At 47.7% G+C, this 202,500-nt stretch overlaps 3 protein-coding genes across 11 annotated transcripts; 1 reads left to right on the top strand and 2 right to left on the bottom strand.

Annotated features, from left to right (window-relative positions):
- Positions 1-2,021: 2,021 nt before the first annotated feature.
- Positions 2,022-38,170, top strand: SLC44A3 (solute carrier family 44 member 3). Of its 6 annotated transcripts, XR_008880414.1 has the most exons (5): positions 3,321-3,477; positions 12,120-12,437; positions 15,428-15,565; positions 28,117-28,353; positions 37,212-38,170. XR_008880414.1 is itself a non-coding variant. In XM_056554132.1 (4 exons), exons 1-4 carry the CDS (start codon positions 2,526-2,528, stop codon positions 37,326-37,328), a joined length of 789 nt encoding a protein of 262 aa, XP_056410107.1. In that variant the 5' UTR covers positions 2,022-2,525; the 3' UTR covers positions 37,329-38,169. The 6 variants fall into 6 exon arrangements, 3 of the variants coding, with proteins under 3 accessions (XP_056410107.1, XP_056410109.1, XP_056410108.1); XM_056554132.1 differs by lacking the exons at positions 3,321-3,477; positions 12,120-12,437 and adding an exon at positions 2,022-2,822 and having other exon boundaries at positions 37,212-38,169; XR_008880412.1 differs by lacking the exons at positions 3,321-3,477; positions 12,120-12,437 and adding an exon at positions 2,040-2,754 and having other exon boundaries at positions 37,212-38,165.
- Positions 38,171-59,619: 21,449 nt separating this feature from the next.
- On the bottom strand, positions 59,620-196,056 carry CNN3 (calponin 3). 4 transcript variants are annotated; one of them, XM_056554138.1, is made up of 7 exons: positions 195,917-196,056; positions 63,677-63,798; positions 63,368-63,434; positions 63,137-63,274; positions 62,379-62,495; positions 61,270-61,416; positions 59,620-61,127 (listed from the first exon to the last, which is right to left on the bottom strand). In XM_056554138.1, exons 2-7 carry the CDS (start codon positions 63,730-63,732, stop codon positions 60,780-60,782), a joined length of 873 nt encoding a protein of 290 aa, XP_056410113.1. In that variant the 5' UTR covers positions 63,733-63,798; positions 195,917-196,056; the 3' UTR covers positions 59,620-60,779. The 4 variants fall into 4 exon arrangements, with proteins under 4 accessions (XP_056410113.1, XP_056410111.1, XP_056410112.1 ...); XM_056554136.1 differs by lacking the exon at positions 195,917-196,056 and adding an exon at positions 192,088-192,196; XM_056554137.1 differs by lacking the exon at positions 195,917-196,056 and adding an exon at positions 85,177-85,601.
- A 2,839-nt stretch (positions 196,057-198,895) lies between these two features.
- ALG14 (ALG14 UDP-N-acetylglucosaminyltransferase subunit) lies at positions 198,896-200,252 on the bottom strand (the record flags this gene model as incomplete). The annotated part of the gene is given in 1 exon segment (XM_056554135.1): positions 198,896-200,252. A coding segment is annotated over 1 exon segment (232 nt), but the record flags the coding sequence as incomplete, so codon positions are not given.
- Between the last annotated feature and the right edge of the window lie 2,248 nt (positions 200,253-202,500).

Genomic DNA, 202,500 nt, shown 5'->3' with positions numbered 1-202,500 from the left:
AATGTATATATATATATATCACCACCCTGTATATAATGTATATATATCACCACCCTGTATATAATGTATATATATCATCCCCCTGTATATAATGTATATATATCACCACCCTGTATATAATGTATATATATATATATATATATATATATATATATCACCACCCTGTGTATAATGTGTATATATCACCACCCTGTGTATATATATATATATCACCACCCTGTATATAATGTGTATATATCACCACCCTGTGTATATATATATATATATATCACCACCCTGTATATATATATATATATATATATATATATCACCACCCTGTATATAATGTATATATATATATATATATATCTCACCACCCTGTATATAATGTATATATCACCACCCTGTATATATTGTATATATATCACCACCCTGTATATAATGTATATATATATCACCACCCTGTATATAATGTATATATATCACCACCCTGTATATATTGTATATATATCACCACCCTGTATATAATGTGTATATATATATATATATATATCACCACCCTGTATATAATGTATATATATATATATCACCACCCTGTATATAATGTATATATATATCACCACCCTGTATATAATGTATATATATATCACCACCCTGTATATAATGTATATATATATCACCACCCTGTATATAATGTATATATATATCACCACCCTGTATATAATGTATATATATATCACCACCCTGTATATATTGTATATATATCACCACCCTGTATATATATATATATATATCACCACCCTGTATATAATGTATATATATATATATATATCACCACCCTGTATATATTGTATATATATCACCACCCTGTATATAATGTATATATATATCACCACCCTGTATATAATGTATATATATATCACCACCCTGTATATAATGTATATATATATCACCACCCTGTATATATTGTATATATATCACCACCCTGTATATAATGTATATATATATATATATATATATATATATATCACCACCCTGTATATAATGTATATATATATATATCACCACCCTGTATATATTGTATATATATCACCACCCTGTATATAATGTATATATATCACCACCCTGTATATAATGTATATATATATCACCACCCTGTATATAATGTATATATATATATATATATCTATCACCACCCTGTATATAATGTATATATATATATCACCACCCTGTATATAATGTATATATATATATATATATATCACCACCCTGTATATAATGTATATATATATATATCACCACCCTGTATATAATGTATATATATATATATATATATCACCACCCTGTATATATTGTATATATATCACCACCCTGTATATAATGTATATATATATATATATATCACCACCCTGTATATAATGTATATATATATATATATATATATATCACCACCCTGTATATATTGTATATATATATCACCACCCTGTATATAATGTATATATATCACCACCCTGTATATATTGTATATATATCACCACCCTGTATATAATGTATATATATATATATATATATCACCACCCTGTATATAATGTATATATATATATCATCCCCCTGTATATAATATATATATATCATCCCCCTGTATATAATGTATATATATCACCACCCTGTATATAATGTATATATATCACCACCCTGTATATATTGTATATATATCTATCACCACCCTGTATATATTGTATATCTATCTATCACCACCCTGTATATAATGTATATATATATCACCACCCTGTATATATTGTATATATATCACCACCCTGTATATAATGTATATATATATATCACCACCCTGTATATGAACATTTACAGGATCGGTTACTGGTTTTGCACCCAACAAAGGGCGCTCTGCCGATGTGCGATATTCTAACGTCTGATTTGGTTATTTTTGGGGCAGACAGACGCCATCTTTACACTTATTTTTCTTAGGCCTTAAATATCCTGAACGTCCTTAGTTGTGGATGTTGCAGTGAATCTCCATTTAGGGGTTAAACAGCAGGGTCCCCCCAGTATCTCAGCCAGCGGGCGCGGTTTAGGCGGGAGCACAGCCGGCGCTGTATTTCTGCGCCCCATTGGTTGTTTTCGGGCCGGCGTTTCCATGGCTCCCGCTTTCTTCTGTGATTTATATTGTTACAGTCGGGTCTGCGCCGGATTCAGCTGTCACACAAAGGCGCAATTATTCAGGACTGCGACCGCATCCAAAAACCAGAAAGCTCCACTGGGAGGTGTTGGCGTCCTGCCCGTGAGCCGTCAGCATTTCCCAAACTTCTGACATTTAATCAGTTGTAATGTCAGGGAGACAATGGCGTCGCGCTAATCTGCACTTCTGTTCAGTCTGTGAAGAGAGAAGAAAGAGCGAGGAATGTTACCGAGCGCCATCAATACTTGGCAGCGGGAACGGCTTCTCAATTAAAGGGACAGAGCGGAGGATGGAAACTAATAATGGAGTCCATCGTGTGGGGGATGGAGCCGCACTATAGGAAAACGACATGAAACCCCCGAAACCTGTGTCCTACAAATTACAGTTTAAACAGATTATGAAGCTTGGGGCCCCTCATATCGTACGCGGCTACACAGGGGTCTCCACCACCTTTGTGTATCCTGGTAATAGGGGCTCAGGGGGTCCAAATCCATTGGTGGTGAGAACTTTCCAGAAAGGGTGTCTGCCAACCAGGAAGAGGCGAGCAAACAGCAGGGCCCCCCGGTCCGGGGACGCAGGTATGGCGGCACGTCCCCTCCAGGAGAAGCTTATGGGGATAGTGCGAGAACAGATCGGCATAAGAGGGGTAGGGAACCATTGGCATGGCCCAGTGCCAGGGTCCAGGAAAGGAGGTCGGGGCAGTAACCATAGTGACCCTGGAGGTACGCCGGCTATCCGTATGGGCAGATAACCTCGGGAGACGGAGGCATCCGGGCCTGCAAGAGAGAACATCTGAGGGGAACACAAACCCACCAGGACCAAGGGATTGTTTGGTTATTGAATTACAGGAAAGTGGAATTAGGCTTTGACCATGAGGGCCGCCACCAAACCCGACCATACCAACAATCCGCCGGGGAGCTGCCGTCTGTATATAGGGCACAGTGATCCACAGCGCACACAGGTGACCCCATTGTATCGCGATGTTTTCTTGTGGGAATATTGTTTAGTGTAGAAATGTTTTCGTGGTTGTGGTGACAAAGCTCTGACGTCTTTATTTAACCCATTTATTTCCCATAGTAACAAGACAACATGTCCCCGGGTTTGTTTCTGTGCGGAGGGACGGCCATTTATAGATCCCTCAGGTGCAGAACGTGTTATTACTGAAGGCGCCGTCTACAATGGGCGCAGGTCACGGGCACTACATACGATGGTATCCCCTACGTATCTCAGCCCTGGATCCTGAGACCCTTCCAGGTCACAATGCGGAGGCTCTGGCTGTTTTGTGGTTATTTCCCTTAGAGGTAAAAGGCTGAAATGCGCCATCGGTCACAACAACTATTTTCAGCATCATAACCTTCGATTTGCTCCATTGTTTGGTCACATGTCCATTTTCTTTACCCATAGAAAGAAACTTAAATAATTACAAGTTCAGTATAAGAAAAACAAATGTCAGTATGGTATTAAAACCCGCACCATAACCGCACCCAGGGCTGCACCATAACCGCACCATGGCTGCACCATAACCGCACCATAACCGCACCATGGCTGCACCATAACCGCACCCAGGGATACACCATAACCGCACCATAACCGCACCATAACCGCACCATGGCTGCACCATAACCGCACCATGGCTGCACCATAACCGCACCCAGCGCTGCACCATAACTGCACCATGGCTGCACCATAACCGCACCCAGGGATACACCATAACCGCACCATAACCGCACCCAGGGCTACACCATAACCGCACCATGGCTGCACCATAACCGCACCATGGCTGCACCATAACCGCACCATAACCGCACCATGGCTGCACCATAACCGCACCATGGCTGCACCATAACCGCACCATGGCTGCACCATAACCGCACCATGGCTGCACCATAACCGCACCCAGGGCTGCACCATAACCGCACCATGGCTGCACCATAACCGCACCCAGGGATACACCATAACCGCACCATGGCTGCACCATAACCGCACCATAACCGCACCCAGGGCTACACCATAACCGCACCATGGCTGCACCATAACCGCACCATGGCTGCACCATAACCGCACCCAGGGATACACCATAACCGCACCATGGCTGCACCATAACCGCACCATGGCTGCACCATAACCGCACCCAGGGATACACCATAACCGCACCATGGCTGCACCATAACCGCACCATAACCGCACCCAGGGCTACACCATAATCGCACCATGGCTGCACCATAACCGCACCATAACCGCACCATGGCTGCACCATAACCGCACCCAGGGATACACCATAACCGCACCATAACCGCACCATAACCGCACCATGGCTGCACCATAACCGCACCCAGGGCTGCACCATAACCGCACCATGGCTGCACCATAACCGCACCCAGGGATACACCATAACCGCACCATAACCGCACCCAGGGCTACACCATAACCGCACCATGGCTGCACCATAACCGCACCATGGCTGCACCATAACCGCACCATGGCTCCACCATAACCGCACCCAGGGATACACCATAACCGCACCATAACCGCACCATGGCTGCACCATAACCGCACCATGGCTGCACCATAACCGCACCATGGCTGCACCATAACCGCACCATGGCTGCACCATAACCGCACCATGGCTGCACCATAACCGCACCCAGGGCTGCACCATAACCGCACCATGGCTGCACCATAACCGCACCCAGGGATACACCATAACCGCACCATGGCTGCACCATAACCGCACCATAACCGCACCCAGGGCTACACCATAACCGCACCATGGCTGCACCATAACCGCACCATGGCTGCACCATAACCGCACCATAACCGCACCATGGCTGCACCATAACCGCACCCAGGGATACACCATAACCGCACCATGGCTGCACCATAACCGCACCATGGCTGCACCATAACCGCACCCAGGGATACACCATAACCGCACCATGGCTGCACCATAACCGCACCATAACCGCACCCAGGGCTACACCATAACCGCACCATGGCTGCACCATAACCGCACCATGGCTGCACCATAACCGCACCATAACCGCACCATGGCTGCACCATAACCGCACCCAGGGATACACCATAACCGCACCATGGCTACACCATAACCGCACCCAGGGATACACCATAACCGCACCATGGCTGCACCATAACCGCACCATGGCTGCACCATAACCGCACCCAGGGATACACCATAACCGCACCATGGCTGCACCATAACCGCACCATAACCGCACCATGGCTACACCATAACCGCACCATGGCTGCACCATAACCGCACCATGGCTGCACCATAACCGCACCATGGCTGCACAATAACCGCACCCAGGGCTACACCATACCCGCACCATGGCTGCACCATAACCGCACCATGGCTGCACCATAACCGCACCATAACCGCACCCAGGGCTGCACCATAACCGCACCCAGGGCTACACCATAACCGCACCATGGCTACACCATAACCGCACCATGGCTGCACCATAACCGCACCCAGGGCTGCACCATAACCGCACCATGGCTGCACCATAACCGCACCCAGGGATACACCATAACCGCACCATGGCTGCACCATAACCGCACCATAACCGCACCCAGGGCTACACCATAACCGCACCATGGCTGCACCATAACCGCACCATGGCTGCACCATAACCGCACCATAACCGCACCATGGCTGCACCATAACCGCACCCAGGGATACACCATAACCGCACCATGGCTGCACCATAACCGCACCATGGCTGCACCATAACCGCACCCAGGGATACACCATAACCGCACCATGGCTGCACCATAACCGCACCATAACCGCACCCAGGGCTACACCATAATCGCACCATGGCTGCACCATAACCGCACCATGGCTGCACCATAACCGCACCATAACCGCACCATGGCTGCACCATAACCGCACCCAGGGATACACCATAACCGCACCATAACCGCACCATGGCTGCACCATAACCGCACCATGGCTGCACCATAACCGCACCATGGCTGCACCATAACCGCACCCAGGGCTGTACCATAACCGCACCCAGGGCTGCACCATAACCGCACCATGGCTGCACCATAACCGCACCCAGGGATACACCATAACCGCACCCAGGGCTACACCATAACCGCACCATGGCTGCACCATAACCGCACCATGGCTGCACCATAACCGCACCATAACCGCACCCAGGGCTACACCATAATCGCACCATGGCTGCACCATAACCGCACCATGGCTGCACCATAACCGCACCATAACCGCACCATGGCTGCACCATAACCGCACCCAGGGATACACCATAACCGCACCATAACCGCACCATGGCTGCACCATAACCGCACCATGGCTGCACCATAACCGCACCATGGCTGCACCATAACCGCACCCAGGGCTGCACCATAACCGCACCCAGGGCTGCACCATAACCGCACCATGGCTGCACCATAACCGCACCCAGGGATACACCATAACCGCACCATAACCGCACCCAGGGCTACACCATAACCGCACCATGGCTGCACCATAACCGCACCATGGCTGCACCATAACCGCACCATGGCTCCACCATAACCGCACCCAGGGATACACCATAACCGCACCATAACCGCACCATGGCTGCACCATAACCGCACCATGGCTGCACCATAACCGCACCATGGCTGCACCATAACCGCACCATGGCTGCACCATAACCGCACCCAGGGCTGCACCATAACCGCACCATGGCTGCACCATAACCGCACCCAGGGATACACCATAACCGCACCATGGCTGCACCATAACCGCACCATAACCGCACCCAGGGCTACACCATAACCGCACCATGGCTGCACCATAACCGCACCATGGCTGCACCATAACCGCACCATAACCGCACCATGGCTGCACCATAACCGCACCCAGGGATACACCATAACCGCACCATGGCTGCACCATAACCGCACCATGGCTGCACCATAACCGCACCCAGGGATACACCATAACCGCACCATGGCTGCACCATAACCGCACCATAACCGCACCCAGGGCTACACCATAACCGCACCATGGCTGCACCATAACCGCACCATGGCTGCACCATAACCGCACCATAACCGCACCATGGCTGCACCATAACCGCACCCAGGGATACACCATAACCGCACCATGGCTGCACCATAACCGCACCATGGCTGCACCATAACCGCACCCAGGGATACACCATAACCGCACCATGGCTGCACCATAACCGCACCATAACCGCACCATGGCTACACCATAACCGCACCATGGCTGCACCATAACCGCACCATAACCGCACCATGGCTACACCATAACCGCACCATGGCTGCACCATAACCGCACCATGGCTGCACCATAACCGCACCATGGCTGCACCATAACCGCACCATGGCTGCACAATAACCGCACCCAGGGCTACACCATACCCGCACCATGGCTGCACCATAACCGCACCCAGGGCTGCACCATAACCGCACCCAGGGCTACACCATAACCGCACCATGGCTACACCATAACCACACCTAGGTTTTTTGCTTGTGTCCATATTTAGCCTGTGCGGTGAAGGTGAAGCCTTACCGATCATCTATTCTGCACCTATTCATGGATTTTGTGGTGTTGCTGGTGATATAACCGCGTATCTTATAACCAGACTCTATACATGTCCATTAGAAATGTATTCCATGGTAACCTCCTCACCAGATCACTGTGTGGTTAGAGGTTATTTCACCATATTTTTTTCTCCTGTCTCCGAGGTGTTGGGAACGATTGTGATTGTATAGCCACTATGGATGCAGCCAGTATTAGGGGAGGTATAAGAGATGCCCCTTAAAGGAGTCCAGGGACAGAATTTATTTGGTTGACGTCCCAATTTAAATTAATAAAACTGTCCTGTAAACCTGATTACACCCGCCTCGCAGGCCAGATGCCACAATTGTTCTGATATGCCCAAAGGTTCTCCCTATATCGGTGTCAGTGCTGTGCTCTCGAATGCGCTCGGTGATGGGCTCGATCGTGTGCTCTGTCATGTGCTCTGGTGCGTTTGTGCTCGGTGATGTGCTCGGTGATTGCCTTGGTGATGTGCTTAGTGATGCTCTCTGTGATTGGCTAGGTAGTGTGCTCGGTGATGGGCTTGGTGGTGCGTTCAGTGATTTGCTCGGTGATGGGCTCGGTGATGTGTTCTGTGGTGGGCTCAGTGGTGGGCTTGGTGATTTGTGTTCTGTGGTGTGCTCAGTGGTGGGCTTGGTGATTTGTGTTCTGTGGTGTGCTCAGTGGTGGGCTTGATGTGTTCTGTGGTGTGCTCAGTGGTGGGCTTGGTGATTTGTGTTCTGTGGTGTGCTCAGTGGTGGGCTTGATGTGTTCTGTGGTGTGCTCAGTGGTGGGCTTGGTGATTTGTGTTCTGTGGTGTGCTCAGTGGTGGGCTTGGTGATTTGTGTTTTGTGGTGTGCTCAGTGGTGGGCTCGGTCATGTGTTCTGTGGTGTGCTCAGTGGTGGGCTCGGTGATGTGTTCTGTGGTGTGCTCAGTGGTGGGCTCGGTGATGTGTTCTGTGGTGTGCTCAGTGGTGGGCTCGGTCATGTGTTCTGTGGTGTGCTCAGTGGTGGGCTCGGTGATGTGTTCTGTGGTGTGCTCAGTGGTGGGCTTGGTGATGTGTTCTGTGGTGTGCTCGGTGATGTGCTCTGTTCTGTGGTGGGCTCAGTGATGTGTTCTGTGGTGTGCTCAGTGGTGGGCTCGGTGATGTGTTCTGTGGTGTGCTCAGTGGTGGGCTTGGTGATGTGTTCTGTGGTGGGCTTGGTGATGTGTTCTGTGGTGTGCTCGGTGATGTGTTCAGTGATTGTGTTCTGTTCTGTGATGTGCTCAGTGGTGGGCTTGGTGATTTGTGTTCTGTGGTGTGCTCGATGGTGGGCTCGGTGATTGTGTTCTGTGGTGGACTCAGTGGTGGGCTTGGTGATGTGTTCTGTGGTGTGCTCGGTGATTTTGTTCTGTGGTGTGTTCTGTGGTGTGCTCAGTGGTGTGCTCAGTGGTGGGCTTGGTGATGTGTTCTGTGGTGTGCTCAGTGGTGTGCTTGGTGATGTGTTCCGTGGTGGGCTTGGTGATGTGTTCTGTGATGTGTTCTGTGATGTGTTCTGTGGTGTGCTCAGTGGTGGGCTCGGTGATTTTGTTCTGTGGTGGGCTCGGTGATTTTGTTCTGTGGTGTGTTCTGTGGTGTGCTTGGTGATGTGTTCTGTGGTGTGCTCGGTGATTTTGTTCTGTGGTGTGCTCAGTGATGTGTTCTGTGGTGTGCTCGGTGATTTTGTTCTGTGGTGGGCTCGGTGATGTGTTCTGTGGTGGGCTTGGTGATGTGTTCTGTGATGTGTTCTGTGGTGTGTTCTGTGGAGGGCTTGGTGATGTGTTCTGTGGTGGACTCGGTGATGTGTTCTCTGGTGGGCTCGGTGATGTGTTCTGTGGTGGGCTCGGTGATGTGTTCTGTGGTGGGCTTGGTGATGTGTTCTGTGGTGGGCTTGGTGATGTGTTCTGTGGTGTGCTCAGTGATGGGCTTGGTGATGTGTTCTGTGGTGTGCTCAGTGGTGGGCTCGGTCATGTGCTCAGTGGTGGGCTCGGTGATGTGTTCTGTGGTGTGCTCAGTGGTGGGCTTGGTCATGTGTTCTGTGGTGTGCTCGGTGATTTTGTTCTGTGGTGGGCTCGGTGATGTGTTCTGTGGTGGGCTTGGTGATGTGTTCTGTGATGTGTTCTGTGGTGTGCTCAGTGGTGGGCTCGGTGATGTGTTCTGTGGTGTGCTCAGTGGTGGGCTCGGTGATTTTGTTCTGTGGTGGGCTCGGTGATTTTGTTCTGTGGTGTGTTCTGTGGTGTGCTCGGTGATTTTGTTCTGTGGTGTGCTCGGTGATGTGTTCTGTGGTGTGCTCGGTGATTTTGTTCTGTGGTGGGCTCGGTGATGTGTTCTGTGGTGGGCTCGGTGATTTTGTTCTGTGGTGGGCTCGGTGATGTGTTCTGTGGTGGGCTTGGTGATGTGTTCTGTGATGTGTTCTGTGGTGTGTTCTGTGGAGGGCTTGGTGATGTGTTCTGTGGTGGACTCGGTGATGTGTTCTCTGGTGGGCTCGGTGATGTGTTCTGTGGTGGGCTCGGTGATGTGTTCTGTGGTGGGCTTGGTGATGTGTTCTGTGGTGGGCTTGGTGATGTGTTCTGTGGTGGGCTTGGTGATGTGTTCTGTGGTGTGCTCAGTGATGGGCTTGGTGATGTGTTCTGTGGTGTGCTCAGTGGTGGGCTCGGTGATTTTGTTCTGTGGTGTGCTCAGTGGTGGGCTCGGTCATGTGCTCAGTGGTGGGCTCGGTGATGTGTTCTGTGGTGTGCTCAGTGGTGGGCTTGGTCATGTGTTCTGTGGTGTGCTCGGTGATTTTGTTCTGTGGTGGGCTCGGTGATGTGTTCTGTGGTGGGCTTGGTGATGTGTTCTGTGATGTGTTCTGTGGTGTGCTCAGTGGTGGGCTCGGTGATGTGTTCTGTGGTGTGCTCGGTGATGTGTTCTGTGGTGGGCTTGGTGATGTGTTCTGTGGTGGGCTCGGTGATGTGTTCTGTGGTGGGCTTGGTGATGTGTTCTGTGGTGTGTTCTGTGGTGTGCTCAGTGGTGGGCTCGGTGATGTGTTCTGTGGTGGGCTTGGTGATGTGTTCTGTGGTGTGCTCAGTGATGGGCTTGGTGATGTGTTCTGTGGTGTGCTCAGTGGTGGGCTCGGTGATTTTGTTCTGTGGTGTGCTCAGTGGTGGGCTCGGTGATTTTGTTCTGTGGTGTGCTCAGTGGTGGGCTCGGTCATGTGTTCTGTGGTGGGCTCGGTCATGTGTTCTGTGGTGGACTCGGTGATGTGTTCTGTGGTGTGCTCAGTGGTGGGCTCGGTGATTTTGTTCTGTGGTGTGCTCAGTGGTGGGCTCGGTCATGTGTTCTGTGGTGGACTCGGTGATGTGTTCTGTGGTGGGCTCGGTGATGTGTTCTGTGGTGGGCTTGGTGATGTGTTCTGTGGTGTGTTCTGTGGTGTGCTCAGTGGTGGGCTCGGTGATGTGTTCTGTGGTGGGCTTGGTGATGTGTTCTGTGGTGTGCTCAGTGATGGGCTTGGTGATGTGTTCTGTGGTGTGCTCAGTGGTGGGCTCGGTGATTTTGTTCTGTGGTGTGCTCAGTGGTGGGCTCGGTGATTTTGTTCTGTGGTGTGCTCAGTGGTGGGCTTGGTCATGTGTTCTGTGGTGGGCTCGGTCATGTGTTCTGTGGTGGACTCGGTGATGTGTTCTGTGGTGTGCTCAGTGGTGGGCTCGGTCATGTGTTCTGTGGTGTGCTCAGTGGTGGGCTCGGTCATGTGTTCTGTGGTGGGCTCGGTGATGTGTTCTGTGGTGGGCTCGGTGATGTGTTCTGTGGTGGGCTCGGTGATGTGTTCTGTGGTGTGCTCAGTGGTGGGCTTGGTGTTATGCTTGCTTGTCTGTATGGTTCAGATTATTAGCTAAGTCAGTTGCCCCTCCTCTATCTATGCATCAGCTTTGATGGGAGTCCATGTCACAAGAAAGTGGAGGGGCCGGCACCTCAAGTCTGGAGCTGGGACATCGGGCAGTATTGAGAATTACAGGACATTGTCTTCATTGTATATGGTGGAGGGGCTACGGTCTGTGCCATTACCTGACACTACTTTAGGTATTGGAACATGTTCATACGGGAGCCTCTGTGCTCAAACCAAATCCTGATGATCCCCTGTGAAGACCTGACAATATAACTAAAGAGCGGCACCCGCCATGTGAAGAACTTTCTCTTTATTAAACTTTCATGTTTTATCCAGTGCGATCTCTGAGGACGTTACGTGGGGACCTGGGGGACGCACCATATTCTGATCGGGAACTCTACAGATGCCGGATTCTTCTGCTGTTGTGTTGTATGAGATAGAAGTGAAGAGTTAATGTGTCTGTTCTGTTTTTTGGAGGTGATCACACGTCGGCCATGTTTGTCCAGGGTCTCGGAGAACACTCGTTGTACTCTGCCGCCTCCTGGGAAATGGGTAGATTTCAGGGAGATTTATTATGTGATCAGAGCCAACGCCGTCCGATCATCCAGAACTATAAACATCCGCCTGCGTTACCGTCTCTTCTTCCACCCAGGAGATATCACACACAATCTGTAACCGCCAATAACCATCCCCCGCTCTGCGGCGGCCGACCATCTGAGGGGTCTCAGCACCCGACCCCCCACACAACGTAATGAGACGTAAGAGGATAAATCACCAGAAAATAAAGGAATCTAGGTAGGAATGAGAAGTTATACTGGGAGTTGTAGTTCTGTATCATGTGGCGGGACCAGGTCAGGATATTGAGGGTTTTCTGTATTTAGTGATTTACATTTATTGGTGACCTTTGACCCATTAGTTAGAAGAGTATTCCAGCCCCTGACGTCTTCACTACAGACATTGTGACCGTCAGATACAAACCACGAGTGACATTGAGGGTTAATGTTCCTTCTTTCCCACGTCCCTCACTGACCTGTGCCCCATCCTATTCTGGATTCAGATAAACAGATTCACCATCACAGCGGGTGCCATAAACATCTTGGGACCCCCTCAATGAGGCAGAATGGAGAGCCGATCTGTAGCAGTGCCCCCCCCCCCCCCCCCGCTGTGGTGGACCGGCTCCTTGATCCAGAGCGGTGATGGAGGCCGAGGGGCATGGAACCCGGTGATCCTGTAAGGTTTCTGGTTATAAAGGGGCCGCCTCGTGGCCTTTATAAATGTCTTGTGTTGTTATTGCATTTAAAGGACAATATTCTCAGATTAGTTATCGAACATACCGCACGTCTGCCACAAAGAGTTCCGTAACTTCACTGCCACTGCTCTGACATATAACACTATCCTACGGCCCCCTACCCTGGAGACAGTTAGTAGAAGAAGGTGGTAAGTGGTGATGGATAAAGAGGACTTGTGGCCTCTTCTGACCTGTAGCCTGTCCTGACTTGTGGCCCGTCCTGACGTGGTCGCTTCTGATCTGTGGCCCGTCCCACCTTGTGGTCTGTCTTGATCCGTGGCCTTTCCTGACCTGTAGCCCATCCTGACTTGTGGCCTCCTCTGACCTGTAGCCTGTCCTGACTTGTGGCCTCTCCTCACCTGTAGCCCGTCCTGACTTGTGGCCTCTCCTCACCTGTAGCCCGTCCTGACTTGTGGCCTCTCCTCACCTGTAGCCTGTCCTGACTTGTGGCCTCTCCTCACCTGTAGCCTGTCCTGACTTGTGGCCTCTCCTCACCTGTAGCCCGTCCTGACTTGTGGCCTCTCCTCACCTGTAGCCCGTCCTGACTTGTGGCCTCCTCTGACCTGTAGCTCGTCCTGACTTGTGGCCTCCTCTGATCTGTAGCCCGTCCTGACTTGTGGCCTCTCCTCACCTGTGGCCTCTCCTCACCTGTGGCTTGTCCTCACCTGTGGCCTCTCCTCATCTGTGGCTTGTCCTGACTTGTGGCCTTTCCTGACCTGTAGCCCGTCCTGAATTGTGGCCTGTCCTGACTTGTGGTCTCTTCTGATCTGTGGCCCGTCCCGACTTGTGGTCTGTCTTGATCCGTGGCCTCTCCTGACCTGTAGCCCGTCCTGACTTGTGGCCTCTCCTGACCTTTAGCCTGTCCTGACTTGTGGCCTCTCCTGATCTGTGGCCATTCTGAATTGTGGTCTCTCCTGATCCGTGACCTTTCCTGACTTGTGGCCTTTCCTGACCTGTGGCCTCTCCTCACCTGTGGCTTGTCCTGACCTGTGGCCTCTCCTCACCTGTGGCCTCTCCTCACCTGTGGCTTGTCCTGACTTGTGACCTCACCTGTAGCCCGTACTGACCTGTGGCTTGTCCTGACCTGTGGCCTCTCCTCACCTATGGCTTTTTCCTCACCTGTGGCTTGTCCTGACCTGTGGCCTCTCTTCACCTGTGGCTTGTCCTGACCTGTGGCCTCTCCTCACCTGTGGCTTGTCCTGACCTGTGGCCTCTCCTCACCTGTGACTTGTCCTGACCTGTGGCTTATCCTCACCTGTGGCCTCTCCTCACCTGTGGCTTATCCTGACCTGTGGCCTCTCCTCACCTGTGGCTTGACCTGACTTGTGGCCTCTCCTCACCTGTGGCTTATCCTCACCTGTGGCCTCTCCTCAACCGTGGCTTATCCTGACCTGTGGCCTCTCCTCACCTGTGGCCTCTCCTCACCTGTGGCCTCCCCTGACCTGTGGCCTCCCCTGACCTGTGGCCTCTCCTCACCTGTGGCCTCTCCTCACCTGTGGCTTGTCCTGACCTGTGGCTTGTCCTGACCTGTGGCTTGTCCTGACCTGTGGCTTGTCCTGACCTGTGGCCTGTCCTGACTTGTGGCCTCTCCTCACCTGTGGCTTATCCTGACCTGTGGCCTCTCCTCACCTGTGGCTTATCTTGACCTGTGGCCTCTCCTCACCAGTGGCTTGTCCTGACCTGTGGCTTGTCCTGACCTGTGGCCTCCCCTGACCTGTGGCCTCTCCTCACCTGTGGCCTGTCCTGACCTGTGGCCTCTCCTCACCTGTGGCCTCTCCTCACCTGTGGCCTCTCCTCACCTGTGGCTTGTCCTGACGTGTGGCTTGTCCTGACCTGTGGCTTGTCCTGACCTGTGGCTTGTCCTGACCTGTGGCTTGTCCTGACCTGTGGCTTGTCCTGACCTGTGGCTTGTCCTGACTTGTGGCCTCTCCTGACTTGTGGCCTCTCCTCACCTGTGGCCTCTGCTGACTTGTGGCCTCTCCTCACCTGTGGCCTCTCCTGACTTGTGGCCTCTCCTGATCTATTTCAATAAATACAATCTTAGAAATCTATGATAAATTGACAACTGGGTGTTACCACTAGTGGGCATGTCACTAATCAGTGCTGTCTGTTCGTGGACACGCCTAGTTGTCAATATATTCATACATTTCCAGGAGGAGTAATAGAACACAAGATGCTCCAGAATTGCTATTTTATGGTCAGGAGAGCAGACAGCTCTTTATTGTTGAGGCCATTGAAATGACCGTAATCCACGATACTCCTTGGGGTGGGTGGTTGTGTATAGGGGGCTCCTGCAACCGGTGATGTTACTCTGAGGGTCGGTGACCTCTGACCCCTGAAAATGGTCAGAACTGGGGGAAAAAAATTGTGCATTTGCTTTTACCCCTAATATGTGCAGAACGTGGAATGATGGATGTGTCAGATATGGGAGGCGAGGGTTAATTCTGAGGACATGTCCGCCATGTTTACCTTCCCTCCTGCTCTCTCCCACTCGTAGGACGCTTACACCGCGACCCTGATCAATGGGACGTCTCTATGTACATCTGCACGAGAGGCCTACGCTGTCCTGGAGAAGACCCCCCCGGCTGTGGCCGTACTGAGGTCCTCGGGGGTGTTCCTGATCTTTCTAGGGAAGGTAATAATTATATTATACATCAGAACGCTGTGATTGGCCGGTATTACCGCTGAGTGTCCCAGCCCGATCGTGGGTCTATAGGTTGTGGTCTGGCTCTAGTAATGTTCTTTTACAACTTCCACTTCCTCATGTAAACTAATGGGAGTTGTAGTTCCTGGCTCTTATACTGCAAAAGTGTCAGCAAATTATTAATTATTAATTTGTGTGTATGGGGGCATCCTGACTAAATCCTGTGTGTATGGGGGCGTCCTGACTAAATCCTGTGTGTATGGGGGCGTCCTGACTAAATCCTGTGTGTATGGGGGCATCCTGACTAAATCCTGTGTGTATGGGGGCGTCCTGACTAAATCCTGTGTGTATGGGGGCGTCCTGAATAAATCCTGTGTGTATGGGGGCGTCCTGAATAAATCCTGTGTGTATGGGGGCGTCCTGACTAAATCCTGTGTGTATGGGGGCATCCTGACTAAATCCTGTGTGTATGGGGGCATCCTGACTAAATCCTGTGTGTATGGGGGCATCCTGACTAAATCCTGTGTGTATGGGGGCATCCTGACTAAATCCTGTGTGTATGGGGGCGTCCTGACTAAATCCTGTGTGTATGGGGGCATCCTGACTAAATCCTGTGTGTATGGGGGCGTCCTGACTAAATCCTGTGTGTATGGGGGCGTCCTGACTAAATCCTGTGTGTATGGGGGCGTCCTGACTAAATCCTGTGTGTATGGGGGCGTCCTGACTAAATCCTGTGTGTATGGGGGCATCCTGACTAAATCCTGTGTGTATGGGGGCGTCCTGACTAAATCCTGTGTGTATGGGGGCGTCCTGAATAAATCCTGTGTGTATGGGGGCGTCCTGAATAAATCCTGTGTGTATGGGGGCGTCCTGACTAAATCCTGTGTGTATGGGGGCATCCTGACTAAATCCTGTGTGTATGGGGGCATCCTGACTAAATCCTGTGTGTATGGGGGCATCCTGACTAAATCCTGTGTGTATGGGGGCATCCTGACTAAATCCTGTGTGTATGGGGGCGTCCTGACTAAATCCTGTGTGTATGGGGGCGTCCTGACTAAATCCTGTGTGTATGGGGGCGTCCTGACTAAATCCTTTGTGTATGGGGGCGTCCTGACTAAATCCTGTGTGTATGGGGGCGTCCTGACTAAATCCTGTGTGTATGGGGGCGTCCTGACTAAATCCTGTGTGTATGGGGGCGTCCTGACTAAATCCTGTGTGTATGGGGGCGTCCTGACTAAATCCTGTGTGTATGGGGGCGTCCTGACTAAATCCTGTGTGTATGGGGGCGTCCTGACTAAATCCTGTGTGTATGGGGGCGTCCTGACTAAATCCTGTGTGTATGGGGGCGTCCTGACTAAATCCTGTGTGTATGGGGGCGTCCTGACTAAATCCTGTGTGTATGGGGGTGTCCTGACTAAATCCTGTGTGTATGGGGGCGTCCTGACTAAATCCTGTGTGTATGGGGGCGTCCTGATTAAATCCTGTGTGTATGGGGGCGTCCTGACTAAATCCTGTGTGTATGGGGGCGTCCTGACTAAATCCTGTGTGTATGGGGGCGCCCTGACTAAATCCTGTGTGTATGGGGGCGTCCTGACTAAATCCTGTGTGTATGGGGGCGTCCTGACTAAATCCTGTGTGTATGGGGGCGTCCTGACTAAATCCTGTGTGTATGGGGGCGTCCTGACTAAATCCTGTGTGTATGGGGGCGTCCTGACTAAATCCTGTGTGTATGGGGGCGTCCTGACTAAATCCTGTGTGTATGGGGGCGTCCTGACTAAATCCTGTGTGTATGGGGGCGTCCTGACTAAATCCTGTGTGTATGGGGGCGTCCTGACTAAATCCTGTGTGTATGGGGGCGTCCTGACTAAATCCTGTGTGTATGGGGGCGTCCTGACTAAATCCTGTGTGTATGGGGGCGTCCTGACTAAATCCTGTGTGTATGGGGGCGTCCTGACTAAATCCTGTGTGTATGGGGGCGTCCTGACTAAATCCTGTGTGTATGGGGGCGTCCTGACTAAATCCTGTGTGTATGGGGGCGTCCTGACGAAATCCTGTGTGTATGGGGGCGTCCTGACTAAATCCTGTGTGTATGGGGGCGTCCTGACTAAATCCTGTGTGTATGGGGGCGTCCTGACTAAATCCTGTGTGTATGGGGGCGTCCTGACTAAATCCTGTGTGTATGGGGGCGTCCTGACTAAATCCTGTGTGTATGGGGGCGTCCTGACTAAATCCTGTGTGTATGGGGGCGTCCTGACTAAATCCTGTGTGTATGGGGGCGTCCTGACTAAATCCTGTGTGTATGGGGGCGTCCTGACTAAATCCTGTGTGTATGGGGGCGTCCTGACTAAATCCTGTGTGTATGGGGGCGTCCTGACTAAATCCTGTGTGTATGGGGGCGTCCTGACTAAATCCTGTGTGTATGGGGGCGTCCTGACTAAATCCTGTGTGTATGGGGGCGTCCTGACTAAATCCTGTGTGTATGGGGGCGTCCTGACTAAATCCTGTGTGTATGGGGGCGTCCTGACTAAATCCTGTGTGTATGGGGGCGTCCTGACTAAATCCTGTGTGTATGGGGGCGTCCTGACTAAATCCTGTGTGTATGGGGGCGTCCTGACTAAATCCTGTGTGTATGGGGGCGTCCTGACTAAATCCTGTGTGTATGGGGGCGTCCTGACTAAATCCTGTGTGTATGGGGGCGTCCTGACTAAATCCTGTGTGTATGGGGGCGTCCTGACTAAATCCTGTGTGTATGGGGGCGTCCTGACTAAATCCTGTGTGTATGGGGGCGTCCTGACTAAATCCTGTGTGTATGGGGGCGTCCTGACTAAATCCTGTGTGTATGGGGGCGTCCTGACTAAATCCTGTGTGTATGGGGGCGTCCTGACTAAATCCTGTGTGTATGGGGGCGTCCTGACTAAATCCTGTGTGTATGGGGGCGTCCTGACTAAATCCTGTGTGTATGGGGGCGTCCTGACTAAATCCTGTGTGTATGGGGGCGTCCTGACTAAATCCTGTGTGTATGGGGGCGTCCTGACTAAATCCTGTGTGTATGGGGGCGTCCTGACTAAATCCTGTGTGTATGGGGGCGTCCTGACTAGATCCTGTGTGTATGGGGGCGTCCTGACTAAATCCTGTGTGTATGGGGGCGTCCTGACTAAATCCTGTGTGTATGGGGGCAGCCTGACTAAATTTTGTGTGTATGGGGGCGTCCTGACTAGATCCTGTGTGTATGGGGGCGTCCTGACTAAATCCTGTGTGTATGGGGGCATCCTGACTAAATCCTGTGTGTATGGGGGCAGCCTGACTAAATTTTGTGTGTATGAGGGCGTCCTGACTAAATCCTGTGTGTATGGGGGCATCCTGACTAGATCCTGTGTGTATGGGGGCGTCCTGACTAAATCCTGTGTGTATGGGGGCAGCCTGACTAAATTTTGTGTGTATGGGGGCGTCCTGACTAGATCCTGTGTGTATGGGGGCGTCCTGACTAAATCCTGTGTGTATGGGGGCATCCTGACTAAATCCTGTGTTCTCTCTGGAGATAAACTAGAAACAGAGGAGTCTGGAGGAGGACAGAGGAGTCTGGAGGAGGACAGAGGAGTCTGGAGGAGGACAGAGGGGTCTGGAGGAGGACAGAGGGGTCTGGAGGAGGACAGAGGGGTCTGGAGGAGGAGGACAGAGGGGAACAGAGGAGTCTGGAGGAGGTAAACAGGGGTTTAGAGGATGAAGGAGGAGAACAGAAGATGAGGAGGAGTCTGGAGGAGGAGGACAGGGGACTGGAGGAGGACAGGAATGTGGAGGGAGGAGGAGGACAGAGGGGTCTGGAGGGAGGACAGAGGGGTCTGGAGGGAGGACAGAGGGGTCTGGAGGGAGGACAGAGGGGTCTGGAGGGAGGACAGAGGGGTCTGGAGGGAGGACAGAGGGGTCTGGAGGGAGGAGGAGGAGGACAGAGGAGAACAGAGGAGTCAGGAGGAGAACAGAGGAGTCAGGAGGAGAACAGAGGAGTCAGGAGGAGAACAGAGGAGTCAGGAGGAGAACAGAGGAGTCAGGAGGAGAACAGAGGAGTCAGGAGGAGAACAGAGGAGTCAGGAGGAGAACAGAGGAGTCAGGAGGAGAACAGAGGAGTCAGGAGGAGGACAGAGGAGTCAGGAGGAGGACAGAGGAGTCAGGAGGAGGACAGAGGAGTCAGGAGGAGGACAGAGGAGTCAGGAGGAGGACAGAGGAGTCAGGAGGAGGACAGAGGAGTCAGGAGGAGGACAGAGGAGTCAGGAGGAGGACAGAGGAGTCAGGAGGAGGACAGAGGAGCCAGGAGGAGGACAGAGGAGCCAGGAGGAGGACAGAGGAGCCAGGAGGAGGACAGAGGAGCCAGGAGGAGGACAGAGGAGCCAGGAGGAGGACAGAGGAGCCAGGAGGAGGACAGAGGAGCCAGGAGGAGGACAGAGGAGCCAGGAGGAGGACAGAGGAGCCAGGAGGAGGACAGAGGGGTCCGGAGGAGGACAGAGGGGTCCGGAGGAGGACAGAGGGGTCCGGAGGAGGACAGAGGGGTCCGGAGGAGGACAGAGGGGTCCGGAGGAGGACAGAGGGGTCCGGAGGAGGACAGAGGAGTCCGGAGGAGGAGGAGGACAGAGGGGTCCGGAGGAGGACAGAGGGGTCCGGAGGAGGAGGAGGAGGACAGAGGGGTCTGGAGGAGGAGGAGGACAGAGGAGTCTGGAGGAGGAGGAGGACAGAGGAGTCTGGAGGAGGAGGAGGACAGAGGGGTCCGGAGGAGGACAGAGGGGTCCGGAGGAGGAGGAGGAGGACAGAGGGGTCTGGAGGAGGAGGACAGAGGGGTCTGGAGGAGGAGGAGGACAGTGGAGTCTGGAGGAGGAGGAGGACAGTGGAGTCTGGAGGAGGACGACAGGGGTCTGGAGGAGGACGACAGGGGGGTCTGGAGGAGGACGACAGAGGGGTCTGGAGGAGGACGACAGAGGGGTCTGGAGGAGGACGACAGAGGGGTCTGGAGGAGGACGACAGAGGGGTCTGGAGGAGGAGGAGGAGGACAGAGGGGTCCGGAGGAGGAGGAGGACAGAGGGGTCCGGAGGAGGAGGAGGACAGAGGGGTCCGGAGGAGGAGGAGGACAGAGGGGTCCGGAGGAGGAGGAGGACAGAGGGGTCCGGAGGAGGAGGAGGACAGAGGGGTCCGGAGGAGGAGGAGGACAGAGGGGTCCGGAGGAGGAGGAGGACAGAGGGGTCCGGAGGAGGAGGAGGACAGAGGGGTCCGGAGGAGGAGGAGGAGGACAGAGGGGTCCGGAGGAGGAGGAGGAGGACAGAGGGGTCCGGAGGAGGAGGAGGAGGACAGAGGGGTCCGGAGGAGGAGGAGGAGGACAGAGGGGTCCGGAGGAGGAGGAGGAGGACAGAGGGGTCCGGAGGAGGAGGAGGAGGACAGAGGGGTCCGGAGGAGGAGGACAGAGGGGTCCGGAGGAGGAGGAGGAGGACAGAGGGGTCTGGAGGAGGAGGAGGACAGTGGAGTCTGGAGGAGGAGGAGGAGGACAGAGGGGTCTGTAGGAGGACAGAGGGGTCTGGAGGAGGAGGAGGAGGACAGAGGGGTCTGGAGGAGGAGGAGGAGGACAGAGGGGTCTGGAGGAGGAGGAGGACAGAGGAGTCTGGAGGAGGAGGAGGACAGAGGAGTCTGGAGGAGGAGGAGGACAGAGGAGTCTGGAGGAGGAGGACAGAGGAGTCTGGAGGAGGAGGAGGACAGAGGAGTCTGGAGGAGGACGACAGAGGAGTCTGGAGGAGGACGACAGAAGAGTCTGGAGGAGGAGGACAGAGGGGTCTGGAGGAGGAGTCTGGAGGAGGAGGACAGAGGGGTCTGGAGGAGGAGGACAGAGGAGTCTGGAGGAGGAGGACAGAGGGGTCTGGAGGAGGAGGACAGAGGGGTCTGGAGGAGGAGGGGGAGGACAGAGGGGTCTGTAGGAGGAGGAGGAGGACAGAGGGGTCTGGAGGAGGAGGAGGAGGACAGAGGGGTCTGGAGGAGGAGGAGGACAGAGGGGTCTGGAGGAGGAGGAGGAGGACAGAGGAAACTGGAGGAGGAGGACAGAGGAGTCTGGAGGAGGAGGATAGAGGGGTCTGGAGGAGGAGGATAGAGGGGTCTGGAGGAGGAGGAAGACAGGAGTCTGGAGGAGGACAGAGGAGTCTGGAGGAGGAGGACGGAGGGGTCTGAAGGATGAAGGAGAACAGAGGAGCCTGGAGGAGGAGGAGTCTGGAGGAGGAGGAGGAGAACAGAGGAGTCTGGAGGAGGAGGAGGACAGAGGGGTCTGGAGGAGGAGGAGGAGAAGGAGGAGGAGGAGAACAGAGGGGTCTGAAGGAGGACAGAGGAGTCTGGAGGAAGAGGAGTCTGGAGGAAGAGAACAGGGGAGACTGGAGGAGGAGAACAGGGGAGTCTGGAGGAGGAGAACAGGGGAGTTCTGAGGAGGAGAACAGGGGAGTCTGGAGGAGGAGAACAGGGGAGTCTGGAGGAGGAGAACAGAGGAGTCTGGAGGAGGAGGACAGAGGGGTCTGGAGGAGGAGGAGGAGGACAGGAGTCTGGAGGAGGAGGACAGAGGGGTCCGGAGGAGGAGGAGGACAGAGGAGTCTGGAGGAGGACGACAGAGGGGTCTGGAGGAGGACGACAGAGGGGTCTGGAGGAGGACGACAGAGGGGTCTGGAGGAGGACGACAGAGGGGTCTGGAGGAGGACAGAGGGGTCTGGAGGAGGAGGAGGAGGACAGAGGGGTCTGGAGGAGGAGGAGGAGGACAGAGGGGTCTGGAGGAGGAGGAGGACAGAGGGGTCTGGAGGAGGAGGAGGACAGAGGAGTCTGGAGGAGGAGGACAGTGGAGTCTGGAGGAGGAGGACGACAGAGGAGTCTGGAGGAGGACGACAGAGGAGTCTGGAGGAGGACGACAGAGGAGTCTGGAGGAGGACGACAGAGGAGTCTGGAGGAGGACGACAGAGGAGTCTGGAGGAGGACGACAGAGGAGTCTGGAGGAGGACGACAGAGGAGTCTGGAGGAGGACGACAGAGGAGTCTGGAGGAGGACGACAGAGGGGTCTGGAGGAGGAGGACAGAGGGGTCTGGAGGAGGAGTCTGGAGGAGGAGGACAGAGGAGTCTGGAGGAGGAGGACAGAGGGGTCTGGAGGAGGAGGACAGAGGGGTCTGGAGGAGGAGGGGGAGGACAGAGGGGTCTGTAGGAGGAGGAGGAGGACAGAGGGGTCTGGAGGAGGAGGAGGAGGACAGAGGGGTCTGGAGGAGGAGGAGGAGGACAGGGGGGTCTGGAGGAGGAGGAGGACAGAGGGGTCTGGAGGAGGAGGAGGAGGACAGAGGAGTCTGGAGGAGGAGAACAGAGGAGTCTGGAGGAGGAGAACAGAGGGGTCTGGAGGAGGAGGATAGAGGGGTCTGGAGGAGGAGGACGGAGGGGTCTGGAGGATGAAGGAGAACAGAGGAGCCTGGAGGAGGAGGAGAACAGAGGAGTCTGGAGGAGGAGGAGGACAGAGGGGTCTGGAGGAGGAGGAGGAGGAGAACAGAGGGGTCTGAAGGAGGACAGAGGAGTCTGGAGGAAGAGGAGTCTGGAGGAAGAGAACAGGGGAGACTGGAGGAGGAGAACAGGGGAGTCTGGAGGAGGAGAACAGGGGAGTCTGGAGGAGGAGAACAGGGGAGTTCTGAGGAGGAGAACAGGGGAGTCTGGAGGAGGAGAACAGGGGAGTCTGGAGGAGGAGAACAGAGGAGTCTGGAGGAGGAGGACAGGAGTCTGGAGTACGAGGACAGAGGGGTCTGGAGGAGGAGGAGGACAGAGGGGTCTGGAGGAGGAGGACAGAGGGGTCCGGAGGAGGAGGAGTCTGAAGGAGGAGAACGGTGGAGTCTGGAGGAGGAGAACGGAGGAGGAGGAGGACAAAGGGGTCCGGAGGAGGAGGACAGAGGGGTCTGGAGGAGGAGGACAGAGGACTCTGGAGGAGGAGGAGGACAGGAGTCTGGAGGAGGAGGACAGAGGGGTCTGGAGGAGGAGGAGGACAGAGGGGTCTAGAGGAGGAGGAGGACAGAGAGGTCTGGAGGAGGAGGAGGACAGAGGGGTCCGGAGGAGGAGGAGTCTGAAGGAGGAGAACGGAGGAGTCTGGAGGAGGAGAACGGAGGAGGAGGAGGACAGGGGTCCGGAGGAGGAGGAGGACAGGAGTCTGGAGGAGGAGGACAGAGGGGTCTGGAGGAGGAGGAGGACAGGAGTCTGGAGGAGGAGGACAGAGGGGTCTGGAGGAGGAGGAGGACAGGAGTCTGGAGGAGGAGGACAGAGGGGTCTGGAGGAGGAGGACAGAGGAGTCTGGAGGAGGAGGACAGAGGGGTCTGGAGGAGGAGGAGGACAGGAGTCTGGAGGAGGAGGACAGAGGGGTCTGGAGGAGGAGGACAGAGGGGTCCGGAGGAGGACAGAGGGGTCCGGAGGAGGAGGAGGAGGACAGAGGGGTCTGGAGGAGGAGGAGGACAGAGGGGTCCGGAGGAGGACAGAGGGGTCCGGAGGAGGACAGAGGGGTCCGGAGGAGGAGGAGGAGGACAGAGGGGTCTGGAGGAGGAGGACAGAGGGGTCTGGAGGAGGAGGAGGACAGAGGAGTCTGGAGGAGGAGGAGGACAGTGGAGTCTGGAGGAGGAGGAGGACAGTGGAGTCTGGAGGAGGACGACAGGGGTCTGGAGGAGGACGACAGGGGGGTCTGGAGGAGGACGACAGAGGGGTCTGGAGGAGGACGACAGAGGGGTCTGGAGGAGGACGACAGAGGGGTCTGGAGGAGGACGACAGAGGGGTCTGGAGGAGGAGGAGGAGGACAGAGGGGTCTGGAGGAGGAGGAGGACAGAGGGGTCCGGAGGAGGAGGAGGACAGAGGGGTCCGGAGGAGGAGGAGGACAGAGGGGTCCGGAGGAGGAGGAGGACAGAGGGGTCCGGAGGAGGAGGAGGACAGAGGGGTCCGGAGGAGGAGGAGGACAGAGGGGTCCGGAGGAGGAGGAGGACAGAGGGGTCCGGAGGAGGAGGAGGAGGACAGAGGGGTCCGGAGGAGGAGGAGGACAGTGGAGTCTGGAGGAGGAGGAGGAGGACAGAGGGGTCTGTAGGAGGACAGAGGGGTCTGGAGGAGGAGGAGGAGGACAGAGGGGTCTGGAGGAGGAGGAGGAGGACAGAGGGGTCTGGAGGAGGAGGAGGACAGAGGAGTCTGGAGGAGGAGGAGGACAGAGGAGTCTGGAGGAGGAGGAGGACAGAGGAGTCTGGAGGAGGAGGACAGAGGAGTCTGGAGGAGGAGGAGGACAGAGGAGTCTGGAGGAGGACGACAGAGGAGTCTGGAGGAGGACGACAGAGGAGTCTGGAGGAGGAGGACAGAGGGGTCTGGAGGAGGAGTCTGGAGGAGGAGGACAGAGGGGTCTGGAGGAGGAGGACAGAGGAGTCTGGAGGAGGAGGACAGAGGGGTCTGGAGGAGGAGGACAGAGGGGTCTGGAGGAGGAGGGGGAGGACAGAGGGGTCTGTAGGAGGAGGAGGAGGACAGAGGGGTCTGGAGGAGGAGGAGGAGGACAGAGGGGTCTGGAGGAGGAGGAGGACAGAGGGGTCTGGAGGAGGAGGAGGAGGACAGAGGAAACTGGAGGAGGAGGACAGAGGAGTCTGGAGGAGGAGGATAGAGGGGTCTGGAGGAGGAGAAAGACAGGAGTCTGGAGGAGGACAGAGGAGTCTGGAGGAGGAGGACGGAGGGGTCTGAAGGATGAAGGAGAACAGAGGAGCCTGGAGGAGGAGGAGTCTGGAGGAGGAGGAGGAGAACAGAGGAGTCTGGAGGAGGAGGAGGACAGAGGGGTCTGGAGGAGGAGGAGGAGAAGGAGGAGGAGGAGAACAGAGGGGTCTGAAGGAGGAGGAGGAGGAGAACAGAGGGGTCTGAAGGAGGACAGAGGAGTCTGGAGGAAGAGGAGTCTGGAGGAAGAGAACAGGGGAGACTGGAGGAGGAGAACAGGGGAGTCTGGAGGAGGAGAACAGGGGAGTTCTGAGGAGGAGAACAGGGGAGTCTGGAGGAGGAGAACAGGGGAGTCTGGAGGAGGAGAACAGAGGAGTCTGGAGGAGGAGGACAGAGGGGTCTGGAGGAGGAGGAGGAGGACAGGAGTCTGGAGGAGGAGGACAGAGGGGTCTGGAGGAGGAGGAGGAGGACAGGAGTCTGGAGGAGGAGGACAGAGGGGTCCGGAGGAGGAGGAGGACAGAGGAGTCTGGAGGAGGACGACAGAGGGGTCTGGAGGAGGACGACAGAGGGGTCTGGAGGAGGACGACAGAGGGGTCTGGAGGAGGATGACAGAGGGGTCTGGAGGAGGACAGAGGGGTCTGGAGGAGGAGGAGGAGGACAGAGGGGTCTGGAGGAGGAGGAGGAGGACAGAGGGGTCTGGAGGAGGAGGAGGACAGAGGGGTCTGGAGGAGGAGGAGGACAGAGGAGTCTGGAGGAGGAGGACAGTGGAGTCTGGAGGAGGAGGACGACAGAGGAGTCTGGAGGAGGACGACAGAGGAGTCTGGAGGAGGACGACAGAGGAGTCTGGAGGAGGACGACAGAGGAGTCTGGAGGAGGACGACAGAGGAGTCTGGAGGAGGAGGACAGAGGAGTCTGGAGGAGGAGGACAGAGGAGTCTGGAGGAGGAGGACAGAGGGGTCTGGAGGAGGAGTCTGGAGGAGGAGGACAGAGGGGTCTGGAGGAGGAGGACAGAGGAGTCTGGAGGAGGAGGACAGAGGGGTCTGGAGGAGGAGGACAGAGGGGTCTGGAGGAGGAGGACAGAGGGGTCTGGAGGAGGAGGGGGAGGACAGAGGGGTCTGTAGGAGGAGGAGGAGGACAGAGGGGTCTGTAGGAGGAGGAGGAGGACAGGGGGGTCTGGAGGAGGAGGAGGAGGACAGGGGGGTCTGGAGGAGGAGGAGGACAGAGGGGTCTGGAGGAGGAGGAGGAGGACAGAGGAGTCTGGAGGAGGAGAACAGAGGGGTCTGGAGGAGGAGGATGGAGGGGTCTGGAGGAGGAGGACGGAGGGGTCTGGAGGATGAAGGAGAACAGAGGAGCCTGGAGGAGGAGGAGAACAGAGGAGTCTGGAGGAGGAGGAGGACAGAGGGGTCTGGAGGAGGAGGAGGAGGAGAACAGAGGGGTCTGAAGGAGGACAGAGGAGTCTGGAGGAAGAGGAGTCTGGAGGAAGAGAACAGGGGAGACTGGAGGAGGAGAACAGGGGAGTCTGGAGGAGGAGAACAGGGGAGTTCTGAGGAGGAGAACAGGGGAGTCTGGAGGAGGAGAACAGGGGAGTCTGGAGGAGGAGAACAGAGGAGTCTGGAGGAGGAGGACAGGAGTCTGGAGTACGAGGACAGAGGGGTCTGGAGGAGGAGGAGGACAGAGGGGTCTGGAGGAGGAGGACAGAGGGGTCCGGAGGAGGAGGAGTCTGAAGGAGGAGAACGGTGGAGTCTGGAGGAGGAGAACGGAGGAGGAGGAGGACAGAGGGGTCCGGAGGAGGAGGACAGAGGGGTCTGGAGGAGGAGGACAGAGGACTCTGGAGGAGGAGGACAGAGGGGTCTGGAGGAGGAGGAGGACAGGAGTCTGGAGGAGGAGGACAGAGGGGTCTGGAGGAGGAGGAGGACAGAGGGGTCTAGAGGAGGAGGAGGACAGAGAGGTCTGGAGGAGGAGGAGGACAGAGGGGTCCGGAGGAGGAGGAGTCTGAAGGAGGAGAACGGAGGAGTCTGGAGGAGGAGAACGGAGGAGGAGGAGGACAGGGGTCCGGAGGAGGAGGAGGACAGGAGTCTGGAGGAGGAGGACAGAGGGGTCTGGAGGAGGAGGACAGAGGAGTCTGGAGGAGGAGGACAGAGGGGTCTGGAGGAGGAGGAGGACAGGAGTCTGGAGGAGGAGGACAGAGGGGTCTGGAGGAGGAGGACAGAGGAGTCTGGAGGAGGAGGACAGAGGGGTCTGGAGGAGGAGGAGGACAGGAGTCTGGAGGAGGAGGACAGAGGGGTCTGGAGGAGGAGGACAGAGGGGTCTGGAGGAGGAGGACAGAGGGGTCTGGAGGAGGAGGAGGAGGACAGAGGGGTCTGGAGGAGGAGGAGGACAGAGGAGTCTGGAGGAGGAGGAGGACAGAGGAGTCTGGAGGAGGAGGACAGAGGGGTCTGGAGGAGGAGGAGGACAGAGGGGTCTGGAGGAGGAGGAAGAGGGGTCTGGAGGAGGAGGACAGAGGGGTCTCGAGGAGGAGGACAGAGGGGTCTGGAGGAGGAGGACAGAGGGGTCTGGAGGAGGAGGAGGACAGGAGTCTGGAGGAGGAGGACAGAGGGGTCTGGAGGAGGAGGACAGAGGGGTCTGGAGGAGGAGGACAGAGGGGTCTGGAGGAGGAGGACAGAGGAGTCTGGAGGAGGAGGACAGAGGGGTCTGGAGGAGGAGGAGGACAGAGGGGTCTGGAGGAGGAGGACGTTGTATATGGGCAGATAAGTTGACCCCACAATCCAGCACAGTGGCGCCCCCCTCATACTTGGCCCCTTGTCGTGTAGTCATCCTCTGACCGATCCTATATGTCCCTTTCTCTCCAGGTTTTGGTCGTGTGTTTCACGCTGTTTGGTGGCCTCATGGCTTTTAACTATCGCCGTGAATTACACGTGTGGGCCATCCCCCTGCTCCTGGTCGCCTTCTTTGCCTATCTGGTCGCCCACAGCTTCCTGTCGGTGTTTGAGGCGGTCATGCGCAGTCTGCTCCTGTGTTACGCCATAGACGTGGAGACCAATGACGGCTCCTCTGAGAAACCGTATCTGATGGATGAAGACCTCATGGTGAGCGCCGGGAGTCATTCCCACAGGATCCCACGCTTTGTGTTGGATGTGGTGACTGCTGTAGCGGTATATAATGCCTCATACATATATCTTAGCACTAGCCGTATACCGGTATATAATGCCTCATACATAAATCTTAGCACTAGCCGTATAGCGGTATATAATGCCTCATACATATATCTTAGCACTAGCCGTATAGCGGTATATAATGCCTCATACATATATCTTAGCACTAGCCGTATAGCAGTATATAATGCCTCATACATATATCTTAGCACTAGCCGTATACCAGTATATAATGCCTCATACATATATCTTAGCACTAGCCGTATACCAGTATATAATGCCTCATACATATATCTTAGCACTAGCCGTATAGCAGTATATAATGCCTCATACATATATCTTAGCACTAGCCGTATACCGGTATATAATGCCTCATACATATATCTTAGCACTAGCCATATAGCGGTATATAATGCCTCATACATATATCTTAGCACTAGCCGTATAGCGGTATATAATGCCTCATACATATATCTTAGCACTAGCCGTATAGCGGTATATAATGCCTCATACATATATCTTAGCACTAGCCGTATAGCGGTATATAATGCCTCATACATATATCTTAGCACTAGCCGTATACCGGTATATAATGCCTCATACATATATCTTAGCACTAGCCATATAGCGGTATATAATGCCTCATACATATATCTTAGCACTAGCTGTATACCAGTATATAATGCCTCATACATATATCTTAGCACTAGCCGTATACCAGTATATAATGCCTCATACATATATCTTAGCACTAGCCGTATACCGGTATATAATGCCTCATACATATATCTTAGCACTAGCCGTATAGCGGTATATAATGCCTCATACATATATCTTAGCACTAGCTGTATACCAGTATATAATGCCTCATACATATATCTTAGCACTAGCTGTATACCAGTATATAATGCCTCATACATATATCTTAGCACTAGCCGTATACCAGTATATAATGCCTCATACATATATCTTAGCACTAGCTGTATACCAGTATATAATGCCTCATACATATATCTTAGCACTAGCCGTATACCGGTATATAATGCCTCATACATATATCTTAGCACTAGCCGTATACCGGTATATAATGCCTCATACATATATCTTAGCACTAGCCGTATACCGGTATATAATGCCTCATACATATATCTTAGCACTAGCCGTATACCAGTATATAATGCCTCATACATATATCTTAGCACTAGCCGTATAGCGGTATATAATGCCTCATACATATATCTTAGCACTAGCCGTATACCAGTATATAATGCCTCATACATATATCTTAGCACTAGCCGTATAGCGGTATATAATGCCTCATACATATATCTTAGCACTAGCCGTATACCAGTATATAATGCCTCATACATATATCTTAGCACTAGCCGTATAGCGGTATATAATGCCTCATACATATATCTTAGCACTAGCTGTATACCAGTATATAATGCCTCATACATATATCTTAGCACTAGCCGTATACCAGTATATAATGCCTCATACATATATCTTAGCACTAGCCGTATAGCAGTATATAATGCCTCATACATATATCTTAGCACTAGCCGTATACCAGTATATAATGCCTCATACATATATCTTAGCACTAGCCGTATACCAGTATATAATGCCTCATACATATATCTTAGCACTAGCCGTATAGCGGTATATAATGCCTCATACATATATCTTAGCACTAGCCGTATACCAGTATATAATGCCTCATACATATATCTTAGCACTAGCCGTATACCGGTATATAATGCCTCATACATAAATCTTAGCACTAGCCGTATAGCGGTATATAATGCCTCATACATATATCTTAGCACTAGCCGTATAGCGGTATATAATGCCTCATACATATATCTTAGCACTAGCCGTATAGCAGTATATAATGCCTCATACATATATCTTAGCACTAGCTGTATACCAGTATATAATGCCTCATACATATATCTTAGCACTAGCCGTATACCAGTATATAATGCCTCATACATATATCTTAGCACTAGCCGTATAGCAGTATATAATGCCTCATACATATATCTTAGCACTAGCCGTATACCGGTATATAATGCCTCATACATATATCTTAGCACTAGCCATATAGCGGTATATAATGCCTCATACATATATCTTAGCACTAGCCGTATAGCGGTATATAATGCCTCATACATATATCTTAGCACTAGCCGTATAGCGGTATATAATGCCTCATACATATATCTTAGCACTAGCTGTATACCAGTATATAATGCCTCATACATATATCTTAGCACTAGCCGTATACCAGTATATAATGCCTCATACATATATCTTAGCACTAGCCGTATAGCAGTATATAATGCCTCATACATATATCTTAGCACTAGCCGTATACCAGTATATAATGCCTCATACATATATCTTAGCACTAGCCGTATACCAGTATATAATGCCTCATACATATATCTTAGCACTAGCCGTATAGCGGTATATAATGCCTCATACATATATCTTAGCACTAGCCGTATACCAGTATATAATGCCTCATACATATATCTTAGCACTAGCCGTATACCAGTATATAATGCCTCATACATATATCTTAGCACTAGCCGTATAGCGGTATATAATGCCTCATACATATATCTTAGCACTAGCCGTATACCAGTATATAATGCCTCATACAAATATCTTAGCACTAGCCGTATAGCAGTATATAATGCCTCATACATATATCTTAGCACTAGCCGTATACCAGTATATAATGCCTCATACATATATCTTAGCACTAGCCGTATACCAGTATATAATGCCTCATACATATATCTTAGCACTAGCCGTATAGCGGTATATAATGCCTCATACATATATCTTAGCACTAGCCGTATACCAGTATATAATGCCTCATACATATATCTTAGCACTAGCCGTATACCGGTATATAATGCCTCATACATATATCTTAGCACTAGCCGTATAGCGGTATATAATGCCTCATACATATATCTTAGCACTAGCCGTATACCTGTATATAATGCCTCATACATATATCTTAGCACTAGCTGTATACCAGTATATAATGCCTCATACATATATCTTAGCACTAGCCGTATAGCGGTATATAATGCCTCATACATATATCTTAGCACTAGCCGTATAGCAGTATATAATGCCTCATACATATATCTTAGCACTAGCTGTATACCGGTATATAATGCCTCATACATATATCTTAGCACTAGCCGTATACCGGTATATAATGCCTCATACATATATCTTAGCACTAGCCGTATAGCGGTATATAATGCCTCATACATATATCTTAGCACTAGCCGTATACCGGTATATAATGCCTCATACAAATATCTTAGCACTAGCCGTATACCGGTATATAATGCCTCATACAAATATCTTAGCACTAGCCGTATACCGGTATATAATGCCTCATACATATATCTTAGCACTAGCCGTATACCGGTATATAATGCCTCATACATATATCTTAGCACTAGCCGTATACCGGTATATAATGCCTCATACATATATCTTAGCACTAGCCGTATACCGGTATATAATGCCTCATACATATATCTTAGCACTAGCCGTATACCAGTATATAATGCCTCATACATATATCTTAGCACTAGCCGTATAGCGGTATATAATGCCTCATACATATATCTTAGCACTAGCCGTATACCAGTATATAATGCCTCATACATATATCTTAGCACTAGCCGTATAGCGGTATATAATGCCTCATACATATATCTTAGCACTAGCCGTATACCAGTATATAATGCCTCATACATATATCTTAGCACTAGCCGTATAGCGGTATATAATGCCTCATACATATATCTTAGCACTAGCCGTATACCAGTATATAATGCCTCATACATATATCTTAGCACTAGCCATATACCAGTATATAATGCCTCATACATATATCTTAGCACTAGCCGTATAGCGGTATATAATGCCTCATACATATATCTTAGCACTAGCCGTATACCAGTATATAATGCCTCATACAAATATCTTAGCACTAGCCGTATACCGGTATATAATGCCTCATACAAATATCTTAGCACTAGCCGTATACCGGTATATAATGCCTCATACATATATCTTAGCACTAGCCGTATAGCAGTATATAATGCCTCATACATATATCTTAGCACTAGCCGTATACCAGTATATAATGCCTCATACATATATCTTAGCACTAGCCGTATAGCGGTATATAATGCCTCATACATATATCTTAGCACTAGCCGTATAGCGGTATATAATGCCTCATACATATATCTTAGCACTAGCCGTATAGCGGTATATAATGCCTCATACATATATCTTAGCACTAGCCGTATACCAGTATATAATGCCTCATACATATATCTTAGCACTAGCCGTATAGCGGTATATAATGCCTCATACATATATCTTAGCACTAGCCGTATACCAGTATATAATGCCTCATACATATATCTTAGCACTAGCCGTATACCAGTATATAATGCCTCATACATATATCTTAGCACTAGCCGTATAGCGGTATATAATGCCTCATACATATATCTTAGCACTAGCCGTATACCAGTATATAATGCCTCATACATATATCTTAGCACTAGCCATATACCAGTATATAATGCCTCATACATATATCTTAGCACTAGCCGTATAGCGGTATATAATGCCTCATACATATATCTTAGCACTAGCCGTATAGCAGTATATAATGCCTCATACATATATCTTAGCACTAGCCGTATACCGGTATATAATGCCTCATACATATATCTTAGCACTAGCCGTATACCGGTATATAATGCCTCATACATATATCTTAGCACTAGCCGTATACCGGTATATAATGCCTCATACATATATCTTAGCACTAGCCGTATACCGGTATATAATGCCTCATACATATATCTTAGCACTAGCCATATACCAGTATATAATGCCTCATACATAAATCTTAGCACTAGCCGTATACCAGTATATAATGCCTCATACATATATCTTAGCACTAGCTGTATACCAGTATATAATGCCTCATACATATATCTTAGCACTAGCCGTATAGCAGTATATAATGCCTCATACATATATCTTAGCACTAGCCGTATAGCAGTATATAATGCCTCATACATATATCTTAGCACTAGCCGTATACCAGTATATAATGCCTCATACATATATCTTAACACTAGCCGTATACCAGTATATAATGCCTCATACATATATCTTAGCACTAGCCGTATACCAGTATATAATGCCTCATACATATATCTTGGCACTAGCCGTATACCAGTATATAATGCCTCATACATATATCTTAGCACTAGCCGTATACCAGTTTATGTGTCCTGTATAGTCATGTGATGTCTCCTGTATAGTCGTGTGATGTCTCCTGTATAGTCATGTGATGTCTCCTGTATAGTCATGTGATGTCCTGTATAGTCATGTGATGTCTCCTGTATAGTCATGTGATGTCTCCTGTATAGTCATGTGATGTCTCCTGTATAGTCATGTGATGTCTCCTGTATAGTCATGTGATGTCTCCTGTATAGTCGTGTGATGTCTCCTGTATAGTCATGTGATGTCTCCTGTATAGTCATGTGATGTCTCCTGTATAGTCGTGTGATGTCTCCTGTATAGTCATGTGATGTCTCCTGTATAGTCATGTGATGTCTCCTGTATAGTCATGTGATGTCTCCTGTATAGTCGTGTGATGTCTCCTGTATAGTCATGTGATGTCCTGTATAGTCGTGTGATGTCTCCTGTATAGTCATGTGATGTGTCGTGTGATGTCTCCTGTATAGTCGTGTGATGTCTCCTGTATAGTCGTGTGATGTCTCCTGTATAGTCATGTGATGTCTCCTGTATAGTCGTGTGATGTCTCCTGTATAGTCGTGTGATGTCTCCTGTATAGTCGTGTGATGTCTCCTGTATAGTCGTGTGATGTCTCCTGTATAGTAGTGTGATGTCTCCTGTATAGTCATGTGATGTCCTGTATAGTCGTGTGATGTCTCCTGTATAGTCGTGTGATGTCTCCTGTATAGTCATGTGATGTCCTGTATAGTCGTGTGATGTCTCCTGTATAGTCATGTGATGTCTCCTGTATAGTCGTGTGATGTCTCCTGTATAGTCGTGTGATGTCTCCTGTATAGTCGTGTGATGTCTCCTGTATAGTCGTGTGATGTCTCCTGTATAGTCGTGTGATGTCTCCTGTATAGTCGTGTGATGTCTCCTGTATAGTCGTGTGATGTCTCCTGTATAGTCGTGTGATGTCTCCTGTATAGTCATGTGATGTCTCCTGTATAGTCATGTGATGTCTCCTGTATAGTCGTGTGATGTCTCCTGTATAGTCGTGTGATGTCTCCTGTATAGTCGTGTGATGTCTCCTGTATAGTCGTGTGATGTCTCCTGTATAGTCGTGTGATGTCTCCTGTATAGTCGTGTGATGTCTCCTGTATAGTCGTGTGATGTCTCCTGTATAGTCGTGTGATGTCTCCTGTATAGTCGTGTGATGTCTCCTGTATAGTCGTGTGATGTCCTGTATAGTCGTGTGATGTCCTGTATAGTCATGTGATGTCTCCTGTATAGTCATGTGATGTCTCCTGTATAGTCGTGTGATGTCTCCTGTATAGTCGTGTGATGTCCTGTATAGTCATGTGATGTCTCCTGTATAGTCGTGTGATGTCCTGTATAGTCGTGTGATGTCTCATGTATAGTCGTGTGATGTCTCCTGTATAGTCGTGTGATGTCTCCTGTATAGTCATGTGATGTCTCCTGTATAGTCATGTGATGTCTCCTGTATAGTCGTGTGATGTCTCCTGTATAGTCATGTGATGTCTCCTGTATAGTCATGTGATGTCTCCTGTATAGTCATGTGATGTCTCCTGTATAGTCATGTGATGTCTCCTGTATAGTCGTGTGATGTCTCCTGTATAGTCATGTGATGTCTCCTGTATAGTCATGTGATGTCTCCTGTATAGTCGTGTGATGTCTCCTGTATAGTCGTGTGATGTCTCCTGTATAGTCGTGTGATGTCTCCTGTATAGTCGTGTGATGTCTCCTGTATAGTCGTGTGATGTCCTGTATAGTCATGTGATGTCTCCTGTATAGTCGTGTGATGTCCTGTATAGTCGTGTGATGTCTCCTGTATAGTCGTGTGATGTCTCCTGTATAGTCGTGTGATGTCTCCTGTATAGTCATGTGATGTCTCCTGTATAGTCGTGTGATGTCTCCTGTATAGTCGTGTGATGTCTCCTGTATAGTCGTGTGATGTCTCCTGTATAGTCGTGTGATGTCTCCTGTATAGTCGTGTGATGTCTCCTGTATAGTCGTGTGATGTCTCCTGTATAGTCGTGTGATGTCTCCTGTATAGTCGTGTGATGTCTCCTGTATAGTCGTGTGATGTCTCCTGTATAGTCGTGTGATGTCTCCTGTATAGTCGTGTGATGTCTCCTGTATAGTCGTGTGATGTCTCCTGTATAGTCGTGTGATGTCTCCTGTATAGTCGTGTGATGTCTCCTGTATAGTCGTGTGATGTCTCCTGTATAGTCATGTGATGTCTCCTGTATAGTCATGTGATGTCTCCTGTATAGTCATGTGATGTCCTGTATAGTCGTGTGATGTCTCCTGTATAGTCGTGTGATGTCTCCTGTATAGTCGTGTGATGTCTCCTGTATAGTCGTGTGATGTCTCCTGTATAGTCATGTGATGTCCTGTATAGTCATGTGATGTCCTGTATAGTCATGTGATGTCTCCTGTATAGTCGTGTGATGTCTCCTGTATAGTCGTGTGATGTCTCCTGTATAGTCGTGTGATGTCTCCTGTATAGTCGTGTGATGTCTCCTGTATAGTCGTGTGATGTCTCCTGTATAGTCGTGTGATGTCTCCTGTATAGTCGTGTGATGTCTCCTGTATAGTCGTGTGATGTCTCCTGTATAGTCGTGTGATGTCTCATGTATAGTCGTGTGATGTCTCATGTATAGTCGTGTGATGTCTCCTGTATAGTCGTGTGATGTCTCCTGTATAGTCGTGTGATGTCTCATGTATAGTCGTGTGATGTCTCCTGTATAGTCGTGTGATGTCTCCTGTATAGTCGTGTGATGTCTCCTGTATAGTCGTGTGATGTCTCCTGTATAGTCGTGTGATGTCTCCTGTATAGTCATGTGATGTCTCCTGTATAGTCATGTGATGTCTCCTGTATAGTCATGTGATGTCTCCTGTATAGTCGTGTGATGTCTCCTGTATAGTCGTGTGATGTCTCCTGTATAGTCGTGTGATGTCTCCTGTATAGTCGTGTGATGTCTCCTGTATAGTTGTGTGATGTCTCCTGTATAGTCGTGTGATGTCTCCTGTATAGTCGTGTGATGTCTCCTGTATAGTCGTGTGATGTCCTGTATAGTCATGTGATGTCTCCTGTATAGTCGTGTGATGTCTCCTGTATAGTCGTGTGATGTCTCCTGTATAGTCGTGTGATGTCTCCTGTATAGTCGTGTGATGTCTCATGTATAGTCGTGTGATGTCTCCTGTATAGTCGTGTGATGTCTCCTGTATAGTCGTGTGATGTCTCCTGTATAGTCGTGTGATGTCCTGTATAGTCATGTGATGTCTCCTGTATAGTCATGTGATGTCTCCTGTATAGTCATGTGATGTCTCCTGTATAGTCATGTGATGTCTCCTGTATAGTCATGTGATGTCTCCTGTATAGTCATGTGATGTCTCCTGTATAGTCATGTGATGTCTCCTGTATAGTCATGTGATGTGTTTCTATCCCACAGACATTAATAAACCAAAGCAGCTGTGACCGGGAGATGGTAAAGAATTGTCGACTGCAGAACGGGGAGGATGGAACAGAACTGCGGCCAATAGCGAGAGTGGAGAGCGCCCGCTGCTAGATGATCCCCGGCCCAGAACATGGAGCATTTTGGGTCACCAAGGGGTTAATGATTTTCTACTTCTTCACATGAGATGAGAAGATTTCCTGTTGTATAGAGAGCGGCGTCCAGCGCACATTTCACCGCCGGCGCTCTACAATCCACATGGGACACATTTTTTATAAAGAATTGTATTTTGTAAAGTTCCCTTCTAGTCGTAGAGTCCTGCAGGACGGTGATATGATGTAAGTATGTGACCCCCTGCAGTTATCGCCTTCGGTGGACGTTGTCCTTATGATGTGGCCTCTGTGCAGCCGTTCGGCTCCGTTCACAATTACAAATGTAAAATGAAATTCCACATCAGCTGCAAAATGAAGATCCGGGACTTGTTTGGGGCCTCCCTGTCTATGGAATGGTTTTTGGCATATTTTTGGGTCTGTCAGCATTTACATAGTAAAAAAGTCCATCATGTTCACCCTATAACCCTAATGAGTCCCTACTGATCCAGAAGAGGCAAAACCCCTCATACTAGAGGTAAAAACTCCTTCCCGACTCCAAATATCAGAATAAATCCCTGGATCAGCGTTCTGTCCCTATAAATCTATTATACATAACCAGAATGTTATTATTCTCCAAAAATATATCCAGACCCTTTATATTCTATTACAGAGGTCACCATGACACCTCCTCCGGGAGAGAACCCCACAGTCTCACTGCTCTTACAGTAAAGAACCCCTGTGCTGGTGTAGAAACCTTCTTTCCTCTAGACATAGAGGATGCCCCCATGTTATATATACAGTCCTGATATATTATATATATTATTAGGTCCCCTCCTTGTTATATATACAGTCCTGATATATTATATATATTATTAGGTCACCTCCTTGTTATATATACAGTCCTGATATATTATATATATTATTAGGTCACCTCCTTGTTATATATACAGTCCTGATATATTATATATATTATTAGGTCACCTCCTTGTTATATATACAGTCCTGATATATTATATATATTATTAGGTCACCTCCTTGTTATATATACAGTCCTGGGTATAAACAGATCATGGAGAGATCTCTGTACTGTCCTGATATATTATATATATTATTAGGTCTCCTCCTTGTTGTATATACAGTCCTGGGTATAAATAGATCATGGAGAGATCTCTGTACTGTCCTGATATATTATATATATTATTAGGTCACCTCCTTGTTATATATACAGTCCTGGGTATAAATAGATCATGGAGAGATCTCTGTACTGTCCTGATATATTATATATATTATTAGGTCACCTCCTTGTTATATATACAGTCCTGGGTATAAATAGATCATGGAGAGATCTCTGTACTGTCCTGATATATTATATATATTATTAGGTCACCTCCTTGTTATATATACAGCCCTGGGTATAAATAGATCATGGAGAGATCTCTGTACTGTCCTGATATATTATATATATTATTAGGTCACCTCCTTGTTATATATACAGTCCTGGGTATAAATACATCATGGAGAGATCTCTGTACTGTCCTGATATATTATATATATTATTAGGTCTCCTCCTTGTTATATATACAGTCCTGGGTATAAATAGATCATGGAGAGATCTCTGTACTGTCCTGATATATTATATATATTATTAGGTCACCTCCTTGTTGTATATACAGTCCTGGGTATAAATAGATCATGGAGAGATCTCTGTACTGCCCCTGATATATTATATATATATTATTAGGTCACCTCCTTGTTATATATACAGTCCTGGGTATAAAGAGATCATGGAGAGATCTCTGTACTGTCCTGATATATTATATATATTATTAGGTCACCTTGTTATATATACAGTCCTGGGTATAAATAAATCATGGAGAGATCTCTGTACTGTCCTGATATATTATATATATTATTAGTTCACCTCCTTGTTATATATACAGTCCTGGGTATAAATAGATCATGGGGAGATCTCTGTACTGTCCCTGATATATTATATATATTAGGTCTCCTCCTTGTTATATATACAGTCCTGGGTATAAATAGATCATGGAGAGATCTCTGTACTGTCCTGATATATTATATATATTATTAGGTCACCTCCTTGTTATATATACAGTCCTGGGTATAAATATATCATGGAGAGATCTCTGTACTGTCCTGATATATTATATGTATTATTAGGTCACCTCCTTGTTATATATACAGTCCTGGGTATAAATAGATCACGGAGAGATCTCTGTACTGTCCTGATATATTATATATATTATTAGGTCACCTCCTTGTTATATATACAGTCCTGGGTATAAATAGATCATGGGGAGATCTCTGTACTGTCCTGATATATTATATATATTATTAGGTCACCTCCTTGTTATATATACAGTCCTGGGTATAAATAGATCATGGAGAGATCTCTGTACTGTCCTGATATACAGTCCTCTGTCACCTCTGTACACTCCTCTACACCCCTCTGTCACCCATGTACACTCCTCTACACCCCTCTGTCACCCATGTACACTCCTCTACACCCCTCTGTCACCCATATACACTCCTCTACACCCCCTCTGTCACCTCTGTACACTCCTCTACACCCCTCTGTCACCCATGTACACTCCTCTACACCCCTCTGTCACCTCTGTACACTCCTCTACACCCCTCTGTCACCTCTGTACACTCCTCTACACCCCTCTGTCACCTCTGTACACTCCTCTACACCCCTCTGTCACCTCTGTACACTCCTCTACACCCCTCTGTCACCCATGTACACTCCTCTACACCCCTCTGTCACCCATGTACACTCCTCTACACCCCTCTGTCACCTCTGTACACTCCTCTACACCCCTCTGTCACCTCTGTACACTCCTCTACACCCCTCTGTCACCCATGTACACTCCTCTACACCCCTCTGTCACCCATGTACACTCCTCTACACCCCTCTGTACACTCCTCTACACCCCTCTGTACACTCCTCTACACCCCTCTGTCACCTCTGTACACTCCTCTACACCCCTCTGTCACCCATGTACACTCCTCTACACCCCTCTGTCACTCATGTACACTCCTCTACACCCCTCTGTCACCCATGTACACTCCTCTACACCCCTCTGTCACTCATGTACACTCCTCTACACCCCTCTGTCACCCATGTACACTCCTCTACACCCCTCTGCCACCCATGTACACTCCTCTACACCCCTCTGTCACCCATGTACACTCCTCTACACCCCTCTGTCACTCATGTACACTCCTCTACACCCCTCTGTCACCCATGTACACTCCTCTACACCCCTCTGTCACCCATGTACACTCCTCTACACCCCTCTGCCACCCATGTACACTCCTCTACAACCCCTCTGTCACCCATGTACACTCCTCTACACCCCTCTATCACCCATGTACACTCCTCTACACCTCTGTCACCCATGTACACTCCTCTACACCCCTCTGTCACCCATGTACACTCCTCTACACCCCTCTGTCACCCATGTACACTCCTCTACACCCCTCTGTCACCCATGTACACTCCTCTACACCCCTCTGTCACCCATGTACACTCCTCTACACCCCTCTGTCACCCATGTACACCCCTCTGTCACCCATGTACACTCCTCTACACCCCTCTGTCACCCATTTACACTCCTCTACACCCCTCTGTCACCCATGTACACTCCTCTACACCCCTCTGTCACTCATGTACACTCCTCTACACCCCCTCTGTCATCCATGTCCACCCCCCCTGTCACCCATGTACACTCCTCTACACCCCTCTGTCACCCATGTACACTCCTCTACACCCCCTCTGTCACCCATGTACACTCCTCTATACCCCTCTGTCACCCATGTCCACCCCCCCTGTCACCCATGTCCACCCCCCCCTGTCACCCATGTCCACCCCCCCTGTCACCCATGTCCACCCCCCCTGTCACCCATGTCCACCCCCCCCTGTCACCCATGTCCACCCCCCCCCCGTCACCCATGTCCACCCCCCCCCCGTCACCCATGTCCACCCCCCCCCCTGTCACCCATGTCCACCCCCCCGTCACCCATGTCCACCCCCCCCCTGTCACCCATGTCCACCCCCCGTCACCCATGTCCACGCCCCGTCACCCAGTCCACCCCTCTGTCATCCCCTATGCCCCCGTCACCCATTTACACTCCTCTACACCCCTCTGTCACCCATGTACACTCCTCTACACCCCTCTGTCACCCATGTACACTCCTCTACACCCCTCTGTCACCCATGTACACTCCTCTACACCCCTCTGCCACCCATGTACACTACTCTATACCCCTCTGTCACCCATGTACACTCCTCTATACCCCTCTGTCACCCATGTACACTCCTCTACACCTCTGTCACCCATGTAGACCCCTCTGTCACCCATGTACACTCCTCTACACCCCTCTGTCACTCATGTACACTCCTCTACACCCCTCTGTCGCCCATGTACACTCCTCTACACCCCTCTGTCACCCATGTACACTCCTCTACACCCCTCTGTCACCCATGTAGACCCCTCTGTCACCCATGTACACTCCTCTACACCCCTCTGTCACTCATGTACACTCCTCTACACCCCTCTGCCACCCATGTACACTCCTCTACACCCCTCTGTCACCCATGTACACTCCTCTACACCTCTGTCACCCATGTACACTCCTCTACACCTCTGTCACCCATGTACACTCCTCTACACCCCTCTGTCACCCATGTACACTCCTCTACACCCCTCTGTCACCCATGTACACTCCTCTACACCCCTCTGTCACCCATGTACACTCCTCTACACCCCTCTGTCACCCATGTACACTCCTCTACACCCCTCTGTCACCCATGTACACTCCTCTACACCCCTCTGTCACCCATGTACACTCCTCTACACCTCTGTCACCCATGTACACTACTCTACACCCCTCTGTCACCCATGTACACTCCTCTACACCCCTCTGTCACCCATGTACACTCCTCTACACCCCTCTGTCACCCATGTACACTCCTCTACACCCCTCTGTCACCCATGTACACTCCTCTACACCCCTCTGTCACCCATGTACACTCCTCTACACCCCTCTGTCACCCATGTACACTCCTCTACACCCCTCTGTCACCCATTTACACTCCTCTACACCCCTCTGTCACCCATGTACACTCCTCTACACCCCTCTGTCACCCATGTACACCCCTCTGTCACCCATGTACACTCCTCTACACCCCTCTGTCACCCATGTACACCCCTCTGTCACCCATGTACACTCCTCTACACCCCTCTGTCACCCATGTACACTCCTCTACACCCCCTCTGTCACTCATGTACACTCCTCTACACCCCTCTGTCACCCATGTACACTCCTCTACACCCCTCTGTCACCCATGTACACTCCTCTACACCCCTCTGTCACTCATGTACACTCCTCTACACCCCTCTGTCATCCATGTCCACCCCCCCTGTCACCCATGTACACTCCTCTACACCCCTCTGTCACCCATGTACACTCCTCTATACCCCTCTGTCATCCATGTCCACCCCCCCTGTCACCCATGTCCACCCCCCCCTGTCACCCATGTCCACCCCCCCCTGTCACCCATGTCCACCCCCCCCGTCACCCATGTCCACCCCCCCCTGTCACCCATGTCCACCCCCCCCTGTCACCCATGTCCACCCCCCCGTCACCCATGTCCACCCCCCCGTCACCCATGTCCACCCCCCCCCCCCGTCACCCATGTCCACCCCCCCGTCACCCATGTCCACCCCCCCGTCACCCATGTCCACCCCCCCCTGTCACCCATGTCCACCCCCCCTGTCACCCATGTCCACGCCCCGTCACCCAGTCCACCCCTCTGTCATCCCCTATGCCCCCCGTCACCCATTTACACTCCTCTACACCCCTCTGTCACCCATGTACACTCCTCTACACCCCTCTGTCACCAATGTACACCCCTCTGTCACCCATGTACACTCCTCTACACCCCCTCTGGCACCCATGTACACTCCTCTACACCCCTCTGTCACCCATGTACACTCCTCTACACCCCTCTGTCACCCATGTACACTCCTCTACACCCCTCTGTCACCCATGTACACTCCTCTACACCCCTCTGTCACCCATATACACTCCTCTACACCCCCTCTGTCACCCATGTACACTCCTCTACACCCCTCTGTCACCCATATACACTCCTCTACACCCCTCTGTCACCCATGTACACTCCTCTACACCCCTCTGTCACCCATGTACACTCCTCTACACCCCTCTGTCACCCATGTACACTCCTCTACACCCCTCTGACACCCATGTACACTACTCTATACCCCTCTGTCACCCATGTACACTCCTCTACACCTCTGTCACCCATGTAGACCCCTCTGTCACCCATGTACACTCCTCTACACCCCTCTGTCACCCATGTACACTCCTCTACACCCCTCTGTCACCCATGTACACTCCTCTACACCCCTCTATCACCCATGTACACCCCCCCCCCCGGTCACCCATGTCCACCACCCTCTCCATCCCTTTCACCCATGTCCACCACCCTCTCCATCCCTGTCACCCATGTCCACCTCCCTCTCCATTCCTTTCACCCATGTCTACACCCCCTCTCCATCCCTGTCACCCATGTCCACCCCCCTCTCCATCCCTGTCACCCATGTCCACCACCCTCTCCATCCCTGTCACCCATGTCCACCCCCCCCATCACCCATGTCCACCACCCTCTCCATCCCTGTCACCCATGTCCACCCCCCCGTCACCCATGTCCACCACCCTCTCCATCCCTGTCACCCATGTCCACCCCCCCCCATCACCCATGTCCACCACCCTCTCCATCCCTGTCACCCATGTCCACCCCCCCCCCATCACCCATGTCCACCACCCTCTCCATCCCTGTCACCCACGTTCACCCCCCCGTCACCCATGTCCACCACCCTCTCCATCCCTGTCACCCATGTCCACCCCCCCCGTCACCCATGTCCACCACCCTCTCCATCCCTGTCACCCATGTCCACCCCCCCCCATCACCCATGTCCACCACCCTCTCCATCCCTGTCACCCATGTCCACCCCTCCCCCTGTCACCCATGTCCACCCTCTCGTCACCCATGTCCACCCCCCCCCTCTCACCCATGTCAGCCTTGTCCATCCCTGTCACTCATGTTTACCCCCGTAGTCTACCCTGTCACCCAGTCCACCCCTCTGTCACCCCCTATGCCCCATCACCCATGTACACCCCTCTATAAACTCCTCTACACCCCTGTCACCCATGTACACTCCACTACACCCCTCTGTCACCCATGTACACTCCACTACACCCCTCTGTCACTCATGTCCACTCCTCTACACCCCTCTGTCACCCATGTACACTCCTCTACACCCCTCTGTCACCCATGTACACTCCTCTACACCTCTGTCACCCATGTACACTCCTCTACACCTCTGTCACCCATGTACACTCCTCTACACCCCTCTGTCACCCATGTACACTCCTCTACACCCCTCTGTCACCCATGTACACTCCTCTACACCCCTCTGTCACCCATGTACACTCCTCTACACCCCTCTGCCACCCATGTACACTCCTCTACACCCCTCTGTCACCCATGTACACTCCTCTACACCTCTGTCACCCATGTACACTCCTCTACACCTCTGTCACCCATGTACACTCCTCTACACCCCTCTGTCACCCATGTACACTCCTCTACACCCCTCTGTCACCCATGTACACTCCTCTACACCCCTCTGTCACCCATGTACACTCCTCTACACCCCTCTGTCACCCATGTACACTCCTCTACACCCCTCTGTCACCCATGTACACTCCTCTACACCCCTCTGTCACCCATGTACACTCCTCTACACCCCTCTGTCACCCATGTACACTCCTCTACACCCCTCTATCACCTATGTACACCCCCCCCCCCGGTCACCCATGTCCACCACCCTCTCCATCCCTGTCACCCATGTCCACCCCCCCCCCCCATCACCCATGTCCACCACCCTCTCCATCCCTGTCACCCATGTCCACCACCCCCATCACCCATGTCCACCACCCTCTCCATCCCTTTCACCCATGTCCACCACCCTCTCCATCCCTGTCACCCATGTCCACCTCCCTCTCCATTCCTTTCACCCATGTCTACCCCCCTCTCCATCCCTGTCACCCATGTCCACCCCCCCTGTCACCCATGTCCACCACCCTCTCCATCCCTGTCACCCATGTCCACCACCCTCTCCATCCCTGTCACCCATGTCCACCCCCCCCATCACCCATGTCCACCCCCCTCTCCATCCCTGTCACCCATGTCCACCACCCTCTCCATCCCTGTCACCCATGTCCACCACCCTCTCCATCCCTGTCACCCATGTCCACCCCCCCGTCACCCATGTCCACCACCCTCTCCATCCCTGTCACCCACGTCCACCCCCCCGTCACCCATGTCCACCACCCCTCTCCATCCCTGTCACCCATGTCCACCCCCCCCCGTCACCCATGTCCACCACCCTCTCCATCCCTGTCACCCATGTCCACCCCCCCCATCACCCATGTCCACCACCCTCTCCATCCTTGTCACCCATGTCCACCCCTCCCCCTGTCACCCATGTCCACCCTCTCGTCACCCATGTCCACCCCCCCCCTCTCACCCATGTCAGCCTTGTCCATCCCTGTCACTCATGTTTACCCCCGTAGTCTACCCTGTCACCCAGTCCACCCCTCTGTCACCCCCTATGCCCCATCACCCATGTACACCCCTCTATACACTCCTCTACACCCCTGTCACCCATGTACACTCCACTACACCCCTCTGTCACTCATGTCCACTCCTCTACACCCCTCTGTCACCCATATACACTCCTCTTCACCCCTCTGTCACCCATGTACACTCCTCTACAGCCTTCTGTCACCCATGTACACTCCTCTACACCCCTCTGTCACCCATGTACACTCCTCTACATCCCTCTGTCACCCATGTACACTCCTCTACACCCCTCTGTCACCCATATACACTCCTCTTCACCCCTCTGTCACCCATGTACACTCCTCTACACCCCTCTGTCACCCATGTACACTCCTCTACACCCCTCTGTCACCCATGTACACTCCTCTACACCCCTCCTGTTCACTAGGATGGTTCCTCCATGTATGCAATGCAGGAGGGTACCAAAACCCTTGGTCCAATGGAACTTAATCACAGTGGCGCGCCGGCGCTCTAGAGGTTCTTCACCCTCTCAGAGGTAGTCCAACTTCGTTATATATAGGGCCTCCAACTTTTTGGTTTCATGCTGCTGCTCTTCCCTCACTTCATAGGGGAGATACTTTGGCCCATAACGCTCCCTGTGCTCAGCTCTCAATTTTTCCATGATGTCATTAATTTCAGCCTCCCTGTGGGCCATTTCCCTCTGCGCTGTGGGGACCGGTGGATGGGACTTCCCTGGCAGGGGAAAAACATGGTCCCACATATCCTCAATCAGTTCCGTCTCATCATCGAACACCCATTTCGGGAGAGGGGGTGAGCGCGGTTGTGCACTCGGCAAGGTGACTTGGGACAAGGGAATCTCTGGATGAAGAGGAAAACGCGGCTTCCGCCAGACTACTCGCATCTGATTCCTGTTGGGATTTCTGCCCAGGACCCCCATATCCGGTGGTGAGGGGGACAGTTTCACCCGTGTACCAGGTGATCCCCCTTTTGGGGTAGCCGGTCACTCATCGTCCTCAGGCAGCGGTGGTAGGTCGCAGATCCCTTCGGTGCTGATGGACAACTGCTGCAAGCAGTCGGCCAAGTCTTGAAAGAGTTGCGCTGCGGCAACTTTTCGCTGTTCGGGCGCCATCTTGATACTCTCCTCACGTGTAGCACTGTGTTCCTTGCTTCCATCTTCAGCCTGAAGAGGTCGTGCTGAAGTGCTTCTTTTATATGAGGCTCCAACAAAATGGCCGCCCGATGGAAAGAAGTAATCTGTGTAGCTCCGACTTCCTGTTGCCCGGCAAACACCAGCAAAGAATCAGAGTTCCACTTCGGCTTCGACACGTGTACTTGATGTCCTCGCCCCGGGGCGGGTGGTGGAGCTGCACGGGACTTTTTCGCGTGTTTTTCAGGCAAGTAGTTAACCCTTTCAGGCGTGAATGGCACTGAGGATTGCAGCATGGCTTCGCTGCGGATTTTACACATTTTCACAGCGAACAAATCTTCGCCTCCCCCCCTTACTTTTTCCTGCGCACCAGTCAAGCACAATCTCAATAGCAAAGTCCCGTACACTTTTGTGCGCACTTATTATCGCAACATGCGAAATTTCGGGCAGCCCATATAACAAATTTCTTGATAGGGGGAGGACTATTGCTTTAGTCAGGGTAGCAAAGTTCTTTAAGGCACACACCCGAATCCTGTTTGTGATGCCAATAGAGTTTGTGCCGGGGTGGAAGGATGCAATGGGGTGTTGCGGAGTGGTAGTGTAGGGTATTGGTATTAACCCTTTGTTGTCATGACGCCAGGGTGCGATTTCCTTAGGGTAATGGTCCTACCGCCAACCGTCCCACAAACAGTAGGGAAAAATACAGTGGGGATCAAAAGTTTGGGCACCCCAGGTAAAAATATGTATTAATGTGCATAAAGAAGCCAAGGAAAGATGGAAAATCTCCAAATGGCATCAAATTACAGATTAGACATTATTATAATATGTCAACAAAAGTTACATTTTATTTCCATCATTTACACTTTCAAAATAACAGAAAAAAGAATGGTGTAATCAAAAGTTTGTGCCCCCTGCAGAGTTAATATTTTGTACTGCCCCCTTTGGCAAGTATCACAGCTTGTAAACGCTTTTTGTAGCAGCCAAGAGTCTTTCAATTCTTGTTTGAGGTATCTTTGCCCATTCTTCCTTACAAAAGTCTTCCAGTTCTTTGAGATTTCTGGGCTGTCCGTCACGCACTGCTCTTTTAAGGTCTATCCATAGATTTTTAATTATGTTGAGGTCAGGAGATTGTGAAGGCCATGGCAAAATCTTCAGTGTACGCCTCTTCATGTAATACACCGTGGATTTTGAGGTGTGTTTAGGATCATTATCCATTTGTAGAAGCCATCCTCGCTTCAACTTCAGCTTTTTCACAGATGGCATCAAGTTAGCATCCAAAAATTTTATTGAATCTATTTTTCCTTCTACTCGTGAGATGTTCCTTGTGCCACTGGCTGCAATACAGCCCCAAAGCATGATTGATCCACCCCCATGCTTAACAGTTGGACAGAGGTTCTTTTCATTAACCCCTTAACGACCACGGACGTAAATGTACGTCCTGGTTTGGCGGGACTTCCTGCAACGGACGTACATTTATGTCCTGTGTATGACAGCGAGCATCGGAAGGGTGCTCGCATCATACACGGCAGGTTCCGGCTGCTAGCAGCAGCCGGGGACCCGCCCGTAATGGCTGACATCCGCAATCGCGCGGATGTCCGCCATTAACCCCTCCGATGCCGTGATCAATACAGATCGCGGCATTGCGGCACTTTGATTGGATGATCGGATCGCCCGCAGCGCTGCCGCGGGCATCCGATCATCCAGCATGACAGCTGGAGGTCCCCTTACCTAGCTCCGGCCGTCTCCCGGGGTCTTCTGCTCTGGTCTGCGATCGAGCAGACCAGAGCAGAAGATCACCGATAATACTGAGCAGTGCTGTGTCCTATGCATAGCTCTGAACAGTATTAGCAATCAAAACGATTGCTATAGATAGTCCCCTATGGGGCATAAAAAGTGTAAAAAAATAAAATAAGAAAAAAAATTTTAATTAAAAAAAAAAAAGGGAAAAAAAAGGGAAAAATACCCTCCCCCACTAAAAATTTTAATTGTCCGTTTTTCCCATTTTACCCCCAAAAAGCATAATTTTTTTTTTTAATAAACATATTTGGTATCACCGCGTGCATAAATGTCCGAACTATCAAAATATGTTAATGATCCCATACGGTGAATGGTGTAAACGTAAAAAATTTAAAAAGTCCAAAAATGCTGTTTTGTCACATTTTATTTAAAAAAATTAATAAAAAAAAGATCTAAAAGTTTTATATATATTCGTGTTTCTTCGAAAATAAGACCGGGTCTTATATTAATTTTAGTTCCAAAAAATACACTAGGGCTTATTTTCTGGGTAGGGCTTATTTATTTACGGTATGTACCTTGAACAACATGGGGGGCTGTAGCAGTGTGGAGGATGGGGGGCTGTAGCAGTGTGGAGGATGCCGCACCACCCCCATCTTCCACACTGCTACAGCCCCCCCCATCCTCCCACAGCCCCCCATCCTCCACACTGCTACAGCCCCCCATCCTCCACACTCCTACAGCCCCCCATCCTCTCCTTCCCCCGTCGCCCTCCACGGTGTCTGCGGGAATTACTGGCGGCTGCGGTCCGGATCTGGACCATGGTCCGCCAGTTGATTACTCCTGGCCTAGGTCTTATTTTCGGGGTAGGGCTTATATTGCAGCCCACCCTGATAATCCTGCTAGGGCTTACTTTCGGGGTAGGGTTTATTTTCGGGGAAACAGCAATAGATGACTGATTTTGTACAAAAAGTTTTAGATTTTTTAAGCGGTACAAAAATATAAAAGTATCTAGCCATGGGTATCATTTTAATCGCGTTAACCCACAGAATAAAGAACACATGTCATTTTTACCATAAAGTGTACAGTGTGAAAACAAAACCCTCCAAAATGTGCAAAATTTAGATTTTCATTTAAATTTCCTCCCTAAAAATGTTGCACATTTTGGGTTCCCCATACATTTTATGGTAAAATGAGAGGTTTCATTACAAAGTACAATTGGTCACGCAAAAAACAAGCCCTTATATGGGTCTGTAGATGGAAATATAAAAGAGTTATGGATTTTAGAAGGCGAGGAGAAAAAAATGAAAACGGGCTTGGTCATTAAGGGGTTAAATTCTGTTCTCCTTCTTCTCCAAACGTACCTTTGCTCATTCTGGCCAAAAAGTAAAATTTTAACCTCATCGGTCCACAGAACTTGTTTCCAAAATGCATCAGGCTTGTCTATATGTTAATTTGCAAAGTTCAAACGCTGATTTTTGTAGTGAGGACGTAGAAGAGGTTTTCTTCTGATGACTCTTCCATGAAGACCATATTTGTACAAGTATCTCTTTATAGTGGAATAGTGTACCACAACTCGTGTCTGCCAAATCTATCTGGAGGGATTGTGCAGTCAAACGTGGGTTTTGAATTGTTTTTCACACAATCCTGCGAGCTGTTCTGTCTGATATTTTTCATGGTCTTCCAGATCTTGCTTTAACTTCCACTGTTCCTGATGACTGCCATTTCTTAATTACATTCCGAACAGAGGATATTGACATCTGAAAACGTTTTGCTATCTTCTTATATCCTTCTCCAGTCTCAGATTTCTAGACAACTGCTTAGAAGAACCCGTGGTGCTGATTGTTGGGGTAAGGTCAGATGAGTCTGGGCATTTATAACCTTTGAGATTGACATCACGTGGTCTTCCCAGATGATGATTGAGAACAATCCATAACACTGGCAGGTCTCAGCTCTGTAAAGGGGGCAGTGCATGCTATAAATTCTGCAGGGTGCACAAACTTTTGCAGACGCCATTTTTTTGTTTTCTGTTACTTTGAAAGTGTAAATGATGGAAATAAAATGTAACTTTTGGTGACATATTATAAGAAGGTCTAATCTGTAATTTGATGCCTTTTGGAGATTTTTCCATCTTTCCTTGGCTTCTTTATGCACATTAATACACATTTTTACCTGGGGGGCCCAAACTTTTCATCCCCACTGTAAAGAAATGTCCACAGCAGATATTGATGAAAACCGGAATAAACTTTACTGCATATTTTATGCAACTGCAGGAAACAAAACAGTCTCTGTATAGAGAACCGTAGTTCAGGTTCCCCACAGGTTTGCTGGGACTTCTGAGAACAATGAGCCCCTGTACTACTGGATTTATGATAATTGAGTTGCAGTAGTCACACAGGATTTTGTTTGGAGCTGATAACTCACGGTTTAGTGGCTGCGGAAGATAAGGCTTCAGGCCTCGCTTGAATTGATGAGATATGAGATTAATGCTGCTTGATAGTCCGGAACTAAGAAGGTATATATTATATATTATGGGGGTGGAACAAAGCTCATTGGATAGCCAAACTTGTCAGTCCTGACCCATGGAACTCTGGGTATATCACATGACCCATATGTCCTTAAACAATAGCATGACATAAATCAAAGGCACGTGACCTCTAAGGTCCTATACAGAGGTATCCTAGATTAATTAAATATACACATTAAATATTACAATATTAAGAGGCGACTAGGGGTTAGCCCTTCAGGAGAGTCCATTAGCATAGAGGGACTCTCGCTGAGGGGACTCCAGACAAAGGGACAGGACCAAGTCCTGTACTGGGACACCACATATATGCACTGCAGGGGGAATATTATAAATGCGCTGGGGGGCTAGATATATATGCTATATGTCTGCCCCCCCCCCCTGCAGCACTATATATCTTGTCCCCACAGCGCTTTTAATATACATATGGCCCCCTGCTACTCACAATGTTCATTTTTAAATCTCCTGCTGAGAGCCCTGAATGGCTCCTCAGTACCGGCCAATCAGGGCTCCCCGCGGGGAATTTAAAAATGAAAGTAAAATCTTAAACAACAGGATACATTGCAGGGTTGCGGAGCATGCCACACGCTCCCCTGCTTAATAACTTCTGATCGGATGGGGTCTCAGAAGCGAAACCCGGTGCGATCAATCCCTCAGCCCCTGTACTACAACCCCCATCATGTAACAGACTCTGTTCCATGATGGAAGTAGTAGTACAAACATTAATGTAGCCTCCCCAGCCACCGGCAGACTCCCACAGCCAGGAACTACTACTCCCATCATGGAAACAAGTCTGTTCCATGATGGGAGTAGTAGTACTCCCGGCTGTGGGAGTCTGTAGGCAGAGGTGTTATGACCGTACATGAGGGATGTTATAACGGGTCTTAACAGACGAATATTTATTCATCCGTTATTATACATCCGTTTTCACACAGTTAAATAACGGATGAATGCTCATAGTGTGAAAGCAGCCTTATAAGGTCACCTCCTTGTTATATATACAGTCCTGATATATTATATATATTATTAGGTCACCTCCTTGTTATATATACAGTCCTGATATATTATTATTAGGTCACCTCCTTGTTATATATACAGTCCTGGGTATAAATAGATCATGGAGAGATCTCTGTACAGTCCTGATATATTATATATATTATTAGGTCCCCTCCTTGTTATATATACAGTCCTGGGTATAAATAGATCATGGAGAGATCTCTGTACTGTCCTGATATATTATATATATTATTAGGTCACCTCCTTGTTATATATACAGTCCTGGGTATAAATAGATCATGGAGAGATCTCTGTACTGTCCTGATATATTATATATATTATTAGGTCACCTCCTTGTTATATATACAGTCCTGGGTATAAATAGATCATGGAGAGATCTCTGTACTGTCCTGATATATTATATATATTATTAGGTCACCTCCTTGTTATATATACAGTCCTGGTTATAAATAGATCATGGAGAGATCTCTGTACTGTCCTGATATATTATATATATTATTAGATCACCTCCTTGTCATATATACAGTCCTGGGTATAAATAGATCATGGAGAGATCTCTGTACTGTCCTGATATATTATATATATTATTAGGTCACCTCCTTGTTATATATACAGTCCTGGGTATAAATAGATCATGGAGAGATCTCTGTACTGTCCTGATATATTATATATATTATTAGGTCCCCTCCTTGTTATATATACAGTCCTGGGTATAAATAGATCATGGAGAGATCTCTGTACTGTCCTGATATATTATATATATTATTAGGTCACCTCCTTGTTATATATACAGTCCTGGGTATAAATAGATCATGGAGAGATCTCTGTACTGTCCTGATATATTATATATATTATTAGGTCACCTCCTTGTTATATATACAGTCCTGGGTATAAATAGATCATGGAGAGATCTCTGTACTGTCCTGATATATTATATGTATTATTAGGTCACCTCCTTGTTATATATACAGTCCTGGGTATAAATAGATCATGGAGAGATCTCTGTACTGTCCTGATATATTATATATATTATTAGGTCTCCTCCTTGTTATATATACAGTCCTGGGTATAAATAGATCATGGGGAGATCTCTGTACTGTCCTGATATATTATATATATTATTAGGTCACCTCCTTGTTATAGATACAGTCCTGGGTATAAACAGATCATGGAGAGATCTCTGTACTGTCCTGATATATTATATATATTATTAGGTCACCTCCTTGTTATAGATACAGTCCTGGGTATAAATAGATCATGGAGAGATCTCTGTACTGTCCTGATATATTATATATATTATTAGGTCACCTCCTTGTTATATATACAGTCCTGGGTATAAATAGATCATGGAGAGATCTCTGTACTGTCCTGATATATTATATATATTATTAGGTCACCTCCTTGTTATATATACAGTCCTGGGTATAAATAGATCATGGAGAGATCTCTGTACTGTCCTGATATTATATATATTATTAGGTCTCCTCCTTGTTATATATACAGTCCTGGGTATAAACAGATCATGGAGAGATCTCAGTACTGTCCTGATATATTATATCTATATATATATATTATTAGGTCACCTCCTTGTTATATATACAGTCCTGGGTATAAACAGATCATGGAGAGATCTCTGTACTGTCCTGATATATTATATATATTATTAGGTCACCTCCTTGTTATATATACAGTCCTGGGTATAAACAGATCATGGAGAGATCTCTGTACTGTCCTGATATATTATATATATTATTAGGTCACCTCCTTGTTATATATACAGTCCTGGGTATAAATAGATCATAGAGAGATCTCTGTACTGTCCTGATATATTATATATATTATTAAGTCGCCTCCTTGTTATATATACAGTCCTGGGTATAAATAGATCATGGAGAGATCTCTGTACTGTCCTGATATATTATATATATTATTAGGTCTCCTTCTTGTTATATATACAGTCCTGGGTATAAATAGATCATGGAGAGATCTCTGTACTGTCCTGATATATTATATATATATTATTAGGTCACCTCCTTGTTATATATACAGTCCCGGGTATAAATAGATCATGGAGAGATCTCTGTACTGTCCTGATATATTATATATATTATTAGGTCACCTCCTTGTTATATATACAGTCCTGGGTATAAATAGATCATGGAGAGATCTCTGTACTGTCCTGATATATATATTATTAGGTCCCCTCCTTGTTATATATACAGTCCCGGGTATAAATAGATCATGGAGAGATCGCTGTATGTCCATGTAAGGCGGGGGGGGGGGGGGCCGAGAAAAGATCAGCAGATCCCAACACACCACATCCTTACTCCAGACCAGACGTCATCTTATATTCTAATATACTTCTAGAAGGATGGCAATGATTATCATGGCGCACTGCCAGGAGACCCATTCAGTTTATTGGCCTGAGCGTCGTCAGCTAATTCATATGTTCAGTCCATTTTTTTTTTTATTTTTTTTTACAGAACGCAACTGTTTTCTGGATTCTTGGCACAAAAATGTTGTCTTGTGATTTAAAAAAAATATTTTGTAGTGTTTTTTATGTCCTTGTGGACTCGAGTTCTGTTTTCTATGTCCTTTCCAGTTTTCTCGTACAAATGTGGCACGAATGTGTGGCTTTGGCTTAATGTGGTGCCTCTCGTGGTTTATTAGGCCATGGCCTCCCGCAGCCTCACAGATATACATTAATTTATGCCACAATTGGGGAGGATTATGGCTGATAATGTCTTTAGCGCCTAGATGTCAATATAAAGACGCATGGACCCCAAAGCTGCCTCTTACTCCAGCACAGTTGTGGTCTTAGAACATTTCCCCCATAGTGTCTTTTGCCAATCTAGGCTTTTAGGGGTCGATTTATCAAAAAGTTGCTTAGTTGCCCATAGCAACCAATCAGCTCGCTTCTTTCATTTTTGAAAAATGCTATCTGATTGGTTGCTATGGGCAACTGCACCACTCTTCCTCTACAAAAAGTTTGATAACCCCCCCCCCTAGTGTCCTCACTAGTCACAGTGGAGTAGAAATAACCATAACCCCCATCATTTTGCTAGGTATCAGACTGGAGGCTGCTCTGGAGTATTAGGTCTCTATGAAGGCTCCTTAAAGGGGTAGTCCAGTGGTGAAAAACGTATCTCCTATCCTAAGGATAGGGGATAAGTTTGAGATCGCGGGGGGGGGGGGGGGGGGGGGGGGGTCCGACTGCTGGGGCCCCCTGCGATCTCTCTGTACGGGGCCATGCTCTCCGGCCAGATAGCGGGTGTCGACCTCCGCACGAAGCGGCGGCCGACATGCCCCCTCAGCCCCCAGCGGTCGGACCCCCCGCGATCTCAAACTTATCCCCTATCCTAGGGGATAAGTTGTTCACCACTGGACTACTCCTTTAATGTATGAGAGGCCTCTGCTCATGATCTCTCCAGCTGGACAGGAAAACGTGAAGAATGGCGAGGTGTTTAACATGTAGAATCTCTCCTGTAGTGGGTGGGAGACCTAAAAGTCTGTCACAGAGGGGTTGGTGCACACAATCTGGTAGATTTAGCGAGCCTATTAAAGGGGTATTCCACTGGCAACAGTGCTCTCTGCTTGTCTCAGGAACTGCACAGATTAAAGCATTGGTACGGCCTCACCTGGAATATGCTGTTCAGTTTTGGGCACCTGTCCATAAAAGGGACACTGCGGAGCTGGAAAGGGTGCAGAGACGCGCGACTAAACTAATATGGGGCCTGGAACATCTTAGCTATGAGGAGCGATTAAAGGAGTTACAATTGTTTAGTCTTGAGAAGAGACGTTTAAGGGGGGATATGATAAACGTATATAAGTATATAAATGGCCCATACAAAAAATATGGAGAAAAACTGTTCCAGGTTAAACCCCCCAAAGGACGAGGGGGCACTCCCTCCGTCTGGAGAAGAAAAGGTTTAGTCTAAAGGGGCGACACGCCTTCTTTACCGTGAGGACTGTGAATTTATGGAACGATCTACCTCAGGAACTGGTCACAGCAGGAACAATTAACAGCTTTAAAACAGGATTAGATACATTCCTGGAACAAAATAACATTAATGCTTATGCAGAATTATAAAACTACATCCCTTCCCCTTATCCCCTTACACCCTGCACTTCAATTCCCTGGTTGGACTTGATGGACGTAGGTCTTTTTTTCAACCATACTAACTACTACTACTAGGTTTGCTATGGGGATTTGCTTCTAAACTGGGCGGTTCCAGGTGTCATCAGAGAGCACTTAGACAGAAAAGAACAACTCAACTTCAGAAGCTCACAAGTACTGAAAGGATGAAGATTTTTTTTAATAGAAGTAATTTACAAATATGTTTAACTGGCTCCAGAAAGTTGATATATATAAAAAAAAGTTTTTCCCTGGATAACCCCTTTAAATGGCTTGACTATTGCACCAGGTGGGCCACATGAACAATCCAGCCATCAATTGTTAGACGCACAATGTTCAGCTGATGATTAATAGTATTTTGGACCAGATAAAACTAAGCAATCGGCCAATAAATAAGTGTTTGCTTGTTTGTCAGGTGATCACTGTCCCGTTCAGACAATCATTCCATGTTATCAGGCCCATATAAAAGACTACAGTCACATTTGCCATTTTTGTGGCTGTTTATAGTTTGTCCTTATTATCCACTTCTGTCTCAGCTGGAAAGGGGGCGCTCCCTAGTGTGGTATCTCCAGGATAAAAGGGGCAAAAAATAAAAGGACCTCACCACACCTATAGTGTCGTACTGACCTTTTGCAGTTGTGCAATTAAGTAGGCACAACTCTACCGTGCGTTTTGGGGCTGTAATGGATGTTACACAGTCTGCTGCTCAACACCCTCCTTCCATTTCCCTATGTACTACCCAGTATATATAATATATACTGGGTAGTACATAGTACTAAAAACGATGCATATATATGAAAAATGATAATCTATAAAAAAATCATTCAATATAAGGATAGGTCCTGTGTACATGCTGGTGTATTGATGTTTTTTTTTTTTGGAATTACAACACCATTCACTCGCACAATAGACCCTCTGTTCTTTTGCTAACCTCTGCCCAGTATTCTGACTCATATAAAACCTGCCACGATAACTGCACGTGACTTCAGCCCTACACCTACCACCATATAACAACCGGCCTCCACCCAGACAGGGCTCCAGCTCTAGAATTGAGATAACAATTTTCTACATTTATGGTGTAACCACATGGGAGTGCATCCGAATTTGATGCTGCGGATGCGCTGCCAGCACACACACAGAGCTACGGCGGCAGCAGGGAGATTGCTCTGCTGTAACTGTGTGTCCGCTTGGATCTGTGGAATTCCTGCCGGCAGGCACGAGCTGACACACAGAGCTACAGCAGCAGCAGGGAGATTGCTCTGCTGTAACTGTGTGTCCGCTTGTATCTGTGGAATTCCTGCCGGCAGGCACGAGCTGACACACAGAGCTACAGCAGCAGCAGGGAGATTGCTCTGCTGTAACTGTGTGTCCGCTTGTATCTGTGGAATTCCTGCCGGCAGGCACGAGCTGACACACAGAGCTACGGCGGCAGCAGGGAGATTGCTCTGCAGTAACTGTGTGTGCCAACAGCGCATCTGCAGCATCAAGTACGCTGCAGATGCGCTCCCACGTGAATACACCCTTAGATGGAGACTTTTCACCGACACATGATGCTGCCAAAATTGACACCAATTGATGGTTTTACCATAAATCAAAGTTTGGCATGTAATATTCTGTGCACCAGGAACACAGGAAGATTGTCATGTGATATTCTGTGCATCGGGGACACAGGGAGGTTGCAGCTCACACAATACACTTGGTCAATTTTATTTTAAGTGAATACCAAAAGAAATGAAATCCCAAAAAGAAAAACCTCGGCCTCTCCGGATCTAACCAAATCTTAGTGGTAGCAGGTAGAGTGCCACATCAGGAGCCAAATACAGGTGATTAATGCAGTCCATATAGGAGTAATGTTCTCTCACAGGCTCAGATCTGTAAATGTTACAGACTCTCTACCAGGCGGATAGTAAAACTCTCCCCAGCGCTGGATGATTAAGAGACAACAGAGATGGGTTTGTGCTCCTCTTAGGGATTAAAGTTGTGGTTTCTGTTTCATTTGATGCAGAGAAAAGAATAAACAACAAACAAAACAAAAAACTGAAATAAGACATTTAATTTCAGGAGAAAAAAAAAATATCAAAATTTATTTATAAAAAAATACATTGGGATCAGTTGATGCTGAGAAATGCGACAATAAATACATAAAAAGAAAAGCTCCATCTATGTGGGTGCGATATGGCACAGACCAGATTGGAACGCCCGGACCCTGTTCCGGGGAGACGTCTGCCGCGCAGAGATTTCTGAGGACACGTCTTTACAGACAGGTTAGACATCACAGAGCAGATTAGGCAGCGCAGGATTATTTTTTGCCATCTCTGACCGCAGCATCAGGGGGAATTCCCCCCCCTCACCGTGCAACAACCTTCAATCATCCAACCTAAACCTGGAACACCAGTCGCCATTCTGGAATGTCATGTGTCACCGGAAGCTGGTGGCGAGACGTCCATCACTCCGCAGTTATACTGTACACGTATTCGGTCTCAAACAGCCACTGTTTTACGAGCTGCACACATGCACTCTAAAGCAACGGTTAAGCAAGGCACAAGATGGCCGTGACCGCTCCGCCATGCCATCATTTCTGGACCACAGAATCTACAACAATAGTAACCTGCGCACTATGTGAACACTGGGCTCGCTGTAGAGCTACCACAATATTATTGAAGGAGGAGGATGATGGCGGCTGCCAATGTCACAGGGTACAGACGAGAATGATTATGGGGGAGTATTCCCGGAGTTAAGACATTAGGTTGAGCTCTGGTCCTTCCGCTTGAACAGGAATGTAGCTATAATTTATAGGATCTGGTCAGGTGACCGCCGACAGTTAATACCAGAATATTTCTATTCAGTAACTCAGTAATAAAAACGCCAGAATATCCAGCACAAGAGATTCAGACCGGACCGGGCTGAGACCTGGGAGCATCCACACGGCCGGAACCTTCTTAGTGTTAGAGATGGAACTGAACTGGGAAATACGCAACGCAGGACATCCTCATACCCAAGGGACTGTATAGTGTTTGTGGTAAGGAGAAGACACAGATTCCTTTTGTTGGGGGGGGGGGGGGGGGGGGTTGCCGGGTTGGCCACATATTTTTACATTTTGTCGATGTGTCCCCCATTCTGAAGGTATAGGTGGGCTTATCAGGACTGGGGGTGATTAACTTGCTTCCCTCACTTCCTTCTGATGTAATCGATCTGGTGAGATTCTTTGTCTATGTCATAAGAGGAGCATGTACTGCAGGGATATGTTATCCACCCCTGCCCAAATAAGCCCACCCATACCTCCCAGTGCATCAGAACTTTGTACACCCATGTGACGGATTAAAAAATCTGTCAGATGGAAATAAAACACCCCATAACTCTGGAACAAGGGGGGGGGGGGGGGGGAGAGAAAACATATCAATTAATTGTAAAAAGGAATCTTTACATACCAGTACATAGTGATTTTAGAAATAACCACTGATCCTCTATAAAGCCTAACATCATCACAAACACTGAAGTCTCTTCCATATGGGAATATTTCTTCAGAGCATCCAGTAAAACAGACAGAACCGGCTACAGTCACCCATCTAACAACCGTATACCGGAGCACAGTCATAATACGGGATCTTCTGTGTCCTACACCATCCCAGGCGCTATACATGCTCTGAAGAGGACTAATCCCACATGTGGGAGGGGTCATAATATAGGATGTAATACACTAAGGTATATATAGAGTGAGGCACCGCCCACATGGCACTTTCTGACCCGACACAGCTCCGATCTACATCCAGCTGATGGCTCCACAGCCCTGACAGACAACAGAGCTAGAAGACCTAAAAATTATTATTATTTTTTTTTAAAGGGGGGGGGGGGGGGGGGTAAAGAGTGAAATTTGGCCAACAGTAACTGCAGTTTGGTTTATCAATAAGCATCAAACACAAAGTGGAAGCATGGCGAAAGGCCAGATCCTTGGGTAAAACACTCGATCCCAATAGAACTGTCCAGTCTCCCTCCATTATTCACAGTTTCCTTTATACTTCATACACAATTCCTGGTGACGCTGCAGAATGAGCGTCGTCTCAGCTCTAGAAGGCAACTAAGGGCAACAAGAGGCGAAAACAATGGACATAAGGCAGATTTCCGTATTAAAGCAGAGAAGTGTCAGAAGGAAGACATAAGATTACACAAGGCTAGCTCGGTCTCAATTGAATAAAATAAGGATCTAATACTGAAGACTCTCTAGTAATCAATGCCTTGGTCACTGTACTGGCCGTGGTAATCTCTGGGGTAGTCGTCAGGATACTCCCCTGGGTACTCGTCCGGGTACTCAGCCTGGTAGTCGCTGTCGCTGATTTCTGAGCCATTGGTCCCAGTCCCTTGGCTGCCGTTGTGTATAATGGGTTCTGTGGGGGCTGCGCAGTATTTGGGGTCATACACCTGCCGCCCGAGGCCATACACACTCATCCCTTTCTGAGATGCCACTTTATTGGTTCCCATTTGTAATGAAATGGTGGAGTTGTCCAATGGCTGAAGAATTACTTTCTGGTCATAGATGTCTCTTCTTGTTCCTGGTGCGGGCATGCCGGCCTGAGAAACGACAAGTCTGGTTACTAGAGGCCCTGACAGGGCGCAGCTGGTGACTACATTCATTTCTCTACAGGTGTGTGTGGTCATTTTATGTACCCCCCCCCCTATCCAAGAGCTCTGAGCCCTACAGAGGATCACTGACCTGACTGGCTCCCTTGTTTGTCCCCATCTGTAAGCTGATGGTCGTCTGGTCGAATGGTTTGTCCGTCTGCATCTTCGGGTCGTACAGATGTCTCCTGGTACCGTAGGCCGTCATACCCGCTTGACTGGCACATTTATTGGTTCCCATCTGGAAGAAAAACCATTAAAGACTAATCAGAAACAATATCTACATCCAGATCAGACACTAAAAGTTCTAACAAATGCCACATCCTGGAGGCTACAAGACCTAGAACAATCATGAAATCTGCACTGAGGAGCCTCGGATGTAGAGGACAATGCAAGGCAGACAACATGAAGGATAAGGCCATTGAGACGGCAGGATTACCACGAAAATGTTCAGAGAGAACAGATACCTGGCCCCACAATATACTTTAGGTTCATGAAATGCGTTCTAGGAATTACTTAAATGGGCACTGTCAGATTCAAGAGCTCTTTGTATGTTGCACATCTTGGCAAAACATTAACCTTTCTAATATACTTCATTAAATTTATCTCCTTTTAAAGAAATCATGGCTTATAAAAAAAAAATGCCACTATGGGTCCCCATACATTTCAGAACACAATCCTGTCCGGCTGCAGCATCATCTTTGTCCCAACTGAAGCACAGGCATAGACAAAGTCCAGGAAGTGAGGGCAGGACTACCACTCCTCTGTGCTCACTCCTGTCCTATCAGACTGCAGCATGAAAAGGGGGAGAGGGGTTACAGAGCAGCCTGCAGTGATTGGATAAAGAGACCCAGCACAGCAGTCTCAGGGAGTAAGATAAGTCATGCAGAATGAGGACATGTAATGGATATCTGACCCCTTACCTTCTGTGCACAGCAAACTGCAGCTGCCCCATTCATCCAGTATCTGGGATTTATTGGGCAATATAGATGGTTCTTATCTGACGACACATTCTAGGTTTCTATGTATCGGGTGACTAAGCGCAGCACTAGATGGGAGCTCCAGCCACGTCACCTTCAGGACTAATCAGGGCCAGTGCTGCGCCATTGCTATATACTATGCAAACACCAATCCTGTGAGGACAGGACAGACCCCCACCGAAAACCACCATGTGAGGACAGACAGCACCCACTGTGGTCCCACCTGTAGACCGATGACGCTCTGCCCGGCCTTCATCTTCTCGTCATCAAACTGTCTCCTCTGCTTCTCTGCGTACTTCACCCCGATGTCCACCACAGTGTGAAAGCCTTTGGTTTTGGCCTAAAAAAGATAAAGAGAATAAGACGATTAGTATAAGCAAAGAAGGTATAGAAGACGGCACTCACCAACTAGAGAGTAGCTTAATTCGGTCAGAAGAAGCATTACAGGCACAGGTATGGCAAACTAAGGTGGAGACAACCGGAACAGACCGTTTTGTGCACATAAGTTACGTCATACGCACTAAAAGGTCTGTTCAGTTTGCCTACGCCTCATTTTGCCTTACCCGCCTGTGCCTGTAATGCTTCTTTTGACCAAATAAAGCTACTCCCTGGTTGGTGAGTGCCATCTTCTATACTTTCTTTGATTATACTCCTGCTTGCTGTGTTTGGACTGTGCACCACCGCTTCCAGTTTTTACGGGTCATTCAGTTCTCTGTGCCCCCTACTGAACGATTTAGTTTCTAGGGCCGGACCTGCTTTTCTTCCTTGTATAGAATATACAGTCACAACTTAGTTTGTGTGCAACAGGATGGCTCCTTCTAGATTCAATCTTGAGGTTCTGCAGCGGATGAGACAACAATACATACCACAGCCTCTGCAAAACCTCCTAATACACACCCCAGCAGCGCCTCTATGATACACCATACCTCCTAGTTCACCGCAGTTGATTGGTTAGCCCTATACCATAATAAATAGACTCACCAGCCCGGCGAGGGACACCAGCGAGATCTGGACCTGGGTCATGTTTCCATTCTCAAACAGATCGTTGGCTTCAAAGATGTCGTGCGGCTTCATCCCGTAATCCTGCATGGCCTTAATGAAGTTCCCGATGTTCTCCAGCTGCAGAAGTGCACAACATCACCCACATTTATATGGTAATACCCGACATCACCCACATTTATACGGTAATACGAGACATGAGCTTGACCGTACCTTGTGCCAGTTTATTTTGGCTTCATTGATTTTCCTCACTGATCCCGGCTGTAGCTTATTGATGAGGCTGGAGGAGGAAAGAGGCAAAGATCAGACACTTCGCCCAAGAACCATTGCACTCCAGAACCACCACCCACTGTTCCAGAACCATTGTGCCCCAGAACCACCACACACTGCACTCTATCCCAAAACCAGAGATGCCTGCTAACACCCCCCACCCCAACCACTGTGGTCCATCCTCCCAACTCCCACAAAGCCCTGAAGCACATTGGTCACTCCATAACCACTACAGAGTTACAAGACACTTACTGGCAGAGAATGACACCATCTCGAAGTCCGAGCTGGAAGTTTTCCCCGATCCTCATGCTGGTGACCTCCTCGATCCAAAGACGCAGCTCCTCCTCCACCTGGGGGTCATATTTCTGGGCGATCTGAAAGAGAAAAGGTTGAAAGTTTGTTAACAACCAGATCCATCGTATACCTTGTGCCATTACTACAGGAGGAGGATCTACAACAACAGACGTCACACCTAATATGCTCCCCTCAAGGACCGGACAATCAATAAATATATATTTTATATATAAAACTCAACAGTCTGTGTGGATATCCACTGAAACAACTCACGTTTGTCTCTGCACACCTTATTAAATCTTTGAATAGAGATCGGAAGCTTTTAAAGTAATGAAACCAATAACAATTCTGCTGAGGCTGCACAGTCAGTCACATGGCTACAATTGATCAGTCAGGGGGCGGTCAGTGAGACAGAGGACTAACTGACTCGGCACATGACAGAGTGTACGGCAGCTGAGGATGTAAGACGGCGTCAATCTAACTTGCATGGCATTCACTGCAGGAGGCAATACATATACGATGCACTAAACTGAGGAGGACATCAGCAGCTTAATATTCCTCTCTCCATCTACTACTGAGGACATATTAATCTTACCCTTGTACCCCTAGGTTCCTGACCGACCATCCATATGACCTGCCGCCTTACATTGTTACTCATATCAACAACATACTCTGCAGTTTGTACAATCATTCAGCCCGATTCTTATAGAGCTCACAACCTAATGTCCACTATGTCAGGTGCACACTGGAGCCAATTAACTGATCCGTAAAGACACCATAAAAACAAATTCAATCAAAGGAATCAAGCGTAGGGAGAGTTTGTTAATGACCGATCATTTTATCCAACAATGATAGACCATCATCTGGAAAGAAGTCGGCCATGTTCTCAGAAAAATGGTTCATCCTTATCCAGGTGTCAAACATCATACAGTACGTACAATTCAGACAGTAGCTGCTCAGCCATCAGCCTTTTTATATCTAATGTGAACGGCACCTTCAAAGTGCGAGACTAAATCGGAGACCTGAAGGACCCCAGAAAATTTGTGCAGTGATCCAGAGCCACCACAGCTGTACGTGATCTACGATAATCACAGACTTCAGCACCAAATCCATCATCTTCAGTGGCCCAGAAATAAAAATGTAAATACAGGAAGAAGCTGCAAAAAGGGATTGTGGGTAGGGACTAATCAGTGTCCGGCTAATAGAGTAGTAAAGGGTTAACCATCAGCTGTGAAGGTTCACGCGGTGGCACTGTCACAGTCTCATTGATCGCTTCCCTCTAAATCTTTGCATGAAGTAACCAGAATGAGAACTTTCGCATGAGCTCAGTAAAGAAAAATCTGCTTCAAATTTCCGCGCCAGTGTTGGCCACGTGCCAGAAATTATAAACTTCCTGCACGGTTGTATGTCTGGGAACATTGCCATATAAGGCTGCGTCACCGTATGAGAGCGCCATCCACGTACTGGGGCCAGAGTCTGCACAGGTCATAAAGGGCCTAACAGGTCACCAGTAATCCACTGTTCCAACGTCTTGTGCCCCTCACTGATATGTAATTTCTACACATGGGTCCTACATTGAGGAGCAGTGCCCTATATGGGTTCTCACTAGTGATGAGCGAATTGAAGTTGACGAACCCGAATTAGTTACGACTGTGTGTGTGAATAGCTCATACCACAGCGTTACACTGCAACTGCTAGTCACATCAGCATTAGGGAAAGGCAGGAGTGCAGAGTGCTGTGCTGTTACTCTGAGAAGGATCATTGATTGCTAAACCTCCTATTCACGTTATAGAGCATTGCAGCAGAGAGGGGCAGATAGCTGTCAGCTGCCTCATACACATCTCCAAGCTGCCTCAACTTTATCCACCATCTCATCTCCTCATTTTTCAGCTCTATTGAGTTTTTTTTTTTGCTCCACAAATCTTCTGCTGCTCAGAATTGTGTGACAGAGTGCAATTTAGGGTTTAATCCCTGGATTTTTTAGTTTTTTTGTGGTGCTGCACTTTTGGGTCCTGCTGCTGTTCAGAAATATGTGATTGTTCAGTGGACTGTAGTGCATTTACACCATTTTGTACCTGTTAATCTGTCAAGGGGCTACATACTGTGCAAGTCCAAACAATACTAATCACCGGCTGTTTTTTTTTTTTTTTTTGAGTTTTTTCTGCGTATTGTTGCGCATATTACTGCCCTCATTAGTGCATACCGCATAGGTACATCCAAGTATTGTACCACTTAGTACCTATTAAGCTGTCAAGGTGCTCCATACCGTCAAAGTCCAAACAATAGTATACACCCGCTGGTGTTTTACAAAAATACAGAGTTTTTTCTGCGTATAGTTGGCATATTACTGCCCTCATCAGTGCATACCGCATACGTACATCCAAGTAATGTACCATCTTGTACCTGTTAATCTGTAAAGGGCCTACATTCTGTGAAAGGACAGCCGTAAGTAATCACCTGCTGCTGCTCTAGACAAATACTGTTTAAAGAGTAGTGTAGCGTATTGTAATACCCTCATAAACGCACTAAGTATGTCAGGCAGAGAAGTGCCAGGACGTACACAGAGGAGTGGCAGAGGCCTAAATACTTCAGGCAGAGTTGGCAGCAGACCTGGGGCGAGTGACAGCAGGAGTCACAGCGAGAGGCCTGAGCTCCAATTATCAGCCAGCGGTCGTGTCTCCACCAGCAACCCATCTGCCGTCGTCGATTGGTTAACACGCTCATCCACATCATCACAAGTGACATCTGACACCCCCAGTCAACAGTCGGTGGGTTCCTCACACACAACCCTCAGTTGGCATGGCCCGGGAGCAGTCCCTGTCCTCCCATTGACTTTGTCCTATGCTGTTCCCTCTCCTAGAGAAGTATCTTATGCTGTGGGTTCAGCTCCACTATTTACTGAGGACGATCTAATGGAGGACAGTCAGCAGCTACTGGACAGTCAAGAAGGGGAGGAGACATGCGCTGCTTGCTCCGCTAGGCGGCCAAGTAGTGATGCGGAGAGTGATGTGGGAGGCGGTGTTGCAAGTGTTCAGGGTCCTGAAGCAGACACTGTTGGGGAACCTGAGGAGGACATCAGTGACATGCACACCTGTTGATGATGATGAAGCCGATCGCAATTGGGAGCCGGGTGCAGAAGGGGCTTCATCATCATCATCATCAGGAGAAGAGAGTTGCAGGTTGCCCTTGAGGCAGCAAGGCGGTAGCACAGTTGGCAGTTAGCTTGGTGGCAGGAGTGGAAATTCAGGAGCCAAACATACCTGGGGGAGACCACCTGCTTCGCGGCAGCCTACCTTTCCGGGAGGTAGTGGAACAGGGGTTCCTGGAGACGGCACCAGTAGCAGTCAATTAGTGCGGACTGCAGGTGGGAAAATAAGCTACTCGGCGGGGTGGAAGATTTTCATAAGGCATCCGGAGGAGGTTCACGTAGCCACATGCAAGATCTGCCATAAAGCGGCCTGGGAGAACCGTGGCTCCGATGTAGTGGTCCAGCCTGCTGCATCACCCAGTGGCCATCCGCTCCCTCCTTCATCCAGCCAAGGCTCCACCACCTCAGCCGAAGGGAGCCGTGTGTCAAACCCTCCTTCTGTCGCTCCTGCTTCTCCCGCTTTTAGTCAGCCATTCCGCCAACAATCCATCGGCGAAGCCATGTCCAAGAGACAACAGTATGCGCCCACTCATCCAACGGCGCATAGGTTGAATGTGCTCCTGTCCAAATTGCTGGTATTGCAGTCACTCCCTTTTCAAGTGGTGGACTCTGCACCTTTCAGAGAATTGATGGCTTGTGCCGAGCCGAGGTGGAGAGTCCCAAGCCGTCATTTCTTTGCAAAGAAGGCAGTACCAGCCCTGCATAAGTTTGTGGGCCAGTCCTTGAGATTGTCGGTGTGTTCAAAAGTGCACGGCAGCGTCGATGTGTGGAGCTGTAACTATGGGCAGGGACAATACTTGTTTTTTACGGCCCACTGGGTAAATGTGGTTCCTGCACAGCCACAACAGCAACTTGGACAGGTCACACTGCATCCTCCTCCACGCTCTTGCTCCCAGGCAGTTGGTCCTGTTACAGTATGCAACACCGCCTCCTCATCCTCCACCGTGTCCTCGGCCTCCACTGCACGTACAAATCTTGGTGGCCCTTCATCGTACCATATGTGTAGGGCACGGAGGTGTCAAGCTGTTCTTCACATGGTTTGCATTGGCGAACGGAGTCACACAGGAGAGGAACTGCTAAAGTTCATTCGTAAAGAAATCCGAGTATGGCTTACTCCACAAAATCTGGAAATGGGAACCATGGTGATCGACAATGGGAAGAACATCGTGTCCGTGCTGCGACAAGGAAGTGTGAAACATGCGCCCTGCATGGCACACGTGTTGAATCTGGTTGTCAAGCACTTCCTCAAGTCTTCACCCCATTTGCAAAACATCCTGAAAATGGCAAGGAAACTGTGCATGCACTTCAGCCACTCTTACACCGCCAAGCACACCTTCCTTGAGCTGCAGCGTCAGAACGGTATCCCACAACATAGTCTTATTTGCGACGTTGCCACATGTTGGAATTCCACCCTCCATATGTTGGAAAGACTATACAAAGAAAATCCATCACCGATTTCTTGATGATCCAAGCAGATAGAAGTACTCCCCTGTGTAAGGCTGGGTTCACACCACGATTTCTTAAATACGGTTCCCGTATACGGTTTGGAGGAGGGGGCGGGGCTTAATTGCGGCGCCCGCACTCAGCCGTATTCGGGAACCGTATTTAATACAAGTCTATGAGCCGACCGGAGTGAACCGCAGCCTCCGGTCGGCTTCGTTTTCGGCCGTATGCGGTTTCCCGACCGCAGGCAAAAACGTGGTCGACCACGTTTTTGCCTGCGGTCGGGAAACCGCATACGGCTGAAAACGAAGTCGACCGGAGGCTGCGGTTCACTCCGGTCGGCTCATAGACTTGTATTAAATACGGTTCCCGAATACGGCTGAGTGCGGGCGCCGCAATTAAGCCCCGCCCCCCTCCTCCAAACCGTATACGAGAACCGTATTTAAGAAATCGTGGTGTGAACCCAGCCTAACTTCAATGTGAACCGGTGGCAGCTCATACGTGACACCTGCCGTTTGCAGAGGCCCTTTGAGGAAGCCACATTATTTGTAAGTTGCTTGGATTACGCCATGAACTACGTAATTCCACTCCTACATTTCCTACAACAAATGATTGAAACCATGGCTGGTCACGGCAATGGAGACGCTGCGCCTACATCTCAAGGCTACATGAGCCCTGTGGGGGCTGAACTGGAGGAGGAGGATGATGAGGGGCAGAGCGGAGCACAGTTTAGTTTGGATGAGATGGCCAGTGTTTCTAGTCATCGGACTGGAGAGGAGAAGCAGGAGCAGCCAGAGGACTCGGAGGGTTGAGTAAGGCGAGACACAGGACCCAGACACACCGTGGCAGTATGCAGTGGAGATGGAGGCAGGTAGTCCCTCCAAGTCACTGGCGCAAATGGCACGATGCATGCTCAGTTGCTTGCGTAGTGACCCCCGAATTGTCAAAATTCGTCAGCGGGATGACTTCTGGATCTCCACCTTATTAGACCCTCGCTACCGTCCCAGAATGGGGGCCTTTTTTACACCCACTGAGAGGGAGGACAAACTGACCTACTACAGAGAGATTCTATGTAGTCAGTTGGCCGATGCCTATCAGCCACATGGTCCATCCACTCGCAGGTCTGACTCGGGGGGCCCTCTGCGCTCACCTTCCACTGCCATGGCTGCTGGGGAGGGGAGGGGTGGCAGGAGCAGTACCAGCTCAATCAGCAGCAGCCTGAGTCTACAGTCGCTGGTGAGTAGCTTTCTTCACCCGCATAGTGAATCAACTCATCAGCAGCAGGTAGACATGGAGCAGGACCTGAACCAGCAGGTGGTGGCATACCTTGACATGACCATGCCAACAACCATTGAAGATCCGCTGGACTTCTGGACAGCCAAACTTGATTTATGGCCGCAACTAGCAGAGTTTGCCCTGGAAAAGCTGTCCTGCCCGGCCAGTAGTGTGCCATCAGAGCGGGTGTTTAGTACGGCCGGGGCCATAGTCACCCCAAGGAGAACTCGTCTGTCCACTAAAAATGTGGAGAGACTGACGTTTGTCAAGATAAATAAGGGATGGATCAGCCAGGATTTCCAGCCACCAATGCCAGATGCCTCAGAGTAGGTTGACCATGCTGCTACACCAACACTTCCCAATTATGGTTATGAAACCCTCTTGGGTTATCAATTAGGGTTATGAAACCCTCTTTGGTACTGCGATTGCCTGCTCCCGGATCATCCTGTGTCTTTCAGGAACTACTTGCCTCACTGATGCTTCTGGCCTTTTGCCTTTAATTTTTGGATGTTTAGTAGTAGCTAAATACATGCTTAATGCAAATGTCAACATTGACCTTTAAATGTAAGGGGTTATGAAACCCTCTTGGGTACTGCAATTGCCTGCTCCTGACTCATCCTGTGTCTTTCAGGAACTACTTGCCTCACTGACACTTCTGGCTTTGGGCCTTTAATTTTTGGAAGTTTAGCAGTAGCTAATACATGCTTAATGCAAATTTCAAGAATGATCTTTAAATTCTTGGCGCTCTGACAGGGCTTTCTCCTACCCCGCCGGGGCCGATACAAGGACCTCACTAAACCATTCAATCGGTAGTAGAGACATGCGGTGTGTACAAAGGGCAGGGACTTAATGAACCCGAGCTTATGACCCGCACTTAGTTGTGATTCTTCTTTCCTGGCAAATAATTGCAATCCCTGATCCCTATCGCGAACGGGGTTCAGCGGGTTACCCGTACCTGTCGGTGAAAGACACACGCTGGTCCATTCAGTGTAGCGCGCGTGCAGCCCGGACATTGAGGGCATAACACACCTGTTATTGCTCGATCTCGCGATTGATGCTGCAATGTAATGGGTTATTAAAGCCTCTTGGGTACTGCTGATGCATACTCCTGACTGCTTCTGTGTCTTCCAGGAACTACTTGACTTCATGATGCTTCTGGGCTTGGGCCTTTAATTTTAGGATTTTTGAAATACATACATACATGCTTAATTTAAATTTCAACATTTATGGTGCAATGTATGGGGTTATTAAACACTCTTGGGTAGTGTTTTTTCAAATTTTCTCATAATTATCACTGTAATAAACTTGAATTTTCCAGAATAATAACCATTACACTATTGAACGCTTGTTGCGTCTGATTTTTTAAGTAAAATTTTCCCAAAAAATACGGAGAGGGATGAACTCTGTCTCTTTATTTCATAAAAAAATTATTTTATGGAAGAATGTCTTTTGGTGGTCCACCGTCCTGCATTATAGAGTCTTCTGGACTCTCAGATATGCGCTTGTTCTTAAACAAATATACAAAAACCAAAAATGGCTGGTCAGGGCTATGGAGACGTTGCGCCTACATCTTACAGCCACATGAGCCCTGTGGGTGCTTGTGAGATTAGGTCATTTGTACCCACACGGCGGGGTCCGGGACACAAATTTTTATTTCAAATTTTAAAAAATCACACATTTCAATGGTCTCCTCATGCTGCCGCCAACTCCAGGCTGCGTCATTCTGGTAATATATATAGAGCACTCGCTGTCCTAAATTTTCATAAAAATTTTTCGTAAAAAATGTTTGTCTTTTTTATTAGGGATTGTGAAGCTTTGGTGCATACTCATGCATCAGCCAACTCCAGCCTGTGTCATTCAGGCAATATATATATGGTTTACTGATGGCACTGCTGGGTCTGGGTCTGGGAATTTCAAATTTTCTCATAGGTAGCACCTGCTATCCAAAAGTCTTCTTCAGAAATTTCTACAATTGTTGTGTTTTTTGGGGGGGGGGATTGTGAAGCCCTAGTGTGTACTCATGCATCAGCCAACTCCAGACTGTGTCATTCAGCCAATATATGGGTTACTGATGCCGCTGTGGGGCCTGGGTCTGGGAATTAAACATTTTCTCATAGGTAGCACCCGCTATCCAAAATCTTCGGTTTAAATTTCTTAATTCATCTTTTAATCTTAGGGATTGTGAAGGCCTAGTGCCTACTCAAGCTGCTGGCAACTCCGGGCTGTGCCATTCATCCACTATATGGTCTCCTCATGCTGCCAACACCTCCACGCTGTGTCATTTAGCCACTATATGGTGTCCTCATGCTGCCAACACCTCCACGCTGTGTCATTCATCCACTATATGGTCTCCTCATGCTGCCAACACCTCCACGCTGTGTCATTCAGCCACTATATGGTGTCCTCATGCTTCAGCCTCATCCAAGCTGTGTCATTCAGCCACTATATGGTGTCCTCATGCTACCAACACCTCCACGCTATGTCATTCAGTCACTATATGTTCTCCTGACACTGATGCCACCACCAGGCTCTGTCATTGTGCTGCTGTGCAGCAGTGATTCGAAAAGTGATGCCGGTAATCTGCATGTTATTCTGAATAACAGTATTATTTCACTACCCCAGCACACTCCATATGCGTTTTAGAACACAGCAAAGTGTTCTATACCCCTATAGAGGCTGTATGTAGGCTAGAAATAAGCCTTTTTTAACCCCTTAAGGACGCAGGACGTAAATGTACGTCCTGGTGCAGTGGTACTTAACGCACCAGGACGTACATTTATGTCCTGTGCATAACCGCGGGCATCGGAGCGATGCCCGTGTCATGCGCGGCTGATCCCGTCTGCTGATCGCAGCCAGGGACCCGCCGGCAATGGCCGACGCCCGCGATCTCGCGGGCGTCCGCCATTAACCCCTCGGGTGTCGGGATCAATACAGATCCCGGCATCTGCGGCAGTGCGCGATTTCAATGAATGATCGGATCGCCCGCAGCGCTGCTGCGGGGATCCGATCATTCAGAACGCCGCACGGAGGTCCCCTCACCTTCCTCCTTCCGTCTCGCAGCGTCTTCTGCTCTGGTCTGAGATCGAGCAGACAGATCATAGAACAGATCAGTATTAGCAATCATGATATTGCTATGAATAGTCCCCTATGGGGACTATTCAAGTGTAAAAAAAAAATGTAAAAAAATTTAAAAGTAAAAGTAAAAAAAAAAAAGTGAAACATCCCCTCCCCAATAAAAGCGTAAAAAATAAATTTAATAGACATATTTGGTATCGCCGCGTGCGTAAATATTAAAATAAAATGTTAATGATCCCGTACGGTGAACGACGTGAACGTAAAAAAAAAAAAGTCCTAAATTGCTACTTTTTTAATACATTTTATAAAAAAATAAATAAAAATGTATTAAAAGTTTTTTATATGCAAATGTGGCATAAAAAAAAGTACAGATCATTGCGCAAAAAATGAGCCCTCATACCACCGCTTATATGGAAAAATAAAAAAGTTAGAGGTCATCAAAATAAAGGGATTATAAACATACTAATTTGGTTAAAAAGTTTGTGATTTTTTTTGAGCGCAACAATAATAGAAAAGTATGTAATAATGGGTATCATTTTAATCGTACTGAACCTCAGAATAAAGAACACACATTATTTTTACCGTAAATTGTACGGCGTGAAAACGAAACCTTCCAAAATTAGCAAAATTGCATTTTTCTTTTTAATTTCCCCACAAAAATAGTGTTTTTTGGTTGCGCCATACATTTTATGATATAATGAGTTATGTCATTACAAAGGACAACTGGTCGCGCAAAAAACAAGCCCTCATACTAGTCTGTGGATGAAAATATAAAAAAGAGTTATGATTTTTAGACGGCGAGGAGGAAAAAATGAAAACGTAAAAATTAAATTGTCTGAGTCCTTAAGGCCAAAATGGGCTGAGTCCTTAAGGGGTTAATATAGATCCGCCGCGAAAAAATTCGGATTGAAGCGAACTTTTTCGGAAAATTCGGCGAATCGGCCGAATCGAGTTTTTGAAAAGTTCGCTCATCTCTAGTTCTCACCTCTGGCCTTATAGGTTTGTGGTTTGTAGCATTTCAGTGATTAAAGTGAAATCTAATGACAAACTAGAGACCCCACACACTGTGCCAGACACTCCTCTACAGGACAAAACCAAGAAGAATAAAGGTAAAAGGAAACAGCGTTAGGCCTTTTATCTAAAGGAATTAGAATTTTCCTAGTTACGGATGTGAATTCTCTTGCTTCAACATCGCTGCTGGAGTGTGCGTGGTGGTAGTGGAGTAATACTCAAGAGTAACAATGATGCAGAAAAACACTGTAGATTACGGATCCTCACATTACAATCATTAAAAGTCCTATAATCCAGCACCTGATGGTCAGGAAACCCTTTCCACCCAAACAGGCATATACAGGTGATAAACAAGGCACGGAAAAACGATAGGCCTTTTATGCTCTGGTAGAAGAATACCAAACAACCAGAAATGTCTTTAAAGAGCCGAGGCACGTGCTATCACCCAAGTGCAAGAAAAAAAGTGCAAATGTGTCACACCAAAAAAAAAAAAAAAAAAAATGCGGTCGTTTGTAAGTCCTACTTTGAAAGGAGAGAGGCCCCCCAACAAACCTACCCTTTCCCATTGAATGTCTTTTTTTTTAGCCAAAGCTACGAAGGGACTGCAAGTGCTCCTGGCATCAACCTAGAGGTCAGCCAGAGAGCGGTATACTGATAGCATCTCAGCCAAAGCAGAAATGCCCAGAGTTGCAGGGAGGTGAGGAACCAGAAGGCCACACACACTTGCCCTAGACACCCAGAAGGGCCACTGCACCCTGACCATCCTAGTGAACATAAACACGACAAACGTGGCATAGTGAAAAAAGGGACATACAAATAAGTGGATGATGCAGTGAATTACTGCCCAGTCATCCGGCCGGATCTATAAAAATTTCTCTGATCCTAGCCAGAAGGCCAGGACTCAAGAGGTGAATCCCAAAAGTGTACAGGTTGGTGCCAGTGAGTCAACTCTGAAGTGCCAAAACTCACTGGGAGGATAGGCTCACTGAGTCACCACTCCCGAGACACAAAAGTAACTTGGCTTCAGTCTCTCCTAGCCTCTTGGCAAGATCCGAGGGTACAGTAGGCCTTACTGCAACAAGAGGCAAATCCATTTTGAAGGCCATTTAGTGAGAGTATGAAGAATCCAGGTTTTAGGGGATTATGTCCTTCCTCGGGGTGAAATCCAGGTGCTGTAGAGTCTTATAAGCCAGACAATGATCTCCTCCAGAAGGGCGAAAGCAGGCTCTCTGAAACGCCAATCTATGGCTGGTGACTGGTCCTTCAGGGGAGATTCAGATTTGAAGGCTCTTTTAGAAGGTAGGTGAAGCACTGACTTATAGGGATGGTACCACCTATAGAAAGACAACTCTTTACAGTATGCAAAGTAGCCTCCTTCAGAAGGTAGAGTCCCCTGTAATATATCCATATCTGCCTCCAACACACGACACATGAAATCCATAACACTATGGAAAACCTGGCAATGGTTCTAGAACTGGTCTTAAAGCAAGACATCCCCTCCCCTAAATGACAATCAAGCCTTCACCTACCCATCACTCTCTAGTCCTGCCTGTCCCGATGATTCTCCATTGCAGAGACAAATCCAAACAATTCCAACCATCCTTTAAGACAACACCAGGTGTCAGAAAATCTGGAATTTTCAGTCCCCACCCTAAGAAATGATGATATCAAATATCCAGCTTGTGTTTCCTCCATATGTTTAGCTTATTTTAGGATCTCAAACAGACGTTCCATAGTGAAACCGCAAACCAACGTGAGGATGTGAACAACTCCCCGAAATGAACTGTAGATCTCACTATATTCTGCTCATTTCTATCAGTTTCCTTACGTATAACATTCACATATATGCTGCTCGTCTCCACGAATTATCAGGGATCAGCTGAGGGTTGTGAAGGTGAAGATCATCGGCTAAAGACAGTCAGCAGAGACTAAAGCCCCGAGGCCGCAGATTACGAGGCCTGAAAAACTGGTAACTAAAATGGAAAGTGATGGAGATGGTGTCGGCAGAGAGATGAGGAGAAGCTGCAGGACGTCTGATTGGAACTGTCAGGCCCCTCCTTCTATGAGAGCAAAATGAGCTCCAGGCAGCAGAAGAACAATATGGAAAAATCTGCTGCACTTCAGATCGCACACAGCGGCCTGTGCGGCTCCACGTACAATGGTCTACATTCAGTACACAGCAAGTTATGACTATAAATCTCAGAATATTCTAAAACCTCAGACAGGTATAGTCATAAGGGAAAAGATGGGATTAGGGCTCACAATGACCCATGATGTGGGGTGTGGAGGGAGAGGATGGGATTAGGGCTCACAAAGATCCTAGATGTGGAATGGGAAGGGAGAGGATGGGATTAGGGCTCACAATGACCATCGATGTGGGGTGTGGATGGAGAGGATGGGATTAGGGCTCACAATGACCAGAGATGGTGGGTGTGGAGGGAGAGGATGGGATTAGGTCTCACAATTACTAGAGATGGTGGGTGTGGAGAGAGAGGATGAGATTAGGGCTCACAATGACCAGTGATGTGGGGTGTGAAGGGAGAGGATTGTTTGTTGTCTATGTAACGTTTTTCCATCTTCCTTTAGACAGTGGAGTCATAGGGTTGTCTTCCTTAGTTTGCAGCACATGGTACAGGACCATCATTTCAGATGTCTCAAACTCAGCCTTAAATTCTGAATGTTGTATCTTCAATATGGTCCTCTCAGCTCCTCTCTCCACCATGTCCTGGAAGGTTCTGGACCCTTCCATGAGAAGAAACTTCTAGATATCATTTGGATCTGTTGAGGCCGGGATGTCCTGTAGATGTCTTATCCACGGTGATAACCACATTTCTGATCAGATAGCTCTCTGCCTTTATCATTGTGAATAAGGAACAGGGAATGAGACTCTTTCATAGGCTGATGAGAGTCATGTGACACAGAGGGTGGGGCTCATCTGTCATCCATCACAGGTAAGTCTGATCTTGTCCTTTTTCATTGGTTTGCATGTTGTCTTGTGCTATCCAGGTTTTTATTGTTCTTTTTCCGTTTTACACTTTTCTCGATAAGACATACAAGTTGTAGCAGCAGGTCACATGAACACTTTCTGCTTTATAGGAGAATACCTCCTACGATAATGTTCCAGCTCCCCGGGGCCACACAGGAGGATGTTGGGGGTTGTGCTTCTCTGCACTGAGAGCAAATGCAAATCCATCGTCATGAAAATTCTCATGTTATTGATCACAGGCAATTTATATACAGGGCAAAAAAAAAGCACAAAAGAGGAAGAGAATCGGAGGAGGTAGTCACTGTTGGGGGCCCCAGGGAGGTGGACTGCAGGAGGGGGTAGTCCCTGTTGGGGGCCCCAGAGAGGTGGACTGCAGGAGGAGGTAGTCCCTGTTGGGGGCCCCGGGAGGTGAACTGCAGGAGGGGGTAGTCATTGTTAGGGGCCAAAGAAAAGTGCGCTGCAGGAAAGGATAGTCACTGTTGGGGGCCACCAATGGAAGTTCTGGAGCTTGGTGTTTGGTGCTGTCACAGACCACAACCCACAAACTTATTTATGACCCCAAACGGCAGCTCATTGACTTTGGAGATCCCCATTACTGGCTGGTACAGACCAGCAGATCAAGGAAGAGGAACCACAATGATCTAAGGAATCCAGGTGAAATGTTCAGAAAGAAAATAATACAAGATGCACAAAGAGCAAAACAAGAAAGACAAGTTCCCAGGAGAATGTAACGTCACCGAGAAGAACTCGACCAGAGAGGAAAACATCGGCCCCAGTACAACTACTCCCAACGTGAAAGAATTCTGCAGGAGCTGTCGTGGTGAATGACCGACTGACCATCTATCACTTCCTGGAAACTGACTTTGGGGGGGGGGGGGGGTCTTCGATGAGATAAGCCCATACTCCCCGCCCCCGTCATCACCGCCCCCCCATAAACGCTACCACATCATCCACTATTATCACCACAACCTCACCCCCATCACCCCTCATGATCCTCACCGCCTCCCGCATCCCTCGGGGGACCCTGCCCTGTGGCTCCGTCAGTTCCTCTGATGGTAGAGTGCTTTTTTCATCTCAATTTGTTAAAGGGTAGCTCCCACCATCCTATTTTTTTTGTTTTGCTAGCCCGTTTACCCCCCCCCCCCCCCCGCTACGGCACTAGCCCGTTCAGCCCCCCCCCCCTCGCCCCGCATACCCCGTTTGCTCATTACACTTGCAGTTACTGCAGAGTCCGGCAGCGGGCGTGCAGGGGCAGCGGCGATGTGCGGGAGGAGTGGCCTCCCAGCCAGTGGCCGGGGAGCCAATGCGCTCGCTCCCGCCTGTCTGATTGACAGGCAGGGAGTGAGTGCACCCTAACTGTAAAAGGACTGATTGCCACTCCAAAATCAGTCCCTTTTCAGTGGCCGGTTTTTAAATGTAAATTAAAACTTTTTAATGAAAAAAAAAATAATAAAAGCATATTAGAGATATGTTGTAGTACATAAGTACTACAAAAATATAAAAAAATAAAGTTGGTGACAGTGCCCATTTAAAGGAAAAGTCACAGATTGGCCCCATTTGACTTTCTGCAACACTTTATTTGGATGGTTTAAGTTTCCTGATCATAAAATGATCTTATTTAGAGCACTTTGTGCAGTGGACACTAATTTATCATGTGTGACTTTTTGTGAAATGTCGCAAAAAAGTTGCATGGGGCCAGATTTAGACGTTTTCACAGGGCAGGTCAGCCTTGGCCTATATCAATATAGCTCTATGCGACAATTGTATTAAAAAAGTCTGTGCGAAATTTGATACAATTGTCGCATAGCCGCCCCTTCTCCACAACATTTGTGCTTTAAACAAGTTGATAATTCACACCAGTCTTTGTCCCTCAGGGTGTACAGTGTGAGCAGTGGATGCCACCAGTGACGCTGATCTCACCTCCTGGAAACCTTACAGCGCAGATCACATGGAGTTTTTAGGTTTCCACTGCTGAACCGGTTTCTTTGGTTCCATCTATGGATGTGCAGTAAACGGAAAGAACATTTTCCTGAACACCCCGAGGATACGTGAACAAATAGACTCCGCCACGCACACCAGGAGACCTCTACTCTACACCTCATCCATCCTACCAATAACACGTCCTTGACACACTGCAGATTTGATGGAGATATTTGATTTGTATCCTACATTGGAAATGTACAACAAAACCTGGGTCAAACAAATTTTTGTTTTGGATTTCTTGCACTGCAAAGGCTTAAATCAGTTTCCAGTGCGTCCACAAACTGGTCCAGAGAAATATGTGCCTGCCCTGGATGTCCCGTTCTGTATGCCCGCTGGGGTCTGCAGAGGAGAAGAGAAGCGGAGGCTGGAAGTGCACCTAGAAATCTGAAGATGGTTCTTCACTGTTTTTTTTTTTTTTAGAGTGATCCAACCACCTAGAGAGGTAAAGGAATTACTGAGTGCACAGCAGCTCATATTACATGCGACACCAAAAACTGGGAGAGGGAAATAGGAGATGGTAAAACCAGAACAGGAAACACTGACATCATAAGGGCTCCAGCTCCCACAAAGGGCAGACGATTCTGGTTGGGTCAATGACATGGACATCATGGATGCCTGCAATCTATGATGACACCAAGATCCACAGAGAACCCCAATACAGAGGAGACACCACTTACATCTACAGAATATTCTCCCTCAAAAACCGGAGATCACTGTAATCGTTATCAGCATCATCCTCCAAACCTCAACCCCCCCCCCCAGATCATCAGCACCATCCTCCAAACCTCATCAACCCCCTGAGATGACCAGCATCCTCCTCCAAACCTCATCACCCCCCCCCCCCAGATGACCAGCATCCTCCTCCAAACCTCATCACCCCCCCCCCCCCAGATGACCAGCATCCTCCTCCAAACCTCACCCCCCCAGATCACCAGCATCCTCCTCCAAACTTGATCACCCCTCCCCCAAATCACCAGCATCATCCTCCAAACCTCATCATCACCCCCCCCCCTCAACAGTGGACCAGGAGCACTGTTACCAAAATGCTCCCCACTATCTGACCATTTCTAATGGAGCCATTAGAGCCCATATCATCTAAAAATCAGATGGTTAATCGCACACTGTTTTTAAATGTGTGTTTTTCATCTTTATTTTTGGACACTAAGTGCACCAGTTATAATTATTTCAGTTGGACCCTATTAATAAAGTCCTGTAAATATTTGATGGTTGGGAACCTTAGGGTATTATTGGACCACATCTGGTGGTCTACTGGTTTTTCAGAGAAGGTACCTGCCCAGAGAGGAAAGAGGCATCACAAGAGAAAGGACCTTACCCCAAGAGGACAGAGACATCTTCAGGGAAAGTATCTGACCCCAAGAGGACAGAGATGGCACAAGGTAAAGGATCAAACCCTAAAAGGACAGAGAGGTCATCAGGGGGTAAGTACCTGACCCTGAGAGGACCGACACATCTTCAGGGAAAGTACCTGACCCCAAGAGGACAGAGACGGCACAAGGTAAAGGATCAAACCCTAAAAGGACAGAGAGGTCATCAGGGGGTAAGTACCTGACCCTGAGAGGACAGACACATCTTCAGGGAAAGTACCTGACCCCAAGAGGACAGAGACATCTTCAGGGAAAGAACCATGACCCCTAGAGGACAGAGACGGCACAAGGGAAAGGATCCAACCCTGAGAGGACAGAGACGTCATGAGGGAAAGTACCTGACCCTGAGAGGACAGACGTTCCTGCAGATAAGGAGACCGCTCCAGAATGATCTGTACAGTACGTGATGCGGGGAACAGAGATGGTGGCTTAGTGTAAATACAGATATAACTGAGGGGATTAAAGCAAAATGAAGACCAATTACTGTTTTCACGCACGGCAACTGATCAGGTGACCACCAGATGCCTATAAGAATGAAAGGTGCCACCTGATTGGTTGCCAGGAGCAACACCTCCACATTGTACCAGATTGGATTCCCCAATTGATGATTTCTGTGAACCAATGCCCCCCCCCCCCTCTAGTTGGATCACATGATCACACGCAGGAGATCGGATGGATCCAGGGAAGTTGCCTCTGTTCTGGGGATGTGAAGCCGGCAGCGTCTTTGTGCTTCTGGCTGAGGAGACAATGGGATCAGTGTGCGGGGCCGCGGCGTGGGACGGCTCCACTACCCAGAAGCCATGAGGTAATGCCCCAGGAATGTGCGGGGGGGGGAAGGGACGGGGGAGGAGTAGGATTCCCCCTGAAATTTCCTAGACTATGGATGAGGAGGATGATGGAGGTGATTGATGAGGAGGATAGGTATGATTGATCAGGATGATGGGGGTAACAAGCAGGAAACACCCCCGGACCTCAACATGATATAAACGGGCTCTGCTACATGGAAATGCTGTGACCTGGACACTGAAGGGTTACACTGATCCCGGTGTATACGTTATCTATAGATCAAGGGCCGCGGTCACCTGACAGATTGGGGTGCCAGGAGCTTTATGTCCTGATGACATTACAGAGTAACGGGGCACCACAGAGCGCAGACCACCACTGGCCCCCACAGAGAGAGAGAGCGCAGACCACCACGGGCCCCCACAGAGTGAGAAGAACGCAGACCACCACAAGCCCCCACAGAGTGAGAAGAGAGCACAGACCACCACAAGCCCCCACAGAGTGAGAAGAGAGCACAGACCACCAGAAGCCCCCACAGAGAGCGCAGACCACCACAGAGAGAGTAGAGACCACCACAGAGAGCGCAGACCACCACAGAGAGAGTAGAGACTACCACAGAGAAAGTAGAGACCACCACAGGCCCCCACAGAGAGCGCAGACCACCACGGGCCCCCACAGAGCGAGTAGAGAGCACAAACCACCACAGGCCCCCACAGAGAGAGCGCAGACCACCACAAAGAGCGAGAGCGCAAACCACCACAGGCCCCCACAGAGAGCGCAGACCACCACGGGCCCCCACAGAGCGAGTAGAGAGCACAAACCACCACAGGCCCCCACAGAGAGAGCGCAGACCACCACAAAGAGCGAGAGCACAAACCACCACAGGCCCCCACAGAGAGAGCGCAGACCACCACAAAGAGCGAGAGCGCAAACCACCACAGGCCCCCACAGAGAGAGCGCAGACCACCACAAAGAGCGAGAGCGCAAACCACCACAAGCCCCCACAGAGTGAGAAGAGAGCACAGACCATCACAAGCCCCCACAGAGTGAGAAGAGAGCACAGACCACCAGAAGCCCCCACAGAGAGCGCAGACCACCACAGAGAGAGTAGAGACCACCACAGAGAGCCCAGACCACCACAGAGAGAGTAGAGACTACCACAGAGAAAGTAGAGACCACCACAGGCCCCCACAGAGAGCGCAGACCACCACGGGCCCCCACAGAGCGAGTAGAGAGCACAAACCACCACAGGCCCCCACAGAGAGAGCGCAGACCACCACAAAGAGCGAGAGCACAAACCACCACAGGCCCCCACAGAGAGAGCGCAGACCACCACAAAGAGCGAGAGCGCAAACCACCACAGGCCCCCACAGAGAGAGCGCAGACCACCACAAAGAGCGAGAGCGCAAACCACCACAAGCCCCCACAGAGTGAGAAGAGAGCACAGACCATCACAAGCCCCCACAGAGTGAGAAGAGAGCACAGACCACCAGAAGCCCCCACAGAGAGCGCAGACCACCACAGAGAGAGTAGAGACCACCACAGAGAGCCCAGACCACCACAGAGAGAGTAGAGACTACCACAGAGAAAGTAGAGACCACCACAGGCCCCCACAGAGAGCGCAGACCACCACGGGCCCCCACAGAGCGAGTAGAGAGCACAAACCACCACAGGCCCCCACAGAGAGAGCGCAGACCACCACAAAGAGCGAGAGCGCAAACCACCACAGGCCCCCACAGAGAGAGCGCTGGTGACTACAGGCCCCCACAGAGAGAGTGCTGGTGACTACAGGCCCCCACAGAGAGAGTGCTGGTGACTACAGGCTCCCACACAGAGAGAGAGAAGAACCACCTGGGCCCACCCCACCCCGATTCATAGAGATCAGCATAACAATAGCCACCATCCTCCTCCCGAGGACAATACACAGATTTCTACAGGGGAGATCAGCGGCGCCTCTTGTCACCTCCACAATCACCACATGCAAAATGTAATGTGTAATGCCATGTGACCGGACAAAGTCCACAAATACATAGTAACGATATATGACTCCATCATCAACACATCTGGCCTGTTTTTGATAGAGACCACCCCCACCATACAGAACAAAAACACCCCCAAGGTACAGGACAACAAACACCCCCAGGACAACCGCCCCCACTGTACAGGACGACCACCCCCACCGTACAGGACGACCACCCCCACCGTACAGGACAACAACCACCCCCAGGACAACCACCCCCACTGTACAGGACGACCACCCCCACCGTACAGGACGACCACCCCCACCGTACAGGACAACAACCACCCCCACCGTACAGGACAACAACCACCCCCACCGTACAGGACAACAACCACCCCCACCGTACAGGACAACAAACACCCCCAGGACAACCGCCCCCACTGTATAGGACGACCACCCACACCGTACAGGACAACCACCCCCAAGGTACAGGACAACAACCGCCCCCGCCGTACAGGACAACAACCACCCCCAAGGTACAGGACAACAACCGCCTCCACCGTACAGGACAACAACCGCCTCCACCGTACAGGACAACAACCGCCTCCACCGTACAGGACAACAACCGCCTCCACCGTACAGGACAACCGCCCCCACCATACAGGACAACCGCCCCCAAGGTACAGGACAACAACCGCCCCCGCCGTACAGGACAACAACCGCCCCCGCCGTACAGGACAACAACCGCCCCCGCCGTACAGGACAACAACCGCCCCCAAGGTACAGGACGACCACCCCCCACTGTACAGGACAACCACCCCCAAGGTATAGGACAACCTCCCCCAAGGTACAGGACAACAACCGCCTCCACCGTACAGGACAACAACCGCCTCCACCGTACAGGACAACCGCCCCCACCGTACAGGACAACCGCCCCCACCGTACAGGACAACCGCCCCCACCATACAGGACAACCGCCCACAAGGTACAGGACAACAACTGCCCCCGCCGTACAGGACAACAACCGCCCCCAAGGTACAGGACAACAACCGCCCCCGCCGTACAGGACAACAACCGCCCCCAAGGTACAGGACGACCACCCCCCACTGTACAGGACAACCACCCCCAAGGTATAGGACAACCTCCCCCAAGGTACAGGACAACAACCGCCTCCACCGTACAGGACAACAACCGCCCCCACCGTACAGGACAACAACCGCCTCCACCGTACAGGACAACCGCCCCCACCGTACAGGACAACCGCCCCCACCGTACAGGACAACCGCCTCCACCGTACAGGACAACCGCCTCCACCGTACAGGACAACCGCCCCCACCGTACAGGAAAACAACCACCCCCACCGTACAGGACAACAACCACCCCCACCGTACAGGACAACAAACACCCCCAGGACAACCGCCCCCACTGTATAGGACGACCACCCACACCGTACAGGACAACCACCCCCAAGGTACAGGACAACAACCGCCCCCGCCGTACAGGACAACAACCACCCCCAAGGTACAGGACAACAACCGCCTCCACCGTACAGGACAACAACCGCCTCCACCGTACAGGACAACAACCGCCTCCACCGTACAGGACAACAACCGCCTCCACCGTACAGGACAACCGCCCCCACCGTACAGGACAACCGCCCCCACCATACAGGACAACCGCCCCCGCCGTACAGGACAACAACCGCCCCCGCCGTACAGGACAACAACCGCCCCCGCCGTACAGGACAACAACCGCCCCCAAGGTACAGGACGACCACCCCCCACTGTACAGGACAACCACCCCCAAGGTATAGGACAACCTCCCCCAAGGTACAGGACAACAACCGCCTCCACCGTACAGGACAACAACCGCCTCCACCGTACAGGACAACAACCGCCTCCACCGTACAGGACAACAACCGCCCCCACCGTACAGGACAACCGCCCCCACCGTACAGGACAACCGCCCACAAGGTACAGGACAACAACTGCCCCCGCCGTACAGGACAACAACCGCCCCCAAGGTACAGGACAACAACCGCCCCCGCCGTACAGGACAACAACCGCCCCCAAGGTACAGGACGACCACCCCCCACTGTACAGGACAACCACCCCCAAGGTATAGGACAACCTCCCCCAAGGTACAGGACAACAACCGCCTCCACCGTACAGGACAACAACCGCCTCCACCGTACAGGACAACAACCGCCTCCACCGTACAGGACAACCGCCCCCACCGTACAGGACAACCGCCCCCACCGTACAGGACAACCGCCTCCACCGTACAGGACAACCGCCTCCACCGTACAGGACAACAACCACCCCCAGGACAACCACCCCCCCAAACAAGACAAAGGGCAGGGAGAACAACAACTCTGAGCAACCCCTTCCGCCCCATTATAGGACTCACCTTGTTCTTGACCTCAGCGGAGAGCCCGTAGGCCGGTCCGCGGTTGAAGTTGGCCATGTCTCCGGTGTATCTCAGCTATCTCCGGTGTATCTCAGCTATCTCCGGTGTATCTTAGTTGTTTCCCTGCAGTTTATTCCCGCTGTATCTTCTGGTATCTCCTGGTCTCTGTATCGCAGCTGTGTATCTCCTGGTCTCTGTATCGCAGCTGTGTATCTCCTGGTCTCTGTATCGCAGCTGTGTATCTCCTGGTCTCTGTATCGCAGCTGTGTATCTCCTGGTCTCTGTATCGCAGCTGTGTATCTCCTGGTCTCTGTATCGCAGCTGTGTATCTCCGCTGTATCTCCCGTTGTCTTCGCTCCCGATGACTCCTCAGAATCTTCTAGTCTCTGCTCCGACCAGGGATGGAGGGGGAGTGTCTTCCTGAAACGGGGCGGGAAATTTAGATGAGCCTCCGCCAATAGAGGGCGGGGACAAAGTGAAAGCGGCTTCTGATTGGCTGACGCCTCGCAGAGATATGTGGATTGTTTGTTGGAAAATACTTTACATCATTAACCCCTGCGCGGCCGGAGCCGAGAGAGGGCGGGGCTGACGGAGCGAATTTATACAATGTTATCCAGTGCGGCAGAATGTGATCCAGTGCGGCAGAATGTGATCCAGCGCAGCAGTGTGATCCAGCGTGGCAGAATGTGATCCAGCGTGGCAGAATGTGATCCAGTGTGGCAGAATGTGATCCAGTGCGGCAGAATGTGATCCAGTGTGGCACAGTGTGATCCAGTGCGGCAGAATGTGATCCAGTGCGGCAGTGTGATCCAGTGTGGCACAGTGTGATCCAGTGCGGCAGAATGTGATCCAGTGCTGCACAGTGTGATCCAGTGTGGCACAGTGTGATCCAGTGCGGCACAGTGTGATCCAGTGCGGCAGAATGTGATCCAGTGCGGCACAGTGTGATCCAGTGCGGCACAGTGTGATCCAGTGCGGCAGAGTGTGATCCAGTGCAGCAGAATGTGATCCAGTGCAGCAGAATGTGATCCAGTGTGGCACAGTGTGATCCAGTGCAGCAGTGTGATCCAGTGCGGCAGAATGTGATCCAGTGCGGCAGAATGTGATCCAGTGCAGCAGTGTGATCCAGTGTGGCAGAATGTGATCCAGTGCGGCAGAATGTGATCCAGTGTGGCACAGTGTGATCCAGTGCGGCAGAATGTGATCCAGTGCTGCACAGTGTGATCCAGTGCGGCAGAATGTGATCCAGTGTGGCACAGTGTGATCCAGTGCGGCAGAATATGATCCAGTGCGGCAGAATGTGATCCAGTGTGGCACAGTGTGATCCAGTGCGGCAGAATGTGATCCAGTTCGGCAGAATGTGATCCAGTGCGGCACAGTGTGATACAGTGCGGAACAGTGTGATCCAGTGCGGCACAGTGTTGTCCAGTGCGGCACAATGTGATACAGTGCGGTACAATGTGATCCAGTGTGGCAGAATGTGATCCAGTGCAGCAGTGTGATCCAGTGTGGCAGAATGTGATCCAGTGCGGCAGAATGTGATCCAGTGTGGCAGAATGTGATCCAGTGCAGCAGAATGTGATCCAGTGCGGCAGTGTGATCCAGTGTGATCCAGTGCGGCAGAATGTGATCCAGTGTGGCAGAATGTGATCCAGTGCGGCAGAATGTGATCCAGTGCAGCAGTGTGATCCAGTGTGGCAGAATGTGATCCAGTGCGGCAGAATGTGATCCAGTGTGGCACAGTGTGATCCAGTGCGGCAGAATGTGATCCAGTGCGGTAGTGTGATCCAGTGTGGCACAGTGTGATCCAGTGCGGCAGAATGTGATCCAGTGCCGCACAGTGTGATCCAGTGTGGCACAGTGTGATCCAGTGCGGCACAGTGTGATCCAGTGTGGCAGAATGTGATCCAGTGCGGCACAGTGTGATCCAGTGCGGCAGAATGTGATCCAGTGCGGCACAGTGTGATCCAGTGCAGCAGAATGTGATCCAGTGTGGCACAGTGTGATCCAGTGCAGCAGTGTGATCCAGTGCGGCAGAATGTGATCCAGTGCGGCAGAATGTGATCCAGTGCAGCAGTGTGATCCAGTGCAGCAGTGTGATCCAGTGTGGCAGAATGTGATCCAGTGCGGCAGAATGTGATCCAGTGTGGCACAGTGTGATCCAGTGCGGCAGAATGTGATCCAGTGTGGCACAGTGTGATCCAGTGTGGCAGAATGTGATCCAGTGCTGCACAGTGTGATCCAGTGCGGCAGAATGTGATCCAGTGTGGCACAGTGTGATCCAGTGCGGCAGAATATGATCCAGTGCGGCAGAATGTGATCCAGTGTGGCACAGTGTGATCCAGTGCGGCAGAATGTGATCCAGTGCGGCAGAATGTGATCCAGTGCGGCACAGTGTGATCCAGTGCGGAACAGTGTGATCCAGTGCGGCACAGTGTCGTCCAGTGCGGCACAATGTGATACAGTGCGGTACAATGTGATCCAGTGCGGCAGAATGTGATCCAGTGCGGCAGAATGTGATCCAGTGTGGCAGAATGTGATCCAGTGCAGCAGTGTGATCCAGTGTGGCAGAATGTGATCCAGTGTGGCACAGTGTGATCCAGTGCGGCAGAATGTGATCCAGTGCGGCACAGTGTGATCCAGTGCGGCAGAATGTGATCCAGTGCTGCAGTGTGATCCAGTGCGGCAGAATGTGATCCAGTGTGGCACAGTGTGATCCAGTGCGGCAGAATGTGATCCAGTGCGGCAGAATGTGATCCAGTGCGGCACAGTGTGATCCAGTGCGGAACAGTGTGATCCAGTGTGGCACAGTGTGATCCAGTGCGGAACAGTGTGATCCAGTGCGGCACAGTGTCGTCCAGTGCGGCACAATGTGATCCAGTGCGGTACAATGTGATCCAGTGCGGCAGAATGTGATCCAGTGCGGCACAGTGTGATCCAGTGCGGAACAGTGTGATCCAGTGTGGCAGAATGTGATCCAGTGCGGCACAGTGTGATCCAGTGCGGCAGAATGTGATCCAGTGCTGCAGTGTGATCCAGTGCGGCAGAATGTGATCCAGTGTGATCCAGTGCGGCAGAATGTGATCCAGTGCGGCACAGTGTGATCCAGTACGTCAGAATGTGATCCAGTGCTGCACAGTGTGATCCAGTGTGGCAGAATGTGATCCAGTGTGGCACAGGGTGATCCAGTGCGGCAGAATGTGATCCAGTGCGGCACAGTGTGATCCAGTGCGGCAGAATGTGATCCAGTGCTGCACAGTGTGATCCAGTGCGGCACAGTGTGATCCAGTGCTGCACAGTGTGATCCAGTGCGGCAGAATGTGATCCAGTGCGGCAGAATGTGATCCAGTGCGGCACAGTGTGATCCAGTGCGGCAGAATGTGATCCAGTGCGGCAGAATGTGATCCAGTGCGGCACAGTGTGATCCAGTGCGGAACAGTGTGATCCAGTGCGGCACAGTGTCGTCCAGTGCGGCACAATGTGATACAGTGCGGTACAATGTGATACAGTGCGGCAGAATGTGATCCAGTGCGGCAGAATGTGATCCAGTGCGGCAGAATGTGATCCAGTGCGGCACAGTGTGATCCAGTGCGGAACAGTGTGATCCAGTGCGGCACAGTGTCATCCAGTGCGGCACAATGTGATACAGTGCGGTACAATGTGATACAGTGCGGCACAGTGTCATCCAGTGCGGCACAGAGTCATCCAGTGCGGTACAGTGTGATCCAGTGCGGTAGAATGTGATCCAGTGCGGTAGAATGTGATACAGTGCGGCAGAATGTGATCCAGTGCTGCACAGTGTGATCCAGTGCGGCAGAATGTGATCCAGTGCGGCAGAATGTGATCCAGTGCGGCAGAATGTGATCCAGTGCGGCAGAATGTGATCCAGTGCTGCACAGTGTGATCCAGTGCGGCACAGTGTGATCCAGTGAGGAACAGTGTCGTCCAATGCGGCACAATGTGATACAGTGCGGTACAATGTGATACAGTGCGGCACAGAGTCATCCAGTGCGGTACAGTGTGATCCAGTGCGGTAGAATGTGATCCAGTGCGGTAAAATGTGATCCAGTGCGGTAGAATGTGATACAGTGCGGTACTATGTGATACATTGCGGTAGAATGTGATACAGTGCGGTACTATGTGAACCAGTGCGGTAGAATGTGATACAGTGCGATACAATGCGGTACTATGTGATACTTTTCGGTACTATGTGATACAGTGCGGTGCTATGTGACACGGTGCGGTACTATGTGATACAGTGCAGTACTATGTGATACGGTGTGGTACTATGTGATACGGTGCGGTACTATGTGATACATTGCGGTACTATGTGATACGGTGCGGTACTATGTGATACGGTGCGGTACTATGTGATACATTGCTGTGCTATGTGATACGGTGCGGTACTATGTGATACATTGCTGTGCTATGTGATACGGTGCGGTACTATGTGATACATTTCGGTACTATGTGATACAGTGCGGTGCTATGTGACACGGTGCGGTACTATGTGACACAGTGCAGTACTATGTGATACGGTGTGGTACTATGTGATACGGTGCGGTACTATGTGATACATTGCGGTACTATGTGATACGGTGCGGTACTATGTGATACGGTGCGGTACTATGTGATACATTGCGGTACTATGTGATACAGTCCGGTGCTATGTGACACGGTGCGGTACTATGTGATACAGTGCAGTACTATGTGATACGGTGTGATACTATGTGATATGGTGCGGTACTATGTGATACAGTCCGGTGCTATGTGACACGGTGCGGTACTATGTGATACATTGCGGTACTATGTGATACATTGCGGTACTATGTGATACATTGCGGTACTATATGATACGGTGCAGTACTATGTGATACGGTGCGGTACTATGTGATACAGTGCAGTACTATGTGATACATTGCGGTACTATGTGATATGGTGCGGTACTATGTGATATGGTGCGGTACTATGTGATACAGTGCGGTACTATGTGATATGGTGCGGTACTATGTGATACAGTGCGGTACTATGTGATACGGTGCGGTACTATGTGATACATTGCGGTACTATGTGATACGGTGCAGTACTATGTGATACGGTGCGGTACTATGTGATACATTGCGGTACTATGTGATAGAGTGCTTTAAGAGTTATACCTTGTGATATGTCATGTTATTGTTACCCAGGAGGTACCAGTGACCAGGTGACCCCAAGAGTGACCTATGGGCTCCCTGCTAGTCTCCCCATATAAGCCCTGGGTGGAGCTTCTCTCTTTGAGCTCTGCTATTCTGCTGAGGTCCAGTGCAGTTGCCTAGTGTGTGTGTCCAGAGTGTTGGAGACCTCAAAGTTCAGTCCTGCAGCCGCCATCATTTCAAGTAAGATAAAGTCACAGCTTTATGAGTCAAGTCAGTCCCTGTCATCTGTCAAGTCAGCGTGGCCTGCATTCAATTGTCCAGTCCTACTACAAGTCCCAGCAAGCCCTTAAGGTCTCTGCATCACTGGTCACCTCCGTGGGCCCTGGCTGAACTGTATAGACTTTACCAACTGTCTACCCTCAGTAAAGTTACCGTTGTCCATAACTTGGTGTCGGAGTCTTTATTGCCCCCGTGCCTAGTCCAGGATCCAACGGTATACCTTAGAGTGGTTATAGGCTAAACCACGCCCTGGCATCACAAATACAAGGGGTTAATGCCATCTGCCCCTAGGGTAACAACATCTGCCCTCATCACACCCCGCTACCACAACTTTTGGCATCATACGAAAAGGATACGGGTGTGTGCCTTATGCCACAAATCCTCCCCTAGTCTGAACTGTGTCCAATATTGTCTGCACAAACCGCATGCCGATGCGATTTAAGTCTGTGCCAGAAAGCACTGGGACTTTGCAAATGAAAAGTGGTTTACCTGAGGCGCTTGTGAAATAGAGGGGGTGGTGAAGAAAAGTTTGTTGCCTGCTATTTGGAACAGGATGGAAGTCGTGAAAACCATGTGCAAGATCAGATCAGAAACTATGTTACATTGCCAAGTATTGCCTGTACCTGCAAGGGTTAAAGATGTGCCGGAGAAGCGCGCAAAAATGTCCCACGCTGGTCAGCGCCCCGCCCCTGGGCGTGGAAACCATGTTGTTGTATCGATGCCGAATTGGAACTGTGAAGATCCGCCCTTTGTTCCCAGGGAAGCAGAGGTCAGCACTGCACCGCTGACGCACTTCCAGCTGGCAGCCATTTTCCCGAAGCCCTGCATAAAAGGAGCAGCGACGCCGGAACCTCCGAGTTTGCCAGAAGTCAATAAGAGGAGCAGCATGGCGGAACAGGCAAGCACATGTGCAGAGAGTCCCAAGATGGAGCTGGAGGCACGGAAAGTTGCCGCGGCCACGGATCAAATGTTTCAGGAGCTGGTAGATCGTCTATGGCACATCTCCATCGGGGCCAAAGAGGCCTTCTACCATGTCCCGCTGCCCGAGGACGATGGAGACTGGCAACCAACCCCAGAGGAGGGAACGCCAGCATCTTCTAGTGCATCATCGCCGGTGAGGCTGTCCTCTCACCACCGGACCTGGGGGTCCTGGACCGAAATTCACACCGAGGAGTCAGAAGTGAGTACACCGGGCTGAGGCCATGTTCTCTACCCCTCCTTCTACCCCTAGCCCAGAGCAAACCCCCCAAACCCAGAAGTTTGTCACCCGTCCCCAGGCACCACCATTACCTAAGTGGTTGTTTGGCGATGAGCCTGGACTGATCCGATACATGAGGGACCACCTTCTTCCCCTGCCAGGGAAGTCCCATCCCCCAGTCCTTCCGGCCCAGTCCGAGAGGGCTAGAAGAGAGGCTCAGGTGGCCGAGATCGTAGAGGGACTGAGGGCACAGAGAGTTGAGAGATATGGGCCAAAGCTGCTGCCATATGAGGTGCGACAGGCGCAGCAACAGGACACCAAAGCATTAGAGGCCCTATACATCAGAAAATTGGAACAAATCCCGAGAGGGAGAGCCACCCTTGGAACACCGCCACGTTACGGTGGTGAAATTTGACAAAGTGCAGGGGTTTGACTCCCTCATGGACTGTCGTCATGGAGAGACCATTCTGGTCAATCATCGGGCAGTGCAGAGAGACTATCTTCCCCCGTCCATGCATTCTCTAGAAAGCGGGGAGATCGTGGAGAATACTCCTGTACAGAGCTTGAGAGGAGAGTGGGCTACTGCGGTGATCTGGCCGAAGAATCCAACCCAGATTCCGTTTGCCTACTTCCCATCGGACGATTGGGACGCCGATCGCTTTGGGTTGCTGCCGCCTAAAGTCAGAGGTACCATCCAGGAGGAGGAGGTCTACATGCTAGAAGTGTCTGTCATGACACCAAAGTATCTACCACAGTCATCTGTGAATGTGTCCAGGCCTACTCCTGTGGTCAAGGAGGTTTGGCCTTACTAGCGGGCAAGAAACTGAAGTGCCTCGGCCTACTCCCACAGAGGAGGTTTGGTCGGACCAACAAGGACCAACCGTTGTTCCCCCAGTGGCATGAGCTGCTGTGGTTCAAATGGTGGTTACCATAAGCCCCACCATTACAGAGTCCACCTTGTCCCGGGAGAACTGGAACACCCGAGTGAGTCCATTAGAGGGGGCATAGTCCCATGGACCACGTTACATGTCTCAGAAGCAGTCTGACCAGCGAAGCTGGGATGGCAAGCTCCCGAGTTAGGGAAGTCTACCCGTGATAATTCTGATATATATCATTGACTTTCTTTGTGAAGTACTTTTGTTCTCCACAGGTTATGCAACGTTTAAGAAGAGTGCCTGTCGAATTTGTCAAGAAGTTTATTTGTAACCAATTGTGTAAGTGTATGTGCCCGGCTTCTAGCCGTGATTCTTTACTAAGAACTCTAAAATGTACTAGGACTGTGGAGCGGTACAATGAAAATATGTATATACCGTTAGAGTAATATATTTTTACTCATTACCTTTGCACAAGTAAATACTTATATTGGTGTATTATAATGGTTATGGTGTACTGTAATAAAATGTGTATAATGTTTGTACAGGGATGTTTAAGGGTATAGTGTCATTTATTCATGGCGATCTATATGGGAGGTATCTTGACCCAGTCAGGAGAAGCGTAGCCCCTACCTCACCGCCATGACAAATTCCCGCCAGGTACAAAGATTAACTCATAATGTAAAATTATGTACCACACATAGTCAGTCCACATATGGTAAAAGTAGTCCACACATATGCAAATAGTTAAGATAGGACTGTAACATTATTTGTCGTCCCAGTCCACAAGTTCTAAATATATACAGTTGTGTATCTAATATTTCTCACCTGTCCACGTGTACAGGGTACTCTACTGGCCAGAGGGTTCACCTGATATCTAAATAATGCACGTAGAGTGTTCTTTTCTTTATAGGCCTCATTCCATTTTTGGTAAACAGTAGAATGATGGGCTTTACCAAAATGCTCTATCTTGGTCTCATCTGTCCACAAGACATTTTCCCAGAAGGATTTTGGTTACTCAAGTTAATTTTGGTAAAATGTAGACTTGCTTTTTTAATTCTCTGTGTCAGATGTGGGGTCCTCCTGGGTCTGCTGCCATAGCGTTTAATTTCATTTAAATGATGACGGATAGTTTGCGCTGACACAGATGCTCCCTTAGCCTGCAGGACAGCTTGAGTATCTATGGAACTTGTTTGGGGCTGCTTATCCACCATCCGGACTATCCTGCGTTGACACCTTTCACCATCCACACCCAGGGAGATTATCTACAGTGCCATGGGTTGTAAACTTCTTGATAATGTTGTGCACTGTGGACAAAGGCAAATCTAGATCTCTGGAGATGGACTTGTAACTTTAAGATTGTTCATATTTTTCCACAATTGTAGTTCTCAAGTTCTCAGACAGTTCTCTTTCTGCTGTCCACGCAGACACACAATGCAAAGAATAAGTGAACTTCTCTCCTTTTTATCTGCTTTCAGGTGTGATTTTTTTTTTATATTGTCCACATCAGTTACTTGCCCAAGGTGAGTATAAAGGAACATCACATGCTTGAAACAATCTTATTTTTCCACAATTTTATAAGGGGCCAATGATTTTGTCCAGCCCATTTTTGGAGTTTGGTGACATTATGTCCAATTAGTTTTTTTCCTCCTTTTTTGGTTTAGTTCCAATACACACAAAGGGAATAAACATGTGTAGAGCAAAGCATGTGTTACTGCAATCCTTTTCTGTAGGAAATACTTCATTTTCTAGAAACATTTCAGGGGGGCCAACATTTACGGCCATGACTGTATATGCGTTGATCATTTTCCCCCCTTAAACATCTCTTCTCAAGACTAAACAAATGTAATTCTTCTAATCTTCCCTCATAGATAAGATGTTCCGTCCCCTTATTAGTTTAGTCTCTGTACCATTCCAGCTCCACAACGTCCCTTATATGAACCGATGCCCAAAACTGAACAGCATATTCCAGGGGAGGCCATACCAATGCTTTATAAAGGGGGAGTTTTATAGACTATAGACTGTACCAATGCCTTATAAAGGGGTAGTATTATAGACTGTACCAATGCTTTATAAAAGGGGTAGTATTATGTCCCTGTCCCTCCAGTCCAGGCCACTTCTGATACAGGACAATATCCTACGGCCTTTGAAGCAGCTGCCTGACATTTAGCTGTTCTGTAGTCTATGATCTATAAGTCACCAGATCCTTCTCTACCAGTGACACTCTCCCAATTTCACCCCACCTAAGACATATAAAGCTGCAGGTTATTACAAACCCCCCCCCCCCAAAGACATGTGATGTTGCAGGTTATTCAGGTTATTACCCCCCCCCCCCCCCCCAAGACATATGATTCTGCAGGTTATTATTCCCGCCCGACACTGGATACGGGGCAAAAATTAGCTGACCGGAGTCACTATCTGACTCCGGTTGGCTCATTCAAATGAATGAGATACGGGCCGGGTCCGGATGCGGGAGCGCCCGGTTTTCCCATCTTCCAGCCATCTTCAGGTCCCCGTATGTGATAAACTTAGTGTGTACCCACCCTAATGCAATAAGGTACAATATGATACAGTGCGGTACTGTGATACAGTGTGATACCCTATGAAACAATGTGATACAGTACTGTACAATGATACAATGTGATAAAATGTGATACAGTGTGATAAAGTGTGATACAGTGCAATACAATGTGATACCCTATGATACATTGTGATACCCTATGATACAATGTGATACTGTGCAGTACAATATGTAGAATTACTCCAGCAAGTCACTTTTTTCCTTAGCCGGATGACCGTTTCTTTAACCCCTTAAAGACACAGCCCATTTTGACCTTAAGGACACACCCAATTTTATTTTTGCGTTTTTTCCTCCTCGCCTTCTAAAATCCATAACTCTTTTATATTTCCATTCACAGAGCCATGAGATCAGGCATTTTAAATGCCGCACTGCCGCAGATGCCGTGATCTGTATTGATCATGGCATCTGAGGGGTTAATGGCAGACATCAGCGCGATCACTGATGTCCGCCATTACCGGCGGGTCCACGGCTGCTAAAAGCCGCTGGAACCCGCCGCGAATGAAGCGAATGCGCTCGCATCACAGCCGCGCCGGAAATGTACAGCGCTGTGCGCTAAGTAGTGCCGTACATTTACGTAGCATGTCCTTAACCCCTTCAGGACGGAGCCCATTTTGGCCTTAAGGACCGGAGCGTTTTTTGCACATCTGACCACTGTCACTTTAAACATTAATAACTCTGATGCTTTTAGTTATCATTCTGATTCCGAGATTGTTTTTTCGTGACATATTCTACTTTAACATAGTGGTAAATTTTTGTCGATACTTGCATCCTTTCTTGGTGAAAAATCCGTAAATTTGATGAAAAATTTGAAAATTTTGCATTTTTCTAACTTTGAAGCTCTCTGCTTGTAAGGAAAATGGATATTACGAATACATTTTTTTTTGGTTCACATATACAATATGTCTACTTTATGTTTGCATCATAAAATTGATGAGTTTTTACTTTTGGAAGACACCAGAGGGCTTCAACGGTCAGCAGCAATTTTCCGATTTTTCACAAAATTTTCAAACTCAGTATTTTTCAGGGACCAGTTCAGGTTTGAAGTGGATTTGAAGGGTCTTCATATTAGAAATACCCCATAAATGACCCCATTATAAAAACTACACCCCCAAAGTATTCAAAATTACATTCAGTAAGTGTTTTAACCCTTTAGGTGTTTCACACGAATAGCAGCAAAGTGAAAAATGAGAAAATTCACAATCTTCATTTTTTACACTTACATGTTCTTGTAGACCCAATTTTTGAATTTTTACAAGGGGTAAAAGGACAACATTTTTACTTGTATTTGTAGCCCAATTTCTCTCGAGTAAGCACATACCTCATATGTCTATGTAAAGTGTTCGGCAGGCGCAGTAGAGGGCTCAGAAGGGAAGGAACGACAATGGGATTTTGGAGAGTACGTTTTTCTGAAATGGTTTTTGGGGGGCATGTTACCTTTAGGAAGCCCTTATGGTGCCAGAACAGCAAAAAAAAAACACATGGCATACCATTTTGGAAACTAGACCCCTCGGGGAATGTAACATGGGATAAAGTGAACCTTAATACCCCACAGGTGTTTCATGACTTTTGCAAATGTAAAAAAAAATAAAAAAATTTTAACTAAAATGCTTGTTTTCCCAAAATTTTTTAATTTTTAAAAAGGGTAATAGCAGAAAATACCCCTAAAAATTTGAAGCCCAATTTCTACCGATTCAGAAAACACCCCATATGGGGGTGAAAAGTGCTCTGCTGGCGCACTACAGGTCTCGGAAGAGAAGGAGTCACATTTGGCTTTTTGAAAGCAAATTTTTCTCTGGGGGCATGCCGCATTTAGGAAGCCCCTATGGTGCCAGGACAGCAAAAAAAAAACACATGGCATACCATTTTGGAAACTAGACCCCTCGGGGAACGTAACAAGGGGTTAAGTGAACCTTTATACCCCACAGGTGTTTCACGACTTTTGCATATGTAAAAAAAAAAAATTTTTTTTACCTAAAATGCTTGTTTTCCCAAAAATTTTACATTTTTAAAAAGGGTAAAAGCAGAAAATACCCCCCCAAAATTTGTAACACAATTTCTCCCGAGTACGGCGATACCCCATATGTGGCCCTAAACTGTTGCCTTGAAATACGACAGGGCTCCAAAGTGAGAGCGCAATGCGCATTTGAGGCCTAAATTAGGGACTTGCATAGGGGTGGACATAGGGGTATTCTACGCCAGTGATTCCCAAACAGGGGGCCTCCAGCTGTTGCAAAACTCCCAGCATGCCTGGACAGTCAACGGCTGTCCGACAATACTGGGAGTTGTTTTGCAACAGCGGGAGGCTCCATTTTGGAAACAGTGGCGTACCAGACGTTTTTCCTTTTTATTGGGGAGGGGAGGGGAGGGGGGCTGTATAGGGGTATGTGTATATGTAGTGTTTTTTACTTTTTATTTTATTTTTTGTGTTAGTGTAGTGTAGTGTTTTTAGGGTACAGTCACACGCGCGGGGGTTCACAGTAGTTTCTCGCTGGCAGTTTGAGCTGCAGCAGAAAGTTTGCGGCAGCTCAAACTTGCAGCCAGATACTTACTGTAATCCTCCGCCCATGTGAGTGTACCCTGTACGTTCACATTGGGGGGAACATCCAGCTGTTGCATAACTACAACTCCCAGCATGCCCGTTGGCTGTCGGTGACTGCTGAGAGTTGTAGTTTTGCAACAACTGTAGGCACACTGGTTATGTATCACTGAGTTTGTGACCTAACTCAGTGTTTCACAACCAGTGTGCCTCCAGCTGTTGCAAAACTACAACTCCCAGCATGTACGGTGCATGGTGTACGGTGACTGCTGAGAGTTGTAGTTTGCAACAGCTGGAGGCACACCGGTCGTGAAACACTGAGTTAGGTAAAAAAAAACTCTGAGTTTCACAACCAGTGTGCCTTCAGCTGTTGCAAAACTACAACTCTCAGCAGTCACCGACAGCCAACGGGCATGCTGGGAGTTGTAGTTATGCAACCAGCAGATGTGCACCACTACAACTCCCAGCATGCACTTTAGCTGTTTGTGCAAGCTGGGAGTTGTAGTTATACAACAGCTGAAGGTACACTTTTCCATAGAAAGAATGTGCCTCCAGCTGTTGCAAAACCATAAGTCCCAGCATGCCCATAAGGGAATGCTGGGAGTTGTGGTGGTCTGCCTCCTGCTGTTGCATAACTACAGCTCCCAGCATGCCCTTTTTGCATGCTGGGAGCTGTTGCTAAGCAACAGCAGGAGGCTGTCACTCACCTCCAACGATCCAGACGCATGAGGTCAGTCCCGCCGCCGCCGCTGCTCCTGGGGCCCCGATCCCAACATTAACGCCGGGGATCGGGGTCCCCAGCACCCGGGGTGCACGTCCCGCACCCGCTCACGTCCTCCGGAAGAGGGGTGGAGCGGGTGCGGGAGTGACACCCGCAGCAGGCGCCCTGATTGGTCGGCCGGTAATCCGGCCGACGAATCAGGGCGATCGTGAGGTGACACCAGTGCCACCTCACCCCTGCAGGCTCTGGCTGTTCGGGGCCATCAGAGACGGCCCCGAACAGCCAGTAATTTCGGGTCATCGGGTCACTGGAGACCCGATTGACCCGGAATCGCCGCAGATCGCTGGATCGCTGGACATGGGGCATAATGACCCCCCTGGGCGATATGCCGGGATGCCTGCTGAACGATTTCAGCAGGCATCCGGCACCGGTCCCCAACCGGCTAGCGGTGGGGGCCGAAATTCCCACGGGCGTATGGATACGCCCTCGGTCCTTAAGGACTCGGGATGCAGGGCGTATCCATACGCCCTATGTCCTGAAGAGGTTAAGGGGTTAATATGCTATATTAAATGTTAAGTTTAATTTTGTAACTTTTTCTGGAAGCTGGAATCACCATTCTCTTTTCAAGTTCTACACTATGTACAATGTTTATTTTATTTCCTTAAGGCTTAATTATTTCTATTTATTCGTATAGCGCCAACATATGGTGCAGCACTGTACAATTCTGAGGAACATGTACAGATCATCACGCACAGGTTGTTGTATAGCTCCCTGTACATGTTGGCGGTGTCACCTGTTGCAGATATAGTCAGACACTATGTAGACTGCGGCCGTGACTCAGCACACCTTGACCCTCCCACCCCCTCCCCACAGGTTCACTGTCTGGGTTATTTCAGATTCTTAGACCTTCAGAGGAGCTCCTGTCTGTCATGTAATGGGAAGGAATGTTCTACAGAAGTCTCATCACTGATCCCTGGAGGCGCTGACATATCTCACACATCAACTGCCAGGTGTAAGGATAAACATGGAGGCTCCTCATATGCTCCTCTTCCAAACCAGAAGGTGACAGGGTCAGAAGATACATGAAGGCTACTCATCTGCTTCTTCATCCAAACCAGAAGGTAACATGGTCAGGAGGTACATGGAGGCTCCTCATCTGCTTCTTCATCCAAACCAGAAGGTGACAGGGTCAGAAGATACATGGAGGCTCCTCATCTGCTTTTTCATCCAAACCAGAAGGTGACAGAGTCAGGAGATGCATGGAGACTTCTCATCTGCTTCTTCATCCAAACCAGAAGGTAACAAGTTCAGGAGATACATGGAGGCTCCTCATCTGCTTCTTCATCCAAACCAGAAGGTGACAGGGTCAGGAGATACATGGAGGCTCCTCATCTGCTTCTTCATCCAAACCAGAAGGTAACAGGGTCAGGAGATACATGGAGGCTCCTCATCTGCTTCTTCATCCAAACCAGAAGGTAACAGGGTCAGGAGATACATGGAGACTTCTCAACTGCTTCTTCATCCAAGCCAGAAGGTGACAGGGTCAGGAGATACATGGAGGCTCCTCATCTGCTCCTCTTCCAAACCAAAAGGTGACAGGGTCAGGAGATACATGGAGGCTCCTCATCTGCTTCATCATCCAAGCCATAAGGTACAGGGTCAGGAGATACATGGCGGCTCCTCATCTGCTCCTCTTCCAACCAGAAGGTGACAGAGTCAGGAGATACATGGAGGCTCCTCATCTGCTTCTTTATCCAAGCCAGAAGGTGACAGGGTCAGGAGATACATGGAGGCTCCTCATTTGCTTCTTCATCCAAGCCAGAAGGTGACAGGGTCAGGAGATACATGGAGGCTCCTCATCTGCTTCTTTATCCAAGCCAGAAGGTGACAGGGTCAGGAGATACATGGATGCTTCTCATCTGCTTCTTCATTAAAGCCACAAGGTGACAGGGTTAGGAGATACAGTGATCCCCCAACCTACAATGGCCCCGACATACGATAATCCGGCAGCGCCAAATGCTTAAGCTGCTGCCGGATAGCAGCTTAATGTTCCCCCTTAATGTTCCCACTTACCCCTCAACGATGCTCCGGGGTGCCCTCCGGGTCCAGCGCTGGTCTTCCGGTGTCATCTCGGCCCTCTCCGATGACGTCAATACGCTGCTGAGCACGCCATCCAATAGGAATGGCGTACGCAGCGGCGTAATGGCGTCGCTACGCAGGCCCACTAAGGCCTTGCGGAAGACAGAAGAGGACCAGAGAAGACAGAAGAGGACCGGAGAAGACAGCAGAGGACCAGAGAAGACAGCGGAGAGCCCAGCGGTGGCCCGGGATCACCATCGGGAGCGGCGGGGACACCATCTCGAGCGGCGGGGACAGGTGAGTACAGCTTCCTATACTTTACATTGCACGAATCCCTCAACATACGATGGATTCGACAAACGATGGCTCGTTTGGAATGCATTACCATGGTATGTTGAGGGACCACTGTACACAAAACGCTTTCACTGGCACAAGGCAACAAGATCCGGCAAGGACAGGAAGGGGAAGTGGGTTTAAATAAGCCTGGACACAGGTGCAGGTACTGATTGGGCCAGGCGCCAATCAATGGCGCACTGGCCCTTTTAATCTCAGAGAGCCGGCGCGCGCCCTAGGGAGCGGGGCCGTGCACGCCGGGACTGAGCGGACGGAGGACTGGGCAGGTGAGGAGACTGGGATGCGAGCCGCGGGCGGGCGCATCCCCGCCGGAGACAGTAGTGCAGCGCTCCCGGTCAGTGAACGGAGGTGAACGCCGCAAGCGCTCCGGGGAGGAGCAGGGACACGGAGCGCTCGGCGTAACACTGATCCTATAACCTTCTGTTTTGGATGGAGGCTCCTCATTTGCTCCTCTTCCAAACCAGAAGGTGACAGGGTCAGGAGATACATGGAGGCTCCTCATCTGATTCTTCATCCAAGCCAGAAGGTGACAGGGTCAGAAGATACATGGAGACTTCTCATCTGCTTCTTCATCCAAGCAAGAAGGTGACCGGGTCAGGAGATACATGGAGGCTCCTCATCCAAGCCACAAGGTGACATGGTCAGGAGATACATGGAGGTTCCTCATCTGCTTCTTCATCCAAGCCAGAAGGTGACAGGGTCAGGAGATACATGGAGGCTCCTCATCTGCTTCTTCATCCAAGCCATAATGTACAGGGTCAAGAGATACATGGAGGCTCCTCTTCCAAACCAGAAGGTGACAGAGTCAGGAGATACATGGAGACTCCTTATCTGCTCCTCTTCCAAACCAGAAGGTTACAGGGTTAGAAGATACATGGAGGCTCCTCATCTGCTCCTCTTCCAACCAGAAGGTGACAGGGTCAGGAGATACATGGAGGATCCTCATCTACTTCTTTATCCAAGCCAGAAGGTTACAGGGTCAGGAGTTACATGGAGGCTCCTCATCTGCTCCTCTTCCAAACCAGAAGGTGACAGGGTCAGGAGATACATGGAGGCTCCTCATCTGCTTCTTCATCCAAGCCCGAAGGTGACAGGGTCAGGAGATACATGGAGGCTCCTCATCTGCTTCTTCATCCAAGCCGGAAGGTTACAGGGTCAGGAGATACTTGGAGGCTTCTCATCTGCTTCTTCATCCAAGCCAGAAGGTGACAGGATCAGGAGATACATGGAGGCTTCTCATCTGCTTCTTCATGCAAGCCAGAAGCTAACAGGTCAGGAGATACATGGAGGCTCCTCATCCAAGCCACAAGGTGACAGGGTCAGGAGATACATGGAGGCTCCTCATCTGCTTTTTCATCCAAGCCAGAAGGTGACAGGGTCAGGAGATACATGGAGGCTTCTCATCTGCTTCTTCATGCAAGCCAGAAGCTAACAGGTCAGGAGATACATGGAGGCTCCTCATCCAAGCCACAAGGTGACAGAGTCAGGGGATACATGGAGGCTCCTCATCTGCTTCTTCATCCAAGCCCGAAGGTGACAGGGTCAGGAGATACATGGAGGCTCCTCATCTGCTTCTTCATCCAAGCCGGAAGGTTACAGGGTCAGGAGATACTTGGAGGCTTCTCATCTGCTTCTTCATCCAAGCCAGAAGGTGACAGGATCAGGAGATACATGGAGGCTTCTCATCTGCTTCTTCATGCAAGCCAGAAGCTAACAGGTCAGGAGATACATGGAGGCTCCTCATCCAAGCCAGAAGGTGACAGGGTCAGGAGATACATGGAGGCTCCTCATCCAAGCCACAAGGTGACAGGGTCAGGAGATACATGGAGGCTCCTCATCTGCTTCTTCATCCAAGCCAGAAGGTGACCGGGCCAGGAGATACATGGAGGCTTCTCATCTGCTTCTTCATGCAAGCCAGAAGCTAACAGGTCAGGAGATACATGGAGGCTCCTCATTCAAGCCACAAGGTGACAGGGTCAGGAGATACATGGAGGCTCCTCATCTGCTTCTTCATCCAAGCCAGAAGGTGACAGGGTCAGGAGATACATGGAGGCTTCTCATCTGCTTCATCATGCAAGCCAGAAGCTAACAGGTCAGGAGATACATGGAGGCTCCTCATCCAAGCCACAAGGTGACAGAGTCAGGGGATACATGGAGGCTCCTCATCTGCTTCTTCATCCAAGCCATAAGGTACAGGGTCAAGAGATACATGGAGGCTCCTCTTCCAAACCAGAAGGTGACTGAGTCAGGAGATACATGGAGACTCCTTATCTGCTCCTCTTCCAAACCAGAAGGTTACAGGGTTAGAAGATACATGGAGGTTACTCATCTGCTTCTCTTCCAACCAGAAGGTGACAGGGTCAGGAGATACATGGAGGATCCTCATCTGCTTCTTTATCCAAGCCAGAAGGTTACAGGGTCAGGAGTTACATGGAGGCTCCTCATCTGCTCCTCTTCCAAACCAGAAGGTGACAGGGTCAGGAGATACATGGAGGCTCCTCATCTGCTTCTTCATCCAAGCCCGAAGGTGACAGGGTCAGGAGATACATGGAGGCTCCTCATCTGCTTCTTCATCCAAGCCGGAAGGTGACAGGGTCAGGAGATACATGGAGGCTTCTCATCTTCTTCTTCATGCAAGCCAGAAGCTAACAGGTGAGGAGATACATGGAGGCTCCTCATACAAGCCAGAAGGTTACAGGGTCAACCTTCTGGCTTGGATGTAGAAGCAGATGAGGAGCCTTCATGTATTTCCTAAAATAAAAGCACAAACAAAAGGCTCTTCACTGTGTGAATCCTTACCAAATAATGGGTGTGGCTCAGGAGTCAAAGACTGACTCACCTGGATGAATTGTGGAAATTCAGCACAACTCAAATTCGGCCGTAGTATACAACGACTGCTGCTCCTTCCTCCAATGCTCCAAGGTGTAAATAGCTCATATAAAACTCGAAACCACACTCCCCTGAAGGGTCTCAGGGCACTGCCAGTAAGTAGGGTCAGACCGACCGAAGTTTTAAAAACATTTCTTAAAAGGACAACATACAACGCGTTTCCAAACCAGTCCGGTTTCTTCCTCAGGTATGAGACAATGAATAAAACCAAGAATATAAATACCCGTTCATTCAATCACATGACCGGAAGTGGGATAACACCCAATTTGTACAAATAAATGAAACACCAATACCAATGCATATACATGTACAAACAAATATACATAACAAAATATCAAGGTCCATTCTATCACCTCATTAAGCCCTTCCGGATATAAAGTATTAAATTTAAAAATCCAAAAGGATTTTCTGTTGATGAAAAATTGAAATCTATTAAGAACATGATCCGGTATACACTCAATAATAGACAGATGTAAAACTTTTACATTGCCTCCATGTCTAAAACATACATGGTGGGATACACTATGGTTCATAAAAAAATTATGGATGTTAGCCCTTTGTATATTTATCCTCGAATGCACCGTTTGGATGCTGCATCCGATATATTGTGCTCCACAGTAACAGGTAAGTAAATAAACTACATATTGAGATCCACTATTGAAAGATTCCCTCACCATAAAAGACTCCCCTGTAGAGTGCAGAGTTTGTTCTCCCAGCTCCAGTATCCACACACAGCACGAGCTGCGGCTGGCACCACAACGAAAGATGCCTGGCTGTAGATCACATGATCAGAGTAAATTCTTAGTCTCCTTTTGTTCATCGCTATTCTGGACATCCAAACGTTAACTACTTGGCGCAGGGAAAATCTTTAGATTCCTGGCTCTACGAAAGGTAATCCCAGGATGATTGGGGATTTGTTTTCTTAAAATTGGATCTAATTTGAGGATCAGCCAATGATTCATTACAATCTTTTTTTTATCTTAGAGCTGTGACTGTTAAAATTAGTAATAAAATTAAAACAAGAATTCTGATTCATATTCTTATTTTGACTGCATTTTTTCCTGACATCTACTTCATGTGGAGGAAGTAATTCAGACAGTTATAAAAATTGTGTTTTTGAAAGGCAGATTTAAAAGACCTTGGGAATAACCCTAAAACCCTGAAATCGTTTCTGTAAAATTTTTGATTGTGCAATAAAATCGCTATCTAATGTGCAATTTTTGCGAACTCTCCGGTATTTACCGTAAGGGATATTAAAAATCTATTTGTGAAAATGACAGCTCCTGGAATCCAGGAGACTGTTCACGTCAACCTTTTTAAAGTGTGTCCGTGTCTGAATACCACCCAGGGGATTGAAAAAATTTCCAAATCAAGAAAAAGAATACTAGTATCCGAAATATTGGGTTTTAAAACCAAACCCCAGGAATTATTATTAAGGTGCTGTGTAAAGTTAAATGCCTCAGCCTCTGTGCCCATACAAATAAAAAAATCATCTATAAAACGCTTATAGATAATAAAATCGCCAGACCACGGCAACCCCACGACATACAGGGACTCGAAAAGTTCCATGTACAAATTTGCATACCAAGGGCAAACCAAGTCCTCATTGCGCAGCCGCGGGTCTGGTGATACAAATTACCATTAAAAGTGAATACATTATGATTTAAAATATACTTAATATCATCCAGTAAAATAGTTTTTTGCAGAGTAGGAAAAGAAGGATCCCCACCCATCCCATCTAATACTTTTTTCCTCTAAAATATTAGAATACAATGAACTAATGTCTAAAGTGAGAAATAAAAATTATTTGGAAGCAAAATATAATTTAATTAATTTTTTTTTTGTGTAGAGTCTTTTAACCCCTTAACGACTACGGACGTATATTTACGTCCATGTCCGGCTCCCGTTCTGTGAAGCGCGCTAAGAAGCTGAGCGCGCTTCGTATCTGCAGGGACACGGTTGTTTTCAGCAACCGGGATTCGCGGCTAATAACGGGCATCGCCGATCGGTCTGATGTCCGGTATTAACCCTTTAGACACCGCGATCAAAATTGATCACGGTGTCTAAAATGGGAGAAATCCATGCCGGCTAGCTCAGCGGAGCTGTTTGGGACCGCCGCGGTGAAATAGAGGCGTCCCGAACAGCTGAGTGGACAGCGGGAGGCTCCCTACCTGGCTCCACGCTGTCTGATCGGTGTTTGATTGCTCCAAGCCTGAGATCCAGGCTTATGCAATCAAGCGCAGATAACACCGATTAATGCTATGCTGGGCATTACATTGATCAGTGCCTGCAATCAGTGTAATGCATGTTATAGTCCCCTATATAGTCCCCATTGCAAAAAAAAGTGTAAATAAAGAGTTAATAAATGTGATTTAACTCCTTCCCTAGGAAAAGTTTGAATCACCCCCCTTTTCCCATAAAAAAAAAAAAAAATAAACATACATATGTGGCATCACAGCGTGCATAAATGTCGGAACTATAAAAATATATCGTTAATTAACGTACACGCAAAAAAATTCCAAAGTCAAAAATAGCATATTTTTGGTCACATATTATACCATAAAAAATGAATAAAAACCGATCAAAAAGTCAGATCAAAACAAAAATGGTACCGATAAAAACTTCAGATTACGACGCATAATTTGAGCACTCATACCACCCCCTATGTGGAAAAATAAAAAAAGGTATAGGGGTCAGAAGATGACAATTTTAAACGTATTTATTTTCGTGCATGTAGTTATGATTTTTTCCAGAAGTACGACAAAATCAAACCTATATAAGTAGGGGATTATTTTAATCATATGGACCTACAGAATAAAGAGGTGTCATTTTTTTCTACCGAAAAATGTACTGCGTAGAAACGGAAGCCCCCAAAAATGGTAGTCCCCAAAAATGATTTTCTTTTCCGTTTCGACGTAGATTTTTGGGTAAAATGACTGATATCATTACAAAGTAGAATTGGTGGCGCAAAAAATAAGCCATCATATGGGTTTTTAGGTGCAAAGTTGAAAGGGTTATGATTTTAAAAAGATAAGGAGGAAAAACGGAAAGTGCAATAACGGAAAAACGCTTGGTCCTTAATGGGTTAAAAAAAGTAGGTAAAGTGCAAGCATAACATTGGAGAAACAAATCAAGAAAGTGAGGTAAATGTGAAGAAATAGAATTTACACTACCTGGGGGGTTAATCTCAGACTTTACAGAATTTACAGTGATTCGACTGGTCACGTACTTCATGGTTCGGCGGTTGCTGACTTTATCCTGCATAAATTAGTTCAACTTTCAGGTGCTCCGGTGGCTGGAAAAGGTGGATACAGTCCTAGGAGAGTCTTCAGCCTCCGGAGCATCTGAAAGCTGAACTAATTCATGCAGGATAAAGTCAGCAACCACCGAGCCACGAAGTTTGTGACAAATCGAATCATTGTAACTGCAAACCCCCCCCCCCCCATACCATTATTATCCTGATCCTGAAATCCCCCCCCCATACCATTATTATCCTGATCCTGTAATCCCCCCCCCCATACCATTATTATTCTGGTCCTGTAATCCCCCCCCCCCCATACCATTATTATCCTGATCCTGTAATCACCCCCCATACCATTATTATCCTGGTCCTGTAATTCCCCCCCCCATACCATTATTATCCTGATCCTGTAATCCCCCCCATACCATTATTATCCTGGTCCTGTAATCCCCCCCCCCATACCATTATTATCCTGGTCCTGTAATCCCCCCGATACCATTATTATCCTGGTCCTGTAATCCCCCCCCCCATACCATTATTATCCTGGTCCTGTAATCCCCCCCCCCCATACCATTATTATCCTGATCCTGTAATCCCCCCCCATACCATTATTATCCTGGTCCTGTAACCCCCCCCCATACCATTATTATCCTGGTCCTGTAATTCCCCCCCCCCATACCATTATTATCCTGGTCCTGTAATCCCCCCCCATACCATTATTATCCTGTCCTGTAATCCCCCCCATACCATTATTATCCTGATCCTGTAATCCCCCCCCATACCATTATTATCCTGATCCTGTAATCCCCCCATACCATTATTATCCTGATCCTGTAATCCCCCCCCCATACCATTATTATCCTGGTCCTGTATTCCCCCCCCCCATACCATTATTGTCCTGTCCTGTAATCCCCCCCATACCATTATTATCCTGGTCCTGTAATCCCCCCCCCCATACCATTATTATCCTGATCCTGTAATCCCCCCATACCATTATTATCCTGATCCTGTAATCCCCCCCATACCATTATTATCCTGGTCCTGTATTCCCCCCCCCCATACCATTATTGTCCTGTCCTGTAATCCCCCCCCCCCCCATACCATTATTATCCTGATCCTGTGATCCCCCCCATATCATTATTATCCTGATCCTGTAATCCCCCCCTTGCCATTATTATCCTGATCCTGTAATCCCCCCCCCCCATACCATTATTATCCTGGTCCTGTAACCCCCCCCCCCCCCATACCATTATTATCCTGATCCTGTGATCCCCCCCATATCATTATTATCCTGATCCTGTAATCCCCCCCTTGCCATTATTATCCTGATCCTGTAATCCCCCCCCATACTATTATTATCATGGTTCTGTAATCCCCCTCCCTCCATACCATTATTATCCTGGTCCTGTAACCCCCCCCCCCATACCATTATTATCCTGGTCCTGTAATCCCCCCGATACCATTATTATCCTGGTCCTGTAATCCCCCCCCATACCATTATTATCCTGATCCTGTAATCCCCCCCATACCATTATTATCCTGGTCCTGTAATTCCCCCCCCCATACCATTATTATCCTGGTCCTGTAATCCCCCCCATACCATTATTATCCTGTCCTGTAATCCCCCCCATACCATTATTATCCTGATCCTGTAATCCCCCCCATACCATTATTATCCTGATCCTGTAATCCCCCCATACCATTATTATCCTGATCCTGTAATCCCCCCCCCCCATACCATTATTATCCTGGTCCTGTATTCCCCCCCCCCCCCATACCATTATTGTCCTGTCCTGTAATCCCCCCCATACCATTATTATCCTGGTCCTGTAATCCCCCCCCCATACCATTATTATCCTGATCCTGTAATCCCCCCATACCATTATTATCCTGATCCTGTAACCCCCCCCCCCCCCATACCATTATTATCCTGGTCCTGTATTCCCCCCCCCCCCATACCATTATTGTCCTGTCCTGTAATCCCCCCCATACCATTATTATCCTGGTCCTGTAACCCCCCCCCCCCATACCATTATTATCCTGATCCTGTGATCCCCCCCCATATCATTATTATCCTGATCCTGTAATCCCCCCCTTGCCATTATTATCCTGATCCTGTAATCCCCCCCCATACTATTATTATCATGGTTCTGTAATCCCCCTCCCTCCATACCATTATTATCCTGGTCCTGTAATCCCCCCGATACCATTATTATCTTGGTCCTGTAATCCCCCCCCCATACCATTATTATCCTGATCCTGTAATCCCCCCATACCATTATTATCCTGATCCTGTAATCCCCCCCATACCATTATTATCCTGATCCTGTAATCCCCCCATACCATTATTATCCTGGTCCTGTATCCCCCCCCCCATACCATTATTGTCCTGTCCTGTAATCCCCCCCCCCATACCATTATTATCCTGGTCCTGTAATCCCCCCCCATACCATTATTATCCTGATCCTGTAATCCCCCCATACCATTATTATCCTGATCCTGTAATCCCCCCATACCATTATTATCCTGATCCTGTAATCCCCCCATACCATTATTATCCTGATCCTGTAATCCCCCCATACCATTATTATCCTGATCCTGTAATACCCCCCCATACCATTATTATCCTGATCCTGTGATCCCCCCCATATCATTATTATCCTGATCCTGTAATACCCCCCTTGCCATTATTATCCTGATCCTGTAATCCCCCCCCATACCATTATTATCATGGTTCTGTAATCCCCCCTCATACCATTATTATCCTGATCCTGTAATCCCCCCCCCCCATACCATTATTATCCTGATCCTGTAATCCCCCCATACCATTTTTATCCTGGTCCTGTAACCCCCCCCCCCATACCATTATTATCCTGATCCTGTGATCCCCCCCATATCATTATTATCCTGATCCTGTAATCCCCCCCTTGCCATTATTATCCTGATCCTGTAATCCCCCCCCCCATACCATTATTATCATGGTTCTGTAATCCCCCTCCCTCCATACCATTATTATCCTGGTCCTGTAATCCCCCCGATACCATTATTATCCTGGTCCTGTAATCCCCCCCCCCCATACCATTATTATCCTGATCCTGTAATCCCCCCATACCATTATTATCCTGATCCTGTAATCCCCCCCATACCATTATTATCCTGGTCCTGTATTCCCCCCCATACCATTATTGTCCTGTCCTGTAATCCCCCCCATACCATTATTATCCTGGTCCTGTAATCCCCCCCCCCATACCATTATTATCCTGATCCTGTAATCCCCCCAATACCATTATTATCCTGATCCTGTAATCCCCCCATACCATTATTATCCTGATCCTGTAATACCCCCCCCCATACCATTACTATCCTGATCCTGTGATCCCCCCCATATCATTATTATCCTGATCCTGTAATACCCCCCTTGCCATTATTATCCTGATCCTGTAATCCCCCCACATACCATTATTATCATGGTTCTGTAATCCCCCCCCATACCATTATTATCCTGATCCTGTAATCCCCCCCCCCCATACCATTATTATCCTGATCCTGTAATCCCCCCATACCATTTTTATCCTGGTCCTGTAACCCCCCCCCCATACCATTATTATCCTGATCCTGTGATCCCCCCCATATCATTATTATCCTGATCCTGTAATCCCCCCCTTGCCATTATTATCCTGATCCTGTAATCCCCCCCCATACCATTATTATCCTGATCCTGTGATCCCCCCCATATCATTATTATCCTGATCCTGTAATCCCCCCCTTGCCATTATTATCCTGATCCTGTAATCCCCCCCCATACCATTATTATCATGGTTCTGTAATCCCCCCCCCCATACCATTATTATCCTGATCCTGTAATCCCCCCCCCCATACCATTATTATCCTGATCCTGTAATCCCCCCATACCATTTTTATCCTTGTCCTGTAACCCCCCCCCATACCATTATTATCCTGATCCTGTAATCCCCCCCCCCATACCATTATTATCCTGATATCCCCCTTATACCATTATCCTGATCCTGTAATCCCCCCCATACCATTATTATCCTGATCCTGTAATCCCCCCCCCATACCATTATTATCCTGGTCCCGTAATCCCCCCCATACCATTATTATCCTGATCCTGTAATCCCCTCCATACAATTATTATCCTGGTCCTGTAATCCCCCCCCCCATACCATTATTATCCTGATCCTGTAATCCCCCCCCCGTACCATTATTATCCTGGTCCTGTAATCCCCCCCCCCATACCATTATTATCCTGATCATGTAATTCCCCCCCCCCCCCATACCATTATTATCATGGTCCTGTAATCCCCCCCCCCATACCATTATTATCCTGATCCTGTAATCCCCCCCCCCCCATACCATTATTATCCTGGTCCTGTAACCCCCCCCCCCATACCATTATTATCCTGGTCCCGTAATCCCCCCCATACCATTATTATCCTGATCCTGTAATCCCCTCCATACAATTATTATCCTGGTCCTGTAATCCCCCCCCCCCATACCATTATTATCCTGATCCTGTAATCCCCCCCCCCCGTACCATTATTATCCTGGTCCTGTAATCCCCCCCCCCCCATACCATTATTATCCTGATCATGTAATTCCCCCCCCCCCATACCATTATTATCATGGTCCTGTAATCCCCCCCCCATACCATTATTATCCTGATCCTGTAATCCCCCCCCCATACCATTATTATCCTGGTCCTGTAACCCCCCCCCCCATACCATTATTATCCTGATCCTGTAATCCCCCCCATACCATTATTATCCTGATCCTGTAATCCCCCCCATACCATTATTATCCTGTCCTGTAATCCCCCCCCATACCATTATTATCCTGATCCTGTAATCCCCCCCAATACCATTATTATCCTGATCCTGTAATCCCCCCCATACCATTATTATCCTGATCCTGTGATCCCCCCCCCATACCATTATTATCTTGTCCTGTAATCCCCCCCCCCCTTACCATTACTATCCTGGTCCTGTAATCCCCCCCCCATACCATTATTATCCTGATCCTGTAATCCCCCCCATACCATTATTATCCTGATCCTGTAATCCCCCCCATACCATTATTATCCTGATCCTGTAATCCCCCCCCATACCATTATTATCCTGATCCTGTAATCCCCCCCATACCATTATTATCCTGATCCTGTAATCCTCCCCCATACCATTATTATCCTGATCCTGTAATCCCCCCCCCATACCATTATTATCCTGATCCTGCAATCCCCCCCCCCAATACCATTATTATCCTTGTCAACTCTTCTGCACCCTCTCCATTTTAACTATGTCTTTCTTATATACAGGTGCTCAGTGCTGTACAAAAAAAATTAAAATAAACACATTTATCCACATAAAATTTTATTTGCCATGTCTGTGCCCCCCGCCTTCAGCTTCCTCAGATTCCTCTGTAATATTATATAATCCTCTGTAATATATCATCCTCCTCTGTAATATTATGTTATCTTCCTCTTTATTATTATATCGTCTCCTTCTGTAATAATTATGTCACCTTCCTCAACCTTCGGGTTGTTAGTCTATGTTGCTTTCTTACCCGATTGCTTTTTTCCCCTGGTATTTATTATTATGTCGCATCCTGTTTGTCGCACGTTCGTCTTTTTTGGCTTGGTTTCCAAATCCACAACAATTCAACAAATTTGGGTTGGAAAGCTTTATAAATACGTGGGAAAGCACAGAAATGTCGGGTTACGCCCCTTTTTCGGGGTTGGGAGAACCCACATTGGTTCAGTCGGGAAAAAATGTTGCATCGTGTCGCAGACTGGTGCACAAAGATGCGACAAAAAAACCTGACAAAACAAGTCGGGTTTAGAATAGTAAATGAGGGCCATTATGTTATCCTCCTCTGTAATATTATATAATCCTCTGTAATATTATATAATCCTCTGTAATATTGGGTTATCCTCCACTGTAATATTGGGTTATCCTCCTCTGTAATATTATGTTATCCTCCTCTGTAATATTATATAATCCTCTGTAATATATCATCCTCCTCTGTAATATTATGTTATCCTCCTCTGTGGAGATCACCTACCCAATTTAGTGTCATCTGCAAATAGAGATTCAAAACAGAGGGAATTCAGACTTCAAGGTGTAAACTTATTAATTATTAACCCCTTAAGGACCAAGGACGTATGAGTACGTCCTTGGTTCCTCTCCCGTGATGTAACGTGGGGTCCCACGGTGACATAGTGACATAGTGAAGCCGGGACCCGCCTCTAATAGCGCGCGGCACTGATCACGGTGCCGCGCGCTATTAACCCTTGAGCCACGCGGCTAAAAGTGAAAGTAAAAGTGCCCGGCTAGCTCAAGGAGCTGTTCGGGATCACCGCGGTATAATCGTGGCATCCCGAACAGCTGTACTACAGGAGGAAGGTCTCTTACCTTCCTTCCTGCAGTCCAATCGCTGATTGAATGCTTCAAGCCTGAGATCCAGGCTTGAGCAATCAATCGCCAAAAACACTGATCATTGCATCTCTATGGAGATGCATTGAACAGTGTTAAAGATCAGTAAATGCAATGTTGCAAAAAAAAAAAAGTGTAAAAAAATCATTAACCCTTTGAATTATCCCTTCCCCTAATAAAAGTTTGAATCACCCGGCATTTCCAATAATAAAAAAAAACAGTGTAAATGAAAACAAAAATAAACATATGTGGTATAGCCGCATGCGGAAATGTCCAAATAAAAAAAAATCGCTAATTAAACCGCACGGTCAATGGCGTACGCACAAAAAATTCCAAAGTACAAAATAGCGTATTTTGGGTCACTTTTTATATCATGAAAAGATGAATAAAAAGTGATCAAAAAGTCAGATCAATGCAATAATGGTACTGACAAAAACTTCAGATCACGGCGCAAAAAATAAACCCTCATAGCGCCCTGAACACGGAAAAATAAAAAAGTTATAGGGGTCAGAAGATGACAATTTTAAACGTATACATTTTCCTGCATGTAGTTATGATTTTTTTCTGAAGTAATACAAAATCAAACCTATATAAGTAGGGGATCATTTTAACCGTATGGACCTAGAGAATAAAAATAAGGTGTCATTTTTACCAAAAAATGTACTACGTAGAAACAGAAGTCCCCAAATGTTACAAAATGGCTGTATTTTTTCAATTTTGTCGCCATGTTTTTTTTCCTGTTTCGCCATAGATTTTTGGGTAAAATGACTGATATCTTTACAAAGTAGAATTGGTGGCGCAAAAAAATAAGCCATAATACAGATTTTTAGGTGCAAAATTTAAAGAGTTATGATTTTTTAAAGGTAAGGAGGAAAAAAACGAAAGAGCAAAAACGGAAAAACACCCGGTGGTCCTTAAGGGGTTAAAGTAACAATCATGGAAATGCAGAGAAATAAGATGTAGCTGGTTTAACCCCTTCCAGAATGTCATATATAAACGCTGGGTTGTGCAGTGTGTTTGCGCATTCTGACGTTTATAAATGACATTCAGTTAACCAGCAGAAGTCCCGCTGTTTCCAGCAGGAGACAACTTCTGCTTCACCCCCCAGGACCATCCATTGATGGTCCTGGTCAGCGATCACTGTGATTGGTCCCTGTGGACCAAGCACAGTGACCTGGGGTAAAAGTTCAGATCCCCCGCACTGCCCGCCCCTGGAAGTCGGGCAGAACGTCGGAAGATGGCAGGGACCTGTGGCATAGGGGGGGAACACGCGGGGACCAGCGGCCTTACCTGGAGCAGCGGCGGGACCGGCCACGTGGAGGAGCATCGGCGGGACCGGTAGGTAAGTACATGGTCCTCAGAGGCAGCAGTGAAGATTTTCACTGCTGCTTCTAGGAGTCTGAAAACTACAACTACCAGCATGCCCAGACAGCCTTTGGCTGTCTGGGCATGCTGGGAGTTGTAGTTTAGCAACATCTGGAGGGCCCCAGTTTGGAGACCATTGTATAATGGTCTCCAATCTGTGCTCTTCAAGCTGTTGCAAAACTACAACTCCCAGCATGCACTGACTGTCCAGGCATGCTGGGAGTTTTAGTTCAGCAACATCTGGCCCTTCAGATGTTGCCGAACTACAACTCCCAGCATGCCTGGACAGTCAGTGCATGTTGAGAGTTTTAGTTTTGCAACAGCTGGAAGAGCACAGATTGGAGACCATTATACAAACAGATTGGAGACCATTGCAAAACTACAACTCCCAGCATGCCCTTCAGCTGTCTGGGCATGCTGGGAGTTGTAGTTTTGCAACAACTGGAGACACACAGGTTGGGAAACATTGTCTGTTTCTAACTCAGTGTTTCCTAACCTGTGTGCCTCCAGCTGTTGCAAAACTATAACTCCCAGCATGCACTAACAGACCATGCATGCTGGGAGTTGTGGTTTTGCAACAGCTGGTGCACCCCCCCCCCCCCCCTGTGAATGTACAGGGTACATTCACATGGGCGAGGATTTTACAGCCCATGTTTGAGATGCAGCAAATTTTGCGCTGGGAAACTCGCTGTAATCCCCCGCCCGTGTGACTGTACCCTAAAAACACTACACTACACTATCACAAAATAAAATAAAATGTTAAATACACTACATATACACATACCCCTACACAGTACCCCCCCCCCCCCCCCCAATAAGAACGTCCGGTACGCCACTGTTTCCAAAGCGGAGCCTCCAGCTGTTGCAAAACAGCAACTCCCAGTATTGCCGGACAGCCATTAACTGTCCAAGCATGCTGGGAGTTTTGCAACAGCTGGAGACACCCTGTTTGGGAATCACTGGCGTAAAATACCCCTATGTCCACCCCTATGCCAGTCCCTAAGTTAGGCCTCAAATGCGCATGGCGCTCTTACTTTGGAGCCCTGTCGTATTTCAAGTCAACAGTTCAGGGCCACATATGGGGTATCGCCGTACTCGGGAGAAATTGCATTACAAGGTTAGGGGGGCTATTTCTCCTTTAACCCTTCATGAAAAGGAAATGTTGGGGTCTACAACAGAATGTTAGTGTAAAAAAAATTAAATTTTTTACACTAACATGCTGGTGTTGCCCCATACTTTACATTTTCACAAGAGGTAAAAGGGAAAAAAAGCCCCCCAAAATTTGTAACGCAATTTCTCCTGAGTACGGAGATACCCCATATGTGGGCACAAAGTGCTCTGGGGGCGCACAACAAGGCCCAGAAGGGAGAGTGCACCATGTACATTTGAGGTGATTTGCACAGGGGTGGCTGATTGTTACAGCGGTTTTGACAAACGCAAAAAAAAAAAAAAAACGACATGTGACCCCATTTCGGAAACTACACCCCTCACGGAATGTAATGAGGGGTGCAGTGAGAATTTACACCCCACTGGTGTCTGACAGATCTTTGGAACAGGGGTCCGTGAAAATGAAAAATGTTGTACAGCCCACTGTTCCAAAGATCTGACAGACACCAGTGGGGGTAAATGCTCACTGTACCCCTTGTTACGTTCCTAGAGGGGTCTAGTTTCCAAAATAGTATGCCATGTGTTTTTTTTTGTTGCTGTCCTGGCACCATAGGGGCTTCCTAAATGCGACATGCCCCCCGAGCAAAATTTGCTCTCAAAAAGCCAAATATGACTCCTTCTCTTCTGAGCATTGTAGTTCGCCCGCAGTGCACTTCAGGTCAACTTTTGGGGTACCTCCATACTCAGAAGAGATGGGGTTACAAATTTTGGGGGGTATTTTCTGCTATTAACCCTTGCAAAAATGTGAAATTTGGGGGGGAAACACACATTTTTGTGATTTTTTTTTTTTTTTTTACATATGCAAAAGTCGTGAAACACCTGAGGGGTATTAAGGCTTACTTAATTCCTTGTTACGTTCCTCAAGGGGTCTAGTTTCCAAAATGGTATGCCATATGTTTTTTTTTTGCTGTCCTGGCACCATAGGGGCTTCCTAAATGCGACATGCCCCCCGAGCAAAATTTGCTCTCAAGAAGCCAAATATGACTCCTTCTCTTCTGAGCATTGTAGTTCACCCGTAGTGCACTTCAGGTCAACTTATGGTGTACCTCCATACTCAGAAGAGATGGGGTTACACATTTTGGGGTGTATTTTCTGCTATTAACCCTTGCAAAAACGTGAAATTTTGGGGGAAACACACATTTTAGTGAAAAAAAAATATTTTTTTTACATATGCAAAAGTTGTGAAACACCTCTGGGGTATTAAGGCTCACTTAATTCCACGGCACTGCATCCGGCTTGCTGTATCAGAATATGGGCAGGCAGGAACGATGAGTGCAGGCCTTGTCAGCGGCATCCTCGTGTGGCAGTCAGAGGCTTTCAAGCGTGTAGTAAACTTTGCAGTGGTCTCCAGATTTGGGGACACCAGAGCTTGCAAGGGATTAGAGTACAAATGTGCAATAGCTATATGCAATAGCGATTGGTGGCAGTACTGGACTGTGTGCTGTGATGGGGAGGCCAGACGCGTTTGGGGGTCCCCCTTTCTCAATGGCTTAGTATGAGCCATTGAGAAAGGGGGACCCCCAAAAATTTTGCATCATCCAGCGCTCACATTGCAACTCTGCTTAGTTTAATTACTGGCCCACAGGATAATTTTTTGCATAGACTACATCATTGGATCTAATCATATGTGTCTATAAGGATCTATAACGGACACAATACAAAGGCGCATACTGTGAAAATTTAATTGCTGTAATGATTTTTACAAATACTGGCATTGATAATATGTTTTAATGTTATTTTAACATTAGCAAGGGCCGTGCACAGATACCAGACTAAGTGTATATTATGGATATTTATTTAATAAATCACATATTTTATTTAAACCACCTACATCTTATTTCTCTGCATTTCCATAATTGGAAGGTTACATTTTAATAAGTAATAAGTTTACACCTTGAGGTCTGAATTCCCTCTGTTTTGGTTATTATTTATTTTTTGGCACTTTTGGGTATAGTGCAACTCAGTACCTCGGTGAAGACTCAACATATTTATATTAGTGTGCAGCCACCCAATTCATATTTTTCCTCTTAATATAGAGATTCTACTCTTTAATCCCTCTAAAAGGTCATTTATAAAGATATTGAAAATGAGTGGCCCCAATACTGCCCCCTGTGGTCCCCACTAGTAACTAGTCACCCAACCAGAGTAAGTTCCATGGATCCCCAACCCTCTGTTTCCTGTCACTGATCAGTTATATTCCATTTACATATATCCTCCTCCAGTCCCAGCTTCTCATTTTATGTACTAACCTTCTGTGCAGCTCAAGATCAACCGCCTTAGAAAAGTCCAGGTATACAACATCCACAGCTTCACCCTGGTACAATCTATACTGGACCTCCTCATAGATGATCAGATTAGTCTGACCGATCCCTCCATACACACCTCACTCCGGTCCAATCTATACCTGACCTCCTCATAGATGATCAGATTAGTCTGACTGATCTCACATACACAGACTCACCCCAATCCAGTCTATACTGAACCTTCTCATAGATGATCAGATTAGTCTGACCGATCCCTCATACACATCTCACCCCGGTCCAATCTATACCTGACCTCCTCATAGATGATCAAATTAGTCTGACTGATCCCTCATACACCTCACCCCGGTCCAATCTATACCTGACCTCTTCATAGATGATCAGATTAGTCTGACAGGACCGAGCCCCCCATAAACCCATGTTGGTGCTGTGTTATTAGGTTATTTTCATTAATATGCTCCAGAATAGCATCTCTCAGAAAACCCTTGTAAATATTTCCCACAACAGATGTTACACTTACAGGCCTGTAGTTCCCAGGATCCCTTTTTGAATATTGGTACCACATTTGCTAAGCACCAGTCCTGTGTAACAATCCCTGTTATCTTTAAATATAAGGAATTCTTAATGGGGCGTGGCCTGCAATGGGATTTGAGCAAACGTGCTGCTGCCGAGCTCCCGCTTACCCTGGGACTTATGCTGTAATATTTTCCCCCTGACCCTCAGTTTTGCTTACCGGAGGGTGCCTCCAGATTCGGGGGATCCTGGTGACTCCGGCGGTGTGGCTTGTGACCCTGCTCTGGTGCCGGTGGTGGGGTTTGCTGCGCGAGAGGAACGGGCTGCTGTGGAGAGTGAGCGGTGGTAGTTCCGGGACGTAGGCGACCTCTGCAGCGGAGCGGGGAGGCTTGGAGGTGACGCTGTGTTGCCCTGGGGTATCCTGCTGGTCCCAGGGGCTCCCTCAGTGTTTACGGACTCAAGGCCCACCATTACAGGCCTTTGTGGGCGGGGCCTGGGCAACCCCGCTCTCTGTGCTGCTGGAGTGAGACCTCTGCACCCTGACCTTCTCTGGGCTGCCTATTCCACAGGGTAGCTGAACACTGGCACATTATGCAACTGGGTCTGTGAGTACCTACCTCTGACCCTGGGACTGAGCATCTATATATCTCTTCAGGCTGGATAGGACTTGTAGTGGGCTGCAGGTTGGCACATTAGCGTTGCTGCTGCTCTTTTAACTCCTTCTGTGCTGGACTGTATTCCTGATCTGAAGGTGGTGCTGCCCCTGGAGGTTTCAATACTGTTGCTACCTTCCTTGTGGTGGGACTTTCTGCTATCTTACGGGGAGCGGTGTGCTCTCAGGGCTATGGCTTTGCTTATCCCCTCTGGTGCCTTGCTTTGCTCATACTCATCCGGTGGGTGTCTGTGTCCAAACATGGGAGGCTCCAGGGGCAAATCCAAGCGCAACAAGTCGGGAGTTGGAGTGTTTCTTCCTGCTATGGATGATGATGCTTCTTCACATGGAGGCCACTCTGAGGCTAGTGGCTACTCCCTGCGGGACTCTGGGGCGCAGACTCCGCTATCCACTAAAGTGGCGACTAATGCAGCTAAGTCATTGAGTCAGTTTTCCAGATCTGTGGAGCCATCGGGCAGCGCCTTGCCTCACCACACTGGGTTGGGGGCTGATGGGCCCTCGGATCTGCCACTCCGTCCTTCTCTTGATCTGCTACAGTATGATGGGTCTCTCATGGACCTTCGCTTTCCTGAAATTCTGTCCACTATCACCTCCTGTCATACTTCCATGGTCACTAAAGTGGATGAGCTGCAATAGGAATTCGTTATTCTCCGCCATGAGACTCAAAAGCTAAGAGAACGCACCACGGAGGTGGAGAACAGAGTCTCCATGGTTGAGGATACACTACGCCCTATCCCTCAGCAGATTTCTGAGTTGCAGCGGCAGTTTCGGGGCATGGTGGATAGAGCTGCCGACTTTGAAAACCGCCTGAGGCGCAACAACGTTCGGCCTGTTGGCCTTCCTGAAAAAGCGGAGGGCACTAACCCGGTGGCATCCTTAGTATCCTGGCTGAGGGAGCTGCTGCCTGCTGATACCTTCTCTCCCTTCTTCTCTAGGGAGCGGGCCCGTAGGGTCCCTGCCAGACCTCCTGTGTCCGGGGGGCCTCCTCAGCCGTTTCTAGCAAGGATGCTTCACTTTAAGGACAGAGAAGCTATCCTGAGAGCGGTGAGAATTAAGGGAGAGGTGCTCTTTGGCAACAACAGGGTCTCCTTCTATCCGGACTTCTCCGTGGAATTGAGGAAACAGCGAACCCAGTTTACAGAAGTCAGAGCCAAACTCCGCTCCAAGGGGTATCGCTATGCCATGTTGTACCCAGCTCGGCTGAGGGTGGTGGATGGCTGCACTACTAAATTCTTCAACTCACCTGCGGAGGCGATGCAGTGGGTGGAGGCCGCCGGACTGATGCTCCTGATGGACTGCCTGCTTTCTTATGGAGAGTTCACACGGAGTAAATTTACGGATGGAAAAAAAATATTATTTTCGCAGGAAATTCGCATGCAATTTGCGCGGAATTAAGCGCGGACATGGTGGAGAAAGAAGTGAAGGGTTTTTCAGTCATTTCCGCGCAAATTGCGAGCGAATTCTGCACTAATTGCCCGCGAATTCCTCGCGAAAACGATGTCGGACGGAATTTTTTTTTTACCATTGACTTCGATTGATTTCTGCTAGCGGATTCCGCTTGAAGAATGAACATGTTCTTTCTTCAAGCGGAACGGAATTCAGCGTCGGAATTCTGCTAGCAGAATTTCCGCAGTGTGAACAGGACAGCAGAAATAACATTAAAGTCAATGGGCACAGGAGATGAGCATTAATTTGAAGCGGAGAATTCAAGAAGAATTACTCGAGTAAATTCCTCTTGAATCACTCCGTGCGAACGCACCCTTAGTGGGTCATGGGATATTGCCCTTAGTTTACTTGGGGGGGGGGGGGGGGGGGCGGGAGGTGGTGGATTATACGTAGCCCCTGCACTCGCCTGTTAAGATTTTCTCGTTTGGGGTACAGGTCTGCACTGGTTTAGTTAGTGTGAGACAGGGAGTTGTTTTGGGGATGTTTTACTGTTCTTATTGTTTGGTGGTGTTCTGTCTTTGTCGTCTGTCCGTGTTATCTGTTTGTCTGTGGCGTGCATGGGAGCTCCTATCGTTGCTAGGTACTTGTCCAATGGGGTAGGCCCGATTAGCATTATGCCTTGGTTTCATGATGGGGTCCCTTAGGATACTGAGTTGGAATGTCTGTGGCCTGAATTCCAAGTTTAAGAGGGCGCTGTGCCTAGATTTTGTTAAGAGACATTCCCCGCATATTATTTGTCTGCAGGAAACCCACCTCACAGGTCAAAAGGTCCTGGCCCTAAAGAGGGCGTGGGTTGCAAAGGGTTACCACTCTTCCTACTCATCTTTGGCTAGGGGGGGGTCCCAGTCCTTGTCTATAAGTCCCTCCCGTTGATAATCTCCCAGGTTTCCTGTGACCACTTTGGTAGGTATGTGATTTTGCATTGTGCGTTGTCCTCTCTTTGCTTTACTCTAGTTTCTTTGTACGTGCCTCCTCCCTTTCATGTGACCCTCTTGGACTCGATAGTGGATAAGTTGACTTCCTTCCCTACTGACCCTGTTCTTTTTATAAAAAAAAGACAAAACACCAAGAGAACGGAGTCATTTAAATAGAGTTAAAACATGATTGCTTTTATTAGTTCCATAAAAACATAGAAAAGGGGAAAGAACAAACTAACTGTGGGAGGTTAGACAAAAAGGGGCGACACTACCTGCTCATGTGCATAATACTATAATACAATAAAGGTGCATGGTGCATTGGATGAAGTGCATACATCAAAGGGTCAGGAAAAGACCTCTATAAAGTGCACATAGTTAAAAATACAAACATGCAGAGGGGGCGTGTCTGGTCATGGCCGCGTGAAGTCGCACTTTTCGGAGCTCCTGCCTGCCGCTGTTATATTTGCACCTGCCCTGCTGGCATTCATGGGGAAAACTCACCGCCGGGGGAAGAAATCTGCCTCGACATCACTGACCCCCCAGATGGATCTGGAAAGTTACTTCACTCGCTCCCAGACCCTCCGCTCAGGGCCCTCGCTCCGGACGGCCTTGCCGGGCGCCATCTTGGAGGGGCCTGCACAGGAGAACCGCCAGCCTGCTCGCCAGACCCTGGCCTCCGCTCCCCTGCCGAAAGCTGCTGCTCCTGGAGTCCCGGAGGGATCGGCACTGTCATCGCCGACGGAGGTCCGGGCCGGGATAGAGGAGACACGACCGACTGCGCAGCACTCCCGCCAGCCAGCTCCTACAGCACCGCAGTCGGAGCGCACCGCGACCGGAGGGGTGAGTCAGCAGGGAAGGAGCCCGCAGCCCCTCTGTTTGCTCTCAGACTCCCCACGGCTCTCTCCCGGGCTGGTACCGCAGGAATCCACCCCAGTGAGACCCCCTCTTCTGGACCTGCTAACGGGGGACTGTGCGTTAACCCCTTCTGAGCCGCGTCTGCAGTCTCCTATGGGGCCTTCCCCTCCCCCTCAGCAGCGCTCTGGCCACCATCCCTCCCCGGCTGCTGAGACACAGATGGGCTCACCTGACGTGCATAGAGCCCTGAGGCCACCCTCACCGGCCTCGGTCCGGGCCCCAGTCCCATCCCCAAACTGGGCCTCGGGGTCACCTTGGTTTGAAGCCCCAGCATCATCTCCTGAAGGGGAGGCCTGCCACCTCTCCCTAATGGACCCTGGGTCCCCTCCTAGGGCAACTGAGAGTCTCCTCCCTGGGGGTTTAGTGCACCTGACGGCTCCGTCTTCTCTCCCACCTGCTGGCAGCTTGGATTCAACCCCCCCAATGTTTCACCTCAGTTATGCTCCATCTCCTATACCTGGTCCTCCTCCTGGGGTCCCGCAATGCCACTTGCCTGGTGTCTATGGCACTCAACCTCCCTCCACACCCATCACACTGGCGGATTTACAATCCTTGGTACATGCCCTTCCTACCAAGGTGGACATTTCCAATCTTGCTCAACAAATTTTCAATGAATGCAAACAAGAATTTGCGCAATTACGCTCAGAACTATCTACTCTTGAAAATAGGTTCTCGGTGGTGGAAACCTCCCATGAGTCTACCTCCAGTTCTGTTCAAGCTCTGCAATCGGTGTTGAATAGTCAGAAAGAACAACTGTTCTCCATACATCAACACCTGGACGACCTTGAAAACCGTAGCCGCAGGAATAATATCCGAGTCCGGGGTCTTCCGGAAGCAGTCTCATCTGGTGAACTTTGGGATGCCCTTACATCTATATTCAACGACCTACTAGGTCGTCCACTGGATACATACATTGAGATGGACAGAGCTAACAGAGCCTTGAGACCCCGAGCACTGATGATAATAACCCTCGAGATGTAATCTGCCGTGTTCATTTCTATGGACTAAAGGAGGATATTCTGCATAGCGCCAGACGGCGCCAAAGGCTCTTCTATAAGGAAGCGCCCATACAGCTATACCAGGATCTTTCTCGCCATACACTGGCGCAACGAGCTGCTCTTAAGCCTCTGCTGTCTGCCTTACGTGAGAGGGGGACTCAATATCGCTGGGGCTTCCCCTTCTCTCTTAACGTGAAACACAAAGGTCGCTTTATTACCCTGAGGTCACCGGATGACCTACCCAGCTTTCTTCAGGAACTTGACCTCCCTGATCTGTCCCTGCCGGACTGGCCTCTGCCACAGACTTTCTCTACCAAACGTCCCTTGCAACGTACTTCTCAGGGGTTGGTCTCCCCCCCTGCAAAGACTCCTAGAGCGGGTCTCCCACCAAGGGACCCCTCCCGCAAAGGTCCACGTACAGCTCTGCAAATGCCTCCTGCTGGCTCCTCTCAGTAGCCTACCTAGTCTCGGTGGTTGCTATTGTGGTGATTGCTTTGTGACGACGCAGCGGGTGTAGCTACTGCGATGAAGATATGTGATGGAGATATTAGTGTACTTGATGCAATGTGCCTATGTTATTTCTGTTTTTCTTTTTTCATACCGAAGGTGCCCTGGATCATTGGTGTGTGTTCTTGCATGGTCATATTGTGTCATTTGCTCTTCTCCCTACCCTGTTTCCTGCCTCTGCTCCCTACCCTGTTTCCTGCCTCTGCTCCGGTCCTTCCCGGTGGCGGGAGTTGTTCCTTAATGTTACTGTCCTAAGTTAGCGGTGGCAGGAGTCTCCCTCTCCATGTTTCTGTGGCCTGACATTCTTCACCCCCTCGTAGGTAGCGAGTACCGGGGTTTGACACCCTTAGGTCCTTGTTGTTTTCTTCCTCTTAGATACAGCAGCAGTAGAATCTTCCCTGTCCTCTACTGCCTTTTGGGTTTCCTCTTTTTTCTACATTATGTATTTTAGTCTAATTTCTTTTTCCGCTTTCTTGTCTAGTTTTCCTCTGCTTTCTCTTGGCCTCCTTGGTATTTTCTAACAGTCTCCTTTTTTTGGTTTTGTTTGGTTTTCTCCCCACCCTCACCTATCTGACGTCCTCTTTCCGTGTGTCTCCATTCCTCCTGTGTCCTCCCCAATCCTCGTTTGTGTCCCCCCTTCCACACCCCCCTATCCTCAGGGAAGTCTCCCTCTCTCACTTAATAGTGCCTCATAACTGGTGTGGTCCTTGACTAATTGTTGTTCATCTCTTCCAATATGGCTGGGGCGGATCTTAAGATTGCTACGTACAATGCAAAGGGACTGAATAAGCCTGAAAAACGCTCACAGGTACTTCACCATTTCCATAAGCAAAAGGTACAGTTGGTATGTCTGCAAGAAACTCATTTTAAGGTAGGCCATGCTCCTTCCCTTCAACATCCACACTATACATCCTGGTACTGCGCAGACAACCCTCACTCCAGGTCCTGTGGGACGGCGATTGCAGTCCACAAATCCCTCCCTCATCAGGTCCTGAACTGCAGGTTTGATCCGGAGTCTAGATACGTCCTCCTTTCTCTTATGGTGGGGGGTCAGGAACTTACATTACTTAATGTTTATGCCCCTAATGTGAATCAAATAGCGTTTTTGGGGAGCCTGGTGGAAGAGGTTATGCCGCTTCTGCGGGGTACCCTCATCCTGTGTGGGGACCTTAATCTGACCCTCGACCCGGTCTTGGATAACTCGTCAGGGCGCTCATCCATTTCGTACACTGCCATTAAACGCCTTAAGCGTACACTGAGCCTCCTGCAACTATGCGATGTCTGGCGCTTGCTTCACCCTTCGGATAGGGATTTTAGTTTTTACTCACCCTCTCATAACTCCTATAGCAGGATAGACTATATCTTATTGCAACATAGTGCCCTCCCCTGGGTTACCTCCTCTAGTATGGGGAATATCCTATGGTCCGATCATGCACCCGTCCTATGCACGCTGCGCTTGCCTTCATTGATCAGGGGGGAGTGGACCTGGCGGTTGAACGATTCGCTCCTGCTAGACCCTGTCTGTGCGACCGATGTGGAAAGGTCGATTGCTAATTTCCTCCTGGATCATGCTCGGGACTCCACATCCCCCTTGATGAAATGGGAAGCTGTTAAATGCGTGATCCATGGGGTATTTATTAAGCATGGCACCAGGTTAAAAAGGGAAAAAGCCCATGCTCTGCAGCGTGCTCTTAGGAAGGTGGCAGACCTTGAACTGGCTAACAAACGGGCTCTCTCATCCTCTGTCTTAGGTGACTTGATGTTGGCGCGCCAGGAAGCTAGACGTCTTTTGGATGCCTCTTCCAAACGGGCCTTACACTTATGCCGCAGTAAATTCTATGAATTTGGCAATAAAAGTGGCCGGATGCTTGCTAGAGCACTAAGAGAACGCAGGGTGTCTTCCCATATTCCTTGTATTAAACAGAGTTCAGGTACACGGGTCCATACAACCTCTGAAATAGCCACGGAATTTTGTCAATATTACAGTGACCTTTATAACCTTCCTGCCGTTACTCGTCCTGGCCCTGCTTCTTTCCCCATACCTGACCTCCCCAGGCTTTCTGCTACAGTGTCTGGGGAGCTGGATACCCCGTTTACAGCGGAACAGCTTCTTGGAGTTATTTCCTCGCTGCCGGGGGGGAAGAGTCCAGGCCCGGATGGCTACACCGCGGCTTTCTATAAGAAATTTGGGGAACAACTAGCTCCCTTGATGATAGCTTCCTTTAATGCAGTGGGTCCGGAGTGCCCATTTCCTCCTCAATCTACTATGGCTCACGTTGCTGTGCTTCCCAAACCGGGCAAAGACCCACAAATATGTGCCAGCTATAGGCCCATTTCGCTGCTAAATGTGGACACTAAGCTGTTTTCTAAATTGATCGCAATTCGGCTGGGAGCCCATTTGCCTAAGCTTGTTCATCCTGATCAGGTGGGCTTTGTACCGGGAAGGGAAGCACGTGATAAAAACCCTGGATATTGTTCATCATGCCCAATCGAGACAAATCCCCCTCATGATTCTATCCCTAGATGCCGAAAAAGCGTTTGATCGCATTTCGTGGTCGTCCTTGAGGGAGGTGCTGGGAGTTATAGGGTTGGGTCCGGTTCTTACGGCTAAAATTATGTCCTTATACCATAACCCCTCCGCTAGGTTAAGGATTAATGGTTCCCTATCCCCCCCTTTTCTGTTCATAACGGCACTCGCCAGGGTTGCCCCTTATCCCCCCTGCTTTATGTGCTTGTTATGGAACACCTTCTGGCAGCAATCCGTGAGAATCCGGACATTACGGGGATTAGGATTGGTGAAGTAGACTATAAATGCTCTGCATTTGCGGATGACCTTTTGGTTTATATCACTAACCCCCTTGTGTCACTCCCCACCTTGATGTCTGTGGTGTCCGGATTTGGGACTTGGTCCAATTTTAAAATTAATGTATCCAAATCCGAGGCTCTAAATGTTTCACTCCCCCTCCCAATGGTTGACGTGCTTAAATCCAATTTTCCCTTCTCCTGGCCCAATCAGGGAATTAAGTATCTAGGTATTGTGGTCCCCTCAGACTTATCCCTCTTATACCAGCGTAATTTTGCCCCTCTCCTTTCACACTTCACGTCCTACCTAGAGAACTGGCAGACCAAGACTCTTTCTTGGTTTGGGAGGGTCCATGCCCTGAAAATGACTCTTCTACCCAAGCTGTTGTACCTTTTACAAACAATCCCCATACCCTTGCCAGCCTCTTATTGGCGTACTATGCACGGGAGGTTTGGGTTATTTGTGTGGAAGGGTGGAAGACCGCGGATTAGCCGTAGGGTCTTATTCCGTCCAAAGCAGGAGGGGGGCTTGGGCCTTCCGGACTGTCGTTCATACTATCTGGCAGCTATGCATGCTAGACTGTTGGATTTGTTGCATAACGCTGAATCGAAACTCTGGGTACGGATGTCCCATGTCTTATACCCTGGTGTGTTGGCTGGACTGCCCTGGACATGGCCCCCTCCCCCCTGTCCTTGCTGACCTTCACTTCCCAACGGACATTGTCCATTTTATGTGGCCAGAAGTTAATTGATTCCTTAATAGACCCTACCGGTCCCATGCTCCCTGTCACTGGCAATCCTGCTTTTCCTCCTGGGCTAACCCCTGGGTGCCTATTGCAGATTCCGACATTACCCCCTGCTCGTCTCTGCCATATGCTTTACGCTACTGACCTGTTGCCCATGGCTTCTCTTATGCGGGAAGTTGTCTCTATACCTATGCGCAACTTCACCATTTTTATGCAGCTACCAAACGACGATCGAAACTGCATATGGGAGCTGACCGCATTTGAGAAACTGTGTCTTCTGCCCCCAGTGCCCTCACACACGATAAGCTTTCTGTACCGCTTGTTGCTTTCCCGTTACAATACGGCTCTCCCGTCTTACTGTGCAGCATGGGAACAAGAGCTGGGTATATCATTATCTCCAGCCCAGTGGGCTAAGTGCTTTAGGCTCCGTCATAAATCAGCGATGGCCTGTAAGGCCCAAGAGACGAATTATAAGGTGCTCACTCGTTGGTACCGTACACCTGCTCAACTTTGGCATTGGTTTCCAATGGTTCCTGACGCTTGTTGGCGATGTGGGCAGTCAGTAGGCACTATGACCCACATATAGTGGTCTTGCCCTAGTCTCACATCTTTCTGGTCTACGGTACTCAAAGTGACACGGGAGGTGACGAAGGTGGACATTCCTCATTCACCGGACGCTGTTCTTCTTTCTCATCTACCTATGTCGGCCAACTCGGTCCAGAAGTCCTTCCTTAGTCATATGCTCCAGGCGGCGCGAACGGTCATTCCACGTAGGTGGAAGTCCCCTGATCCCCCCACTGTTGGGGAGTGGTTAACTGAAATTATGCTTACCCAGAGTATGGAGGAGCTAGTGGCCCTTTCTCCCGCGGAGAATGACCGTTACATGAAAACTTGGTTTGATTGGCTGACATTTCAATCCTCCCCTGGGTATAGGGATCTGTTTGGCCCTCCCCCCGCCCCTTAGCAGCCTACTAGAGTTTGCACCTCCTCTCCTGGTCCCTCTCATGTTCCCTACCTCTGCCCTTCCTCCATTCGACTGTCTTTTGTGTCCCCTATTCCTATTGTTTCTGGTTGTCTCCCTATATCCGTTTGTAGTCTTTATTGCTCTTATGCTCTTCTGTTTTTCTTCTCCCCATTCCTTCCCCCCCCCCCTTTTCTTTTCTTATTTTGGGTCTATTTCGCTGCCTCGTCTATCCTGATTTCTTGTCTGTCTTTTCTTCTTCTTCCTCATTGTTGGACTCACCTATTTTTCTAAACAAGAGTCATTCTCGAATATTGTTATGGTTTTCCCCTATGTGGAACACAGCCTACCCCACCCTCCTTGTTGGGTGGTTCTTGCAATGCCTGTTATTTGCTAAATTGTTTCCATAATTGCCTTAGCATTGTTTTGAGTTCAGTATGGACCTTGCAGTCCTAAACAAACCTTAGAGGTAGCCACTACCATTCTATCGACGGATATGCCTATTTGTATGCTTTTTCCTATGCCATAATCTTTCTATTGTATTCTGTTTTATTGTTTGAAAATAAAAAAACCTTCAAATAAAATTGAAAAATACAAACATGCATACCACTCGTAAGATGTGATTAATAATACCAGCAGCAGAGCAGGAGTGACGCCACCCCTACGATCGTTTTGGCGAACCTTCGTCCTGGGGGTGGCGTCCTCTAGGAACAGTGCATTATTTATACATAGACAGAGCCAATAGGAAACTTTCGTATTACCCTTTACACCTGAGGAATAAGTGGACTGCCAGAGCCCCGAGCCGCTGCGACACTTCTTTTTATAGTACAGGAGCAGGTTGCGGGAGATCCCACACGGGGATTTATCCCAGAAAAACCTCGGCGTGTGAAAGCGCTTCTCCGTTGCAAAAAATAAGGTTGCTGGAAACTTCTTGGATAAGAAGGGGGGATTTATTGACGGTTGGGTTTACAGAAATAAAGAACACAAAAAGTAAAAAATAGAAAAAAATATATAAAGCATAATGCAAACAGGATTGGACAACGCGTTTCAAAAGGGTATCCCTTTCTTCTTCAGGTCTGCTGGCTTAATGTAACAAGTGTGCTTATATACACAGTGTGAGGGGTGTTACAGTTTCAAATTTGGGTGGTTCTTTTGGTCACAGGGGGCTGGGCTGTGACGTCCGTCCCTCCAGGCTTCTGGGGGAGTGTCTGGAGACTAGAGACTGACAAGCAAGAACATCAGCTAGCAGATCCAGCAGTCAGCGGCCCCTGAACCTTGCCGCATACCAGCCTATACGCATCGCAGAGTTGTGCCTGTTATGCAGCACAACTCTGAAAGGTGAGCAGAAAATCTCCCTATCCTTCCCCGCTAAATCCCCCCCCCCCCCTTACCTCCTATAACTAGAAAGGTAAAGGCACCATCAAGGCGCCACTTCTGTGTTTTTTCTCTCCACATATTTTACTGCTCTTTTTATAGGAGACTTCAATATGGTTCCTGATCCCCGGCTCAATCGCACCAGTGCTGTGGACCCCGGATCCTCTGCATTCGCTTCTTGGTGTCTGGGGTTGGGCCTTACTGATCTTTGGAGGTGGAAATACCCGGATGGCTCAGCCTTCTCTTACTACTCCTCGGTGCATAGGACCTTCTCCAGAAATCGACCTCGCTTTTGCTTCGGCTGACAGCAGTGAGTTGAGCTATACTAGTAGAGGGATCTCAGATCATTCTGTCTTAATAGTTACCTTGTCCCTAGGCCCTCCTCATGTTTGTGGAGAATGCATCCTGGGTGGCTTCAGACAGTAGAAATGTATTCTACCTTGGAGACTGCTCATTATGACTACTGCACCCATAATGCCTCTCATCCGGATGTCCTCATACAATGGGATGCTTATAAAGCCACGGTTAGGGGGACATTTATGGTGGGGGTAGCGGGCAGGAGGGTGCTATTGGGAGCCCAGGAGAGGGCGCTGCATTCGGAAATAGGGGTTCTTGAAGAAGCGGTGGTAAGGGACCCTACTCCGGAGGCCGAAAGGCAGTGGGCCAGGGCTCAGAGGGCTCTTTTGATTGTCCAGAAAGATCGAGTTCATTTGAAACTAGCTGCGAGGGAGGCAGCCATATTTGAGTTTGGGGATAAGAACGGTAAACTTTTGGCCTACCTGTCTAGGGAAAGTCACCCTGTGGCTTCTATACCCTGTGTACGCGCTGGGGATGGGTCCCTTAGCTCTGACCCGTCAGTCATTAATAAGATCTTCCACTCCTTCTATAGCTCCTTGTATTCCTCCTCTTCTGGGGGGGCCTCTGAGACTATACTAGCCTTCCTGAGAGAACTTCCCCTTGTCCCGCTGACCTTGCTCCAGTCCTCTGGTCTGGATCACCCGCTGACGGCTGAAGAAGTGTCCAGGGTTATTAAAGACTTACCCTCTGGGAAGACTCCGGGACTTGATTGATTGGTGGGGGACTGGTACATGCTGAATGAGGAGAAATTGATCCCCATCTTACTTAATCTGTATACAACGGTTTTCGAGTCTGGGGCCCTGCCTAACTCTATGAGAGAGGCTCTGACTGTAGTACTGCCTAAGCCTGGTAAAGATCCGACCTTGCCAGACTCTTATCGCCCCATTTCTCTCCTCAATGTAGATATCAAAATTTTAGCAAAGATCCTGGCAAACAGGCTCCGGGAGTCATTTCCTCTGTAGTTCACCCTGACCAGACTGGGTTCATGCCCGAGAGGGCGACTGATATAAATGTTAAAAGACTCCAGCTTAACATTTCTGCAGCGGAGGAGAGTATGTCCCCTGGCTATGTGGTTAGCCTTGATGTTTATAAGGCCTTTGATTCAGTTGAGTGGCATTATATTTGGTGACTGTTGCGTATCCTCCGCTTCGGACCTGTTTTTTGGAAATGGGTTTGGTTGCTGTATTTGGAGATCTCTGAGTCGTTCCAGTTAGGCTGGAACTAGGCACTAGGCAAGGGTGCCTTCTATCACCCATTCTGTTTGCCTTGGCTGTAGGGCCCCTGGCGATGGCAGTTCGCTCCTCTACCTCGATTAAGGGGATCACTAGGGGTTCCCTGACTGAGAAGATATCCCTGTATGCAGAAAATACCTTAGTGTACTTGGCTGACGTTGGGCACTCCCTGGACGCTTTATTTTGTCTGCTGGAGAGGTTTGGGGAAGTCTTGGGTTGGCGGGTTAACTGGGCTAAATCATCCATAATATCCCTGTCCCGTGCAGGGGTTTTGCCCTCTATACTTCCTAATGGGTTGCAGGCAGTGTCACGCTTTAAGTATCTGGGTGTGGAGGTGTCCCCTAACAACTCTGAGTTTATGGCCCTTAATTTGGATGCCCTACTTAATAATACATTTACTCGTTTGCAGGCGTGGGACTCTTTGCCCTTGTCAAGTAGGGTTAACATTTTTAAAATGATCTTCCTCCCCAAGTTCCTCTACCTCTTTCACTTATCCCGTTATTCCTCCCAAGGGTTTTTTGTTAAACTTAAGCGGACTCTGAGATCCTTCTACTGGCAAAATAAAACTCTGAGGTTGGGACAGGCTATGCTCCAGGCGCCTAAGCAGCGGGGGGGGGGGGGGGGGGGGGGACTAGCGGCCCCTAATATGCATAATTACTCTCTAGCCTCACAACTGGTGTACGCGGCCTGGTGGATCGACCTGGACCTCTCCAATGCCTTCACGTCTTTGCCGGCAGCTCTCCTGGGTTCTTATGAGACGCTGACTAATACTTTATACAGGTATGTTCCTTCTCTATCCCTCCCGTTCCCTATCAAGACGGTGGCTGCGGTGTGGTTGGTGGTTACCGGACGCTTCCCTCAGCCGGTTGTTTCTCCGAGAGCACATCTGTGGGGTAATCCACATTTGGAACACCTACGGGAGTTGGAGGCAGCCGGATTTTGGAGCTCCCAGGGAATCAGATTTGCCATGCACCTGTTTGGAGATGACTGTGTCTTTCCTTCATTTGCAGAGGTTAGAGAACGTTTTAATGTCCCTCGGGATGCCCACTTCCGGTATCTTCAGTTGCGGCATGTGGTCTCTGCGCAGTTTGGTTCCCTGGCCAAGCCTCTCACCCAGAGTTATGCTTTAGTGCAGTCAGTGGGTCCGGACCCATTTGCAGTGGTCCAGTTGAAGTGGGTGGAGGATGTTCCCAGGATATGTGGAAGGAGGTTGTTAAGACGTATTATTCCACAGTAGTTAGTGCTCAGGATATGCTTGTTCAGTCCAGGTTTGTCCTCCGTTTGTACTATACTCCAGTGAGACTGTATCGGATGGGAGTCTCGGGATCAGAAGTCTGTTTTAGGTGTGGAAGTGAGAGGGGCACCTTTTTCCATGCGGTTTGGACTTGCTCCTGCGTAATGCCCTTTTGGAGGAAGGTAGTGACGTTGTCGGATCACTTGGAATTTCCCTTTGTTTTAACGCCAGAGGTATGTTTGCTGGGGGTTATTAATGGAATGGTGACTGGCTCCTATAGACGCATTTTGATCAGTTTCCTCTTGTTTTGAGCGCGCAAAGTTGTAGTGATGGCATGGAAGGATGTATCATCGCCCCCTCTGGCCCAGTGGATAGCCCTAGTCAACAAGTATGTCCCCTTGTACCATGCACTTTATGTCAGTAGGAAATGTAAAAAAAATTGACAAAGTCTGGGTACCATGGTTGTTGTTGGACGTCTCTACTGATCCCCCAGTTCGGGGAGCCTCCTAGAAATAGGATGGCTGGATGGGAATAGGAGCTCCTAGGGTGTGTCTGGCTGTGTGTGTGTGTGAATGGACTTGTCTGTAGTGTGTTTTTTTTTTTGTGTTGTTGTGGGTGGACCTACCCCTTCCCTGAATATTCATATTCATTTTAATTTTATGCAGCTGTTCCCTTGATTGTTGTTTTGTCGAATTGGAAAAAATTAATAAAAATATTAAAAAAATATATATAAGGAATTCTTTATTTCTTTTAACCTTATCCTCCTCCACCATTACACCCAGTTTATTTACTATTACACCCCATGGATGATTGATGAATGATGGATACCATTACACCCTATGGATGATGGATGGATACCATTATACCCTATGGATGATGGATACCATGGTGTATATGTTAATCAGATTCCTGTTATGCCCTTGGGTGTTATACTGGGCACTGTTCTGTTGATGGCACTGCCCAACTATGGAGCCTATGACTTACCACACATCAAGAGCTTTCCTGACATTACAAACTACAGAGAGGGGAGAAACCTAACGTGAACACACTTTAGTTTTATCCCATCTGACAAATTTGTATGCTTTGCCTGTGGCTATTGTGTTTGGCATTGAAGCTTCTACCAAAGCTGAGGGTAGACCACCTGGTGTCCTCAGGCCCCGGCGCTGCCTCAAAAAATCCATAAAATCACATTGTATGATTTTTGAAGAAAATATTTGCAAATTATGGTGGAAAATAAGTATTTGGTCAACAAGAAAAGTTCATCTCAATACTTTGTTATATTCCCTTTGTTGGCAATGACAGAGGTCAAACGTTTTCTGTAAGTCTTCACAAGGTTTTCACACACTGTTGCTGGTATTTTGGCCCATTCCTCCATGCTTATCTCCTCTAGAACAGTGATGTTTTAGGGCTGTCGCTGGGCAACACGGGCTTTCAACTCCATCCAAAGCTTTTCTATGGGGTTGAGATCTGGAGACTGGCTAGGCCACTCCAGGACCTTGAAATACTTCTTACAAAGTCACTCCTTTGTTGCGCAGGCGGTGTGTTTGGGATCATTTTCATGCTGAAGGACCCAGCCACATTTCATCTTCAATGCCCTTGCTGATGGAAGGAGGTTTTCACTCAAAATCTCACAATACATGGCCCCATTCATTCTTTCCACGCATCAGTCGTCCTGGTCCCTTAGCAGAAAAACAGCCCTAAAGCATGATGTTTCCACCCCCATGCTTTACAGTAGGTATAGTGTTCTTTAGATTCAACTCAGCATTCTTTCTCCTTCAAACACGACGAGTTGAGGTTTTTATCAAAAAGTTCTACTTTGGTTTCATCTGACCATATGACATTCTCCCAATCATCTTCTGGATCATCCAAATGATCTCTAGCAAACTTCAGACGGGCCCAGACATGTACTGGCTTAAGCAGGGAGACATGTCTGGCACTGCATGATTTGAGTCCCTGGTGGCGTAGTGTGTTACTGATGGTAGCCTTTGTTACTTTGGTCCCAGCTCTCTGCAGGTTATTCACTAGGTCCCCCCCCCCCCCCCCCCCGTGTGGTTTTGGGATTTTTGCTCTCTGTTCTTGTGATCATTTTGACACCACAGCGTGAGATCTTGTGTGGAGCCCCAGATCGAGGGAGATTATCAGTGGTCTTGTATGTCTTCCATTTTCTAATAATTGCTCCCACATTTGATTTCTTCACACCAAGCTGCTTGCCTATTGTAGATTCAGTCTTCCCAGCCTGGTGCAGGTCTACAATTTTGTTTCTGGTGTCCTTTGACCGCTCTTTGGTCTTGGCCATAGTGGAGTTTGGAGTGTGACTGTTTGAGGTTGTGGTCAGGTGTCTTTTATACTGATAACAAGTTCAAACAGGAGCCATTAATACAGGTAACGAGTGGAGGAAAGAGGAGACTCTTAAAGAAGAAGAAGTTACAGGTGCATGAGAGCCAGAAATCTTGCTTGTTTGTAGGTGACCAAATACTTATTTTCCACCATAATTTGCAAATAAATTCTTTAAAAATCAGACAATGTGATTTTAGGAATTTTTTTTTCTCAGTATGTCTCTCATAGTTGAGGTATACCTATGATATATACCAATAATTACAGGCCTCTTTCATCTTTTTAAGTGGGAGAACTTGCACAGTTGGTGACTAAATACTTTTTTGCCCCAATGTATGTGTGGGCTATGGGGCCCCTGATAGTTGAATCTGCAGGAAAAGTAATGTTACAATAGGATCCAAAGTGATTACATGAAATCTGGTACTATTCATACTGCAGTGTTACGTGCAGCATTGTCCTGTCCTGCTGGGGCCATCGTTTTACTGGAGCCAAAGGGACGAGCGTGGGTTCTCATTCCCATATAACCAATTCCATCCTTTGTGAATGAAACCTTCAAAGTATCTTACTTTGGTTCTGTCACTCTATAACAGCTCTGTCAATATGCTTGTAGCTCATTATAAAGAACAAAGGAGAACGTCCCATAAAATACCTGGTAAACACCCGGTGATCACAGAACATGTCCTCTGAAGTCAGACAATGAAGAGTAAAAGGTTCCAGGCATTTCAGCTTAATCGTCAGATAAATGCAGACACTGCCATTTCCTAAGGTAAGATGAGACGGACAGACCTGCTCCACCACAGATCTGTTCTACCACAGACTGGCGGACCTGTTCTACTGCAGTTTAGCGGCTGTGTAACAGCCAGTGCTACTCCTTCTTCCATCAGAGTACATTCTATTAAGTTTCATGTGTGGTAGCACAGTCAGTGTACTCCTCAGCTCAGGGGTTGACATGCAAGTGCTATAAGAACTGTATAGGAAGCCATTTTTGTACTGATATGGATGCGCCCTTCATGTAAGATAGGGAGAGGTGTAAGGCTATCCTGCATATACATTAGGGAGAGGCATAAGGCTATCCTGCATATAAGATAGGGATAGTCATAAGGCTATCCTTCATATAAGATAGGGATAAACATACAGTGAGTGGAGAGCGGGCGAATTCTAGCTGAATGTGAGTTTGCTGGGTGAGGAATAATGGTTATGACCACTGCCTCACAGCTTGGGTTTTGTTCCCTTGTGCTAGTAAAAGTTACAGTGTAATCAAAATATCTCAGCCTGACAATGATAAAGCCTAAAGCAAAGACCAAAAAACTGTTTTCTAAAGAAGCCAAGAAAGCCAGAAAGCAAACACCTTGGGATGGTCTTATAGTTCAGCATCTGAGCCCGACTAATAGACAACCCTACCAGAGAATCCACACCAGAGAACTCAGAGGATCTGCTCCGGACACAGGCTCCATTCCCACCAGAGAACCTCACCCCATCCTAGACCAGGCTCCATCCCCACCAGAGAATCCCACCCCATCCCAGGCTCCATCCGCACCAGAGAACCAGAGGATCCGCTTCGGACCCAGGCTCCTTCCTTATCCATCCCCATCAGAGAACCAGAGAATCCCCCTAAGACCCAGGCTCCATCCCCACCAGAAGATCCCCCCCAAAACCGTCTCCATCCCCACCAGAGAACCGGAGGATCTCTTTGGACTTAGGCTTCATCCTCATGTTCCACTCATACACAGGCTCCATCCTCACCAGAGAACCATAGGATTCCTCTCTGATCCAGGCTCTATCCCCATCAGAGAACCAGACAATTCCCACCATAGGATCCCTTCCGGACCCAGGCACTATCCCCACCAGAGGATTCAACCTGGACCCAGGCTCCATCCTCACCAGAGTATCCTACGGGACCCAAGCTTTATCCTCACTAGAGAACCAGAGGATTCCACTCAGACCTAGGCTTAATCCCCACCAGAGGATTCCTCCCAGACTCAAGCTCCATCACCACCAGAGAACCAGAGGAGCCCATCCAGACCCAGTCTCTATCCCCAGAGTATTCCCCCCCCCCCCTGAACTCAGGCTCCATTCCTACCAGAGAATCTTACAAGAGACCTAGAAGGTCCCAGGCTTCATCCCCACCAGAGGATCCACCAACTGGCCCCAATACAAGGTCCAGTAGAGCTGAATAGGCAGAAAAAAAAATACATTTAAAACCTTATCTTCATCCATAGGAAATCACTGAGCCCTCATTCCCTGGCAAACAAATAGGAGTATACAGGGAAACATATGGGATAAGACATGGGAGTATAGAGGGGAAGATATGAGAGTATAAGGGGGAACATATAGGAATATACAGGGGGAACATATAGGAGTATACAGAGGGAACATATAGGAGTATATGGTGAACAAGTAAGTCTCCTGCAGAATAAGGCAAATGTAGCCCATAAAAGTGCAATTTTAGGTTTACTGCCGATCTGCGTAATGGGGGGAGATTTATCAAAACCTGTGCAAACGAAATTTTGCCCAGTTGCCCATAGCAACCAATCAGATTGCGTCTTTCATTTTTCAGAGGCCTTGTTAAAACTAAAAGAAGTGATCTGATTGGTTGCTATAGGCAACTGGGCAACTTTTTCTCTGGACAGTTTTTGATAAAATGTTATATTTATTTTATTCATAGAAATTTATGAATTATAGATTAGGGAGAAGAGGTAATTGCCAATGCATGTGGCAGATCCTTTATATCCACAGGATATGTGCAGAGCAATAAAGGTGCACGTCTCCTGAGGCAACTTTGTCTGACCACTCCGCACCCGACTCCTTACCTACAACCAGTTCAAGCTAGTGGTGATCGCCGTGTAGGGTCCAAATCAACCACAGGAGCATTCCCCATCTGTGCCCCAACGTGGACTCCATACGGGTTTATGGGAATTGTAAAGTGGATTCTGCTGCCACTATTGACTGTTGCATCTAAGGCCATGATCACACGATGGAATTTCTGTGCTGAATTCCGCTGCAGCAGAGCCCCATTGTTTTTAATGGAGTGTGTGTGTTCTGCACGGATTCAGTTTCACAAATGTTAGCGCCGGAGTGCCCCTTTAAGCTTTTTGCTCTCTGCAGGATCTGTACATTTTAAAGGAAAACTGTCAGCTTTCTTCCTCTACACTAACCAGTGGCACTGGCTGGTAGTGCGGAGGACGCTGATCAGTTTGATCCTTACCGTGCCCGGATCCGCCGCGCCGTTCAGCCGTAATCTTCTATTTTTGCTATATGCAAATGAGGTGCTAACTTGCACCGGCCGGGCTAACTGGCACTCTGACGTCAGTGCGGCTGGCCGCAGCGCCGCCCAGCTCATCAATATTACATAGTAACATAGTAATATAGTTCATGAGGTTGAAAAAAGAGCAGAGTCCATCAAGTTCAACCTATTTCACTAATAAGTCTCTACTGAGTTAATCCAGAGGAGGCAAAAAAAACCTCATACTAGAGGTAAAAATTCCTTCCCGACTCCAAATATCAGAATAAATCCCTGGATCAACGTTCTGTCCCTATAAATCTAGTATATATAACCAGCGATGTTATTACTCTCCAAGAATGCATCCAGACCCATTTTGAACTCTTTTACAGAGTTCACCATGACACCTCCTCCGGGAGAGAATTCCACAGTCTCACTGCTCTCACAGTAAAGAATCCCCGTCTGTGCTGGTGTAGAAACCTTCTTTCCTCTAGACGTAGAGGATGCCCCCTTGTTATATATACAGTCCTGGGTATAAATAGATCATGGGAGAGATCTCTGTATGGCCCCCTGATATATTTATACATAGTTATTAGGTCGCCCCTAAGACTTCTTTTTTCTAAACTAAATAACCCTAATTCTGATAATCTTTCTGGGTACTGTAGTCCTCCCATTCCCTGTATTACTCTGGTTGCCCGTCTTTGAACCCTCTCCAGCTCTACTACATCTTTCTTGTACACTGGTGCCACAGTATTCCAGGTGTGGTCTGACCAGTACTGTACACAGTATTCCATGTGTGTTCTGACTAGTGATTTGTACAGCGGTAGAATTATTTCCTTGTCGTGGGCATCTATGCCCCTATTGATGCACCCCATGAATTTATTAGCCTTGGCATGGCAGCAGCTGCCCGACACTGGTCACTACTGCTATATTTACTGTTAACTATGACTCCTAAGTCCTTTTCCATGTCAGTTGTCCCAAGCATTCTCCCATTTAATACATAATCCCAGCCCGGATTTTTCTTCTGTGCATTACCTTACATTTATCAGTGTTGAACCTCATTTGCCCCTTCACAGCCCAAACCTCAAACCTATCCAGATACATTTGTAACAGTGCACTGTCCTCTATAGTGTTTACCGCTTTACAGAGTTTAGTATCATCTGCAAAGATTGTTACTTTACTATTCAACCCCTCTACAAGGTTATTAATAAATATATTAAACAGAACAGGACCCAAGACGGATCCCTGTGGTACCCCACTAGTAACAGTCACCCAATCAGGATAAGTACCATTAGTAACCCCCCTCTGTTTCCTATCACTGAGCCAGTTACTTACCCACTTACACACATTCTCCCCCCAGCCCCATCCTTCTCATTTTATGCACCAACCTTTTATGAGGCACCGGATCAAATGCTTTGGAAAAATCCAGATATACAACAACCAGCGATTGCCCCATGTCCAGTCTGGAGCTCACCTCCTCATAAAAGCTGATCAGGTGACAGGACCGATCCCTCATAAAGCCATGCTGATATGGGGTCATACTTTTATTTTTATAAAGATACTCCAAAATTATTTATTTTATTTATTTATATAGCGCCTACAGATTCTGCAGCACTTACATTTATGGGGTACAAACAAAGACAAGTATCAGACATAATATTACCCAATAACTATTCAAACAAGAGGTGTGGGGATATGTTGAGGCCAATTAGAGAATTTTATAGGCCTGTCTGAAGAGATGTGTTTTTAGGCTACGTTTGAAACTATGGATGTTGTTGTTGAGTCTGAGGGATTGAGGGATAGCATTCCAGAGAACCGGTGCAACACGAGTGAAGTCTTGGAGACAGGAGTGAGAAGTTCGGATTATAGAAGATGTTAGTGTGAGATCATTAGCAAATTGGAAAGAACGTGTAGGATGGTAGACGGAGATGAGAGAGGAGATGTAGGGAGGTGCAGCATTGTGGAGAGCTTTGTGTGTGAGACTGAGGATTTTGTACTGTATTCTGGACTGAATTGGTAACCAGTGTAGTGACTGGCACAGGGAGGAGGCGTCGGTGTAGCGGCTGGAGAGGAAGATGAGTCTGGCTGCGGCATTAAGGATGGACTGGAGAGGAGAGAGTTTAGAGAAAGGAAGGCCTATTAGTAAAGAGTTACAGTAGTCGAGGCGGGAGGGAATCAAAGCAATAATGAGAGTTTTAGCAGTTTCAGTAGTGAGAAACGGGTGGATTCTGGAAATGTTTTTGAGATGCAGGTGACAAGAACGTGAAAGGGACTGAATATGGGGAGTGAAAGACAGATCAGAGTCAAGTATAACTCCAAGACAGCGAGCCTGCTGCCCGGGAGTAATGGTAGTACCACATACCGAGATGGAAATGTCAGGGTTAGGTACAGTATCAGTTGATTGAGAAAAAACAAGAAGTTCTGTTTTACAAAGATTTAGTTTCAAATATAAAGAGGACATGATGTCTGAGACAGCAGAGAGACAGTCACTGGTATTCTGTAGGAGTGCAGGGGTGATGTTGGAGGAAGAGGTATAGAGTTGGGTGTCATCAGCATAGAGGTGGTACTGGAAACCAAATCTACTGATTGTTTTTCCAATGGGGGATGTGTAGAGTGAAAAGAGTAGAGGACCCAGGACCGATCCCTGGGGAACCCAGACAGCAAGGGGAAGAGGAGAAGTAGAGCCAGAAAACGAGATGCTAAAGAAGCGGCCAGAGAGATAGGAGGAAAACCAGGCGAGAGCAGAGTCCTTGAGACCGATGGAGCGGAGACTACTGAGGAGTTGGTGATCCACAGTGTCAAAAGCCGCAGACAGGTCCAAGAGAATCAGTAAAGAGAAATTGCTTTGTCCATTCTTTCTACTTCAACATCTGACTGGTCCCTTACTCCTAATATATCCCTACACTTCCCCCTGACATGTCAATGTCACCAGATAATTCATGTTATCCAAAGTATAAAAGTGTGTGTGTGTGTGTGTGGGGGGAGGGACTTTTCATTCAGGGAGTTTAATTAAAATTTTTACTTCTGTTTTTGACTGTTTATGTGTGCAATCCCCAAAATCAAGATGTCCTCCATGTTGGAAAAATGCAGTCTAGTGTATATCTTGCATGATGTATACAATCCTTGAACAGCAGTGCGAGGGGCATATTGCTGTGCAAGATGGGTGCGAGTTGTTCATTTGGAAGCTCAGATCCTGGATCTAGAAGAGCAACTGGCAACACAGACACATTGACAACTTGGAGAGGAGTCTCCAGCTCACTGATGGGGGTAGAGGTGGGGGAGGAGAATGGGATGGAGGTGCAGGATAGTCAGGCAGCTAGCTGTTAGAAAATGGGGGGGGAGGGGGGTGTCAGGGACGCTAGTCCTGAACTGGGACACCCCAACAAGTTTGACCAGTTGGCAGATAAGGGGGAAGTTAATTAAAAGCTAGCAGTACTGCAGCAAGACGCTGCCTTAGACCACCAGGGGGGTGTCTGCTCCAGTAAGGAGGAGCACAGGGCAGGCCAGACAGGTACTGGTTGTGGGGGACTCTATTATTAGGGGAACAGACAAAGACAGATATCGCCGAACAGTGTGTTGTCTTCTAGACTTGTGCACTTAAAAAAATTTCGTTTAATTTCGTTTCGTTTTTTCGTTTTGGAAAAAAATTTCGGTTCGGCAATATTTTCGGTTTAGATTTTTCGGATACATTCGGTATTCGGGTATTCGTGTTGTTTTTTTTCGGATACATTCGGTATTCGGGTACATTCGGTAAATCTTTAGTTTTTTTGGACTTTAGCGATCCTAATAAATAATGGAGATACCTTTTTTATTAAAATGTCGCAGGGTATCATAAAAAAATCATAATAAAAAAGATACAGTGGTGATGGAAAAAATTGTATCTAACGAAATGTATCATTTTTATTATGAAATGTTTATTCATTTTTAAACAGGGATCAATTTATGTGAGCGGGTAAAGCACAAAAAATGTAGCCGACAATAATAAAAATGTAGTGTGTGCTGTTTTTCACTTTTTTTAAAAACATTTTTTAGGTAGTACTACTACTCCCAGCATGGAACACACTGTTCCATGATGGGAGTAGTAGTTACCTGTACTAATTGACAGATTGCAGGGATCCCTTGCGATCATCTTGTATAATGTATAGATGCGCCGGCTGCTCTTCTATGGTCCCCTGCACTCACGTATATATACACATATTCATATTTCCCGCAGAGCTGTGATTGGCCAGATGGTTACAGCCAATCACAGCTCTCTGTGAGAAATAGGAATATGTGTATATATACGGCCGTGCAGGGGTCCATAGGAGAGCGGCCGCCGCATTCATACATTATACAGGAGGATCGCAGCGGGTGTCAGGAGTGATACCTGCAGTGATCTTTCCTTTACAGTACTACCACTCCCAACATGGAGTACACTCTGCTCCATGTTGGGAGCTGTAGTACCTGCATTATTAGACAGATCGCAGCGGGTGTCAGAAGTTACACTCGCTGCCATATGTCTATTAATGCAGGTACTACAGCTCCCAGCATGGAGCAGAGTGTGCTCCATGTTGGGAGTATTAGTACCTGCAGTAAGGGACAGATCCCAGGGATGTCACTCCTCCTGACACCCGCTGCGATCCTCCTGATGTGAATGTCGGGATCAGCTGTTCTCAGGGCTACAGAGCCGGGAGAACAGCTGACGCTGAGCCGTAGGTATACATGGTATATATATACTGCCCAGCAAGAACTTACAGTGAGCCTGCAATGTGTATATACAGTATACACATTGCTGGCTCACTTAACCCCTTGCTGAGCTGTGCGCTATGCGCAAGCCCAGCAAGGGAAGAGTTAACTTACACTGCTGGACAGTGTAGGTTAACCCTTTGGGCGGTATACACTTTATACAGTTATCTATAGATAGCTGTATACAGTGTATACAGAAGACGAAGTCCAGCTTACATCCCTCGAGTCCCGGGCAGGGTTCGTGTAGCTCCGCCCCTAGTGATGACGTCATTAGGGGGCGGAGCTACATAAGGGAACAAGGCTAGTTAATCTGAAGCTCTGTTCACATTGTACGTTTTGTATAATGTGAACAGACCCTTCTGGCAGTGTCTACCCAGACAGGGAGACTCCAGCTGTTGCAAAACTACAACTCCCAGCATGCCCAGACAGCCTTTGGCTGTCTGGGCATGCTGGGAGTTGTAGTTTTGCACCAATTGGTTGCTCCCTGTTTGGGTAGACATTGCATCATGGGTGCTCTCCCCAGCGGACAGCGCCAAAAATGTCATAACCAATTTTTTGTGTTTTTTTTCTCTTCTCTTTTCAGATCCGTGTATGCAGAGGATTACTGTGGATTCGATGGATTACGGCGGATTATTTATTTTTTCCTTTAATAAAATGGTTAACGAGGGCTGTGGGGGAGTGTTTTTTTAAATAAAATAATTTTTCCAATGTGTTGTGTTTTTTTTATTTTTATTGAATTTTCAGGGCTAGTAGCGGAAGCTGTCTTATTGACGGAATCCATTACTAGGCCAGGGCTTAGTGCTAGCCCCAAAAACAGCTAGCGCTAACCCCCAATTATTACCCCGGTACCCACCGCCACAGGGGTGCCGGGAAGAGCCGGTACCAACAGGTCCGGAGCGTCAAAAATGGCGCTCCTGGACCTAGGCGGTAACAGGCTGGCGTTATTTAGGCTGGGGAGGGCCAGTAACAATGGTCCTCGCCCACCCTGGTAACGTCAGGCTGTTGCTGTTTGGTTGGTATTGTGCTGAGAATGAAAATACGGGGAACCCTATGCGTTTTTTTTTTTTTAATTTAAATAAAAAAATAAAATAAAAAAACGCATAGGGTTCCCCGTATTTTCATTCTCAGCACAATACCAACCAAACAGCAACAGCCTGACGTTACCAGGGTGGGCGAGGACCATTGTTACTGGCCCTCCCCAGCCTAAATAACGCCAGCCTGTTACCGCCTAGGCCCAGGAGCGCCATTTTGACGCTCCGGGCCTGTTGGTACCGGCTCTTCCCGGCACCCCTGTGGCGGTGGGTACCGGGGTAATAATTGGGGGTTAGCGCTAGCTGTTTTTGGGGCTAGCACTAAGCCCTGGCCTAGTAATGGATTCCGTCAATAAGACAGCTTCCACTACTAACCCTGAAAATTCAATAAAAAAAAAAAAACACACAACACATTGGAAAAATTATTTTATTTAAAAAAACACTCCCCCACAGCCCTCGTTAACCATTTTATTAAAGGAAAAAATAAATAATCCGCCGTAATCCATCGAATCCGCAGTAATCCTCTGCATACACGGATCTGAAACGAGAAGAAAAAAACACAAAAAATTGGTTATGACATTTTTGGCGCAGTCCGCTGGGGAGAGCACCCATGATGCAATGTCTACCCAAACAGGGAGCCACCAATTGGTGCAAAACTACAACTCCCAGCATGCCCAGACAGCCAAAGGCTGTCTGGGCATGCTGGAAGTTGTAGTTTAGCAACAGCTGGAGTCTCCCTGTCTGGGTAGACACTGCCAGAAGGGTCTGTTCACATTATACAAAACGTACAATGTGAACAGAGCTTCAGATAAACTAGCCTTGTTCCCTTCTGTAGCTCCGCCCCCTAATGACGTCATCACTAGGGGGCGGAGCTACACGAACCCGGCCCGGGACTCAGGGAAGTAAGCTGGACTTCATCTTCTGTATACACTGTATACAGCTATCTATAGATAGCTGTATATAGTGTATACCGCCCAAAGGGTTAACTTACACTGTCCAGCAGTGTAAGTTAACTCTTCCCTTGCTGGGCTTGCGCATAGCGCACAGCTCAGCAAGGGGTTAAGTGAGCCAGCAATGTGTATACTGTATACACATTGCAGGCTCACTGTAAGTTCTTGCTGGGCAGTAGATATACGATGTATACCTACGGCTCAGCGTCAGCTGTTCTCCCGGCTCTGTAGCCCTGAGAACAGCTGATCCCGACAGTCACATCAGGAGGATCGCAGCAGGTGTCAGGAGGAGTGACATCCCTGGGATCTGTCCCTTACTGCAGGTACTAATACTCCCAACATGGAGCACACTCTGCTCCATGCTGGGAGCTGTAGTACCTGCATTAATAGACATATGGCAGCGAGTGTAACTTCTGACACCCGCTGCGATCTGTCTATTAATACAGGTACTACAGCTCCCAGCATGGAGCAGAGTGTACTCCATGTTGGGAGTGGTAGTACTTGTAGTAAAGGGAATATCACTGCGGGTATCACTCCTGACACCCGCTGCGATCCTCCTGTATAATGTATGAATGCAGCGGCCGCTCTCCTATGGTCCCCTGCACGGCCGTATATATACACATATTCCTATTTCTCAAAGAGAGCTGTGATTGGCTGTAACCATCTGGCCAATCACAGCTCTGCGGGAAATATGAATATGTGTATATATACGTGAGTGCAGGGGACCATAGAAGAGCAGCCGGCGCATCTATACATTATACAAGATGATCGCAAGGGATCCCTGCGATCTGTCAATTAGTACAGGTAACTACTACTCCCATCATGGAACAGTGTGTTCCATGCTGGGAGTAGTAGTACTACCTAAAAAATGTTTTTAAAAAAAGTGAAAAACACGCACACACTACATTTTTACTATTGTCGGCTCCATTTTTAGTGCTTTACCCGCTCACATAAATTGATCCCTGTTTAAAAATTAATAAACATTTCATAATAAAAATCATACATTTCATTAGATACAATTTTTTCCATCACCACTGTATCTTTTTTATTATGATTTTTTTATGATACCCTACGAAATTTTAATAAAAAAGGTATCTCCATAACTTTTTAGGATCGCTAAAGTCCAAAAAAAGAATAAAGATTTACCGAATGTACCCGAATAGCGAATGTATCCGAAAAATCAAACTATCTGTATCCTTTTTATTAACCTTGTTATCCGAATTAATTCTTCACGTCGTTTATGGATAACGAATGCATTTGTTATATACATGTCGGGAAATAACGAATGTATTCGTTACTTTGCTATTCGTATTATCGTGGCTATTCGGGAATGTTCAAAATATGTTTTCGTGCATTCGGATGGGTCCGAATGCACGAAAACGGTAAAATTCGTTAATTTAGACATTCGTGCCGAACCGAATTGCACATGTCTATTGTCTTCCCAGAGCTCAATTTCGGCACATCGTGTATCTGGTTGACAGATTACTGGGAGGGGCTGGAGAAGATCCAGCATTCATGGTACACATTGGCACCAATGACAAAGTATTAAAAATTATTTCAGGGACTTAGGCAGCAAGCTTAAAGGGGTACTCCGGTGTTTACACATCTTATCCCCTATCCAAAGGATGGGGATAAGATGCCTGATTGCGGGAGTCCCGCAGCTGGGGACGCCCGTGATCATGCACAGGATCAGGATTAGTAAAAAAAAAAAAAAGTCAAAACCAACAACAGTTAAAGACCTAATGTTCAAACACAAACATTGAATTTTATCTTTGGAGATCAGAAATCACAACCAAACAAAACTAATAGTGACACAAAGATATATATATTAGGGGTGTGAATCGCCAAGAATTTGGCGATTCGATTCGAATCACGATACCAGTGTGGCGATTCGATATATCCCGATACCGTCTAGGTGACGATACATCGCGATATATCCCGATTCTGTCTAAAAAAACAATGTCTTTTACACTTTTATTAAAACTTTATTTTTATTTTATTTTTTTTATACACTTTATTAGTCTTTTAGGAATCATTAGATTCCTCAGACAGATGAATAGAGTTCTATTGAACTCCATTTATCTGCGATCCATTGATAGAGCCTGGTCCAGCCAGGATCTATCAATGACAGAGCGGGACAGCAGGGAACAGAGGTAAGCCCTCCGGCTACCTCCATAGTGGATCGCCCCCCTGCGATCGTGCTGCGGGGGGGGGGCGATCCACCCTACTAGCCCACCAGGGAGCATTCACATGTCCCTTTAGACGCCGCTGTCAGCTTTGACAGCGGCGATCTAAAGGGTTAATAGCCAGCCGTGGCGATCGCCGCATGCTGGCTATTAGCGGCAGCCCCCGGCTACTGAGAACAGCCGGGGGCTGCACAGTATGGAGCGGGCACAAGTCGGGAGCCCGCTCCATACACAATGCAGAGCACCGCATGCTGGATATTAGCGGCGGTGATGCATCAGCGGCCCCCGGATACTGAAATCAGCCGGGGGCAGCAGAGTATGGAGCGGGCACGAGTCGGAGCCCGCTCCATACACCCAGAGCGCCGCCGCATCAGTTCCGGCTGACAAAATGTGGAACTTGTATCTTGTGATGCCCGGGACATGCTGTTCCGGGGATCAGGAGATACAAATTCCACATCACTAAAAGAATCGATTCAAAAATATTTTGAATCGATTCAGTATCGGCAAGTGAAAAATCGCGATAATCGCGGGAATAGATTTTTTCTCACATCCCTAATATATATATATATATATATATATATATATATATATATATATAGCAGTCAAGTAGAAGCAGTGGCACTCCAAGCTGGTGAAATAAAGTGATGTCTTTATTTACTCCAAAGTGAGCTACGTTTCGGCAGCCTCTCGCTGCCTTTGTCAAGCAACAAAATGGTGGAGAAGGAGGGTACTTATAGGTCACGCAGGACCGCCCTCATAATTAGAGTTGACATGTAAACAAATCCATGTGGTATGCAATAACAGCGATCAAAATCAAATAACAGTGCATTATACATGTGTACGTGGAGAAGACGCACAGATAGTCCATAGAACAAATGATGTGACAATGAAATGCTGTGGCAGTTCTACAATCTAGATGCACAAGTGGGTGGGGGGCCGCGGTCACTCACCGGCGAGGCAGCATGACGTGAAGGCAAAGACCAAGGCATTTCCGGCATGTACGGGAGCTTCATGCGGAAGTGACGAATGTCAACAAACACCATGTGGGCTGTTCTGTGCACTGGATCCTGGAGACCGGAGCGTCCTGTGCGGTGCATGCGCACACTGGGAAGGAGCGAGGACAGTGCCATCTTGAAAGTGGTATGTGTGGGCTCCGGTGTTTCACGGCAATCTCCTGGTGAGTGATTTCTGCACAAGGTAAAGACCCGAGTGTCGCGGGAACTGCAGCTCTCTAGTTGTCCTGTGGGGCAACTCCGGTGGCCACTATAGGCAGTCAGCACAGAGTGCCTGTGTGCCAACCATCACTGGAGAAGTGACAGCACCTGGTTGGAGTCACAAATGGGTGGGATGTCCAAGGAGGGGGTGGTCTCAGGTCCAAGTGCTAGTGGTGTGTTGTGTGTGGACAAGGTGCCTGGTCTGCCTGGAGGGTTGTCATGGGTGAGTGAGGGGCCTAACGGCCTAACGGAACATCCCAGAACTACACAATCCCCCGATCATGGCCTATAGACGTCCACCCAATCTGCAGGACAAACTTGTCAAAGCAGACATTGCCCTTTCTAAGAACACACAAAGCTACTTCAGGGGTGATAACCCAGGCTCCTTCCCATGCAGAACCTGTGTCAACTGCTCATACATGGTAAAAGGCAACCAATTTACACACCCAACTACAGGCAAAACATATGACATAAAACAATATCTAACCTGCACCACCCCCTATGTCGTCTACGTCTTACAATGCCCTTGCCGCCTTCTGTATGTGGGGGAAACCTCGTTGGAAGCAAAAGTAAGAATCACCCAACACAGATACACCATCAGAAAGGGGAAACTTGACTTACCAGTGCCAAAGCACTTTACTGAACACAAACATCATGAAAAAGATGTGAAATTTACCCTGTTAGACCATGTACCCCTTTCTAAACGTGGGGGTAACAGATCCGCCAAACTTAAATGTAGAGAGCTCTGGTGGATCTACGAGCTGAATTCACTGAAACCTGCAGGGCTTAACGTTGAATTCACTGTTACTCACGATATTTGCAATGCATAATTAGCTCTGTTCATCTCCTTTTGTCCTCCCTCTCAGTATAGGTTTGGTCCTTATATCATTTTATTTTATTTTATTGTATATAAACTTCTTTTATTCACCTTAACTTTTCTTTCTTTCTCTTTGCAGAAGTGGACTCGAGGCCCCTCACTCACCCATGACAAACCTCCAGGCAGACCAGGCACCTTGTCCACACACAACACACCACTAGCACTTGGACCTGAGACCACCCCCTCCTTGGACAGCCCACCCATTTGTGACTCCAACCAGGTGCTGTCACTTCTCCAGTGACGGGTGGCACACAGGCACTCTGTGCTGACTGCCTATGGTGGCCACCGGAGTTGCCCCACAGGACAACTAGAGAGCTGCGGTTCCCGCGACACTCGGGTCTTTACCTTGTGCAGAAATCACCCACCAGGAGATTGCCGTGAAACACCGGAGCCCACATATACCACTTTCAAGATGGCGCTGTCCTCGCTCCTTCCCAGTGTGCGCATGCGCTGCACAGGACGCTCCGGTCTCCAGGATCCAGTGCACAGAACAGCCCACATAGGGAAGGCAGGAGAAGTGAGGAACCAACGCACCAATTACCAGTGCGCTGGCCCTTTAAATTTACTGAAGGCGGCGCACGCGCGCGCCCTAGAGAGCTGGGCCGCGCACGCCGGGAGGCAGAGAAGGACGGCCCGGGGAGCCAGGTGAGTGGAGCTGGGACGCGGCGTGTGAATGGGGGCCAGCCGTCACAGCAGCTGTGGCCCAGACACAAGGGAACCCGGGCTCCTGGTCAGTGTGACTGACCGGGAGACGCCGGGATCCCGGGGCAAAAGGCCGAGGGGGCGGGCGCTCCAGTCTGGGGACGGGGACCGGAGCGCACGCTTTAACAGTACCCCCCCCCCCCCCCTTAGGTCTCCCCCCTCTTCTTGGTGCCCAGAAAAGAGAGAATGAGACTGCGGTCCAAGATATTCTCATCAGGCTCCCAAGACCTCTCCTCAGGGCCGCAACCCTCCCAACCCACCAGAAAAAATCTTTTCCCCCGAGAGATCTTGGTCGCCAAGATCTCCTTAACAGAAAAAATATCGGAGGTACCGGCAACAGGGGTGGGAGAAAAAAACTTGGGAGAGAAACGGTAGAAGACAGCAGGTTTAAGAAGGGAGACATGGAAAGAGTTATGGATTCGGAGGGAGGGAGGAAGATGGAGCTGGTAGGAGACCTGATTAATCCGACTCTTGAATTTGTAGGGTCCCAAGTAGCGAGGACCCAACTTGTAGCTAGGAACCTTGAATCGGATATATTTCGAGGCGAGCCAAATCTTGTCCCCTGGGCGGAATTCCAGAGGGGCTCTGCGTCTCTTGTCGGCTTGGACCTTCATACGAGCAGTTGCCCTGAGGAGAGCCGTTTGGGTATCATGCCAGATGGTGGAAAAGTCCTGCACTAGATTGTCAACAGCAAGTACAGAAGAAGGAGAGGAAGACTTTTCAACATCTTACTAGGAGGAGTCACCAAGCACACGGACCCAAGGTACTTCTCACCTCCGGCTAGCCCTCCTCTTTCACCTACCTTATTTACCTATATGTTCATTATAACACCAATCTATCTTCTATTCTAGACTGATATTCATACGCAGCTGTCCAGATCAGTGTGTCACTTTCATCATATCACCATACAAGTATATCTAATGTACGCTTCTTCAATCTACATGTGATGATACATTGCTACTATATGTACGGTCTCCCATGACCTTATTTCTGCAAGTATTCTCCATGAGAATCCCTGAGGAGCTATCTGTACTCACACGGATGAGCGAAACGCGTTGGATTAATGCAATCTCTGTGTAATGCATAAGTATATCTCTATCTATGCAACACATACAATTGTGGGTTTTTAAACGTGAATACTACTACATACTCCTGGCTACCTTCCTCGGGTTCTGATACTGTATTATTATTTTTACCACATGTATGTTACACCTCTAAACACCTTAAGCGTGATATCTAAGATCAAATACTGCATATTGGATCTGTCGGGCTATTAGCCTCGGTCAACTGTATCTTGGCGACGCCGCAGTATTGTTTCAATATCCCCTCTACAGCCTAGGGCCAATAGGAGGTTCCAGTGTAGGCCCAGGTCACTAGGACAGGGGACTTACAGTATCGCCAGGCAGGGCTAATAGATAGGGACATACTAGTCACGCCTTACTCATGCTCGATCCTAAGTATACTATCTAATTTTTGTGTTTGTTTAAAAAATACTGGCCCACACCAGTTGCTACACGATTACAGTGTTGTACTTTAATCAATAAATATATTGCATATGAAATATGTTGTTCTTGATTTTTAGGATGTTACACTAACATATTTCCTCTTACCCCAGACAAGTAACGTCTATACAAGTTACGTCTATGCGCCCCCCTAAGAACACACAAAGCTACTTCAGGGGTGATAACCCAGGCTCCTTCCCATGCAGAACCTGTGTCAACTGCTCCTACATGGTAAAAGGCAACCAATTTACACACCCAACTACAGGCAAAACATATGACATAAAACAATATCTAACCTGCACCACCCCCTATGTCGTCTACATCTTACAATGCCCTTGCCGCCTTCTGTATGTGGGGGAAACCTCGTTGGAAGCAAAAGTAAGAATCACCCAACACAGATACACCATCAGAAAGGGGAAACTTGACTTACCAGTGCCAAAGCACTTTACTGAACACAAACATCATGAAAAAGACTTGAAATTTACCCTGTTAGACCATGTACCCCTTTCTAAACGTGGGGGTAACAGATCCGCCAAACTTAAATGTAGAGAGCTCTGGTGGATCTACGAGCTGAATTCACTGAAACCTGCAGGGCTTAACGTTGAATTCACTGTTACTCACGATATTTGCAATGCATAATTAGCTCTGTTCATCTCCTTTTGTCCTCCCTCTCAGTATAGGTTTGGTCCTTATATCATTTTATTTTATTTTATTGTATATAAACTTCTTTTATTCACCTTAACTTTTCTTTCTTTCTCTTTGCAGAAGTGGACTCGAGGCCCCTCACTCACCCATGACAAACCTCCAGGCAGACCAGGCACCTTGTCCACACACAACACACCACTAGCACTTGGACCTGAGACCACCCCCTCCTTGGACAGCCCACCCATTTGTGACTCCAACCAGGTGCTGTCACTTCTCCAGTGACGGGTGGCACACAGGCACTCTGTGCTGACTGCCTATGGTGGCCACCGGAGTTGCCCCACAGGACAACTAGAGAGCTGCGGTTCCCGCGACACTCGGGTCTTTACCTTGTGCAGAAATCACCCACCAGGAGATTGCCGTGAAACACCGGAGCCCACACATACCACTTTCAAGATGGCGCTGTCCTCGCTCCTTCCCAGTGTGCGCATGCGCTGCACAGGACGCTCCGGTCTCCAGTGCACAGAACAGCCCACATAGGGAAGGCAGGAGAAGTGAGGAACCAACGCACCAATTACCAGTGCGCTGGCCCTTTAAATTTACTGAAGGCGGCGCACGCGCGCGCCCTAGAGAGCTGGGCCGCGCACGCCGGGAGGCAGAGAAGGACGGCCCGGGGAGCCAGGTGAGTGGAGCTGGGACGCGGCGTGTGAATGGGGGCCAGCCGTCACGGCAGCTGTGGCCCAGACACAAGGGAACCCGGGCTCCTGGTCAGTGGGGCAAAAGGCCGAGGGGGCGGGCGCTCCAGTCTGGGGACGGGGACCGGAGCGCACGCTTTAACAGTACCCCCCCCCCCTTAGGTCTCCCCCTCTTCTTGGTGCCCAGAAAAGAGAGAATGAGACTGTGGTCCAAGATATTCTCATCAGGCTCCCAAGACCTCTCCTCAGGGCCGCAACCCTGCCAATCCACCAGAAAAAATCTTTTCCCCCGAGAGATCTTGGTCGCCAAGATCTCCTTAACAGAAAAAATATCGGAGGTACCGGCAACAGGGGTGGGAGAAAAAAAACTTGGGAGAGAAACGGTAGAAGACAGCAGGTTTAAGAAGGGAGACATGGAAAGAGTTATGGATTCGGAGGGAGGGAGGAAGATGGAGCTGGTAGGAGACCTGATTAATCCGACTCTTGAATTTGTAGGGTCCCAAGTAGCGAGGACCCAACTTGTAGCTAGGAACCTTGAATCGGATATATTTCGAGGCGAGCCAAACCTTGTCCCCTGGGCGGAATTCCAGAGGGGCTCTGCGTCTCTTGTCGGCTTGGACCTTCATACGAGCAGTTGCCCTGAGGAGAGCCGTTTGGGTATCATGCCAGATGGTGGAAAAGTCCTGCACTAGATTGTCAACAGCAAGTACAGAAGAAGGAGAGGAAGACTGCGGCAGAGGTGGAAGAGGATGTTGGCCAAAAACTACAAAAAAAAAGAAAATTCCGTCCAGGGAAGGAGATCCACCCAATTGTCATGGCGGGAGGATACAAAGTGGCGCAGATAGTTGCCCAAAATTTGATTTACCCGTTCTACTTGGCCGTTGGACTGAGGGTGGTAGGAAGAAGAGAAGTCCAATTTGATCCCAAATTGCCCACAAAGGGCCCTCCAGAACTTTGAGACAAATTGTACCCCACGATCCGAGACGATATGTTCGGGGAGGCCATGGAGACGGAAGATGTGTTGGAAGAATAGTTTGGCTAACATGGGTGCAGAAGGTAGACTGGAGAGAGGTACAAAGTGAGCCATTTTGGAGAAGCGATCAACCACAACCCAGATCACAGTCATGCCATGGGAGGAGGGAAGGTCTGTAACAAAGTGCATGGCAATGTGAGACCAGGGCCTTGCGGGAACGGGCAGAGGCAAGAGAAGGCCCGCTGGTTTCTGGCGGGGCGATTTATCCCGGGCGCAAATCACACAGGCGTGGACAAAGTCCGAGACATCCTTCTCCAGAGATGGCCACCAGTATCTTTGGGAGATCAGCTGAAGCGATTTTTGTATCCCTGGATGCCCGGCAAAAAGAGAAGAGTGGCCCCACTTGAGCACCTGCAACCGTTGACGTGGAGGTACATAAGAGTTGCCGGGAGGAAGAAGACTCAGGTCCACGGGAGCTACGGCAATCAGCCGTTCAGGTGGGATAATATGTTGAGGAGTTAGTTCATCGCCCACTACATCAGAAGAGCGAGACAGAGCATCTGCTCTAATGTTCTTGCATGCAGGACCGAAATGGATTTAGAAATTAAAGCGGGCGGAGAACAAGGACCATCGAGCTTGGCGGGGATTTAGTTGCTGGGCGGACTGGAGATAAGTCAAGTTTTTGTGATCAGTGAAGATGTTCACAGGGTGTGAGGCGCCCTCGAGTAAATGCCTCCATTCCTCCAGTGCCAATTTAATGGCCAGCAGTTCTCTGTCTCCAATAGAATAGTTTCTCTCTGCGGGGGAGAATGTTTTAGAAAAGAAGCCACAAGTTACTGTTTTTCCCCCGGGAGACTTCTGGGTAAGAACAGCTCCAGCGCCCACCGAGTAGGCATCCACTTCGAGAGAGAAAGGCTTGGTGGAATCTGGCCTAGAGAGAACCGGTGCAGAGGCAAAGGCAGCTTTCAGTGACTGGAACTTCTTCTTCGGCTTGAGAAGGCCAGGATTTGGGGTTGGCTCCTTTCTTAGTTAAAGCCACGATAGGAGCCACGAGAGTGGAATACTGCGGAATAAACTGTCTGTAGTAATTAGCAAAGCCCAGAAATCTTTGTATAGATCGGAGTCCAGAGGGGCGTGGCCAATCCAGTACCGCAGAGAGCTTGTCTGGATCCATTTGAAGTCCTTGGGCTGAGATAATGTATCCCAGGAAAGGTAGGGAGGACCGTTCAAAAAGGCATTTCTCAAGTTTGGCGTATAGGCGATTGCTCCTAAGGCGGGTGAGAACTTGACGCACATGGACCCGATGTTGAATCAAATTGGGGGAGAAGATTAGGATGTCATCCAAGTATACGACCGCGCAAGTATAGAGTAGGTCTCTGAAGATGTCGTTGACAAATTCTTGGAAGACGGCAGGTGCATTACAAAGGACGAAGGGCATCACCAGATACTCAAAGTGCCCGTCCCTTGTGTTGAAGGCGGTCTTCCACCCGTCCCCCTCTCGGATGCGGATCAAATTATAGGCCCCTCGTAGGTCCAATTTGGTGAAGATCTTTGCCCCTCGGAGGCGATCAAACAGTTCCGAGATCAGGGGCAGAGGATAATGGTTCTTGTTCTTCCTATTCACAAAGAAAAACCCGGCTCCAGCAGAGGAGGAAGACTTTCTAATAAATCCTCTCTCTAGATTCTCACGAATATAGTTAGACATGGCAAGAGTCTCAGGAGGAGAGAGAGGATAGATCCTACCCCGAGGTGGGGTCGAACCGGGCACCAGGTCAATAGGACAGTCATAAGGTCTGTGAGGAGGAAGGACCTCAGCTTGCTTCTTGCAAAAGACATCCGCAAAAGAATGGTAAAGCTTGGGCAGACCAGGAGGCGGAGCGACTTGCGGGACCTGTTTGACAGGGGAAGGATTGAGACAACAGCCAGAACAAGAGGAGCCCCAACGCAGGATTTCACCGGAGGTCCAATTCAGGACGGGACAATGTCGTTGCAGCCACGGCAGACCCAGGAGGAGTTCGGAGGTGCAGAATGGGAGGACAAAGAACTCTAAGGTTTCGGTATGGAATATTCCAATGCCCATCTGCAGAGGCTGGTTACGGAACTGCACCGTGGTAGAGAGTCTCTCTCCGTTAACTGTAGAAATGAGGAACGACTTAGGAAGACGGGTTACTGGAATATGGTACTTGTCAACCAAGGAAGCATGAATGAAATTGCCAGCTGAACCGGAATCCAAGAAGGCGGAAGCGGAGAAAGAGGACTTGGAAGAGATGAACAACTGCACGGATATGATGAGTCGTGGAGAGGAGGAATCCACACCTAGCAACACCTCTCCCACGCTTACTAGGTGCGAGCGTTTCCCGAATGCGGTGGACGGAGAGGACAGTCTCGTAGGAAGTGCTCAGTACTGGCGCAGTACAGACAAAAGTTCTCGTCTCTGCGACGGCTTCGTTCCTGCGGGGTCAGGCGTGACCAATCCACCTGCATGGCTTCCACAGCGGGAGGCCCGGAAAGGGGTTGAGGTGGACGCTGGAAAACGGGAGCCAGACAAGGGTAGCGTCTAGGTTGAGCTTTTCCTTTTTATAGAAGAAGTTCCTCCCGTCTCTCGGCAAAACGCTTGTCTATTCTAGTGGCCAGCAAGATGAGGTCACTAAGGGTGGAAGGTAGTTCACGTAAAGCCAGAACGTCCTTTACTTCACTATTAAGTCCCTTTTTGAATGTGGCACAAAGGGCATCATTGTTCCAATTCAGTTCTGAGGCTAGGGTGCGAAACTGAATGGCGTAGTCGCCCACGGTAGAGTTTCCCTGGGACAAGTTTAGTAAGGCAGTCTCTGCGGAGGTAACCCGGGCCAGTTCTTCGAAAACATTCCGGAACTCTTGGCAGAAGCTCTGGACGGAGGAGGTGGCTGGATCAGCGCGGTCCCACAGCGGTGTAGCCCAGGCCAGGGCCTTCCCGGAGAGCAGACTGAGGATAAAGGCTACCTTGGCTCGCTCGGAAGGAAACTAGTCAGACAGTAGCTCGAGGTGGAGAGAGCACTGTGAGAGGAACCCTCGGCACTGCTTGGGATCTCCGTCATACTTGTCCGGCAGGGATAGACGGAGTCGGAAACTGGAGATAACTGCAGGCGATGGAGATACAGCAGATGCAGGAGGAGGAGCTGGTTGTTGCTGAGACGGCAGGAGCTGCTGCATCATGGCGGTTAGCTGGGCCAGCTGCTGACCTTGCTGGGCCACAATGGAGGTGAGGTCCGCTAGGCTTGGCAAAGGAACATCAGCGGGATCCATGGCCGGATCTTACTGTCACATACCGGCTGGACTGGTAGTGGATCCTCTAGATCCTGAGAGGCGATGACGCGGGTTGTACTAGAGGACCGGTTCTAAGTGGTTACTGGTTTTCACCAGAGCCCGCCGCAAGGCGGGATGGTCTTGCTGCGGCGGTAACCACCAGGTCATATCCTCCAGTAGAAACTCAACCTCTCAGGCAGCTGATATGGCGTGGTACACAGGGAGCAGGCAGGAGCGTAGTCGGACGTAGCAGAGGTCAGGGCAGGCGGCAAGGGTTCACAGGCGAGTAGGCGGTAGCAACGGGTTCGGCAACAGGCAAGGCAATACACACTATAGGAACGCTTTCTCAGAGGCACTAGGGCACAAAGATCCGGCAAGAGCAGGAAGGGGCAGGTGCCTTTTATAGGGAAGGCAGGAGAAGTGAGGAACAAGCGCACCAATTACCGGTGCGCTGGCCCTTTAAATTTACTGAAGGCGGCGCGCGCCCTAGAGAGCGGGGCCGCGTGCGCCGGGAGGCAGAGAAGGACGGTGCAAGGCGCGGGGAGCCAGGTGAGTGGAGCTGGGATGCGGCGCGTGAACGGGGGCCAGCCGTCACGGCAGCCGCGTCCCAGACACAAGGGTGCCCGGGCTCCCGGTCAGTGTGATCCCGGGGCAAAAGGCCGAGGGGGCGGGCGCTCCGGTCCGGGGACCGGAGCGCACGCTTTAACAATTTACTGGAAAATATGAAACAATTTATCCCATGAAATTCAACATTTACAAAAAAGCATTCACAAACAAGGTAAACACTTATTTCTTTGTCTACAGTATGTGACGTACAAGCCCCTCCTCTTGGAATTTTTGGGCACTGGCTAGTCCCTGGACGCCATTTTTTAGACCATAAAGGTATCAGGAGAAGAGAAAAAAAGAAGAGAGGAGAAGAGAAAAAAAAGTTTCATTTCACGTTCTCTACCATCACAAGACTCACTTAAAAATGTAGCATGTTGGGCACACCATGTTCCACATACACAGTAGACAACACAACTTGAAAAAAAAAAAAAAAAAAACTTGTATGGAAATAACAAACATACACATAGATTTCACAGAAAGCTTCTATTTTCTTCTTTTGTTTTAATCAACTTGTCAACATTCCCATAACCTTCTGTCTTTCCAAATGCTGATTACTCAGTATTCCATCACTGTCGCATTCTGATTTCATTCTTAACTCCGTACATCCCTTTAGTCCTGCTAGTTATGGTCACGGGAACTATAAGGGCAGGGGAGTTGCCCTTTAAGGTGACCTAGCAAATGGCAGGTCAGTCCTGAGTTTGAGCATCTCTTTTTGTCTGATCCTGTCTGTGCCTGTTGTGTCCTGCGTGTCACTTCCCTCGTCAGCAATACCCTGGGTTGCGCCTGCGCAATGTCGTCGTATTAGTGCTGGTGGTGGAGTGAAGAGCTCACAGTGCGCAGACAGCGGGAGTCACCGGGAACGGGCAGGAGGCCCTGAGTGGCGAACAGCGGGGATGGCTACGTACTGTGTGGCCAGTTGTTTTATGGACTACTACCGGCTGGAATCGTTACTTGGGGAATAGGCGCCAAGGGCTAAGCAAGTCCTATCTTTTCGGTTCTCCTCATACTAAAGCTACACCACGGCCTGGAGGTCACGGTGAAGGATGCCCAGGCTGCCGCCCGTATTTTCAACTACAAACCCCAGCGAGTCTACAAGCTCATCAAGGTGTTGTGCCCTCAGCACAACGCTACACGGTAAGGTGCAAAAGACACGCCCACACGTCAACCCACCTTATGATTCTCCACTAGGAGCGCATCTCTTTTTTTTTTTTTATTATATATATCTCATTTTTTGGAACATGGAATTCCTGCAGTATTCTCCCTAGCTGGACTACTGCATCCTTGCCGTGTTATTCTTCAAGGATTGTTTTTAAGGGTACCTCTCATCAAAAAAAACTTTTGATATATCATAGATTGATGTATGCAGAATAACTTTACAATTGCATGTTATTAAAAAATATGCTTCTTTCTATTTAATTTTCCACTTTGAAGAAATGACCACTAGGGGTCTCCCTACCAGTCCTGGCAGCAAGTATTTCAGACTCATGCTGGAGTCCTAAACACTACGAGCTGCCAGTCTGCTTTGTTCACTAGAGATGAGCGATCTTACAGTAAATTCGATTCATCACGAACTTCTCGGCTCATCAGTTGATGACTTTTCCTGCATAAATTAGTTCAGCTTTCAGGTGCTCCCGTGGGCTGGAAAAGGTGGATACAGTCCTAGGAGACTCTTTCCTAGGAATGTATCCACCTTTTCCAGCCCACCGGCTGTGGCTGTGAACAAAGCAGGCTGGCAGCTCTGAGTGTTTAGGACTCCAGCATGAGTCAGAAATGCTTGCTGACAGGACTGATCGGGTCATTTACCCAAAAATGCACGGCGAAACGAAAAAAAAAATCATTGTGCGACAAAATCGAAGAAAAAATGCCATTTTGTAACTTTTGGGGGCTTCCGTTTCTACGCAGTGCATATTTCAGTAAAAATGACACCTTATCATTATTCTGTAGGTCCATACGGTTAAAATGATACCCTACTTATATAGGTTTGATTTTGTCGGACTTCTGGAAAAAATCCTAACTACATGCAGGAAAATGTATACGTTTAAAAATGTCATCTTCTGACCCCTATAACTTTTTTATTTTTCCACGTACAGGGCGGTATGAGGACTCATTTTTTGCGCCGTGATCTGAAGTTTTTATCGGTATGATTTTTGTTTTGATCGGACTTTTTGATCACTTTTTATTCATTTTTTAATGGTATAAAAAGTGACCAAAAATGCGCTTTTTTTGACGTTGGAATTTTTTTGCGCGTACGCCATTGACCGTGCGGTTTAATTAATTATATATTTTTATAGTTCGGACATTTACACATGCGGCGATACCACATATGTTTATTTTATTTTATTTTTTTACACTGTTTTATTTTTTTTATGGGAAAAGGGGGGTGATTCAAACTTTTATTAGGGAAGGGGTTAAATGACCTTTATTAACACTTTTTTTTTACTTTTTTTTTGCAGTGTTATAGGTCCCATAGGGACCTATAACACTGCACACACTGATCTTTTACACAGATCACAGGCGTTATCAGGCACGGTGTTATCAGGCACGGAGCAGTCATTCGCCGATCGGACACCGAGGAGGCAGGTAAGGGCCCTCCCGGTGTCCTGCAAGCTGTTCGGGACGCCGCGATTTCACCGTGGCGGTCCCGAACAGCCCGACTGAGCAGCCGGGTCACTTTCACTTTAGAAGCGGCGGTCAGCTTTGACCGCCGCTTCTAAAGGGTTAATACCGCACATCGCCGCGATCGGCGATGTGTGGTATTAGCCGCGTGACCCGGCCGTTGATGAGCGCCGGGACCGACGCGATATGATGCGGGATCGCGGCGCGATCCCGCTTCATATCACGGGAGCCAGCGCAGGACGTAAATATACGTCCTGCGTCGTTAAGAGCGTGTATCTGGTGTTCTCCGTCATTCTTGGACATTAGCTGACCCATCCTTAGCCGTCAGGTCCTAAGTAGCTTATTGGGGAAACCTCGTAGGTGTCTTTCCCTCGTTGCCGTCCTCTTAGGCGACTAATAGGTTAAAAAGGCTTTCCTGGCCTTTACCTGAAAATTCTGTATTAGACATTAGCTAACTCATACTAGCTGTCCGGTCCTAGGTAGCTTATTGGGGAAAACCTCGTAAGGTGTCTATTCCCTCGTTGCCGTCCTCCTAGGCGACTAATATGCTAAAAAGGCTCTCTTGGCCGTTTCCTGTAGCTAACTCATACTAGCCGTCCAGTCCTAAGTAGCTTATTGGGGAAACTCTTTCCCTCGTTGCCTTCTCCTTAGGCGACTAGTATATTAAAAGGCTCTTATGGCCTTTTCCTGTGATGCATGACAATTCTGTATCCTATCCACAAAGCGAATAGACAAATGCAACCAATAGAAATAACTGACACTGACCCTATAAAAGAGTGATGTGGATGACAGTCTAGATGTGTTTTACCACACCTTATTTCCCCCCCCCAGACTACACGGGCTTATCACACGAATCCCGTCCTGGATTTATGATTTATTCCAGGCTCATGCTAGCAGCCAGATAATGGTTTATGTGATAGTATGGGATTTAAGCATAATCTGTGACCCCGTTAGGCGCTTTCACAGATCAGTTCGGCAATACCCTCATAAAATCACATACCATCCTCTCTTGGCTCATACATTCATTCCATGTCTCCTTGCGGAGTAACAGTGTACTTATCCAACCGACAGAAGGTATATGGATTCTTTGTCTATTCAAAATAGACCCACTATCACAGGAGTTTAGCTATTCTAAAACCCAGTCTAAGTGCAGGACCCACAGCCACAGATCTCAGGAGGGCACAGATGTAAGAAAATAAAGCTTCCCTTACCTGGCCAGGTTTTGTCAATCTGTGGTCTCCGGCGGCCCGAGCCGTAGTGTTCCCGCACTATAGCTGAGATGCTCCTTGTGATTCGGCAGCAGGTCCCTGTTCGGGCACCAAATAATGTTAGGTTCGACCCCAAAAGGTCGAGACGTCTTCTGTCGGTGGATGCCCAATTAGTGCGCTGAAGGCTTGTAAGGGGCTGCAGTCCCCCCCACCCTCCCCCAGCACCACCTGCCACTCAAATCAAGACACAGACACAAATGCTGTGACCAAGCCGAGTACAGTCTCTAAGACTGGCTCTTTACTTAAAATGAACTTTCTTATAGATGTACATAGGGCATGCGCAGTAAACTTTAAATTGTATCAAGAAATCATTTGCATATTCAGCAGAAAGTTGAATACAGCTAAGCTGAAGTATAACAAGCCATTGTTTCATGGACACATCTGTGGGAACAAAAGATAAAAGTAGAAAAAGATAATAGTGTCCTGTAGCCTTGAATACAAAACACCCATTTGTCTCAAATCTAATACAGGAGTTGTGTAGAAAACAAGAAACATTCTCAGAAGAAATGCACTCTCCTCTACCCAATTCTATCACACATCTTATCCCCTATCCAAAGGATAGGGGATAAGATGCCTGATCGCGGGAGTCCCAAAGCTGGGGACACCCGTGATCATGCACGCGGCACCCCGTTTGCATTCAGTGCCCGGAGCGTGTTCGCTCCGGGTCTGATTACGGTCGACCACAGGGCTGGCGGCGTGTGACGTCACGCCCCCTCCCCCGTGTGACGTCACGCTCCACCCCTCAATGCAAGCCTATGGGAGGGGCCGTGATAGCTATCACACCCCCTCCCGTAGACTTGCATTGAGGGGCAGAGCATGATGTCACACGGGGGTGGGGGCGTGACGTCAAACGCCGCCGGCCCTGTGGTCGACTGTAATCAGACCCAGAGCGAACGCGCTCCGGGGACTGAATACAAACGGGTTGCCGCATGCATGATCACGGGCGTCCCCAGCTGCGGGACTCCCGCAATCAGGCATCTCATCCCCTATCCTTTGGATAGGGGATAAGATGTGTAAGCACCGGAGTACCCCTTTAAGGAAAGGACCTCCAAGGTAGTATTTTCTGAAATATTACCTGCACTACGTGCCACACCAGAGATGCAACAGGAGATCAGGGAGGTAGACAAGTGGCTTTGAAGCTGGTGTAGGAAGGAGAGGTTTGGGTTCATGGAGAACTGGGCCGACTTCTCTGTCGGATACAGACTCTACCGTAGGGACGGGCTGCACTGTGCTCGGGGAGAAGATGGTGGAGGAGTGTATCTACAACATAGAGGGGGAAAATAGTGTAGACAGAGAGCTGGGACTTATTAATGTACCTGGGGGGGAGCGGAGGGATAGGTGAGAATAGTTGATAGGGAAAGGAGAGGAGGGAGGGGTTAGAATAGTTGATAGGGATAGGCTTCAAAAGGGGGAGAAAAAAAAAACAACAACTTTGAATTGCATGTTGACTAATGCCAGAAGTCTGACCGATAAATCTGACGAACTGGAGTTGATATGGTCTGAGCAGAATGATGACAAAGTGGGTATAACAGAGACTTGGTTGGACGATCGCTGTGACTGGGCGGTAACATACAGTATTATAGTCTATTCATGAAGTCCAGTCTGAAGGCCGAGGGAGGATATATGGGAGGGAAAAGATAATGTGGGGTCATATGGGTAGAAATATATGAAGATAAATAAAATACTGATGAGGCTATAAGCTGTAAAGGGGCCAAATATAATGAAATAGGCAGAAGAACAATTACTGACGCAAATAAACAAGGAAGCAAATCAAAATGAGGGGTATTAATGGGGGAACTCTGACTATCCTGATATAAACTGGGAGTCTGAGACCTGTGAATCTCATAAAGGAAACAAGTTTCTGACTATAGCTAAAGACAATTATCTGTCCCAAATGTTGCAGGGCCCGACCAGAGGGGGCATTCTACTGGACATAACCCCTTAACGACGGAGGACGTAAATGTACGTCCTGGTGAGGTGGTATTTAACGCACCAGGACGTACATTTACATCCTAAGCATAACCGTGAGCATCAGAGCGATGCCCGGATCCTGCGCGGCAGGTCACTGCTGCTGACCGCAGCCAGGGACCCGCCCATAATGGCAGAAATTCGCGATCCCACGGATGTCCGCCATTAACCCCTCAGATGCCGTGATCAATACAGATCACGGTATCTGAGGTATCTAAAGCATCGCGGTCACTAAAATGAATGATCGGATCGCCCACAGCGCTGCCGCAGTGATCTGATCATCCAGCACATCCCGCAGACCAGAGCAGAAGATGACCGATAATGCAGATCAGTGCTGTGTCCTATACATAGCACTGAAGAGTATTAGCAATCGAGTGATTGCTATAATTAGTCCCCTATGGGGACTATTAAAGTGTAAAAATAAAAGTTTAAAAAGTGAAAAAAATAAAGTAAAAAAAAAATTGGAAAAAAACCCTTCTCCAATAAAAACGTAAATTGTCCCATTTTCCCTATTTCACCCCCAAAAAGTGGTAAAAAAATATTTTATATACATATTTGGTATTGCCACATGCGTAAATATCTGAACTATTAAAATAAAATGTTAATGATACCGTACGGTGAACAGCGTGAATGTAAAAAAAAAAAAAAAAAAAGCCCAAAATAGATGCTTTTTTATAACATTTTATTCCCCCCAAAATTTATAAAAAATGGATTCTATATAAGCAAATATGGTATCAATAAAAAGTACAGATCACTGCGCAAAAAATGAGCCCTCATACCGCCGTTTATACGGAAAAATGAAAAAGTTATAGGTCTTCAAAATAGGGGGATTTTAAACGTACTCATTTGGTTAAAAAGTTTGCGATTTTTTTTAAGCGCAACAGTTATAGAAGAGTATGTTATCACAGGTATCATTTTAATCGTATTGATCCGAAGAATAAAGAACACATATAATTTTTACCGTAAATTGTACGGTGTGAAAACAAAATCTTCCAAAATTTGCAAAATTTAGGTTTTCTTTTTAATTTCACCATACAAATAGTATTTTTTTTGTTGCGCCATACATTTTATGGTAAAGTGAGTGATGGCATTACAACTGACAACTGGTCACGCAAAAAAAACAAGCCCTCATACTAGTCTGTGGATGAAAATATAAAAGAGATCATTTTTTTGAAGGCGAGGAGGAAAAAACTAAAACGTTAAAAAAAAAAAAAAAAAAAAATTGTCTGCGTCCTTAAGGGGTTAATATTAACCAACAGGCCTGACACTAACTAATGTGAAGGTCATGGGGCACCAAAGAAATAGTGACCATAATATAATACATTATAACTTGTCCTTCAATAAGGGAACCTCTTGAGGGGCCACAAAAACAATGAACTTTAGGAAGGCAAAGTTTCATCAGCTCAGAGAAGCCCTTAACAATATAAATTGGGAGAATGTCCTGAAAAACAAGAATACTGACACTAAATGGGAGACTTTATTCAAAATTCTCACTGTAAGAGGAACATACCCTCTACATACCATAAGGGAATAAAAGGGTTAGGAATAAGAGAAATCCAATGTGGATGAATAAAAATGGTAAGGGGCAACAAATGACAAAAAAAAATTGCCAAAGAGAGTAAATCTAACCCCAAAATGTTCTTTAACTATATAAATAGCAAAAAATTGTTACAAATAAAAGTGTTGGCCCTTTAAAAAGTGATGAGGGAGAAGTTATAGACATTCTTCTCCAATGTATTCATTGAGGAAAATAAAATGTAATATAGAGAGGGATAAGGTAAACTGCCCCGTACAGGTCACCTGTCACCCAGGAAGAAGTACAGTGCCGCCTAAAAAATAAAAATAAATAATAAATAAAAATTATCATAATACACAAATCACCAGGTCCAGATGGTATTCACCCCTGTGTTCTAAGGGAGTTAAAGGGGTATTCCAGGCAAAAAGGAGATTTTTATGCTTACCGTAAAATCTCTTTCTCAAAGGATTCATTGGGGGACACAGACCTTGGGTATATGCTGTTGTTGCTAGGTGACTTGACACTATGGTAACAAAAAAGTCAGCTCCTCCCAGCAGGATATGCCCGCCTACGGAGCCTGAGGTAATCAGTTTAGTCCCAGAGCAGTAGGAGAGGACTGAAGGGCAGAAAAACCCAGTACCGTCCGAGGTAACCACAGAACCAAAATCAACTGAACACACCCTTGGTCAGGTAACCAAACTAGGAACACCAAAGAAAGAGTGGGAGCTGTGTCCCCCAATGGATCCTTTGAGGAAGGGATTTTACGGTAAGCATAAAAATCTCCTTTTCTCTATCAGCTCCATTGGAGGACACAGACCTTGGGACGTACCAAAGCCGTCCCTAGGGTGGGCACAGAAAACAATCAGGGGGCAGGCTGGACCACCGCCGCCTGCAACACCCAACGGCCCAGACTAGCATCTGCTGATACAGAGGTATGAACCTGGTAGAATTTAGTAAAAGTGTGCAAGAATGACCAGGTAGCCGCCCTACAGACTTGAGAGGCCGAAGCCCTGTTACGGAGAGCCCAGGAAGCTCTGAAAGAACGCGTGGAATGCGCTGAAACCCTGAAGGGAGAAGACCTCCCTTTACCACGGTAAGCTACCGAAATGTCAGACTTGAGCCACCACGAAATGAAATCCTTTGAAGCAGGTTGTCCTTTACGGTGACCGTCCGTAACCAAAAAAGGAGTCACATTGACAAAAGGAAGAAGTGACAGAGAGGTAGGTTCGTACAGCCGGCACCACATCCAGCCCATGGAGCAAATGCTCCTAGGGATGAGATGGAGCGGGCCAAAAGGACGATGTCTCCATTGAGGTGGAAGGCAGAAAACACCTTAGGTAAAAAAGACGGAACCGGACGAAAAAACAACCTTGTCCTGTTGGATGATCGGGAAGGGAGAGCGGCAAGAGAGAGACGCCAGCTCTGAACCCATCTGATAGAGGCAATTGCAATAAGGAATTCTACCTTCTAGGAAGGAGACCAAGGGGAACCTCCCTGAAATTAAAGAGAATGGAGAGAGCCGAGACCTGACCTTTCAGGGATCAGAGAGCTAATCGTTGCTCCAGCCCCGACTGCAAAAAGGAAAGGTGTCAGGGGAGGGAGAAGACAACTTGAGAAAGACTGAGATTCACACCAAAGAAAAGAAGACCGCCAGGTACGGTGGTAAATTTTGGAGGAGAAGGGCTTGTGCGCCCAGAGTATGGTGCGTATCACCAGGGATGTGAAACCTCGGGCCCTTAGCACCGCGGTTTCAACCGCGATGCCGTCAAAAGCTGCGAAAGCAAATTGGGGTGGCACAGGGGACTCAGAGAGAAGGTCTGAACGAAGCGGGAGGCACAGAGGCACGTCATCCAGAAGTCGGATTAAGTCAGCGTACCACGCCCTCCGAGGGCAGTCCGAGCCACGAGAATGGCGGGGATGCCCTCAGCTTTGAGCTTCTTCAGAACCCTGAGGAGGAGGAAGAGGAAGGAATAGAGAGGGTAGGGCGAAGCCCGACCAAAGAATCAACAGAGCATCAATGGCCTGAGCCCGAGGGTCCCGGGACTTTGTCACAAGGAGGGGAAGCTTCTGGTTATCGTGGGATGCAAAGAGGTCCACATCTGGAGTGCCTCAGAGGATGCAGATCTCTGAAAATACCTCCGGAGAAGGAACCACTCGCCGGGGTCGGCTGAGGACTGGCTGAGAAAGTCTGCTTCCCAGTTGTGTACTCCCGGGATGTGAATCGCCGAGATGGCTGGAACTCTGAGTGCCGCCCAGAGGAGAATTCTGGATACTTCGGCCATCGTCGCAGAGTTGCGAGTGCCGCCCTGGCGACTGATGTACACCACAGCAGTGGAGTCGTCCGACTGGACACGAACCGGACGGCCCTGAAGAAGGATGTCCCAATGTAACGGCAGAGACAGATTGCCCTCAGCTCCAATAATTGATTGAGAGAAGGGCCTCTCGGGGGGACTAAAGGCCCTGGACCGTCCGGTCCCGGAAAACACCCCCCCAACCCGAAGGGCTGGCATCCGTCGTAATGACCCGCCAGTGGAGGCGCAGGAAGGAGCGCCCCTGAAGAAAAGGGAGCGAAGCCACCACAGAAAGGACCCGCGAGATGTCTGAGGAAGGACAATCCTGCGATCGAGAGACAAGGAGACCTGTCCCACCGGGACAGAATCGCCAGGTGAAGGGGTCGGAAATGAAACTGAGCAAACGGAATGGAGGGGGCCGGCTTGCTCTGCGAAGGCGCCTGCCTGGGCCCCTTATTGGCACAGAAGGTCTGAAAGGACCGACCAGAGGTTGGCTTGGTACAGGAAGCAGGACTGCGAGTTTCATTTTGGAGGTAATGAGGAACTACCGCCCTCTGTCGCCTCTGAGATGATTTCATCTAGCCGCTTACCAAAGAGCCCAGAGCCAGTAAAGGGAAACTCTGTGAGAGACTTCTTGGAAGCGGCGACCGCATCCCAGGCATCGAGCCACATGGATCAACGGAGGGGCACTAGGTTGCCCGAGATAAGGGCAGCACAGCGGGCCGACTGCATGGAAGCAGAACACAGAAAAACTACAGCCTTGGAAAGGAAGAGAATCAAGTCAGCCAATTCCATCGAGGAAGCCCAGAAAAAATGCGCTGGCGGAGTTGGGAAACCCAGACTGTAAGGGCTTTTGAAACCCAGGCAGAAGCAAAGACAGGAAGAAGGGAATAACCTGCAGCTTCAAAGGCAAATTTTTGCCAAAGTCTCCACCCTTTTTGTCCGCTGGATCCCTGAAGGAAGCGGTGTCAGGCAGGGGTAGGGTAGCCGCCTTGATAGGCGGGAGACTGGAGGGACCACCGTAGGAGAGGAGGTCCACCGGGTAATGAGGTCCTTGGCAAAAGGATAATGCGCTTGAACCTTCTTTGTATCTTGAAACTTCTTGTCAGTGTCACGATTCGGCTGGCTGGAGGTGGATCCTCTGTGCCAGAGAGGGATTGGCGTGGACCGTGTCGGTGGACCGGTTCTAAGTTGCTACTGGTATTCACCAGAGCCCGCCGCAAAGCGGGATGGTCTTGCAGCGGCGGTAGCAACCAGGTCGTATCCACCGGCAACGGCTCAACCTCTCTGACTGCTGAGATAAGCGCGGTACAAGGGAGTAGACAAGAGCAAGGTCGGACGTAGCAGAAGGTCAGGGCAGGCAGCAAGGATCGTAGTCAGGGGCAATGGCAGGAGGTCTGGAACACAGGCTAGGAACACACAAGGAAACGCTTTCACTGGCACAATGGCAACAAGATCCGGCAAGGGAGTGCAGGGGAAGTGAGGTATAAGTAGGGAAGTGCACAGGTGAAGGTACTGATAAAAACCTCATGCGCCAATCAGTGGCGCACCGGCCCTTTAAATTGCAAAGACCCGGCGCGCGCGCGCCCTAGGGCCGCGCGCGCCGGGACAGCACAGACGGGGAACGGGTCTGGTAAGCGAGTCGGGATGGGCATCGCGAGCGGGCGCGTCCCGCATCGCGAATCACATCCCGTCTGGGAACATTATCGCAGCGCACCCGGTCGGCAGGTCTGACCGGGGCGCTGCGAATAGGAGAACGCTGTGAGCGCTCCGGGGAGGAGCGGGGACCCGGAGCGCTCGGCGTAACAGTCAGGATGCCTCCAGGCAGACTCCAGTAGAGCTTCAAATAGAGCATGAGAGCTGAACACCTAGAGTGCCGGACGGGCACGGAGAAAGGAAACTTCTGGAGCTATGTCCGAAGTTCCTGGGTCCTCTAGGTGAAGGTGTCTCTTATGGCCGAAACCAATGAGTCCGCCATGTCCGTTACGTCTGTTCGGTCCTCTGAAGCAGAGGCAGAATCAGAAGCCTCATCTACAAGTTCTCCAGGAGCATGAGAACGGGTGGAGGTAGCCTCTGAAGAGGGAGACACTGACCTGGTATGCGTTTCTGGAGATCCAGACTGGCGACCAGGGGAGCGTCCTCTAGAAGAGGGACTGTCACGTATAGCCCTCACGACCTGGCGTACGGACATGTCCACACCTCTCGGAAAAGAGTGAGTGGACTAAAGGGACACAAAAACCAACAGAATATTTACTCTACTATTCTAATACTGAGCTGCCACCTTGGCACCTTCACTCTTGGCTCCCTTGAGTACGCTCTGCTCCCTTATGAGCTAATGACACAACTCAAATACACACTGTGTTTAGGTACCCGTGCCTTCCCTGCACACGTGACCTCGGCTGTGACAGTAAAGGGGTACGCTGCTTCCACACTCACTTTCACTCACACCTATCACAATAGGCCCTAAAAATGAGTTACAAACACCCCAAAACCAGTCTACACGCCCACACATAAATACGCTGCCACCATCTATCAGTAGGCCGATAGAACGCCTCCAATCATGCACAGATTCTCACACTATGCACTCTATTATGGACATTTATCAATGGGTTTAGTCAGGTTTTCTTTACTATAATTGTCGCAAAATTGTCGCAACTGCGACTACGCGATTTTTCGTGGACTGGAAAGGGGGAAAAGCAAGTTTTCCAAAAATTAACTATGTAGTAATCATTTTAAAATGGACTACGGGTAGTCAGGTATTTATTAACTGCGACAGTCGCAACTGCACAAAAAAAAGTCGCAACAGGGTTAAAAATTGACTAAATTTACTCCAGCTCAAACATGGAGCAGAAAAAGCTACTACCAAAGTAAAAAAGGAAAAATTGCTTACGTGAAAGAAAATTATCAACAGGCTGAAACCAGTTGATAAATAAGTCACACATAAGCAAAAAAAAAAGTAAGGAAAGAATTACTAAAAAAAAGAATACATAAGCAAACATTGAAAAATGTCCCTCTATGACACCAAAACTATGGTAACGGCACGAGCCACACATACACATCTATATAAGGCTATAGGGCTATAGGTTCGTTAGAGCATACAAGGCTACGCATTAAAGTTATGGCTTTAATGTACATAAAAGGTACAGTACTTAATTACAAAAATGGTTAAAGAAATAGACATACAAAATGTGCAAAACAGTTATATAAAATAAAAGGGGATAAAAATCAGAAAAGTTCCATACTTAACGTTGTGGAGTAAAGTCCTTATCCGTCCTGGGGTCAAGGAAGAAAATAAAGGCACAAGTCCATTCAGAATGGGCCACAAACTTGTAACAATGAGCTGGGGTTGGAGCACCACTTTTATGGGGGCCGCAGAGGGTTGGGTTAGAAGGGAGGTCTCCAGTTTCTTCCTAGATCAGCCCACATCATCCCACTTCCCAAATGTCCCAACCTCCTCTCAAACATTGATTGACAGTCCATAATTCATAACTCCTCTCCTACCCAAAAGATGTGACATAGATAGCAGTACACTTATTGATACAGTGACATTATAACGCACATTTTGATAGGAGACATAATAGGGTTATACATAGGTATAGGGTACATACAGCTTAGGGATACATACAGATTAATCCAGGGGTACAATGGGGTCATGTTTAAGGTCTACATAAAGCCTAATATTTGAGGATTGTGATTCTGGGGGATATATAACGATGGCTACTAAGGGGAGACCTGAAAAACATATTTCTACACTGGGACATATTTCACTATATGTAAAATGTAAACCTTTTGTTCCAGTTGGCACCAAACTGTCAGGGTATGCATGATTAACCCAATCAGCAAACTAGCTGTCTTGAGGCTCCTCACAGCTAGGCATCAAAGGATATGTAAAATAACCGACAACAGGATACAAAGTGACAAACATATGGAGACAAGCAGGGGGTTGCAGACAAAGGGAAATAATCAGGGGTCCAGGGGATAAATATGCATTTCAAACAGGGCCCCAGACAGCCAGGAGCCAAAGATTATCCACTATTTTTTTCTAAAAATGATATCCTCAGCCTATATTCACTACAGGGACGCTTGCGGGAGACCAGAGCACAGGGGCGATACTAGTGAGGGGAGCACCTGTGTCTGCTAGAAGACTCTGTAGATGTCAGAGGAATTACCACTCTGTGGAGTGAGAGGAATTACCCCTATTACGCTTGTGAGAGCGTTTAGCATAGGGGGAGTGAGATAGGGTCTCCCTTGAGGGTTGGTGTAAGGAGGACCTCTCCAAGGCAGTCACCACAGAACGTGAGACTTGCGCCAAGTCGGAAATAGACTGGGAGAGGGAGGATACCCGACCTGGAGGATAGCTGAGTCCGCCGGGTCTGGTGAAGCATCCTGAGTAGAAATACAAGGGGGGGGTCAGGGGTTGCAGTGGTGCAGGCGGAACAAGCAGATTCAGCAGAACCAGACATTGTAGAATAGCAGCCCTTGCAAATATAATAGATGACTAGGGTCTCTGGCACCTGTCTAGAAGGAGCATATAAAAAAAGAAAAAGAAAAAAAAGAAAAAGAAAAAGAAAAAAAAGAAACAGCCTCACTCAGAGTCTGGGTTCCCAGCAAGGTAGCTGCTATAAAGAGAACATAAGGAGTTAAGTTACTGACTGTTCAATGGCAATGCAGTTTATAGAAGGCCATGACGGTTGCTCCTCTCACTGCTATAAGGAGAGCGCCGGTCGCAGCTGAGAAGAGAGAGAGACAGGAGGGGGACGCAAGACCAATGAGTAGAGAGGGGCCGGCCTAGGAAAAGGCGCCTCTCATTGGTCCTAGAAGCTCTCTGCGCGCGCATAGCGCTGATAAGCAGAGAGTGTGCGCCCACACTTCATATAGAAATCCCGCCAGCCGTGAGTGGGCGGGGCTAATACACGTCCAGAGCCCGCTGCCGGGTTGTTAGATGGCCGGCCTGATAATGGAAAATAAATGCCTGCTGAAATGCCGGTGTCAGAATAGACAGCGCCGGGAGAAGAAAAAGAAGGGCACAGTCCTACACCACTCACACAGTGAGTGTTCCAGTCCTACACCACTGACATAAGAGGGTTCCCCACATCCAGGGATGAGGGAGCTAAAGGAAAAAAGAGTGGGCTGAAACTAGGGGGTCTCCAGAGGTTGAAACCTTAAAACCTGAAAGAAAAGGGGGGGGGGGGGGGGAGAATACTCACCTTTTGTCAGAAGAACTTACCTAATGAAGTCTTCCTAATGAAGTCTTCAGCCAGCTTTTAGTAACCTGCATCATGCCGGGCTGTAACAGCGAGACGAGCAGGGAAAAGTGGGGGACCCGGACCCATGAGGTACAACCCCAGGCGCTGACCGTTGGTGAGAGGGGGTTGACAGTACATCCACGATGTCTGTGCCCCCTCAATCGCAAATGGGGAAAACAGTGAACGCTATGTCCCCACCTGAAAAACAAGGAAAAGAAAAATCTAACTAAACGTCCCTAATCTTAAAAAATAAAAATGACCAGGTCTGGAGAACACCAGACCAGTGTCTATCTCCTGCAGACACTAAGCTAAAACTGATTACCTCAGGCTCTGTAGACGGGTATATCCTGCTGGGAGGAGACAACTTTTTTTGTTACCATAGTGTCAAGTCTCCTAGCACCAACAGCATATACCAAAGATCTGTGTCCCCCAATGGAGCAGATAGAGAAAAAATCTTATCCCATATCCAGTCCCGGAAACCCGTAGGTCTCTGAAACTGGAGACACAAGCCTGGCATAGAATGCAGGTGCTGCAGAGAGAATGCGGGTGCTGCAGAGAGATCGCAAGGGGTCCCAGCAGTGGGCCTCCACCCCCGCGATCACATATCTTATCTCCTATCCTTTGGATAGGGGATAAGATGTTTTATGCCCGGAATACTCCTTTAACCCCTTAAGGACCGGGGTTTTTTCCGTTTTTGTATTTTCGTTTTTTGCTCCTTGCCTTTAAAAAACCATAACTCTTTTAATTTTGCACCTAAAAATTCATATTATGGCTTATTTTTTGCGCCACCAATTCTACTTTGTAATGACTTCAGTCATTGTGCCCAAAAATCTACAGTGAAACGGAAAAAAAAATCATTGTGAGACAAAATTGAAAAAAAAAACGCAGTTTTGTAAATTTTGGGGGCTTCCGTTTCTACGCAGTACATTTTTCGGTAAAAATGACACCTGATATTTATTCTGTAGGTCCATGCGGTTAAAATAATCCCCTACTTATATAGGTTTGATTTTGTCGTACTTCTGGAAAAAATCATAACTTCATGCAGGAAAATTAATACGTTTAAAATTGTCATTTATGACCCATATAACTTTTTTATTTTTCCGTGTATGGGGCGGTATGAGGGCTCATTTTTTGCACCGTGATCTGAAGTTTTTAACGGTACCATTTTTGCATTGATAGGACTTATTGATCATTCATATTGATATTCATTTTTTCACGATATAAAAAGTGACCAAAAATGCACTATTTTGGACTTTGGAATTTTTTTTGCGCGCACGCCATTGACCGTGCAGTTTAATTAACAATATATTTTTATCATTCGGACATTTCCGCACGCGGTGATACCATATATGTTTATTTTTATTTACACTGTTTATTTTTTATGGGAAAAGGGGGGTGATTCAAACTTTTAATAGGGAAGAGGTTAAATGATATTTATTCACTTTTTTTTTGCAGTGTTATAGGTCCCATAGGGACCTATAACACTGCACACACTGATCTTTATCATTGATCACTGGTTTCTCATAAGAAACCAGTGATCGATGTTTCTGCCGCTTGACTGCTCATGCCTGGATCTCAGGCACTGAGCAGTCATTCGGCGATCGGACAGCGAGGAGGCAGGTAGGGACCCTCCTGCTGTCCTGTAAGCTGTTCGGGATGCCGCGATTTCGCTGCGGCTATCCCGAACAGCCCACTGAGCTAACCGGCATGGTTTCAGTTTCACTTTAGACGCAGCGTTCAACTTTGAATGCCGCGTCTAAAGGTTTAATAGTGCGCGGCACAGCGATCAATGCCGCGCGCTATTAGCCACGGGTCCCGGCCGTTGTCCCGCGTTATAGATCGGGAGCGGACACATGAAGTTGCAGTACGTCATGTGTCCTTAAGGGGTTAAGTTACATAATAGACAAATCACCAAGTCCAGATGGTATTCACCCCCGTGTTCTAAGGGAGTTAAAGGGGTACTCCAGTGGAAAACTTTTTTTTTTGTTTTTCAATCAACTAATGAAAGAAAAGTTAAACAGATTTGTAAATTACTTCTATTAAAAAATCTGAATCCTTCCAGTACTTATTAGCAGCTGTATACTACACGACCACAGTGCTTTCTGCTTACACTTCTGTCCATGTCAGGAACTGTCCAGAGCAAACCTATGCTGCTCTGGACAGTTCCTATAATGGACAGAGGTGTCAGCAGAGAGCACTGTGGTGGTGACAGAATAGCAATCTAAAAATAAAATAATTTCCTCTGTAGTATACAGCCGCTAATAAGTACTGGAAGGATTAAGATTTTTTTTTTATAGAATCTGTTTAATTCACACCGCCTTGTAATGCGCCCACAGAGCACTTGAAATACACATATGAGGTATTTCCTTACTCGAGAGAAATTGGGTTACAAATTTTAGGAAGATTTCTCTCCTTTTACCCCTTGTAAAAATTCAAAAACTGGGTCTACAAGAACATGCAAGTGTAAAAAATTAAGATTTTGAATTTTCTCCTTCAATTTGCTGCTATTCCTGTGAAACACCTAAAGGTTTTATAATGGGATCATTTGTGGGGTATTTCTAATATGAAGACCCTTCAAATCCACTTCAAAACTGGACTGGTCCCTGAAAAATTTCGATTTTGAAAATTTTGTGAAAAATTATAAAAAATTGATGCTGAACTTTGAAGCCTCTGATGTCTTCCAAAAGTAAAAACATCTCAACTTTATGATGCAAATATAAAGTGGACATATTGTATATGTGAAACAATGTATAATTTATTTGGAATATTCATTTTACTTATAAGCAGAGAGCTTCAAAGTAAAAACAAAAATGCAAATTTAAATTTTTTCATAAAAGTTTCGATTTTTCACCAAGATATGATGCATGTATCGACAACATTTTACCACTAACATCTCTTTCAAATGGTCTCCTTCTGCTATCAAGTACCTGGGGGTCTATATCACTTCTCGCTATTCCTCGCTTTATTCTACCAACTATCTCCCCACTCTTTAGGGACCTCCGTGCTCTTTTGGAGAAGTGGCGCTCACAGTATATTTCCTTTTTTGGGCGTATTGCAGGCGGTGAAAATAACCATACTTCCGAAACTGCTGTATTTTTTTTTAAAACATTGCCGGTTAGTGTGTAGCTGTCTGCGCTTCGCTCGTTTCAAACAGCCATTTTTAAATTCATTTGGGATGGGAAAAGGCATAGACTCCCTATGTCTGTCATGATGGCTGGTATAGAAAAGGACTTCAAAAGGACCGGGATTTTTGGCGCTAAACACGGAGGGATAGACGGAGCTCAGGTAAAGGAATCAAGGTTTAATAGCAATGCGTTTCACTGCGCTTGCACGGCTTTATCTGGCCTGATGATCAGAAAGCCTGATGAAGCCGTGCAAGCACGGTAAAACGCGTTGCTATTAAACCTTGATTCCTTTACCTGGGCTCCGTCTATCCCTCCGTGGTCAGCGCCGAAAATTCTGGTCCTTTAGAAGTCCCTTTCTATTCCATAATTCTTCAGGAAGGCTGCAGACTATAGGATTGTGATCCTTAAATCACACGCGATCAGCATTGTTGTGTATGCCACTACACAACTTAGCAGGGTGAGCACGTAAATTTTTCTTTTCCCACCCTCGTGCTGGCTATACTCCACAGGGAGCGCCTTTCTTCTTTCTCTTTTCATGATGGCTGGTAGGATGTCTGGGGGTCTTGCGGTCCCGGATGTGATTAAGTACTACTGGGCTGCCCCTCTGCGCCATCTTGCGGCGTGGTCGTCCTATCACACCTACAGCCGATGGATGGAAATAGAAAAGCTTTGGCTGGCCCCTTTCCACCCCAATAAACTGATCTGGTCCCCTCCTGCATCCACTGTCTTTCTATCCCCCTTATTGGACCCGATGGTGTTCTCCAAGTATGTCTGGGGCTATTGTTCTGTGAAATTTAAGCTATTCTCCCCCTTTTCCCCTCTTCATTCTTTTCTTTATCACCCTGACTTTCCTCCTGGCCTTTCTGCAGTCATGGTACGGAAGTGGGGTTCTAGGGGCCTTTTTTGTTGGGCGGACATTGTAGACCCTCTCTCTCGCTCACTTCTTCCCTTCTCTCAATTACAATCTCGCTGGGATCTCCCCTCATCTGAATGCTTTCATTACTTGCAGCTGCAACATTTTTTGTCCTCTACCACTGGCTCCTCTGTGATTTCTCTGCCTACTGGGTTCGAGAGGTTATGCAGAGGCGGGCCTCAGGTGAGGGGCCTTCTCTCCGACATCTACTCCTTGCTTCTGCAACCTCCTGTGGGTATCCCGGTGTCACACTGCTATATGGGTTGTTGGGAAGATGCTCTAAACACTACCTTTACTCTCCCTCAGTGGAGGCTTATCTAAGAGAGGGCCTCTAAGGCATCAAATTGTACGGCCTATAAGGAAACTCAATACAAACTGCTTATGGGGTGGTATCATACTCCTGAACTATTGAGTAGGTTGAACCTTATATCCCCCCCCCCCCTCTCAATGCTGGCGTTTTGGGGTTGGTTTGGGTACGGTGTCTCACATCTTTTGGTCCTGTCCCCTGATAGTGGACTACTGGCAAAGTACAAAGTCGTTCCCTCTTGACCCTCTTACATATTGTCACGATCACACCCTATCGGTCCAGCCAAGACGCTAGAGAGAGTGTGATGGTGCAAGGGTTAAAGCCGCCAGACCTCTGGGTATCCACTACTAGTCCCAGCAAGTCACCAAATTAACCCTTAGATAAACGTGTTTCCACCAGAGCTGCCTTCAGAAAGGTGAGCTCATATATTCAGAGATCAAAGACCAGAGCTGATTAATTAAACATTTAATCTGATAAAAGGTATCACAGTGCTGTATATATATATATATATATATATATATATATATATATATATACATATATATATAAATACAGGAACAAATGACAAACAGGTATAACAATATATAAAAGAGTTTTACAAGGCAAGTTCAGAAAACAAAAAGATGAAGTTCTTACAGCATGATGATATAGCAGTCCTTGTCAGTGAGAGTCCAGCTCTTGTCCTTAGGATGGTCTTGTCAGCTTGTTGCACAGCCTTGAACACCCTGAGTCTAGCATTGTTAAATATTATATATCTGCCTTTTTGGAGGGAGACTCCATTCCCCCCTCCCCTCTGATCCCACCAGGGGGGCATCTCTGTTCCTGGCCCTCTTATCTGGTTGATTATATGATGGTATGAGAGTGCATGACTTCCTGCTGCTTCAAAAGAGCCTCTGACTTCAAAGGAGATGTAAACAAATAGCCAGACCCCCAATAAAATGCAATACACAAACCCACAGTCTGAATGACCTCTCACCCATGTCTTGGATGATCCATCACACACAATTATAATTATAATACACATATAGGATTTTAATAATCAGGCCTTGGGCCTGACACCTCCCCTTAAGATGGGGACAGAGAGATCTTGCCTTCCAGGCTGATAGATCTGTCTCCATCAACCCTCTATTTCTTTTCTTGACACCCCAGGTCCTGAATTCCCAGGCAAAGATGGCACTGAAGGGGCCTAGTACCTGATTAAGCTGCCTCCTCCTTTAATCTGAGAGCTGTGGATTGATCTCCACATCCTGAAGGGATCACTGTTTCTTAGCTTCCTCCACTAGGTCTAGTAGGGGATCACTACCCAGCCCTTCCTCAGGTGCACTACATACACTGAGTACCACCTCCTCAGGGTCATAGTGGGCCTTCAGCATATTAATGTGGTACTGTCTCTGCCTCTGACCTTTCTCATCAAGGGCTACTACATATGCGGAGGGTTCTAGGCACCGTAAAATGGTAAAGGGACCCTCCCAGGCCGCCTGCAACTTATTCTGACTAATGGGGTTCAGAACCATTACCTTCTGCCCCACTTCATAGACCCGGTCCCTTGCATTGCGATCGTACCAGTACTTCTGCCTGGACTGTGCTGCTACGAGGTTGTCATGTACCAGCCCAGTCAGTGCCTGCATCCTGTCCCTGAATCTCAGAACATACTCCACCACAGAAGTCTCAGGGGCAGGTAGCCCCCCTTCCCATTCTTCCCTAACTAAATCTCGGGGTCCCCGCACTTTGTGACCATACAATAACTCAAAGGGCGAGAAACCTGCAGGCTCTTGGGGTACCTCCCTGTAAGCAAATAACAGATGGGGTAAATACTTTCCCCAGTCTCTGCCCTCTGATTCTCCCGCAAACCTTTGCCTGTACCCCAATCCAGGTACACACGGGTCATGGGCACAGCAGGCCGCACACCTCCAATTCTTTTTAAAGCCATGGTTCTTCCGGGGATGATGTCCTCTGTATCCACCACTTCAGGCCGCACCAAGGTAAAGGAGGCTCCAGAATCTCGCAAACCCACTGTCACCCGGTCACCCACAGTTACACTCTGAAGGTTATCCGCTCTTTTCTCCACCGCTTCAGACACCAGAAGAACGGCTGTGTGTCCTCCAGCTACTGGTGGAGAATTCTTTTTGGTGGGGCAAGTGGCACTCAGGTGCCCAATATTCTTGCATCTGTAACATCGGCGGGTGTCCCCCTGACCCAATGTGGCTCCTGTTGCTTTTGGGGATGATGGCAAGAATTTCCTGGCTGGCCTGGTGGTGCTCTGTGGGTGTGTGGCTCCCCTCCAGGTACTTGCTCCAGCTTGTGCAGATCCACGCTTTGCTGCTGGAGCCCGGTTATTGGCAAAGTCATCTCCTAGTTCTGCTGCTTCCATGGCTGTCTTGGGCTTGCGGTCCAAAATCCACTCTCTGGCTTCGAAGCTCCGTGTTTGGAGAAACTGATCCAGGACCATCAAGTCCTCCAGGGCCTCATAGGTAGTGACTTGTAGGCCCCCAGTCCATTGCCTGAATGCAGTCCTTAGCTGACCTGCATGTACAGTGCAGCTTTCTGTGGCGCTTTGCTGCAAAGTCAAAAATCTTTTCCGATAAGCCTCTGGAGTCAGATTAAAACTTTTTAGCAGGGCAGATTTTATTACCTCATAGTCCTGGTCACTCTCAGAGGGAAGCGAAGCAAAGACATCCAGAGCTTTCCCTCGCAGCCGTGGGGTTAGATATCGTCCCCACTGTTCCTTAGGTAGATAGAACTGCCGGCAAACCTTTTTAAATCCCCTCAGGAACACATCCAGATCACCATCTTTCTCCAACATGGAGAAATGTTCCAAGCGGGGTTTGTGGTCTCCTTGATCCTGCAGCATCCCCTCTCAGCCTCAGAACCTCCAGTTCATGCCTTCGCTGGGCCTCTCTTTCTGCGGCCTCTCTTTCTGCAGCTCGTATCTGGGCCTCTCTCTCTGCAGCTCGTATCTGGGCCTCTCTCTCTGCAGCTCATATCTGGGCCTCTCTCTCTGCAGCTCATATCTGAGCCTCTCTCTCTGCCGCCGCCTCTCTCTCTGCGGTTTGGTACTGGAGAAGCAGTTGGAGTTTCATATTGGCATCCACATTCCCAAGGTGTTGTAAGGCAGTCCGCATATAAGAGTCCAAGGCCTCATGTGGAGTACTGTCCTGATGGGGAGTAATGTTATATTCCCCAGGAGATATACGTCCTTGGATGGCAGTTCCAGCTGTAGGACTTTGTCTCATGTTACTCAGCTCTTCTGCACGGGCATCATACTCCACAAGATCAGCAATAAGTTGTTCCTTGTTCTTTCCTGCAGTAGGGGTGTCCTTTTCTTGGCACATTAGCTCCAGTGCAGGCTTGGACTGCTTGCGATATGCCTCCATATTTCCGAGATGAGACAGAGGAGGTAAAACAGGAGATGGGGAGGACAGAACTGTCTTGCACTCTTTTTGTATGTATTTTAAACCAGCACTGAGCTCTGTCTTTGGAATTTACAAACAAGAAGATGTATGCAATTTCTTTTTAGTGCTTCCACCAGTTGTCACGATCACACCCTATTGGTCCAGCCAAGACGCTAGAGAGAGTGTGATGGTGCATGGATTAAAGCCGCCAGACCTCTGGGTATCCACTACTAGTCCCAGCAAGTCACCAAATTAACCTTTAGATAAACGTGTTTACACCAGAGCTGCCTTCAGATAGGTGAGCTCATATATTTAGAGATCAAAGACCAGAGCTGATTAATTAAACATTTAATCTGATAAAAGGTATCACAGTGCTGACTATAGAAAAATACAGAAACAAATGACATACAGGTATAACAATATATAAAAGAGTTTTGCAAGGCAAGTTCAGAAAACAAAAGATGAAGTTCTTACAGCATGATGATATAGCAGTCCTTGTCAGTGAGAGTCCAGCTCTTGTCCTTAGGATGGTCTTGTCAGCTTGTTGCACAGCCTTGAACACCCTGAGTCTAGCATTGTTAAATATTATATATCTGCCTTTTTGGAGGGAGACTCCATTCCCCCCTCCCCTCTGATCCCACCAGGGGGGCATCTCTGTTCCTGGCCCTCTTATCTGGTTGATTATATGATGGGACCAGAGTGCATGACTTCCTGCTGCTTCAAAAGAGCCTCTGACTTCAAAGGAGATGTAAACAAACAGCCAGACCCCCAATAAAATGCAATACACAAACCCACAGTCTGAATGACCTCTCACCCATGTCTTGGATGATCCATTACACACAGTTATAATTATAATACACATATAGGATTTTAATAATCAGGCCTTGGGCCTGACACATATCTTCTCCAGCTTTCTCACCCTGCGCTAAGAAGTTATTTAAGCTCTTCATGCACGTTAGTCTTAGATGCCAAGACTCTCATTGCCAAATGCTGGAAGAGGACCCTTCCCCCCCCCCCCCTCTGAATCCGACCTCTTATCCAGACATTCGTTCTATGGAATCTTTAACGGCTTCCCTTAATAACTCTATCCCTTTGTTTCTCTCAGTCTGGGAACCCTGGGACCGTTTTTCTGATAGGAAACCGCCTTGATTCTCTCTTTTCCCTTACTCTCTCTTTCTCTGGTTTTCCTTTTCTGCCTACCTGTGTGTGTGGGTGTCAGTTTTTGTTAGTCTCCGTGTATCCTATGGTCTGTGCTCCCTTCCCTGACCTCCCTCATTTGTGGCCCTTGTGCCTTGTCCCTATACTTGCTGCCGTGTGGACATATCCTTATTTGTTTTTATTATGTGCTCAGATGACTATTTAGTTATGGTTCTACATGTATGTCCCGAAGGCTGGTGGAGTGATTTAGTCGCTTCCCTAGTCTGTCCTGACTTTATCACTTGCATATATGATCACCTGTCTAGCCTTGTCTGTTAACGGGCTGTTAGGATTCGGCAGGCTGGAGGTGGATCCTCTGTGTCAGAGAGGGATTGGCGTGGACCGTGTCGGTGGACCGGTTCTAAGTTGCTACTGGTTTTCATCAGAGCCCGCCGCAAAGCGGGATGGTCTTGCAGCGGCGGTAGCAACCAGGTCGTATCCACCGGCAATGGCTCAACCTCTCTGACTGCTGAGATACAAGGGACTGGCGCGGTACAAGGGAGTAGACAAGAGCAAGGTCGGACGTAGCAGAAGGTCAGGGCAGGCAGCAGGGATCGTAGTCAGGGGCAACGGCAGGAGGTCTGGAACACAGGCTAGGAAAATACAAGGAAAGGCTTTCACTGGCACAAGGGCAACAAGATCCGGCAAGGAAGTGCAGGGGAAGTGAGGTAATATAGCCAGGAAGCAGGTGGAAGCTAATTAGGCTGATTGGGCCAGGCACCAATCATTGGTGCACTGGCCCTTTAAATCTCAGAGAGCTGGCGCTCGCGTGCCCTAGACAGCGGAGCCGCGCGCACCAGAACATGACAGCCAGGGACCAGGACAGGTAAGTGACTTGGGATGCGATTCGCGAGCGGGCGCGTCCCGCTATGCGAATCGCATCCCCGCCGGCAGAGTTAGTGCAGCGCTCCCGGTCAGCGGGTCTGACCGGGGCACTGCAGAGAGAGGAACGCCGCGAGCGCTCCGGGGAGGAGCAGGGACCCGGAGCGCTCGGCGTAACACGGGCCTTGGCCCATTTGATGTTTATGTTGTGTTTTTTTCTATTTTGATTTGTATCTTTAAAAATTCTTCAAACAAAACTACAGTTTAACATTTTTTATTTTTTTTTACCACTAACATAAAGTAGAATATGTCACGAAAAAACAATCTCTGAATCAGAATGAAAAGTAAAAGCATCCCAGAGTTGTTAATGCTTAAAGTGACAGTGGTCAGATGTGCAAAAAATTCTCTGGTCCGTAAGGTGAAAATGGGCTGGGTCGTTAAGGGGTTAAGTAAAGTAATAGACAGACCCCTATTTCTAATATTCAAGGATTCCATAGTGACAGGGACCGTTCCCCTGGACTGGCGCATAGCAAACGTGGGCCCAATATTTAAAAAGGGGTCAAAAGTGACCCCAGAAATTATAGGCCTGTTAGTTTAATCTCCATTGTATGTAAAATGAGGGTTTTCTAAGAGATGCTATTTTGGAGTATCTGAATGAAAATAAGTGTAAGACACCATATCACATGGGTTTATGAGGGATCGGTCCTGTCACCTGATCAGCTTTTAAAAAGGAGGTGAGCTCAGGACTGGACGGGGAAAAAAAAACACACACAACGCTGGATGTAATATATCTGGATTTTTCCAAAGCATTTGATGTGGGGACCACAGGGGGCAGTACTGGGTCCTATTCCATTTAATATATTTATTAATGACCTTGTTGAGGGATTGTATAGTAAAGTAGCAATTTTTGCAGATGATACTAAACTCTAAAGTGGTTAACACAATAGAGGACCGTGCACTGTGTATAGCAAACAACACCATAGCGGACAGCACACTGTTACAAATGGATCTGGATACGTTGGAGGTTTGGACTGAAGTGGCAGATGAGGTAACATTGATAAATGTAAGGTAATGCACATAGGGAGGAAAAATCCAGGCTGGGAGTATGTATTAAATTGGAGAACACTGGGAACGACTTACATGGAAAAGGACTTGGGAGTTTTAGTAAATGGCACATTTACCTAAAGTGACCAGTGTCAGGCAGCTGCTTATAAGGCAAATAAAATCATGGGTTGTGGAAAACAAGGACATAATTCTACCACTGTACAAATCACTAGTCTGACCACATCTGGAATACTGTGTACAGTACTGGTCAGGCCACACATGGAATACTGTGTACAGTACTGGTCAGACCACACATGGAATACTGTGTACAGTACTGGTCAGACCACACATAGAATACTGTGTACAGTACTGGTCAGACCACACATAGAATACTGTGTACAGTACTGGTCAGACCACACATAGAATACTGTGTACAGTACCGGTCAGACCACACATAGAATACTGTGTACAGTACTGGTCAGACCACACATAGAATACTGTGTACAGTACCGGTCAGACCACACATAGAATACTGTGTACAGTACTGGTTAGACCACACATAGAATACTGTGTACAGTACTGGTCAGACCCCACATGGAATACTGTGTACAGTACTGGTCAGACCACACATAGAATACTGTGTACAGTACTGGTCAGACCACACATGGAATACTGTGTACAGTACTGGTCAGACCACACATGGAATACTGTGTACAGTACTGGTCAGACCACACATAGAATACTGTGTACAGTACTGGTCAGATCACACATGGAATACTGTGTACAGTACTGGTCAGACCACACATAGAATACTGTGTACAGTACTGGTCAGACCACACATGGAATACTGTGTACAGTACTGGTCAGACAACACATAGAATACTGTGTACAGTACTGGTCAGACCACACATGGAATACTGTGTACAGTACTGGGCACCAGTGTACAATTCTGCTGAGAGCAGTCAGAAATCCGAGCTCAAACGCCAACTAAAACATCTCCTCCAGAGGCGCTCACGCACATGGTGGAACAAAACCACTCTTGAAAAATATTTGGCCCAAGGTTTAATTCCGCGGGGACTTAGGATTCAGGTGTTCCCCTCATTCCCTATAGACAGCGATAACTTTAAGGACCAGTGGGAAGCAGCATGCTCCACGTGCTCCAAAACCTTTTTGGAATTATTGGTAAGCCATAATATACAAACACTCACCTCTCTGGAAACTGAGATAGAGGAACTATCTAGAAAGATCCGTCTAGATCTATCTACAGAAGAACTGACGACATGGAACCAAGAAGTGGACTCCTGGTTTAAAGACTGGGAGGAGAAAATCGAAATAGTTAAGGTGAAAAAATACCAGAGGGATCTGACAGACCTCCAGCTAAACCGGGTGTATCGCTGGAGGACTCCCCAAACGAACCTGGTAAGAACCTCTTCAATCTCCTCTATTTCTTCGATTGGAGCCTCTTCAAGTACATCTTCATCTAGCTCCCAACGCAATAAATTTAAGAAATCACGACGCAAACCTGAATATAACCAACGCCCCAATGAAAGACGTTTTACCAGACAGAGAGGAGACACACCGGCACCTGGACCGTCCCTTAAGGTAATTAACCTTACAGATGTGACCTTAACCAATGAACAGGAATCTGTGCTTAGCCTGGGTTTATCTTTTTGTCCTCAGGCTAACTTTAATCTTTTCTGTACAGTAAAAGACATCCAACTATTTGCACGACGCCTGATCCTCAAAAAACTGCACACAAGACACTTTGATCTGAACACTGAAAACCTGTTGGGTTCCACGATAGAACAGGAGGCTATTTTAAACTTACAATCATTACTGGATGAACAGGATCTTATGCCACAAGTAGGAACAGGTGAGTACCCGCGCTACCTTTTACCTAAGAGTGTCACCTTCCCTCCTACGACTTTGGTTCCTGAGGTGGATATGTTTATCAAATTGGTAATTAGGGACTTGAGACGCCTGGCAGAAACAAGAGCCAGTGACAATCTAACATACCCCCAGCGAAAGGCTGTTCAGGAACTGAGGGCTTTGAAAAACGTGGTTATAAAACCATCAGACAAGGGGGGTAATGTTGTCCTATGGCCATCTCATATGTATGAGAAGGAAATGTTTAGACAACTACGTGATTCCAATTGCTATAAGCGACTCACTTTTAACCCCCTGATGTCTTACCAACAGGAACTAGCTCATATTCTGGACAATGCTGTGGAGGAAAACATCTTGAATTTGAAACAGAAACAAGGACTAATTATACAGTACCCGACCATCCCTACAATATATCTACTGCCGAAGATCCATAAGAACGCACTGATACCTCCTGGAAGACCTATTGTGTCTGGGTGTAACTCCCTGACTGAACCAATATGTAAGTGGATTGACTTTTTCTTGAAGCCTCTAGTCGAACTGTTACCTTCTTACATTAAGGATTCAAATGATGTTCTACGTAGACTTGATGGTGTCCAACTAGATGATAACTCCTACCTTGTGACATGTGATGTAGAATCACTATACACGTCGATAAGACACAATGACGGTATAGCAGCCACTAAATTTTTTCTGGAATCCAGCAACTTGGAGGGAGATCTATGTGCCTTAATCCTGGAACTGTTGTCCTTCATTCTAACGAGAAATTTCTTTATCTTTAAAGGGGTCTTCTACCTACAACTGCAGGGAACGGCTATGGGGGCGGCTTGTGCGCCCTCATATGCCAATTTGTTCCTTGGGTTGTGGGAGAGGACCCTCTTTTCGTCGGATACCTGCCCCTTGGCTGAAAAAGTACTGTCATGGGGCAGATATATTGATGATATCCTGTTTATTTGGCAGGGTACACTAGACGAGTTGGAACAGTTCATGGATGCCCTCAATAACAACAACTTAAACATTCATCTAACGCATAAAGTGAATAAAACTAATATTGAGTTTTTGGATATCCAGATACAGGCGGACGCCAATGGATTTATCCAGACGAATCTACATCGTAAATCTACTTCGGCTAATACCGTACTACACGCCAGCTCTGCTCACCCCACACATTTGATCAGAAATATTCCCATAGGTCAATTCCTACGTGCAAGACGCCTGTGCTCCACGGAACAGGACTTTGAAATGCAGGCCCGTGATCTAGAGAAAAGGTTCCGTGAAAGGGGCTATAGCAATCGGAGCATTAAAAGGGCATACCGGAGAGCGAAAAAAACGGATCGTGCGTCATCCCTACATAGAACAAGGACCAACAAGACAACTGACAACCAGGTGAGGTGCATTTTAGATTATAATTCTCGTAGCCATGAGATTAGGCAGATACTTGAACAGCATTGGCCCGTCCTACAAGTGGATGAGACACTAAATGGTATGATACCTTCGAGACCAGCGATTGCATATAGACGGAATAGAAACTTGAAGGACCTTCTGGTGAGGAGCCACTATGAGACTGAGGAGCCATATCTATTTGGCTCCAAGGGCCCCAAAAACGGCTGCTCCCCATGTGGTAAATGCCTTGCATGTAGTAATATATTACGGACTGATATGTTTCGCAATTCATCCTGTACCAAGTCATATGAAATCAGGCAGAAAATAAACTGTGTAACCAAAGGGGTGGTATATGTTGCACAATGCCCATGCGAATTGCTATACGTGGGCATGACCACCAGGGAGCTCCGCCGACGGGTCAGAGAGCATATCCTGGATATCAATGCGGCAGCCAATGAAACAAACCTTCAGTCTTTGAAAACCCTACCAAGACACTTTAAACTTAAACACAACAGTGATGCCACTCTCCTCAAATTCATAGGTATCGACCACGTCCCGGTGGGTATCAGAGGTGGCCAATGGAAGAAATTGGTTGCACAAAGAGAAACGCGATGGATCTTCAGGCTGGACACACTTGTACCTCACGGCTTAAATGAGGTAAACAGCTATGCCCCATTTTTGTGAGGAGTATTGGTTGGTTTCTGAGCTCGGATTTTTATTAGTGTGTGTAATTAATGGGTTTTAAGTGATTTTTTAGCAGCTTCTATTTTATTTTAACTGTTTATTAATTCATTCCTTCTTTTTTATCTGATTGTCTATTTAGATGTGTTATGAGACTTACCAACCAGGGCCACCACGTGACTACTTTTAGCCTCCCTCTATCGTTGGAGTGACCTTACCATCGGAATCATGTTGGGACTCTATTTCTCTTATCAATTTTCAAAAACATACTTTTTTATGTACACTTCCAGGGTCACAATCCTCTCTTTATATATTCTTTACATATATTTTTAATACTTTTTCATTTTTATTACTAATTTTCACTTAATTATATATTCCTTGATACGACATTTTTACTCCCACTTTTTGTACCCCATGTTCCTTTATGCATGATTATTATCCCTTTTCTTTCATATTACCTCATCACACTTCTACATAGGTTTTTCAATCACACATACACGTTTTTCACTCACACCATTCACCTCTCTCATCCCTTATTACCTTCCGTACACTTATCTCACACTACACTGCCACTCCCTTATTTTATTATATATTATATTTTATTTATTTTTTATTTATTTATTTTTTCTATATATCCATTTTTATGCCCCTCTTTGTTTATTTATTTATATTACCTTTGGGGCTCTAATCTAATTGCTTAAACTATATTTAACATTCACTGCTTACCTATTTAATTATGATAGTGGTATTAATTATTAAGCCATATTCCATATTTCCACTTTCTCACACATTCATTGACATTATGTTTCCTTCCCCCCCCTTTTCTCTAGGTAGATATCTATATAGGTTTCTTTTCCCCCCTTCCCCCCCCCCCCCCCTTCCTGCATGTCACTTTTATTTTGGCACTGTGTGTTCACTTTGCACTTGACTTATTTTCACTGTTGCTCCTCTTACATCTATTCCCTTTTCCTCCCCCCCCTTTTTTTTTTTTTTTTTTTTTTTTTTTTTTTTTTGGCACGCGATGCACTTTACCTAGATCCTTCATGATGCTGTACTGCCTTTGTGCAGTGCAGCTACATGAATATCTATATAATAAAACATATAAATATATGAAAAAATACAATAATATGCACTTGCATCCACACAACATGTGACCCTAATATTATATGTACTTACCTTAAGTGTGTACTCTTTATGTATTTACTCACAATATGTACCCATCATGATATTTAGTCCCTGATATGTAATCTATAATATGTTGATATAGAAATGAATATATTTTATTTATTTATGCTTGAATTGTGTCTGTATATAATTATAACCAACTACCTAGAGTTATGAACTTTCGCTTTAGTAGGGATTTTCGCATCTGAGCACTTTTCAAGCCTCGCTTTGATAGCGAGGCTTGGTCCTCTACTGGATTATGACACAACCCTAGTATATGATTGGCCCGTACATCCGAGCCTCACTCTGGAAGCGAGGCTTGGTTGTCTCGCGACGTTGTGGAGCCCTCTGACGTGATTTTCCGTTGTCAGGTGATGCGCGCTGACGTATCTGTTTCCGGACCTCGCTACGGAAGCGAGGCTTGGTAACAGTGACCTATGGGCGATTATGACGCCTTAACTACATCACGTGCTTTAGTCCCTGGTTTTAATTGGTTTAGTCTCTGCATATATACATACCCCACACTCTATTGACCACACCCCGGAAGAAGCCTTCATTGGTGAAACGTTGGGTGGCGGGTGGCTGTAGCATTGTACTCCCTGCTCCACTTGGTAATGTATATCCTTATTTTGTCTAGCTTAGGGTTTGTTCCACCTATAATACGTTACTGATCCCCTGAGGCTCCCTTTTTTGCTCTCTGATTTTCTGTACTTAATTGTGATTTGAGCATTTTGCCGGATCATTTCCTAATATCTATTCCACAACCCTTGAGCTGTAGCCTCCCTTATTAATTCATGGGAAACAATACTTATGTGCACTATTTATTTAACTCTTCCCCTGGCAGACAAGCATAGCCCCCGTTCTTCTCTCTCAGCATCTCTTGGATTCATGTTTACTACTATATATGTATTCTTTTAAATTATTTTAAATGTCTTGTCATTTTTCACGTTAATAAAGTATACTTTGTATCAATTATGTCCTGTTTGACGCCTTTTCCTTTATGAATTACTCTATGTCTTGTGGCGTAGGACCTACTGTGTGGGAATTTTTTTCTTTGGGTATAACATTGATAAATGTAAGGTAATGCACATAGGGAGGAAAAATCCAGGCTGGGAGTATGTATTAAATTGGAGAACACTGGGAACGACTTACATGGAAAAGGACTTGGGAGTTTTAGTAAATGGCACATTTACCTAAAGTGACCAGTGTCAGGCAGCTGCTTATAAGGCAAATAAAATCATGGGTTGTGGAAAACAAGGACATAATTCTACCACTGTACAAATCACTAGTCTGACCACATCTGGAATACTGTGTACAGTACTGGTCAGGCCACACATGGAATACTGTGTACAGTACTGGTCAGACCACACATGGAATACTGTGTACAGTACTGGTCAGACCACACATAGAATACTGTGTACAGTACTGGTCAGACCACACATAGAATACTGTGTACAGTACTGGTCAGACCACACATAGAATACTGTGTACAGTACCGGTCAGACCACACATAGAATACTGTGTACAGTACTGGTCAGACCACACATAGAATACTGTGTACAGTACCGGTCAGACCACACATAGAATACTGTGTACAGTACTGGTTAGACCACACATAGAATACTGTGTACAGTACTGGTCAGACCCCACATGGAATACTGTGTACAGTACTGGTCAGACCACACATAGAATACTGTGTACAGTACTGGTCAGACCACACATGGAATACTGTGTACAGTACTGGTCAGACCACACATGGAATACTGTGTACAGTACTGGTCAGACCACACATAGAATACTGTGTACAGTACTGGTCAGATCACACATGGAATACTGTGTACAGTACTGGTCAGACCACACATAGAATACTGTGTACAGTACTGGTCAGACCACACATGGAATACTGTGTACAGTACTGGTCAGACCACACATAGAATACTGTGTACAGTACTGGTCAGACCACACATAGAATACTGTGTACAGTACTGGTCAGACAACACATAGAATACTGTGTACAGTACTGGTCAGACCACACATGGAATACTGTGTACAGTACTGGGCACCAGTGTACAAGAAATATATAGTGGAGCTGGAGAAGGTTCAAAGACGGGCAACCAGGGTAATACAGGGAATGGGAGGACTACAGTACCCAGAAAGATCAGAATTAGGGTTATTTAGTTTAGAAAAAAGAAGGCTTAGCCCCTTAACGACACAGGATCCTGCATCATATCGCGTCGGTCCCGGCGCTCATCAACGGCCGGGACCCGCGGCTAATACCACACATCGCTGATCGCGGCGATGTGCGGTATTAACCCTTTAGAAGCGAATATTTAACCCTTCTAAAGCGAAAGTGACCCGGCTGCTCAGTCGGGCTGTTCGGGACCGCTGCGAAAGTGCAAATACGGAAAAACCTTGAGTCCTTAAGGGGTTAGGGGGGAACTAATAACTATGTAAATTAGGGGACAGTACAGAGATCTCTCCATGATCTATTTATATCCAGAACTGTATCTATAACAAGGAGGTGACCTAATAATATATCAGGACAGTACAGAGATCTCTCCATGATCTATTTATACCGAGGACTGTATATATAACAAGGAGGTGACCGAATAATATATATAATATATCAGGACAGTACAGAGATCTCTCCATTATCTATTCATACCCAGGACTGTATATATAACAAGGAGGAGACCTAATAATATATATAATATATCAGGACAGTACAGAGATCTCTCCATGCTCTATTTATACCCAGGACTGTATATATAACAAGGAGGTGACCTAATAATATATATATATATATATCAGGACAGTACAGAGATCTCTCCATGATCTATTTAAATCCAGAACTGTATCTATAACAAGGGGGCATCCTCTACGTCAAGAGCAGAGTTTCCCAACCAGGATGCCTCCAGCTGTTGCAAAACTACAACTCACATGCTGGGAGTTGTAGTTTTGCAACACCTGGAGGCACCCTGGTTGGGAAACACCGGTCTAGAGGAAAGAAGGTTTCTACACAAGCACAGATGGGTTCTTCACTGCAAGAGCAGTGAGACTGTGGAATTCTCTCCCGGAGGAGGTGGTCATGGTGAACTCTGTAACAGAGTCCAGGAGGAGGGGCCTGGATGCACTTCTGGAGAGTAATAACATTACAGGTTATGGATAATAGATTTATAGGGACAGATCATTGATCCACAGATTTATTCTGATGACATATTTGGAGTCGGGACATTTCCTATCCCAGACATAATAGTGGAGGAGGGCTCCCATTACATCCAGATGCCGTACAGACATAGATATAGACTGGTGTAAGCTTGTAAAAAGGAAGAGAAGAATGATCGATATCTTACCACAGCGAGCAATTCTCTGAACGGCACTGTGACACAGTGGATCTGGGTGCTTTCTGGGCCCGACACACCAGGCTGCTGCTCAAGAAGAGGATCGCTGGGGGTGGGACGACTACCAGAGACATTTCGGGAGCGTCAGAGGGGAGTAGAGGTTTGTTTTGTTATATACTACAGAACAGGCATACTATTGAACCCCCCTCCCCCAGCCCCTGGATAGCATTTCATGGGAGCCCCCTATACATAGGAACATGCAGCTCAAGGATCTACATCAGTGTTTCCGTACCAGGGTGCCCCCAGCCATAACCATCAGCGGTCGGGGCATGCTGGGAGTTGTAGTTCTGCAACAGCTAGAGGCACCCTTGCTTGGAAACACAGATCTACATAAACTCATAATCATTTAAAGTATTCACATTATACCGTACGTGAATTTATAGCCTATATTCTGAACTGCACCGACTCATCACAAATAACAATTGGCAGAATTATAAAAGAACAGATGACGTTTATTTACAGACACCAAAGTAACATTAATAATACATTTAAATACAGACAGCGACACAATTACCCTAATAATACATTAATACACAGACAGAATCACAATTACCTTAATACTCTAATACAGAAGCTTCTCTCATACAGGACACAGGCCACTCATTGTGCCCCAGATCCCTCCATGATGCTGAAGATCCACCGAGGAGGTACCAACACCATCAGGAGACCTTCCCCACTAATCACCTACAGCCCAAACCCCTTACCGGAGGGGTGGAGAGCGCTGCAAAGAATGAGGACTCCAATACCACCAATACTGTACAACGTGCCGGGAATCATACACCCACCATATATACCATGATGACTGACAGATCCTGTATACAGAGTATACACCCACCATATATACCATGATGACTGACAGATCCTGTATACAGAGTATACACCCACCATATTTACCATGATGACTGACAGATCCTGTATACAGAGAATACACCCACCATATATACCATGACAGGAATAATCCCCCAGATGACTGACAGATCCTGTATACAGAGTATACACCCACCATATATACCATGACAGGAATAATCCCCCAGATGACTGACAGATCCTGTATACAGAGTATACACCCACCATATATACCATGATGACTGACAGATCCTGTATACAGAGTATACACCCACCATATTTACCATGATGACTGACAGATCCTGTATATAGAGTTTACACCAACCATATATACCATGATGACTGACAGATCCTGTATACAGAGTACACCCACCATATATACCATGACAGGAATAATCCCTCAGATGACTGACAGATCCTGTATACAGAGTATACACCCACCATATATACCATGACAGGAATATTCCCCCAGATGACTGACAGATCCTGTATACAGAGTATACACCCACCATATATACCATGACAGGAATATTCCCCCAGATGACTGACAGATCCTGTATACAGAGTATACACCCACCATATATACCATGACAGGAATATTCCCCCAGATGACTGACAGATCCTGTATACAGAGTATACACCCACCATATATACCATGACAGGAATATTCCCCCAGATGACTGACAGATCCTGTATACAGAGTATACACCCACCATATATACCATGACAGGAATAATCCCTCAGATGACTGACAGATCCTGTATACAGAGTATACACCCACCATATCTACCATGACAGGAATAATCCCTCAGATGACTGACAGATCCTGTATACAGAGTATACACCCACCATATATACCATGACAGGAATATTCCCCCAGATGACTGACAGATCCTGTATACAGAGTATACACCCACCATATATACCATGACAGGAATATTCCCCCAGATGACTGACAGATCCTGTATACAGAGTATACACCCACCATATATACCATGACAGGAATATTCCCCCAGATGACTGACAGATCCTGTATACAGAGTATACACCCACCATATATACCATGACAGGAAGAATCCCTCAGATTACTGACAGATCCTGTATACAGAGTATACACCCACTATATATACCATGACAGGAATATTCCCCCAGATGACTGACAGATCCTGTATACAGAGTATACACCCACCATATATACCATGACAGGAATATTCCCCCAGAACACTGACAGATCCTGTATACAGAGTATACACCCACCATATATACCATGAGAGGAATAATCCCTCAGATGACTGACAGATCCTGTATACAGAGTATACACCCACCATATATACCATGACAGGAAGAATCCCTCAGATTACTGACAGATCCTGTATACAGAGTATACACCCACTATATATACCATGACAGGAATATTCCCCCAGAACACTGACAGATCCTGTATACAGAGTATACACCCACCATATATACCATGACAGGAATATTCCCTCAGATGACTGACAGATCCTGTATACAGAGTATACACCCACCATATATACCATGAGAGGAATATTCCCCCAGATGACTGACAGATCCTGTATACAGAGTATACACCCACCATATATACCATGACAGGAATATTCCCCCAGAACACTGACAGATCCTGTATACAGAGTATACACCCACCATATATACCATGACAGGAATATTCCCCCAGATGACTGACAGATCCTGTATACAGAGTATACACCCACCATATATACCATGAGAGGAATATTCCCCCAGATGACTGACAGATCCTGTATACAGAGTATACACCCACCATATATACCATGAGAGGAATATTCCCCCAGATGACTGACAGATCCTGTATACAGAGTATACACCCACCATATATACCATGAGAGGAATATTCCCCCAGAACACTGACAGATCATGTATACAGAGTATACACCCACCATATATACCATGAGAGGAATATTCCCCCAGATGACTGACAGATCCTGTATACAGAGTATACACCCACCATATATACCATGACAGGAATATTCCCCCAGATGACTGACAGATCCTGTATACAGAGTATACACCCACCATATATACCATGACAGGAATATTCCCCTAGATGACTGACAGATCCTGTATACAGAGTATACACCCACCATATATACCATGACAGGAATATTCCCCCAGATGACTGACAGATCCGGTATACAGAGTATACACCCACCATATATACCATGACAGAAAGAATCCCTCAGATGACTGACAGATCCTGTATACAGAGTATACACCCACCATATATACCATGATAGGAATAATCCCCCAGATGACTGACAGATCCTGTATACAGAGTATACACCCACCATATATACCATGACAGGAATATGCCCCCAGAACACTGACAGATCCTGTATACAGAGTATACACCCACCATATATACCATGACAGGAATATTCCCTCAGATGACTGACAGATCCTGTATACAGAGTATACACCCACCATATATACCATGAGAGGAATAATCCCTCAGATGACTGACAGATCCTGTATACAGAGTATACACCCACCATATATACCATGACAGAAAGAATCCCTCAGATGACTGACAGATCCTGTATACAGAGTATACACCCACCGTATATACCATGAGAGGAATAATCCCTCAGATGACTGACAGATCCTGTATACAGAGTATACACCCACCATATATACCATGACAGAAAGAATCCCTCAGATGACTGACAGCTCTCGTATATACTGTAGTTCCTGTCATGGTATATATGCAGCCCCCAATCTCCATAACAACCAAAATAAACCCACCCTTAGTTTGGATGAAAATGGCCGTAGCCTCGAATATGGGTCATATCAAAATAAACAGCAGTGGAAAAACCCCTTCACATAATACCCAATATAATCACCAATATAATAACCATATTAATAAACCATAAATAACCTATAAATCTGCTCCATCTGCCCAGAGTCCATGTCCTCCTGTCAGCACTGATTAGACCTCAATATTAAAACTGACACTAAAATAACAAAAAGGGGACAGTGGGCGGGTGGGTGTCACCTCCTCAGTCTTCTCACACTGACAGGGACCCCTCTCCTGAGGCACAAATATATGGACCGCTGGATTCCCTATATACCTGCTGAGCCAATCAGCTGCAACCACTGGGTCTATTCTGCCTGGCAACAGAACATCTGGCTGGAGAATCTGCCCAGCAACAACTGGGGTAAGACCACCTGTGGAATAGAATGAAGGGGGGACAGACTGGACCAAACCAATAAATGTTCAATGACAACCATTACTAAAATAAGGGAGGGAAGGCACAAGTATAAAGGGGGCTCCTGTCAGGAATATTCCCGTACATGACTGACAGCTCCTGTTTACAGAGTTCACTCACCATATATACCATGACAGGAATAATCCCCCAGATGACTGACAGATCCTGTATACAGAGTATACACCCACCATATATACCATGACAGGAATATTCCCCCAGATGACTGACAGATCCTGTATACAGAGTATACACCCACCATATATACCATGACAGGAATAATCCCCCAGATGACTGATAGATCATGTATACAGAGTATACACCCACCATATATACCATGAGAGGAATATTCCCCCAGATGACTGACAGATCCTGTATACAGAGTATACACCCACCATATATACCATGACAGGAATATTCCCCCAGATGACTGACAGATCCTGTATACAGAGTATACACCCACCATATATACCATGATAGGAATAATCCCCCAGATGACTGACAGATCCTGTATACAGAGTATACACCCACCATATATACCATGACAGGAATAATCCCTCAGATGACTGACAGATCCTGTATACAGAGTATACACCCACCATATATACCATGATAGGAATAATGCCCCAGATGACTGACAGATCCTGTATACAGAGTATACACCCACTATATATACCATGACAGGAATATTCCCCCAGATGACTGACAGGTCCTGTATACAGAGTATACACCCACCATATATACCATGACAGGAATATTCCCTCAGATGACTGACAGATCCTATATACAGAGTATACACCCACCATATATACCATGAGAGGAATATTCCCCCAGATGACTGACAGATCCTGTATACAGAGTATACACCCACCATATATACCATGACAGGAATATTCCCCCCAGAACACTGACAGATCCTATATACAGAGTATACACCCACCATATATACCATGACAGGAATATTCCCCCAGATGACTGACAGATCCTGTATACAGAGTATACACCTACCATATATACCATGACAGGAATATTCCCCCAGATGACTGACAGATCCGGTATACAGAGTATACACCCACCATATATACCATGATAGGAATAATCCCCCAGATGACTGACAGTTTCTGTATACAGAGTATACACCCACCGTATATACCATGAGAGGAATAATCCCCCAGATGACTGACAGATCCTGTATACAGAGTATACACCCACCATATATACCATGACAGGAATATTCCCCCAGATGACTGATAGATCCTGTATACAGAGTATACACCCACCATATATACCATGACAGGAATATTCCCCCAGATGACTGACAGATCCGGTATACAGAGTATACACCCACCATATATACCATGACAGGAATATTCCCCCAGATGACTGATAGATCCTGTATACAGAGTATACACCCACCATATATACCATGACAGGAATATTCCCCCAGATGACTGATAGATCATGTATACAGAGTATACACCCACCATATATACCATGAGAGGAATAATCCCTCAGATGACTGACAGATCCTGTATACAGAGTATACACCCACCATATATACCATGACAGGAATATTCCCCCAGATGACTGATAGATCCTGTATACAGAGTATACACCCACCATATATACCATGAGAGGAATATTCCCCCAGATGACTGACAGATCCTGTATACAGAGTATACAGCCACCATATATACCATGACAGGAATATTCCCCCAGATGACTGACAGATCCGGTATACAGAGTATACACCCACCATATATACCATGACAGGAATATTCCCCCAGATGACTGATAGATCCTGTATACAGAGTATACACCCACCATATATACCATGACAGGAATATTCCCCCAGATGACTGATAGATCATGTATACAGAGTATACACCCACCATATATACCATGAGAGGAATAATCCCTCAGATGACTGACAGATCCTGTATACAGAGTATACACCCACCATATATACCATGATGACTGACAGATCCGGTATACAGAGTATACACCCACCATATATACCATGAGAGGAATATTCCCCCAGATGACTGACAGATCCGGTATACAGAGTATACACCCACCATATATACCATGATGACTGACAGATCCTGTATACAGAGTATACACCCACCATATATACCATGACAGGAATATTCCCCCAGATGACTGACAGATCCTGTATACAGAGTATACACCCACCATATATACCATGACAGGAATATTCCCCCAGATGACTGACAGATCCGGTATACAGAGTATACACCCACCATATATACCATGACAGGAATATTCCCCCAGATGACTGACAGATCCTGTATACAGAGTATACACCCACCATATATACCATGAGAGGAATATTCCCCCAGATGACTGACAGATCCTGTATACAGAGTATACACCCACCATATATACCATGACAGGAATATTCCCCCAGATGACTGACAGATCCGGTATACAGAGTATACACCCACCATATATACCATGACAGGAATATTCCCCCAGATGACTGACAGATCCGGTATACAGAGTATACATCCACCATATATACCATGAGAGGAATATTCCCCCAGATGACTGACAGATCCTGTATACAGAGTATACACCCACCATATATACCATGACAGGAATATTCCCCCAGATGACTGACAGATCCTGTATACAGAGTATACACACACCATATATACCATGACAGGAATATTCCCCCAGATGACTGACAGATCCTGTATACAGAGTATACACCTACCATATATACCATGACAGGAATATTCCCCCAGATGACTGACAGATCCTGTATACAGAGTATACACCCACCATATATACCATGATACGAGGACCATAGCATCATTGTTATTTTGCTGTCCCGGAAGGCAACTGGCCAACGCAGAGTACTTGCTAGTATGTATAAGAGATGTGGGGCTACAACTGCTGGGACCACTACCAACCCCAGTACAAGGCAGCCATTACTGTGTGTTTTAAGCTTCCACATCCAGTGATGTTATAAATATAATCCGGACCCCTCATCCAGTTATGTTATAGATACAATCCGGACCCCCTCATCTAGTGATGTTATAGATATAATCCAGACCCCCTCATCCAGTGATGTTATAGATACAATCCGGGCCCCCTCATCCAGTGATGTTATAGATACAATCCGGGCCCCCTCATCCAGTGATGTTATAGATACAATCCGGGTCCCCTCATCCAGTGATGTTATAGATATAATCCGGACCCCCTCATCCAGTGATGTTATAGATATAATTCGGACCCCCTCATCCAGTGATGTTATAGATATAATCCGGACCCCCTCATCTAGTGATGTTATAGATATAATCCGGACCCCCTCATCTAGTGATGTTATAGATATAATACGGACCCCTTCATCCAGTGATGTTATAGATATAATCTGGACCCCTTATCCAGTGATGTTATAGACACAATCCGGACCCCCTTATCCAGTGATGTTATAGATATAATCCGGACCCCCTCATCCAGTGATGTTATAGATATAATCCGGACCCCCTCATCCAGTGATGTTATAGATACAATCCGGGTCCCCTCATCCAGTGATGTTATAGATATAATCCGGACCCCCTCATCTAGTGATGTTATAGATATAATCCGGACCCCCTCATCTAGTGATGTTATAGATATAATACGGACCCCTTCATCCAGTGATGTTATAGATATAATCTGGACCCCTTATCCAGTGATGTAATAGATACAATCCAGACCCCTTATCCAGTGATGTTATAGACATTGCTCCCCGTACAGGACAGTCATCATACGATCTTCCCAAGGTATACAGAGTTGGGATACTTGTCCTTCAGGAGAGGCCACTGGACAATGAAGTGGTCAGCCATAAAGTAGAGGATCCGTCCAGACAACGACAGAGATTCTACGCGACATAAACTTTCCACATAGACGATGAGGATCTTCTTTATGCCCACCATGCTGAGGAGGAAAGCGGAGAAGCAGATGGGGATACACGTCCCGGGACCATTACATAGGATCTAGAAGAGAAACATACGTTATAATGACTGATCGATGACAAGTCCTATATGTTATAGTGAGTGAGGGATGAGGAGTCCTATATGTTATGAGTGAGGGATGAGGAGTCCTATATGTTATGAGTGAGGGATGAGGAGTCCTATATGTTATGAGTGAGGGATGAGGAGTCCTATACATTATAATGAGGAGTCCTATATGTTATAGTGAGTGAGGGATGAGGAGTCCTATATGTTATGAGTGAGGGATGAGGAGTCCTATACATTATAATTAATGAGGAGTCCTATACGATGTTATAATGAATGAGGGATGAGGAGATATATACAATGTTATAATGAGTGAGGGATGAGGAGATATATACAATGTTATAATGAGTGAGGGATGAGGAGATATATACAATGTTATAATGAGTGAGGGATGAGGAGATATATACAATGTTATAATGAGTGAGGGATGAGGAGATATATACGGTGTTATAATGAGTGAGGGATGAGGAGATATATACAATGTTATAATGAGTGAGGGATGAGGAGATATATACAATGTTATAATGAGTGAGGGATGAGGAGATATATATACAATGTTATAATGAGTGAGGGATGAGGAGATATATACGATGTTATAATGAGTGAGGGATGAGGAGATATATATACGATGTTATAATGAGTGAGGGATGAGGAGATATATACAATGTTATAATGAGTGAGGGATGAGGAGATATATACAATGTTATAATGAGTGAGGGATGAGGAGATATATACAATGTTATAATGAGTGAGGGATGAGGAGATATATACGATGTTATAATGAGTGAGGGATGAGGAGATATATACAATGTTATAATGAGTGAGGGATGAGGAGATATATACAATGTTATAATGAGTGAGGGATGAGGAGATATATACATTGTTATAATGAGTGAGGGATGAGGAGATATATACGATGTTATAATGAGTGAGGGATGAGGAGATATATACGATGTTATAATGAATGAGGGATGAGGAGATATATACAATGTTATAATGAGTGAGGGATGAGGAGATATATACGATGTTATAATGAATGAGGGATGAGGAGATATATACGATGTTATAATGAGTGAGGGATGAGGAGATATATATACAATGTTATAATGAGTGAGGGATGAGGAGATATATACAATGTTATAATGAGTGAGGGATGAGGAGATATATACGATGTTATAATGAGTGAGGGATGAGGAGATATATACAATGTTATAATGAGTGAGGGATGAGGAGATATATACAATGTTATAATGAGTGAGGGATGAGGAGATATATACAATGTTATAATGAGTGAGGGATGAGGAGATATATACAATGTTATAATGAGTGAGGGATGAGGAGATATATACGATGTTATAATGAGTGAGGGATGAGGAGATATATACAATGTTATAATGAGTGAGGGATGAGGAGATATATACGATGTTATAATGAGTGAGGGATGAGGAGATATATACGATGTTATAATGAGTGAGGGATGAGGAGATATATACAATGTTATAATGAGTGAGGGATGAGGAGATATATACAATGTTATAATGAGTGAGGGATGAGGAGATATATACGATGTTATAATGAGTGAGGGATGAGGAGATATATACAATGTTATAATGAATGAGGGATGAGGAGATATATACGATGTTATAATGAGTGAGGGATGAGGAGATATATATACAATGTTATAATGAGTGAGGGATGAGGAGATATATACAATGTTATAATGAGTGAGGGATGAGGAGATATATACGATGTTATAATGAGTGAGGGATGAGGAGATATATATACAATGTTATAATGAATGAGGGATGAGGAGATATATATACAATGTTATAATGAATGAGGGATGAGGAGATATATACAATGTTATAATGAGTGAGGGATGAGGAGATATATACGATGTTATAATGAATGAGGGATGAGGAGATATATACAATGTTATAATGAATGAGGGATGAGGAGATATATACAATGTTATAATGAATGAGGGATGAGGAGATATATACGATGTTATAATGAGTGAGGGATGAGGAGATATATACAATGTTATAATGAATGAGGGATGAGGAGATATATACAATGTTATAATGAATGAGGGATGAGGAGATATATACAATGTTATAATGAATGAGGGATGAGGAGATATATACGATGTTATAATGAGTGAGGGATGAGGAGATATATACAATGTTATAATGAGTGAGGGATGAGGAGATATATACAATGTTATA

This window comes from Hyla sarda, unplaced genomic scaffold, assembly GCF_029499605.1.
Source record: "Hyla sarda isolate aHylSar1 unplaced genomic scaffold, aHylSar1.hap1 scaffold_578, whole genome shotgun sequence".
Lineage (NCBI taxonomy): Eukaryota > Metazoa > Chordata > Amphibia > Anura > Hylidae > Hyla > Hyla sarda.
The sequence above is the reverse complement of the archived record's forward strand: the minus strand, read 5'-3'. Positions and strand labels throughout refer to the sequence as shown.

Coding starts and splice junctions, on each gene's coding strand:
- SLC44A3 (XM_056554132.1), top strand. CDS start 2,526: ATGAAACCCCCGAAACCTGTGTCCTACAAATTACAGTTTAAACAGATT. Junction 2,823..15,427: donor AACAGATCGGCATAAGAGGG/GTAGGGAACCAT, acceptor TCCCACTCGTAG/GACGCTTACACCGCGACCCT. Junction 28,354..37,211: donor TGATGGATGAAGACCTCATG/GTGAGCGCCGGG, acceptor TCTATCCCACAG/ACATTAATAAACCAAAGCAG.
- CNN3 (XM_056554137.1), bottom strand. CDS start 85,233: ATGGCCAACTTCAACCGCGGACCGGCCTACGGGCTCTCCGCTGAGGTC. Junction 62,496..63,136: donor TGGTGTCCCTCGCCGGGCTG/GTGAGTCTATTT, acceptor TATCTTTTTTAG/GCCAAAACCAAAGGCTTTCA. Junction 61,417..62,378: donor AGAGCGTCATCGGTCTACAG/GTGGGACCACAG, acceptor TTTTTCTTCCAG/ATGGGAACCAATAAATGTGC.